Genomic DNA, 288358 nt, shown 5'->3' on the forward strand with positions numbered 1-288358 from the left:
TGTTCAAGCCCGTCCTCCTGGCATGACACAGCCACAATAGTCAGGTCATCGCAGCAGCTATAGCTACTCGGCCAAGGCAGCGCAAGACTGGGTCTGTGAATGGCCAATCACAGATGCAGGAGGGGCTCATGGGGCCCCACTCCTCCCTGATCAAGTATTGACTACAGATGGATCCTTGAGAGGGACAGGCATTGTCATATGTCATGAATGCACTGGTGAGCCCACCAGGCTTCAGTGGATACCTCCAAACCTCTGGTCAAACAAAACACCCTGGTTAAGCTCAGTGAGTCACAAAGCAAAAAGTCACAAATGTGAGTGGAGTAGAATATTTTAAGGTGTGTTACTTTTGTTTATGGTGCATTATGTTTAACTCTGTGAAGCTGCGTTACTGTGCCTGTGTAAAACACCTGATGGTCTAATAAAGAACTGGCCAATAGCAAGGCAGGAGAAAGGATAGGTGTGGCTGGCAGGCAGAGAGTATATACAGAAGGAGAAAATATGGAAGAAAACTGGGGGACGGGGGAAGTGTGAATCTAAGATCTAGGAGCCAGAGAAGGAAAAGGACTCCAGGAGCCAGCCAACCAGCTTCACAACCAGCAAACCATGGAGTAAGAGTAAAATTTACAGAAATAAGAGAACGGGAAAAGTCCAGAGGTAAAAGGTAGACGGGATAAGTTTAAAAAAATCTGGCTAGAAACTAAGCCAAGCTAAGACCGGGCATTCATAAGTAACAGTAAGCCTCCGTGTGTGGTTTATTTGGGAGCTGGGTGGCAGGCCCCCCCAAAAAAGAGCAAAACCCCCCAACAACATGTGGGAAAGGGATTTGTAGCGAGAAGGAGATGATAGGGGAGGAATAAAGGAGGTGTGGATGACAGGAAACAGAATGCATTATATACATATATGTCAGAGAATGAATTCAATCAATAAAAAAGCAGAGAAGCATTAAGAAGGATTAAATAGGATAAAGCCAAACAAAACCCAGTATTTTTTAATAAAGCTGTAGAAAACAAAAGAAAAACATCTGAAGAGCTGGGAGGGTGGGAATAATGCATTACCTAAAATGGAACACAGCTGTGAATGGCCGAGAATTTCCGAAGATGTGGGGAAGCAGAGACAGGTTAGAAAGACAACCACAGATTAGAAATGTGTCCAAGTGGTCAGATAGCCACCCCAGTGTCTGCATGCATCATTTCAGACCTTTTGACTCTTGGCCTGTCACTAATGGGGAAAGCGGAACTGCAAATTTATTCTGCCTAAAAATTGGACTTCTGAATGTCCCCTCGGAACTTAGAAGCCAAAGGCTCCAGACACACGGGCAATGTGAATGTCTAGGCACAATGAAGTTCCGAGGTGAAGACTTGAGTCATGACCATTTCCTAGCTAAAACCAAGTGCACTTCAGCATGCTCTGGTCTCAGAAGAGGTGTTCACACAATCAAGTCTCACAACACTGTCATTCTGAGACTTTGAAGTATCCGTAGCCTTTCTACTGGACATCAGGAAAACCTCTGTGAGCTGTGGAGAGTCCCAGTGGAGCCCCAGTGTATTCTCTACAGGATAAACATCTACACCATATCCTGAGAATCTCATGCAGTCAAAAAACCAGGTAGGATGCTTGCAGACCTTCTCCTCTCTCTGTTTCCCCAGACCTAATCCTTCAGTCTTGTCACTAGCACTACAACAAAACACAGCTGCAACCTACCTTTCTGCCCACATCTCCTGTGGATCCCACAGACCATCGCCTCCAAACCTCCTCCTCCCCATTCATCACTGTATCCCAGGCCCCAAGTCCTGCTCAACCACAGGCCACACCAGCAAGAACACAGGTAGGCTGCCAAAGACCTTCTCTCTCTGTTTCTCTCTCTCTCTCTCTCTCTCTCTCTCTCTCTCTCTCTCTCTCTCTCTCTCTGTTTTTCTCTCTCTTCCTATATTTCAGTCAATAAGTCTCGTCCCTATTCCTGAAACAGATCACTAGAAGCAGCCTCCCTTCCCCTGTGCTCACATCTCTGTGGATCCCACAGAAGATAATCCCCTCCTAACCTCTCTCCCAAACTAGTCACTGTATCCCAACCTTCAACACCAACAGGCATTCCCTGTGAACATACCACCTGAGCAGGTCAGTAAAACAGGCAACACACAGCCATCAAATTTGTGAAAATCCAGAGAGGAAACATAAATGAAGGAGCAAAACCTACCTGACAAAGACAAACCTAGAAATCAACACTGAGACTATAAATCAACCATTACCAAGATGCCTAGATGCCAACATAAGAACACAATGATATGCAGGCCACACCAGTTAGAAGAACAGGCACAGACCATGCCAACCAAAAGAACACATAGGATGCCCACCTGCCCACAGAACTCTTCCACACCCTCAGTGCAAGCCATGCCAGTCAAAAAAAAAAAAAAACAGGTGCAAGCCATGCCAGCCAGAACAGACCACACCAGCCAGAAGAACAGTGCCCTACTCAGGCAGAGACCCCCTACTTCACCAAAGGCCATACCAGCTGCCAGAACTCCAGGCCACAAAGACCAGAAGACCAAAGAGGAAACAGAAATCAAGGAATGAAATACCCATCCAACAAAGACAAACCCAGAAATTGGCACCTAGACTTATAATTTCCCCAAACCCAGATACCTAGACATTAGAGGGAAAAAAAACACAATCAACAACAAACCAGGGCATTATGTCCCCACTATAATCCAGCTTTCCTACAACAAGAAGTCCTGAAAATTCCAGCACAGCTGAAGTACAAGAAAAAGACCTTAAAACCAATTGTTTGAAGATGATAGGGGTCCTTAAAGAGGAAATGAATAAATCCCTTAAAGAAAGCCAAGAAGGGGCTGGAGAGATGGCTCAGAGGTTAAGAGCACCGACTGTTCTTCCAAAGGTCCTGAGTTCAATTCCCAGCAACCACATGGTGGCTCACAACCATCTATAATGAGATCTGGTGCCCTCTTCTGTATACATAATAGATAGATAGATAGATAGATAGATAGATAGATAGATAGATAGATAGATAGATAGATAGATGATAGATAGATAAATGAATAAATAAATCTTTTTTTTTAAAAAGAAAAAGAAAGCCAAGAAGGAACAAACAGTTGAAAGAAACAAATGAAAATATTCAAGACCTGAAAATGGAAATAGAAGCAATAAAGAAAATGTCAACAACAACAACAACATAACAGGAATTAACAGTCATTGGTCATTAATATCTCTCAGTATCAATGGACTCAATTCCCCAATAAAAAGACACAGACTAAAAAAATGGTTGTGAAAACAGGATCCATCCTTCTGCTACATATAAGAAACACACTTCAAAGTGAAAGATAGGAATTACCTCACAGTAAAGGTTTGGAAAAAGATTTTCCAAGCAAATGGACCTAAGAAGCAAGCTGGTGTAGCCATTCTAATATCTAACAAAATATACTTCAAACCAAAATAATCAAAAGAGACAAGAAGGGACATTTCATGCTCATCAAAGGAAAAAATCTACCAAAATGATCTTTCAATTCTTAACACCTATGCCCCAAATGCAAGGGCACCCACATTTGTAAAAAGACATATTATTAATACTTAAATAACATATCAACTCTAGCACATTATTAGTGGGAGATTTCAATGCCCACTCTCACCAATGGACAAGTCATCCAGACAAAAACTAAATAGACAAATATTGGAGCTGAGGGACATTATGAACAGAATACTTCACCCAAACACAAAAGAATATACCTTTGTCTCAGCACCTTACAGAACTTTCTCCAAAACTGACCACATACTCAGTCACAAAGCAAATCTTAACAATTACAAGAAAACGGAAATAATATCCTGTATCCTATCAGACCACCACAGATTAAAGCTGAATTTCTGAAACAACAGAATGCCTACAAAACTGGAAACTGAACAACACTCTGCTGAGTAACTACTGGTTCAGGACAGGAATAAAGAAATTAAAGACTTCCTAGAATTCAATGAAAATGAGTGCACAGCATACCCAAACTTGTGGGATACAATGAAAGGAGCACTGAGAGGTAAGTTCATGGCATTAAGTGCCTACATAAAATATTAGGGAGATCACTTACTAGCAACCTAGCAGCACACCCTGAAAATGCTAGAACAAAAAGAAGAAAGCTCACCCAAAAGAAGTAGACAGAAGGAAATAAAGTGAGGGCTGAAATCAATAAAATGAAAACAAAGAGAACAACACAAAGAAGCAATGAAACAGAGATGGTTCTTTGATAAAATCAACAAAATAGACAAACCTTATCTAAACTAACTAAAAAGTAAAGAGAGAATATCCAAATTAACAAAATCAAAAGTGAAAAGGGGGATGTAACAGCAGATACTGAGGGAATCCAGAATAGATTAGAAATAGAAAGAATCAGTAAGTCATACTTTAAAAACCTGTACTCCACAAAATTGGAAACTCTAAAAGAAATGGACAATTCTCTTGATATATACCACTTACCAAAGTTAAATCAAGATCAAACAAGCAATTTTAATACACCTATAACCCCTTAGGAAATAGAAGCAATCACTAAAAGTCTCCCAACCAAAAAAAAGCCCAGGGCCAGATGGTTTCAGCCCAGAATTCTACCAGACCTTCAAAGAATAGCTAATACCAATACCTCTCAAATTATTCTATAATAGAAATAGAAGTAATATTGCCAAATTCATTTTATGAGGCCACAGTCACCATTATACCCAAACCACATGAAGATTTAACAAAAAAAAAGAGATAAAACCAATAATTTCGCTCATGAACCTAGATGCAAAAACACTCAATAAAATACTTGCAAACTGAATCCAAGAACACACCAAAAAGATCATCCACAATGATCAAATAGGCTTCATACCAGAGATGCAGAGATGGTTCAACATATGAAAATTAGTGGATGTAATCCACCATATGAACAAACTGAAAGAAAAAAAGCACAAGATCATCTCATTAGATGCTTAAAAAATCCTTTGACAAAATCCAACACCACTTCATAATAAAAGTCTTAGAGAGGTCAGGGATGCAAAGGACGTACTTCAACATAATGAAGGCAATTTACAGCAAGCCTATAGCTAGTATCAAATTAAATGAAGAGATACTCAAAGCAATTTCACTAAAATCAGGAACAAGACAAGGCTATCTACTCTCTCCATATCTATTCAGTATAGCACTCACAGATCTAGCTGACGCAGTTAGACAACTGAAAGAAATCAAGGGGATACAAATTGGAAAAGAAGTCAAAATAATGATAATTGCAAATGATATGACAGTATCATAAGTGGTCCCAAAAATTCTACCAAGGAACTCCTAGAGTTGAAAAACACCATCATCAAAGTGGCTGAATACAAGATGAACTCAAAGAAATCCTATACACAAATGACAAACGGGCTGAGAAGGAAATCAGGGAACCAATATCCTTCACAACATCCTTAAATAATCTAAACTATCTTGGGGTAACTCTAACCAAGCAAGTAAAAGACATGTATGACAAAAACTTCCAAGTCTTTGAAGAAAGAAATTGAAGAAGATATAGGAAGATGGAAAGATCTCCCATGCTGCTGGATTGGTAGGATTGACATACTAAAAATGGCCAATTTACCAAAATCAATCTACAGATTCTGCAAATGATGCTGGTCTAACTGGATGTCTACATTTAGAAGAAAGCAAATAGATCCATATCTATCACCCTACACAAAACTCAAGTCCAGCTAGATCAGAGACTTCAACATAAAACCAGATACAGTGTACCTGATAGAAGGGGAAGCGAGGAATAGGCTTGAACACATTGGCACAGAAGACTACTTCCTGAACAGAACACCAATAGCACATACACAAGGATCAACAATTAATAAATGTGATCTCATGAAACTGAACAGCTTCTGTAAGTCAAAGGACACTGTCAATAAAACAAAACAGCAGCTACAGATTGGGAAAAGATTTTCATCAATTCCACATCTGACATAAGCCTAATTTCCAAAATATATAAAGAACTCAGAAAGTAGATCAAAAAACTAAATAATCCAATTTCAAAAATGGGGTATAGATCTAAACAGAATTCTCAATAGAGGAATCTCAAATGGCTGAGAAACACTTAAAGAAATGCCCAACATCCTTAGCCTCAGGGAAATGTCAATCAAAACAACTCTGAGATTCCATCTTACACCTGTCAGAATGGCTAAGATTGAAACCACAAGTGACAGTTCCTACTGGCAAGGACATGGAGCAAGGGGAACACTCCTCTATTGCTGTTGGGAATACAAACTTGTACAGCCACTATGGAAATTAATGTGATGGTTCCTCAGAACCGGGAACAGATCTACCTCAAGATTCAGCTTACCACTACTAGGCATATACCCAAAAGATGCTCGAACCTACTACAGGGGCACTTGTTCAACCATGTTTGTTACAGCTTTATTTATAAGTAGAAACTAGAATCAACCTAGATGTTCCTCAACCAAAGAACAGATAAAGAAAATGTGGTACATTTACACAATGAAGTATTACTCAGCTGTTTAAAAAAAATGACATCATGAAATTTGCAGGCAAATGAATGGAACTAGAAAAAATCATGTGGAGTGAGGAAATCCAGAGTATAGGGTAAGGGGCTAGCAGGAGAAGGGTGACTCTAGAAAGGAAAAATAGAATAGATAGCTATGGGATATCAGGGAGGACTGGAACAGGGAGGGCAGAGGGGAGGACAAAGGGGTAATATGTGGAGGGACAGCTAAAATCAAGAGCCATTTGGAGAGTTGTATGAAATCCTAATACAGTAGAAGTTACCTAATTATAAACATATATGAAGGCAATCTAAATGAGATCACCAAATGATGGGAGACAGAGCCCCAACTGGACATCTCTGGACACCAAACAAAGCTTCCAGTACCAATAATGGGTTACATCTAATAGAGTCTTGGCCAAGGAAGTCCCATGGTAACCTCCAAACAACCCAGGCTATCGCCAAGCTTATTGGTTGCTCTCCACAAACTGACAGTAAGGTCATATTGGTGAAGACAATACCTATACAACTCACTGAACACATAGAAATTGATCTGATGCCTATCTAGAGCCTTCACCCCTACTGACATGACTATAGTGTTCATGTTACTAGAAGGTACTTTGCACCCTACCAAAGGAGAAAGGTAAACATCAACATAGCTACAAACACTTCAACCTACAATGGTGATCCACCTGTAAGATGCATTAGTGCAATAGTGGTACAAAGCTGTGGGAGTAACCAACCGATATCTGATTTGACTTAAGGCCCATTCCATGAGATGGAACACATACCCTATGCTGCTTGGGTGGCCAAGAACCCAAGACTAAATAGGCCAAGGATCTAGAAACCAAGTATTGCTATTCTGCTAAAGGAATCTACTCATAGCTCTGTGCTTTACTCAACCATCATCAGAGAAACTTCCTCCTGCAGAAGATGGAAACAAAGACAGAGACCCACAGACAATATACAGAGTAAGAGACTCAGACACTCTGCACAAAAAGGGATATCTCCATCAAATCCCTCACCTCAGGGCTAAGGGAACTCTGAGGAAGAGGATGCAGAAAGAGTGTAAGAACCAGGAAGGATAGAAAACTCTAAATAATCAAAGCCTTAGCCAGGCATGGTGATGCATGCCTTTAATCCCAGCACTCAGGAAGCAGAGGCAGGTGGATGTCTATGAGTTTGAGGCCAGCCTGGTCTACAGAGCGAGTTCCAGGGCAGCTAGGGCTGTTACACAGAGAAACCTTCTAGACACAATAGGACTAGTACACACATGAACTCTGAGAGATTGTGGCAACATGCACAGGGCCTGCATGGATCTGCACCAGATGGCATCCTAGAGCTGAAAGGAGAAGTCAACACACACACCCCTCCATAACCCAGAAGCTATATCCAACTGACACGCACTTGCAAATGAAAATTAGTTTTCTAAAGGGCATCTCACCAAAAAAAAAAAAAAAAAAAACAAACAAAAAAAAAAAAAATCCACTCTTAAGGCAGGCTCCATGCCCAACAGTAGATAGGCAACACAAAATGAACTCAACAGCATCTTTGGAAGTCCTTTGTCTCATAATGTTGTCAGGACATTTTTATTTTGTTTTCTTTTGTTTTGCCTACCTTACAGGTCGTGTGTGTGTGTGTGTGTGTGTGTGTGTGTGTGTGTGTGTGTGTGTGTATTATGTATTATGGCTTCAAGTTTGTAGATTTTATAGGATTCCTGAGTATACAAACATGTGTCTCTACATCTATATGCATTTCTTGGGGGTTTTCTTTACCTCTTTTTCTTGTTTGGTTGTTTGTTCCTATTCCAATGTATTTGTTTTTTATTTATCTTATTTTATCCTATTATTATTCCCTAGATGCTTGTTTATTTTCTAATGAAAGATAGAAAGGGTGTGGTTCTAAATGGGAAGGGATATGGAAGGTTATGAGAGGGAAAACCATATATAATATATTCTGATTATATATATATTACATACATGTGTATATGTATTATATATAATCTATAATATTCTATAAAAATCTATTTTCATAAAAGAAAAAAATGACAAAAAGAAAACTACTACAGAAACTTCCTAAAATGTTTGAATGTGTGTGTTGATAAATAGGTAGGTAGGTAGATGATAAATAATGGAGATAACCTCTAAAAAGGAGACAATACCCTAACTGGGTAGACACTGCTTGATAGCAAATAAAACCCCAAAAAAATAGGTTACCTTTGAGTTATAGGTCACTGGGGTCCCATAGACTCCCAAGAATTACAAGATATCTCCAGGACTCTTTTTTATCTTCCAGGGTTTGACAGAAAGCCCTATTGCTGAAGACAATACATACTTGAGTCACAGAACATGAAAAAAGTCAAGATGGTACTCACCTAGAAGCTTCACACCTAATGGCTAGTGCTAGGAAGTGATATGTACACTATGGGAAGAAAAAAGCAATCATTAATCTCACCCAGCTGTGAACCATGCAGACCACAAGGACTGGTCTGACAATACATGCCCACTGGTACAACAGTGGCATGACAGTTTTAGAAGCAACCAACTACTTTCTATTTGGATCTAAGGCCCACTCCATGAGATGGAACACATAGCAGGTACCATTAAAGAGGCTAAGAACATACAAGCATATTGGTCACAGATCATATAGGAGAACCTAATACTACTATTCTGCTAAATGGGCATAGTACTAAAATAGCACCTTATGATTTACAGTTATAGATCAGAGCACCTTTCAACCCTCCTCTGAGAACTTCTCCTTGCAGTAAATAACAGCTGACACAGAGACCCTCAAATGGTCAAGTGCAGAGAATAAGAGGCTGTGTTCTCAGCCCCAAACAGAACACACATATCACACCCACCCCTGAAAGTCTCACAGATCTTCACAGGGGAGGGGGCAGGAAGAACGTAAGAAGCAGAGGTGGGAGATAACATCAAGGAGATAATTTTTAGGACATAACAGTTGCAATGTGAATTCACAGCAATTGTGGCAGTATGCACAAGCCCTGCACAAACTTATGCCAGACCAACACCCAACATAGAGTGGGGAAGATGGGCAAGAAACCCCACCACTAGTTGAGGGGCTATTGGAAACTGATAGCTGCTGGGAGGGGAAGAGTCAGTTTTCAATAATGATGTGACCCCTGGAAGGTCAAGCTGCTCCCAAGATTAGTTGGGCAACACAAACTGGACTCAATGGGAAGAGGGAGAAGAAAACTTAAAGTTGTGTGGGAAGGGAGAGGGGCGTAGAAAGGACAGGCATGAGAGGATTGGGGGGGGGGTTGAATATGTTCAAAATACAGTCTATGAAATACTCAAAGAGATAACAAAAACATTGTTGTGGTGGTTTGACTAAGAATGGCCCCCATAGGTACATCAAAAAACGCTTAGTCGTCAGAGAGTGACACTATTTGAAAGGATTAGAAGAATCCAGGGGTGTGGTCTTGTTGGAGGAAGTGTGTAACTGGGAGTGGGCTTTGAGGTGTCAAAAGCCCATGCCAGGCCCAGAGTTGTTATTGTTGTTGTCATTCTCTATCTCTCTTGATAGATGATAGATAGATAGATAGATAGATAGATAGATAGATAGATATATTTCTCTCTCCCTCTCTCTCTTTTTCTCTGCAAATCAAGATGTAACTCTCAATTACTTCTCCAGCACCATGCCTGCAATACCTGCTGTCATGCTCCCTGTCATGATGATAATGGACTAAATCTCTGAAAACATAAGCAAGCCCCAAATTAAATGCTTTCTTTTATAAGAGTTGTCTTGATAATAATGTCTCTTCATAGTAATAGAACAGCGACTAAGACCATTATTTAAGATACTCTCACAACATTCTACACAAAAGAGACACATTAAGTATGGACGTATTCACTGAAATAATGAACTATGCATCTATAACACACAACTAACCTAAAGAAGTCACTGTAGTTTGATTTACTATCATAGAGAATAGATATTACGGCCAAAGAAGAACTAGAACTAAATACTACTGCTTTAGGAATGAGCCGGGAAGACGCTAACTCTTTATGTATTTAATCACAGAACCTAAATATAATCAAACAAAAACCCATCAGAGGCATGAGAAGAAATCTGACAGTACCAAAGGAAAAATAGCCTGGTTTTTGTTGTTTGTTTTCATGGAGCTAGGAACTGATCCAGCGCCTCATGTAACCAAGGTGATGTCCTACCACTGAGCTGCAGCCCCCAACCCAAGCGTTTCTAACATTAAGATATAAAAACCATAGCCGTATCATTGTGTATTTTAATTTTAAAATAAAACAAACTCTGCACTCCTGAAAATAAAAATCCTAGCTGATATCTAATCAATAGGACTACTCAACTCAACTGAGGTACAGTAGGGCCATCCAGAGCACATCCTCTGACCACAATATACTTATGCTAGAAGTAAAACAAAATGATACTTAGCCATGCTTCATAGGCATAAAATTTTTAAATATGCTCCTAAATACATTATGGGTCAAAGAAGAAAACATAAGGGGAAATGTTTTGAACTATATAACAAAGAAAGTACTATATATCAAAACTTGACTACAATCTAAAACAATTCTTAGAAGGAAATGTTTCTCATTTTAAATTTTGAATGTCAGGAAGAATAACTAAAGTTAACATTTCATTTACCTTTATTCCTGTTTAAGTCTATAACATATCATTTCATCATAGTATTATTTAATATGTAAACTATATTGTTATATATAAAAATAAAGTATGTTTTCTTGGAATAAAAAAAAATAAAGATAGATAAAAATTGCATTCCAGTCATCTGTCTCCAAAGCTTTTTAAAGAACAATTAAATAAGTTTTCAAAAAAATAAGGAAATAATAAAAAACGAGAGAAGAGACTAATAAATAGCAAACAAGCAGCAGAACAATGGCCAACTCCACCCCCAAAAGAAAAGAGCTGGTCTTGGGAAAACTAATGACAGAACTTACAAACCACAAGCAAAACCATTCACAAGAGAAGGGGTGAGCAAAATAACAAAATATCGAATGTCACAAAAGAAAACGATGCCTCACTTAATAAATCCTGTCCAAGGAAGATGATAAGAAAATGTCATAAACAAGTTGTATGTCAACGAACATGAAACTGGGTCATAAGACTTTTCAAAAAGTCAGTTGGTAACAAAATATTCTAACAAATAAAAGCCTGAGTCTCAAAGTTCCCTAGTGATTTAAAAAAAAAAAAAAAAAAAGACAATGCATTCACTGACATATTTGATGGAGCTAGGACAACTTTAACAAAGCCCAGCTAGTCAACCCCCTGCCCAATGCCATGGTAGTAAGCTTTGTTGACATTGTGATATGGTGTGTGATGAGCTATTGATGCTCAAATAAGATGCAATGAAAAGGATCCTTTACCTCACTCTAACATAAGAAACATCACATACTCACTGAGCAATGTTCTCCAAAACACTTGACCATTAAACAAACAAACCAGGCTTGGTGGCACACACCTTTAATCCCAGCACTTGGGAGGCAGAGGTGGGCAGATCTCTGTGAGTTCAAGGCCAGCCTGGTCTACAGAGTGAGTTCCAGGAAAGAAAAAATACAAAACAAAACAAGGCAAAAACAAAAAAGTAAGAAGTCCTAAGCAAAGAAAATCAAGACAGATGAGTAAATAGCAGACACAGAGAGAAACACAGCACAGAAACGATAACCAATGGGGTCTTGGGGCTCCAGAAAATCTGGGCAAATCTGAATGAAGTCATTTCAACATTGAAAGTTTTCCTTTGAAAAGTGACAAGGCGGGTGTGATAGCACATGCCTGTAATCCTAGCACTTGTAAGGCAGAGGCAGATGGATCCCCATGAATTCAAGGCCAGTGTGTCTACATAGTTAGTTCCAGATTAGCTGAGTACACGGTGAGACCTTGACTCCAAATGAAAATAAGTCAGCTAGAAGGTAAGTCCACGAACATCATAAAATCTTAAACGTTAGCAAACTTAACTCAGCTGTACTCAGACACAGAGAAGAGCAAAGAAAAATAAGTAGAAGTGGGGGGATGAAAAGAATGAGAAGTGAGAGTAGGAAAACAGAGTGTGGGGGCTGGAGAGATGTTAAGAGCACTGGCTGCTCTTCCAGAGGACTTGGTTCGATTCCTAGCACCACAAATGGCAGCTCATGACTCTCTCTAACTCTTGTTCTGGGAGCCAGAAACACTCTATTGGCCTCTATTGGCACCAAGCACATATGCACATACATGAAAGTAATTTTTGTGTGTATGGCTATTTCGCCTGCATGTTTATCTGCATACCATATGTGTTCACAGTGCTGACAGACGCCAGAAGAGAATGTTGGAGCTCCTGGAACTGGATTGGTCCTCTGGAAGAGCAGCCAGTATTTCTAACCATTGAACCATTTCTCCAATCCTTAAAATAATGTTTTAAAGGAGAATGTAATGAGGCCTAATTGAATACCTGGGTCATGGTACTAATTAATCTGTAGGACAGGATGTAGTCAGAACGCTAACAAACTAAAGTGGAGCTCAATGACCATCTTTTTTTTACCTTTCTAGAGTTTTATTGGGAGAGAGAGGGAGGGAAGGAGGGAGGGAGGGGGAGAGAGAGAGAGAGAGAGAGAGAGAGAGAGAGAGAGAAAGAGAGAGAGAGAGCGCTCAATGACCATCTTAAGAGATGCAGAAAAAGATGGGATGGATGTCAATGTTTGCTAAACAGTAATCTATAGTAATTTTCTCAACCTGATGAAGGGTAAATACAGCTGTACACACTCCAAAACTCTTGGTAAAGAATATAACAAAAGATTGATAAGTCCTCTAAAAATAAGTTTCTCTAATTTTACTAAGAATATGAAAGACCTACCTGTGATGATATATTGTATACCCTAATAAACTTGCCTAAGGATCAGAGAACAGAGCCAGCCACTAGATTAGACATAGAGGTCAGGCAGTAGTGGCACACACCTTTAATCCTATCACTAGGGATGCTATCACAGATAGATCTCTGTGAGTTCAAGGCCACGGTGGGCTACATGAGATTGATCCAGTATAGAAGAGAAACAGAGCAAGGCAGTGTTGGCACACACCTTTAATCCCAGCACTTGAGACCTCATGCCTTTACTTGGGAAGCACACACGTCTTTAATCCCAGGAGGTAATATGGCAGGACAGAGAAAGGTATATAACAGTGAGGAAACAGGAACTCACTCTCTTTAGGCTGAGGATTTCGTAGAGATAAGAAGTAGTGGCTGGCTGTTCTGCTTCTCTGATCTTTCAGCTTTCACCCTGATATCTGGCTCTGGGTTTTTTATTAAAAGACCATCTAAGATTTGAACAACACCTACCTACATAGGCAGATACTCCATAGTTTGTGGTTTTGTTCAAGTGTTTAACTGTGTAAAGATAACGGTCCATACTGAATCCATTTATTGTTGAAGTCAACACAATTTCCATCAAGTAAACTGACTCTAAAGTTAGGTAGAAATGCAAAGAATACATGGAACAATTTGCCCTTCTAATCCTTTGGGAAATGTATAGATTAGGTCAGTGGTGTATGGCCACAGGAGCCTGAATTGGTCAACAGATCAGATCCCCAGCACAGAAACAGGCCAAGCACACAGTGACACCCTCACTGGGGGACAGTTATCTGAAAATGTAAGAATAAACCCTTTCCTCCACAAGCTGCTTTTGGTCTAAGGATTTCATCCACAGAAACCTTCATTAGGACAACCATGGAAATTCAGAATTGAACCCCACACCATACACTTAAAACCATGTACAGGAGATGCTAATGCCTGTGAAGATACAAGGATATACTGACAAGGAGTTTTTGCAGCCATAAGCAACTAGCTTCATATGACTGTCTCTAATAGACCCATAGAACATAAGTTCAAACCTACTGAATTATACACTAGGGAAGGGTGGACTTTGCAGTATGTGAATGTCTTAGTTACTTTTCCATTGTGATAAGACACCATGACCAAAGCAGCTTAGAAAAGAGAGAAATGATCAGGGGCTCACAGTTTCAGAGGACTGGAATCCATGAGAGCTGTGAGCATGGCAGCAGGCAAGCAGACATGCTGAAGCAGTGGCTGGAAGCTCACATCTTTATCCACAGGCAGGAGCCAGAGAGCGCTAACTGGGAATGGTGTGGGCTTTTGAAACCTCAACCTCTGCCCCAGCTGTCACATCTCTTAATCCTTCCCAAACAGCTCCACCAACTGGAGACCAGGAGTTAAAATATATGAGGCTATGGGGCCCACTCTCATTCAGACCACCACAGTAAATTATATCTCGGTTTTAAAATGACTAATACAAATTAACAGACAAGTAGAACCTTCTATGTGTGCCTTTGAATTTGTGGGTAAAAATGCCCCTAGGGGTGACCTAGGCATAAATGGCCACTTTGTGCCAAGATGGTAACAGAAAAAGGAGACAGAAAGTTCTATGTCTGTCTTAGAGAGGGCTCTGAGGGAACATGACTGATAGAATGAATATATATTAAAAGGGAGTTACTAGACTGACTTACAGAATGGAGCCCCAGAAGTCCAACAATGGCTGCCTCATGCTTGAAAGCTTGAGAGGCTGGTATTGGTTCCACTCATGAGTCTGGATGTCTCAGTCTGGCGCTGGATTCCAGAGAACTCTTGGAAAGCTCCTTATCTTCAGTCTACGCCGGAATCTCAAAGAAGGTGGTTCTAAAACCAGCAAAGGAATGCCTCAGTAACAGAGTAGATGGACTTGCCAGTGAGAGAGAGGGAAGTCAGGCAAAAGGAAAGCTTCCTTCTTCCATGTTCTTTGGTCAGGGCTCCCACCAGGAGTTGAAGCACAGATTAGGTGGTGTCTTCCTGCTTCAAATAAGCTGATTAAGAAAATCCCTCATGAAAGTACCCAGCCAGCAACTTCTTTTTTTATTTAATTCCACATGCAGTCCATCGCCGGAAATTTTCTCAGGTCCCAAGTTCCTCCATTCCTGCCTGGCCCTACCTACCCACAGCCGCTTATAAAATAATCATTCAGAGGCTTAAAATTAATTACCAATTGCATGGCCTATGGTAGGCTTCTTGCTAGTTAGCTCTTATAACTTAACCCATTTCTATTAATCTATATGTTGCCACGTAGCAGTGGCATTACCGGTCTGCTGACATCTTGCTGCTCCTTCTGCGGCAGGCTGGCATATCTCCTCTCCTTTCCTCTCTCTGTTTATCTGCTTTGGATTTCCCGCCTGCCTCTAAGCTGCCGCAGCTAGGTTGACAACCAGAATTAGCCATCACAATGTCTAACCACAATGCTTCGTTGTGTTATCACTGTATTTCCACACAGACAAGGGAGGGGGTCTGTGAGCATAAGAGGAATGATAAGTTCCAGACAAGATGACACAAACACACCTTGTCCTTTCTCACACACTGAAAGCAGCAATAAGTCAGTGTGAAATGGATGGGGCAAAGCTTTGAGGAGTCTTACAAGGAAATGATATGAGGCAAACAAAAACAAGAGGACCCGAATTCTAAATCCCACCAAACTTGGGGTGAAATTCTCAGTTTTCCTATGCTATTTCCTAGACCAGGACCGAGTCATTCCAAAGTTGTACTCTGGTACACTGGAGAGTTCTAAGATATACAATCTGGTTCTTGACTGTTCTATTGTGTGTCAATATTCACCCATCTCCACAGTAGCAAAGCAACCATGACAGTGATAGTGCCTAGGACAACTGATACCTAAACCTGAATCTATGGACCCATACCCTGTAGCCAGAAGAGTGGCAGTCCAAAAAGCTGGGGAAACTATCACTATTTTTTCATTTCTTATATCCTAATGCTTGGTCTCAGATACACACACACACACACACACACACACACACAGAGAGAGAGAGAGAGAGAGAGAGAGAGAGAGAGAGAGAGAGAGAGAGACATGGGGCAGGGCATGGACACAGCCAAGAGAGGTGGGTGGTGCACTAACCCCAGGGTTTAAAAGAAAAATTCATCGACATCTATGTCCCTAGTCTTCCTCTCTCTGGGACTTGCATCATGAAGTTGGATTTGCCAATGGCTTCCTAGGCTTCTATTGAAATGATCACATGATTCTTATCTCTATGTCTCTTTATATGATTTGTCACTTTTATTGATTTTTGTGTATTGAACCATCCCTGCATCTTGAGGACAAAGCCAATTTGATCTTTTTGATACATGCTTGTGTTTGGCTTGTAGGTATTTTATTGAGGAATTTTGGAACTATGCTTAACAGAAAACAGTTTGGGGTGTTTTTGTTGTGTTTTATAAACAGAGTTAGGGAGCTGAAGACCTGGTTTATGCCTTTGACCTGGAATTCGTCTTCTATGCCTATAATTGAAGATGTTATTTTCTAATAGTCCAATAGTTCCTGCATGTTCCTTTCATGTCTTTCATTTTCTTTAATATTCTTTGCTTGAGTTGCCTAGTTCCTCTACTTTATCTTCAAGTTCTGATGTCCTCTCTTCCACTCGATTTGTTCTCCTTGCAAGGCTTTCCCCCTAGTTTTCTAAACGAGTTTTTGAGTTTTTCAATTCCATCTTTACATCAGCTTGAGTTCTCATCAATATTTCTATCTCTTTACTAGATTTTGTTTTCAAATCCTGAAATGTTTTTATCATTTCATTTAGCTTTATATTTGTCTTTCTTGGACATCATGCAGGCATTTATCGGTACCCTATTGAGTTTGTTTGTGTCTTCTTTGGATTCTATTCATTCTTTGACCGAGTTTATGATTGTTCTTATAAATTCTGTATTCCAGGGTTTGTCTAGGAAATTCTCATCAGAAAATATTTATGTGGGATCAATGGGTTTAGGGGTGCATGCTGTTTGGTCTTTAATACTGTTTGTGTTTTTACAACATGACTTGGGCACATAGACTTTGCTCTTTGTGTGTCTGATGTAAGATTCTACCCTGCCTCTTGCTTGGCTGGTGCCAAAGTTGCACACCAAGAGGCAGGCCTGGGAGCATCGAGATGGTACAGACAGGACTTGTTATTGGGGCACTCACAGGAAAAGCAGTGTGTACAAGCCAGGCCTTGGCGTGTGGAGATGGCATGGGCAGGCTTGGTTCTAGGCAGGATCACTAGGGGTCAGTGGATCCTAGTAAGTTCTTCTTAATGATAACTTTAAATGTAACTAGGCTCAATTACTCACTGAAAAGACCCAGACTAGCCAGCAGAATTAAGAAATGAGAAGTGTGGCGGGTAGATGGCTCAGCAGGGAAAGGTGCCTACCACCAAGCCTTATCACGTGAGCTCAAGCCCCAGACTCCACATGGTGGAAGGAAAGAACAGACTTGTGCAAACTGTCCTCTGACCTCCACACCTCTATCACCACATCCTTGCACACACTAGATAAATAAATAGGAAACAGATTGCTTTCAAAGAAACAAGAACCAACTCCCTGCTGTCTCCAAGAAACACACTTAGCTAGCAAAGATGCCCAAAAACTGGGTGTCTGAACATGGAAATCAAATTGGCAAGCAAGTGGAAACTGTAAACAAGCAGGCATAGCTCTTCTTGTGGCTGATAAAATAGACTTCAAACTAAAGCTAATCAGAAAAGATAAAGAAGACCACTATGTATTAATAAATGGAGCAATGGAATACAAAAATACAATTATAAATATTTATGCAGAGTATCAAAGCTCCTGATTCCATAAAACAAGCACTACAAGGCATAAAAGATCACTTTGTTCCTGACATAATTAAAGTGGTAAATGTCAATGTCCTGCTCATATTCAGATACTTCTTCTAAATCTAAAGTCAGCAGAAAAACTTCAGAACTAATTTACATAAGAAATCAATTGGATTTAACAATATCTACAGGGTTATTTTATTTTATCTGACAAATAGGGAATACACATTCTTCTCAGTAGCAAATGAAACCTTCTCCAAAACTGACCCCATCATAGGCCACAAGACAAGGCTTAAAGAGAGAGAGAGAGAGAGAGAGAGAGAGAATTCTTTAGGGCACAGTGGAATAAATGTAGAAGTCAGCAGCAAGGGAGACTTCAGAAATGCCATGTGGACATAACATAAGCCAAACAACTTGGATTCTGTCATCTATGTTGGTTATATTTTTAGCAGAAAAAAAAAATCTATTCATCTATCAACCCATGAGATGGAGGGTGGACTGTGGAATCTGAGATTTGAGCTCTAGAAAGGCCAGCAAAAAGAGAGGGAGAGGAAGGGAAGAAATGAGAGCGAGAGACAGACAGACACAGAGACAGAAAAACAGGCCCCTGAAGCTCTCAGGGAGGAACTGGTTGGTTCCGGGGGCAAACCAACTGGGTGAAAAATGCTCTCCGATTGTCTTTGCTTCTAGATTCCTTGGCCAAGGAAAGAATGTGTCCTATTGATGTCAGTGTGAAGAGCACCAGCATTGTGCCAGCAAACTGGAGACATCGAGTGTAAACAGGTTATCATTTGGAACAAGGAGACAAGGCCTCTGCCCTGTGAGCTGGTACCCACTAGAGGACAAAACTTCACCTTTAAGATTTGTCCAGGTGGGGACACTGGCTGCTCTTCCAGAGGTCCTGAGTTCAATTCCCAGCAACCACATGGTGGCTCACAACCATCTGTAATGAGATCTGGCACCAGATATAGACAGAACACTATAGACAATAAATAAATCTTTAAAAAAAAATTGTCCAGGTGATTAGGCAAACACACAAATGAACTCTGACTTCCTGTCCACCAGACAACCTATATCTAAGAGTGGGTCCCTCCATCCACACCACAAATCTGCTTCATCCTACACTCAAGGCTTGCAGCCTACTTTATGTCAGAGAGCTGGTAAGGGAAGAACTGAGCCAGCAGTACCTGTGTGTGTACTCTGAACCTTTCCCCAGCCTTTCTTACTATTCCTGGCATTGTGACCTTGGTTAACAGTGAGATACTGAGCAGATGGGAACTGCCTTTACCTAACGGAGGGAGACAGACAGCTGTCCCCCAGATAGGTTACATGGGCACTGTGTGGGCATCTGAGTAGAAAGCTTCACAGCTGGGGGAGAAAATGTCACACCCAAGACTACTGTACTAAACAGAAGCACCCATCTGGAGAGGGATTCCCCCAGAAGTACTGACTTTTCTACAGAACATGCCTCAGCCTTCTCTCCAGAAGCCTGCCACCTGCCTCCAAATTGTCTGGACAGCACTGCCTCTGAGGGTCCCCAGCCTCTAGGATCTGGATTTCCAATGCCATCTTCTCCATCCACTCTCTCCAGCCACCTTCTCTTCCACACGTCAGAATTCCACCAACTTCAACATACGCTTGCCAAGGCCAACACTGTCTCTTCTGGGCCCACCCCGCCTTTTCCAGACAAAGCAACTCTCTAAGGCGTTGTTCTCAACCTTCCTAATGATGTGACCCTTTTTAATGCAATCCCTCGTGTTGTGGTGACTCCCAACCATAAAATGATTTCTGTTGTTACTTCATAACTGTAATTTGCTACTCTTATGAATCATAATGTAAATATGTGAGTTTTCCAATGGTCTTAGGCAACCCCTGTGCAAGTGTAGTTTGACCCCCAGACCCACAGATTGAGAGCCTCCGCTCTAGGAAAACACACGCACAAACTATTACTAGTCTCCCTCTGCTGACCTTGCAGTTCTGTGAGACTCAAATACCACAACCCCTCTAGAGCTTGTCCTGACCACCTGAACAGGCCTGTTCTTCCTCTGTTAGGATACCAACACGCTTTCGAGGCCCCTCTGCTCTCTCTGTGGCCATGCTACCCATGAGCCTTTGGTCTCTGCTGATATCCCCTGGACTGCCTGTCTCTGTGGCTGGTACATGCTTCATTGATGCTCTTTGGGTAAGTCACCTGCAATGCTATTGGTGGCAATGATTTGGGGCAGTTAAAAGTCTGGGATATGTAACTCTGGGAAGCTCACTGAGAAGGTGACCTGAGGGAAGGACAATTAGGCTTCCTGTCCCCACCCACTTACCCTGGGGGTAATTCTCAAGTTTTAGGCTGAGTGACTCTGAGTCCTACATACTAGGTCTCCAACATTACCTGCCCTCGGGCGTCTGATCCTTCCATTCAGAGACCAGTAGTGAGTGATCAGTAAGGATGACAGTCACATTCCTAGGGACATCTGGAGCCAATGCCTGCTGTCTACAGTGCTAAGAACTTGAGGTTCTCTGCTTGCTTGATGTGTTAGTTTGAATGTAATTGGCCCCATAATCTCATAGGCAGTGGCACTATTAGGAGGTGTGGCTTTGTTGGAATGGGTATGGCCTTGTTGGAAGAAGTGTGTCACTGTGGGGGCGGGCTTTGAGGTTTTCTATGCTGAGGATACCATCCAATGTCTCAGTTGACTTCCTGTTGCCTGCAAGATGTAGGGCTCTCAGCTACTCCTCCCTCACCATGTCTGCCTGCATGCCTCCATGCTCCCCACCATGATGATAATGGACTAAACCTCTGAACGGTAAGCCACCACCTCAATCAAATGTTTTCCTTGTAAGAGTTGCGTGGTGGAGGTGTCTCTTCACAGCAATAGAAACCCTAAGGCACTTGGCCAGCCCTGAGCAGAAGTGGAACATGATGCACAAAGGTGTCCAACTTTTGTGCACGATGGGCTCCAATAAGGAGTCTGTGTCCGTCAAGTAAAAAATGCAGCTGGCAGCTGGAATCCAATTGTAATCAGGTCAGTGGGTGGGGCTCTGTTCGGAGATGGTGCAACGCCTGCCCATTGTCATTATTCACAATTGAATGCCAAGCACCTTCATTAGGGAAGAACACACCTTCCCCACTGCACACCTTGTTCATAGCCACCGACACCAGTTTTAAAGTCTGACATAATTAACTAACATGTCACAAAAATTACATTTTGTCCCATCTAAATCCTTCCTGCAATAATTATTTTCAGGGGAGGAGGTGCCCTAAAGTTTCGTCAAAAGAAAACAGCTAAATATTAAAACAAAATTCTTCTCATGTCAGTGCCACTAACGTACTTGGCTGGTGCAAGATTTCAGGATAAAGCTGAGGACAGTCGACAGAAAACACTTTCAGGAATCCATCCTGTGAAAACGCTGCCATGCCTGTAAATTCAGGCGGAGACCTGGAGCTTTGGCGCCCCCTAGGAGTCCCACTTGGAACAAGCGCCCATTTCTCAAACTGCAAGCAAGGTTCTTTCCTTGTGAAGAGAACCAAACTAAAGACTTTTTATCTTGTCCAAGAAGCCATTCCTTCTAGGCGTCCCCTGCCTCCTAGCCTGACGATAAGACTGGGTAAAAATGCTACACTGACCACTGACCAGACTGGTTCTGTGTGTAACACTGTAGCAAACAGAGGGGAGGCCTGCCATATCTAGAATCATTTTTGATACCGAACCTTGTTCTAATTTTGGAGTCAAGGTCTCTGTGGTTATTGAAAGAACAATTGTAAACCCGGGGGATTTTTTTTTTTCAATTTTCCAATGAAATCAGAGGCACTATTCTTGGGTGTTAATACACGGGAGAAAAAGAGGGACAATTAGGGTAGTTTGGGGTAGACAATGTTAAAGTCTAGCCACAACCTGAGCACTATGGGGAAGAAATAATGCGAAAATGGGGATGCTGTGCCTTGGCCGGCTACCACGGAACCCAAGCCTCACGTTTCTGATCTTTGATTTTTTTCCCCCTTTGTAAAAGCCCAAATTTTAGCATTGTCATTTAATAACACGGGAGAACTAAATTTAAAACAAATCATTTTTAAAGGACTATAAATAGATGGAAAGAGAGCCACAAATACAGGGAGACACGAAGACACATGGGTGGATGGATGTCAGCTTCACTAGAAACTGCATGATGGACGGAAGGATGTATGGAGAAGTCGTCTTAGTTTGCCTCCTACAGAAAATTGCATAGGTCTCCCCAAAGACAACTTCTGCAGCGCCTGTTGTAAACACTCTGTTCAAGGGCATCAGGAAAGTCTCCTTGCACATCGCTCTCTCACAAGTTCCCACCACTCATACACAAACTATTAAAAAAGAAAAGGCGGAGGGAAAAAAAGCCGTGAGGTTTGTCAACTCAATCCTGGACCACCAGCGTCCTCTGTTGGTCACTTACGGAAGGAGCGCTTATGCTTTGGAGCGGCCCACACAAGAGAAAGTAGATAGTGGGAACTCCAGAGAGCTAGTGCACCGGGGAATTTCAACTCGGCGTTCAGAGTGCGCGGGCTAGCAGTTAACTCCAGTCTGTACTGGGGCGTATCAGAGAGAATTTAGTACAGGCGTGCAACGATGACTTCAAAAATGGTTCTGAAAATTTTTCGTTTTAGGGGTTGCTTGGCTATTTATTAATCATGGTTCAGCGGCACCCGCTTCAGTGTCTCCGAAGATGTAACCGCTAACTAAAAAGAATCCCCAAATAAGAACTGGTGGAACTGCATTTCTTTCAAAAAAAAACAAAAAAACAAAAACAAAACACCTTCCCGTAAGGACGCTCTCACGGCTCATTCGACTAACTGGGGAAGCGTGGCGAAGTAAGAGTCACGACCGCTTTGAAAAGCAAATCTTGAGAGCCCACACGACTGTCACGTTCGGTTGTTCAGTGCGAGACTCTGGAGGCTCAAGTGGCCAACGGTGCAGATTTAAATATGATCCGCGCGTTCTCGCTGGGAAATGCAGCATGCTCTACATGAGGCACTCAATTGCAGAAACTTTGCGAAGTACAAAGGAGTTGAATGAGCCCGCCAGCTTCCCAGACATAAATCAGAGCAGGAGGGCCACCTAAACCCGGCATCCAGGGGGAGGGGCTGCAGCGTCCTGCGTGCCAAGTTGGCTGGGAGTCATTTCATTAGGGGGAATCAGAGGCCCTCAAGTGACTGGGACGCAAAAGACAGCAAGGTGGCCCGGGAAAGAAGGGGTGGCCGAGTGCAGGGCGTGCGCACTCGGAGCAGGTGCCCAGTAAAGACACGCGCGGCGCGCCCCCGTCCTTGGTCCCGCTTCCCGGGGAGGCGCGGGCCCTGGAGCCGAGCCTGCGCCGGCCCCCCCCCCCACCCGCGCCGTTCCGGGGCGTGTCCTCGCCACCCCAGCTTCTATATATCGGCCTGCGCGCCGGGGCTGCCCAGATGCGAGCTAGCGCGGCTGCTGGACGCTGAGGACCTGCTGCTCGCTCCGCGCATCCCGCAGCCTCGTCCCGCGTGCTCCACTCCGCTGCCGTCCGCCGATCCGCAGTCCCTCCGCCCGGCGCCATGCATCCCGCGCGCCCCGCGCTCTGGGCGGCTGCGCTCACCGCACTCACTCTGCTCCGCGGGCCGCCGGTGGCACGAGCCGGCGCGGGCGCGGTGGGCGCGGGCCCCGTGGTGCGCTGCGAACCGTGCGACGCGCGCGCTCTGGCCCAGTGCGCGCCTCCGCCCACCGCGCCCGCGTGCACGGAGCTGGTGCGCGAACCGGGCTGCGGCTGCTGCTTGACTTGCGCGCTGCGCGAAGGCGACGCGTGCGGCGTCTACACCGAGCGCTGCGGCACCGGCCTCCGCTGCCAGCCGCGGCCCGCGGAGCAGTACCCGCTGAAGGCGCTGCTGAACGGCCGCGGGTTCTGCGCCAACGCCAGCGCCACCGGCAGCCTGAGCGCCTACCTGCCCTCCCAGCCCGCTCCAGGTAAGCAGTTCGCACCACGTGCGCCGAGCGCACTCCCTGGCACCCGGCGCGGGCGGCGGGCAGGCAGAGCCTGTGGCTTCAGAGGCTTGGCGTGGCTCATCCAGAAGGTGTTAGTGGCGAGACGGGCCCTGGGAGGCGGAGGGGGTCCCCGCGGCCATCGCTCCACTTGCTTGCTTCTCAAAGTGCAGCTTTCTTGTAAGTTGCAAAATGCTGTGCAGGAAAACGGGTAAATTTCCGTGGCAAGACAAAAGAATACCGAGGTAGACTGCCAGAGGACGGATCCCGGTCATTGGAGAGTCTCGCTGAGCGCAGATGCCTGGGTTTGGGCTCTGTAGCCCAACTGTAGACCCGAGTTTCCATTCCCCACAGTCGGGAAGTCGTCTGTCTATCCCAGGAAAACATGAGCATGGGAATCCGGGATCGGGTCAGGACCAGGAAGGTTTGTTGGTAGGCACTTGAAAAAATACTAACATTTTTGCACGGGCTGAGGAGTTCGGGGATCATGTCCCAGGTACGTGGAATGCAGGCAGTGCAGATCTAGGCGGTTTCCCTGCTGAAGCAGAGACTAAAAATGCTACCCAGGAATGTCTCCCTTGCTAATCCAATGCAGAATGAGTGGGGTGCAGCGGAAGCAGCTCCTGAAAGGAAAATCGCAAATGCTTGGCAGTTACCCCTCCTGGGGCTGGTCCTATCAAGCAGGCGGCCATTCTAAGGGCATCGCGTTGTTCCCTTAGGGAGAAAAAAAAAAAAAAAAAGACTTAAATGGATTTGGCAGCTGTTGCTCGAAATGTCCAGCATTCTTAGCCAGTCTCAGCTTAGTTATGTGAGTCAAGTCCTTGCCCAGCACAGATGAAGGCTAGAATTCTCGGGTTTCCCCACATCAGGCAGGCAGATGGTGCGGCGCAAGCCCCTGGGACCACGGCTAGCTGGACCGACGGTCCCTTTATGGTTTCTGTGGCTGCAGAGCTACACTCCCAGGTACAGGCAGGTCCTGGATTATTCATCCCTGAGAAGCACCGGGTTCCTGGCAAAGCAAGACTCCAGTTGTTTCGCTGACTCAAGTCAAAAGCAGAATTAGGCTGTTTGCCTTGTGTGTCTTTGACTTCTAGTGCATTCAGTGGTATCCCAGAAGTGAGCCTAAGAAATGCCAACATTGCTGTTTTCAGTTAGGCTTAACGACCACTTCAGTAAGCACCATCGAAGCGCTATAGTATATATTGATGTGAGCTTTAATTATAAAAGAAAGAGTTCAGTGGTTTCTAATATCCACGGGGGTGGGGGAGGGAATGATAAGTCTATGACACAATTCACAATTACCTTTTTAAGTTGAACCGTATTCTCCCCTAATCGGCGGTCTAAGGTTAACAAACAAACTCAAAAAAAAAAAAAAGGAAGTTTAAGAAATTACTTCAGCTTCTTGGAAGACAAATGCAAATACTTTTATTTGTATATTAGCATTTCCTCTGCCATGTACTTCCAAAAAGAAAAACCATTAAGATTAAAGAAAATTGAAACCAAGCCTCTGCCAGGTGCTGGTCTAGACCCTGGGAATTTGTGTTTGAGGAGGCACAGAATTCATTGAGGGCTTTGCAGCTGGACTCCAGGAGCTATTTGGTAGGTGAGAAACTGAAGCCCGAGGGCAATAGGGTCTCCCTGGGGTCCTGAAGGTCCATTGCTCTAGACGGTGGACTCTGCACCCTCTGGCAATTTCCAGAGAGTGAAGCATTTGCTTCTCTTGGCCTAGAGCCAGAGACTTGTGTCTTTTCCATGGGCAGGATGCCCCAGCCTGGCATTTCCTGAGAGGCAAAAGAAAGAAAGGAAGGAAGGAAGGAAGGAAGGAAGGAAGGAAGGAAGGAAGGAAGGAAGAAAGAAAGAAAGAAAGAAAGAAAGAGAAAGAGAAAGAAAGAGAGAGGCCAGCTGGAGCCCCACACCGCACCTTGCACCCAAACAGAATAAATTCGGAACTAGATTGGAGAGCCAGCTTGACCTTCCTGCTAGGAGAGTTATTAATTCATGGGAGTGAAGGAACTCTGTAGCCAGGGCCTGAAGGTTGACCCTGAAGATTTGGAGTTCAGAGCTGGGCATCGTCGGGGGCTGATCATCTGGCTTTGGGTCCCCATGGGGCTCTTACTACAAGTTGGAGTGGCGAAGTCTGGCTTCCTGTCTAGTCACAAATCTAGTCACATTCATAAGATCCCAATTAATCTATTAGCCTTCCAGCACCGGGATCAGTTGGGGCCTTCCCCCTTAGTACGTTGGAGTATGGATGAGGCCCCTCCCAAAGGGAGCTTTCTTTTCACCTCCCAACCCCTCTCCAAGGTAGTAAGTGCACCTTGGCACCTAGAGGTCTAAGCTGTGGGCAGTACTTTGGTGCTATCTCCATTCTGTGTGCTCACTGCTGAGGGGGATGAGAAAGGTTTACCCAAGAAAGTGCCCCTCCCACACATTACACAAAGTCTGTGCGGACCTTGAAACTGAAAGATAGACAGAAATAAACCTCTCTATCATGCCCACAAGATTCTGCAGGCCCCTGAACTGAGTGAGATACTTCACACGAAACCAGAGTTCACAGCAAGCCTGAGTGAGAATGTCAGAATCCCCAGTGTGATGATGCCACTGGGTGGGGATTTTTTTTTTTTTCACATTGCCCCACCCCCAGCAGCTGTGCCCAGGGCTGAGAGGACCACATTTGGAATCTCCTGTGAGTTTTCTGGTCGGCTCCATAGCAGCATTCCATGGTGCATGACTGCCCCCTGCTGGTGACGGGTGGAGCTGGCTGCTTTCTCATCTGTTGAAGGGCTTCATAAGCATCCACTGCTTTCACTTGGCGCTGTGTAGTAAAACCACATGGCAGAGTAACTTTCTAACAGGTGACTTCCCGAAGTAAAGCAGTCGGGGTGCAATGGGTAGTATTCTAGAATGCTTTATCCAGTTGCCTTTTTCTTCACTTATTAAGAATTGTTGAATGACTTTGTCTTTTAGGTGTGACCTGGTCCTGAAAAGATTATTATTCCATGGCCAATAATGATCATTTCCTTATCCCCATGTTCTTTTCCAGGAAATGCCAGTGAATCTGAGGAGGACCACAATGCTGGGAGTGTGGAAAGTCAGGCTGTCCCCAGCACACACAGAGTGACTGATTCCAAGTTCCATCCACTCCATGCGAAGATGGATGTCATCAAAAAAGGCCATGCCAGGGACAGCCAGCGTTACAAAGTTGACTATGAGTCACAGAGCACAGACACCCAGAACTTCTCCTCTGAGTCTAAGCGGGAGACAGAATACGTGAGACCTTTTCCTCTTGTTGGGGGGGGGGGGGCACTTGAAAGAAACACCCCAAGACAGTCTTCATGCAGCAAGTCCCAGGGGTCCTAGCTGATGAATGGGCAGCTTCTCTCTTCCAGGCCCCACCTCCTATGTCAGAGACCCTTGGAAGGTTCAGGCTGAAGTGTACTAGGAAAGTGTGTGGTGGGCCCTGCAGTTAAGGAACAGACTTCCCATAAGATGGCTTGATTTTATTCAGTGGACTTCCTGAAGCCTACTGGCCTGTTCTTAGATCACTTTCCACAATCTTAGTCGAACCCTTGGGAGAGCAGAAGACACAGGAAGTGATGATGGTTGGCATCCTCCCGGGACCTTCTCGCTGACCCGAGCAGAATGTCCTAGAGAGGCATGTCACAGGTTCCTTCTGGGATGGTCCTGTGGCCACTGGGAGATTGTCAAAACAGTAATTGTGTCCTCAGGGTCCCTGCCGCAGAGAAATGGAAGACACCCTGAATCATCTGAAGTTCCTCAATGTGTTGAGTCCCAGAGGTGTCCACATCCCAAACTGTGACAAGAAGGGGTTCTATAAGAAGAAGCAGGTGAGTGGGGTCCCCAGGATGTTTTCTCCATTGGCCCAGTGGGGAATCAGCCTCAGTTTGCAGGAGCCTCAACCAGTGTGGCCCCCTTCTGAGACACTTACGCACCACCTAGTGGCTATATTTTAGGTAGCTTTCTAACTAGGTAGTTCACATGACTCCAGGAGACAGACGTAAACAATGCTCACCAGAACATGTCCACATTCCAGTGTTGTCAGGTAGTCTGCATCAGGGAGCCTGAGCCTCTACACTGTCCATTGACTAGCTCAGCACACTTCCACTCATGCATAACCAGAGATAAGGCTGGACGTGAGGTCTGAATGATCCAGCCTGACAGCCAGCCATAAGGCGAAGAAAGCTCAGCCACCCCTCCAACTTCCGCAGAGAGGTTAGAGCACACACAGGCATGCATGGATATACACCCCCACCTACACATGGGTGGCTCTTTAGGAGTCGTGACCATCATAATTTTACCTCAGGCCAGTTGAACACTGGGTAACCACTTTGGACCCTGCTTACCAGCTTCCACATGGTGTCTTGGTTAGGGTTTCTATTGCTGTGAAAAGCATCGTGAGTAAAAGCAGTCGGAGGAGGTTTCACTTACACTTTCATAACATGGTCCATCCCTGAAGAAAGTCACAGCAGGAACTGTAGCAAAGCCGTGGAGGAGTGCTGCTTACTAGCTTGCTCCCCATGGGTTGCTCAGCCTGCTCTCTTATAGCACCCAGGACTCCCTGCCAAGGGGTGGCCCTGTCCATGGAGCTAGGCCCTCCCCCACCAATCAACCATCAAGAAAATGCACCACAGGCTCATCCACTTGTCAGTCTGGTGGGGACATTTTCTCAGCTGAGGTTCCCTCTTCCCCCACGACTATAGCTTATGTCAAGTTGACGTAAAACTAGCCAATGCGTGCCGTACCAATGCGTGTGGTACCGATGACCTGGTCTTGTGTCTCCCTCCCTCAGTGCCGCCCATCCAAAGGCAGAAAGCGGGGCTTCTGCTGGTGCGTGGACAAGTACGGACAGCCCTTGCCTGGCTATGACACCAAGGGCAGAGATGACGTGCACTGCCTCAGCGTGCAGAGCCAGTAGATGCCGCCCACTGTGCCACGTAAGCCACTGGTTCAGGTCCCCCGGGGGCAGCTCGCTCTGAAAGTGATAGAGAATCCCGAGAATTGCTAGGGGCAGCTATGGCCACCAGGTGTCCACCCCTCACCCTGGGTGGGCTCATTGGCCCAGGAGCTGCAGCTAGGCCCCAAAGAGAGGAAGACAAAGTGGGAAGGAGGTCCCTACCCAACCACACACTCAAGGCCAGGGTCAGTGTGGCTTCAAAGATACCTATTCTAAAATAACTTAAAATATACACTTTTTTTTTTCAAGACAGTATTTCTCTGTGTAGCCCTGGCTGTCTTGGGACTCACTTTCTAGATCAGGCTGGCCTTGGACTCACAGAGAGCCATGTTCCTCTACCTCCCCAGTGCTAGGATTAAAGGGGTGCACTACCACAGGCCCACACTCTTTCATATGCAAACACTGAAGATACTCCTTTTTTAAGTAAAACTCTAATCTGCAGAAATTCTGTGGTTTGCATTCATGGGGGAATGAAGCAGTTATGAGAAAGAATAAACATGCTATGTTTTCCCGAGACAATATTAATAGACAGAAAAATATTCAGTTTTAGTTAATTTTTTTTTTCTTGTAAGTTGGAAAAGTAATTCTAATTGGGGGGGGGGGTGACACTTTTTAACAATGAAAGTATCTTACAGTGTTCTTTGATTGGTTAAGAAAGAATAGACTGAGGCCCCACCCCTTTCGCACAGTGCCACTCTGAGTGCTTGGGGGCTGAGTGAAAGGCTGAGTCCTTAGGATTTTAGAGGTAGTTATTTCAATGTATGTCTTACTCTTTTTTTTTTTTTTTTTTTTTTTTTTTTTTAGTTGATGTGGAACTCAAATACGCCTTATTTTGCACAAAAGACTGCCAACAACATGATCAGCAGCTGGCTACAGCCTTGACTTATATTTCTTTTTTTGTGGTGAACTGATTAAAAAACAAAAAAACCAAAGTTTAGACAGATTTTTGAAATGCCTCTGGTTGTTTAAATAGTAAGCTTGATCATCTTTCTACTCTCCGGTAGTCAACAAAATAGCAGTTTGAATTTTCCAGTTGCTTCCTATGACAACACTCACGTACTCCAGGCCGCGCGGATGCCCTCTCCCCGCTAACCCACCCACCCAACACAGGGCTTCAATGCTACTGGCCCTCTGCCTTCCTGACTTCAGAGGTTCTGTTGCCGATACAGAAAAATCCTCTTTCCATTCCCTGTAAATGAGTGCAGGCACTGTGGAGAAAGGGGAAACCCCTAACCAAGTCACCAGGACATCTGGACACATACTCCTGAGGCTCATGGCCCTTAGGGTGTCATCTCTGAACCAAGGGCCTGGCCCATTATCTGCAAGTGACCTGACTTACCTGGGAACTGTGCGAGAGAATAAGTGAAATCTCTCTTATTAAAACTGACCAGGAATGTTCTAAGGCACTCTGGGAGCCCATAAAAACAAGGACAAGGACCTTCCTTTGTCAGGAGATGGTCCCCAGGTGTGAGGAGCAGTGAGTGTCAGCCTCCAAGTTTAGAGATGGCACAAATAATGGTACAGTTAGTTCTTCAGATGATTTCAAAAAAAACTGTTTTCTTATCCAACTTCTCAAAATAACATTTGTTGTTGTGGGGCGGGGGTGGATGGGGGGGAGGAGGCGTGGCAAGCGGGTTTTTGTTTGTTTTTTGTTTGTTTTAAGAAAAAAGTTTATTTTCATCTTTCCCCTCCCTCCTATCTAAACAGGAAAGAGGGATGGCTTGTCGGAGAGCCAGGCAAGACCACCTAGAGAGTCATCCGTTCGTTGATCTTAAGGTCCTTCTCAGACTTTCTTTATAATTCACACATATATGCAGATAAAATACATTCGTAATTGTTAACAGTGTATATGACATAGCCCAAATATAATAGAATCTGTACTAGATAATCCTAGGTAAAATGTTAGAGATGCTAGGTGATGTAACCCCAGGCACACCCCAAGACAGGAGCCCATGTCTGGAGGCTGGGCTGTTCTCCCCAAGGCCAAGGCCAAGGGGGTCTGGCAAGAGAGAGTGCAAGGAGACTGCATTGCATCCCATGGGGTGGACATGTGCTGTACAGAGCTTGTCTTGAGAGCTCAAAGGAATCTCAAGACATTCTGCCTGCCTATCAGCTTTTCTTTATTTTTTTAATTAAGTTTTTGGGGGAAAAATGTATTTTTGAAAAGTTTGTCTTGCAATGTATTTATAAATAGTAAATAAAGTTTTTATCATTTAAAAAAATGCCCGGCTCCTTTTGTTTGCTTCTGGGTCTTGAGTCACTGGCAAGATTACTCTGTGAGGGTTGAATCTTCTAGACATAGTAGAAGATGTCATGAACATTACTGGACACAGCTGAGTCCATCTCTAACAAAAGAATCTCAGTGGGACAGTTGCTGTGACCTTCTCTGACATCCATGAAGCATCAGGCCACAAACAGAGGAATATCTAGATCCACTAGGTTGTGTGGCTGGTTATTATGATCTAGACAGTTAGAGTAGGCTGTCTCCATGACAATCTGGTCCTTGCCGCTCCAGTTGGGGCCCAGGTCTTCAGAGAAGCTTCCCCAGGTACATGATGTGAATGATAAGATGGGCACATCCTACAGGTCACTAGCCTTTCTGCTACTAGGTGCTTGGAGAAGAGAAGTGAACTGAATCCAGAAAAGGAGGAGAGCCCCCGAAGGATGCTTGGAGGGCTCCTGGTACTTCAGTCCCTCTCTGGCTTTAGCACAACTATCCCTTGCCAAAATAATTTCAAGTACATCCTGGGACCATGGCATCAAACCATATACAGTAATTGCCTGTTTAGGGTCATGTTTAAAGTCATCCAGCAGACATCCTAAGTGATCACAGAGTTGGATACAACAAACAGTAAATTGGTTCTATGAGTGTTTGGAGATCTGGGGGTGTACAGTATGACCACAGGGTGGGGACCAAGAAAATCAGAGGGCAGTACGCTGATTGACACTTCGACAATGGAGAGAGCACACTGAACTCACTTGGGGTGGAGGGACAGCATACACTGGCCACCAAGTGCCCTGAAGCCAGATCCAGAGTGCATCATCCTCGTGTTTGAGCCTCTAGGAATACAGGACAGAAACTTAGCAGGCCCTTTGGTGCCATGGCAGAAGTGTGAGCCACGTGGTGATGCTTCTTCATAAGCTCACTGGGCTAACCTCCCTGGACCTACCAGTTCACACACCCTTCTTTGCCCTCACCCCGTCACCTCTGACCTGTCCATGCTTGTGATGGTCATTTCCTCATATCAACTCGACCGGGCCACGATGTGGACAAAGTTAACATCATTTCAGGTATATCTGTGAGTGTCTCCAGATGAGATGCGCACACTGACGCCCTGACACCCACCACCACACACATTAGCTGCACATCGTGCCATCTGTCCAGAGTCTGAATAAGACAAACTGGGGAGGATTCAAGCCAATTCTTCCTTCCTACCTGGCATTTAGCTTCTCTGGCCCTTAAAGTAGAAATTGCACCATCAAGTCCCCGGTGTTCAGGTCTTCAGCCTCATAAAGCTGTGGTAGATGTTGGAACTTCTCAGCCTTCCCTAGCACATGAACCAATTCTTCACAATGAATCTCCATTGACAAGTAAGTGAGCAGATAGATGATGGATGGAATGATTGACAGATGGAATTCAAAGTCAGACGAATAGATGGTTGAAGAGGAAGTGCTGGGTACCATATAGAGAGATGGTTGATAAGTGATAGATTGGTCGAGCTAAGGAGACGGCTTGGGGGCAGAACACTTGCCTTGTAAGTATGAGGCCCTGAGTTCATTTGCCATGTAAGAGATAAAGAGCTAGAGGGACAGATGACAGATAGTTAAATAACAATGGAAGATAGGTCACAGACAGATGTGTGTACCCTACCTACTGGCTCTGGCTCTGCAGCAAAGGTAATAATACTTTGAGCAAGTCCTCTTTAAATGTTCTAAGCCCTTCAAGGACTCATGCCTGCCTGCTTTTCCTCTTGCTCTTTCTTCATCTGCTGCTTCTCCCAACCTCCCAGCTAGACACTCCTCTGACTCTCAGCCTTCTCCTCCACTGCCCTCCACCCTCCTAGGAGTCAGCCATCACCAATCCTAAAGTTGCTGTGCCCAGTGACCTTCACACATAGGGAAACGGGAGATGTCTGGTTCCCTGGAGCAGGGGCAGTGAAGAAGCCTCAGCTTCCCTTTCAGACATCAGTAGACAGGGCTGGAGGCAGCCTGAGTGGAATAACCTGAGACGGACGAAACGCTGTGGAAGGATGGGGAGCAGCCAGAGGCCAGGAACCGTCAGCAGGGGGAGGGACAAACATCAGGCAAGATGGCTTCTGACGGGCCACCTGGGTCAGTTTCGAGAAATGGGCAATGGAGGGATGGAGAAGACAGCTGGGGCTGGGGCTTTGGCCTGGAAACTAGAGGGAGGAGTATGTGCTGCTGACCAGCTGTGGCCAAGGTGGATGGTGACTCCGAGAGGCTGAGAAGGCTCAAGAATGAAAGCAATCCAAAAACTGGACATGGTGGCCCAAGGCACTTCGAAGCCTGGGGCCGGGGAATTGCTGTGACTTCTAGACCAGCCTGGGCTACACAGTAAGACCCTGTCTCAAAAGTACAAGAAGCCAGTGACTACTTGTCTGTACCTGTATTTCAGCTAGAGGAAACCTGGACCTATTAATAAGCTGAAGGGTGTTAAGGAGGGGTGAGGCTGAGGACTCTGAGGAGAAAGAGATGGGCTGAGAGGGGAGGGGATCTCTAGTGTGACCCAGACAGGGGCCTGATGCTGCTTGAAAATAGGGCCACACGATCAAAGCACCATCTATCACACTGTCTATCCCCAAAGCAGACTCAGAGTCAGGTGTAGGCGAAAGATAAAGAGATCGCAGGAACAAAGATGGGGCTGGGACTCCACAGGGACAGCAGGACTTCCAGGTAGAGTATTTATTCCAGATGTGCATTTAAAAACAAACCAGATGCAGGTTTCTACATTTAGCTTTGATTACATAGTCAACATCTTAACTTTCTTGGCAAATGGGTATCAGACACAGATCTGTGGATGCAGAGAGGAGACGCTGGCTAATTTTCCTCCTTAAACCCGCTGGGAAACTCTCTACCTCACACTGACTTGTTCTAGGCAGTATCACTCTGCCCTTTCAAAACAGAAGAAATGGACTTTGGAATAGCTGAGATGTAGTATTTACATATATGGTGAAGAGAAGTGCTTTATGATATATAAATTAATATAGCACAAGTAACTGTGTAGAAAAACGTAAACTTACAGTGAATAAATATGAACCAACACATACCATCAAGCAGTATGTGGAGTATAAAAAGTAGTTCCTGGATATATACATATACACATATATAAAATGGTGTGCTCCAGAGTATAAATACACTATATACTTAAATATTTGGTGTGAGAGAACATGTGTGGAAGTCTTCACTTTTGTACATTGAAATACTGGTGGCAGTTGGGGTCCCCTCTGGTCTCCAGAGACCCAGGGATCTTCTTCCCATTCCATGGATAGACACACCAGCAGAGCCCCGCTTCTCCATCCAGGGATGTCTCACACTGTAAAGACAGGACCAAGGTTAGGAGCAGCAGGTGGTGGGAGCTCTGGCCACCCTGTCCCTGAGTGAGGCTGAGCACTGCACAGCCACCTACTAGCTAAGACTCAGCAATGTCAATGCCCTTCTGACAAAATGGAGACACTTGCTGTGTGGCACATGGGATAATGGTCTCACACACTTGTTCAATGGTACAGTGTTTTCACAATTATCTGCTTCATGGCCTTGATGGCAAAGGAGCCCAGGAATGGATCTCTTTGATTAACCACCTCGATCACTAAACTGGGCCTGAGTGTTTTCCGAATGAAATCCCAGAACCTGAACTTCTCTGAGTCCTAAAGAATCCTTAAAATTAAGTCTTGACTTGTTGGATCCCATTTATTACTGGGCATAGCACAAAGCCCTACTGTATGGTACTACAGAGTTTGTTTTTATTTGTGGGAAGACAGAAAGCGGGATGTCTGTCTCCTACATTGACTGTGTCCCATTCCGCTAGGTGCAAGGCACTGAAACCTGAGTGTCAGCATTTGGAGCACTCATCTCTGTTAATATGAGTGAAGATGCTCCTCCTTACGGCTCAGGTGCTCCTCACTCATCACACTAATGGCTGAAGTGCCCCTCATCCACCACACAGCTCTTTCTAAGGACTACCTTCTCCCAACTGTGCAGGGAGGGATCTCATGTAAAAAGGCCATCCATGTTGTGTACTTGAGCCAGGAAATCATTTGACGTAAAAACCGTGAGACTTTACTGAATGTGGAAGGGCAGAGCTAGCGTATAAGAAGAAGCAGCAAAACCACCTACCTGTTTGCTGTGATAAAATCCATTCTTGTTGCAGTTTGGCAGATAAAATTTGTAGATCTCATCCCCTGCTTTCTGTTGAGCTGCAGCTAATCTCTCTAGCACTTTATAGAGTTCTCGTTGGCAGGGCTCCTAGAAGAATCATTTTATATTAGCACGAATACAAGAACCGAGATTTATCATTTTAGACAATGACTGGGACATCTAGGGATGTGGGTCAAACATATGCTGTCCCCGGGTCTTGTTTCCCATTTGTGGGCGGGACAAGTTGGTCTTAGGCTTGAGCTGTGAGGGTAAAGGTGGGAACACCATCCACATCCTCACTGGGTGGTATTGTTTTTAAAGACCTGCTTAGCAACATCCTGGCAAGAACCTAGCCAATGCTATACAATGCTTCCCAACCCCTGCCATCTACTGAGTAATTTGGGCACCTGCACTCTGATAGGAATGACAGTGGGCTCAATCTCTGTTTGTGGAATTTAGCATCAGAAATACCTAGATTTTCAAACAACTGTCTTTGCAATTAACATATGCCACGTTGATTGTGGAGCAGGGCACTCATTTGGATAGCTTGAGATCAGAATGAGATTTCTTACACTTTCCATAATTTCCAGATGAAATTGGAAGCGTCCCTAAAAATGTTCATCCTTTCACTTCATTGAGTATACTTTTTTAAAGGCTTCTGTAAGTTATCTCTAACTTTGGTTCTCTGTCGCCCCCAAGTGATCAAATTAAAACCAGCCATTAAACTAGAGAAGTTCTTGCTGGATTGAGAACTGGAGGCTGGAAAAATCATGGGGCTGCACGGTGGCAACAATTGCTGAATGCACTTAGGGACAACAGAAGCTTAGACTGAAAATGGCCAATTTCATGCTCTGTGTATTTTGCCATATTTTTTAAGGAGGCGAAAATACAGGAAGGATGGGAGTAGTTGCTCCTCTATGCTCAGCTTCAGTATGCTCAGTGCCTTTCAGAAATTCTCTAGACCAACATCTTCACTTGGAGATGAGCCTCAGGGTCCACGTGGAGGGCTTACCTTCCACTTCTTGAGGTCAGCGATCTCTCGGGCACGGATGCTGTTGTAGGTGCTGATGGCGTTCCACAGGATGGGCCGGTCCTCGCTGGAGGGGGCCATCAAGTGGAAGCGCTCCAGTAGCTGCTCCTCTGTCATCTCTGGGCTCCCGGGAAGCTCACCCTCCGGGGCTACAGTAGCCTTTGCCTCTGCAAAGCAAGCACCGCAAATCCATGAGGCTCTCCTCTCCACTCCACAAAAAGAGTCTCATAAGACCCCAGGAACAGGTGTAATTCATCAGAAGCAAGGTCTAGAATACAGGCTTCCTTACCCAGAGTACCACCCTCCTCTCTCCTGGGAATCATGCTTTCCCACACACTGTCACCTCTGTGCATCCACTCACAGAGGAGGACATCATTAGACACCTTGCAGACAGAGCCTGGAAAGGCTCACAGGGAAAAACAATGGAGGAGCCCCACCCGCTGCTGGGGATGGGGCGGGGGTCCATTTCAGAGGACCTCTGGGGTACCTCTGGGGTAGCTTTAATTTTATTTACTCCAAAGGGTCACATGCTTGCAGTACAGCTTCCCATCAGAGTATGGAACCACGGGGCTCCTCCACACCCACACAGGACGTGCATGTAGCCCAGATGGGGAGATAGGGGCTGGAGCAGAGGAAGAGGCATTTCCCAAGCTTCCTACTACAAACAAACCAATGCTTAAATTCAGGAAAGAACCTGATTGTCAGATTCCTAGCAGGCAACATACACATCAAACACTGTTTGTCTATAGCAATGAATGGAAGCGAAGGTTTCAGGCCTAAATTTTCACATTATGTTCTGTAAACATCTGGGAAGCACATACTGCGTGGCAGGATATATGCTACAAAGGACATTGCAAACCTCCTGGGGGGCAGCGGGAGGGCTTCCATCCTAAACCTTCCTGGACCCTTGAGCCACTGAACTGCCAAGGGCAGGACCCCCAGGAGGAGGCATTATGTGCTTGGGCAAGCACCCCACCCTCCTGGCAGCTCCATTGCTCCCTTCACCCCACTGAGACACCAAGTGCTACTAGTCTGTGAACGTTCTTCCCAGCTCTCCACTAAGCAATGGGCACTTGGACCACCCTTCCTAGGAAACACACACACACACACACACACACACACACACACACACACACATTCACATACCCCACAAGAGCAAGCAATGATGGGCCTCAATGGGTGATTTGTTTGCCAATCACAGCTGAAAGCTTTTAGTGGGCCTGGAGTGTCTTTGTCCCACCCAGGATAGGCTCGGGATAGGCCATGGATGGCCTAGGCAGTATGTGTGTGTCCCAGCCAAGAGATCTAGAGGTAGAGAGGGGCTGCAGTACCTTCGCGATCGGAGCTGGACAAAGTTCTTGTGGCGGGGGCAGCAGGCTCTGGTACACAGGCTCCCTGGCCGCGGGTGAGGGCATGCAGGGGACGAGGTTCTCCTGGCAGGGCACGGCAGCTGAGTCCCTGGGCGCAGCGAGCCGTGGCCACACCGCAGGCGGCACCCAGTGGCAAGGCACATGTCGGGCAGCAGCCACAGCCGGCAGGCCGGGAAATCTCGGGGCACGAAGCGGGCACGGGTGGACAGAGCCCCAGCCTCTCAGCAGTGCAGGGCGCACAGCGCCACGGCTGGGGGGTTCCAGTGGCCACACCAGCATGGAAGGCTAGGAGGATCAGGAACCGCCAAGGAACAACAGCGAGGAACTCAGGCATCGCAACCCAGCGCAGCCAGCAGTGGATGAGACCTTGTAGGCAGGCAGCAGTGGCCCCGTGCTCACAACTCTCTGGGCAGGTGGTAGTGACAACGGTGGTCACAGCTCTCTGGGCAGATGGCCGTGTGAGGTGTTCACTGCTCGCTGGTTGTGTAGTGGCAGGCAGTGGACGATGCTGGCTGGTGGTAGCCAGAGCCTTATGAAGGGCTGGCTGAGAGGCACAGGTTAATGATTGTCGGGGAATCGTGCTAGGATCCCCGTGTTCAAAATAAGTTTGTTTTGCTTGTGAGCTCTGCGCAAACCGTGGGTGGAGCGGGGAAGGGATCATAGTTTCCTATGTTTGTCCTGTTGTGATGAACTAGGACAGGAGCTGAAGTCCAATTCTAACGGCAAGATGGTAGCCAGATGGGGGAGGGCACTTGTTTTTGTTCAAGGGGCATCAAAGACCTAGCCGACCAGGTTCTTCAAGTGGACTCTAGGCGAGCCTAAGAGACTAAGAAAGGACAGGTTAGGCCAGGAAGGCTTCAGGCCCCAAAGTGGGGGACAGAAGTGGGATTCTCCCTAACAAAGCCCACAGTTGTTTCTCCTTCATGCAGAGAAGCCCCTAAGGAAAGAAATCCATAGTTCGTCTCAGGACTAAACGGGCTTCAACTCCAAAAGCACAATGGCCCCTCCAAAGAGGAGAAAGGCCCAGGGCCTCAGGAACCTGTTCTGTGTGGCTGTGAAGTCAGACCCAAGCCAACTCTAACAGTCTAACGGTCTAGCTTGGATGAGATGCTTATCAGTGATCAAGTATGACAGCTTTCTTTGACCCATTTTTCATTCTTTTCTACTACAAGGAAAACTTAGAAACCTTCAAGGACAATCAGAAATGGAACCCACCCTTGAAGCTCCCCCAAACCTCCCAGAGTAAACTGATCAGCACCCCCTTTGCCTCTGAGAGTCTTCCATGTACCAGGTCCAGATTCCACCTCCCACCCACCTTCACCTCTGCCTCCTGACGCAGATGCTAACTCAGAACAAACAGCCTCTAGCGGTGGTTTGGATCTTCTTGTTAGCCCTCCATGGTACTGGTTTGGGTAGTTTGCAAACTACCCAAGTGTTCTACCACCGCTCATATACCAGTCCAGCCCTTCAAGGTCTTTAAGAGTGGTATTTCAGACCTGAGGCCTTAGAGACCTCAACGTTAGCCCCTGGCTCATTGAAGACAAAGATTGCAGGAGATTCCAGGCCAAGGTCACAGAGACTGCCCTGGAACGTCCTGGACAAAAACTCACATCCCTGTTACCCAGCAGTTCATGACTGCTCCCTGTATTTGAGCCTTGGGGAAATGGGCTTCTGGGTGATTTGACTAAAGCACTCCAAACACATGTCCACTGATGCATCACTACTAACAGTCATTCTTCCGCTCAAAGGAACCAGTGCAGGCGCCCTGCCACGGAGCAGATATGAGGGGAGATGTCAATGGTGACTGACTGGCTCATGAATTCTAAGTACAGCCAAAGCCCTGATAGATAAGAAGTATAACGCCAAGGGCCAGAAAAATGGGCCTGTGGGTCACAGTGAGTAGCAGAACCCTTGACCAGAGAGAGGACTCAAGGGGTGGGGGCTGAGGAACGGGGGGGAGGGCAGTGCCAGTAAAAGGGTGAGGGAGAGTCCCTGGAGGGGTGGAGGATTTCGGAACTCAACTCCACCACACACCAATAGGCAACAGGTGCAGGCTGATCGTTCACATCCAACCACAGAAACACCCTTCTGGACTCGCCAGAGAGGGACAGGGGAGGTGTACCAGCTTCTGGTGCTGCTACTGCACTGCCGTGGACATCACTGAAGGAGCTGGCTGGGAAGAGAAAGGGAGTCTGAAGCCAGACGTCAGAGGTCTGGGCAAACCCATGGCTGCAGATGATGAGATCTCACTCCAAAGCTGGCCCCCACACAGCCCAAATGCCCACAGTCAGACAGAGAATTCTGTTTCCTAATGGGAAACCTTTCTGATAAAGGCACTTTTCAATGAAGGAAAAACCTCCATACTAAGAAACATTGGGAGGGTGGGACATATGCCACCGCCAATGCACAAGAGCAGCTGTGCCTCTCAATGTATTGAATGTCTTGAGAAGAACGCAGCACAGTGGGCAGGATGACTACTGGGCAGGGCATGATTTAGAAGCCCGAGGACACGTTGGTTCTTCCTATGACCTTCCTTAGCCTTCTGAAGCTATACCATGTGCTTATGCTATATAAAGTATAATTGCACTGGGCTGCAGATATAGGTGAGGGACAGAGGCTTCTCCATAGGCACAAGGCCCTGTGTTTGGATTCCCCAGGCCTGAAAGAAAGAATATGGAATTACTCTGATACCCATCTCCCGGCTCCCTGGCCTCATAAAAGTGACTGAATTTTGCAAAGCCGGCTTTTGTTCAACTTGGACCCTCCCAGAGAAACGCCGCTGGATCAACATCTGCCATAGCGACTGGAGTAAGATCAGGCGACAAGCCTGCTCCTAGACACTCACAATCTCATGAGTGTGTCTCTCATGACTTTTGTTTGTCAATTTATTTGTTTGAAACAGGATTTCACTACACAGTCGAGACTGGGCCCAAACACATAGCAATTCTCCTGCCTTCGTTTCCTAGATACTAGGATCATAATAGTGTGCTCCCATGCCCAGCTAAGCCTTCCCCCCTGCTGGAAGAAACTGATCAAATGATTCCCATTTTAAAACATTTTTATTTTAAATTAACATTCATTTTTTAAAAGAGTTTATTTCTGATTGTGTGTATGGCAGAAGGGTTTGTTTGCATGTGAGTTCAGGTGCCCTTTGAGTCCTGAAGAGGGTGTCAGATCCTCCTGGAGTTCCAGGTGGTTGTGAGCCACCCGACATGGGTGCTGGGAACTGAATTCAGGTCCTCTGCAAGAACAGTACACCATATCTCTCCAGCCCCTAACGTTTAATTATAAGTTATTTTAAATGAGTAGCTTGAATGGAAGTCCCTAAATAATTTTACTTCTGGAAGGGGAATTTGCGCTCTGAAGTTTCCCTTTGACTGTCTCAACTTGTAATATCACTGTCCACACCTGAAATGCTTCCTAAATGAAACACAGGGAAGGCAAAACACTGGCAAATATTTGGGACTGTGTGCCAGGCGGGAGCCAGGGCCCTGAGTAGTTTATTCTGCTGTGTACTTGCCCAACATGCATCCAGTTGTCCCATTGCTGCTCTTGTACATAGTGGCTCTTCTTTCTCTCCAATGATCGATTCCCAAATGTTTCCATTGCTTAGCTCACAGGCACACACACCAAACAGCCACCAAATGCCACTTTGACTCCCAACTCTGTCAACACAAAGGAAGCCAGCTCCCCATCCCACCCCCGGGCCCATGTAGACAGCCAGTTTCACTGGCCTGTGCTGCATGGGGTAGGGTGACTAGCCCTTCTCCTGAGTCACAGCCTGACTCAGCCACCTCTCTTGCCTAGCTCTAATCCTGAACCTGGGAAACCCGCTCGTTTTCCAATGAGATGCCCCCCTCACTTAGTCATTGTGAACAATTCAATTTCATTTCTACATTCTAGCTCTGCATTTTCACTCTGGAATTTCCATTGTCCCTTTAACTTTATGTCTTTGTCCACAGTGTTTCGTCTCCCCCAGAGGCTGTCCTTCAAGACTCCTGTGTCTTCACATGGCAGATGACCCACACTTCCTCCCTGTTAGAATTCCTAGCCACTCCTCCAGCTACATGACCGACTGCCTAAGATGCTTAGTCATCCTAGGGCTTTACATCCTACCTAATCTGTGCACTGTGTGATCACCCTGCATGATCATGTAATCTGCGTGCAGTGTGGTCACGTAATCTATGCGCATGTGTTGCATAGCTACATCAACCCATATGCACATGTGGGGGACCTATAAAAGCGAGTTTCACCTATTCCTCCCCCACCCCTTTCCTGCATGGTCATTCTGTAGGCCTATGCACACCCCTTCTGCTCCCTTCCCTTAATAAACTCTTATAGTGGGTTTTGTTTTACCTCATGGCTTTTCTCATATGGTAAACAGTGCCGCTTAATAAATAACCCTCCCAGCTTCTTAGATGTCTGTTCCTTGAGCATCTGTCTGCAGGCCTTTCCTCACCACACCAGTGGAGCAGAGAGAACTGTCTTCTGGGTGAGGAGGACAGAGTCGGGCAGAGGAAGAAGGGGTGATGTCCCAAACAGAGTCACAGTCTAGCATGCTCACAGCCCAGCAAGCTGGTAGTCTATGGAGGGTTCCTAAGTTCATCCTGTGCTGCCTGTGGCAGGAAGGAAGAGAGCATCCAGGATGTCTGGATATTTCAAGGACAAGGCGATGCCACTGCTGGTCTTGTGGAGGAAAGAGAGATCCTCCAAGCAGCAAAGGTTGGGGCGCCATGACAGAGAGAGATAGCAGAAGTGAGACAAGCCACCAAGCTCAGTGTGGCCAGAGAAGAGCCAGCAATTCTCTCTGCCTGAAAGCATAGGATACCCAGGGGGCTAAGCATGCTGACCGTGGGAAAGCCTTAAGAAGGGCGGAAAAACTTGAATTTGGAGTAATCACCAGGGACGTGATGGTGTCCTATAAGCAATCATTCCTTCCAAGATCTAAGATTCTTGAACGGCAGGCTGGGTCGCAACCCGGCTACCAGAACAGGAGAACAATGTTTTTGTGTTGTTTGGGGTTTGGGTTTCTAGTGGTGGTGGTGTTTTCATTGTTTTCCTGGGCCAGGGTCTCACATTGTTCAGGCTGTCCTTGAACTTACTATGGAGCCATCGCTGGCCTGAAGCTCCTGATCCTCCTGCCACCACCTCCCAAGGACTGTGATTACAAGCAGGTGCCACCCTGCCTGGCCAGTGGCTCACGGGTGCTTATCACAACAGCTGGTGCCAAGAGGGGACGCTCAGGCGCTAGCATGTCTCAGACTGAGCAGCTCGGGTGAAGCTCCCACTTTATCCAAATCAAAGCCTGTGTATTTCCTGTACACACAGGCACTCCCTGCTGCTCTGCTTTTGTGAATTCCGCATGCTACAGTGGAAAGGTCTAAAGAAAAGTCGACAGAGACATTTGCACGGCAACCCCAGTCCCAGTCCGTACTCCAGAGGGAGCTGTGTGAACAGCCACACTCAGCATCTCCCTCAATGATCTTCACACCTCTGCCTTTTTGTTTTGACAACTTGACACTGTGGAATATCACACGTGTAAACCTCAGCTCTGACAGTTTCATTAGCACCAGAAGAGGGAGGTCATATGGGAGCAAAAGTCTGCATTTTCACCTCAGATTTCCTCCCCCCCAGTGCATCACACACCAAGGCTGTAAGGAGGAGCTGAAGGGACCCTTGGTGACATGGCTGCTAAATAAATGTGAGCTGATAGCTCACTGCGCTGCCTGCAGGCTCCTCAGGCTCCCTCGGCTGCCGCTGACAGAAGCCGTGGGGTCTGGAGATGATGAAAGCATGGGAGGCCTTCCATCCATCACATGCTGTTCCCAGTCTTGCCTTCATGCAGGGTGCTGCTTACACACAGGCAGCTACGACGTTAGGCAATCTGGGGAAATGATACAAGAGTCAAGGGCAAAGGGGGAACTTTCAAAGGGGAAAAGTGCTGCAATCCGGGGGGGGAAACTCCACAGAGAGGTTGTTTTGAACCTGAGGAAAAAACACAAAAAGATGTTCTGCCCACAGTCCATGATCAACATGGGGATGATGTAAACCCATGCAAAGGCCTGGCCTACTGCCCTTACCTCCTGGACAGATGAAAGGCACCGCTGTGCAGTCTGGAAGAAAGGTTGGGTGAGGGGAATAGCTCACCCCTATACTCCCTAAGCACAAAGGGAGATAAACAGGCCTAGGACCAGCATTCAGGGAATTTGTCAAAAGACCTCAACTCATTCTCAGGATTGACATCCCCTTCCCCAGTGAGTTTGAGGGTGTGTTGAGATTATTTTAAGAGAGCAATATTAAGTGCCAGGCACAAGGATAGTACACAAATACAACCTTCCATCATCCTTCTCTTTCTGGGGACAGGCACCCCTGATCACTCACATCTGTAATGTATGGAGCGCTAAGCAGTATAAAGCCACCAGGAGCTGGATAGCAAGGCCAGCCCCGAAGCCTGGTTTCCAGGAGTGTGCCTGTCACTATTTTAACATGTGTCCAGGGTTCTGATACATGCTCACACTCAGAGCCAGCAGCTCACAAAGCCCTCTTAACCCCACTCTCCCTTAAAGTCATCCCTTTAGGGGAGGGAGGAGTGAAGTTTTCAAGGATAATGGATGTGTGAAGAAACAAACAACCTCCAACCCCAAACAATGGCTAAGGTTGGACGTTGGGAGGGGATTGAAATAAACAGCATGCTCTCCCTGTATGAGGATCCTAGCCTATAGGGTATTCGCATCCGGAAGAAAATTCCAAAAAAGTATAAAGGAGGCACAGTGATGAGAAGGACTGACAGTGGGCAGAAGGACGCACAGCTCATGGAAAAGGGTATAAAGCTAAGTTTTCCTAGTTTCAAATCCATCATAGTTTCTTCTCTCTTCAGGGCAGATATGTGAATTCAACTTTCTGGGTACCGAAATAGCAAGAATTAATTTGGTGTGTTCCAAGAGAATCGAGTGCATGTTATCCCTTCCAGGCAGGGAGTGTGGAAACCAGGCTTGCTTTCCATCCCATTAGCCATTAGTGCAATAGGAATTATGTATAACTAGCCACTGAGTACGTTTGTCATACTGACCAATTTTAAAAAGTGATTTTTATAAGTTCTGCTGAAATCCTATCAGATCATTCTATTATAATGTTAATTATATGTTAATATGTTAATTGTATTTCTAAGGAAAGAAACCATGGGGTCAGAAGGTTGAGAGACTGTAGGAGGCTTTTTGAGGCCTTGTGTGTTAAGCCTTGTGCTTGACTGAGGACTGGGTGGGCTAGATGGGGTCGTAACATCCCTGAAACCTTGCACCAATTATTTGACATGTCTTTTCTTTAATTATCCTTTGGCAAATTGACTAGTACCTGCTACAAAAGTGTGTGTGTGTGTGTGTGTGTGTGTGTGTGTGTGTGTGTGTATCAACCCTTGGGGTAGAAAATCCTTAAACCCTAAAAGGTCACGTTCACCTTCCAGAAGACAGGGGTGGCTGTTGTAGGTAGCTAGGTCACTATTTTCTTCCTCAGACTGGTCTCTGTTTTAAATTGGTCTCGAGGAATGTTACCACGTTTTCTCATCCCCAGGACACTACAGCCCCCCAGCCCCCCACCCAGACCTGTGTAGATGGGCCATCTGTCCCTTCTACCTCCATCTTCTGCTCTTCCCAGGCAACCCAGGCTCTACCATGCCGACATTTACTAGTGTTCTTGCCTGTTTTGAAGAGCCACTTCTTGCTTCCATGAACAGTCCCTCTGCATGCAGATTTGAGCTGGAGGGACCAAGACACAGCTATCTCTGAAGGCCAGTTCTGGGGCCATGTGTCATACTTATGACAAACACTTGTCATGTGGACTGACTAGTCCTTGCCTTGGACTGTTAAAGGCACAGCAGCTTTGTCTGAAACTCACGTGCTGTCAGGCACTCAAGCACACGTCCAGAAACACATCACTCAGTCACATTAGGGAGCAGAGCCTGGAAACCGGAAGCTAGTGACCATCCATGACAGGCTGTTCTTCAATGTAGTCTGTCTCCCAACACTCTCCAGAGCAAAGCAGGTCATCTGCCTCTTAATGAGGGAAGGGGGTCAGAGAGTGGGGTGCACCGCTGGAGACTGATTAGGGGCACTTAGCACCAAGTTAAGACCCTGGGACATTCGAGGCTAGCATGCGGCTTTTTACCTTTGCTACTCTGTTTGCGTGTTGGGCGATCACTGCCTCTCTGGGCTTTGTCACTAAGATGTGGAGGGTTTCTGTTGAGATCTCAGAAAAACATGGTGGCACAGGAGGGCTTTTCCAGCCTTGAACCCCTATGAGAGCAGACTGCTGTGAGACATCGCACAGACTCAGCACCCGGCCTGTGGGCAGGGACAGAACAGAGGCTATGGTGTACACAACCACTCTCCAGGCCTCGCTTTAGGAACGAGAGAGAAGAAGATCCCTCAAGACAGCTCTTCCTGAGGCTTTGGTGAGCAAGACGGGAGACCATAGGAGACCAGGTGGGGCTCATCTGCCCTGTACATAGCGCAGCATGGCTGGCTAATTTGCTGCAGGTGTCTTCGCTACATGCTACTGGGGAGCACTGTCTTGCTGGTGGGGCTCTGGAGGTATAGTCCTCTGGGAGTACAAGTTGTCATCAATGTGCTGTGAGTCTCAAAGTTGGCCTGACTTTGAAGGAATCCTACTTGCTTGAACATGCCACAGGGCAATCAGACTGAGCTGCCTCTTAGTTTTGTGGAGTGTTGTACCAGGCTAGATAACATGCACAGCCAGAAAAGACACAGGTGGAGAAAATTAGAATACTTCTAAAGAAAAGAATACTTTGCAGTAATATGTGTGTGAACGTTGTGTGCAAGTACATGTATGTTCCATTTGTATGCATATGTAAATAAAGATGTATACTACAGATAAGACCCTTATTTGTCTAATGAGAATGGTTATAGAATAGACCGCATAATGTGTTACCATTTAAAAATTAGATATATAGTCACATATTCAAAAAGAGATTCCAGCTCAATGTGGTGTTACACATCTTTCATCTCAACACCAGGGCATTCCAGGCCAGCCAAGGCTGCATAGTGAGAAAAAATAAAAATAAAAAAGATAGCTTAATCAAAATAGTAATATCTGGGTACCTGGGAGGCAGGAGGTAAGTTTAAAACAGTTAGCTGGGCCCAGAGGCACACACCTGTGCTCCTCCAGGGTCTAAAGGGTAAGAGTTCAAGGCAAGTCTAGAAAACATATTAAAACTATCTTCTGTCTTCTCCTGTCCCAGGCACCTCAGGCTCCGCCGTGCCGACACTTACCAGTGTGCCTGCCTATTTTCAAGACCCACATCTTACTCCCATGCAAAGTCCCTCTCAAGGACTCATAATTCCTTTGGGAGCTCAGTGCTGGTGCAGGCTGGGATTGACTCAGTTGCCATTCCTCAGTGGTACCCATAATCATCCACTGGTGCAGAGGCAACAAGAAGGATCATCTTCTGCGAATCCTTAGAAATGTGATTACTAGAGACCCATGCTGATCAGCTTAATCAGGAACTGGGCTGGCCCAGTGCTCTGGGCTCTAGCAACTCAAATCTGAGAGTCACTGAAGGAAGGAGAGGGTCCTCTGCCACAGACCTGCTTGAAAGTCTAGCGCTGGCCAATGGATCTCAGCATGTCTTTGTTCTCTATTGGATTAGGGGACCTGACAGCCCCTTGTTGTGAGAATCCAAGGTAATACTGAGGTACACGCAGAAGAAACTGGCCAGGTGAACACCCTCAAGGTGAGGAGCACGCTCCCTCGCCTCGCCTTGACTGCCACGTGCTCATTAGGTGTGCTCATACACACCTGTCCAGGCCTGAGTGGGAACCGTTGCCGGGCGTATTTCTGAGCACGCTAGTTCCAAGAGTCAGGCGCTGTAACTGCCCAAGGACACCCATTTCAGAGGGAAGATGGGATGGAGTCCGACACACAGGTAGGTATAGAGGGGTGCTTCTGGGAGTAGCGGGGAGGGGCGCAAGGTCCAGTGGTGTACATAGTAATGCGGATTGATCTTAGGCTGCCTGCTGATTAGGCCCCAAGGAGTTCCTATCCTGTGAGAAGATGCTGTAGACCCTGGATGTACTCTATGTTAGATGGGTCATATGCACCATGCCCTGGCCTAGAGCCCCCACACCACACACCTTAGTCAGCTCTGGACTTCTTGCTAGTTCACTAGGGCCAGACCAGAATCTCCCAGTCTGATACTGGAAACTCAGGAACATTCTTGGCCTCTGCATAGTAGAACCCCCTCGGGGTTCCTGCTGATGGCTGGCTTTGTCCATGGGTAGCAACAGATAACTATACAGCATTGTTCAGCCTCAAAGAGTACCAAAGTCATTTTCTTTTTAAAACTTGCTGAGTGGTGGTGGCGCACACTTTTGATCCCAGCACTTGGGAGACAGAGACAGGCAGATCTCTGAGTTTGAGACCAGCCTGGTCTACAGGACAAGTTCCAGGATAGCCAGGGCTACACAGAGAAGCCCTGTCTTGAAAAAACAAAACAAAATTATAACATTTTCTTTTGGAATATTCCAGTCCCCCTACCCCCAAATGACAATGGCTTCCTTAACAATTTGGGGATGTCCACTACCTGCAGTGGACACTAATACTCTCATTACAAAAATACAAGTCCAAGACATCACTTCATAAAGGTGGGAGAAAGTGAAATGGGCAACCTGACAGTGCTCCCCAAGTGACCTCAGATGATGCACTAGTGTGCAGCCTGTGGGAATCTGTCTGAAGCCTTGAGGAACACAGAAAACACAGAACAACAGAGTAGTAGTTGCTGTCAGGTGTTTTCACATGAAGCGTTGTCCAAGGGCACTGGAAGGAGGCACGCCCTATGGTGAACACAAATGTGTTTAATTCCAGACAATCGGTTTCAGGACCCTCCTCAGGTTCTGGCATCCACTGACATTCAAGTTTCCTTATGTAAAACGCTGCAGCATTTGTGCAGAATCTAGGCAACCTCGCTTCCTCATAACACAGTGTGATGATTCAGACAGCTTGGAAATTACCGCTGGGCTGTATTGTGTTTGGAATAACCATTAAAAAAAAAAAAAACTGAATGCTCACATGCATGCTGCTGCTTTGAAAATTACCTAAGCTGGACAGTTTTTTTTCTTTTTGAGTATTTTCTACCTGTACTCAATTAAAACCGCTGAAGCAGGACCTGTGGATATGAAGGCTTATGGCAGCCTTCATTCATGTTGGGAAAAAAACGGTTTGCATGCAGGAATATTGGTGGTTTAATCTAGGCTTTCTCTTGGAGGAGAAATTTAATCAAGATGACTGGATTGGGGATACTATAGCCAAATCAGCAAGTCTCCTCAGCTAGAGCAGTGGTTCTCAACGTTTTTCATGCTGTGGTGACCCTCAACCAAAAAATTATTTCCATTGCTACTTTATAACTGTAATTTTGCTACTGTTATGAATCATCTTGTAAGTATCTGTGTTTCCTGATGATCTTAGGTGACCCCTGTGAAAAAGGGTCTTTTGTCCCCCCCACTGAGCAGGAGCCACCTGCCCAACTGGCTTCCCCTGTTCATCAGTTGCCAAAAAGTGTTTCTTTTTATTTTCTGTGTTAAGAGTTAAGATTCTGTTAACTGTTTCATTGGTAACACTTAACTGTTTTCCTCCCTGGGAAGGCAGTTTCCTGGAACATTCTCTGTGCTTCAACCCCATCCTTAAGACCAATCTCTGACTGTGGTTCCCTGCGCTTTCATTAACTATCAATGTAAAGGAACAGAGGAGTGGGGTGTCCCATCATGCATGTGGTTTGAGTTTCCAGGCATGGGTGCAGACCCTCAGTGCTTAATGCTTCCTTCTCTGTGCTCACTGGGTATGTGTCTCAGGGTGGTTGTGCTTGGTTGAGAATGTACTATGTTCCCATGAAGCATACTGCAACCCAGATTCCTGTTTTTATCTCCAGATTCCTGAGTTGAGCTCCGCTCTAGTGACAAAGAGGCCAGACTGGAAGAAACCTGCCATGTACAGCACTCCTCAGGAGATGGCTATGGGCTGGAGCCCAAGGCCTCCAAGAAGGAACTTCCAAAGCAATTGGTCCTTGACATCTGAAGACTCCTTCCAGGATCCTGTGTCCCAGCTGGAGGGGTTCAGCTCCACAGCCACCTTCAGAAAGAAGAGGCTTTCAACTGTTGAGGACTTTGAGAGTTCCAGTGGGCAGGTAGAGCCCCATTCAGATCATTTATCTGCAGAGGAAGAGCTATGCATGTCAGCCTCAGTGAACAAGGAGGAGCATCCGAAGATAGAGGCCCTACAGCCAGTGAACTGGCCAAGGAACTCGGGGATGCCTGGAATTTCAGACACCACCTGGCAGAGGAGGCGAGACCCAAAGAAGCAGGCAGCTGCAGTAGGTCCCCCGCATTCCATCCCAGCCCTGTCCATAGAGAGCTCTCCCTGTGTGCTTCCCAGCTATGGTATGGGGGAGGGGCACATTTACCTTCCACCACTCGGGTTCCTCTGGCCCCAAGCATGGGGTATGCACAGTATACCTACCTCTGCCTATGAGGTCACAAGGCCTTCCGGCTTTTCTGACACTCAAGGCTCAGCTGTCTCAAGACAGCTTTTTGCTCAGAAGGGATGCTGTTGCCTGTGGACACCATGACTTCCCAGCTCTGGGCTCTGCAAGCCTAGTCCCCAGGGCAGGCTCTGGCTGCTGCTTGTTCCAGGCCTCTAGCTCATGGGCATCCAGGTGCCATAGCTGTCTCCAGTGCTGAGGGTTCAGTAAGGAAGTTGTTGACAGGAATTGTCTCGTTTTTCACCTCACTACATAGGTTCTCTAGGCCGTCTGTCTAGGCTCTTTACTGCACTTTGATCCTAGACACAGCTGGATGCTGTTACCATCTGGGAGGGTCCTGAGTTCTCGGGGACCGGCTGAGCTGCCCCAGTCCCTTCGCTAGCCACAGTACTGGGACAGAGATGGCTCGCTCTCACACAGCAAGAGCACAAGCCACACTTAAGCCCTGTCTGTCTCTGAGGTGCTTCTGCCTCCCCTTATGCCAGGGCCACTCTTTACCAGAGCCCCGAAGATTAGGTAAGTACCAGAAGGCATCCTGGCAGGAGCAGTGGCCAAAGAAGACAGAGCATTAAGAATATGTGTCTATAGGCCAGGTGTGGGGAACAGCTGTAAGCCCAACAATGGAAGTCAGAGGCGGGAGGCCAGCCTAGGCTTCATACCTGAGACCATCTCAGACAACAAACACATGCTTTCTGCCAGGTTCCAGTTCCTGTCAACAGACCCCAATTCCAAACCCTCCCACCTGTTAGCTGACCACTGGAAGCTTGCAACGTGTGAGGGCTGCATAGGGAAGCTCAGGAGGAATTTTCTTCCTGTTCATTTCTCCCCTGTATCCCTCCTGAGGATGCTAACCTCTAGGGTAGCAGATATCAGTACAGCCAGCTGCTTTCCTGGCAGGGCCTCTGCCTTCTACCCACTGCCTGCAGATTTTAGACTCTCATTCTGATAAGCTTCAGGCGCTGACCTCTCCTGAGACTATGAAAGCCTAGGTCTGGGATCCACCCATTCTCCACACTTGGGATAACACACAGAAGACAGAGAACCCTGTGGGTTTGGCTTGTATCTCAGACCTGACTGAGAGTCCCAGACCTGCTGGGGACTTTTTTCCCAAGTGCATTGTGCACATTGGTTACCAAGAGTGACAACAGCAGTTCTGACTTCTGTCTTCTACACAGATGCAACACTTGCAGCAATGGGAGGCCCAGCTGCTTCAGGAAATTGAGGAGGCAGTCCATCATGAGCTAACCATCCAAGAGGAGGTTCTTAGCACTGAACTCCCCGACCAAGCCCAGGGGCCACTTAGCTTCAGCACAGTCTGGGTAGATGCCCAGGACCCTGCTGCCCTGGCATGAATCTACACCATTCACTCCAGCTGGCCCAGGTGGGTAAGAAGGAAGCAGACCTTGTTACCTAAGCTGTAAGGTGGGGGAAGAATTGCCTAGGCTTGTGGAGAGGTTGGAGGAGGCACATTAACGAACAGAGTTGGCAGTTCGAAAGAGAATGAGATTTCTTTGTATTCTTGAAAAGGTCACTGGGCTCGATTGAACCCTGTGCCCTCTACTGCCTGGCTTTGACCTCAGGGACAAATTGCTCTGCTCCTCTGACCCTTGTTTTCCTTATCTGAAAACTGACAAAAACTGAGCAGGTGTAATACAAAGCATATGGACCCAGCTGCTGCTGGCCCAGCTCCCTCAGCTCTGGGAAAGCTGTGTGCACTGGGGACATCCTGATTCTCTGGGCTGAGTTCACTCAGGCCTTCAGCGAGGCAAAACCAGAAGGAAATGGGCCATGGAGTTCTGAAATACTAGGCCAAGTGCAAGTATAGTGTGACTGAAGTTCTGAGCTTACCCTTGGGACTCAGCTAGGCCCATGGTGGAGAGGATAGGCTAGTGCAGAGTGGGGTCAGGGATGGTACAGATGGAGGGAGGGGCTTGGTGTGAGTCCCCTGAGGATGGGAGAAACAGGGAAAGAGTACAGTTTCGGGTTTGGGTTTTAGTTCCCTGAGGAATGGATTAGATTCACTTTCCACTCCTCTTCAGGGCAGCACAGTTAGAAAGCCCCAATTTCTAGACACCTGGAAGGCCGCAGCTGCTGCTGCGCAAGGCTGGGCTGTGGGTGGAAGAAGGGGAACAGAGGCCCTGTGGTAGCCTGGGCAGCTGCTTACCCTGCCCATTTTCTCCCCATGCTCTGTCTCTGCCAAGTATCCCAGCCCTAGGTGGTGGATGTACCTCCAGATAATGTAAGGAAGGAGACACTGAATGGTCACCCCTGGAGCTAACCGCTTCCAAGTGCTCTCAGACTGTCCTCTTTATACAGACATGCTGTGGCCACTTAAATGCAGAGATCCATTTTATTCTTGGATATGTTTGCTGTTTTCTTGCTAAAAACAGATGTATGTTTATGTTTCCAGTGCGGTCTATTCTAGTTCCTGCCTGTCCTGTTCTCAATGGCTGCAGAGAAAATGTTAGCACTCTAGTGAAATCAAAAGGAGAAAGCCCTAATAAAAGAAGAGGGTCTAGGCATATGCAGGGTCCACGACCACCAGCTTGGAGCCTCAGGTAACAGGTTTTGTTGTCTGCTTTCAGGAGCAGGCCAGCAGCTGCAGCTGTGACAGAAACATCCGAGTCCACGAGAGATTCTCCATAAGTTATCATTTACTTCCTACTTCAACATCTGCATGTTTTACAAACCACTTCCCATTAAAATAATTCTCTATTTCCATTTGTGTAATTATCTGGTTATAAAATCAGTCCTGTGAGAGTATCAGAGCTTTATTAATTTTTCAAATAAAACAGAATACTATTTTTGAAACCTGATTAGAACTGTGTAACATGGAGATGAGCGCATCCTTCCGATCTTCATTATTAAAAATAAACTCTTTTCAGGAGAACTATTTTCAAAGTTTGGGCTTGAATGCAAATCAATTCAGACGTGTAGCCAAGAGAATTCTATTTCAACCTCACTTTTGAAAGACTGAAATTCAAACACAGAACGAGTTCAGAGAAACAGTTTGGGGCAATGTGTTCTTGGAAGAAAGACTTGCAGGCCTCAGAGGAAGGGCTTAGGTGACAGATAATTTCCTGGACGTTTATGTTGTGTTTTCTGGATTACTGTGTATTTGCCCAGTTAGAGTATACTTTACTCATAGACACTCAGCTGACGCGATTAAAATGTCATTCTTGGGGCTGGGCTGGCAAGATGGCTCAGTAGGGTAAAGGTGCTTGCTGCCAAGTCTAACAGCCTGAGTTTGATCCCAGGAGTCTATATAGTAGAAGGAGAGAACTGATTCCTACACGTTATCCTCTGACCTAAAACACCTACTCATGTTCTCACATACAAACAAAACACATGTTAAAAAGTTATTTAAAACATGTCATTTGGGAGGATACTTGGCCAATCGGGCAGTGCAGATAGTCCCCTTTGGACTCTGACACTTTCTGGGTCACAAGGAGGCATTGGCTTGGGAGAAACACAGCCTTGTAAAGCCGGTGCTGCTAGATCAGGCTGTTCAAACAGCAGGATCCTCCTAAGTTAACAATCCCGTGATAATTGATGAGTAATGGTCCTTGGTGATGATGCCAACAATGGTTGCTTAGAGATAAGCATGGATTGTTTGAGTATGTAAGACCATGTTTTGCAAAACAGCAATCCTAAAACCTATAAGAAAGAACTAGAACATATTCTGCTTCCTGGCAGTTCCAACTTGCAATGCCCTCAATCTCTGAGCTGTTTTCCCCTCTATCTAATCTTTTGCAGTCACTCTTGTCTCCACACAGTGCCTCAACACTGTCACCCATCTCTTATGGAGTATGGTTAGGGAACTAATTTCTAATCCTATGGCATGCCTGCCTTGGGTTTGAGTTCCCCCATGGAGGGACAGCTCCTTTGTTCTGATTAGAAATCACTGATAGGCGAGGGCTTCCTGCTGTACTGTCATTTCCTGTGGCTTAGTGGTGAGTGACCTTGAACAGTGCAGTAGCTCACAGCACACCCCTTTATCATGCCCTTGCCCTGGTAGTTCAGCTGGGGTTCTCTGGGGGATCTCAGTATGAGACTGAGGTGACTGCTTCCCGGGAATTGCTGGACAGAATCTACCCCCAGGTTTGTTCATGTTGACTGATTCTGTTCCTTGTGATACCAGTAACTGGCTGGGGGATTTCTGTTGTACTCAGAATGGTGGGTAGAAGGGGAAGTGCCTTTGGTATGGGCAGGCAACCAACCAGCTCCAAGCCAAGGCCTACTGCTCCAGGCTCTAGAAGCCACAGATGATTTTTCATGCACTGGGGTTGTCGCCCTACGGCTGTGGCTGTTGTCTTCAACAGTAGCTGGAGGTGGTGGTGGCAGGAATATCTACCAGTGTGACAGTTTTCAAACTTGGAGGCTGGGACCCTCAGGCCGACAGCACACCAAGCATTACAACTTTCTGAGCTCTGTGGGTAGGCTGAAGGCAGTCTTACTCTTGGGGGCTGAAAATCCCATTTTCAAGGCAGCTGGGACATCAGGGCAGAGACTAACAACTTAGAGTTAGGTCCTCAAAATCCAACCAAGGAGATATAAACTTTCAAAGACGTAATCTTTTAAAAACTGCCTACATGAACATTGAGACTGACTGACTTGTGTTCAGCAGTCCTGAAGCCCGGCTTAGCCCCTGCTCCAGAGCCCCAGGGAGTGCAAGTTCTTCTAATCTGTTCCCTGCAATTGTGGGTCTGAGGTTTTGTTCTCTTGCTGGATATCAAAGGAGAGATGCTCTGCTCTGAGGTGCTGACCCTCTTCTCCTCCCTAGTCATGCAGCTAAGTAACCCTCTAAGCCAGTGGTTCTCAACCTTCCTAGTGCTGTGACCTTTGATACAGTTCCTCCTGTGTGGTGATCCCCAACCATGAAATCGTTTTCATAGCTGCTTCGTAACTGTAATTCTACTACTGTTACAAATTCTAATGTAAATGGTTTTTGGTTTTTTGTTTATTTGTTTGTTTTTTTGAGCTGAGGATCAAACCCAGGGCCTTGTGCTTGCAAGGCAAGCTCTCTACCACTGAGCTAAATCCCCAACCCTTAAATGTTTTTGGAGATAAGGATTAGGTTGAGAACTGATGCGCTAAGCCATTCATGACTGGACAAAACCTGTCACCCTTCAGAGCTCTCCAGCTGACCCTTCTGCCACCAGCCAGAGGTGGTTTTCTGCTCTCAGGAAACAAGGGAGGTCCGAGGTCCACGTATAAGATCATATAGCTCCTGGCACAATTAGTAATACATCATACCATAATGGGACGATAATGGGATCTTAGTGGGGGGACATCTCAGAACTTTGTCTACTGCAGTGTGTTCCCAGTTCTTCACCGTTAGCAGCAGCACATGAAGGCCTGGAATGGACCGGGGATCAATGAGGCTTGATAGGATATCGGCCACTGCTAACATCCTGGAGTGGTTTTCCCGTACTAAAGGGGTTAATGCCCTGTGATCCCTATGAGAGTTTACCAAGTGATGACTAACTCCCTGTGACCAAGTATACAAGTGTGATCTCACAGCAGATTTCCTAATGGTGCATTTATTATCTTTCTAAAAGCATCATCCCAGTAAGGGTGGATACGACATGATAGTGCTTTCAATTTGTGTTCCTTTGATTAGTAGTTCTTCTGATGACCATGTTTCTGATACACTGTATTTCTTAATCTCAGACCTTCCATAATTCCATATATGCCTATTGGAATATTCATTCCACAACTTTAAAAAAAAAACTTTTCCTAGGACATGGTTTTATTTGACATTAAAGAGGCAGTCTTTAGTTAACAGAGAAAAATTGTACATCATATATGTTGATAGTTAATTCTGGGTCATTTGGATCAGGCCACGCCCCAGCTGTCTGTCTGGACTCCATACAGATGTTGCTGTGAAGGTTTCAGTCAGATGCAAGCCTCTGCCCAGTGGGCTTCAGACATGCCAGCCCCAGTCATTGTGAGCCAGTTCCTGAAGCTAGGGTTTGTTTTTACACTCCTCCCTGATACCAGAGTACACACCCACCCACCTCCCCTCCCAACAACAAAGGAAAAACAACTTGAAAGTGTGACTGTGGACGTGGATCCTGCACCATTCTGCTAACCCAGGACGGGTTAATTTTTCACTTTGAAAGAAACCTATCACCAGCTTAGTGCTGTGCTCAGGTGATTTTTTTTTTTTTTTTTTTTTTTTTTTTTTTTTTTTATCTTAAGAAGGGGCAATGCAGGGGATGTAGATAAGGGCAGAATGCTTGCCTAGCACGTACAGGAGATGATGGAGACTTCACAGATAATAAAATGAAAAAATAAAAAATAAAAGAGTCCTTAGCTAGAAGAATCTCTGAAAGCTCCAAGAAGTAATACTACCAACAGGCTACCCAGACTGCAAGAAGCCTGGAGAGTCCATCACAACGCTGAAATGTTATCAGAGAAATATCTGAGTCATGAGGGTCACAGAAGTCCGTGACTAAAACCCAGGCAAGAAAAAAAGTGAAGGGGTGGCATGACTTTGTGTGACATTTTGAATAGTAATGGCCCCACCCCCCACGAATGTGCATGCAAAGAGTCAGGAACGGCTTCAAAACATGTGTCTTTCAATGAGGATGGCCAGCGTTTAGTCAAGCAGTTTTTCTCTTTTATTTTTGTTAAATAAGACTCCAGAGAGTATAGTGCAAACACTCAGTAGAAAAGTTGCAGTTAAGAAATGTACATTCACATTAACATTTCAGTCCATTCACTTTTTAAATAAAAATAGGACAAATTATTCAATTACTTGTCTCAACTTAACAATCTTGAAAAAGACTGGAAGGTGCTCTACAGAGTTGACATAAAAATAGACCCGTATTGATTATACAAATCTATTGTGAGAGGTTACCCAGTGATAGTTATTGTGAATATAATCATTGCGTTCTCACAGCTACGGACGCATCTGGTAGGTTTACTGTGTGGGAGAAAATGCCCCCTTTGTCCATGCACCCTTCATCCCACTGAGGGACTCAAAGCTTTCTTGATAAACACAGGACACAGGTGCTTACATGCTTTTTTTTTTTTTTTTTTAATTTTTCTTTTTTTAAAGTAAGGAAATCCAGAAGTGGGCGTTGGGCTTATTTAAAATCAAGATGGAATTACTGCTAAGACATAATGGCATTCCCATTTGTGCAAATTGGTGAGCAATCACCCTAAGTGAGAGGATGGTGGGAAAGGGAGCATGGGCTGAAGGGAGGCAGTGGACAGTAAGTGCTGGAGCCACACTGGTTCCCCAAAACCTGGGGTCGGCTGGCAGAGGGGAACGCTGTGCTCCCAACAAGCAGTAGAGATGACTGGAGGACAAGCCCAAGCCCATTCGTTCTTTTGGGCATGCTACATAATGTCAACTTCAAACTAAGGTGCACACAGTTAGGAATTTCAGGGCATGCAATTCCCTAGTGCACATGGCTTGCATATACTCAATTTTAACAGGGAAGAAGGCAACAGAGCAGGCCCCTCCTCCCCAGGCATGTGTGCTCCTGGTGGCCAGTTGTGCCCACACTGCCAGTGGTGTATGCAAGAGATGCTGGGGGCTTCCTTGGGGTCCCCACAGGATGGGAACGGTCCCCTGAGACTTGTGCTTCATGTACCTGGAGCCTGGGGCTGAGTGGAGGCTGCTGGTGGGAGGTGAGAAACAAGTTCTGGCTGCTGTCAAGCCCACTTCCCACTGCAGTGCCGTGGGGGATGGGGGCACCACCCACAGGCAGATGGACTGGCCTGCAACTGTTGGCCTCCTGAGTTGATTAAGTCTAAGAGATTTCTGGAATCAGTCTTAGATAGCATCTCCATTGAAATGCTAATTCTCAGGACATGGCTGGAAATGTTTGGAAACCAATGTATCTGAAGTGGATGCTGCCTGGCGTCAGTAGGTAAAGCTTAGAAGGCATGTGGGATCCCTGTACTTGAGAGGCTGACATACTTCCTGTCATCCATCATAGTCCCTTCATTGCTTTCTATACAGTCCTGGGGAACTTTGTCTAGACTCCCCTTTAATCCCTGGAAAGGCACCTTCACTGCTGTGGCTGTCAGAAGCATATGCTGAAATGGTTGTAGAGTATTGAATAACAGAGCTGTAACTGGACTAGGTGTTCTAAGTTCTTGCTGGGTGTCTGGAACTTTAGAGGCATGCACCTGATCTGAAAGGAAACAGATGGCTCCAATTTAGCAACAAGAAGCCAAGGACTACAGAAACAAACAGCACTTGGCCACATACTCCAAACATGGGATGTAAGCAAGCCTTGCCCAGAAGGGACCCGCCTCCATGAGGTGCCCTGCACCACAGTAGGCATCATTGTATACTCAATAGCATCAGCGGCGCCCCAGTTCTTACAGAATGCAGTTTGCTTAGCAGAGACCCTAACGGTAAGAAAATACACACAGGTTGGCCAGAACAGATGAGGTGTGGCCTCTCCCTCTCTCTGGGTTGCAGTCTCAGGACATGTATTTGAGTATTACACCACTTCCTCCACAGGCTGTTGTTCACGGATGTGCATGCCCAGGAATTGCAAAGCTACATGGGAATACTAGTAATGCATGTTTGATCAATTTACACTCATAACAAAGCCCCTCCCCCACCAAACATGGTAACTAATGGGACAATGATGATTGACCTCACCGTGGTTGACTGTGGACTTAGCAGGCTAGTAGCATGCTGAAGAAAACTCAGTACATTCATTAAATTTCAAATGACTTATCACTTGTCAGGACAAAGGATGTGGCATGACTGTGGTCCATTTTCTGAATTTTAAGACAGTTTATGAACCACAACTCGTGCTAGCCTCCCTAGTCTTGTTCTTGCCACTGTACAGATGGTGTGGCCTCCACAGAAGCTCCGATAACTTGGGGGGCAGGAAAGGGCTCATGTACCTGAGGTGGGTGCCACTTTGTTCTTCCCTTAAGGGTTCTGATACACACTCACCCTGGCACCTCTGCACAGTACTCTACACGTACTCAAACCAACAAGACAAAAGAAACAGGAGCAACAGGTTGCCTCAATGCACCTGGGCCTGAAGGTTGCTACTGATGACAGTCCCTTTGCAAAAGAGAGTTAGCAGCCCTTACTGGACATCCTTCAACCCCCACCAAGGGAGGGTGGGAATTGGCAGGTGCCACCTCGGTTTATGGGATGCTAAGTGTCTAAAGGATGGTCAGCTGACTATTCAAATTTAATCTTGGTCCTTCTATTAATCATCTCAATCCTAGGGAGAATTTATGTTGTATAAGACATGCACACACGTTTACACATGTGCACAGGAGCACACATTGATTTGAACTAAGTGTGGCCCCAGTCCCTAGAGCATCGCAGACAGGCCCCAGGCAGGAGTACCCTGTGCAGTGGTCATCAGCCAGCAGCAGACTTAGGCCACCCCACATCATCTCTATGTGGACACCAAACTCTCCAGAATTCTCCATCCCGTGAGCAGCAGAAGCCTTCCTGAATATGCCCTTTAGTTCCGTCCCCTCCCTACCCTCCAGGTGGAGCTCCTCTGACCAGGCCTCATACCCTCTGGGCTCCAGGCCTTGTGCCTCTGGGTCCACACTGGCCTCCTGTGGTACCAACTGACCACACAGGCACTGAGAGTTGCTTAGGGCCAAAGAGCCTCCATTTCCAGCATATTCCTCCTGGCAGCTGTGAACATCCTAACACATTTCCTCTCTGGTGCCAAAGAGCTCAGAATGATTAGTGAGCAAGATCATTATCTGGGTGTCTCAGTTCCTGGATGGAGACCTCTTTCTGCCCGAAACACAAAGGCTAGCTTCCCCAGGCCAGCTGAGGGCGGCTCTGATTTTGCCTGTTGAACTCTGGGTCCCATCACATCAGCAAGCAGACACCACCCAATGCAACTCCTCTGACCCCCAGCCTACACACACACACACACACACACACACACACACACACACACACACACACACTTTTAACCATCAACCTACCTCCAAGCCTGCAGTTGTAAATGAAAATGAGGAACTACTGGTTCAAACCCAAAATGGAAACATTCAAGCCAATCACAGTCAGAGAAGCAAGATGCTTCAGGGCCCACATAACATCTGAGCTGGCAGACTTGTTCTTTACTAATTTTACCAAGGCAAACAACTGGGAGAAGGGTTTGGAGTTTTTATTTTGTGTGTATGTGCATGTAAGAGCACTCTTTAAAAACTGAAGCCACTAAAAAGCATAGCAAGTCAGTTTCTGGGGGTTACCTATATTCAGCCATTTAAAGAAGTAATATATGAGCATCACTTCTGCAGCCTCTCATGGTGCTGATGGGTGAGCAATATATGTAGGAATGTTCTTTCCCTGCACTATTATGCTCCCTGTGAAAGGTACACACCTGCTCTGTAAACCCCCTACACCATCGACCGAACCCTGCACAGGCTATGAACAAGATCCCTGAGACTCCGAGAGTCCTAGAACCTACCTGTTGAGAGTGGTGATGGCTGGGAGAATCAAATGAAACCTTCCCTGATTCCACAATCCGTTCTGCTCTCCTCTTACCCAGCAGCCCATTACAGCAAGTCATCTACACAGCCTCTCCAGGCTGCTGTCAGGACATGTTATGGCACAAGAGTGCTTCAGATCGCACTTAAAGAAAATGTGAGCTCTCTGAAAGGCTAGCCACATCCAACTAAGCCCACACTCTGAATACTTTATGCTAGTCAGGGCTCCCTTCCTAGCCCTTTCCTGTTGTAACCTCAGGAATCAGCCTCTCCAACACAGAGCTTTTCTCTCACCAGGATGGCACCGATAAAGGTGAGATGTGCAACCTTGAATATGGCATCATGATCTTTGAATAGTATTCCATGAGTGCCTTGAAATGTTACCTTTGATGCTCGCACCACTGAAACAAACCATTACTACCCTCAGTCAGACGAAGCATCACAACTCAAGCATAGGTACAGATACAGGGTTGGATGGCTGCCCTGAGCTTTATTCCTCAGTGAGCAAAAATGTAGGGCTCAGGACTGGTGGCTGGCTCAGTCTGCTTAGCTCTCTGGGGGTACCAATCCTAGCTCTAGAAACCAAGAAGTTAGAGCTGGGCCTTCTGGGAGGGGTGGGGACCTGGAATGACAGTCCTCTATAGCAAACTCACATGCATGGGTAGTTTCCGAAGTATCAATCTGCTTGGGCCAGACTTGTCTCTACAGTGTAGTTATGGTTATTGCTTCTATGACAGAAGGGGTCCGGAAGCCCTGGTGGCTTTGGAGTCCGAGAGACAACTGGGTTGCTGGGTGTGTGGGGACATACACCTGCAGGGATAGACGCCCCAGGAGTGGACCGTCCCAGGTTGGCACAGCCCACGGAAGCATTTAGAAGCATTCTGGGGCTGTGTTCTACTCTACAAAGTCAGGCACGGGAGGCATGCTAGGGTTGAGAAGGGAACACAAAGGGGTCATTTCCCAAGGGCCACAGCATCACAAGCAAGGGCTGACGTGGGTGCCAGGCTTTTCCTCATTTTTGGTACAAGTGAACAGGAAGCACCTGTAACTGGTGCACTATTTACAGAGCATCTTAAAATAAATAATTTGAAGAGAATCCTACCCAAATGGCTCTAACATTTGTACATGAATATTGTACAAGATTAAAAATAAATAAGGCAATATAATACATTTTTATCACAAATAAAAAGAAAGTCATTTATCACCAAACCCGGAGGAACATTATGGCTGCACGTGTGGTTCCTGACCTCACAAGAAGTAGGCGGGTTTGGAATTGCTGATGATGGAGATGTCGCCCCTGAAGAAGAGACCCAGCCAAGGCTCCTGTGTGGTCTGCTTCGGAACAGTTCTGTGCCCAGAGAAGGCAATGCCATTCTATACGATTGCTTTCTCTGGCTCTGACCACACTGTGGGTGGCTCTGCCCAAGCACCCATGTGATCTCCATTTTGCACACTCCATGTATGAGCAGTGCTACAGACCTCGGCTGGCTCTGCTCCGAGTCTTAGAGGTCAGATCCAGGTGTCACTGGGCTCCTTCCTGATGGCTCTGAAGGTCTACCTGCTGCTTTCTCATGCTAGGGCCAACTTCAGTTCCCCGTGGTTGTGGGAGTGACATCCTGGCTGCTTTGTTGGCTGGAGTTGTGTTGCCCGCACAGGTCTCTTCAGTGTGTACTTCACACCTCTCCCAGCCTGTCCATCTTCCTGTTGACTTCTGAGAGGCCATGTGTCTGCACCAACCCCACTGGTGCAGTCTAGGTAGGATCCTTTCTCATCCTTCAGCGGCCACCCTCAGTCCCCCCATAAAGCTCCTTGGCTGACACACACACAGGGCTTGGGGCTATCTTGTGGGCATCTATGAGAACCATGCCTCTGTGCCTAACCTGGACAGCCCAGGGACGCAGTAGCTCTGGAGGCCCCAAAGGCACTCAGAGGAAACACAGGCTGTGCCAGAGGTTTTCTGCCATCCTTAATGACCTAGAAAGCCAGGGACTGAACCACAGCCCACAGAGCCAGGGCCACAATGTACTCACTTGCTCTGGGTGCTCCTGCCTGAGCTGACTGCTTCAAAACGGTTAAGACAAACAGACAGGTGAGAAAGTCCCAGTGGAAAAAGAAGCCCATGAGGAAAAGCTATTTGTCCCAAGGATAGGAAAACATGGGAGCAGGCAGAGGCACAAAGAGTGACTATTTGTGTGCCCTAGCCAGGTTCTGGCTCAGATGAATCTGACTCTCCTCAGAGCCACCCCTATCCCACCCCAACAGCCTGAAAGCTTTCCTGTAAATGCAATCTCTGATGGAATTCTGGACCGTGCGAGAAACCCAAGAGCTCTCCCCCGCCCTCAGATCTACTGGAGTCAGTGTTCCCCCAGCACTGTTATATCAAAATACCAAGCCACAGGAACTAGACATGCCCACCAGAAGAGGATGAAGCTACTGGCCCTCCAACCCTGAATGCTACAGGGGAGTGCGGAGGTCAGTCTGGCCCTGGCTCTGGGTTCTGGCCAGAATAGAATGACAGAAAGGCAGCAAATGATGGCCATCCCACATTGCCTGATATCATCAGAAAGGCAACAGAGCAGAGTGAGCACAGGTCAACATTCCCCTGCAGAAGGTGCCAGAGGATACCTTTACCATCAACCACAAGCTGCAGCCCATAGAGAATATGCAGTCTTCACAGCTGCTTCACCCTACCCTAGGGCACCTGCAGTGCAGTCTACAGTCTCGGGGACTTGGAGACTTCGCATGCTGCCCCCTCCTCTCTCCTTCGCTCGACACTTTCTTCCTACCCACATGCCACCTGAGTCTAGCCTCGCCCTAGTCTCCCAGGATAGGAGCTGGCTGACCTGTAAAACTACCCAGGCCCCAGCCTGGCCACACACTTGAGCCAGAGCTGAGTTGGGAACCAGGGACCCCAAATATGCAGCCTGCCAGGGAAAGCTCTGCCCTAGTCTAAGAAGACAGGACCTTAGGCAGGGCAAAGTCCTTGGGGAGCAGTGAGAACACGGGTCTCTACAGCTGTGAGCAGGCAGGGCTTACGCCCACCCGCCCTGTTTCAAGCTGCCTTCCTTCCTGTGAGTGAGGCTGAGTATCTCCAGAAGCCAGGTTTCATTCAGCTATTTCTGGCCCATTGCTTCCTAGCAGTTCTTCCAGACTCCTTATTCCCCACACTCGCGGTTTTCATCTCAGCTGCAGTTGTGGGGAAACGCAGATGGGAGACTCCCTTCTTCATTCTGGAGCAGGGAGACCACACCTAAGACTCAGGAACACACACTCTGCCAACTCCGAAACCCCCAAGAGGAGGAATGGTTATGTCAGAGGAATGAGGTCTTCCAGCAAGGAAAGTGCTCGTGGGTGTAGTGGCCCAATCACTCAGCATAAATGAAGGCTTGATTCTCGTGACACTTAACGGTGTCCAAGACACCCCAGGGAAGGCAAATCAGCACAGGCCCCTCTTCCCTGAATGTGCGGTGATGGCACGGGAGAAGAGGGCTCGCTGCCACAGGAGTCAGGAACCAGCGGGCAGGTGGGGTTGGAAGAGAATGCACAGGCCAGGAGGAGAGAAGTGGGGCTGTGGGGCCCCCTGAGGATTCCAGAAGACCTGCCTCTGGCTGTTAACAAAAGCCTACTTTGAGGAAAGCCAGCAATTTTCACTCTTTGTGCTGTAGGAGGTGGCTTTTCAATTCTTCCTGTCCTGTCCTGTCCAAGACCTGACAAGCTCTAAGCTGTGCCCATGGCATAAACAACTCAACTGTCATGGCCCTGCCCAGCGGGGCCAGCTTCCCAGTCTGGCACTCAAATCTGCTAGCCACGGTTGGAGCCACCACCCATAAGCCAGGGCCTACCAGGGCTGGAGTCACCCATAAGCCAGGTTGACTTGGGGCTCAGTCATGGTGGGCTCCTCTGCCAGATGGACCTCCATAGCTTTTGCTATGACCATGGAAGATATTCCCAAGGTCCCACCAATGCCAACGCTAGCCAGGCATAACCAGGTCACTAGGAAGAGACAGGGCTCCATATGCCCCAAGTGGGTAGCTTGGGCACATCTCCCATTGGCCTCAGGCCACACCTAGACGATGCTGCTTCTCCAGCCCAGCCACTTAGCAACTGCTCTTCTGGCTGGTCTTGGCTGGAGCCATGATGGCTTGTGTCACCCTGGAGCATTCTTGCTTTGCATGCATCTCCAGTGGCCCATGGGCTCCACTAGGCTTCCTTCCCTGCTGCTGTGGATGGCAGGAACTGACCAGTGGGGGCTGGGGGGAGGCCCGGCCTCATCGGGGGTCCAGCTCCAGGACATAGTGGGGGCCGTCTGGGCTGGCCTCTCCCATAAGGACACATTCTCCGCTCCAAGCGAAAGGTCCTGCCATGGGAACTGTTTCCATCAGTCCTGCCTTCTAGAAAATACGTTAGCATCTCTCCCTTCCCCTTGACGCTGACTTTGCCTCTGCACACAAACTGGTATGAGCATCTCTTCAGCAACCGGTGGACCTCCTCAGTCACCTGCCAGTGGAAAGAAGCCAACGATCTTAGTCACATACAATGTGAGGGGTCCTCTGGAGGACAGGAGCTCCCCAGTGTACCTTCTACCCTGCACTCCACTCCCCATCCTGGCTGTTCAACCCTGGCAGTGCTTGGACAAAGCTACTCTGTATCTGTGCAAGTGGGAGCCACTTGGCCACTGGGTGAGCCACTGTGGCCACTTTGTGCACTAGCCAGGGTCTATGTGTGACTAGCCCCAGTGTTAAGGATAGAGGGGCAGAGGCAGGCTCTCTGGCTGGGGGCTCCAGATACCTCAGCAAAGTAGAGTCTGGTGGGTGCTTTTACCTCACTACTGGGACTGGCAGCCTTAGTTGTTGGGGTTTGTTGGGGTGAAGCTACTAAATGGGGCCTCTGGTAGGGGTCATTAGCACACAGAGGGCAAAGCTAGGAGAAAATGGCCATCTCTTAGCTCTCTTTTCTTAGGCTTTAGACAAGTGTCCTGCCCCCAATAATCCCTGCCTCCCCAAACCAGAGGAAAGAGAAAGGATGAGATATCCCTGATCCTTGGCATCGCCCTAAGCCAGCACACGAGGCCTCTCTACCTCCTTGTCTCCTCCTATTTTATGTTCAAACAATGAAATTGTCTCCAGTTACCTTTTCACACTTTGGCAGAGCTGGGGAGGGTGGCCCTCCACATCGAATTGAGCACTAGTGTAAGAGATACCAAATATGAGCCTTTTCTATCAAATACTAGAAAATGTGTGTTTAGGACAAAGAATTCAAACCTTTTTGTCTCCTCTACCTCGTCAGAGTTTTATGCAACTATTTTAATCCTCAATCCCTGTAAAACATTTGCCTACACAGACTGACTGCTGTCTCCAGGAATTTGAAAGCCTAAAGTAGTGGGCCCTTTCCCTTCCTCCTTTATTTCCTGTGAGCCATTTTTTCTTTTCAGACTAATCAAACAGACTGTGAGGTTAGACCCCAGCCAATGGGGAAAAGACAGTCACTGCTTGAGTTAGAATACAACCCAGATGCACTTCCTGTCTCTGTGTGTTTGCTCTTTTGAGTGCACCTTTTGATCAAGAGCAAAGTTTGCCTTGTCCAGACACTTCAGTTGGAATGGTGGTCTCTTTATTTGCAACCCTGAACTTACATCTTACATCTGACTCTAGGATGCCTAGAAAAGGGAAGGAAGACAGAGGCATTGGGTGTCACAGGGAGACCTATGAAGAAGGCCATGTGGGAAGCCATACTTAGGGCAGAGGAGCTGGGCCACAGTCAAGCTCACAGCAGATTCTAGTAATAGATGCAGTGTTGGCTTCAGGCAACAGCCCTGGTGGATACAGGATGGGCTCTGTGATAGCTGATATTGGTTGTCAACTGTGATGATTGATACTGGTCGTCAACTATGATGGTTGGTATTGGTTATCAACTGATGGTTGCCAACAGTGATGGCTGATATTGTTTATCAACTGTAATGATTGATATTGGTTATCAACTGTGATGGTTGTCAACTGTGATGGTTGTCAACTGTGATGGTTGATATTGGTTGTCAACTGTCATGGTTGATATTGGTTGTCAACTGTCATGGTTGATATTGGTTGTCAACTGTGATGGTTGATACTGGTTATCAACTGTAATGGTTGATATTGGTTGTCAACTATCATGGTTGATATTGGTTGTCAACTGCTAAATCAGGAATCACCTAAGAGGCAAGCTATTGGGAACACCTATAAGGGATTTCCTTAACCAGGTTATGCGAAGGGGGAAGGCCTATCCTAAATGTGAGTGACAGGTCCAGTGGAAGACAGATAGAAGATGGTTTGAGGGGAAGAGCTTTGCTTTTGCTGCTTGCTTTTATGTTGCCCTCCCATGTCACCAAAAGGGTCATCTTGCTGTGAGACCATCTGCCCTATTGCTGCTGCTGTCATTGCTAACATTAGACTGCAGCTTCTTTGACCTTCCAGTGTGGAATGAATACTGGTAGCTCTCCAGCAACCTTCCAGGCCAGCAGCAGCAGACTGAGGACTACTGAGAAATCCAGCCTCAAGGCTCTCAGCTTCTCCAATGTGAAGACAGACATTGTTGGACTACCCAGATCATATAGTATTTAAAAAAATATAATAAAACCCCCTTTAATATATATTTATCCTATCAGTTCTGTCCCTCTAGAGAATCCTAATAAGTTGCTTTTATTCAAACATTTTACCACAGCAACAGGAAAAGAAACTAAGACCATATTAAGTCCATATTAAGAAGTGGGCTGTTGCTGTGATAAACCTGTGTGGTTCTTAAGCTGTTGGGATGTTACACACAGCTGGAATATGGAAGAGTTTAAAACTCTGGGCTAGAAAAGCCAGTGAATATTGGAAGCAGAGCTTAATGGGCCATTTCTTTGGTATTTGGTAAACAGGAATGCTGAGAGAAATATGGAGCATGGAGGCCAGGTTCATGATGTTTCAGGGGGTATCAAGGACTCCACCAGGCCCTGGGCTAACAGCCATCTGTGTCATTTGGCCAAAAATCTGCCTCCATTCTGTTGTGTCCTAAGAACCTGAGTAGAGCAGAATTTAAAAATAATGGGCTAATTCATTAGGCAGGGGAAATTTAAGGAGATGAGGGCATTCAGCCTGGTGTGGAGAAAGCAGCTGTGATTATTAAAGACATCAGCAGGACTGAAGAGAAGCCGTATACAACCCTCTGCAATGAGAGTGGTGGCCTGAGGGCAAAACTTTACCCATTATCTTGTAAAAATCCCAACTTATTTAAACAAAAAGGAAGCCTAAGCTAATGGTGTTCTCTGATCCTTGAACACAACTGCCTGAAAGAATGCTTCTCAGACAGGCGATGGTGGCACATGCCTTTAATCCCAGCACTTGGGAGGCAGAGGCAGGCGGATTTCCGTGAGTTCGAGGCCAGCCTGGTCTCCAAAGTGAGTTCCAGGAAAGGCATAAAGCTACACAGAGAAGCTCCATCCTGAGAAAGTGACAGATGATAGAGAGCTTGGCAGGGTCATCTATGTGTGCTGGTTTTCAAGGCACAGAGGATGCAAGACTGAGGGAGTCTGGAGTACAGTCAAAGCCTGGCAACATGAAACAGGGTCTGAGTCCCTGCATAGAGGTCCCAAGAGGCTACTATGCACTCCGGGAAGCTGTTAAGGTGAGACCCAATTGCAATGGAGACCCTGGATCTTAGAGAAGCTAGAGTGGGACATCCGGCAAGGAGGGCTGTGGGCAAGGAGGGCTGGCTAAACTGTGAACTATGTGTAGAGCTACAGGGGGAGGTCTATCCACACATTTAGGGGCCCAGCTGATTACATTATGAGCCTTAAATACTCAATATAGGATTTAGTGTTTGCCCTGCTGGATTTTGGTTTTGCTTTGGTACAACTGTTTCTTGCTACGCCCTGCTTCTCCATTTTAGAAGAGGCATGTTGACTCTGTGTCAGTATATGCTGGAAGAGTGTAACTTTTTAAATTTGATATTTGGACTTTTACAGTGTTGTTGCCACTAATGACTATGGAAGATTTTTATGTTGGCTGGAATACACTTTAACATGGTCTTGTGCCTATAGGACCAGGGAGTGGAAGGCTATGGCTCAGAAGAGATTTGTGTTGACAAGCCTCGAGTTGACAAGGGATGCTAGTAGTGTGATGTTGAATTAGTTTGGTCACCTGGACAGAGTCTAGAATCCTTGGGAAGAGAGTCTCTGGGAATTGCCTGTGGGGGATGAACTGAGGATGTTAATTGATATGGGAAGACACATCTTAATTGTAGGTGGGGCCTGGGCTGTGTACATGGAGAAATCCAGCCTAGCACCAGCATGCATGCATCATAGCCCTTTGGACTACCCATACACAATGACGCCATCATGTTCCTGCTGGCCTGACTTCCGTCCTGATGGACTGTTCCCAGAACATCTGTGAGCTAATAGAAACCCTTTTCCTACTGAGTCGCTTTTGCCAGTACGTCTTACTACAGTGACAAAAGGGGGAAGCCTCCCTTGGGAATGGCTGGTCCAGGGAAAGCTGGAAGGGAGTGTAAGCATACTCTCTGAGGTGACAGCAGACTCCATGTCCTAGACAGGACAGCAGTGGTAGCTGTGCCACTATGAGGATGCTCGGCACACAAAGTTATGCATGTCAATGGTGAAGACAGTGCATTTTATGTGTATTTTACCACAATAAAAGAAATCTGAAAAAAAAATCAAAGAAATGTCATCAATGCAAAACCACAGAGCTGCTAAGGGGCACTGGGACTTGGTGCTGGAACTAGAAGCTGGGACACGTGCTTGTATCTCAGTGCTGTGGGACGATGGAAACTTTATGGTAAGTTGAAGGATCAATGCCCAGTAGGACACAACTCCGTAACTAAGGCGTCAGAAAACCCGCTCTGTATCAGAGGCCTAGCCACAGCAGGGGACCTGCACTACCTCCCAAGTGTCCTGTGTTCAGTGTCTGGTTCCTACAGGTCCTGAAACCAGGGAAAATGAGCCAGAATAATAAGAATGTCCCTCCAAAACCCTGGAAGGCTGTAGTTCTTTGGTGAGCGGCAAGAGGCCAGGGCACCATTTATAGGCTTTACACAACCCACAGAGCTACATCTAAATGGCAGGTCTCCTGTTATTCTAAGGGAAAATACTAAAAGCTGGACTATCACCATGCTGATGAGGACCATAAGCCCACCTTTCAGTGGCTCCTAGAAGATATCATAGCCACAGAGTCTTGTCCAATCTGAGTGAAGCTCCCCAGACAAGGGTGTGTCTACCATCCTCCTCTTCAAACACATGAGAAACATCTCTTCCCACCTATGCTCCTACAACAGCTGAATAGTGACCCTGGTTTTTTGTTTGTTTGTTTTTTTATTTTGAGACAGCATCTTACTATGTAGCTCTGGCTGTCCAAGAACTCACTCGTAGACCAGGCTGGCCTCATACTCACAGAGATCCATCTGCCTTGGCCTCTCAAATGCTGGGATTAAAAGTGTGCGCCACCAAGCCCAATTGTGACCATGATTTTGAAACAAGGGAGAGCACTTTAGGGCTACTGGACATTTGCATTGCAAACCTCCAGTTAACTGTAGCCCAAAACGAGACAGGGAGAAGGGAGGTCTGGGATATAAAGAGAGAGAGAGAGAGAGATGTGGGTAAGCCAGACTGTCAGGCCACTTAGTGGCCCCTGATTCACTGGGATCCTCATGTTTACATCTGCTCACTCAGGAGTGACTTTAAGGACACAGGAAGAAAATCAAACAGCAAAAACAATCTGTAGGGCTTAACAGTATCGTCCAGGTCCCCAGCAGACACCTGGATACTCAGCTTAATCTACCTACCCTGCCACTTAATGGCCACAGACCCCAGGATCCTTGATGCCTCAATGTCCTTACCAGCTGGAACGGGTCCCTGTGTCTTTGGGATTTCTGGATGATTTACCTGGATTCTGCCCTGGACCCCAGTGCTGTCCATCCGACTGGCCACATTGACTGTGTTTCCCCAGATGTCGTACTGGGGCCTGCGAGCTCCAATCACTCCAGCCACCACAGGGCCAACGTTGATACCTGGAAAATAGCCACAGAATGGCCTGTGGGCAGCTGAAAGAGTGTCATTGGGCAGCCTGGGCACTGATGCTCTTCCTTGTGAAAAGGCATGCCCTTCAGTCTAGGTTTGAATGCCACAGAGAGCCAGCCTCCTTTCTAAAGGGGGCCTCTGGCTTAACACAGGTAGCAGCAATCCAAACCAGTCCAAACCAGTCCAGGCTTCCCCAGGTGGGCCAAGGGGCAGCCCACTTGCATCTGCCTCCATCACTGGCCATCAGAGCAGATCCTAATCCCAAGGAAAAACTCCAGTTTTTGCGGATGCAGGAGAAACCTGAAGTAGTAAAATTGATGCTAAAAAAGGGTTATCCAATAAACTTACTTAGAAGGTGAGTAGTGGGTGAACAGGCTTGTTAGAAACTCCAGAAAGAGATGTTGGTACCTCAGTTGACACTTAGAGTTGCTGAGAAAGTTTCTGCTCACCAAGATTGACCTCTAATTAGGCTCCATCCCCATAACAAAAGGAGACAACCCATTTGATATGATCCCCATATCAAAGAGTATGCCTCTAAGGGGCAGCTCAAGGGTGCAGAGTCTGGGGTCACAACCACATTTAAGCCCTGGTGTTCCATTAAATCCCCTGTGATCTTATCAGGAAAAGCCTAACTCTGCCAAGTGGGCAAGATGAACCAGGGTAACTACTTAAAAAGAACAACATTGGTGTAGTTAAGAAAGAATTCTGGTGAGATCTTTGCTGTGTAAATCTCCCTTCTGCCCAAGTGGACAGACTTGCTGTCTCTTGTTTCAGTTTCAATTGTTCAGTGTACCTGGAGCCGGGATCTGGAAGAGATTTAGGGATGGCAGCACATGTGAAATGCACAAGCCTAAGGTCTATGTAAGTTAGGAAAAAAATCATCTATTCTGCACTGGCTCCTCTTTGGGCATTAGCCAGAGCTAGACACATGTTATCATCAGAGATCTTTCTCCTTCCTCTTCCTGAGTGTGTGGAGTGGATTCTCACTAGAAGGACACATTTCTGCATCACTGCCACTCTGTCCCTTGTACAGAGTCCTGCTCTGGAGATACCGGGAAGTCTGGCTTTTATGTCACAGTATGCCTTACCTCCAGGTACATCTCCTCTGTCCCCAAACATAGCTTCTGAGGATATTGCTCAGAGTGGGGGCCCTAGCACCAAGTGCAAATTCAGATGTCCAGAGAAGAGGGCATGAACCCCATCTCTTTCCACAGGTCAGGGTCCAGATGGCCTCAAGCACCTGCACAGCCCCACAGCATCTCCCCTGGTCCAGGTACACTCAAGTCTGTGTTACCATTTATGAGAACTCTGGCAAAGTGCTCACCTTCCCTGGGTGGGTTTCTTTCCCTGTAAATGCTCTGTGCCAGCCTGGCCTGGCCTGGCCTTAATGGGACATCTGGTGCACTCCCACGACAGCCTACAGGTAGCTACCCCTGCCCCTGGGGCTGCCCGGTCTGCATGATGCCACTTCCTGTCTGTCTGTCTGGGTGTGCAAGGCAATGTTTCTGAACTTCCTCTGAAGTCACAGGCACAAGCCTGGTGGCCCTGGAGGACAACGCTGGGCCACTTCTCAAATGACTGACAGGATTCTAGGAGCTACCTTTGTGAATCTCGGCCACCTATATCTAGGTAGCGGAACCAGGGTATGGGGCTGACCAGCTTGGAAGTAGAGCCATAAGGGACTATCATCCAATCTCCCTGTGGAACCAACCCAGGGGCCAGGGCCAGGACAGTGGGATTTCCAACATATACAGTCTGTACCTTGTCATATTAGCATTTGCACTGAGCCTGAGGCCCGGGAGGAGACTGGTCACAGGAAAGGCCAGGGCTGCTCTGCCCCTGTCCTCAGGGGACACCTTGTTGAAACAGCTTGCTTCTAAGGTCACTGACACACCACCTGCTGTGAAGCCATTCACCTCCTATCACCCTTGTACCCAAGCATAATCAAGCGCCATTTTTAGGGCTACTGGATGTTTGCAAAGTGGCCATGGACCTCCAGTTAACTGTAGACAAAACAAGACAGGGAGAAGGGAGGTCTGGGATATAAAGGGAGTGGGGTAAGAACAGAAATTATCTAACTCAACTGGATTCTAGATGAGTAAGAGTTTTTCTGACAGTCTACATCTCAGGTGAGAGCTGAATTTCTTTCTGTGTTTTAGATGTATTTCTTTTGTGTGTATAGGTGCTCTATCTGCATATATGCCTGCATGCCAGAAGAAGAGGGCATCAGATCCCACTATAGATAGTTGTGAGCCACCATGTATTGCTATGAATCAAACTCTGGACCTCTGGAAGAGCAGCCAGTGCTCTCAACCACTGAGCCATCTTCGAGCCCCAAAAGCCAAATTACTAACAGGGTTTTGTAAACAGGAGAAAAGGTCCTAGGTACCAAACAGTTTCCCCTCTTGAGTCACAGCCAAGGAAGGAACTGCCTGGACCCTGCTGCTGGCTTCCCTCCAAAACCTCTTTTCAAAGGGACCGGCATGCCTTAGCTAGTGACCAGGGTAGTGATGGAGGAGCCTGTGCCCAGGTGACTGAGGATATAGAGGTGACTCTGAGTGACTGAAGCAGTGAATGAAGAGGCTTACTGTGTCTCTTGAGCTGCATAATGAATTGTTACTTCTAAATTCCTTTCTGCAGCTGTGCACTTCCATAAGCCACCTTCAGAGACAATGCTGTCCCCATGTGTTCCTGACCAGCATGACCCATCCTTGTGATACCACAGGCCTACACTGACTCTGCTCCCAGCATCTTCCATCAGTGACAGAGATGAGTCCAGAGTCACCTACCGACTCGGAGAACAAAGTCGTTGTAGGACTGGTAGTTGATCTCATCCAGGACGTCAAACATATCGATGGCAAAGTCTGCCAGCGTGCTCAGGTGGGAAGAGATTGACTTCTTAGCCTAGGTACAAAGAGACAGAACAGAAGTGTGTGGGGTGAGTGCCAACACATGAAGCCATCAGGGACCACCTGGACAGGTCCTGGGATAGGGATTTAATTCCTACAAAACACAGCAGCCATGGAAATAGCAAGTGCTCTTGGTCCCTGGCTGGGGACACACTGATTCTCTTATTCTACAGGTAGAGAACTCAGGATATTGCCCAAACTATGGCTTCTGCCAGAAGCCACCCAGGCAGAAACCATCCAACACCATGCTATCCTAGTCCATGCCTCTCTGGAGGTATGGGAAACAGCTCCTGGGACCGGGGTGTCAGGTGCCCAGATGCCTACCTGGACAGTGCTGTCAATACATGTTGCAGACAAGCCACACAAAGACCAGAGAGACATGTGTCAGGAAGGGGCGCCAGCTCCCTTCCTGGAGACTGAAGCTGCATCTGTGTGAGTGTGACTGGGCAACCAAGTCCTTTCATTTGTAGAACAGTGATGGACACAAAGGTTTCTAAGTTGTATGTATCCAGGGGATTTATTGTCTTCAGTATCAGAGAACTGATGTTCTTAAAACAACATTGAACAGGCTTTACTTTCTAAAGGACTTTAGTTTATATGCAACTGAGCAGATGACAGAGTCTCCATGTAGTGACCTCCTCTGCACACAACTGGATAGTGCTAAATTCTTGCATCCCAGCGGCACATCATTTGTTACGGTCAGTGAGCCAATACCGGCATGTTATCACCAACCTACAGCTACAGTTGACATTAGAGCTCACCCTTGCTACTGTATATTCTGCAGGATTGACGAAGGTTTACTGTCATACATCCACCAGCACAACGTCACACAATAGCTTTGCTGCCCTAAAGCTCCTCATGCTCTGCTGAGCCATTCTGCCTTCCACCCACACCCAGAAGCCACTCCTTCTGCCTCTGTAGTTTTGTCTCTTTCAGACAGTACCACACAGTACCTTAAGGCCACACGGTGTCTCTTTGTCATCTGCATACTTCTATTTAACTTTATGGACATGTCAGAATTTCTTTATCTATTCACCCAGTGAAGGGAATTTTGTTTGCTTCCAGTTTTTTAATGCTTATGGGTAAAGCTTCCATGACTATTTATGTATAGGTGTCTGCGTGGATGGGAGTTTGCATCTCATTTTGGTAAGTACCAAGGACTGCAATTGTGGGAGTACATGGACAGTGTTAACAATCTAATTGGCTTTGTAAGAAGCTGCCAAACTGTCTCCACAGAGGCCAGAACATTCTGCATTCCCACCAGTAAGGAACAAGAGTTCCTGCTCTCCCTCGTCCTTCCCAGTACTTGGTGGTATCAGTGTTCTGGACTTCGGCTGTTCCAATACGTCAGTGTAGTTCTACATCAAAGCTTTAATCTCTTCCCTAAGAACTCAGGATATGGGCCATCTTTTTATGTGCTTCCTTGCCTCCGTGGATCTTCACTGGTGAGATACCTATCCAGATTGCCCACTCTTTAACTAGGTTGGCATTTTCCTATTTATTAATCTTATTTTTTAAATATACGTCCTTTATCAGATAGGTGGCTTGAAAATCTTCTCCCAGCCTGCAGACTGACCACTCATTCTCAACAACACTGCTTACAGAGGGGGCTCTTCATTTAATGAGGTCCAACTAACTGACCTTTTCTTTCAGGGATCATGCTTCAGGTGTTACAGCTGAAAAGAACCATCCAAAGTCAAGACCATCTAGATTTTCTCCCATGCTATTATCCAGAATAGATTTTTTAAAAATGTACATTTAGGTTAATCACTGTACTCAATCTTAGGAAAAATAGAACATCTTTATCTTAGTTGTGTTTTGCATATAAATATGCAATTATTATATTAAAAAGTATGTTTACAACTGAGCTTGGTTATATGTGTCTCCTTCTGGGCACTCTGTCCTGCTCCACTAATCTATTTGAATATCCCCAGTACACTACACTGTCACCATGGCTGTAGCTTTCTCGTTAGTTCTCCAGTACTGGCTTGGTGCTTCTGGATCCTTTGTTTTTCAGTATAAATTTTTTAAGTTCAGTTTGTCAATGTCATGAGCTGTCCTGATACAATGTTGATCAAGACTGGATGGATTTCATTAATCAAATTTATAAGCACTGATATCTTGACAGCAGCCGTCCTTCCCATGCAGGGACACAGAATAGTTTGCCTTATAAAAATGTTGCAAATACCATGTTATATTTATACCCAGAATTATATTTGACTGCTAATATAAATGGTGTTATGTTTGTAATTTCAAATACCAAGTGTCCATTGCTACCACACAGGACTGACTTTTACATCTGAACCCTTTATCCTGCAGTCTTCCTATGCTCATTTATTAGTTCATTAATTACAAGAGTGTCGCTCGCCCATCCCCCACCCCATCCATCATTGGTTCTTTCAGGTTTTCTATATATATTAAATCATGTCATCTGCAAACAAAGACAGTTTTATGTCTTCCTTCAAAGTACATATGTGTTTTATCTTCTTTTCTTGTCTTGCAGCCTTAGCTAGGACTTCCAGAATGCTGCTAAATATTAGTGGTGGGAGAACAGAGTATGGTGGTGTACACTACAGTCCCAGAAGTCAGGAGCTGGAGGAAGGAGGATTGGGATTCTTTGCCAACTTGGGCTACATGGTGGTTCAAGTCCAAACTAGACTAGTTAGCAAAACCCTGACTAATTCATGATAATACTAATGCCAATGCTGGTGAGAAGGATATCCTTGCAATGCTTCTGATCTTGGGCTGGGGTGGGGGTGGGGGGTGGTTTCTCCATTAGATATACTGTTAAGATGTGAGGTTTTATGTGTGTCCTTTGTGCAGTTAGAAGTTTCCTTTTTTCTGAGTTTAATAACTTTTATTCAGGAATAGGTATTGAAATAAATGTTTTTTTGCATCAATTTTTAGGATCATATGTTGACAGGGTGAATTTCAGAAATTCATTTTGGAATGTTAAACCAGTCTTATATATCTGGAATAAATCCATGGCCTTGTGTAGAATTCATTCTACTTACTATTTGATTCAATTTGCTAATGTTTGATGAGGAATTTACACATTTGCATTTCTGAGAAATAAATACTGATCTGTGGTTTTCCTTTCTTGTGATGTCCTTGTCTAGCTTTGGTGTGAGGGTGTGACCTGGGATGAGTCAGGAAGCCTTCCCCCTGCTTCTGTCTTCTGGAAGCGACTGGAAGTGACTAGCATCCTTCATCACTGAAATGTTGGACACAATGGCCTGCCGACTCTGCTCTGGGAGACTGTGATCACTGAATCAATCTCCTTGGTAGCTGCAGACCCACTTCATTATCACATTTCCACTTTGTGGGGAACAGTTTTCAGCATTCCAAGGCTTGGAGCATAGGGAGGTAACTGGGGAGGAGGGCTTAAGGTTAAGGGTTTTCCTGAGGCTGGGTATCTAGAAGGAACTGTCCAATGTCAAGAGAGCCTAGGATCTTCTCCCCCTAATCCAACACAGAGAAACCAACCCCAGTATGGGGACCTGCCCAGGGTGGCAGAAACATCTGCAACAGAGCTAGGCCCAGGCCTGAGCAAGTGGCCTGGGAATTACTTACCCTGGTTCCTGCTGTGGGCGCCAGCCCCACGGCAGCCATATAGGTACTCCCAATGGTCTTAATCTTCTCCAGGTCCTTGTAAAAGTCCTTGTCCATGAGCTTCGATTAAAATACAAAACTGTTAACCATCACAGAACACTGGAGAGATGTCATATAGTCATCATCCACTAGGGGGCAACAGAGGAGGCGGCCATCAAATTGTTGCACAGCAGCGCCTCTGGTCTGTTTTGTGTCACGCAGTACATATGAAAGAGGCATCAAGGAAGCATGGGACAATCTACGTCCCTGAAGCCAAGCTCATAGTCACTTAGGAGAAGAAGATCTCCAGTGCTGGGGCAGGCACAGTGCCTGGTTGGGGAAGGGCCTGGGGTTCCCACCCGTACACTTGGAGTGGATGCTGCCCAGCCCTGGTCCCCATCTTAGAGTCAATATGCTCTGTCTTAACTGTCACAGCTGTCCTGGACCCTAATGGAGACACAGCAGACACAAGCAGGCTTTGGGTCCAAGAAGAATCATCCCTGCTACCCTGCAAGGAGATGCTGCTGCATGGCCTCACCTCATCGAAGTCAGCAATGATCTCATTGAGGAGCCGCAGACACTCAACCCCCATGTTGTTGCCGTCCAGCTCGATGTAGAAGTCATTGAAGTTGGGGATGGAGGCGAACATGACGCCCACTTGGGAGTAGGACTGGTAATAGAGGTCCTGCAAAGGTCAAAGGGGTCAGTCCCACCATGCCATGCGAGGTATGGCCAAGCAACAGGAGCAGCATTTGGAGGGGGGCGAGCCCGGCCATAGGGGCAGCTGGTTCTACAGAGAAGGAAGAAACACTGGAGGCTCCAGGACGTTCACTGCACTGCATGGGCAAGTCCTGAGTGGTCAGCTTTGTCCTTGAGCCTAGCGAGGTGAGGGAATAGCAGGTACGGGGGATCCAGGTCAGCTGAGGGCACAGAAACACCAGCAGTTGCTTCCAGCCGGGCAGATTAAGGCAGATGAACCTCCAGGCTTTGTCCCTGCCCCTAGAACCTTACAAGCCAGCCTGGATTTCTTTACTTAAGAGCTTGGCCTTTGTAAGCATCTCCCTTGTGCTGTCTATGCTGGTGGCTGCAGTAACTGCTGCAGGCAAGGCTGTGAGAAGCTCTAACCAAACATGCCCTGCAGACAAGGGAAGGAAAATCTCCAGATGTTTCAAGCAGACATAACAGATACACACACAAGCACGTTCTCCTTTTTCAGTACATGCTGTCCCCAAATTAGGGAAGCGACTGGAAACGATCCAAACTTGAAAAAGAGGTTTTCCTCTCCGCATTTGGTTTGTGAAGGCCCACTTTCCTCCTCTTGTGTGTGACAAACACTACACCCAGCCCACACTCACAGGGAAAGTAGATGGAAGAAATGCACACCTGTCAACCTAAGCTTCCCAGAGTTTCCTGGGGGCCCAGAACGTATCCATTTCCGGGGGACTGGCAGGGAGACCAGGCAGGGAGCTGAGCAATTAAATCGGGGGATTCTGCAGGTCCAGGAGGTCTCCAGTTGCAGATGAAGCAGTGGGACACAGAGGGGGGCCACGCTGAGCCAGCACTCCAGCTGCAGACCGGGAAGTTGTGTCACCCAGCAGGCCTTGGGAGGCCCTTCCACTCACCATGTTCCGAGGATTGGACATGAGGAAGTGCTGTGCGACGTGGGCGGGCAGGAGGTTGAAGAGGATCCTCTTGTTGTCCAGCTTCACTCTTTCCATGTCATCCCGCTCCTCTTCAGCCTGGGGGTCATGGGTCATGAGTTCCAAGCATGCATGATGTCCTCACCCTCCCACCATGACACCTCGACAGACGAAAGACTGGGCGTGATAAATTGGGGGTGATAAAGGATTCACCGATAAGCTTGCTTAGGAAATATTAAGTTACACAAAGTGGACCTTAGCTGAAGGAGCGCTGCCTCTAATTTACCCGGAAGATAAACAGCACACTAAACAGGCTTGTTAGAAACCGTAGGTGAGACTGTGCACCTCTAACATAATTGAACTTCAGGCTTGCTGGGAACATGTTCCTGCGAAGATTTGCTGCCCAGGATTGCCACCAATTAGGTCCTATTTCCATATCAAAGAACATGCCTATATCTTGGTTCTCTCTCACCAAGAGGAACACAATTCGGACAGATAGGATGACCCGGGTAACAACTACTGGAAAAGAACAATGTTGATCTACATTAAAAATAACTGTGAAAACATTGTGGTGTAAAAATCTCCAACTTGTCCTCATTGGCCAGACTTGAAGTTTTCTGTCTCTGTTTAGTTGTTCAAAGTGTAACTTTATATGTGGAATGTTGATGCCTATGGCCTATATGAACTTTCTGTTAAGAGTTTCTGTTCATGGCTGGTTTGTGCATTAGCCAGAATGGGATGCATGCTAGTAAAGGGCTTTTTCCTTGTTCCCCAAGTGTCTACAGTAAATTCTCATGGTAGTGGGGAGAATGGTGCTTCAATCTCACTAAGCCCCCATGCAGGGCTCTAGATGTATGGGTGGACCTCATGAATACTCTTCATCTTTCACACCAGACACACAGACCAGAGCCTTAATGCAGGGTTCTCTATCCCCTGACTGGAACTTTCAGTGGTTGATAATGGCTCTCCCATTTTCAGAGTCTACTCCTCAAAACCCATTCCTGTCTCTGGAACACCTCTTGGCAACTTATGTGCTCACTCTAGACTGCACCAGCCCCAAGGCAGGCCTCTAGTCTGCCTTGCCCAGAAGACTCAGCACCAGGTGGCGGATACCTACCTCCCCAGGACACCATATTACCCCCCAGAACTTCTGTTGCCTCCACAAGAACTCACATCCCACTAGCACTGGGATAAGAATGTTATGAGAACTGGTCTGGGGTGGATCCAGCTCATCCCAGTGAGTGCATATTCTTTGAACCAGAAACAGGGGATGAAGCGCTAAGGACTGCCAGCCAGTCATAGTCTGTTTATCATGAACTATGGCTCTACAGAGCTGGGGGGAAAAATGCCAGGATGGCCCTATGCATGGATGGGCCACCATGAGGCTCCAGGGATGCTATCAGTGGGGGCCAGTGGCCTACGGTATGCCCAAGTTTTCAGAGAGGGAAGTTGTATATCTCTGCTACAAAACTTGACCCTCTAAAGGATTTGGCTTGAGAAATAGTCTAAGTATGTGTGTTACCATTTATGAACATTAAACTCTTGGTACAGTAGAAATGCCACCACAGTGCCTTTGATGTTTGGGGCCTGCCATGGAAGCCATCCATGGGCCAATCCCATGTGATATAGTCAGTGATATACAGGGCAGGACAGGCACATTTCTGTGCTACAGCATCTTTTCATCTATCTTTAGAACCACTGTTCCTAGGGCTGTATTTGTCAAAGGCTTTGGGGAAGGCTACTCTACTTTCCCTAGAGTTGACTTTACCAGTTACAGGCTGCTAGATTTCCTGTTGTGACACCACCAGTCAACCCAAGAAGTAGTGATTTCAAGGAGCAATGTGAAAAAGGTTTGAGTCAAAGAGCTGTGACCACAGTGTGAAAGTCCAAGCCTAGCGCAGTGGGCCCTAAGTGACTTGTGTTTTTTGTTTTTAAATAAGATCAATGAACTAGCAGAACCCAATAGAAAACCCAAAGGGCAGACTGCACTGCACAGAAACACAAGAAAGACAGCCGTAGGCTCCAGACTCCAGGTCAAACCAGAGGTGACACTGGCCGCCACCACCCACACACCTGGAGCCCACTCTGCAAACAGAAGGACGCGGCCACTGGAAATTCTGAAGGGGGCTCAGAGTCCATGACCTCTGTTGGAAAGAAAAACAACATAAGGGGACTGGGCATGCTTCTGCCCGGAGCCACTGTCAGGTGGTTCTCTGGCAATGAGTGTCCCATGAGCGGGTCTGTGACTTGCTCTGCGTCTCTCTCAAAGGTCAGTGGCCTCTGACTTCCGGCCTCAATCTTTTCATCCCCCGTTCCTGTCAACAGAACATTACAAACACCCTCTTCTCCATAGAAAACGCATTACTAATTATAGTTAGCATGCTGAATACTAGTGCACCCCAAAGGAAAGCCTTTAAAGGGTAGAATTAAGATGGAAAAAATATATTTTAAAAATAATAGCTTGGTTGTATTAATGGCACAACATTATTTAGCCCCTCCAAAATAATTATTGTTACTATCAGTAATACTTTAATAAAATAACAACATAATTGAATACTTTGCTTAAAAACAAAATGTTTTAATAATCCCCGACTTCTGGAGTGGATGCCAAGGGAGAGAGTATAATAAAACAGAGATAAAACAAAAACAGAGGGGAAACACTGGAGTGGAAAAGAGTCAAGCATGTAGGTGGATAAGAGATAGGGCTTAGCCAAAACAAATGATGAGTGAATGAGCTATCCAGAAACCTACAATCCTCCAACCCAAGGGAACAGTTCAGTTGGAGCAGACAGTAGAACCTGAAAGGAGATGGGGAAATGGTAAGGATTAGAAGTTGGAGTGAGGATAGGAGATGGGAGAAAAGAGTTATTAGTTGTTTTGTTTGTTTTGGTTTTGAGACAGAGTCTCTCTCTATAGTCCCGGCTGACCTGGAGCTCACAAGTAGCCTGGGCTGGTCTTGAACTCAGAGAGATCCTCCTGCCACTGCCTCTCAAGTGCTGAGATTCAAGGTATATGTCACTGTACCCAGCCCCACAAAACGTGTAATATATGTCCTTAAAAGAAGTCAAAACTTCCTTTTATGGTTATGATTAATATGCTTCATGCAAGTATATGAAACTTCCAAAGACTAAAAAAAGGTTTAAAAAAATACGCACTAAAATGAAAATTAGGCCTGGCTCAGCACACTGTACTGAAAGGTTTATTCTGGGTTCTGCTTATTCTAGCGTTTGGATTTAGGGACTTTTCGGGTCTTTATCCTTCCTACAGTCACGTGTGTCTTCTCCACACACAGGTCAGAAGGACTGACAAATGTCCATTCTACCTATAACAGTTATTTTCATAAAGGAAGCAGAAGTATTACATTTTTAACAAATGAAAATCCACCAAGATTCTCTGAGATTTCCTAAACAGTCAGAGACCTCAGACTTTTAAGGACCAGCTTACCGGGTGACACACATTATTCTTGTCAGCAAGGTCACATGAGATACACGCTGAACTGTTCCCAAAATGTGCTCTCAGCACTTCTACAAACGACGTTCCCTTTCTCGTGTGTGTTACATTTTAGAATTGATTGACCAGGCACACCTATCAAGCATGATGAAGCATTTCCAAGAAGGTCAGAGCTGGTGTGCTTGTAATTTTGGATAAAGAACAAAACAAAACAACTGATATCCTAAGCTGGCACCTCCCTGGGATGCTGACGTGTGTAGGGGTGACTCTCATCCATCACTCTGACAAAACATTCTCAGTCAGAGAACACCACCAACCCCCCAGCACAGTGCCTGAAATAAACAGTGTGTTCCTCACAACAAACAGCCTACAGAGTTGCCCCATCCTCCACTGAGATTCCTGCAAGGGTCAGAGGGCACCCAAAAGTATGTCCACCACTTCACTCTTTCATATCAGGGCAACACATTACTTGGTTTTCATATAGTCCCTGGAAAGGCACTTTCAGATATGCTCTTCCTCTGAATCATCTAGTATGTTTCTTTGGAGACAGCCTTAGCTCTAAGAACCATCTCTTCAGGGGCAAGCCCAGAGAGGGAAATGAACTATCCATGTACAGTGTGCAGGCTAGTTTTATGTTAACTTGATACAAGATAGAGCCATCTGAAAGGAGGGAACCTCAATGAAAAAAAATGCCTCCATAAGATCCAGCTATACAGCATTTTCTTAATTAGTGATTTATGGGTGAGGGCCCAGCCTATGGTGGGTGATACCACCCCTGGGCTGGTGGTCCTGGGTTCTATAAGAAAGCATGCTGAGCAAGCCATGGAGAGCAAGCCAGTAAGCAGCACCCCTCTGCGGCCTCTGCATCAGCTCCTGCCTCCAGCTTCCAGCCTTGCTTGATTTCCTGCATTGACTTTCTCCATTGATGGACTACTATTCATCAAAGCAACTGTAACCCAAACTAGGGTATAAAGGAAGCTAAAGTCAAGTACCATCAACTCCCAGGGGAGAGGGCACAAAAAGAGACAAGGAAATAATAGGAGTTAATTTAGTGGGGATGGGAATGTGGATTGGGGAGAAGAAGAGGCAAAGGTAGGTTGCAAACTGAAAATACTTGAAGCAGCCTTATGGAAATCATTCATTTGTAAGCTAAGTAAAAAGTACACCACACACACACACACACACACACACACACACACACACACACACACACCACAGTCCACAGTCTGGTTTCTGGCTCATATATAGAATAAGCTCCCATAAAGCCTGGAGAACTCCCCAAGTGGGCAGAGAAAGGTGAGCCCAGGACAGTTTGCATTCACAACAGATCTCAGGGGACCTGCATAAGGTCCCCTTCAAGTACATCTTCAGGTGAGTCCTGGCCAGTATAGGTCAGAGAAGGCCTCATCTAAAACCTTCCTTGGTTTGGTAACTGTCACATAAGCTAGAGCGCACTATACATACCTTCTGTACACGTAAAGACCTCAATATAATAACAAAGATTAGACAGGGCCTCCAACTCTCCATGGTGTCACTACCTCTTAGATCAGGGTGGCTTGGTCTGAAACAGATGTCCATATAAATCTCCCTTTTATGTAATACCAGAGGGTCCTGGGAGTAATGTGAGCCCTCCTGCCCACAGTAGACTCCAATATTCTCCATGCTCTCTGAAAGTTCTGAGGTAGACATTCTTAATATTCTCCACTGACTGTCAGTCACCATTGGATGGTGGAAGTATCTCCCTTAAAGACAAAGGAGATCATGATGCACTCTTGGCTGGTGGGCTCCAGATTGTTGTCTGGAGGACTGTGATGGTGTGGCCTGTAGCTAACCTGCATAGACATGTAGTAGGAAGAGGAATGAATCTTGGCTAGTCAGTGCTACTGACATGCTGGGCATGTTAGTTACTGCAGTACAGTACAGCCTGACTATCCAAATACTGGGTTCAAAGAACTTGATCGGTAACAACCATGCTGATTTTCTTTCTAGCTATTCTGTCAAAACTGGTGGGGTTTTGTTTGCTTTGTTTTTTGTATTTTTCTGGGAATAGGGATCAGAATCATGTTCTGATGAACTTTCATTTCTGTTCTAGAGCTGTTTCCATGAAAAACCTGACTCAATCAAGATTTATAAAGCATAACAGCTACAGGAAACACGTGCTATTTAGGGACACACAGAACATGGTCAGTGTAGCTAGACTCGAGAAAGTTAACAGGACTCAAGCCATGAAAGTATATTCTCTGACTATAGTAAAAACTAATCTTGAAGTTACTAACTATAAGATCTTTTTAGAGTCTTCCAGAGTAAAGAACACACTCCTCTTTGGATGTAGAAATGGAAAGAATGCTTTGGAGCAAATGAACATGAAATTACACCACATGCCAGCATGCCCAGAACCACTATAGCCCTCTTGAGGCACATCTCTAACACCGAGCAGAGCACCTATTTTAGAAGAGACAAGTCCCTCCTCAAGTCGCCTTTAAAAGGACTTAAAACAACAATGAATTCAGCTGTGACCAATCAAAGAAATTAAATAATGCAATCAGGCTCCATAAATGTTAAAGGAATACCAAGAGGTGCTAAGGACAATTTTAAGTCAACCCAAGAGCAGTTGTCAGGGAAGGATCACAAAGCCACCGCAGAAAGCAATGGGAGGCCTAGAGGCCCTCATGTTTTTAGGAAACTTGAAGTTTACTTTATCATCCCCTCATAAGACAACAAATAAAGCATCCGGTTCAGAGACTTCACTCCAGCTAACATTTATATTCTACCCAAGTCTCCAAGAAAACTATTACAAATGGAAGGTTCTCATGTGGTTTGGTTCCAGGGTTCGTGTGTGTGTGTGTGTGTGTGTGTGTGTGTGTGTGTGTGTGTGTGTGTGTGTGTGTGTGTAGTGGGCACACCACTCAGTCCTCAGTGTGGTGGTATTGAGAAGTGGGTGGTAGAACCTATAAGGAGTGAGGCTTAGGCCTGGTGAGATGGTTCAGTGGGGAAAGATGCTCGCTGCGTATGCCTGATAGAAGAGCTGAGAAAAGATGGAAGGAGAGAATCAACTCCACAATGCTGTCCTCTGACCTCCACATATGTGCCTTGGCATGCTCACTGCCCCTGTACATATACACCATTTGCAGCATAGTAATAAGAGTGATAAAGTTTTAAGAAGTGGGGCCTAGTGTGAGATAATTGGAAATCATGTGACCCCATGTACCCACTCACAGCCCTGACATAAGCGTGTGCCAACCTGAAGAAAAGGGAGATACATGCTGTAGTATTTCAGAGTCCCAGGGAAAGGTGGAAAGTCCCTGCTACTCCTATACCTGTGCAGAAAAGAAAGCATGCTCAAGAACCTGGGCAGTGAAGTAAGAAATGCAGTAAGAAGGCTGATTTAGGTCTACTGATGGGAATTCAGCCACCAGACAACCCCCCTCAGAGTTAGTGATGGCTTCAGCAAGACGGGATTCACCTTAAACATTTACTGATAAACAGGTTAAAAGTATCCATATAAATGAACATAAACATTGGAATTATGTTTGTCACAAGGATTATATTTACTAATTCAATGGAAATAATGTTGGTTTCTGGGCATGATGGAGCACACCTTTAATCCCAGTACTTGGGAGGCAGAGGCAGGCAGATCTCTGAGTCTGAGGCCAACCTGGTCTACAGAGTGAGTTCCAGGACAGTTAGGGCTACACAGAGAAACCCTGTCTCAAAAAAACAAAAGAGATAATAATGTTGAGATAGAATTATGCCAATAGTTAAAGATGAAGAGCCAGAGAATTTCACCAAGGACAAAGTAAAGCCTGTTTATTTATTATGGTTGTATGGCCAACGTGGTATCTAAAAATAATTAACCCAGGTAGTGTTTGTCCGGACAATGAAGCAATAGTTTGAAGTGCTCTCATGTCTCTACAACCTGACTAAATATCCAGAGGGCAAACAGACAAAGTCCTGAAAGTTCATGTTTTGCTGGGGTTACGGGAAAGCAAGGTGACGTTTCTTGTTGCCTGTCTATGGAAAAAAAAAAAATGTGTCAGTATGCTCCATTTAGCAACCCTCTCCTCATGACAGTCATGTCTGAGGACCACATTTGAGGGAATGTATTTGTGCATCATGCTTCCTGAAAACCTACATGTAATGAGTGGTGGTTGAGGTGTGGCTGGAGAATCACATGATTTGATACCATTCAAACATCTCATTTAATAACAATGTAATTTAGTAATCAAAGCCAAGAAAATGCCATGTCAAGCCATATGAGAAAAATAATGCCTACCCAAGGGGTGATGTGATCAACTCCCCAGAAGGAATTCATAGCCAGACCTCATTTCCACTTTCTTAGACTATAGAACCAACTGGATGTCCTCTCTAGCAAACAACCTTATAGACACCCCTACCTATTGTGCCAAGTGTCCTGGCCTTCCAGCCTCATCGTGTGTGTTTTTCTCTAGTAGATATTCTCTATGAGATCTGAAACCTAACGATCTTGCTGATGGCAGGGTCAGTGGGCCATAGCAGGCCATAGTGGGCAGCCAGCTAGGTTACAGTGGATAGGTAATTGAATACAACAAAGACCACGATCGATACCACAGCTACCATAGAGGCTCTTCCCATTACCTGGTGTGACTTGGGCAAAATGCAACTGGCCAGGACTCCTTTCCAAGAACTGGCGAATGCCGTCACCAGGAGCACCCCCCCCCCCATCTAGATGCTATGAACCAATCGGCTCCTTAGTTCCTGCTTCCAGATGAGGCGGGTAAGTGCTGCAAGAACTGGTCACCCAACAGGATTCATGACCAGCAGCCCAGGGACAGGGCCATCCGCACAACCAAGCTAGGAGAACACAGCATGCTTCACCATGCCAGGCCTGGGGATAGTTTGCTGAGACCAGGAATTGCACTTATGGGCAATTTGGGTTGGGTTTCTCATTCCATTTTACTGCTGGTCAGAGGAGAATTTGGCCAGTACTGGTACTACATGTAGCTGTTGGAATCTGCAACCAGGACTATTAGATGCCATGCCTAGACCTTGTTGTTCCTGCTGCCAATGACCAGTCTCTGTCCTTCCATTGTACAGCCTGCTGCTCAACTCAACCCCAGAAAAAGGGATAAATCAACAGGATTTCCCATTCTACCAAGTGGGTCCGAGCTGGTCCCACAACCACAGTCACCTGGCTTTCCTCAAGACTTCTGTGTCCACAGGGGACCTCTGTATCATAGTCACCGGTTCCTCCCAACTGTCCTTATCTACCTGGCATCTGAGCCCCAGCTCTGAGCTGGGACCCTTTAGCCCTGGCTGTACAGTCGAGGCAATGGGCTGAAGATGTTCCGGCTTGGCCTCATATGACTGCTCACAAGGGTTCAGAGACTGACCAGATATCACATAGACTGCAGTAGCAGCCAGACTCAGCTGCTTACACCAGCTTGGCCACTGTCCGACAGCCGCAGGTCCCTCTGTGGACCCTTTTTCTCAGGTGAGACTTCATTTCTTGGGCAGTACTGCTCTTATAACTGAACGACACTTGACTGCTCTAAAGGGCCGTTCTGAGTGCACCTGAATCAGAAGACCAGCTGTTACAGAGGCTCAGGTTCACTAGTCTTCATCCCTCCTTTTCAGGTAAGGAAGGCTCACGAGACAGTCTGCTCCTGGGGGGACCACTGCAAGTTCTGCAGATGGGAGCTGAGCCTGGGCAAGCTGCTCAAATGCTTAATTACCTCAATTCTCAGATGCCTGGGGGAATGCACAGAAAGTGAGGGTGGCCCAGTGGTGGTGGCGGTGGCAGCGGCGCACGGCTTTAATCAGGAGGCAGAGGCAGGCGGATCTCTGTGAGTTCGAGGCCAGCCTGGGCTACAGAGTGAGTTCTAGGAAAGGCTCCAAAGCTACACAGAGAAACCCTGACTCGAAAAAAAAACAAACAAACAAACAAAAAACAAAAAACAACCCCCCCCAAAAAAAAGAAAGGAAGAAAGGGAGGGAGGGAGGGAGGAAGGAAGGAAGGGAGTGAGTGGGTGATATGCAGAGGTGAACACACCCCAGCACCAGGCAGTCCCACTCTGCCCTGCCGTGGACACTGGTAAACCTCACCATGCTCCCAAAGTGGTTTTGTGAACACGGGCTCAAATAAGCACCCCTCAGCTAGCACTTTTCTGACACTTGAACAGAAAGCTAAGTACAGGCAACGTGACAGCCTGCCTGGTACCCAGATAGCCGGGGCCAGAGACCAGCTCACACCGCTGCTCTCCAAAGCCTCCATAAAAGAGATCTTGCTGCTTCTCCCATCAGAAATACCCTAAAAATTACTAGGTCCAGGGAGAGCAGAGCAAGGTTCGGCATGCTCATTTTCTAAGAGGACCCTGACGGGATCCTGGCCATACCCAGTCGTCACAGAGGCCCTAGGATGAGGAAGGTACAGCCTGACAACAGAGCCACTCTAACTGTGGTCCCCTGCCCAGGCACTCTGCAGTCATCTGTGCAGCCGTGACATTGGTGCCAGTCCTCGAACTCAAGCCTCAAGGACAGACCAGAACATGTCCCTTCTGACTCTTCTACTGAGCAAGGGCGGGCCACATGGCCAGCGAGAGTCTCTGCACCCTTCCCCACGGCCACCTCATGCCCCAGGAGACAGAGGCTTCAACTTACCTGTGCTGCCCAGAGGTAGTCCAGCCGCAGTCTGACATCCACTTGCCTGGCATGCAGGGCCAGTGTGCATGAGAACAGCAGGATAGCCATGATTGGCTCATAGCTGCGCCCAGAGAGGGCACCACCCCTGAGGAGGTGGAGAAGAAACCCCATCAGTGTTGGTTTCCAGGCAAGACATTGTCCTCAAACCCTAGGTCTGGGCAGAGAGCCATCTCTGGGTAGTGAGGCCTACGGATTGTGGGCCTGACCCCAGGCCTGACACTCATCTCAGCCAAAAGTTAGAGGCCTTGCTAGAGTCTGGACTGAAAAAGAGAAATGGGCTGGGTGGCAGTGGCATACACCTTTAATCCCAGCACTCGGGAGGCAGAGCCAGGTGGATCTCTGTGAGTTCAAGGCCAGCCTGGTCTACAGAGCAAGATCCAGGACAGGCACCAAAACTGGTGGATCTCTGTGAGTTCAAGGCCAGCCTGGTCTACAGAGCAAGATCCAGGACAGGCACCAAAACTACACGGAGAAACCCTTTCTTGAAAAGCAAACAAACAAACAAACAAACAAAAAACAGGGAGAAAGAGAGAGAGAGAGAGAGAGAGAGAGAGAGAGAGAGAGAGAGAGATGGAAAAGCCACTAACCTAAGTAAAATTATATATATTTGGTTCACATTGGCTTTCTAATTGGTGCCCATGCACAAGCATGTGTTTGTGTGTGTGTGTGTATGTGTGTGTGTGTGTGTGTGTGTGTGTGTGTGTGTGTGTGTGTAAGTGTAAGAGTAAGAGATAGGGAGGGAGAGTGCTATGACTGTACAGTTCACAACTGAGGTGATGATTAAGAATAATAGAGAAGGGGTTGGAGACTTAGCTCAATGGTAGAGCGCTTGCCTAGCAAGCGCAAGGCCCTGGGTTCAATCCTCAGCTCAAAAAAAAATTGAATAAATAAAATAATAATAATAATAGAGATGACCACAAACTATTATCAGCGGAGAATGATAATTAATATCACCCCGTCTAGAGTGTTTTTGTTTCCCTGGGGCACCACACTTACCCAACCTTGGTGTATCCACTGAGCTCCAGGACAAGGATGTAGGATGTGGTCAGCCCCGACAGCAGGATCATCTTTGGCAAGGAGGACACCCGCAGGAATATGGCTAGTGGGAGGGTGCCCACCAGGCAGCAGAGCAGGGCATGGTGTGCAGACTCACAGGGCAAGGCAGGAAGCACAGTGCGCCGGCCGCCAGCTGCAAGGACCACTAGGGAGCTGTTGGTCTGAGAGCTCCAGGCCCAGGGCAGGCAGCCCACCTGGGGAGCAAGGGCATGAAGGCTTAGCAAGGCCCAGGCAAAGCACAGCAGCCCCTCGGAAGGCTGGAGCATCCCAGCCTCACTGTTTCCCCCAGCCTTCTGCAGTAGTAGCCACTCCCTGGCCTCTGACACCATCAGCCAGGCCTCAAACTGCCTCTGCTGCTGCAGCCTACAAAGGCTCCTGGCTATCTATAGAAAAGGCTAGGGACGGACGAGCAAGGTGGACCAGGTAGTGCCAGCCCCTGCCTAGTCTCCAAGACCCGCAACTCCATCTTGTGTTATAGCTCTGTCTACTCCTACCACCCAAACTGTGTCTCCTAGCTCCTGGCTCAGCTTCTCCAGCCTGTTGTTCCTGCCCCTGTGCATACCAAAAGTTAGTGATACTCACCACACATCCTTGAGCTACTGAGTAGATTAAGACCACTATGAATACACACAAAACAGTGCGAATCTGGATCGTCAGGCACCCTGGAAAACACTGAACAAGAAAACCTCACGTTAGAGCTAGGGATGCAGCTCAGTGGTAGAGTGTTGCCTAGCATGTTTAAGGCTCTGGGTTGTAAGCCCAGCGACCCACACTGGGATGGGGAGAGAAGGAAATGTGGGGGGAGCTTTAAAAACTACATTGTGATTATGAAGTAACTTGATGCTCACAGCAAGCCATCCTAGCGAGGCAGGGTGTGAAGGGTGCTTTGCCTCCTCCTAGAGACTTATTAGGTCTTCATCCTCCTATGCAAAGGTCTTCCTTATTTTTATCTATTTATTTCCCATGTGAAGAACTTGCCAAAAAAATTCAAAACACACAAAGACACAGAAAGACACACACACACACACACACACACACACACACACACACACACACACACACACACCACCCATCTCCTTCTCCCAGGCACCTTGACTGGCACCAAAATTAACTGAGTAGAAGCACTGGGCATTTTTGTTATAATGCATTCTCCAACCTCAGGAATTCCATTTACCCTCTCTTTCCATCTCTATCTGTCTCTTTCCATCTCTGTTTCTGTCTGTCTCTTTCTATGTGTCTGTCTGTCTGTCTGTCTGTCTGTCTCTCTCTCTCTCTCTCTCATATTCTCAAAGTTTACATCACAGACAGTTTAATAGAATTCTTCAGTAACTAGAAATTTTATTCATAATCTATTTATTTTGAATACAGTCTAAAATATTTAACAGGTACTTTCAAGGATGAAACAGGAAGTTCTTCATGCTCATAGTCCTAAAAACAAGAGTATAGATTACAATATGCATACAGAGTTCCTTATAGAAAGCAACATACGCAGACAGAGCCTGGGTCTGGGACTCCATAGCAATACACATAGCTGTTTCCATCACCCTTTCCACAGGGCTGGGAGTGCTGCTCTCCTTGCTTAAAAACTGGAGGAAACTGCCATCAATACAACAATCCCAGGATCATAGATTCTGAGGTCTTGACAGAGTGGTGTAGCCAGCAGGTCTTTGGTCTGGGTTTCCAGACACTAGAGTGCATCCTCAGAAGCCTGCTCTCAGCTGACCTCAGACAGAAGAGGCACCATTTGGTAGGAAGCCCAAGGACTCTTCTGATCTTGCCTTTCTAGACATTTCCCTCTTGATCTGATCTCTGCCACTGGGGAAGGTACAGCTTCAAGTCTCTGATCATCAGAGAATGTTCCCAGCTTCTGTCACAACTTGGTGTGGTGTGGTTGGGAATTCATCCAGAGATACCAATAGATCCCAATCTGGTCGACACACAGGTCCAGGAGCAAGACCTTGGAACCAGGTCCTGCCATGCTCTACAGATAACTACTCCTAAGAGCAGCTCTTTACCTGCTGCTATGAAGGCAGGCCAGCAGAGGAGAGATTTTAGTATCCTGCATATATAATAAACCAAGCTATATCCTCCAGGAACCTACTTACCTTTTATACCTCTGCATAATTGGGCATGCATATGATTAAAATCAGATGTATTATAAGAAGGGACATTATCAGTAGGAAAAGTAAATATATGACCTTATCTATCAATCAAAACAGAGAACTGCCCACTTAACATCCTTAGTAACCAAATTCCTCCTTCTCTTGAGCCCCATGTAAGGACACATTGAGAACTCTCCCCCATGTGGCCCACTTGAGAGTGTATCCCTTTTTAGTCTAAACTATGGATTTGAGCCAATGAAATTATCTTGCTTCCTTTGGAGATAGATCTGTGTAAACTCTTATTTTCAACTTTTGGATAAGCCTAGAACCTGGAAACACCTGACCCAGACCCTGACAATGGTAACACTGGGACTTGATGGAAATGGAATGTCAGACCATGGACTGCTAAGCTACCACAAGCCCTGAGCTGCCTGTCATGAACTGGGTGTTATCTGGCAAAAGTGGCCACACACAACAGCATGTCGTCATCAAATGAACATGGTGTACTCCACAACACTGAACTCAAGACTCAGCAGCACAGGCTTCCATTCACTAAGGCCAGTCTGGCTCCAGCCTCTGCACAGCCTAGGTATAACAATGGGCACCATTAATGAGTCTTACAGGAGCTTCATGATGCAGCAGGTTCCACAGAACAGTTCTGGAAACTTGCGATCAGCACCAGGGAGGTGACAGTATCTTGCAGGCCTGGGCCAGGTTCTCCAGGACTCTGTAGATACTCCAAAACTAGCAACCCATATAAGTAGTGCATCAGGTCATGCTAGTCCAGGGCCAGAAGGGCGGCCACATAAGCAGAAACCATGCAAAGTAACTTCAGTAATTAACAGGCAAGGTTGGGATTCTCCCATAAACCCTTAGAAATGTTTGTTAACCTATCAAAACATCTATTCAGGTTGCAAATTACAGCAAAATAAAAAGCTAACAAAATGAGTATTTATTCAGCACATTTGGTATAGACAATGGTTCTTAATGGCCCCTGAGGTTTCTCACCCCAGTTCTTGAGCCAAAGACTGAGTCACCTGACATTATACCACTATAGAAGGAATTCTAGATTTGTAACAAGTCAATCATATGGGAGTAACCCATGCATCTAACCTGATCACATGGCATCTTTAGAAGCAGAGCTATTCATTTGCCGCTCCCAAGCTCTTTAGCTGGTGGCAACCCCACTGCTCATTTCTCCCCACTCCCATGCTTTTAGAGCTATACCCAAAGACACACTGTTGGGCCAATGCCACAGAGCTTTGGCATCTATGATAATTAATAAGGAAATAACTCGCAGATTAGGAAACATTATTTGTAAAGCATACAGGTGATGGGGGATAAATAACTAAAATACATGTGGAACACAGACAATTCAATAGCAAGTAAACAATCCAATTTTTAAACAGACAAAGAATTTAACATATGCTCTGCAAGCCAATATAGACAAAAGTCTGATTCTGAGATGGGGGGGGGGGGGCAGCATTCATCACAAATCACTGAAGACATACAAACTAAAACCATAATGAGATGCTCTTGACCCAGACAGAGTGACTTTTCAAACAAGTGACAACCACAGGGGCCGGAATGTACATTGGCACAACCATTACAGAAAACAGAATGGAGATCTGTCCTCAAACTAGGAACAGAACTGCCATGTGAGCCAGTAATCCTCCTACTAGCCAGACATCCAAAAGAAAGAAATCAATATGACGAAGAGGAGCCAGGCAGTGTAGCTAGTAGGGTGCTTGCCTAGGATTCACAAATTCCTGAGTTCCACCCCCAGCACTGCATGAAACACGATGTGGATCACACATCTGTAATCCCAGAACTCAAGAGGTAGAAGACGGAGGTTCAGAATCTCCCTGACTACATGGCAAGCTGGAGATCTCTCTGGGATACAGGAGATTCTCTCTCAGAAAATAAAGTGAAGACAAGGCAGCTGTTTTCCACGTTCATTCCAGCACTACTCACAGTAGCCGAGATGGAGTCAACTGAACCTACGGCATCCTGCTTGATCGATGGACAGAAAGAAGAGTGGAGTACCATTCCGCCTCATAAAGAAGCAAATCCTCCAGTTTGTACCACCAAACACTGGTAAACCTGGAGGAAGTTACTTGTAAAGAAAATCCCGTGCAGAAATACACTGCATGATCTCACTTGGCTGTGGCATCGAAGACTCAAATTCACAGATGTGGCGTGAAGAACAGTAGATGCCAGAAGATCAGGTAAGGAGTTCATGGGAAATTGCTGCAAATTTTCAGTTAGATGAGAGGAATGAGGCTGTGGGATGGATTGCACAGTATAGCGGCCACAGTGAGTGGCAATATATTGCAGGCTTCAAAACTGCTAGGCGTTGACTTTAGTCAACCTCACTACAAAAACAAACGAAAAAGCCACCATGTGTGATCTAACAAATATGTTCACTTGCTTGAATTAATCACTCTGTAACATAATGTATAACACCATACTGTATCCGATCAGTATATTTGATTACTATTTTTTAATTAAAAGTAAAAATATAAGGAAAAAAACAAAAGCAGAGCTTTTTCTGGGTGGTGGAAGAAGGGAAAATGGAGTGGATTGCTAGAAAGGGTCGCTGTGCCCCTGAGGGTTTGGAGGAGGAGGGTGCAGCAGCTGCTGGTAAGGAAAGGATGAGTCTCACAACTGTCCAGAACTGAATTCTACCAACCATAATGGACCTGGTGTCAGTCATTCCCCGCAGCCTTTTGAGAAGCCGCGGCACCTGCTCTTAGATATCAAGAGACAGATAGACAGACTACACTCGCTAGAGCTGGGAGCTCAAAACTGGCGAGATGTGTGTCTGTTGGGTGTGGCTGTGTCAGGAAGCAGCAGGAAACTGAGGTGATTTTGACATGCTGTTCATCAGTCAGGGATGCTTCCGGTAGAGTCTATCTTGGCAACTGTCAATAGTATGGCAGTGAACACTGGAGTCCAGTCGCCTCTTCATGCTGATCTCCTTTCTCTGGAAAGGACTTCAGTGGTAGGAACAAATGGAAAAATGTCCAAGGAGCAGGGCAAAAAAAAAAAAAAAAGAAAAGAAAAAGGTGTCCTTGCTTTCTCTCTCCTGGTTCTGCAAACCTTAGACTCCGGTCCAGAGGCTGACACCAGTCTCATCACAGCCAGGTCCCTGGGTAGATGGATATGTGCACCATCCATGTTCTGCTCCTCTGAGGGCACCCGGTGGAGGCTGACACCCCGAGCAGGAGGCTAACGGATCTTTTGAATGACCTGGAGAGCAGTCTCCTGTTCTAGACGCATGATCCTGTCTGGTAGACGTAAGCTGGGACTGCTCTCATATTGTGGCCTCCTCAAGGGAGGCCAGCATTGGGCCAATACTAGCACTAAGGGGCAGAGAGACTACGCAAAATGAAACAGTCATCTGGTTTGAAGCAACCCTGGGTTCTTCCTCCAGTCCTCTCTGTCCAGTATTGAGCCTGCGAATGTCCTTAAATGAAATAAGTAGGAAGTGAGTTGTCTTAAGTAAGTAGGAAGTGAGTGGTCTTTAGGAACTGGGGCCAATGCAACTGTCCCCATGGCCACTGTGGAGGAGTATATCTACACCGTCAATGCCATAGTTTCCTTGGAGATATACCCAGCAGCTGTTCCTAGTCCTACCTTTGTGGCTGGCCATGCTGGATTCTCTCCTGCTTGCTGACCTGCCCACTGTCCCTGCTCCCCCAGCCTCTATCCCACCACCAACTGTTCCCACAGCCTCCGTACTAGCCTAATCATCCCCAAAAGGAAGCATGGAGCCCAGCACAGCCCGGAGGACACCGGGTACCACGTGCTGCTTTAGTTCATCCACCCTGACCTGGTGCACCCTTCCGGGAGCTGAGTTCCCCCTGCCTCTGCTCCAGCTGAGTGCAGGTTCCTCTGTTTCCCATGTGTCAGCCAGCATGAATCCAGGCACCAGAGAAGGCCAACCTCTGAAGCCTTGGGAGCTGCCGCTTCCAAAACACCCATTTAGGAAATCCTCCATGCTGCTCTTTGGTGAGGCTGGGAGTGGGCAGCGGAGCCCAGCTGACTCGACTGTTAACATCCAGGAGTTATTCTGGCCTGAGTCCCCATCAGGAGCACAGCTGTGTTTTCACAGGGGGTGGTTTTGGGCAGGCCATCACAATTTGATCTCACAGGACATGCATTCTACAGAGCTGGGTGCTGTTTGGGCTTGAATATTAGTTTTATAGGCAAGATGTGGTGTGACTCTGCCCAGGGGAATTGGGGTCCCCTGATGAGCTGCTGGGTGGGGCTCCAGAGGCTCTGTGTTCCTCAGCTACGCTGTGGGATACCATCTGCCCCCCTCCCCGTGCCACCCAACTTTACACTTTTTGCATGTATTGTGCTGTTTGCACACCATCATGTAGACATACTGGCTCCCATCGATGACAGCTTTAAAAATGACGATCCTGATGTCGTGCTTTCTATGACAAAGGCAATACTGTTTGAAGCCGGAAATTTCAAACTAAATGTCACTCAACCTATGGAAGCCCACAAGCTGTAGATGTAGTCTTAATATAGAGTGCTTTTTAATTAGAAAAAAAAGTCAAGATGTATCCAAGAATAATGATGGTGTTAAGTGAGTGAGACTAGACTAAATCCTCTCGGGGGGGGGGGGGGATTGCAGTTTTAAACAATTACACAAAAGTAAGCCTAGGTCTACTATCACCAGTCAGGAGGGGTGTGCTAGAGATGGGGCACTGGGAAATAGGCTGAGCCTATGAGAAAAGATCACTGGGCCAAGAGAAACAGAACTCTAAGAGGCAGCAAGTAGGCAAGAATATGATGCTCAGCCTTTGTTCCAAAAACCCAAACTGCACTTGAGTGTCAGGGTCTTGACAGCAGAGATAGCCCGCCTGGACCATGCCCACCTTAGACCAGTAGCATGGACACCTAAGAAACAAAGTACCCTGGGCTCTCCAACCAAGTAGCAAAGTCAATGCTTCAAGATCCTTTTCCATCAATATTTACCACCCACTGCTTGTGCCAAGAAGGCAGCCCCCAAAACACTGCATAGGGCACAGTATACTGGACTTCATCAGCACCTGTCACATGGGCAGATATCTTCTACTTGCCGCTGAGAATGAAGGATAGAACGGCTTTGCCATGAGACTACACATAGAATACGCAGGTACGTGGTCTTGGACAGACTCACATACCTGGACACCTGTAGAAGACACACAGACATACCTGGACCCGTGTGATGTGCAGGTACAGGATACAGGCCACCAAGAAGCAGATAGAAAACACCAGCAGCAGCAGGACAGCCACACTCCTGGAGACAGAGGACACAGGTCACTGTTAGGTGGGAGCTAGGTACCATGTATCAGATAGGTACCTCAGAACTGGGCCTCTCTTCCTAGCCCCCAGAACCTCAGGAGGAAGCATTGCATTATCCACTTGTCACAGGCCCTGGGGACTCACTCCACCTGGTACTCTCCTGGTGAAGACCATCTTCATCCATACTACCTCACCCCAAAGTTCAGCCTTGGCTTCAGGTCACATGACTTTCTGAAAGACCTTTTGTCCTAATGGAGGAAATGTTCAACTTCATGGAGCTGTACTACTGATATTTGTCTGGGAAAGATGTTTCTAGAAAAAAAACATAACCCCTAGACAAAGCCATCCAGTAGACTGCCAAGTTCACAGCTGTCTGTGCAGCCCACAGCCGAGGCTTCCTGTTCCTAACAGGTATAGAGAACTTCTATGCGCTTTCTGTAAACTCTAAGGCGATGTTATGCCCTCAAGGTGGGTCCTACTAGGAAACAAGGGCCCAAAGAAAAGGACACCTGGAGACTTCCTGGTGTCTTCCTGGCCCCAAACAAAAACTATAAGCCTATACTGACTCATATGATGGTTAACTGTCATTTCAGTGACTACTGTTTCTTCCTTTGTAGTGTTGACTTTTTTCTCATTTTAACGTTTTTTTTAAAGTGGTGTGGACCCAGAAAGCAGAAAGGCCACGTGGTCTCCTCAGAAGCCCTTCTGAGGACAAAAATGCATGTCACATGAATGGAGAAGCAAAAACAACAACAACAAAAAACCCAAAAACAAAAACAAACAAACAAAAACAAAAAACAAACAAACAAAAAAACCCAAAAAGCCTTGGAGTTCAACAAATGAAAAACTAAAAACAGTGGCGATGCTGTATGCCAACAGGCTTGTCAAAGTGCTGACTAGAGCCCAGGAGGAAGGAAGGCCAGTGGCCAATGCCCTCCTCAAATGCCAGGCACAACAGAAGAGTGACTGAGACGTGGATCTCGAGCACATAAGGACACCCAGCTCCAACCCCAGTGTTTGGTTTCAGAGTGACATGGGTTTGAACACTTGGTCTCCGGACAGTGGCACTCTCTGCTTAGGCTGCCAACAAACATGTCAGGATGTGGAGCCTCGTGGGAGGAAGTGAGTCCCAGAGGATGAGCCTCAAGCCACACACACTCCACATCTAGATCCATCCTGATGTGAGCTAACAGCCTCAGGCTCCTACCACCAAAGCTGAAAGTCTCTCCTGGTGCCACGTTTCCCGTCATGATGAACAACTGTACCTTCAGACCGGGAGCCCAAATCAGCCCTCCTTCCCTTCAACCAGTCACAAAAACAAGAAAAATAACCAGTACCCGCGGAGACCTGGGATTCTTGGTCACCTTCCCCTATCACTGACTGACTAGTGCAGCAGCAGCACTTACTGTGGAATTATCAGAAGGTAGACAAGCCCAAATAAGGCAGCCAGGATGAGGGCAAGGACAACAGCGCTGGTGAAGTACTCATCCTGAAGCTGGTGGTACTGCAGGGGAGGGGGAGAGGGAGGTGGGAGAAGGAGGAGGGAGAGAAAGAGAACAAGAGATGGATCAACCCACCTCGAAGACGTCGAGTCCTCGGGGACGTGGACAAGGATGAAGTCCCCAGTCACTTACTTTTTTCTCCCGTTCGACGTGTTTGTACTTCAGGGTAAAGAAGTTCAGGTCTGCCATCTCCAGCTCTGTCTGGCGGGCTTCAAGAAGACGGCTGATGTACCTGTTGACACGTGTGCCCGGAGTGGTGTACACCACATTGGTGGAGAAGGATGAGCGGTTTCTGAGCTTCTCCGAGGCTGTTCTCAGTGCCCTCCGCTGTCGCCGCCACAGAAATAGAGAAAATAGCATCAAATGCTCCACCCTTTGAACAAAAGCACCCATGTGCACAACATAGTCAGCCATCCTTATCTGCTGCAGTCTGGGCCAGGTTCAGAACGCGGAGACACTGTCATAGTGCTGCCCCCTGCTGGCCAGAGTTGGCAAAGGCGGTGTCCTAACACCCAATATTCAGGTTCCCGGGTCTGTATTGCAAATTATAGAATGTCACTGGGCGGTGGTGGCGCATGCCTTTAATCCCGGCACTTGGGAGGCAGAGGCAGGCGGATCTTGGTGAGTTCAAGGCCAGCCTGGTCTACCAAGTAAGTTCCAGGAAAGGCACAAAACTACACAGAGAAACCCTGTCTCGAAAAACAAAACAAAACAGAAAAAATTATAGAACGTCTGTTTGGTATCAGTGTAGAGAGGGCCCTGGGATTCAGTGACAAATAGGCCCAGGACAAGCACCCACCTGCACTCACTAGGAAGGATACGTGGATGGAGTAACCACCTTCACTCACAAGCCCACATATGTAGGAAGGGGTGCCTGGACATCTTTTACAAAGGCAGATCTAGTCTTTGCCTTTGAGGGAGGAATGGTGGGAAGTGACAGGTAGCCTGGGCTGGAAGGACCAGAGTGCAAGCCCCTCTTCTGTACATCACATGACAGATGCAAGAAGATACCAGGTTGTGGAAAGGAAAACAGCCCACAGGTCTCACAGGCAAGGATTCAGAGCAGAGACTGATACTTCCCACGTCTCCGCAGAAGACAGACTGTTAAGATACTACAGTGCAGCTGCAGAAAGGATGGAATGAACAGACTCCTCCGTGCTCCAACAAAAGAGCAAAACACAGATAATACACACAAAAATAACACAAGGCTCCAAAAGATGGAGAGGGAGAGTGGGCTTTCAGAACTCTGGGACTCAAAGAGGAACTGTATGTGACAAGGAGTCCCATGGGGCATCTTTTGTCACATCTATCCCAGGCCAGGAGCTAGAGGAGCCTGCAACTGGAAATGTCAATGGGTGCAGGTAAAAAACTGACAGGGGCCATGGGAAAAGCTATGGTCTCTTGGCCAAACAATCAAGAAAACAAACCAGAAAAGCAGAAGTAACCACACAATGGAAGCCAAAGACCATGTGAAAGTCTATTTGCCAAGAATCCCTAACTTCCCAGTTACACCAAACTTAGCCTACCACCTCAACCTACATAACAAAACAGCACCCCACTGCATCGTGTCAGGTCAGAGGACCTGAGGTATCCAAAGACAGCAGCAGCAAAAGCCCCTTGGCAGATCACCTTGACCCACACTCAGAAGTATTTCCTAAAGTACAACATCCAGTTATCACTCAAAAAAAAAAAAAAAAAGTGTAAACACTAACTTCAAGGACCACTTCCGGTTGGCATTCCTAGCTCAAAGCACCATGATGAATGGTAAAATCTTATGCATCTTCATTCAGAGTCAGAATGAGATAGAATGCCCAGCCTTATTACTGTCATCTAGCTTAATTATTAGATGGAAAACAAGAACAATAGCCCCGTTTAAAGTGCAGATTATTACTGACCAAGATAATTTAAAAAGTCACTGCAATTGGTTTCAATTAGTATAGACCAAACAAGCTAAATGTTATCTTCAGTAAATTCATGTAGATGACAAATATCCCTCATCGTTTTTATACAAAAGGCTCAGGAGATAGCCTAGACAAATAGCCTAGACCGGAAACAGGGAAGAAAATACAGTGTCCAGCACGCTGGCAATACTCCAAGCCTTGCTAAGTTCCCACGCTGAAGTGGCTGGAGAAGCCAGGGTTTCCACACACCACAGCCAGAACAAGATGCTTGGGAGGGCCCAGGTTAGCAGCGGCGGTCCAAGATTAAAACAGCACTCTGTTAGATCAGCAGTCTCCCCAACCCCAGGCTATCCTTGTACTGTTTACTAAGATGCCCATGAAATTAGATGTGCCAGGCACCCATGAACATGATACTTAGAAATGAAGTCTCTGTTTACCAATAAGCGGCTTAGGGAAGTCAGGCCTGTGCCCACACCTGGAGGCCATTCAGCCACAAAGAAAAGACTGGGATTTGTGTGGGCCTCCAAATGCCTAAGGCATTTCTGGGGTAGAAAAGGCTCAGTTCACACAGTTACCACCTGCTTCCCACACAAGCTGACTTCCAGAGGAAAACAGAAAATGAGGAGCAATCCAGAACACTTGATTTCTATGTCACCCACATAAGTGGCTTTCATGTGGCTTTAAATTGATAAGCTTAGATTTAAAGTAGTACACACACACACACACACACACACACACACACACACGACAGTGAGAGACAGAGACAGACAGAAACAGAGAGAGAGAGAGGGAATGAATATGGGGAGGTTTCTGAGTGTAGAACAGAGGAACAAATATGTTTCAAAAATCAGAAAACAACACTAAAGAAGGCCCCCATGCTGGCTGTGCCCCTCAACAGTCACTGCTGGCCATGGCGTCATAATCTCTGATCAGTGACAAGTGCAGAGCCCATACTCGCCAGGCACAGTTTACAGAATGTCCAGAGATGAAACTGTACTTTCACAAACAAAAGTACCACAACCTGCTTCAGTTAATAAAAACAGAAAAGCCCCAAATATCAATGCCACACAAACCATCTCTCCTTAGGTTTAAAAATCTATGCAAAACTCAGACTGAGGGATATTTTACAATGTAAATACAACCGCATGATACAGTGAGGCAAGAGACAGAGAGACAGGCAGCCAAACTGCCTCTACGACATAATGAAGCCCCTTAAAGAATCCCCAGGCCCCACACTTGGGACACCGAAAGGGTCAAAGTGCCAGGTCTTATCCTCGGGTGGTGGGTGACAAATGCTTTTCATTTCTTTTTCGTGTGCATTTTTGTGTTTGGGGATGTCATCTATAACAAATACCTCCGTGGGCAGGAAAGTCTCCAAAGGACAAAGAGAATAGGTGTAAATGTGTTTGGGGGCTGGGGTACACTGCCCAGACTCATCCCTGAGGTGCTACCAACTTGGCAAGAGCTCCAAACCACAAGCGTCGTGGAAGAGACATGGCACAGGGGCGCAGGCCAGGGCTGGGGGTCGGGGTGTTATTAAAAGGAAATTATTTCAGGGACACTTGCTAGAACATGGTGGGGCAGGCTTCCTACAAGACCTTACAGAAGGTGCAAAGGCCTTGACAACGGGCTCTTGGATTCAACTCTGACTGTAGCACAGCAGCTGGGGCTGGACAGTCAAGGAGAAAGGAGGGCTCTTCGGACAGACAACTACTCAGAGCAGACATCAGAGGTCAGAGCATTCTGGGCCAAGGGACCAGGATGCCTGCTGAAGATTGCTCTGGGTGATCACACGTCTCCAGGACAAGGGATGGATGGGATGAGAGGAACCTAGCAGACATTGAAGGTGATGAGAGATTGAGGACAGGGAGATTCTTGCTAAGACAATTAACACTGCCTCCTGAGGGTGTGAGGGTGTGTGTGTGTGTGTGTGTGTGCGTGTGTGCGCGCGCGCTGTCTGTGTGATTTGGACCTAAAATTCCGACTCTCTGTGACAGAAGCCAAGCATTTAGTATAGTGCAGCCCCCAGCTGCTTGGCACACATAAAAGCTAATCCTCCCTGATGTGATCCACCATGAATGAAGTTCTTAGAAGAGTCTCAGATAAAGTTCCAGCAAAAAGGAACTCATGTACACAAGTCCTGGGGGCAAGGAACCACCACTATAAGCAAGAGGCAACAGAGTCTTGCTTTGTCCCGAAAAACCTCTAACTGCACCAGGAAGTTTCTCTCAAAGGTATAAAATCAATAACAACAGAGAAAAAAAAAAACAGTGGAAAAGGTAGCAACAGGGTGGAGCCAACAGACAGACAGACACACACAAGTCAGTGTGATCTCAGAGGGACGGACAGTGGGCAATGGGGAGCCAGGCACCTTCAGGTTCAGGTACCTGTGGATACAGAGGCTCTGCTCAAGAGCCATCCACAAGGGGGCATTAGAGCCCTAAAGTGCATCCCATGCTATCTGGTATGCCTCCTGTAGAAAACAATGTGGGGTCTTGGCCAGAAGGGACATCAGGGTCTTGGTCCCTGTGTGGTTGAAGTGAAGCCTGAGACACCACCACTATCACCACCACATGCCCAGAAGATCTGAAGACCCACAAGTGACCGCCTGATCATCCAAGTCAGAAAACCCCAGTGTCCACAGAAAGGCCTGCACTGGAGAGCTGCCTTTCCTGGCTCAGCACTTGTAGCCAGCTTTGCTAATAACTCTCTCCATCAAGAGCAAAGCAGGAAGGGCTCTGGGTGTCTATGGGATTACAGACAATGACAGACCCGCTAACAGGAAAAATGAAAGCAAGTTGCTCAGAGCAAACAGATATTTCTGGGACCAGAAATTCATTCCTAAAACCCCTCCACGAGAGGGTTGAAGAAGGCCCAGCAGCTACAGCACCCGCCATGCAAACAGCAATAAGGACTGGAATGCAGCTCCCAAACCCATCAGAGCCAGGTGGGCATGGCAGCCCACCTGTCATTCCCGAGCTAGGCATGTAGTCTGGAGATTCTTCAAGTCAGCCCACTAGGTAGAGTAGCAGTCTGGGTGAGCTCTGGGTTCCAGGGGGAGACCCTGCCTCAAAGAATAAGGTGGAGAGCAATTAAGGAAGATGTCCAACATCAACCTTCGGCCTCCATGTGCATGTGTCCATAAGTGTACCCCCTCAAAACACACACACACACACACACACACACACACACACACACACACACACGCATGCACGCGCCCACAACAGGCATGCACACCACATACACATTCAAAAATAAAAGAGAATAAAAATCTTGAGACAGTGAGATGGTTCAGCAGGGAAAGGCATCTGCCACCAGGTCTGATGGCTGAGTTTGGGCCTCAAAACCCATAATGGCAGTAGAAAACCAACTTCTGCAAGAATCCACACGCATCCCATGGTACACAGGCATGTGGATGCACACCCACTCACAAATAACATAAAAGTCAAAAATAATCTCGGCAAGTGGTGGAAGCTGAGGTTGTAGTGCTTGCCTGGCATACCTGTGAAGCCCTGGGTTCGATCCCCTGCATGAAATAAAACCAGATGTGATGCCACACATCTGTAATCCCAGTGCTTGGGAGTCAGAGGCAGGAGAATCAGAAGTTCAAGGGCATCCTTAGCTACGTGACAAATTTCCAGACCAGCCTGGGGTCTCTGACATGAGAATACAACTTCATAAAGAAATTATTCATAAAACAAAGAGTACCTGAAATTTTAAGAATTGAAAAGCTCAACAGAAGTGCTGGATGATGTACTGGCTGGTTTTATGTGTCAACATGACACAAGCTAGAGTCATCAGAGAGGAAGGAGCCTCAGTTGAGAAAACGCCTCCATCAGATCCCAGTCTAAGGGACAATTAGTGATGAATGGGCCCAGCCTATTATGGGTGGAGCCATCCCTGGGCTGGTGGCCCTGGGTTCTATAAGAAAGCAGGCTGAGCAAGCCAGTAATCAGCTCCCCTTCATGACCTCTGAATCAGCTCCTGCCTCCAGGATCCTGCCCTGTTTGAGTTACTGTCCTGACTTCCTTCAGTGATGAACAGCAGTGCTGAAGTGTAAGCCAAACAAACCCTTTCCTCCCCAACTTGCTTTTTGGTCATGATGTTTTGTCGAAACAATACAAAGCCTAACTAAGACTGATCATATAGTTGAACAAAAACTTTGCAGAACATAGAAGGAAAGAGCTTGGGAGGGGGGCGGGGATTCAGTCAGTTCAAGAGCGCCAACATCCAAACAGTAGGTCTACCAGGAAAAATAAAAGAAGAAAGTGGAGGAAAAGAAACGTCAATGTAATTCCTTTCCAGACAGGCCCTCTGGGGACATGCGGGACTGGTCCCAAAGTGACCTAAGTGAAAGTGTGTCATGTGGCCATAACATAAGATGGAACACCAAGGATGGACAAGAGCACCCGAGTGCCATCTCACAGGGAACTGGAACAGCTCTGAATTCAGCAGCAGCCCTGGAAGGCAGGACCCGGTGAAGCATGCTGGGAGAGGAAGAAAGCATGGCCAACTATGATGGGTTAAAGGTTTACATCACTGTAGCAGAATATTTTAATGTGTGTTACTTCTGTTTATGTTGCATTTGTTTAACTTTATGAAGCTGTGTTACTGTGCCTGTGTAAAACACCTGATGGTCTGCTAAAGAGCTGAATGGCCAATAGCAAGGCAGGAGAAAGGATAGGTAGGGCTGGCAGGCAGAGAGAATATATAGAGGGAGAAATCTAGAAAGAGAGCAGATCAAGAAGGAGCCAGAGAAGGAAGAGGACTCCAGGGGCCGGCCACCCACCTACACTGCCAGCCACAGAGTAAGAATCAAAGAAAGGTATTTAAGAGTAGAAAGGGAAAAGCCCAGAGGCAAAAGGTAGTCGAGTAAGTTAAGGAAAGCTGGCTAGTAACTAAGCCAAGCTAAGGCCGGATGTTCATAATTAAGAATAAGCTTCCATGTGTGGTTTAGTTGAGAGCTGGGTGGCAGGCTCCCCAAAAAGAGCAAACAACAACACATCACCCCCAAATCCAAGTGCTAAAACTCTCACTCCCACATAACAATGGAGGAGTTAGAGGTGACTTCCTTTAGAGGAGGTCCTGATGGGATGGATTATGCCCTTATAAGGAGAGGAGGCGACACCAGAGTCCCATGCCTGCCATCATCAGGACACACCAAGAAGATAGCTTCTGCAAGCCAAGGAGAGACTAGGCCTGCAGGTACCCTGACCTTGGACAGCTAGCTTCCAGGGAGTTTGTGGTCTACCCCTCTCAGACCGGGCTCTTTTGTTGTGGTAACCTGGGCAGGTTAACACACCAAGCTGGAAATCAGGGCTGTGTTGTACCAGCTGAACCTTTTACACATGCAAGTCCTGCACCCCCTTTTCACATTTCCCATGCAATGTGAGAAGTAAGAAGAGAACATAGTAAGGGGCACGGGACCACAGAGGCCCATAAGGATAGGAAGAGAAAGACTCAGAGGACCAAGCTGAAGATTGGAAGGCTAAGACAACAGACCCGAACGACTACAGTCGGACAACATGTGCGGACTCTGAACTTAGACTTGGATAAATACAAAGTACAAAATAACATATACACTTGTGCTGTGTCACAAGATTCTGAGGGAATCAAGAAGAGGAGTGTTCCAGCCAAGCTGCACCAGCGATGAGGAGAGGGAGCGATGCCCCATGTCCCTCGGCCGCACCTACCTTGTCATCGTCCTCACAGGTCATCACGTTGGAGAAAGGGATCTCAGCTTTGAACATTTTCCGGCAGTGCATGAGCTGCACCAGCAGGTAGCAGACAGTCTTGAACTTCATCCTCTTGGCTGGTTTGATATCAGAGAGAATCAAGCCAGGAAATATCTATCCAAACACAAGGGTGGGGGAAGATACTGTCAATGAAGCAGATCTTGACTCTCGGGATGGAAACATGACCTTAATAGTGATAGGAACTATAGGGCACAGAAATTAGGTGGCCTGGTGCCTCCTGCATGCCAGGCATCCAGAAATCTATGTGCTCCCTCTCATGTGAGCCTGTACTCTCTACTAAACCCGTATCTTCAGATGAACAGGTTCACTCACCTAACCCATCACCTGAACCAGAACCACACCTTCAAGAGAACCATCTCCCACCTAAATCGTCATGTGAGGACCTAACTATATCTGAGCACACACCCTCACCTGAGCACACACCCTCATCTGAGCACACCCTCACCTGAGCACACACCCTCACCTGAACACACATCCTCACCCGAGAACACACCCTCACCTGAACACATACCCTCACCTGAATACACACACATCCTTACCTGAACACATACTCTCACCTGAACACACACCCTCACCTGAGCACACACTCTCACCTGAACACACACACACACACACTCACCTGAATACACACACACCCTCACCTGAACACATACTCTCACCTGAACACACACCCTCACCTCAACACACACCCTCACCTGAGCACACACCCTCACCTGAACACACACCCTCACCTGAACACACACCCTCACCTGAGCACACACCCTCACCTGAACACACACCCTCACCTCAACACACACCCTCACCTGAGCACACACCCTCACCTGAACACACACCCTCACCTGAACACACACCCTCACCTGAGCACACACCCTCACCTGAACACACACCCTCACCTGAGCACACACCCTCACCTGAACACACACCCTCACCTGAGCACACACCCTCACCTGAACACTCACCCTCACCTGAACACACACCCTCACCTGAGCACACCCTCACCTGAGCCAGCATCCTCACCAACACACCATCCTCACTGAAGGAGCACCCTCACCTAACAAGCAGAGTTACCTGAACCCCTCCACTTGCCTGAGTTCACCCCTCCTCTGAGCCCACCCCCATCTGTGTCAGAACCCTCATCTTAGTCCAGACCATCCAATCAGCTTGAACTATCACCTGAGCCTTGGAAGCATCTCTGCCCCCCTCAATCCTAACCACATCGCCTTTCTCCTGGCAGTGTGACCTGAAGCATCCAATGCAGGATGGTCAGAGCGTCCTCTTGCACAGCATCCATAAGTTTACAAAGATTTGTACCCCAACCTCTTTCAGGAAGTTCATGGCCACTATGCAGAGGAGTGAGGACCCACAGAAAGGACAAAGGACCCAAAGTGGCCTAGTCATCCCCAGATTTCTGACTCTCCAGACTCCTCCCAACCCTTGTCTCTTCTCCCCCCTCCTATATAGATGATACAAAGCCCTGCACCCAATATATCTCGGCCCACATGGGAGAGCAGGAGGTGAGAACAATGGTTTCTTTAAAGCTCTGCTGGGCCAGGCTGTTTCATGACTGAAGGAGGGGGACTGGCTGTCCACCTTTCTCCGATGGGATGGCACAATAAAGAAGGTCTCGATGTTGTGAGTTCTCAGGAAGGTGTTCCTCTCGTGGCCATGACCGGGCTCGACCTCGTAGTCCCCATTCAAGCATGCGAGGGTCGTCTTTGTGATGTGAACCTTCCTAAGAGAGAAGGATACAAAGCGGAGTGTGAATTCACAAGTGTGGCTGCGCAGGGTCCTGGGTGAGGCACTCACCTGGGGTCACAGCAGGGGCTGGGGCAAGATTCCTAAGGCACACGCACTCATGTTCCCATGCACGAGTAACCTAGGAAGAAAGGACCAGAAGGCCCAGGCAAGCCAAGTGATGGGGTCCACACCCAGGAAGGCAGGATAAGGTTGGCGAAAGCCACAAAGGATGAAGGATCAGGAAGAGACCCAAAGGAGAGAAAGAAACAATCAGAAGATTGTAATAAAGAAGATGAGAACAAAACAGACTGGACAGAGAAGGGAAAGACTTCACAGGCAGCCCAGTGAGGAGCTGCAGGTCCTGGAGGCTGGGGCCAGAGGGCAGAGGGCAGTGGAAAATGCTATGGGAACCTCCATCTGCTGCTTCTCTGCCAGGCCAGCTCTTCCCTAGACCTTCTGAATTCCCTGTAGGAGGAAGCCTTGAGTTCATGTTCAAACTCTGCAGCTGACTGAGAGACAGGGCAAGTGGGCAGGGCATGAATGACAGTCACCAGGGGAGGCTCTAAAATCACGGCATTTTCCATGCACAGGTGTGAGAAAATAAAACACAGAAGTAATAATAAGGCATGAGAATACCCCATGTACCAGGATAAAGTCCCCATGCACATCTGGTCTGCTCCACACTGGTTTTGTGCAGATGTGCACTGGACCTCAGCTGGGTCCTATGGAGGGTCAAAGATGAACCTACCCAAGTACCCTCAGGATCAAAGCTCAAAATGAGGACTCTAGCAAAGGTGCTCAGCCACCTTCCACCCAAGCTACAACTTACCCAGGTAAGCCAGCAGCCTCCATGACATTGGCCAGGGTCACGTCATTGGACCATACATCGTACTGCCACTTGCGTAGGCCCAGGACACCACAGAGGACCCTGCCGGTGTGTAGCCCGACACGCATGTTCAGGTCTACTTCAGTAGCCTCGGCCACGGATCTGTAACACAGGTATAGGGCAGGGGCTGAAGGCTGCCTGGCCATGACCTCAGTAGGCTGTCATGGCTGCACTGTGAAGCCATGAGCATAGGAGAATTAGGCTGCTTGGGTGTGTGCTGTGACAGGTACCAGAAGGTCTGATCAAAGGATAGCCACACATCTCTGTCCACCCGTGAGCTAAAAGTCAGCCACATGGATGTGCAGCAAACTCTGTGAGCTCCCAACATAGCATCCTCCCCCTCCCCTCCCCACCCAGGGAAGTCTCCAAGAGGAAATGAGCCCAGGACCTCAACGCAGATCTTCTGAGGAAACAGTCTGGGGAAGTGGATGAAGGCAGAGCATGTGCAGAGGGAATTAAGGACTTGGGAACCAGCCAGTCTGGCCAACTGAGGATACACCACTCTTGGTCCCTGAGACTCAGTGTCCTGGTATGTGAGTCTGGCTCTGCCCACATTAGCTCTGACAATGTCTGGAATTGCTTCAGAGCTCCCCTGGTGTGCTTCAATGCAGGAGGTGTAAACCACCTCCTCCCACCTTCTATTCCACTCCTAGAGAACACCAAGGAATGCTCCACGAGGGACTCTGGGAAGAACACCATCTCCTTGTCACTGAAGGTGTGTGATCACATGGCCAACAGTGCAGCCTTCAGTGAGCCTCTGCTCCACCCTCTGGTCTATGAGGTCTACCTAGGAAGATGCTGCAGGTCACATTTTCAGTAATAAGATAACATGTATGGATTGACCCTGCCCTGTGTCTGGATAACCTTCACCCTGACTTCTGTTTATAAACTGCCCACCCTGCTCCCACCTGGAATACCTGCACCATATATCCCCACACCCTCTGGCCTCCCCTTGGTTCCCACCAGGTGCTCCCTTCCAAACAGGACAGCTGCCCCCTGCCACTGTGCTTGGGCAGGCAAGATGCAACCCAAGGGCAGGGCCCCGAATTCCTAGTGCAGAATCAGTTTCAGTGATCCCAGAAGTGCATGTGGAAGTTAGATTATTGCTAAGTCTTTAAGGTCCACTTTGTTTTTTTACATTTTGAATGGAACTTTTAAAACTTTAACTTTATTCCCAGTTGTCTGCCAATCCTCAATAAGAGACACTGAAATGAAACTCTAATAAGAAAATCTGCATTTTCAAACCCACTTGAGCAACGTTTGTGGAGACACCTGCCCTTCATATTCTGGAGCACATTCAGCATCTCTGTTTCCGCAGTCACAAAAGGTAAGGCAGCCTGGGGCCTGCCGGGATAGGCATGTGCCCATGTCTACAAATGCCCACAAGCTCCCTTAAGCCTTCCAAACCAGCTGTTTTGGATCCCTGTGAGCTGGGATCCGCCTAAGCCCACAAGGCCCCACATGTCTGGCACCTAACACCGTCTGCCAACACTCAGTCTTTCCTGGCAGCTTCTGCCTCTGGTATGTCAAGGCTGGCACCACCGAATCCATAGCACCCTGGAGAGTGTCTTCGAGAGAAATGGCACATCCAGCTGTTCTGCTGTGGCTCCTCTTGGCTCCCTTATACCCAAGCATGATTTGTCCAAATCCAACATAAGCTTTTACTTCCTTTCCAGGACACCAGGATTTCCACACCATATCGGCTTTATTCATCCTTCATGTTTCTTATTCATGCTCTCAGAGTGACTTATCTATCGCAAGTATTTTCTATGATGGGAGAATGCGGTCCTGACCCTGTTTGGTGCTGAATCCTATTAGGAAGCAGCCAACCCTGAGGCACTGGGCCCTTCTTCCCTCTTGGTGTACATAGACCCTGGCCGATATAAAACCAAGAGCATAGATGAAAGGACAAATCTGTATTCTGTTCAACAAGAACCTGCTGAGTTCACTTCACTTGGCCATTCTTCCAAGCACCGTGGGTACAGCTGTGCACACAACAGAAAAAAAACAGAAAGGAAGAATGGGCACTCTAAACAGTGATTTGCTGTCATCTAGGCAGAATTCCCCAGAAGCAGTGATAACACATTTGCCCGAGGCAGACCTCAGCCTCCATCCTCGAATGATAGAAGACTACAGCAACCCCCTTCCACCTAATGTGTTCAAACTTTGTGCCCTCAACACATTGGCTCCTAACTTCCCCTCCCCAGCCTTGGCTTCACCATCTATAAAAATGCAATCGTTGGCTTTAATATACATGATCAGAATCCCAAGGTTCCCTAAACATTATGCCAGATTTTTTTTTTTTTTTTGTAGTGAGTGGAAATTCGGAAGTATATAGCATCCTCCACCCCAGAGAAAACTCCAATTAAACACATCCACAAGGCTGACTCTAAAAACCAGAATCCAGTAATCAGACAAAGCAATCCTCAAGGTTAGTCTGTACTGAGAGACTGGCATGTGCTGTGGCTCACACACAGCCAGGCGAAAGAAAGAAATGCCTGGGTATAAGAACGTTAGCCTAGAGACCACGGGCATCCACCAATGACTTTACTGATGGCACAAGCTGTCCTCGCCAGCTTAGAGGTGGGTCGCTGGGGGGAAACCCATGCACTTCCCCAATTCAGCATAGCAGCCAAAAGAGACACAGCTCAAAAGCAAGGCCATGGTAGATAATCTCTATTTAGAAAGAAAGCACTTTGTGCACTTGGAAGGCACGTGGAAGAATAATTAGGTCGCCTTTCCCATCTCATTTGCTCCAGCAGGGGCTTCCCTATGACGTGGACAGACTTGTACAGGACCACGGGCAGCTCAGTGGAGGGAATCCTGGGGAAATCCTGAAGCAGGGGGCCTCCCTCTTCCTGGGATGGCTCCTTCTGCCTGGGAGCTGGTGAATCACCCCTACCGAGGCTGTGGAAATCCTCCCACTCAGCTACGGCATCTGAGAGACGCTCAGTCCTCACAACCACCATTTCTCCATTCACAGCCGGAGGATGAAGCGTTCGAGGAAAATGGAACATCACCCCAGGCTGGGAACCGGGAACCCACAAGCTCCTCTACAGCCTCAGCAACCAGAGGTCCTGGGGTCGGTCACTCAGGAAAAGTGGAGGTCCGGTCCACTGCGGGAGGGGAGGAGGCACAGACCACATTGGATGGGGGAGCAGGAGGGGGAGGAAGGCTCAACTACTTCACCACCAGGAGAAGAATTCCAGTGACCTCTGTCCCAAAAGCCTGCCCTTATTGGCACCTGGGAACAGAGAGAGCTTAGGAGGAGTTTTCTTCTGAGGCCTGAGCACCATAGAAATCCTTAGATGCCCATCAAAATAAGGCCATTGGGGGGTGGAGTGGGAGGTGGCCTTGCCCTTAGGATACAGGAGGAGCCTGCCCTGTCAGCCCTGGTACAACAGCTGAGGAGATGGCCCTAAAGCCCTTTCTTCTTGGGTACTGCATTGCATGGATGTAAAAGTGAGGAACACAGATACTCTACACTTTAGGGGGGTCTCATTGTCCCATTCTGGGTCCACTCCAGAGCTGCCTGGAATTGCAGAAAAACCATGTCCTCAACCTCTGAACTAATCAATGACAAGAAAACAGGCATGGAGGGGCCTGGGTTTAAAGATTAGAAAAGAAAAATAAAGTGAATGTTTGTGTCTATTTTCCCCACAGGAATGAACAGCCTAGGAAGTAAAATAACCAGACTGTTATGCAGTCGTTGACAAGGAAAGTGTCCTGACCCCTCCAGCATGGGGAGAAATCAGACTTCTATCTGCCTCCACACTTGGAGCAGCACCTGCCCTGACAGTATCCTTCCTTGTCTGGTCCATGCTCCTTCCCTGCACAAGCCCATCCTATATGCACAAGTGTCAGAATGAACTGCCATGCTCCCAACAGCCAGCAGTCCCGGTCAGGTTTTGCCAGCAAAGCCTCATTTGTACTTAACAGATGATCATGGAGACCAGACCCAGCTAGGTCAGATGATAGTGGTCTCCCCCCATCACTCTTCATCACTGCATCGTGCATCCAAGAGATGTGCAGGAAACAGTTCCAAAATCTTCCAATAACCACACTGGTCTTTGAGTCTCAGAAAGCTCTCTGTCCAGTCAGAATTCTCAAACCTACAAAAGACCTATGGCTCCTGAAAATGGGCACTTCAGGCCCACAGCCTCTGCTATTTACTGGTCATTGGGACATACTATCCACCACTCAGGGACATTTTAAAAAGAGGTCATTTCAGAATCAAAGAATCCAAACTGTTGAAGCCCACTGGCTTCCTCTAGATACTGGGAGGCATTCCTGGTCCAGATGGCTCCAGACAGAAGGAAGACACAGCTAAGGGCATAGGCATTGCCCCCACATTGGGGCATATAGCACAAGGCACAGCATGGCACTCTGCACATGTATGAGCTCCAGCGCTTCCCTGGTTCTCCTGAGTTCTTCTCCAAGAGTCACAGTGTTTCCAAAGCTCCCAGATGCCCCACCCCAAGGTCAAGAAACAAAACCACATGAACACCCTGCTTTGCCTGGACATGCCTGTCTTCTAGATAAACATGTTCTGTCTTGTGTGTTTCTGTGCACCCCTCTGAAACAGGGGCACAAGCAGGCTGGTATGGCCATCAGGGAAGGTGCCAGCTGCCATATGGAATCTTCCTGGGAGATCCAGAGGCCAGCCAATGCTGAGCACACATGGACCATCTCTGGCTCTGTGCAATTCTCATGGGCAGAAGGGCTGTTAGATTCTCTTGGATGAACTCAAGCTGCTCATTCCTTCCCGTCCAGAGCCAGAAATTCAGGTCACAGAAAGACTCTAGGCTCATGGGATCTCGAGGCTGTTACGACTGTAAGACGGAGTGGAAAGCAGTCCGGGAAGGCTAGGACAAGGCCGCCAAGCCCCAGGCTCTCCAGCCTCTCATGACAGAGCCAGAGACACAGAGACAGAGAGTTCCAGCTGAAATACTGGAGGAACAGTGAGGAGACCATGAAGCAGAGCAAGCTGGGCAGGGTGGCAAGGTATCGGCTCAGCCTCAGCAGGCAGCTGTGGCACTCCACAGAAATGCCTTGGAATCGAAGCACATGCCAACCTTACAAGAGAGGCTGGAAAGAAAGGAAGGCCTGAGCCCCATGTGAGAAATAAGGCTCCTGAATTTGGAGAGACCAGGTGGGAGGTAAAGCTGCCAGAGAACACAGGCAGGAAGGGCGTCCAGTCTGTAGGGCACAAAGCCACTGTGAACTACCTGGTCACCCCAGTCAGCTGGAGCACCCACCTAACTTTACCTGGATCTGCACAGCCCATCCTCTGTCTCAGCTCTTCCACCTACAAAGCCTCATTGTACTTGAACCAGGTCACACAAAACAGGACCTGGTAAAATATGCGACCTGCCTATACATGATGCATGATGGGAAGTGGGATGCAGAGTGATGTACTGTAGCCATGCTGGCTTCAGAAGGTAGCACGGGGCCCCTGCTACACTGAGCCTGTCTTCTACATTTACAGGGACACACCCACTGAGGACACTGCCTCATTAATCACAAGGCCCTAACTAGTAGCATGAGATGGAGTCTGTCAAATGACTGTCTGTCAAATCCCCAGCTCACCAGCCACCAGGTTTCATCCATCATTTCTCCTTTTCTCCCTTTTGTTATGAGTGTATACAAAGGTAATAACAATGGGTTCCATTATGACAATTTTACACATGGATAGACAGTATACTTTAATTCATCAACTGTTTCCTGATTTAAACACCAGAGAGAAAGGAGCCTAAAGACACGACGATTTTTACCTCATCTTGGTTTTTCTGGCCTTAAGAATACATATTGTCTTTGCCTCAACAACCTGTCCTGGACTCACGGGGCTCCTGCTGAACATCAAATTACCATACTTGGAGTCAGAGTATGGTGTCATTGCATGGTTATATCATGTGACATACATGTGTGATACTTGATATGATATATGGCACAATACAGATACACACATGATAAATATGACATGCTATGTGTAAACTATAGTTCGATGGTATAGGATGTGATTCAGGTGAGGGGTGGTGATGATGGGACAGGATAGGGAACATGGCAGAGGATATGTTGTCTGCTGCCACACATGATACACGACCATATATCATATGCAATAGTGATCCTTTTATTTTAATTTATTTTTATTATATGTGTATGGGCATTTTGCCTGCATGTACGTCTGTGGGCCACATGCATGCAGTACCCATAGAGGCCAGAAGAGGGCAGGTGTCCGGGCCCCAGGAACTGTAGTTTCTGAGCATTGTGAGCCACCATGTGGGTGCTGGGAATCAAACCCAGGTCCTCTGAAAAGCAGCCAGTCCTTTTAACCCACTGAGCCATCTCTCCAAACCCTAATAGTGATTTGATGTGACCTGAGACACACAATATAACATCTTTCCAGGGAGCAATAGACAGTCATTGCCAGGCATCTTCCTCTTCTCCCTTCCACACCCCTCTTTTGGCAGAACACTTTTTCCAGCTGCCTTGCCCCAGGGCAGTGACTCCTGTATCTAGGGGTTCATCGTAGGCACCAGGGAACTTCTCCCACTCTCATTCATACAGTGGAGCTCAGGTCAGCTCCCGAGGGCTTCTGGCAGGAGCAGTCCTGGAGAGCTAGTCCCTGAAGAGCCAACTTTGGTGTTGAGGGCAGCCACAGTGCTGGCTGCTTCCTTACACCTGTCCCCAACCCCCAACTGTGTGGATGCTGTGTGTGCATGCTTGCACGCAGCAGCCACTTTATATCTATCTTCCTTGAGTAGCTTTTATGTCAGTACTTTCCACTCTAAGCATGAGCTTTACACCACTTCCTGAAAACAGCTCATGGAAACTACCTGCCACTCTGCTGAGACATCTGGATTTGAATCCTACCTTCGCCCATCAGGTCCCACACCTGGAATACATCACCATCTCTGACAAGGCCAGCCACGGCTGACCAAGGAAAGGTAGGCTGGGTCTCACAAGAGAACCTACTCCACAGGAACTCACATGCCCAGACTTCAGCCCCCTCTTCCCACAGAGCACCAGAGGCAATCGGCTTCCCAGAAGAACACTGGCTGGCTTTGAATGGGCTTGTGCCCTCAGCCTGCTTCACCAAGCTCACTTACAAAGGTCCCTCCTGGGCACACTAGACACACAAAGGATTTTGGTGGACAGAGCAATGCACCATAAACCGAGAGGAGGGCTCACCAGTGTGTCACCTCCCAATGCAGGGGGGTCACTCTGACCCCGCCCCCTCCTACTGCTGCCCCAGCCTCTGCAGCCAGAGACAGATGTGGGGACGGCACGCAACACTTACGTGATGGTATCGATCATGTCAAGTCCCATCTCCACACAGCAATGGGCGTGATCGGTCTTGGGCTGGGTGAGGCCTGACACACAGTAGTAGCAATCCCCCAGGATCTTGATGCGGCGACAGTGGTTTTCCTTTGGGGAAAGCACAGCACAAGATCATTGACAGAGTTGCTGCTGGTGAACATGCTGGTGTATGGCCTTCAGTGGCCAGGGTCAGGCTCTAAGGATGCTCCCCTCGGCGCCCCCAATACCCTCACCTCTTTCAACTGGGATCGTGTATCTCTCCCATCTTCTCCATTTAGCCAGCACCACCTGGACCACTGCAAGGTCCAGGAGTAAGGCCACCTTTTAGGAATGTACCCCCATCCACTTAACTTACACAGTGCCCCCCACCACCCCAACCATGGTCTAGTCCTTCTGGAAGGCATGGAATCTAGAAGGAAGTCCAAGCCATACCCACACAGAAGTCCCTGAAGCTCTGAACCTCCCACCTTGGAGCACACTTTATCATTTATATTAAGATATGAAGAATGCATGCTGAGTCTCCCATATCTGAAATTCTAAAAGCCAGAAGCACTTCCAGATCTCTTTTCTTCATTGTCAGATTTAGGAAGACTGGCAGAGCCTTTGCTGGCGGGCATACCCAATCTAAAAGCTTCAAATGCCTCAAGTTTTTGCGTGTCACATGATGCTCAAAGTCTTAGCTTTGGAAGAGTTTCACAGTTTGGATATTCAGGTTAAGATTATTCATGCTGCCACAGCACCTCTGAGGGGACTCACTCACAGCGTCCCCTGGAACATCCATGCAGGTGGCATGGACACCCCTCCCCCAGGAAGGGTGAGGAGATTTCAGTAAGGAGCAAGTCAGTCACACACTACTCTGAAACCTGACACATGCTGACAGGTCCACATATCATTGTGACTGTCATTTTTATTTCAAGGAAACCATTAGAATATGCAATTCTAGAGCCAGGGAAATGGCTCAGTGAGTAAAGACCCTTGCCACCATACCTGACCACCTGAGTTTGAACACTGGGACTCACAGGGTGAAAGGAGAGAATTGAATCCTATGAGTTGGCCTCTAAACACACACACACACACACACACACACACACACACACACACACACACACACACACATCATGACATCATGGCATGGCACCCTTCCCACACACATGCAAAATAAAAATTGAGAAAGTAATTCAATTAAGAGGGATAGTGGAACGGAAGTGGCATGAGAGGGGGGGAAAGGTTTACTTAGAGATATGGAGATTCAGGTAACGATGGGTAGTGGGCGGGTTAGCAAAACTAAGGATATCTGAAGAAACTATATGAAATCTAATAGTTTCTAAATTAATTTTTTTAAATATATATTTTTAAAGGATTTGGACAGAAGTATCCTGCATAAATGGACAACATGCTTCCAGAAGACATGGGTTATTAAATGAAATTTTCAGTGCTAAGCACTGGATACCTCTCTATGAGTTATTGGTCATAGAGGCCCCAGATGCATCCATAATAACACAAGCCATAAGAACTGCTCTTGGTTGCTCCCAATGACTGATGGTAAGACCCTACTGCTGAAGACACCACTCACTTTTGGATGCAGGACCTAGAAGTCAACCTCACCCAGGAAACTCTCCCTGCTGGCTAGCTTACACAGTGCCAGAAGGAGTTATGCAGACGGCTGGGGAGGAAAACATCGATGCTCTTACCCAGTGCTGGATTCACATGCTACAATACTGCCCTGCTGGCAAGATGTGCCCACTGGTGCTAGAGTGGCATGATGGTGATGCATGTTGCTAACCGATTTCTGACTGGATATGAGGAGCCCTGCACAAGAGGGAATTCATGTCTGGCCCTATACATGGTCAAAAGCCCATGACTAGAGAGACCATAGGCCCTAACAGGGAACTTACTGTTGCTATTTTCTTAAATGGTCATACTATACTCTAACATATAACTATACTATGGTCTAAATATTTATGTTTATACCATAGATTTTGGCTTCTCTCAACTTTGGCCAAAGATGATTCCTTTTACAGTGGGTAGTGGTTAATGCAGAGACTCACAACTGGTTAAAGGGCTGAGTACAAATAACACTCAGTGTTCAGCTGTGGGTAGGTCATCTTTATCAACCTCCACCACCCAAGGCTCAGGAACCTTTGAGGCAGAAACAGGGGGCAGAAAGAATGTAAGAGCCACAGGATGGGAAGGAAATCTGTGAAATGCTAACTTGTGTACAACACTCATGTCACACCCATGTACACATGGGCAGCACTAATTAGATAAAGAGGTATTAACAGCAATGAAAAAGGGGACATGAAATTGGGAAGGAGATGGTTTGGGGACCTAGGGGGAGTTGGAGGAAGGTAGTGGTGGGTGGATATGGGCAATATCCATTGTATAAATAAAACTTTCAAAACTAAAAAATAATTTTAAAAACACTGTAGCAGGAATCTTAGAAGGTCTTATTAATAAAAACAAGCCCAGGACTAGATATTGGGGTGAATGCTGGAAGATCAGAGAGACAGAACGGGCCACAGGTATCTCGCCTCACCAATTCCTCAGCTGATCCTGTTTCCTCCGACTGGAAGCCTCTGTGTCCTTATCCAAATGAATCTCAGCTGAACTGTGTTGCTCCAAAGCCTAAAAGCTTAACCAGCCAAAAGCTTCTAGTTTCTGGTCTTCATACCTTACATATCTTTCTGCTTTCTGCCATCACTCCCTGGGATTAAAGGCGTGTGTCACCATGCCTAGCTGTTTCCAATGTGGCCTTGAACTCACAGAGATCCAGACAGATTTCTGCCTCTGGAATGCTAGAATAAAAGGCGTGAGTGCCGCCATTTTCTAGCCTCTGTATCTAGTGGCTATTCTGTTCTCTGACCCCAGATAAGTTTATTAGGGTGCACAATATTCTGGGGAACACAATACCACCACAAAACACCACCGTTCTCAAACAGCTCCATTTCAGGTCCCCTTAACATCTGGAAATAATCAAAGCTATATCAAAATAACCTTTGCATAGGTCAGTTATAGCTGTTGACACTTACCCTGAAGCACCCACACTGAGAAATTCTAAACAAATGTCTTTTAAGGTGATAGTTGCAAAATAAATCATTTGCAATGTTAACTAAACATTCTCAAGTGAGAATCTTGACTGAGATGACCACGTCTGGGAGTCTATGATACCTATTTTCAGAGCAGACAGCCAGAAGATTTGGCCTATGTCTGCTTCAAACTAAGACATGCAGGAAGACAATGGCCTCACTTCCTGCAGGACACTTAGATGAGGATGGACTTCACAGACCATAAGATGCTTCCACTGCATTCCACAGCTCCATGGCATCCACTTTGAAAACATATCCACTATTCAGTACAATTTTACGTTTGAATTTACCAACCAACTGTTCCCTGTAAAGTTCTCAAATACTATAAATTAACAAATGCCAGATTAAGCAGGGGCTACCATTGCACCTACACAGTGTGGGGTTTCTAGGCCTCTCCACGGAAGGACAATACCAGAGCTAAACATAGCTATCTCCCACTGCTGTCCAAAGCTGCCCAGGCGCTGTGCTGCAGGGACTTCAAGAAGTATCTCCAGCCACCAATGACAATCTGAGAAGAGAGTGCCATTAGCCATGCAAGTGGCTCCATGCCTGTTCCTTCCATTCCTGGGTCTCCCTCAGCACATGATGCCTCAAAAGAAATGAAACATCTTTGGAAGGACTGGCAAGTATGGAATCTGATCCAGCCAATACAAGTGTTGTATGAAGAAGACAAAAAAAAAAAAAAAAAAAAAAAATTGCACACTGTGCAGAACAAAGAGACATCACAGGGATGCTGAATGTGACCATTACCACATGGTGCCACCAAGACATGTATGGTCAGACTGCCTCAGGCAGTGAGTTCAAAGTCCTTGAGTACTGAGGGCCACAGACACGCATTCATCCACGTGTGCATGATAGCCTGTGTTCTCTGGGGAAACAGGCCAGAATAGTCATTTTAGAACAGCTGGTGTTACCTGGAGCCTCATCAGCATATGCACATGTCAGTGTATGATCTGTTTATCCAGCACTACTCTGGAGCATGCTCCCCCCTTGCTCTTCCCCATCCTTTCCCACCTGGCCCCCACCACACTGGCAGACACAATCTACAATAGATACTCACTGGATACACTGCTTTATTTTTAACATCAAAGGTCCAGCAATCTTTACCAGCAATCTTAAGGGCTCAAAAGGATGTTTTTAGTTGTTCTTGCTGATTTAGATCTTTAGAAGCTTCTCTATAAATATAGAAAGTCTTGTATAAAATCACTGAAAGAAATCCTGAGCAGGACATCTATGATGCCTCTGTGGCTCTGCATTCTGACAGGAAGATAGGAAAGGAGGAGGAGGAGGAGGGAGGGGGGGGGGAGGGGAGAATGGGAGGGGCTTGAAGACACATTCAGTTCTTGGGACCAAGGACCAGGGATCAGAGTTATCTTCTCCTTCCCAAACTGGGAAGGCACACACAAGTCTGCCCAAAGAACCAAGAAGCTTCATGCTTGGCTCCCAAGTGTGGCCTGGAGGGCTCCAGATAGTCTTAACCAACTATGGCCTTGCCTGGGTGGATAGCACAGGGCAGAATCTAGGATGTCAGCGCCGCCCCCCCCCACCTCTAACAGTGGCTCTGATCCTACAAGTCCCCAACAATTAATAAAGTGTGGGGGGAAGTCTTGAGGTCATAGTAAAGCTATGATTCCGTGCAGAAATTATCGAATTAAGACCTACCAATATGCAGGTCTTAAAAAAAGCAAAAAAATGGGAGGCAGATGTTGCTGCCAAGTCGAGAGCCTTAGGAGGCCCAATCCCTGCTAGAATCTTAAAACAACCTACCCAAGTGACCCAATTCTGAGAGATGGGCAAGCCCAGAATCACCAACTCCCCAGTATAGGGAAGCCAAGACTGAATTAATCTAGCTTTTTTTTACCCGAACTGCTGCATTTAAAGTCCAAAGTGGGGGCTGCAGAGATTGCCAGCAGTTAAGAGCACAGGCTGCTCTTCCAGAGGACCAGAGTTTGATTCTCAGTACCCATCTGAACTCCAGTTCCAGAGGTTGGATGCCCTCTTCTGGCCTCCATGGGCACAGGCACCTACCTGGCAGACAGACATGCATGCAGGCAAAACATCCATACACATAAAATAAAATATATGATTTTTTTTAAGCTGAGGATCGAACCCAGGGCCTTGCGTTTGCTAGGCAAGCGCTCTACCACTGAGCTAAATCCCCAACCCAAAATATGTGTTTTTTAAAAAAACTTTAATTACTAAAATCAGACTGGCCAAGTCCTATAAGGATTGTAAGATAAGCTGTGCTTGGAATAAGGCGTCTGAGAACACCACTTCTATTCAACAGGGTACAGGTGATGACCACCACAAACTCTCACCTGCTATACCCACAGTTAGAGGGAAAGGCACGGAACTCTCCCAGGGGATATATTAAAGTGGGTGGGAAATCAGAGGCAGAAGAGCTAAAAATCCAAGCCCTCTGCACACATCTGCCCATCAACAGGGACCAGACGAGGCAAATACAGTGCCCGGTGGTCTCTCTAGTGTTAGGAAGGACAGAGAGGACCAGGTCTGCATTGTAGTGTGGGAGGGGGGAGTACATGTGCCTGTACAGGAGGAGCAAGAGCAACCCAAACACAGCATAGGTGCTTAACCACTTCTGTAGGAGGAAGCGGGCAGTGGCCTCTTTCAATGCATCTGAAGGATTTTCACTGTGGAATTGGCCTTTGCAAGTATTTTGTATATATATATATATATATTTTTTTTTTAAATCAGGCAAGAAAGAGTGATGCCTAAAAATCCAAACCAAATGAAATAACTTAACTGTTACCACCTGGGAAAGGTCACCCAGAGAATTATTTCAAAGCACATGAAAACACCACTTCACTATCTAGCTGGTAACCTCAGCCAAGAACAAAAGTAAGCACTAGGAAACGTTAAGGTGAACTCAGTAATCTTATTCTTGATAACTGACAATGTTGTTTTGAACCTACTACCTAGAGAAGAGTGGAACAAATAGTACTATTGCCTCTCCTCATTCAATTTATGCTGCTACAATAGTATGCTCAAGACCGAGTAATTTATAGAGAACTGAGATGTACTTCTTTACAGTTCTTGAACCGGCTGAGAGACCTATGTTCCTCAAGGGTCTTCATGCTCCCAGGGTGGAAAGCAGCACAAGAGAGTGCATGAGACACAAAGGGCAGGAGGGGACCAAATTTGCTTTGCCACAATCTGTTTCTGCAGTAACTAACCCAAGACAGCATTAAGTCCTTGTGGTCTAATCACATAATAGGCCCCAGCTTCCTCCTTTGCTGACTAAGACATTAAGTTGCCAACATATGAACCTTGGGGTATATGTTCAAATCAAGGCACTTCATTAGAATCTGCAGCATCAAGGAAAAGACAGAGACATATAGATGAAGAGCAGAGGATTAAATGGATTAGAAATATCAATATAACTTCTTTTTGTTTTTTCAAAGACAGAAACAGGGTACTGCAGAGAACAGAACATTGTCTCTCTTTTCTTGGGGGCTGTGAGTAACAAACTTCCCTCAATGGCACTAGCTTCTGCGTGTTTCTATATGTTAAAATCCAGGGGGGGGGGCAATCAAGATCTGTATCCATCTCACTTGCATGTTGATTTGAGCGAACCAGCTGTGAAATAGCCAAACTCAGACGAGGTGTTGGAAATAATGTGGCTGTTCCCAGTTTGACTGGGTTGGATAATGGAATGGTGTTGGTACCAGCTGAGCAGCCTCAGATGGCAAAGCTATGGGCTGTCTATGAAGTCAGGTGATGTCTAGAGAGCAAATGAGACAGCCACAACTAGTCACTGTTGACCCTACATTATGGGTGCATGGGACTCATCTATTGTTCCCTCTAGCCTGATGTACATGTCAATGTTTCCACAAGGTTTCAAATGTCAGAATCCAGAGGTCAGAGTTGATGCCACACCCATTCATATGGCATCCTGTAATCTAGAAGAAAAAAAAAAGTGTGCAGTCCACAAATTGGAATTTGGCAGCCATTTTCTGAATGAACACATTCTTAGAAACCTTTGCCTCCCCATTTCCCCACTGATGGACTGAGGGGTGAATACCTCTCCACCTGTGCATGGAATCCATATCGCCCCCACTTGACTCATCTGCTTCTCACTCTATCCTTGGCACCCATTGCCCAATCACCTACCAAACTCAAATCACAATTCAGCCAAATTCTCCCTGCTGTCCACTCTCCTGTCTAACACCCATACTCTCCTTCCAAGTGTCACTTTATCTATACACCAATCATACCCTACAGCCACCTTACTCAGCAAACTGCCAGCCTTGAACAGTTACTTACTGCAGACTCAATAGTTTCCTCCCTGAGCTGTAAAGACTAGAACCTGGTCCTCTTCACATTGTCTCTCCACCCCAGCCCTGTCTGTGCTTGACAATACATGGACCATGCCAATTTGCTCTAAGAACACAACAAGAGTGAATACAACTAATTGTCTCTTTCATTTCAGCTTTCTACGGTATACTCGGGCTTTGAATGGCTCACAGAACCAGTGTGTTGGAGCAAGAAGGAATGTGACGCTCCTTCTGGTGTCCTCTTCACATTTCATAAGCAGGGAAACTTAGGCATGACAAGTGGAGGTGATGTGACTGAATGCCTGTGACCGCATGGTGAGTCCTGCCTCTGAGTTGAAGCTTCTGAAAGGTTGTGCGGGGTCAAAGGCCAGGAAGGGCACAGGTAATGGATGGCAGTGAGCAGACTCAGGATGCCCCTTGACCCTAACAGAGACAGTTCTGGTTAGTCTAGCCTGTATGAGTCCTTCTGGAAATACCCAGAGTTGACACCAAAAAAAATGGAGAACAATGACTTCAGTAGCACAGACCATAGTAACATCAACTCATAGCAACTAAAAGTTAAACAAAGTGGCCATATTGTGTCCAAGAGCCATGAACCTTTGCCACCACCCTGCAATAAGATTCCTCAACTTGGTACAAGTGTCTTATTTTGCCCTAAACCAAAGTAAATTAATGCAAGTGACCCTAATTCAAACTCTGGTGTCAATCAACATGCTCACCTCTGCAACAAAACATCCAGAAGAAAGACTGGAAGGGATGGAATACTCATTTGACTCACAGACTCAAAGGTCTCAGTCCAATGTCTACCAGCTCTGCTATTTATGGACCAGTGAAGCACAGCATCATGGTAGAAAAGGCAGGGGGGTACAATTTTTGGCCACTTGTCATGCCAGGAAGCAGGAAAAGAGACAGCAAGGGACCTAAGACATAATCCAGTCTTTAAGGGCAGGCTCACAGTGACCTACTTCTCCAAGATAACTTTCCAGCAAACTCCCCAAACAGCATTGCCATCTGGTGGCCAAGCCTTCAGTGCATTAGCCTTTAGAACAGTGGTTCTCAATCTGTGGGTCATGAGCCCTTTGGGTGTCAAATGATCCTTTCATGGGGGTCATCTAAGGCCATCAGAAAACACAGATATTTACATTATGATTCATAACAGTAGCAAAATTACAGTTACAAAGTAGCAATGAAAGTAATTGTATAGTTGGGGGTCACCACAACATGAGGAACTGTATTAAAGGGTCACAGCATTAGGAAGGTTGAGAACCACTGCTTTAGAACAGTTCAGATAGGATCCATATGAGCATTCATTGAAGTATTCTCTAAGTTTCTCTAGAATTCCCGAGATTAGAAAGCCTCCAAGTACATTGGTGTTTCGGGACAACTTTGACTCCAAGCCATCAGCAGACCCAGCATACACCGAGTACTGCTCAGATCTGGGAAAGGAAATGTTTTGTAAGGTGTATAACCTCACTATGCTGAGCCAACTGTTGCATGGGTCAGTCGGTATCTATCAATGCAGCCACAACCTTAACTCCATTTTCTAACCAGTGCCAGGCAGCTGACAACCTACCACACCATGATAGGATCCTCCTGAGGGCAAAGGGCTCCAGGAAGGGTTCAAACTGAACTGTAACAATGGGCTCAAAATGAGCAGCAGGCGGCCCAGGTGGTAAGAGGCCATGCTTAGATTGGTTCTCTCTGCAAATGGTATACTGTGATCTCACCATGCCCCACCCTAGCTTCCAGGATCCAGCCAAAGACATTGTGTGCATATTCAACCAGCTCATGTTGCCATTAAGGCAACGAACATCCAGAGAAGAATCCTAGTCTTTCCACAGTGGGAATGGAGTAACAGTGGGCATCAGGACACATGTCTTTCCATCATGTCAAAGACAGAAAGGACCAGTGCAAATCTAACAGTAACTGGGGGAAAGGTAAAAAAACAATTGCTCTCTTCTGGGAGCATCAGCTGTAACTAAGGAGGCAAATAAACTGTCAGCTAGTGTTGAAATGAAGGCAAGCATCCCTGTGTTTGCTTAACTTCCAACAGAGACCTTCAAAAAAGAGAAGGTGCTTGGGCTGCAGATGTGGGCCATTTTCCAAGGCTGCACTTCAAAAGAGGCCACCCGGCATCACAGTGTCAGGTACTCAGAACCAAGGCAGGCACCTGTGAGGAAGCCCACAGGCTTCTCCAGAAGGGCTCACGCAGATCAGAGCAACCATCCACTTAAGATCACAGGGAACGGAGGGGGAGGAACAATTTGTACAGCAGGGGGGCCATGTCAAGCTTTCTAGCTGCTGCTTCGATGGGGCAAGTGATCAAAATTGAACTAGAACTCGTTAGCTGAAAGCAAAGACCAAGAGGGAAATGACACTGAGTGGAAAAGCCGCTGCAGAAGAAAGCAAATACTGTTCGAAACAAAGTTGCACTAGGAAAGGCATCCCAATCATTTCAGCAAAACCATCAGTGACTGCAGGGTCACCTTCCGAGAACCTCATCAGGTGGCAGTGATGCCACAGAGGACAAGTATTTGAAATTGGTGACCTGACTATGTCATCGCTTCTAAATTCAATGTAACTGTTAAAGCCACAGGTGTAAGAGGTTCAGTAAAAAGCAAGTATAGGAAACTGGTCCTGAGACATCAAAACCAAACCTTTTAGAAAGGTGACAAAGAGAAAATCCTGAAAGTAGCTAGTAGTGGGGAGGACCTACTTCATACAAGGGAACAAAACATTAAGAACCAGTATCTCGTCAGAAATGGAAGAGAAGACAGCACACTGCCCTTAGAGTGAGTGTGGAGGGAGCCTGGGAAACTGAACTGACAGCCTAGGATTCTACACCCAGGAGAAATACATCGTCCTGATGAAGAGCTTTTCAGAAACACAAGAACCAAGGGAACACATCCCAGCAGCCAGGCACTGACATGCTAAAGGAGAGCCCTTAGGCAGGAAGATGCAACACAGAGGGATCTTGACCACACGAGCACACAGCCACAGAAATGACAGCTATGGGAATAAAGAGCAAGACTTGGTGTTATTTAAATCTCTTTAAAAGAGGATTCAGTGCACAGACAAAATATAACAATGTAAAATGGAGTTTATTCTATATAACAAGATTATGTATGTATGTATGTATGTATACACACATACATGAAATGGTTGCCATGAATTTAACTTCAAGGATTTCTTGAGGACAACAGGGGTACACCATAACTGTGCCAACCTCAGCCTCACAGCTTGTAGATAAGAAGTCACATGATAATGAGCTGTTCCCAAGTAAAAATTCTAATTACATCCCTAAAGTAATGATAACACAGTGAAATGGAATATCAAACATTCAATAAACTTGTGAGGAGGTGGGGGAGGGGAGCAAAGCACAAATGGGGGAAACCAACATAAGAAGCAAGGGCCAGCCTTTGGCTCAAATGCAGCAAGAGAGCAGCCTGCACACCCAGTTAAAGTAGGGACTATTACTCAGATTAAAAAAATAAAAAAGCAAAACTGAACTAGAACCAATCTTCACAAAAAGGCAGAGCGGACCCAAACTTAGGGTGCAGGGAAAGGCATCTTCCTGACAGAAGAGGCCAGAACGGCAAAGCTAGCAAATGAGGCTGCAAGCCAAGGATTATTTCCAGGATCAAGAAGGTCCTTTCTTAATAACAGAGGAAGCACTTCATCAAGAAGGAATAACAATTCTGTTGAGAATTAAACATGGAATTGCACACATTTAAGAAGGGGTAATGTGACACCTATAGAACATGAAAGGGGGAAAGTTCCCAGAAGTTACTGAGGAGACTTTAATGCACTGCTCCAATGATGGAGAGAACACAGGGCCAGGGCAGTCATCTAGACATAGAAGGTAAGGCATGATCCATCCCATCAGCCCACATGCCTGGTGCATTTATAGAGCACACTGTTGACAGGAAAATTCTACAAGAGCAGAGCACACCTTATGTCCAAGTGTGCACAAGTCCTTTGCCAAATAAACCATATTCTGGGCCTATTTTTTTTTTTAATTCAAGTTATAAACATGCGTTCTCTGACTTAAAAGTGTATCTGAGGACAGCTCAGAAACAGAAAGACTGGGCTGGGGGTTTAGTCAGCATGTGAAACCTTGGGTTCAATGCCCACCTGGTACTAAGGAAAAATTTTAAAAAGAGTCAAAAGGTGTAGGCAGAAGTTTCTTTCCCACCAGAAGCTCCCAAATAAACACACTGAGGCTTATACAAATGCGTAGCCAAAGGCTCAGTCTTGTTACTAGCTAATTCTTACATTTAAATTAACCCATATTCCTTATCTACCCTCTGACACATGGCTCGTGACTTGTTACCTCATGTTTTACACATCCTACTTCCTCTGCATCTGCTGGCAATTCCTCTGCCTCTGCCTTTCTTCCTCCTAGCATTCTCAGTCTGGCTGTCCTGCCTGAGTCTCCCTGTCCAGCTATGGCCCCGTCAGCTTCTTTATTGAAACAATCGCAGCGACACATATTCACACAGTGTAAAGGAATATTCAACAGAAAGGGGAAATTTAGAAGTATTTCGAACTGAATAAAAATAAATACACAACAGGCCAGGTGTGGTGGCACACACTTTCAATCTCAACACTCAGGAGGTAGAGGCTGGAGGATCTCTGTAAGTTCGAGCTCTAGGATAGCTAGGACTACATAGAGAGACCCTGTCTCAATAAATAAATAAGCAAGCAGACAAACAAAATACCAGAATATTTGGGATGATGCGAAAATAGCATTTCAGAGGCAATTTATAGCATGAAAAACTTACATTAAAGCCTCCAAAGTTCCCAAATAAGGGTCTCAATTGAACCTTAAAAAGCTACAAAAAAGAGGTAAATTCAACCAAAATAAGAAACACAATAGTTAAGCCTAGAAGAAAATTAATGAAATTAAGAGATCAATAAAATTAAATGCACATCTTTTAAGAAAATCAACAAAACTGATCAACCAGAAAATCAGGAGGTCAGAGGTCTGGGGGAAAGATGGGAGGGGACAGGTGAGGGAGAGGGGATGGGAGGGAGAGGGAGAGATAGAGAAAAGATACACAAATTACCAAAATCCAGAACACGAGCTGTGGGGTTGCAGAGGTGGCCACTGGGGAAGGATGTAGAAGTATGACAAAAACTTTACTCAGTGATTGTTAAAACCTGCAGAAAGTTGACAAATTCCTTGAAAGAAATACAAATCATTAAAGTCATATGAGAAATATAACCTAACTGTCCCTTCTGAATTCATGGATTTCCCATTCTACCACATATTCAGAAAGGAACGGCACCCATTTTACATGGTCCTCCTGAGAACTGAACAAGAGGAAGCATGTACCAACTCAGCTCTGAGATCATACTGGGTAGCACGGAAAGATGGAGTAAGGAACACCACAGAGTAAGATCATACATGATGGCAAATCAGAGCCAAAAATACGTAAGGAAGAGAATGGGTGCACAGAGGTCCCTGGAATACACCGGTATGTTTACATGCTAACAGCAAGCATGCAATTTCTCCCGTAGTGAGGAACCCAGGAAACCAGGACCATCCCTATAGATGCGTAACAGGGAAACACCAACAAAACACAACTGGCATTCCAGATTTAAAAAACAAACCAGAGAAAACTGGGGATAAAGGGAAACTTGTTCAGTTCAACAAAAAGCCTCCACAGAAACCCCACTGCTAACACAATTCTTAATGATGAAAGAATGCAGAACGCCTCCCCGGAAATAGAGAACAAGACAGAAACGCCACTCTGTACTTCCATCTGACATTCTACCAGAGGCACTAGCCAGTAAAGTGAAGTAAGAAAAAGAAAATAAAAGGCTTCCCAAAGGAAAACAAACTAAGCTGAATTCATGTACAAATGTGATCATTCATATGGAAAGTCCAGTGGAAATTTCTAAACTGCACTAGAAACCAGCTTGTTCATTTTCAGAACAATAAATCAATATAAAAACTGACTCTGTCTTCTGCTGTTAGTAAAAAAAAAACAATTATAAGTTAATATTTAAAATCAACATGAATTATGCCATCAAAATAGGTCTACTTAGGGACAGACAAGTCTGAAGAAATATATGAAACACACAAAAAAAGGAAAAAGATATGAAACGTCTGTATGTTGAAAAATCGCACATTTCTGAAGGAAAATAAAACAAGTTGTCTCAATGGAGAGATGAACTCGGTTCAGAAGTTTCTACATCTGTGGGTGCTTCTTCTCACCAGATTCATAGTATAGTTTTGGCAAGCAGCCTTTGTGCTAAAGCCAGAGAGATAATTCTAAAAGCTTATATTAAAAACTACAGGGCCTAAAGTAGCCAAAGTCACCTTGAAAATAACACTGCAGTTTGCTGCATCACAATACCTGATCACAGACTCCATGAAGCTACAGGACCAAGGTATAGTCTGGATGTCAAGGCAGACAGGGAGCAGCAACGCAACAGAATAGAAAGTCTAGAAAGATTCCCACCCAGCTATACGTGGAAAAGCGAGTCTCCTAAAGAAGTTGATAAGGTAATTTAGTGGAGAAAGGTTAGTCTCCTCAGCAAACATTGACGGCCTACAGGCAAAATAAATGGCTCTGATCTATACCTCACATCATATATCGAAGTTAACTCAAACTGTAAACATCATCAGGGAGTCTATCAGACCTTGGTGAGGCAAACAGCTTTATTAGATTTGTTTAGCCCTGCTGCACGGTGCAGGCTTGGCTTTCGGCAACTGGTCAATAAAACAAGGGGTCAAGATGAGTGGCCCTTGTCATCTGTCACCTGTGTTTCCCTGCGAGCAATGCCTTTGTAAAGTCACGGGAAAACATACGCACACAAAGGATGTCTAAGGACTACATTGTGGTTGATGGCGAAGCTTGGGCTTCTGAGGGTGACTGTTTTCAGTTTGGACATGGACCTCACAAAATATACTCCACTCTCTGTGATGCAGTCTGAGCTTACGGAGCAAGCGTTTAAGGAACACTTGTCAGTCTGTCTGTCTCTGTCTGTCTGTCTGTCTGTCTGTCTCTGTCTGTCTGTCTCTGTCTCTCTCTCTCTCTCTCTCTCTCTCTGTGTGTGTGTGTGTGTGTGTGTGTGTGTGTTGTGTGTGTATGGGGGGATGTGTGTATGGGGGGGATGAAATCACAGCTGGTGAGGAGCAGAGTGAGTGAGCCTCTGCAGAGCTGGAGCCTGATTCAATCATCCTGGTAGTGAGAGAGCAGTTAATTGACAGTTCTCTAAAACAGACCCAGCTAGCAAATGGACATTTTCTGCAGCAAACCTTATCTGGTTATATGAATTAAGAACTTGATGGGATTAAAGAAAAATGAGCTAATATCTTGGGAGAGAATACTCTGATTTTTTTTTCACACTGAACTTCCAGATATCTGTGCTGTTCTAACAGATGGCCTCGTTTGTGTACGGTTCCCTGGCTGGGGTGGTAATTATTATTATTATTATCTCCACTGCATGTCAACCCTGGGCTAGGCACCAGGCTGGATATTTTAGACTTTATACTATGTGACTTTTGTTATTTAGCTTCTTGCTACACCAATCCCTTGAGATAGTCAAACCAGTCTCATTTCTTTCCCCCAAAAGACCAAAACTCAGAGTGAGGAGCTCAGTGTGTAGTGAGCAATACATATATTGCTCACAAATATCAATGATATCGCCTTAACTGGGCAATAAAAAGATGAATCTCTATAGACATGATTTAGTTGAAGATCTGAAATAGGAAAAACCCCTCAGGATGGGGGGTGGAGTAAGGGGCTGGGGGAGGGGAGAAGGAGAGGAGGAGAGGAGGAAAGAAGACCACTTGAGGCAGAAGGAGGCTGGGGTGACCTGGCAGGAGCCAGCAGAAGGTGTGTGAGGCAGAAGATATTCTCTCGGGAGCACCTGGAGGGAGTACAGCTCTGCCAAGCAGCACTGATTCAGCGTGCAGGCTCTAAACCTGTACAAACAAAGTCCTGTTGTTTCAAGCTTCCAGACCTACATGGGACTTTGCCACCACGGCCTTGAGAAACCAGCACAGAGACAGACACTGGGCAAGGATGGTTCAGACACAACACAAAAATGGCAATCCATAAAAGAAACTAGCCGATAGACAATTTAAAATTTTCTGCTCTTAGAGCAATACTATTAGAAGGAACACATTTTACAAGGAAAAAAAAAACTGCAAGCCATGTAAATAAAGAAGGGCTTGCTTGGAGACTATTATGAACTCTTAGGTGGGGCACAGTGGCACACACACTTAGAGGCTAAGACAGACTGATGTGAGTCTGAGACCAGCTCAGACAACATAGTGCAATCCTAACTAAAACAATCACAAATAAAAATAAACACATTCTCAAAACTCCACAGTAAGAAAACAATCAACCCAATTTAAAAAGGATGGGAAAAAAAAAAAACACACCAAACCCTGAATGGATACTTCCCCAAAGATGATACATGGATGGCAAACAAGCAATTAAAAGAGACTCATGGTTTGTACTAGGGAGACCGAGACCACACACCCATTTAAAGGCCTAGCCACAGCAGCAGACAAAGATGCAGAGGAACCAGCACCCACACACTGTGGTTGTGTGTGGCAATAGGCAATATGGAAAGTATTGGATTCATTTCTTAAAACGTAAACGTAAATTCAGCATGTTTTCCCATCAGCCCACCCTATGTATTTACGCCAGAAAACGGAAAACACTCATTGGCACGAAGTTTTATACACAAATGCTCTAGGCAGCTTTATTTGGAATAACCTAGCCCAGAAATAACCCAGATGCCCATCAGGCTGTGAAGAGACAACAAGCTTTGATTCAGCCCGACAATGGGATGATGCTTCCAGGCAACGAAAAGGAATAAAAGTACTTTCTCTTAATGGCCCTTCCATGCCACCAGCACAGCAGGGATCAAGAAGCTGAGAACAGGACATAGAGCAAAGCTTGCTCTGAAGAAGGCATGCCCCAGGAGCAAGCTGCTGCAGGATTGTGTGGAGTGTAGGCAGCACCCAGAAGCCAACGCAGCCTTGACACCCCTTAGCATGACACCAGTCAAGGGCAGGTACTTAGGAGCCAGAGCCATAGTTTGGTCCCTTGATGGGGATGTTCTGTATGCTGTGAATGTGTGTTGCTCTGATTGGTTGATAAATAAAGCTGTTTGGCCAATGGTGAGGCAGAATAAGGTTAAATGGGACACTCTACCTGGAGAGATAAAAGAAAAGAAAGGAGAGCAGAGGAGAATCCAGCGAGCTGCCAAAGGGGCAACACGTAGTGGGATGCAGGTAAAGCCACGGAACATGTGATGATGCATAGATTAATAGTTATGGGCTAATTTAAGTTGTAAGATCTAGCTAGCAAGAAGCCTGAGCCAGTAGGCCATACAGTTTGTAATTAATCTAAGCCTCTGTGTATTCATTTGGGTCTGAGCGGCTGCAGGGCTGAGAGGCTGTGGGAGCCGGGCAGGACCAGGAAAACTTTCAGCTACAGTCCCTGTTTGTTGAGAGGGTGAAGCACATCAGGCCATGGAAGACATGCACTGTTTAAGCCTTTCCTCTGTTCACAAAGTCTTTCACAAAAGACAGACTTTTCTCAACAAATCTCTTCCCCCAAACACCCAGACTCAGCTCACAAGGTACTACGCCTCCCTTGGGTGGGGACGGAGGGGGCTCTCATATCTTCTTGTTCCAACAGGGGTTGGCAGGGCTACCCCATGAGCATGCAGGAAAGGCAGTAAGGCCAGGAACTCTTCAGGGCACGAAACCAGTCTTGGGGCGGTGAAGCTGAGTCTCAACTAAGGTGGGAGGAAGATTCAGGGGTTCGGAGTAGGGGAAATGGAGGTCCCACCCCTCAGGCCCAGTGGCACAAAAGCATGTGCTTGAGCAAGCAGCTCTCTCAAATGCTGGCCACAAAATCCAGTTCGTCAAATGAAGATTTCCAGGTACTTGGGACTCTGATGAGTGGCTCTGGAACAGGCCCTGGAAGCTATCTTTCATCTCTCCAGCAAAGTAACAACAACAGAAAAACACCCTCATTGCAGGGGAATTGACAGGAACGACATGAGCTCCCTCACATCCTCTGGCAAGGCTGCGCAATACCAGAATGGCTACCCCAGGTTTGGAGTACACCCCACGCCCACATGACACCCACGTCGCCTACAAAGGCCAGTCAGAGGTGTGCTCCTTCCCAGACACATCTGTGAGCCACATCACCACTGACTTCCTCTCCAGGCGCTCGCCCAGCCAGACTCCAAAGACTTCTCACCATCACAGGGAGAAGAAGGGGTGAACAAGAGCGCTTCGTGGCTGTGACCGTGGGGACACAGAGCCCTCGGGAAAGGTAAATGCAAGCATTAGTAAGCATGCTGGGTCTCATCAGTGCTGGCCTGCTCCCAGCTTGCTCAGCATCTCTAGAGAAGGCTGCTGCAGCCGAGGAGGATGGGCCCAGGCTTCTCTGATTCTCCTCCTATGTGGGCATCCTCAAGGTCTACTGCTCTCAGATCCCAGGCTGGCGAGTCCTGAGGCCACTGAGCAGACAACTTAGTTGGCACTGCTCACTTGGTAAATCCATGGTACCTCTACTGTGTGCCGGACTCCTTCATCATAACTAGGTCCTCAGAGCTGACTTGGAAGTGAGTGTGGCTTACCCTATCTTAGAGGAAAGCAGCCACACGAGGCAACAGTATGAACTGGTGGGCTAGCTGCTCCTTTCCTCTACAGATAGCTAAAGGGTCAGAGGCCAAAGGCCAAATAAGCAAGCCCTCACAGAGATGACCTTTGGAACTTGGAATGATAGGTACCAGTTCTCTCCCAGGCGACAGGCTTTGAAACCACAAGGCCCCGGGGAACTGGCTTCATTATGTAAGCATCTCCTTAACATGACAGAGTACCCTGCCCCACCTGTCACAGGGTGTAACTGGGCCACCACTTCCTACTCATGTTGTCAAGTGCCACCACATCCAAAATGTTCAGTCCATGCTCTTAAAGTTCTATCTTGATTTTGAGGATACAAGTCACAAGATAGGTAGGCCCAAGGGGAGGGGATTAGGTCTATTCCCACCAGCCAACCTTCTGCCACCAGTGAGAGCTCCAATCTGGAGCCTCGTCCAAGCTACCCTGTACCTTGTCAAAATGTGCTTTCTGACCCAGACACAGAAGGGCTGCAAACTCACCCTCACTGCAGTGAGCTGCATGCTGGCCACGCTCCCCTCAGACCCCACCCTGTTCTCCTATCCCACAGCAGCCCTCCATCATGTGGGACCAGAAATCCTTCGTGCCACAGCAAGACCCAGGGATGCACCTCAGAGGTGAGGGCCGCTTATATGAGGACAGGCAAAGCCACACTCGGGAGACAAGACCCAGAGACAACAAAAGCAGTCTACCTCTCCTCAAAAGGCCAAGCCTTTCCCAGTCAGGGGTCCTAGGACATCCTGGCTAGGACATCCTTGGCTGCCCCAGAAGGGCTTTTCCAGAAGATCTCTAGGAACATAGACAACAACTTCACCACTCAATTCCAGGTTGCTTACTCCAGCAACATCCCATGAGACCTCATTAAAGGAGTGTGGGGGATATTTTTATGTCAACTTGACACAAGCTAAAGTCATCTGAGAAATGAGAAAACAAAACACCTCATAACAGGGGCTGTAGGCAAGCCTGTAGGACGTTTTCTTAATCAGTGACTGATGGGGGAGTGCCCAGTCCACTGTAGGTGGGGCCATCCCTAGGCTGATGGTCCTGAGTCATGTAAGAAAGCAGGCTGAGCAAGCCATAAGGAGTAAGCCAATAAGCAGCATCCCTCCATGGACTCTTCACCAGCTCCTGCCTCCAGGTTCCTATCTCACTTGAGTTCTGCCCTGACTTCCCCAGCTTGCATTTGGGCGTGGTGTTTATTGCAACAATAGTAACCCTGACTAAGATAAGGGAGCATTGTCTAAAATCCTTGTGCCCATCCATCCTGCCATAATCTCCTCTCTGTCCAGCTGTCTGAAGCAAGCTTGGGGTTACTACCACCTGCAGCCAAACATTAAACCTGCCCCCTGGCATTTGCCAATAACCTAACCCATGCCCACCAGAATGTCCTTACCCAGCCTGCACTGCTCTGACAAATCTCTGGGCTGCTACACAGCCAGCCCTGGCTGCCCACCCCACTTCACCAAGGAACCCTTCCTGCTGCCTCCACTGAGGAATGTGCTGATGGCGGAAAGGCCCCCATCCCCTCAGTTCCTCAGGACCTATACCCACCCCAGGCAGAGGCTGGGCAAAAGAGAATGTGACTCCATCCCACAAAGCCCTCACCACCTTGAAGGGTAAAGGCGATAGAGTGTAAGACCCTGGGAAGCTTGCATCCGATAAATTGCATGGCCGGGTGTTCCCACCTCTGCCTTCTGCTCCCTTCCTCCCATGCTCAGTGGTACCCACTCTTCCTAGGGTACAGCTGGTGTCCTGCGGAAGCTGTCCTGTGCCTACACAGGCTGAGAGCCAGAATCAGCATAGATCTACAAGATGGATGAGCTACGGAGCATTTCAGCCTACGTGATAAAAGTTCCAGAAGTGCAAAGGCCTCCTGAGACCGTAAACCAGGCTCTCACATAGGAACATAGAGCCTAAGGACAGAGTGCCACCCTTCAGCAAGGCTTGCAAGAAGCCTACTGTCCGTCCCCAACATTCCTAGCATCAACAGGGGCTGGAGAGGAGGAAGTCTGCTGCAGGAGCAGAGGCTTCAGCAGAGGCTGGGGGGAAGGCGCAGCAGGTATTCTCCCGCTCAGAAGGGCGGCAAGCCCAGAGCAGGGCCAGCCCCAGAAGAGGCACAGTCAAGGCTCCTTGAGGTAGAGAGAGGGCAGTGGTTGTCTTAGGTGCACAGTGCCAGGCCAGCCAAGACTGAGTGCAGCCTGCAGGACATGGTTCCATCTGGACGCCTCTTGGAAGAAGCCAGTGGAGCTTGTGAAGCACAGGTGCCCGGCTCAGGCCTAAAGGGGAATCATTGAGCAATGGCGCTCCTACACTGCAGACACAGAGGCCGGCTTGGCAGAGGACCATTCCAGAAGCCATCCGGCTTAACAGAATCAGCACGAACACTGTGCTTACCGTGGCTAGCTCGTCAAACTTGCCGAAGAGTTCATTGAGCAGTTTCACCAGTTCCTGGGCCGTGCACTGGGATGCCAGACCTGTGAAACCCACGATGTCTGCAAACAGGATGCTGCAAGAGAAAGGGGAGCCAAGTCACCTCTTCTTAGTCACTCAGGAAATCATGACCTAGGAGTTGCATAGCCTTTGCCATCTGTACCCTTACTTACTCCTCAAAGCAGACTGGGAGATTTCCTCTCTCTTACAGGCAAGAAGACCTGGGCTTCTAACAGCTGCTAGGGACACCTCTTGGTCACAGAGGGATTGGCTAGCGGCCAGCCACTTGAGCTTGCCATCCCCCACACTGACCCCTCACCCCACATAGGGAGCTCCTATAACGGCCTCTACATCTAAGGAAGTAAAGTGGCCAGCTTTTAAGAAAGGATGGTCTCTCCCCACCAACCATCTTCTTCCCCTTCTGCTACCTGGATGCATGTGCCCAACAGAGTGCCAGAGCCAAACCCCTAAATCACTATGTAGAACAGTGGTCCTCAACCTGTGGGTCATGACCCCCTTTAGGGTCGAATGACCCTTTCACAGAGGTCACCTAAGACCATCAGAAAACACAGATATTTACATTACAATCCATAACAGTAGCAAAATTACAGTTATGAAATAGCAACAAAAATAATTTTACGTTTGGAGATCACCACACATGAGGAATTGTATTAAAGGGCCACAGCATTAGGAAAGTTGAGAACCACTGGTGTAGAAGGTCCATAGGCCCACATGACTTCCTCCAAGTCCTGGATGTCTATGGCAGAACTAAAGTCAGCCTTTAGAAGAACATGGTGCCTGCTCAACTTCCTACAGAAGATGAGACTCTAGAAGGTATTTCTTATTATCTCCTCTTTCAAAACTAAAACAGATTCTGCAAATATCTGAGAGGTGAAAAATCATAACAGTGTTTGTCTTTCAACATTTTTTAGCTTTAAAGTCTGTCTTAAAATATGCTGCTCAAACATTCAGAGCTTTCCCGTCATTTCAGGACTTCCAGAAGCTAGATGCCCCACCCCCGGTACCCCTGTGTGGGAGCTTCAAATGTCGGATAAAAAGAAATGAGTGTTCTTGTGGACAGCAGTGGGTGTCACCAACGATAAGCCAAGTGGGACAACACCAGAAGAAATCAGGGGTTAGTGCTAGACTCTGGCAGAACTGTCCCACTCCACTAGCCACAGCGAGGAGACTTGGTCAGCCCTGCCTTGTGCCCATTTCTCAGCTGTGACCTGGAAATGAGAGCTCACGTGTTTATAACCGTGTACAATAATTTTTATTACTTTTGTTTTAATTTTTTTCATACAGTATATTTTTATCCCATTCTTTCTCCCTCTCCAAGCTTTTTCCCCCACCCATCCACCTAACTTGATGTTCCTTCTCTCTCTTAAAAAAGCAAACAAAAACCCAAAACTTAAACCAAACCAAGTTTTTTTAAAAGTGCAAACACACACACACACACACACACACACACACACACACACACACACAGGAAAAAAAAACATGAAGTCCATTCTGCGTTAGCCAACTACTTCCGAGCATGAGGCTGGACACTCCACTGAAGAGAACTGGTTTTCCCTCTCCCAGCATCTTTTGGACTTTGTGTCCACTTCCCCTCCCCCGCTGGGACTGTGTGTGGCTTGAACCTGTGCGGTCTTACTATGCTGTTACAGTCTCTCTGAGCTCAAACACGTATCCGTCCTGTTGCGCCTGGGGAACTGTGGTTTCCTCGTGGCCTCCTTTCACAATCATTTGAAGTGGTGTTTATGTACTCGAAGGTTGCTCACTGAGGACTAGCTAGGCTGAGCAGGTGCTTGGGATGGACCAATAAACATCTCTGCCCTCGGGATTCTTTCTGGCCAGGGGAAGGGGATATTTGAAGTATGCCAAGGCTTTTCATTTAACTGTGGTGAAAACAGACAAGGAGATGAGTGAGGAGCCCCGACTGCCAGCTATGGTCAGAATAGCTCTACTTGACAAGAAGAAGACAGGGTAGGAAGGAGACACTGAGGGAACGGGGCTCCAGGGGAGGGGCCCGGTGCTGCTGCTCCGTGTCCTGCAGGACACAGAACTCTTTTTACTTCAGCCTTTGAATGTGCCTTCCTATGACTTCGGACTCTCCTCCCCGTAAATTAGGCATTGTCTCACTCAAAATCGCTCCTAGATAGTCCCTTCTCTCCTGTTGCTTTCCAATTCCGCATCTCCAGCTGTCGTCACTTTGACCAGGATATGCCTTGGTGTGGGTCTCTGAGTTTATCCACTTTGAAACATACGGAGCTTCCGGAATATACAGATTAATGTGGTGGGTTTCGGCTGTTGTTTTAAGGAATATTCTTAGTGATTGCTTCTTCAAGTATCCTGTCTTCTCCTTCTTCCCTTGTCTAGGGAATCTCAGCATGTGCGTGTTCATAAACTTGGTAGCACCTCACAGAGTTCTGAAATCCTTCCTATTTCTCCATTTTCCTCACTCTCCTGCAGCCTGGAGATGCTCACGGCTCTGCCATTAAGCTCACTTATTCTTATGCTGCCTGCTCGAGTCAGCCACTGCACCCCTCCAGAAAATGTTTCACTTCACGTGTAGATCTTAAATATAGAACTCCTATTTGATTTGGTTATTTTTTAAAAAGTCTACTCTGTTGGTATTCTCCGTTTGGTGAGAAAACATCGCCATGGTTTCCTTTAATTACACAGACACAATTTGTTCTTTGAACACATTTAAAATCGCTGACTTAAAATGTTTGTCTAAGAATCCCAGTGTCTAGGCTTCCTTGGGGACAGTTTCTGCTGACTGCTTGTTTTGCCCATGTATGAGCCATACAAACTTTTTGCAGCATATCCCGTATATTTCTGTTGAGAGCACAAGGCAGCAGCTCTAGAAACCAGAGTCTCCCCCACCCCCATCGGAGGGCCCCAGTTACGACTGTCTGGTTTTGACGCTGTCTGTGTGAACTAATTCTGCATAGGCGTCGTCTTCTGAAATTCCCATGACTGTGCCTAGACCTCTGCAAAGCATCCATGTTCACTCCGTGCGCAGTTTTCCCTTACATTTTTCTCCAGCCACCGTGCTGCCTGTCTCCGGTGTCACCACTGCTGGAAACGATGCTGAAGGGTCACCCTGGACCATTCTCAACAGAGGTGTTGAGCAGCTGTGGTGGAGGCTGACACGGCTGGAGACGGCTGAAGAGAGGGCTTCCCAGGGGATCCCCAGGCCGCCAAGCCCTGATGATTCCGACAGCAGAGCTTTGAAGGGGCACATTCTCAGCCTCCAGGGGCTGTGGAGCTGAGGAGGAAGAGCAGGGGGCAGGTGTGGAAGCCACAGAGCCCCACTCTCTTGATACTTCACAGTCTCTCTTGAGGACACACTGGGTGATTGCAGGAGTTTGGTGAATCACCAAGCTGGATCTAATTCCAGTTATTTCTGCTCTTACTGCTCTGAAATCATTGCCAAAAACAATGTCACAGAACTTAGTCCATTTTTCTTTCTAGGATTTTATACATTTCAGGTTATCATCAACTTTAATTGATTCTGTATATGGTATCAGATGAGGGTCCAATCTCATTGTTCCACATACGGATGTTCAGTTTTTCTAGCACTATCTGTTGAAGATAACCCTTCCCTTATTCCACTTTTATCACTCTTGAGGCCAGGTTGGGTGCATGTATGCAGGTTCAATTCTGGGCTCTTAGTCTATTCCATCCTAAGTTTCTGCTTTCGTGCCATACTGTTTCAGTCAGACAGCTTTGCAATATAATTTGTAGTCAAGAAGTGCAGTGCCATTAGATCAGAAAAATATAGTATGATTTACTTCTCTCAAATTCATTAAGACTTTTCCATGGCCTTATGTGATCGTGCTAGAGGAGGAGCCACCGGCACTGGAGAAGAACCTTGAGTCGGATGTTGCAGTCTGTTTCATCTACTAGCCCGCATCTACAGTGTTATCACAGTCCTCTCTCTTTGTTCTTCTGTCTGGATGTTCTGCTCACCATCAGAGAGTGTGGATTACCATTGCTTTGACGGACATTTCCCCTTTCAGTTCTATGGAAACTCGCTTTGCATAGTTCAGTGTTTCTGTGCTGGGTGTGTGTTGTTATGACTGTTACTGTAATCCGGCTCTTCCACCATGATGAAACGCCATCTCTTCTGGCCATTTTGATGTGAGTGTACTTGGGTTGATGAGGGCAAGGCCACCCTTGCTCCCTCCTGGTTCTCTCTCACACGGATGTTTTTCCGTCTCTACTCCTCCAGCTGGAGGTGCATCCTCCAATCTAAAGCAAGCGTCCTGTACACAAGGTGTAGTGAGGCTGCTTGGGTACTGTGGTTTGATTTGTGTCTGTTTGACCGAGGCTCCCATTCAGCCATTCTGTCTTTTGATTGATGGGGGATTTTACTCCATCTACATGGAGAGTATTGATGGTGAAGGGACTGCACTGCCTTTGTCTTTCCTCTTAGGTCCGGGGATCTTTCGTTTGTATTGTCTCTGTGTTCTGCTGCTGTCTGTTGGTTTTCTGGATTGAAATGCTGTGATTAGTCCCTCTTCCCCCCCCCCCCCGTTAACTTCCTGAATTAGTTATCAAATCGCCGTTCAGTCACATAGAAAAAAATGTACATTTTAACACCTCTTCCATAATTTACTCACCACAATTTTCATGCGTTCGTATCATATATTAAATTATTTTCCCATTACAATTATTTAAAAATCTTTGACTCTTAACTTTTTTACATTTGTTATGTGTTGTTCATGTTTGTGTGTGTGTGTGTGTGTGTGTGTGTGTGCATGTATGTGTGTGTACTGGTGCATATTTATGCTACAAAGCATGTATGGTGGTCAGAGGACAGCATGCAAGAGTTGGTTCTCTCCTTCCACCATGTGGGTTCTGGGGATGAAACTCAGGCCGTCAAGCTTGGCATCAAGCATCTCCCCTGCCCCCTTTGCCCGCCCCATGCCAGGCTTTTCATACTTTTTGTGCAAGCACAACTAGAAAACTATTGCCTTTATATACACACATGCAACATGTCTACATTCATACATGTTAACTTTACCAGTGAGTTTCTGTTTCTTATGCCACTGCGTTGCTGTATAGGAGTCTTTCACTTCACCCCGAGGATTCCTTTTAACATTTTTTTTATAATGCAGGTCAGGTGGCCACAAACTCCTACAACTTTCAACTATCTGACAGTGTTTCTGTCCTGCCTTTATTTCTGAAGAGAATTGTGCCAGGCATAGTACCTTTGGTCTATGGAGGTTTTTTGTTTGCTTTAAACATCTGGAACACGACACTTATGCTCTCTGCCCTGCATGGTTTCTGCCTAGAGATCCAATGAAACCCTAATGGTGATTCTGTTATTTACATGAAAGCACTTTCTGCTGCTGCTTTCAAAATTCTCACATTGTTTCTAACTTTCCAGAAGCTTATCACGTAAATTTCTTTAAGTTTGCCAGTGGTGGTGCACACCTTTAATCTCAGCACTCTGGAGGTAGCGGCAGGTGGATCTCTGTGAGTTTGAAGCCAGCCTGGTCTACGAAGTGAGTTTCAGGACAGCCAGGAATACACAGAGAACCCCTGCATTTACTGTTTATCTTATTTGGTGTCATATATGTTTCCTATTTCTGTATGCCCACTTCTGTCTCCATGTGTCTATCTGAAAAGCTTTTTTTAAAGTTTTACGGTCTGGGCGGTGGTGGCACACACCTTTGATCCCAGCACTCAGGAGGCAGAGGCAGGCGGATCTCTGTGAGTTGAAGGCCAGCCTGGTCCACAGAGCAAGATCTGGGACAGCTAGGACTACACAGAAAAACCCTGTGTTGAAAAAAGGAGGAGGAGGAGGGGGGGGGGGGGGGGGGGGGGGAGGAGGAGGGGGAGGAAAGAAGAAGAAAAAGGAAGAAAGAATAATAATAATAAAAGCTTTATGGCCCCTATTCCTACTCTTCTTCTTCAGCGATTCCTATAATGTGTGTTTTGGCCCAATGCTGACTTCTCACATCCCCTTATGAGATTCTTTTTTCTCTTTTTGACCCTCTGCCTGAGACCTTCCAGTGACCTGTCTTCCAGTTCACTGATCTTTTTTTTATTTATTTTTTCCCCTTTTTTCTGCTTGAGTCCCTATTCTTGAGGGAATTTCATAGACGGTTGCTACAGTCTTTAGCTTTCCGACTTGGTACTCCTTCATGCTTTTACTTCCTTGTTGAAACTCATTTTCCTTGTGCATAGTTCTTTTCTATCTTCATGAGAGTTATCTTTATTCTCTTATGAAGTCATCCATGTAAGTGCAATTTCTCAGATCTGTGTCTGCAGGTCTATCTTCCCCTTTTGTCTGGGGCGTCGTCTTTGCCTGGCTTTTCATTCCCAACCTTTAGAGACCAGTCTCTCAGAAGAGAGCAACCACATCACTTATTCCAGCCTTTATTCGGGCCCTTTATCAACTCTTTGTGTCTCCGGCAGGCAGCTGTGGGTTCCATCAGTTCATGCTGTCTGGAGCAGGGGACACATGTGTGAGAGTTGTGGTATCTTCGAGCACAAGCCCCACCTCTACTTCCCCAGCAAACCAGGACTGAATCAGACCTCTCGGAAATTCAGGACTCAAAGACAGATGCTGGTTGTTTGGGCAGCCCCAGAGCAGATGGGGAACTGGTCACCTCACCAATTCTCTCCCTCCCAGAGTGTGATGGATAGTTTTATGTCAACTTGACCCAAACTAAAGTCATCCAAGAGGAAGGACCCTCAACTGGGAAAACGCTCCTATAAGGTGGGGCTATAGGTATGTCTGTAGGGCATTTTCTTAATTAGTGATTAATAAGGGAGGGTCCAGCCCTTTGTGGGTGGAGCCATCTCTGGGCTGGTGGTCCTGGGTTCTGTAAGAAAGCAGGCTGAGCAAGCCATGGGGTGCAGGCCAGGAAGCATCATCCCTCCATGGTCGCTGCATCCAGTCCCTACCCTGACTTCTCTCAATGATAGATTATAATGTGGAGGTGTAAGCCAAATCAACCCTTTCCTCCACAACTAGCTTCTGGTCATGGTGTTTATCACAGTGATAGAAACTTAACCAAGACACGGGGAAGCTGCAGAGCTGGTTTGTGTATTTGTTTATCTTTCTGATTTGTTGAACAAGCAGAAGGCCAATGATACCCTACTCGTTCAAGTTACCAGAAGGCCCTCAACTGAGACGCCCTCCTACAGTATGCCCTCCAGGTTCATTTTGAAACGTTCTGGTGGCTGGTGAGCCTCCTCGGCAAGCAGCTGGGGTCCTGAATTCTGTCCTTTCCAGCTAACAAGGAGCAGCAGGTGCAGTAAGGGAAGTAAAGCAAATGTGAGCCTCAGCTCATCCTGTGTCCAGCCCTCCACCCACTGCCCAGGGCATCCTGCACATTTGTTTCACATGGCTGAACCTCAATTTCCTGATTTCCACGATGCTGGCAGCAATGCCAGCTGCTCACAGGAGTGAGAGGGTAGCAAACAACCAGGGGCTCAGCAAGGAGCTTCTGAGCCCTCATTCTGGAGCCATCTAAGTTCAAACGCTGGCTCTGGCTACTTTCCAAACAGCTGGGCCCTAATCCCACACCACTTCAGCATCCTCCTCTGTGGAGGGAGGGCAGCACTGGTCCCTATCAAACCGCATGAGAGCAGGGAGTGAAAGAATTCACAGATATGCACAAAGCCAGATCTGTGAGCTGATTAGCCACACAGGATCTGCCTGCAGGCTCATACATTGATGTTTCACAAGCCTTAACTGGTGGGAGCCAACCCGGGTGGTGGATGGGTCCTGCAGAGGATGTAAGCAGTCGGTGGGGGATGGGGGTGAGCCAGGCCATGATGGTCTGGAGATTCTTGCAGCCTGACTGACTAGCAGCCAGTGTGCTCCTTTATTTATACAGAATTTAGTAAGCAGGATACATCCATGATGTTCCAAAACATAGATCATATAATTTTTGGTTTTGGACATGTGTTTCACTTCCTTTTGCTCATCTTTTAGTCATCATTAATAAACTATGACAGAAGAGAGTTATCATTCCCAATCATTTTCCCTCAAGTTTTGACATCATTAATAAACAGAGTTATCATTCTTACTCATTAACCCCATAACCCAATTTTTAAGAATCTAGAGGCATATGACAGCCTGTTCTCAGGCTGGTAGCTTTGGTTGCTTCAAGGACACTAGACCAAAACAAAAACTTCAATCACCCTGGGCATTTTGCTATGTCCCAAGCAGTATATTCTTAACTCTTAGTAATCAGAGTGAATAATATTCAAATTCTGGCATAATACAATCAGTGTTCACATTTATATCTTTATAGAATTTGTCTATATGAATAATCCTGGCATTCTGTTGTTCCTTGGTCATATGACATTATAGTGACTCTGTATGAGCTGACTTCTAAGAGAGGGAGGTCCTAACACCTCATACTTTTATCATCTTTCTACTCCATATTTTGCTCATCAATATGTCTCTATGTAGGGCAGAGTTGTATGCCACCTAATTGAGTGTACAGTGGGAAGAGGCTTGTAATCTGAACTGTGGCCAACTCCCCTAGCCTACCGAATCCTATTGACCTTTTTGAGTTTACTTTGTTTTGAATATCTTATTCCTATGTAAGTACAGGGACAGATGTTTGAAGAATGTCTCATAGACTCATAAAGAGACCTCTGGCTTCTTTATGTGTCACAACCTCCAAGGCGTAAGGAAGACCTTCAAGTAGATAAGGATATCTCCCTCAAAGTGGGGGTGGATAAAATAGTATGTTCAGGACTTTCCTGGGGAAGCTTAGAAGCAGTACTCTTGGGAAAAGGTATAAATGGTTCATAAGGAATTTTCCATCAATCCAATATCCCCAAATGTACAAATATTAAAAGTGCCCCAAGTATGTAACAGGTGGAGATGAAAACCAAAGGTGACATGGCAGCCATCATGTGGCTCAGCTCTGCTGGATCTTTGTCAAGCAGCTGTGCTGGCATTACGACTTCTGCCATTCCATTCAGATATGGCTGGGCCATCTCCCCCTTTTTGTTTTAAAAAGATGACTGGAAGGACAAGAATCAAAATAAGCACAACTCCTAGGATTACTCCCAAATTAATGATAATAGACGAAATGCTCTGCCCTGAACAAAAGAAGTGAGAGATTGTAAAAATCTGTTTGTAACCTCAGAAGCCAAGGTGGACTCCAACTGAGCTGAATTAATGGCTGTACTTTGTCGATGCAAAGATTGCATGTTTATCGCTAGTTCAAGATTGTTCCATAGGCCATGGAGGTAGGACCTAACCCGTTCCTAGGTTATCTTAGAAGCTATTGTATGGAAGTGGAGTGACATAAATCCATTTAAATTATGAATGACAAGAGACAGTTAATCTAACCTCAATATTTCGAACTTGATTACCTATAAATAAAACTTCTTTTTCCAAAGTTTTCACCCTATCCTCTAAATTTTTATCATTTCATTTTTTTGTGTGTGATAACATTTTCTGAGAACTGATTAACATGCTCTATAGTATGAACCTGTGCTACCCAAGATAAGAGAGTGCTTCACATGCTTTCATGTCTTCAGGGGCCAAAGGCTGGTCGTCCTGACACCCACACCCAGAAGAGCCATCTAAGGACAAATGAACAAAAAGTACTGTGTGTCCACCCTGAGTGCCAATCCCAAACAGGTGACAACTATTCTAAGTGCATTAAACTATAATAAAAAAGTATTTTTTAAAGACTATACAATACATAAAGACAAATAGTTTCAACAGAATTGTTCTAAGCAAGCAAACTTTAATCAACCTATCCACATGCTGGTTCATATGGAAGGCTCAGGTTCCTTGCCTCTAAAACGGAAACGATAGCTCCGCCCTCCTCTGGCTGAGGAGACGAAGAAAGTGAGGAGGAAGAGCCCACCTAAGCAACACGTTGCCATTATTCGGAAATGGAGAATCCCCAACCCACTACAAAAACCCAATCTCTGGAACAAAGTTCTGTCTCCCTATTAATGTCGGAAAGGCAAGTACTGATGGAAGACGTGTGAAAGAGAATTGGCATCTGCCACCTAAGAAGTCACAGCCTCCTCGACATGGGACCAGCTTCCTTGCTGGACACCTGCCCACCTGAGCTCCTTGACCATATCTCCTCTCTCCCCCTAAACTACAGAAATACTATATTTCCCCTGTCCTCCTGCCCACCTCTCCCTCCCCACATCTTCATCCACTTTTCAGCTCCTTTACTCCCTGCAAACCCCCCAGTACACTGTTGAGCTGGGTTGGTGCCATCCTACCTCACGTTGTCGTGCCTCTGGATGTAAATCTTGTGGAAAATCCTCTCTGGGGGCTTCAGGAAGTCTTCCTTCATCTCCATGGCAACATTCCGGGGCAAGAGGCTCATGAGCAACCGCTCCTGAATAGGAGAAACATCATTTGTCAGACAGCAAGGACTTCCCGATTCCTACTGGCCTAGGAGAGAAGCTGTCTTAAGTGGGTGTCTACAGACCCTGCCCAAGCAAGCCAGCACACGTCCAGGCCTGCAGGCACTGCCCAGACCCAAAGCCCCATGGACTGATACTCAAATGTGGACCACCACTGAGCAAGTAATTGACTCCAAGAAGCCTAACGCAGCATGGGTGGGCCTGACCTCATAGACGTGTTTACAGCCCCTGAATGCCACTCTTCTGGCCTATGGTGCACCAGGAGCTTCAGCCTGGCAAATTCCACTGTCTCCAACCATGGCTCCACTCGATTCCTCTCCCTCTACTGTTCCAATGGGATCCAGAAATAGTCTTCAAGATTAAGTCTGACTCCTTGTTACAGGAAGATACAGCCTCAGAGACAAGCTGACCCCTTCTCTTGGCCATTGTCTTCTTATGGCTCCCTGATCTGTGTAGGGCAAGTATTTCCTTTCTCTTCCTGGGAGAAAAGAATAAGTTTGTTTCAAGAAGGGATGAAGCACCCTGGAAAACCCATCCCAGCACCTTCCCAGGCTTCGGTTTCCTGTCTGTGAGTTGGACTCTGCCTCTCATCTTCCAGATGTGACCTTCCCTGATCTCAGCCCTGGCCTGTTCTGACCCTCCAGGCCTGTGTTGCTATGTGCTGCATCTGAAGTGTAAGGGCCTCCATTTTCCCTCAGGGCTCTTATGACCTATCTCAGGTGCCCTTGCAAAGGAAGACCAAAAATGGTCTTTCAATGGAAAGAATGGGGAAGAAGGGCCTACTGACAATGGAGGACAAGGTTGAAGGAGGAGGATCAATCCCTGCTTTGATATGCTGCAGGCTCTTTCCCCAGACTCCTGACTGTCTGGTCCAGTGTCCTGGCCATCCTCCTTCTGGGGAATTTCAGCAGTCATGTCCACGGGATGCATTCCTTCCCTGCCATTCTCTGAGACTCTCCTGGACCATGGCCCACGGTGACTGTGAGAGGCCACTTCTCTGACTAAAGGCAGCTGCAACCCTGGTGGCTTTCTCAAGTACCTGAGCCTCGGTGTCCACAGAGACCATCAGGAGGACAGCTAAGAGGGCAGCCACAGTCCCTGAGAGCCTAATGATTCCAGGAAGCGATGTAAGAGCCCCACCCTTCTGTTCCACACCGTGGACAGCAGTCATCCTGTGACTGGAAAGCTCAATGGGTATACTGGGAAAATCCAGGCAAGCTGCTAACATAAGCATACCTAGGAGGAGGACAATGATTAGAGCTGAATCTGTACATCTGAGAGAAGCTGCCAGGGTCCTGCCCCAGAGTCATACAGTCTAATGCTGTACAGAAAGGAGATACCCCCACCAGCCCCACACCAGCTCCCACTACAGTTTCCATGCATCTCCTTGCTGGATAGACCCAGACATACACATACAGGAAGGCTAGAGAAGGCAGGACTACCTGTTTAAGTTTGGGTCACAAAGAAAGAGGACACCGTTCAGGACACTCTCGGGGAGAGAAAGGCGTCTTGCATAGAGAATTTAAGGCAAAGCATGATGAGGAGTCATCAGGTCCCTTCTTAGGCTACAGGCCTCTAGGAATGCAGCCATAGATGAGGCCCTCAGAGGCGGGCAACTGCCAGCCACCAGCTGTGCTGGGCTGAAAGGAACCTCTAGGGGCAGTATTCACTGTTATGTCAGAAGTCAACAATGCACCAACCTGGGAGCTTCCAAGGAAAGTTACAGCCATGAGACTCAAAAGCACAGGCCAATGGGAATACAAAGATACCTGCACACTTTGAAGGCCATGGGGAAAGGCTACAGGAAAGGAAAGGGCAGATTCTGTGCTCTTCAGGGCCACCCCAGAGGCATAGAGGAAATGGGGGGGAGGTTCTTGAGCTGATGACCCAGAGGCTGGCTGCCTCATCTCATTCACCCATTCATACCCTTCCTTCAGAATTAACATTCTCCCACTTCCCTCCTGAAAGCCCCACAACACTCTCACCATAAGCCCACAGGGAGGCCTTAGACCATTGCTAGGCTGCTGCCCCACGTTGCCATCAGTACAAGGAAATAGAGTTGCAAGTCAAACAGTCAGACAGAGGGAGATCGCCCTCCAGGGAATCGGGCATACTGGGGTCACAGGTGCCAGTCCAGAGAAAAGAGAGGAAAGCTGGTGGACTCGGCACATGGCCTCTAGCACAGGACTGTGAAACCCTTCACATGGAAAGCTGGGCCATGGCAGGGTCACTGCAAGAAGCAGCTACGGCAGTCAGTGGTCACATGACTGTCCCATCACCTTTGCTCTAGTGCTGGCATCATTTATATTGGGACCCTTCACTGCCAGGGTTTTCGAGGTTCCCAAGCAGCTAGATGTGGACAAGAAGATAGAATTCTGACTCAGAATAAAAACCCCGAGGATCAAGTAGCCCATCCACATTGTAAAGATAATATCTGAAGTTAATTTCCGATCTCAAACCCAACCCTGAAGCGCCAACATAACCCACATCAGAAACAGGTTATAACAGCAATAAAATCTAACAGATGAGATAAGATCAAAGGCAGAAATCAAATGGACAGATGCTATTACAAATGTGGATAATACAAAGTATCACAACAGCCCATGAAAACTACATTAAACTTTAATGCATGTATGTACCTTAATTGTGACCTACATTGCAGGTTATTCACTGTAAAAATTAGATACTTACTTTATTTTGTGTGTGTGTGTGTGTGTGTGTGCATTTTGTGTAACACATGTACACCCTACTGCATGTGTGTAGATGCCAGAAGCCAATGAAATGTTTTCTTTGATCATTTTCCGCTTAGCTTTTGAGACAGTCTCTCATTGCACGCAGCATTCACCAATGGCAAGACTAGCTGCCCAATGAGCTTAGAGATCTGCCTGTTTACACCCCAACCTCCAGGGCTGGGGTTACAGAGGCACTGGACCACACCCACCTTTCTTACATGGGTGCTGGGGATCCACACAGACCTTCTCGCTTGAGAAGCAGGCACTCTGTCCACTGCATCTCCATCCCCAAATCAGATTCTTACATGGTGAGGAAGGCTTTGTTTCTGGGAAAATGGAGAAGAACTTCTCCTGGTTTCGCTCATGGAATGCCAGGAAAAGCCACGGCTATTGCACATCTAACATCGTGAGATTGACAGCTGGAGGAAAAAGGCAGGGATCGCAGACCAAGACAAGCCATGGGAATTCTGTTTGCTTCCTGTGCCCCAAATGGAAGAAGGAACTCAGGGTGTCACTGGGCACAGACCAAAAGAAGGGCCAACAAAAGACCCAGAACGGAGCAGTTCTCAAGAGGAAACTTCTGGATGATAAGTTTGCTACTCCAGGCCAAAGGCTCTGTCTGAAAAGTCTATGCTCTGATCCACCCACTCCAAGTCAACCACCAAAGCTGGACCTCCACCAGTCCCTTAATAAGGGATGGTATCAGAGAAGCCACAGAGGATCTTTCTTCACCTGACAGTATCAATACAACTCCCTTTCCTGTTGTAGAATATTATTTTGAGGTGTGTTGCCCTTGTTTATGTTGCATTTGTTTAACTCTGTGAAGCTGTGCTACTGTGCCTGTCGAAAACACCTAGTGGTCTAATGAAGAGCTGAATGGCCAATAGCAAGGCAGGAGGAAGGAGAGGCGGGGCTGGCAGGCAGAGAGGATGTATAGAAGGAGAAATCTGGGGAAAAAAAGAGGAGCTAAAGAAGGAGGAGGACCCAGGGACCAGCCACCCGCTACCACAACCAGCAACAGAAAGAAAGAAAGGTATTCAACAAAAGAGAACGGTAAAATCCCAAAGGCAAAAAACAAATGGGTTATTATAAAGTTAAGAAAAGCTGGCAATAAACAAGCCAAGCTCAGACTGGGCATTTATAATTAAGAATAGGCCTCTGTGTGTGATTTATCTGGGAGCTGCACGTGGTGGGCCCACAAAAGAGCAAAAACAAACAACACTTTCCCTTGCCAGTAAGATGTCACAGAAAACCAGCCTAACACAAGACCCCAAATAAGACAGAGCTTCATGCAATGTAACCTAGATGTCTAGATTCCAGCGGGACATTATTTATAATTCCAAAAACTAGGAAAGATGCAGACAACGTTCGGTGAACAAAGACAACTAATACATGCTGACATCCAGAGGACAGATGCTAGAATAAACACTGTAGAGACGCCACCACAGGATGACTAGAGAGAGGCTGGAAAATGGCTCAGTAGGTAAAGGGCTTGCTGCCCAAGTGTGAAGATCAGAGTTCAGATCCCAGCACCTACATAAAAGACAGGCAGCCAGGCGGTGGTGGTGCACACCTTTAATCCCAGCACTCGGGAGGCAGAGCCAGGTGGATCTCTGTGAGTTCGAGGCCAGTCTGGTCTCCAAAATGAGTTCTAGGAAAGGCAAAAAGCTACACAGAGAAACTCTGTCTCGAAAAACCAAAAAAAAAGACAGGCACAGTGACATGAGGAGGGAGAAGAAGCAGATGCATCCCATTTGGGAAGGTCCTCTGGCCATCCAGAGCTCCAGGTTCAATGAGAGACCTTGTCTCAAAAAGGGGGGGGGGGCCTGATTTTAGAGAAAAAGGCCAAAAATACACATTAGAGGGAAGAGAGCCCCTTCATCAAATGGTGCTGATCACACACAAGAATAAAACTAGATCCTTATCTGTAGTTCCGTACAATATTCACCTTCAGCTGGATCAAGGACCACAGCATAAGACCTGATATCCTGAATCTGACAGCGAAAAAAGCAGAGAGCACACTTCACTTACAAGCACGGGAAGGGCTCTCTGAACAGGGCTGCACTAGTTCAGGCATTAAGACCAGCCACTGACAAATGGGACCTCGGGAGGCTAAAAGCTTCTTCCTGTACAGCAAAGGACACGATGCAAGCCAAGAGGCAGCTATGGAACAGGAAAATTTTTACCAGCTCTACATCTAACAGAAGGTTATTATTTATAATATTCAAAGAATTCAGAAAACTATATACCAAGAAAAAAACAATAAAAAGCAAGGAATGAAACAGAGTTCTCAAAAGAAAAATACAAACGGCTAAGAAAGATTTTTTTTAAGTGTTCAACATCCCTAGCCATAAGGGAAATGCAAATTAAAACTACTTTGAGACATCACCTTACCTAAGTTAGAATGGCTAAGATTAAAAAGCCAAATTTTAACAAACTCTGACACAGATGAGGAAAAAAGAGAACACAAACTAAGGCAGCCTCTATGGAAACCAGTGTGGATGTTCCTCCAAACGCTAAAAACTGATCTGCCATCTGATCCAGCTATACCGCTCCTGGGCATATCCTCAAAGTCACTAATATCCTAATACAGAGATACTTGCCCACTCAGTTCATTGCTGCTGTATTCACAATAGCCAGGAAATGGAAACAGCCCAGATTTCCATCAACTACTGAATGGATAATGAAAACGTGGCACACAGACAGAACAGAACGCTGTTCAGCTATAAAGAAAAATAAAATGATGAAATTCTCAGACAAATCGATGGCGCTGGAAATAATCATTCTGAGTGAAGTAACAGAGACCCAGAAAGACAAATACCATATGTTCTCTCTCATATGTGGAAGCTAGCTTTAAATCTTTAGAAATGTGTATTTAAATGGGAATACTTGCAGAAGGAAGAAAAAGTCTGGTAAGGGGCCATGGTGGTAGACTTCACGGAAGAGGGGATAGAACCCAGGTGGCAGAAAGGAGGAAGGGGAGTAACGGAGCGGAAGGATCAAGTGGTGGGGGAGGGGCAGAGCAGAAGAGGGAGTAAGGTGAGGTATAACTAACACTAAAACTTCGAAAAAGCCACAGAGAAACCAACTACTGTAGAAGTTTCCTAAAATATATACATATATAAGAATCGTTAAAAAGGAGTTGCCCTATAATAGGTAGAGACATCTAGACATCCCCTAGACATCTTAGGCTATTACATCAAAGGCCCAGTGCCAGCTATAGGATACCCATTTTCACATTTTGGGGTCAATAGGGTCCCATAGTTGTCCCCAAATGTCATAGGCTCCTGTTCCTGGTTAACCTCCAGAACTTGATGGTAACACCCCATTGCTGAAGACAGCACACACTTGAGTCATAGGAAATGGAGAAATTAATGAATTTCTGAATTGAAAGCTTCATCCTCCACACTACCAGGGGAGAAAAGCAATCAATGGTTTAACCCAGCTTTGAACCCTGAAAGATACAATAATGACCGGCCTGGCAAGATATGCCCACTGGTTCAATAGTGGCATGAATGTTATGGGAGTAACCAACCATTTTCTGCTTGGATTTAAGTAGTGCTTCCCAAGACAAAATTCTTATCTGGTACCATTAACTAGGCCAAGAACCTGTGACTAATAGATCATAGTCCCTAGTGACAAACTTATTGCTATTTGCTAAATGAACATAGAATTAAACTGCCCCCCTAAGTACTTATCTTTACACTCACAGATTAGTGCATCTCTCAACCTTCATCAAAGAAACCTATCTTTATAGCACATGGTTATTACAGAGATCCATAACCAGTCATCATGCAAAACTAAAAGACTGCAAAATTCTCAGCCCTAAATGAGACATCTGTATCACACCCCTTCCTCTCAAGATGGGAAGGGGGATCATCAAGAGGAAGCAGAGGGATTGTAGAACCAGATGGAGTAGAAGACTGCAGAGAAACAGTGTTTTCTGACATTAGAAAGTGTTAACACACATGAACCACTGGGCTATGACTGCATATGCAAGACCTTCATAGACCAAGCCAACCACAGTGGAAGAGAGGCTTACAAAGTCCCACCCTTAGCTGAGGAACTTTGGCAACTGATGGCTGCTGGGGGAGCAAGAGTCCATTTTCTTCAGTGATGTGGACCAAAGACTACCCGTGCTCCAGAAGCTAGCCCTGTCCCCATGTACATACCAGCTGCACTGACTGGGTGCATTTAAAACAAAACAATACCAAAAAAAAAAGGGGGGGGAATAGTGGTGAGGGAGATAGGGGAGGAATTGGAGATAAAGGAGTGAGATTAATAATTTACTTTTTAAAAAACATAAAAGTTAAACGTGGAGAGCAACAGAGAAAAGACACATTGATCTCTGGCCTACACACACACACACATACAGGTGTGTGCAATGCACTCGTACACACACACACACACACACACACACACCAAAAAATAAGCACACTAAAAAGTGAAAAGAGATGGCAAGAATCCTTAACAAGATGTTAGCAATTTCCAACACATAAATGAAATATATATCCTACCAAATGAAATCTAATCCAAAAATGCGATGCTAATTCAGTACTGAAATATCAATGTTATATTCCACAAAAACAGGATAAATAAAATCACAGCAATTAGTACTGACAGAGAAAACAAAGAAATGCAGCTCTTATCTAAGGTGAAAATGTTTATAAAGGAGAAACAAAGAACTTCCTCATACTGATAAAGGACAGCCCCAGAAAGCCTACAGTTGGCGCCACATTTAACGGCAGAACTTCAAATGCTTCCACTGGAACAAGGGAGGGACAGTGACTCTCATTATCTGCATTTGATAACGTGTCTGGCAATCTAGCCAGTGTGGTGAGGAAAGAGAAGAGCTACAGAACAGAAGGAAGAAGTACCAAGTATACGGAGGTCTCTATATAAAACACTAGGGATCTATGAAGATAAATAACTTCAGAGAGTCATGTAGACAAACCAACATTCAAGAACCTGCCACATTTCCACATGGTAGCAATGCACACGTGTACACACACTAACTGCTGCACCTTTACAAGTGCTCAAAAGTAAAATGCTGAGATGTAAAGCTGATTTTAAAAGTGCAAAGTCTGTATTCTGACAATCAAGGCACTAAGTAAAGACCCAGAGAAGAGCTAAGTAAATGGAGATGCAATCTTCACTCACATAGGGAAGACTCAACCATGTAAGGATGCAAAGTCCCTCTAGATGACAGAACAAATGTTAGCAAAGTCCAAACAACGTTTATAGTAGGCAAAGGCAAGATCATTCCAAAATGGATATGGATAACAAAAGGAAACTGGCAGCTGACATTTGAAAAAGGACCAAGAGGTGGAAGGAGCTAGTCTACCCAATCCCAAGACTTACTACAAAGTAACAATACTCAAGATAATGTCCAGGAAAGGATGAATATTGAGGATGACCTAATAAAGTCTAGGACCCAGAAGTGGGCATACACAAATATACTTAGATTGTTTTCTTTTACAAAAATCCAATAAAGACGATGTTTTCAATAAACCACAAAGCAGCCATCCCATAACCAAGAAAGAAAGACCTTAACCTCACCCTCACACCTTGCTTAAATATCACCTTGAAATACATGCCACAGATGTATCTACTAACTCTAAAATTACACATCTGTTGGAAAAACAGAGACAACCTTTGGGAATTAGGGCTAAGCTAAGTGTTCTTAGACTCAACTCAAAGCAATAAAAGAAACTTCGATCTAGTCAACAACTTGAATGGGCCATAAAACAGGAAAAAATATGACAAATTGAATTTCATCAAAATGTAAAATGTTTGCTCACTACCAAAACAAAACAAAAATCTCTTAAGACAATGCGATGACAAGCCACAGGCTGAGGGAAGATAATTGCAAGTCGCACATCTAGTGAAGGACCAGTATCTAGTATATTTGGAGTTACCTCAGAGTCCATCAGTTTAAAAATCTTCCAGTTCTATGGTTCAACCACTTTGGAAAACGGTTTTGCTATATCTCAATATTTTTGCAAATACCACATGCCTCTGCACTATTTCTAGGCATTCATGCCAGAGAAATTAATACCTATGCTCATATGAAAACTTACACATGGTGTTCAAAACAGCTTTATTCATAATCATCATAAATTGGAAGCCACCAGGATGTCCTTCACAGACAGAATGGTTAAAACACACTGTGATAACAGCCACACTGTGGAATACCACTTAGCAATAAACAGGGATAAACTACTGATATAACCAACAACCTGAATGAACCTCCAGAGAATTACGCTCAGTATAAAAAATATCCATACACCAGATGCTTCCGTTTTTATGATATCACAAATTCACAGAGACAGAGAATTAAGAATGGAGGTGGTGAGGTCCTGGAGGGGCCACGAGAGGGGTCCTTGTGCCTGTGGCTAGATGTTCTCATTGTAACACTCTACCGCTGCAGGAAGACAGGACCCTTGGGAAACAAGGAAAAACCACGCGAGATCTGCCTTCTGTTGTGACCGCACATGGATCCACAAGTAGCTTTAAATGACAAAAAAAAAAAAAAAAAGGAAAAAGTAATAAACCAAACCGAGGCTGGAGAGATGGCTCAGTGGCAAGAGCTCACGTAGCTCTTGCAGAAGAGCTGAGTTCTGTTCTAGTACCTACATGGTGGTCATGATCACCTGTGACTATAATTCCAGGGGATGCCATGTGCTCTTCTGACCTCCCCAGGCACAGGGCACACACTCCAGACATCTGATGCACATACACACATGCAGGCAAAACACTCTTAATAATAAAGTAAGATAAGCCAGACTCTAGTTTGGAGGAAGTGGTGCATTTACACATTCCTGGTGGGAACAGGAAATGGTCAGGCACTAGAGAAAACAGTTTGGCAGTCCTTCAATACGCTAAAGTTATCCTATGCCCAGAATTTCCACTCCTAGAATTTCCCTACCACGTTCCCAAGAGACATAACAAGGTGTGTCTACACAAAAGTCTAAACAATTTTCATAGCATTATTATTTACAATATGACCAAAGCAGGGAAACAACCCAACTGTGTGTCAAATGTGAGTGGATAAACAAAATGGCCAGGCATAATGGCACACACCTGTAATTCAAGCATTCAGGAGGTCAAGGCAGGAGGATCAGGAGTTCAAGGTCAGTCTGTTACATAATGAGTTCAAAGCTAGCCTGAGCTATGTGAGACCCTATCTCATTTTTTTTTTAATTAAGTTAAATAAAATTGTAGTCCGTCCTCCCACTCCCTCCCCACTAAAACGTGGCTCATCGATACACCTGAAATAGAACTGGGCCGATGAAAAGGAAAGCAGTAAGACATAACCAACCATACACACCTTGAAAACCTCACACTGGGGGAAGCAGTCACCCACAAAGGATCGTGGACTATACTGCTCCCTTTGTATGAAATATCCAGGATAGTTACACCCAGGAAAACAGGACGTAGAGTCATGTGTATCTATGTCTAGTGTAGGGGAAGGAGGACTCTAACAGGCATGACAGCTAATGGACAGAAAGTTGCTTTGAGAAATAAGGGGAAAAAAATCCAAAATTAAATTGTATGATAATCCTATACTAGTACTATGAGGTTAATTTAATTCATATTTAATGCACTTGTCAAATAAAGTTAATATATAAGGCTACACAAAAACATAGTAAATAAAATTAATATATAGCATTAAGACATAATTCCATATAACAAAAATAATTGTGCAAATACTGAAGAAACCATTTAATTGTTTAAACTTTCGGTTAATCTTCATAGCTCACCAAGTAACAACTGTAGTAGTGCTTTGAGAAGTACAGTCAGAATAAATGAGCCTACTGAAAACTCAGCCTGAGCGCCTGGGGATGTAGCTCAGTTGAAAATGCACATGCCTAGTCGCCACAAGGAGCCCTGGGTTCCGTCTCTAGAACCACATGAATCGGGATGTGGTAGTGCAGGCCTGTAATCCCAGCTCTCAGAAACTGGAAGCAGGAGGATCACAAGTTCAAGGTTATCCCCAACCACATAGCAAGTTTAAGGTTAGCCTGGTATACATGAGACTCTGTCTCAACAAAAGGAAATTAATTAAATAAAACTAAAATCCAGACTATATTATTTAAAAGAAATATCCTTTTTCTTGATAAATTTTCTCACACACCAAGAACTCAACTGTTCCATTTACCTTGTTAAGATAACAAATTGAGTGTCCTTTAAATAGCTACACATTTCTGGAGGGTTCTGATTGAGTCCTGGCATCTGAGAAGCATGTAGGGCCCTTGGGATCCAGCCACTACATCTCAGAAGGGAAGCTGGGCTCAAGAGTGCCTTCCTGGGTGGGTTGTGGGGAAAGAAGACCCAGGAGATGATAGTGACCTTCAGATGCCACTTGCCCTGTGTTCTCCAGCTATGACTAGTAGAATCTCCAAGGCTGTGGTCCAGGGGAAGGCTGTCGGCTCAAAGCTCCCTTGAAGATGGCAGGAAGGTGATGCTGGAGGCAAGAGCCAGAGGTAGAGAAATAAAGGGACATGGGCTCAGGACACAGCTTCTATGTTATTACGGGTCGGCAGCACAAGGCCTGTCTTCCCTTCCGATGATCTCGTGTGCTGGCACTTGGTCCTCTGACCACCACACTGCAGGGAGTTCCCTTGGCTGACTGGCCACCTGTGTGCTCAAGGCCTGCCCCCACAGCACCCAATCCTACAAATGGGACCAACTTTTCTTCCCCCCTCGTCTAGTCGGAGCCTACAGAGCTCTACATCTGGTCATTTATGAAAGCGTCTTCATATCTGTAGCAACCAGCCAGTGCCCTCCACACTGCCCAGGCTATGCTCTACCCACCCGACACGAGTTGAAACCATGCCCATCTCTTCTCTTTGCATTAACCCCAAGTTAGACTCCCATGTCTCTAAGTCAAGGTCTGTCTCCCACTGTCCTCACCCTGATCATCTCAGGTTCACCGCTAAGGTCACCAGCTTGCATTTGGAATCTGGAGGCAGAGGGGACATAGGACACAAAAGAGACCAGATGAAGAATCTTCCCCATCATCATGTCTGTTCACAGCTCACTTCTTAGTGAGGACCAGAGATGCTGCCTCTGCCAGTCACTATGTGGGGTAGTAGAATCCATAGTAAGAGGAACCCGAAGGAAACTGGAAACATCGTAGACTCATCTTTTCTGACATCACAGACGCATCGTTTCTGAAGTCATGAAGTCATGAGATAGACTGGTTCCCCTCGTGGGGGATGGCTCACCCTTAGAATGACCACTGAGGGCATGCAACACCTGGCTAAGAGGAGGACCCACAATTATCCTGAAGGGAAACCCACCCCAGATGTGGTGCATCCCAAGCCAGAGATAGCTAATGAACTACCCACAGCCACTACCAGCAAGAATAGGTGGAAAGCCTGCTGGGGCCCTGCTCCTAGGCTGCTGCAGCGCTGGTCAGAACCAGAAGGATAGGCAAGAACCAGCAGGAAGAGGCCAATCTCTATCCCAGGCTGCTTCTCCACCAGCTCCACGGGGGCCTAGGCTTGCTTTTCTTGGTGCTTCTCCTTCTGGAGAAAAAAGATGACACCCTCCACCCAGTACACACACACCTAAGCTCACAGCCACCCTTTCCCCATTTCTGGATCATGCCCTTGACTTCTTCTTGGTGCACAGTATGGATGGAACTGTGTCCCCCCACAACGTCCACAGGTAAAATCCCAACCCCTAATGGGACTGTACTGGAAGATAAGGCTCTACAAAGCTGAGAGGCTCTGTCTTCTGTACGGAACCGGGAAGCTGCATCTATCAAATCTCAACAGTACAGCAGCCTAAACAAGATCTGAACAAAACACCAGTGAGCACGCCGACATGGATGGGGGGAATCTCACAAGGCCCTACTCCTAGGTGAAGCACCACAGGCAACTGATGACTGCTAAGAGAAGGAGAATTAGTGTTTCCCAGGGATGGGCTCCCCTAACTAATTACCCAACACCAAGTGGTCAGCCCTAAAATCATACTCGTGAACAACGCTAAATAGACTCGGAAGGTTGTACTGGCACATTTATACATATGTATACGTGCAACAACAATAACTAAAGAAAAACACTAAAGATGACACATGGAAGTAGAAGGAGAGTTTGGAGACGGGGGAGGGAAACACTGGGGTACCAGGAGGGACACTGATAACAGGGGACAGAAGATGATAAAAACATATCCATGTATGAGATGCCATGATGAAATCCATTATTTTGTACAATTGAAAAATGCTAATAAAAATAAAAAGTTCTATTTTAAAAAAAGAGAGAGAGAGAGAGTAACTGAGTTAAAACAAAGATACCAGGGTGGGTCCTATGCTACTCTGACTGGTATCCTTAGAAGAGGTTTGAGAACAGAAGACACCAGACCGGTATCCGCAGATGGACAGCCACAGCAGGACACAGCTAGCAGGTAGCTATCCTCAGGCCTGGAGACAGCCTGCTCCTCAGAATTCCCACTGCTATTTCTCCAGCTCTTCCCTAATTCTGGTAAAAGTGCAGACACCCCCCAAAAGCTGTGTTACCTAATCCTTACCCACCAGCAGTCTCTAGACCCCACCCCCCACCACAGGTCACTTCACACAACTGTACTGAACACAGTTGGGGTATGGTCATCCGACCTCTGCAAGCCATGCAGCAGACACTAAGGCTTGTAGCCGCAGACCTGACCGTGCCCTCTAGATCACGGGCGACCCTTAGAACAACAGACCCAATTTTTTGGTGGCAGCGGGGCAGGAGGTCTACAGAGTCCCTTCCTCACCAGACACACCAGGTTCTACAATCTGGTGTCAATGGCTCCGATGCATAGGTACTATCATCAGGAGAACTAAGGAGACTAGCCTGTCCAGGGACAGCACATTTGGCCGAAATCACCAACTGTCGCACAGACTTAAGGCAAATGAGGAACAAAACAGCTGAGTCAGGAATCTAAGGTCCACACAAACGTCCTGCAGTCCCTGGGCTATGTCGTGAAGCCTCCTGCCCAGAGAGAGGCTCTGACTAGCACAGAGTCCTTCCTGTCAATGCTGGAAGAAAAACCAACAGGTAACACTGGACCCAGTGGCTTCTGCTGCCCAAATGCTGGAGCACTTGGGGACAGACAACATCGGTGGACTTGATCACAGAGTTGGGTAGTGGTCGGGGTCTGACAGGGCCCCATATAACATGCCTGCTACAGTGTACACAAACAGGCAGCGTCCAGACTGGAGCAGGCATCGCACCCCACCCCTGCTGACTCTCCAACTCAGGGGCCAGAAAGAAAGAGAAAGAGAGAGAGAAGAGGAAAGGAGAGGAGGAGAGGGGAGAGGAGGGGAGGGGAGGGGAGGGGAGGGGAGGGGAGGGGAGGGCAGAGGAGAGAGAGAAAAGGCAGCAATAGAGGTGGTCACCTCCCTGCCCAGCATCTGACCGTAAGCCAGGAGAAACTGAAGCTGACCACCCAGGGTGACCACTGGGGTCTCTGCACAATATGCAAGGTGCCCCGGCTACATTTAAACAAACTACACGTAAGAGTCAGGGCACTCCAACACACTGGCCTCTTGCCTAGAGCTCCACATATTAACAGCGCTACCACAAGGGGACATGCAGCCAATAAATGCCTTCCCAGTCCACTAAGGTACCAGAATCACAAAGGCTCCAAAGAGTCACTAATGAAAACTAGACAGTGGAGCAGAGCTTCCACAGTCACCCCTGACCCACCTGTCCCTGCTGAGCCTGCGAGCGTGGCCCATGCTAAAGGGCATGCTGATCCCAAAGAACACACTCTGCCCAGGGCCAGGTCCAGCGGGGCGGCTTCCTGGCTGATGGAGAGAACTCATCTGCAACGCTCCGCACTCGCTGCTACTCTGCGGTACACTTGTAAATGTCCAGTCGGGGATTACTAGGGTACAGCTCAGTGAGAGAGCACTTACCCGGCATGTACAGTCATGGGTTCAATCCCCAGCCTCGCGAGGTAAGTAAGACACAATGTGACAATATAACAATAAATAAATTTCTGGTCAGTATTTTTCATGGCTGTAGGTTTTTGGATTTCTTTCTAGGATCACCTTTGGTTACTGATGCTTTTCTAGGAATTTGCCTGTTTTATCTATTGAAGTTTTCAAGTTCTCACAGGCATCAGATGATCCCTGTGTGCCCTAAACTCTCTATTTTGGTTGGCTGCTTTGTCTGGAACCACCCTTTCCAGGCCCCACACCCCTCATGGGTGTCTTTCTTCTTGCGGTCTCTCTCAGGCTTTTCTACTTCAAAGGGTGAACCCTGACTCCTCTGTTCTATAGCAGACCGGAGCCTCTGAGCAATTCAACTGGTTCTCTGTGAAGGTGTGAACAAGCTGAAAGTGTCAGGGAGCAGGGAGTGGCCCGGCTCCCTCGGTAGAGAGGCTCTGTCTGGCCGTGTTCTGCCCTCACTCGCACGCTTTCATCATGGTCCCCAAGTCTCAGGGTAATCAAGCAGAACCGCTGCTGCAGACTAACGCAACAGAGGCCACTCCACAGGTAACGCTTCGTTTTAAAGGGGTTTAACCACCTGTCCTAACTACAGATGAACAAATGTGTAGCAGACTTTCTACTCTTTGCACATTCTACAGGACAAGACTTCCCTTTGGTTTAGTCCCTTTTTGTTTAGCTGGGAAGATTTGTCATTTACTACATCCAAAATCCTCCCCAAAGAATAAGCCTCAGGCATACGAGCCATTCAGTCCTACATTCTCATTCTCTATCCCTCTCTCTCTCTCTCTCTCTCTCTCTCTCTCTCTCTCTCTTTCACACACACACACACACACACACACACACATGCTCTCTTGCAAGCATGCACACACATAGACTCATACATACGCACTCTCACACACATATACATACACTTGTGTTCTCTCTATCTATCTCTATCTCTCACACATACATACACACTCTCATATGCACGCATACACATACACATATTCTCTCTCTCTCTCTCTCTCTCTCTCTCTCTCTCTCTCTCTCTCTCACACACACACACACACACACACACACACACACACACACACAAATGCACACACATGCCACTAAAAGGATTCAGAGAAGACAGGAATAGCTCCTAGCACATTCTTCCATGTGGGGCTGAAGCTTTCCAAAGACGCTGTTTCTCTGCTAGAGACTAAAGAGCACTGGGGGGTTGGAAATTTGCAGAATTGAGAACCGTATCAGGTTCTTTAGAAAAACAGCAACTCATTCACAGCACATGGAAAGACCATCCCACAGCAGAAGATAACAACACAAGCCTATGTGTGTCTCCACCACCACATTTTTAGGGAGTGCTGAGCATCAAACCCAGGGCCTCTGGTATGCTAGAGCAGTTCATTCCCCACTGAGCTACACCCCCAGCACAAGAATGGAAAATTCCTACTGGTTAATAAAGAAGCTGCTCTGGCCTATGGCAAGTCAGGTTATAGCTAAGTGGGAAATCCAAGAGAGAGAGACAGGAAGAAGAAAGGCAGAGGTGAGAGAGATGCCAGCCTGCCACCCAAGGAGTAACATGCCAGCAGACTGGTAATGCCACAGCCATGTGGTAAAACATAGATTAATAGAAATGGGTTAACTTAAAATGACAGAGCTAGCTAGCAAGAAACTTAAGCCATTGGTCATACAGTTTGTAATTTAAAAAAAAAAAAAGAAAGGAAGAAAAAAGAAAGAAAGAAAGAAAGAAAAAAAGAAAGAAAGAAAGACAGCAACGTACCTTTAACCTTTGTATATGGCCTAACATGCCCGTGCTTGTTAGGTACACCTCTCAGAAGGGACTGGCAAGTTTGGCAACTTAGCTTCCACCAACCCTAAAGCTAAGAGTGCTCTGCGCATGTCTGAAACCTATAGAAATACTTCCCCATTTGGCTGTTGCCCACCTACCTGACAGTCCACGACTGCATGTGTTGACTTCATTGATTTATGGCTCTCTGTTGTCTTATGGCTATACAAGTGCATATAACATTTTGCATGATGGAGCATGTCACTTCATATTAAATCCCACTTTGACCTCGGTCACTCATCTTTGCCTCAAAACAAACTATGTTCTTACTTCCTTTAAGGCAGAGTGAAATACATTCTGCTGATTCAGGTGATGGAGGCCTCACACCCTAAAATAATGTGTGGAGTCAAGTTTGACAGCATTAGCAGAAGGATAACCAGACCCCAGCATAGCCCAGCCACAGAGGGCACAGGTTTCCAGTGGCTGCATTTAATAATCCTACTTCACGAGGTTGGGACCAAAACACATTGTAAGTAGGTACTGAATACCTCAGAGGTCCCAAATGGCAAATTCTCACATGGTACCATCACCCAGGACACTCAGGAGTTTTTGCAAGATGCAGGGGCAGTACAATAGAACATAACTGAACTTGGAAAGAGCAGCTATGGCAACAGGGTCAATGGAGAGGGGATGGGGATGGAGAGACAGCCACATAGAGGTTTGTGTCTTTTTTTTTTTTCAAGACAGGGTTTCTCTTTGTAGTTTTAGAGCCTGTCCTGGATCTCGCTCTGTAGACCAGGATGGCCTTGAACTCACCGAAATCCACCTGGCTCTGGAGGTTTGTGTCTTAGAGCAGCCCAATGTTCTGCCCTTTATAGACCCAGATGGTCAGGATGGGCCACAGACACACAGCACATCTGGCAGCCACATGCCTGGGCCTCTTGAGTACAACACTTGCTTCGAGAACTGAGCCCACTCTTCCCCCTGCTAGGCACCTTCACTTATGACTCTTCCCCAGGGAAGAGAGAAACCGAGATCTCCAAATCCCTGGTAGTTCACCCCACTGCATCCAGAACTTGCCTGGACACCGACCCCCTTCCCCAACCCATGTCTCTACTTGTGCCAGGGACCTTGGCTGTCTGGTCCTCATGCTTGCCATGGCTCAAGACCCTCCCGAGCAGTCATGCAGCATCAGCTCAGCCTCTTATTCTCTGAGCTGAGAACACAGGAGTTCTTATCACACTGTGCACACTGCAGTGCCTCATGGCTGTCTTTGCCTATGTTCCTCCCCTCAGTCTCCACCAGCTCAGACCTTCTGGACCATCTTCTACCATTTCCTACAGATAATGCACAGCCTCCCACCACTAGGATTCCCAACAGAGCCAAGGTACAAGCCTGGGATCCCTCTCACAGTCAAGGGGAGTCCCAAGTCCCAAGGACTGGTGGGGCCTGCTAATCACAATCCCCAGGGTAGTCGATGCTGTGGCCCTGGAACACACAGGGTACTAGTGCCTCAGGGGTGGATTATAATCAGGCATTACTTAAAGAAATAAAAGTACACTCCACTGAGGAAAACACTCCAGGAAATGTCAAGTTCACATCCCTGAAAATGTAAGGAAATACTTTAAATCTATATGAATACTTGAAAAAAAAAAGCTTCTTAAAACACGTTGTCTAACTACAGGGGGGAGAGGCTGCTGGAACAATGCACGAAGAGTAATTCACTCAAGGTACACCATGTGTGGTTACACCTATGCAAAACGGCAAGCCTCAGCACAGACAATGAAAGTATCCCGATCAACTATGCAGTTAAGGATACACATAAAGACAAACCCTAAAAAGTAAGTGTCATTCAGCTGAGTTAACCGGGTTGATGACGCTACCAGATGGAAACTTCCTTCTTAAGAACCCCAATTCCATAGGGACTGGACTTCCCCTCGTCTGCCTTCTTCATCCATAGGGCTCCCACAAAACCAAGAGAGGTGAAACACTCCAGCAGCGATACCAGTCACAAGAGCTAAGACAGAAAAGCAGGCCTGGTGACCGCCAGGGGCTGGAGGGATGAGGAATAGGAATTATTATTCAGCCACGGAGTAGGACACAACCATGCCATCTGCAAAAATGAATGGAACCAGAGGACATCAGGTCGAGTTAAAGAGACCCGCGCCAGACACCAGAAGACTATATACTGTCTGTTCTCTCTTATGCACAGAAGCTAAAACAAGCCAACATAGATGTAGAATAGCGATGGCCAGAGGGTGGGAGGGGGTTCCAGGTGCAGGTTTGGTAACAGGTAACAAAGCACAGTGAGGTGAAAGGAGTACATTCGGATGTTCCCAGCACGGCGGAGTGACTCTACCACAACCTACTGCAGATTTTATGAAAAACTAGCAGAGAGGGGTATGAGGGCTGTGAGATTTAAAAAAAATGGCCAGAAAGGAAATGCTAATTGTCCTGACTTGGTCTGTGCAGCCTGCATGTGCATGCTGAAATATCACACTGCACCTCTTAAACGAGCATATCTGAATAATACCCATTATTCAAAATAAAATTATAGATAAATAAAAATAAAATTATATCCATAGCCAGGAGAAAAAAAAAAAGTATGAAAGGAAAAATGCTATTAACAAGGTGATCCATAGAAAAGGCAGCAAAGATAAGAAATGAAATCAGACGAAAGCAGAAAAACACTGAATAGAAGATGAAAATGAGCGTCATGGGCTCCTTCACAGACACACACGAGCATGGCTCCTTCACAGACACACACAAGCATGGCTCCTTCACAGACACACATGAGCATGGCCCCTTCATAGACACACACAAGCATGGCTCCTTCACAGACACACATGAGCATGGCCCCTTCACAGACACACACAAGCATGGCTCCTTCATACACACACAAGCATGGCCCCTTCACAGACACACACAAGCCACAAGCATGGCCCCTTCACAGACACACACAAGCATGGCTCCTTCATACACACACAAGCATGGCCCCTTCACAGACACACACAAGCATGGCCCACAGGAAAGCCTGCTGCTCCAGCCCTGCAGGGTACCTTTAGCTCTGAGACAAGAAGATTTCCTGAAGATTCCCTTCTGGACCTTAGGAAGGTAATAAAGCCAAGGGCAAGCTAGGTGCAGCAGGGCATGACTTCCAGCGTTTGAGAGGCCAGGGCTGGAGGATTAAGTGCTCAAAGCTAGCTTGGGCTACACAGCAAGATCTAGAAACTACCACGGAAATATCAATACCAGCATGATGACTCTAGAGGCCGAAGGAAAAGCCTCTGAAGATCTCTGACTGATACCATTCATACATACAGTATGCAACACATATACATGTATACATGGACATGCACATATACATGCACAAATGCCTGTATGTGGATATACACACAAACGCATGTACACATTCAGACATTCCCACAGCTCCATGTGTACCCATGTGTACAAATGCAAATGTATACATATCCACACACTAATTCCCACAGGTATGGACGTACCTATGCACACAAATACATACCACATGCCCATCCACATGTCCACACACTCATTAGCACACACATGGACTAAAAATACATGTGTGATTTATTCTTCAATTAGATTCAAACTTTGCTATAAATACTGCATTGCATTACAGTGTCCAGACATTAGAAGAAATGTTTTAAAATTAGCAGTGGGTATAATAATATCTTTTATTGATAAGGTGAAAACAGTTGAGAAATGGCTACTCTGTCCTACAGCCTGAATGACCACTATGAGACTTGAGCAAGAGGTACACAAAGTGCCTCTGAGCCCTAAGCTGAAAGAAGATTCTGGATTCTTCTGGCAAAGTCACCCATGATGTACCAAGCCTCACTTTTAGGCTTCCTTAAGTCACTCATTCTTAGCTCACCCAGTGGGCTCAGCTTCCTCCCGACACCAGACAAGGACACACGGGTGACAAGCCACAGGGGGATAAAGGGGCTGATGCAGGGTTCCCTTCCAGCCGATTTCATCTGCAGGATAGGTCGACAGTCACACTGCCTCAGCAGGCCACAGTGGGGTGCTCAAAGGAGGGTTCACAGGCCAGGGAAGGTGAATGAATGCCTAAGACCAGAGGATCAGGGCCAGCTGCACATTTACATTCTGCTGAGGTGTGCCCAGGACCCGCCTCACCCTCCCAAGCCTGCATCAACTCACTACAGGTGCATCAGAAAGATGAGAGATGCCCACATGCCACCCCACGGTCATCCACGGCTTACAAGCAGCTCAGCTGCTTCTGAGAAGCAAGCCCAGGCTGCCTGCCCATCAGACTCCTCTGTCTTCCCCAGATACCACCACGAAACACTGAGCATTGAAGTTTTGCCATTAAAGGGTAGACTGAGGCTCAAGGAGGGAAGAGGTAGGCACCCTATAATCCAAACTGCCCTTTATTAGATAATACACATTTCGAAATCCAGCACAGCCGGGAGAGGGGCGGAGCTGACCAAAGGGCTACCTTGGACTGAGCACACTGACCTGTTTCTCGTTCTCATCCTCCAGCCGCAGCCGATCCTCAATGCAGCTTCGAGCCTGCAGGAAGGCCTTCCTCTGTGAGCGCTCCGTCAAGATCCGCACGAAGACGCCATACATGTTCACACCCACGAAGAGCAGGGCATTGGCACCGAGCTGTAGGGAGAGAACAGGCGCAGAATGTAGGGTCCGTGCTACTCAGGAACAGGAGGGCCTGGGTCACCATGGAAGCCACCAAGAGGCTCTCCATCAACCCCTCAGCCAGCTCCAAACTCACAGGCACCCAGGAATATTCAAGCACTGCCCAGACCCACAGTGAGACACAGCAGGAACTATACAGGGCAGAAACACAACTTTGTCTACCCAACAGACGGCAATGCCACCCCATGTCATGAGACTGAGGGGTAGCTACATCTAGTGCCCTAGGCTGGATTTTACTCCCTCCCAATTTTATTATGTTAAAACCTTGACTCTAGAAGACCTCAGAATGTATTTAGAGATAGGTTCTTAAAAGCCATAATTAAAGTAAAATGAGATCGTTAGGGTGAGCTCAAATCTAGCCTGACCGATAAGCGATCAGATCAGGACGCAGGACTGTGAGAGGCCCTTGAGGAACCAGCCCTGCCCCAACCTTGATTGTAGAGCCCAGTCTCCAGCACTGTGAGAAAATACAGTTCTGTTATATAAACAACCATCCCCCACTCTGTGGCACTCTGTTATGACAGTCCCACAAAAATAATACACCTACAACATAAGAATACGAGATGCTGCTTTCAACACCACATGGAACACCCTAGAAAGATTCAGAGGAGCTAAGTCGACAAAAATAAAACCCGAGTAATTGATTTCACACAAAGTAAACTGGAGCACAAGAAAGAGTAGGGCCCGCTCTGTAAACAATCCCTTCCCCCATGCCTGCCAGGCTGAGGAGGGGCCCACAGGGAGTCCAGACTCGTAGGCCAACTTTGAAGGCCAGAGGGACATTGCCTGTTTGGTTACATAGAATTCCAGGAATATAGCTCGTGGCCCTGACCCAACTCTAGTCAAGACCCCACAGGACCAGACGATGTCACAGAGATTGGCAACAGCCAAAGAACTCAGCTCAGACCCCAGGGCATCAGCCCTGAGGACTTCCTCCTGAAGGTCTCTTTCCCTGGCCTGTCCCAGTGCCGAGCAGACCAGAGTTGGACAGAGGCATTTGTCACAGGTCACAGAGGAACATGGCAGCCCCCAGAGCAGGGGACGCCTACCCAACCCAAGAAAATGCCGGTCTGTCAGCTGCCACGGTGTAGAACTGCTAGCTGATTAAATGTGGCGTTTCCACCTCTGCATGAGGGAGGAGGGGATGCAAACTTGGATCGCTGCTACTGCTCCTCACAGATTACCCCCAAGGAGTCCAGGCATGGCTGTGCCACACTCTATACACAGAGAACAAGGCCAGTAAGCACAGCACAAGATGGACCAAGAGTCTCCTGACAGCAGCTGGGAGAGACTGGGAAGATGTCTAACCAGGAGTGGGCCTGAGACAACCTTGGGACAAGAACTGGTGGGCCCCTGGCACTCCTGAATGCTGACCTGTAAGTGGGAGGTCCAGCCCGGAAGACCACCATATTGGACAGATCTGGGCATCAGACAAGGATCTAGGCATCTTCAAACTCAGGTTGTCTAAGATGATTTCTTTTAAAGCAGATTAAAATGAGGACCGGAACTGGGGACTCTCTTAACAAGGCATCCAGGTCTCACGAGTGACTTTAACCCTGACTTGATGCACAAGCATGGGCAAGCCTGAAGGTGAATTGTTTCATGCAAATACCTTTATTGAAGGAAATTAGAGCATATGCTCCAAGAAATGAAAACAGCTGTTGATTTAGAGCTATGTTGCAGGGACCTGCCAGTGGGCTGCATCAAATACGGTAGCAGTGAGATTGTAACCAGACAGGGTCTTTAATTTTCTTTTGCAATCAATCTTCCTATAACTACTTACACCCCATGCTTTGTCATCGAACACTAGATCCCTTCTGATTTGGTATCCACCTCTAACTCCAGGAATTCCATCTGTCATAAGTAAAATTTTGCACCTCAAAGTCGTAAACCGGTAGTGGTCTCCTGTACTCTAGAAACATCAGAGAGAGCATGTACTGTGACCCTGACCTCACCAGGTGATCCTAAGAATCTGTGATCCCGACACTGAACTCCCTAAGGATGAGAACAAGAGAGTCCCTCTGTGTCCTCAGGAGCTAAACTCAACCCCACGCCACTGTGTGCTACTTCTTCTTGGCATCTACTCACCCACTGAATGGTTCGCTGGACCACGTGCCGAGCACTACAGGCTGTTCCAATGGCGTCACTGTGGCTCTTCAACTCACAAGAAGTCAGGTAAGTAACTCAACCAGAGGAAAACATACTAAGTACACTGGGCGACTGTTCGGGCCGGTGGGGCTTCAGGGGTTGCAGGAGGGTAGAGACCACAGCCAAAGAGCAGAATATGCACAGAGCATGTGAAGTCACATGACACAAACAGCAAAGACAACTAGTGCCACCAACTCCCCGAGAGAGCAGTAGAATTCTCTGGAAGGCACATAATGTGGAAAACAATGAATGGTACAGGATGCACAGTTACTTCAGCCCAAGGGCCAGGCCTGCTGTTTCTAGGGTTCACAGAACCCTGAGCAAGGGTTCTATCTATCAAACCTTCTAAAGCCACTGGACACTGAGTCTCAAATGCAAAACTGGAACCCCAGGCTCATGGCCACAGTAGCATCTCTAGATCAGAACACTGAGTATACAGACCATCAGGACCCTCAGCACATACTGGGTTGGACATCATGGCCTTTATGAAGGTGATCCTGTACAAGATGTTCAGGGTCGCATGGAGAGAGTGGATGGTGCAGCCTCACCCTCCCATGGCCCTCAACACAGGACAAAAGCCTAGGCTGAGGGTTGAGAGATCAGGCAGGTGGGCATGTAGGGTAACAGCATCTTTCGGGACAATGTAGCACACTGGGCACTGATGGGAGATCTGACCAGTCCCTGAACAGCATGGGGGTCTGCAATAGGCCAAGGCCAGAGGAATGAGCCATGCTATCAGCTGAGCTGGAGAGCCCCAGAGAAGGACCTGCACAAGGGGCCCTCCACCTTCTAAAGGAAGTGAAAGTCGGGCAGACACCCCTTAAAGTAAAAACAACAATTAAAGCCTCCCTTCTGAGCTCTGCCCACATCGTATCTTCTATCCCCCCATGACACTCACCAAGAACGTGTGGGCCCAGACTGAGGGTGTGTGAATGAGAGTTGGTGGAAGAGGTAAGAACCAGTGCATTCACTTGTCAGTGTGCTAGGCCTCATGGACCACCCCTTCCTCCCTGAGTGCACCAGAGCCCCTGGATGTGAAGTAGGAAGGCTGTGGGGCTGTTGGATAGGCTGGCTGCCCATCTCCACACAGCACAGGGGTATCCCTGGGAGGCCCCTGGCTTCTCAACACCCTTGATCAGAAGTGAGAAGCTCCCTTCCCTATGTCCACTAGCTAAAAAATCTGCCTGCTGTAGAAGAGAAGTATATCCAAACACCCTTGGGACATCCAAAAGACTACATCATCAGTGAAGTCAGAATTCTACATGATGCTGTCCTCCTGGGAGCCACTCCAAGGGAAAGAGATCAGTGAATCAAACAGCCCGACTTCCACAGAGAGCATTGTGGAGAAGGGTTTGTGGGAGGAAACTGACCCCTGAGGAAGACTAAGGAACATCTGTTAAATACCTCTCACCTGCCCAGGCCTGGCCTACCTAGCTATCCCTGGAACCCTCACCCTTTATTGGCCAGTGTTACAATTGCATTCAACTGACTGACACACGCTCACCATCTATCTGAGGGACAGTGGTCCTCTCAATTCTCCCCACGAAGCTTTCTCATCTTCTGGCCAAAGGGGCATTTGGAGCCAACGAACACATTCCCCAGTACATGAAACTGACAATATGGCTGGGTACCTACTCATAATGACAGGAGGGAAGTGGCTTAGGGTCATCATGAGCTTATCAGAGACCAAGGAGCCACAGGCTACTGGATTTATCACAGGGGAGCCCAGCTCCCATGCTACCTCCATACCCCCGATGGCATCCTGGCCTACCACTGCCACTGCCTACACTGGCCTTGTAGCAGCCTATGGCCAAGGCTTCTGGTCATTGTGTGTTCTCTCTGGCCTTCCACCCAGCAGCATGTTTACCCTTTTAAAGTATCCCTTTTCTCCTCTTCAGCTGTACATTTTCTCCCTTCTGATCCCCACCAAGATTCTGAGTCTTTGACCGTGGGCTCCACACCTCTCTCAGGAGTTGGTGTGGCAAGGATGGGTGGTGCTGTGCTCAAGTCCTCTCAATTAGTCTCATGTTTATAAAAGCCCGAATTTCACCACAGGCACAAGCACCCTCCACACCAAAAGAAGGCTCATGCTAATCTCACAGAATATCACAAATATTCCTCATTCAACACCCCCCCCACGTCAGGCATCCGGCCAGTACATGACACAGCAGAGCTAACAGGGTCTGTGGGAATAGGGCCAGCACCCATAACTGCTCCACATTGTCCTTGCATCCCCAGCTCACTCTGTGCCACTGACCTCATTCTTCAGACAGACACAATAAGGGCAAGGAAGAAAACAGGGCTTCCCAGGTACTACAACACATGCACAATCCCCTGCAGTAGCCCCTACTACCTGAATGATGCCCCAGTGATGGGGACAGACCCTACATCCAATCCAGTGTCCACCTCACAGAAATCAGAAGCAAATTAGCAGCAAGGAATCATTCACCTCCCCATCGAGATGCAGGGCAGGCTGGCATCAAACCCAGAAGACCAGCTGCAAATAAGTTCAGACGCCTTCATGGCCCCTGCTTGGCCAGGCAGAACCCAGAGAAGAAGGATCTCCCAGGGACTCAGAATTCCTCAAAGCCAACAGGCAGCAGGTTCCAGGAAAGAAAGGGACCAGGAGCAGCATCTCCATATGCTTGCCCAGCATGCTCAAAACACCACCAGAGCCAGCTCCTCAGGACAGGACTGGGTTACGCCTTGGCAAAAGAGTTGGGGTTGTCCATGGGGTAACACACTAGAGTCAGAGGTATCAGGATGAACTTGTGTTCAGCTTAACTCAGCAGCAGATGGGCTGGGATACAATATTTACAGGAATGTGCACACTTGTGAATCTGTTAGCACCGCTGATACAAACAAAGGTAGCCCAGGAACAAGCCGGGAGCCCAGACAGTGGTTTCCAATGAGAACCTCCGAGAAAAAGCAGGCCTCGGCCAGGTGTGGTGGTATACACCTGTCATCTCAGCATTCCGGAGACTGAGGCAGGAGGATGGCAGTTCAAGGCCAGCCCAGGCTGTAGTGAGACCCTATGTCAAACAACAGGAAAGGACCCCTGGATGGCAGGGCTGGTTCTCAGACTGGGACAGAATAAAAATGAATCAGTCTGGAGGGTTCTACATGTCACAGAGTAAGAAAGAGGTATATTAAAGGTGTGTGTGTGTGTGTGTGTGTGTGTGTGTGTGTGTGTGTGTGTGTGAGAGAGAGAGAGAGAGAGAGAGAGAGAGAGAGAGAGAGAGGATGAATATGTCAGACCACACAAGAGCAGATGAAAAGGCTCTAAGTAACCACACCAGGACCACATGAGCAGGAAAACCAAGTGGTATTGGGTTACAAGCCGAGTGTGAAAAGACTCACACTGACAGAAATCAATGGCTGAGTAAACCAGACACTGACAACACTCTCAGCCAGCCAGCCATGGCACCCTGCACTCTGGGAGGTAAATTCCTCACTCCCCACATAAGGGAGGAAGTATCTCCCCACTACGCAGCCCGGCCCAGAGCACAAAAAGGACAAATAGTACCTCGGTGAGGAGAAAGAGGAACACACTCAGCAGCACCCCTCAGCCAGACAATGACAGCAGCTCGGCAGTGACAAGCTGCAGCCCCAGAGATGAAGGGCGGGCTTGCTGTTGAAAACCCAGTACCCCAAAGAGATGAGAAAAATCATCAGACCTGGATGGGCACAGGATAGCTACCAGGAGGTCACCGGGAAAGCCCTGGCCTTGGCCACCCTACATCCCACCATCTTGAAGAAATGACCTATCCCAACCTGACATCTTTATCCCACATTCCCAGGTACCAGCATCTTCTCTTCGGTGCCACACACAGGGACAGGTGGCCCCGCCAAGGCCAGAAGCTGTGAGCCCCCTCTCTTGTCCCTTGTCTAATCAATTCCTGTCCCTCAGGGCTCTGGGTCTCCCATCTCTATCTACCTCACCTTGAGTACATCATACACTGACTGAAACCGCTCCCTCTACAAAAGACCCTCCTGACATCTTATGTTCTAGAAAGAGCCTTAAAACTGAGCATGCCATAGGAACTCACGAACTTTAGACCAACAGCTGTGGAACCTGTATGGGACAGGACTAGACGACCCTCTGCATACGGGAGACAGGTGTGTAGCTGGGTCTGTTTGAGGGGCCCCTGTCAGTGGGATCAGGATCTATCCCTGGTACATGAGCTAGTTTTCTGGATCCCATTACCTACCTATGGGGGGACACCTTGATCACCCCTGATAAAGCAGGGAGGGGCTTGGTCCTGCCTAACTGGATGTACCAGGCTTTGCTATCCACCCATGGGAGGGCTTACCTTTCTGGAGAAAGAGTGGGGGTTGTGGGGGTTGAGGGGTAGGGGGAAAGTAGGGGTGTGGGGAGCAGGAGGAGGGATGAGAGGGACATCTGTGGTTGGTATGTAAAATGAATTAAAATTTTTTTAAATAAAAAAATAAATAAGAGGGGGATAAATGGAGCATTCTGGAGGCTGACCTGGCCTGGGCCCACCTCCTAGTGTCCTGCCCTCTGAACGGCAGGCACCAAATACACAATGCATGTCCTTCGGCATGTGTGCAGGCAGCTCACATCCTCAGCACTGCTCCCCTAGCTGCAGCCATGACCTAGAGGCTTTTCTGACCTCCTAGATGGGGTTGAGTGGCCCTCTATCATCCTGTGGTTCCCATATTTATCCTCATCTCTATTTAGTATGCAAACCTGTCCGCTGAATTTCCCCAGCTGTCAACCTGGCATGGTGTTCCAGACTGCCCCTGCAGCAAGTACTAAGCCTGGGCATCATTCAAACTGTCTGTGAGGGCACCAGAGTACCACAGGCTGTCCTCAGGCACCCCTGGCTGAAAGGATGTGTGAGGCGTGAGCACAAGGCCTGCTCTGAGTTTTCTCTCACATTCGTTTATGGCATTTTTGCCATTCCAGGGAAGAAAGTGAACCCACACACTGCTCCCCACAAAGTCCAAGGCACAGTTAGTGGCAAATCCACAGGCAGCCCTTCCCTTGTACGCCCCGCCTCAAGTCAAGTTGCGGAGAGCAGGTCAGCCTCTAGGCACCTTCTAGGGCTTCTTAACCAGACACCATTCCATCCTTGCCTATAGGTGTCCACCAGGGCCTGGGTGGGGATGATACTCCACTTTCTTCCAACCATGGCAGCCTTTTCAACACCACACACAAGTGTGTTTTTAAATTAATGTAATTGCTTGTTCGCTCTCTGGTTCTGAATTAGTAAACGCTTTAGAATTAGCATCATTTGAAAGGGAACCAGCAGAATGCTGATCTTTGCTGGAGGCAGTGATGGCAATCTAGGAACCATGGGGCTGGTCTCTTTACTTCTGGGCATGTCTGAATTTTTCATGATTAAAATAAAAACAAGTTTGAAAACAAGAATATGGCGACTCCCCACAAGCTCCGTTCACCTAGTTTCCAACTAATGAAGCTGTAGTCACCAGGCCAGGAAATGACTCTCACTGGGACCTCTGAAGCATCATCCTTGGTGTTTCCTGTTTAACTCTCTGTCCCTCAATGCCAAAAGGGTCCCAGGTCTTGCCCCCTGCCCCCCGCCGCATAGAAGCTGCACTTACCCACCCTCACAGTCCCCGTCTCCAAGCAAGTGGGGCCTCTCCTCTCTGATCACGTACCCACTGTGGTGGCAAGGGAGGCAAGAAGGGTAGATACAGGGACACACAGCGAGAACGTTATAAATGAAAGGTAGGATGTGAAGAGCCAGATGTGAGGCCCTAGGTGGCTTGGCATCCAGGGAACAGTTCTCACCAAAGATAGCAGCTCCCCACGCACCCTACCCAGAGGCTCAGTGATCGAAAACACAGTGGCCATCAAAGCCTCCTAGAGGGCAGGCTCAAGTTCACACACTGGAGCCTCAGACAGCCCCACTTCAGGCTTGCCCATTCCCCACCCTTAGTACCTGTGATATCTCTGCACCTCCAACCTCTTCAGACACCTGAACATCATCAGAAGCCGGCCAGAGATAAGATGGCTGGCTAAGTGCCTAGCTCTCGTCTGTGGATGAGACCCTGCCTGGCACTCACTCTACACTTCTCAGGAAACATTTTGAAGTGCATACCAGTGAAGTTTTTTTAGGCTCAACCAATGATTCCTAATACATGATCACTCAATTAGCCCCTCACACCACAGGGGACATAGTGCTGGAGAAAACAGCTGCCATGGTTCGAGGGGTGAGTTTTCCAGCCCTTTGGGGGCTGCATTGCTTCAGACAGCAACGGGTCATCTTCCCAGTCAAAGATACCTCTCTCCTGTGAGGAGGGCATGGGTTAAGACATGATGTAAAGCATACTAAGCATTCCTGGCATGACATATCATGTGTGACCTCAACGCATCATCCTCATGCTGGCAGGTGCTCAGCCCACCTCCACCATGACCAATCAGAACACTCATGGCATATTCTTTCCCTGCAGGAGTAGAATGTGCTGGAGTGGGCTACCCCTGCTTCTGATTCTCTACCATCTGCCACTTTCTGGAGTCTCTTGAGCTTGCCCCTACCCTCTTGAGGAGAATCCGCCAAATGCATAACTAGCGTGATAAAGCTTCTTCTAGGTGTTGCACGGCCATTCGGAGAGTCCCACAGATGTCCCCCACCCCAGGCTAAGACCCTCTGCTGTACAGGCAGGTGGACAGGGAAGTATCTCACAGTAACAATTTTCACAGAAGAGCTGGCTGCCAGCCATAGGCTAAGAGCTCTAGATTTAGCTCTTTATCATGCAGATGGGCAGGGAACAGGAGACATCCTCCAAATAAAAAAATAATAACAGGTTTATGAAGAGCACACAGGTCCTGTGGATGGGGCAGCACTAAAGGGACACTGTGCAGGGTCCAGAGGTCAAGTGGACCATGGGGACTGATGGTCTAGTGCTGGCCTAGGGCCATGATAGGTTCAGACAGCAGGAGGTGACCAGGTGCTATGAACTGGCCATGTTCCTTGTTCAAGATGTACACATACTGTGTGAGCAAAAATGTCCTTCCTAGCCATCAGAAGCATCGCCAGTGCTTCAAGAAAGCAGAGAACAAAACAGCAGGTGAGTGAGCACCAGACACAGCATGTGCCACAAGAGCAATCAGATGAGCCTCAATGCTGAGAAAAGGAAGTTCCAGCGGCGAGCACTAGAGAGCCAGGCCAGCTATGCACTGTGTATAAGCACTGCCCCAGACTGAGGCCACTTCTGAAGGCTGGAGCATCTCTTTCAGAGACACTACACTGTCTGTGAGCTGCTCTGTGTTCTTAGAGTAAAAGTAAACTCTGTATTCTGATCCACAATACGTGGGGCTCAAAGGCTGAAGGAGGGACAGCAAGGGGCCCTGTCACACTACAGGTGGCTTCTGTTCCCCTGCTTCATCTTCTGGATCCTGTCAACTCTTCCGCAGACATATGCACACCCAAGCACGGATACATGCACAGACACCTGTGTACATGCCTGTGTGTAACCTATATGCACACCTACATGAATGCACATGTGAGTGTGCATACACATGAAGGTGGTCACATGGGGTTGATGCCCATAGTGTTGTACCCAGAGCCTCCTCAGTTCCGAACCCTGGGATTCAAGTAGCATGACCCCAAGCTTTCTTCCTATGCCCAGCTAAAAGCAGAGCAAACACCCAACTTGGACATCAAAGCCGGCCCTGCCTTCTTCTCCAGTCCAAGGGCAGATCACTCAGGCTCTATGCTGCCATCCGTCAGTCCTGGCCTGGACTTCCACCCTCCTCCTGACGCTGGTGTCTCAGCACAGCATATGGAAGGAGGGTGGGGTTCCAAGAACTCTGTAGGTCTAAGCACCACTGAGAAGAGGGCAAGGGAAAGCAGATTGTTAAAAAGAACAGAGGGAGAGTCCCCAGGACTGAAAGGCTACTGTTATGAGTGGGGAACACAGGACACAAGCCCATACTGGCCTGGGTTAAGTGGCGGGAGGTCCCACTCATTTGCCCCTGAGTGCTCGGAGATCCTCAACCATTGTCGTTGGGGCACACTGACCCCATGTGAACACACCCAATCTTACTGATCCAGGCGAGGTCTAAGTTTGGACCTCATTCTACAATTCAGACCCTGAAGTAACCCAAGGTCATGGAAGTAGGGGTGCAGGACTCTGTCCAGGTGCTGCTGGGTCTCTGCCTAGACTACCCTACTCAGGGCTAAATCTCCCTCCTGCTGATGCATCTACCCTTAAGAAAACGCACTGGAATATCCCCGTGGCCTGATCATGTGCATGCACAAGTGTGCAGATAGGCATGTTTGAATGTCATGTGTGTACACATGCTCTGTGTATGCACAAGTGGACATGAGGCTCTAAGAGCAGGTGAACACGCATATACTGGTGCATGAGCACAGATGCACAAATATGAACATGAGTATAAGAGTATGTGGGGATAGATGTCTGTGTGTGTGCCTCAAGTGTCTTAAGTGTGTAGTGTGCATTGATTTGTGTTTGTTTTTCCATGTGCACATGCATGGGTGTAAGGGTAACAATAGCTTGAGTGTGCATGTAGGTGTATTTGTGTGGATGTGTGAGTGGGTATATTAAGATCGTGGGTGTGTCTACATGCAAACACAAGTGTGTAAGTGGGAGAACATGGCAGGGTACTCATGAAGCATTTGTGTAGGTGCTTGCGTGGGGGTGGGTGAGTGTGCTTCTGAGTGGGCGTGTGTGCTTGCATGTGAGGGAGAACAGAGGAGGGGCAGGTATGACTCATGTCCCCAGACACAGTGAAACAGTGTCCTACAGAGCAGAGTTCTTTTCCTGCCTCATTCATCTCGAGATGGAGATAAGAACCCACAGCTGTGAGCACGGTCTCCTGCCCCACACCCCCCCTGCTCTTCCTGTCCATACTGAGGCCTGGGTCCCACCCCTGCAACCTCCTGAGCTGCAAGTCCTGGCTTCATGGGGGCCTGCCAAGCAAACACAGGGACACCACCCCACCACAGCCACATGGCCCTCCTGGTCACGCTCCACTCCTGCCATTGCAGTTGGGAGAAGAGAACATGCAGAATGTCCCGTTCTCCACATCCTAGGACTTCCTTTCAACGTGTGATCTCAACACATGGAAAGCACCTCACTCCAAAGGGAGGTTCACCGAGCTAGAGACAAATGTGCTGATCACTGGCTTCAAGCGGCTGCCTACAGCACCAACGTCCATGTCACTGATTCCAGGCGGCTGATAGGACAGGGAACACCTGCCAGACACAGTCCACACATGGTACCCAGAAAACACAGCTGCCCTATGACACTGCAGAAAGAATTGCTACCCCCACTGACAGTGAGGGAAACTGAGGCACAGAGATCACCCTGCACCCCAGCTCACGGGATGATGCCAGCGCCCCTGAAGTACTTGGAGACCACTCACTCTCAAGCCCACCTGCACCCATCTGAATCAGCCCCTAAGCTATCCTGCCCCCTGCCCACAGCCACCTGTGCACCCAAGGAGCTCAGCCCTTACCCCAAGACGTCGAGGATGTTACAGGAAAGAGAGTGAGTCTGAAGCTATCAGAAGCCCGGAGGGTGGTGCCCACAGCGTGAGTCAGAGACAGAAACAAGAGCACACATACTCCTTAACAATCCTGGTTGCCATCACAGGCAACCAACAGAAACTGAACTCCATTTCCTCCACCCGGACAGGCAGCCTAGTTGAAAACACACAGTGTACACAAGCTCAATAGACCTGGGCTACTTCAAAGGGAAAAAAAATAATAACTGTACTATGGACTCATCTGAGGCAAAAAAGGAAGCACACGGGGGCTCAGAGCCAGTGGACACAGGCCTGTCCGCCTCCTCTACTCCAGCCTCAGGAAAGGCAGGGCAGGAGACCACTGTGGGTAGTGGCTAGACCAGCCTAGGTCCACTTTTCCCAAGAACCCCCTCACCTCAATAGCACTCCAAGGCAGTGACCTTCTGCTTTCCTGCCTCTACTTCCGAAAGGTTCTCAGAACTTCCTTGAAGATGGGCAGTGGTTATGGAAGAACAGGATCCGGAGTGCAAACCTCCATGCAAAGTGTAGGTCTGCTCTGAGCCTCTACCCTTGACAGGAAGTTAAGCCTGTAGCTCTTAGCTGGGGGTGCACACCTGACTCTGGAGCTTTCACAGGACTCAGCCCCAAAAGACTGGAGCGGAGACCTAACACCCGAAAGCAGCACACTCTGACCCTGAGTATGCAGCAAGGGCCACCCTGCAGGCTTCCTCCATGACTCCTTCTTTCAGACTCTTCTGCATATCTGCCCCATGCCTTCTTCTCCGTCCTGCCCAGAATGACCAGGTGAGGAGGCAGCGCCATCAGCAGAAGGCTGCACAGCAGAGGTGGCAGGGTCTGAAGGGAGGCAGCGAGGTACACCAGCTTGCCTTCACTATAGGTTTCCCTACCTTGACCCCCATTAATGTGTCAATATGGGCCTTGAATACAAATATTGTAGAGGATAAAATGCTTTAGAAATGGCAGAAGATTTTCAACACATGCTTTCCTTATGGACTTTTTACCCTCACACTGTCTCTGTGGAAAGCAGCGTCTTCCCCTGGGGGGAGGGGGCATGGCTGAGTTCAGTGAGGGAAGGATTTACATCAAATTGGAGGCTAGTCACTGGGACACGAGGGTACCAGCTACCTAAGAATCCTTGTTTTCACAATAAGCTTCCTCCCCGCACCTCCCCCCAGAATAACAAGGGCTCCTCTATCCCAGAGGGAGGGACATTGGCACCTTTGCCGACTCCTCCCTCTCTCCTTTTAAATCTTTTCTCTAAAAGGAATGCCTAGAGGCTGTGTAGGGGGAAAAATTACCAGTTTTAAAAAGGTAACAGCACAGCCTTTTAAGGCACCTAAAGAACCCACCATGGACCTCAGCCCATGTCTCTCACTAGCCCTACAATGCATGCTCAGCATCATAGCCCTTGTGACCATGTACTGCTCCCTGACATCAGGGTCTGGATGTTCATCCTATGGTCAGCAGGTACACCTGACTAGCAGCCACCCCTCTCACACACACACACACCAGTTATCCTCCCCCAATTTGGATTCTAGGCCCAACCCACCCACCCCCCAGCAACTCCCCATGTGCTCCCAAGGCACCTTCTTTCCTTATATGGGCTCCCCCACTGATCTGCTCTCATCTTCCTCCTGCTGTTCTGTAGCTAGACCTAGAAACACAACCCTGCCACAGCAGCCAAGCCTGGGCAGGACCAGTGCAGGGGCAGGTGTGGGAGTCCAGCTCCCACCTTTTGAAGGGTTCTTAGGTGGAGGAGAGAGGAATGAGGAAATATCAGACAGAAAGAGAGACCTAGACAACGAGAGGAAAGACAGAAACACTGGATAGCTTCGGGAGGGCTGGGGTCAATACCCAACAGCTTCATCCTTTATTGAAAAGAGCTTTTTACAATATGCCAAGGGGAGAGGCAAAAGACCTCCCCCTTGCAAGATCAAAGCACGCCCTACAGTCAGTGTAGAACCTTCCAAACATCTGGTAAACACGCCCCTAACCAAATCATCTCCTTATGCAGCCCTGCTGCATAAAGCAAGCTCAGATTCTCTGACCCTGAGTAAGTCTCACTAGATAGCCTGGTGGCTCCCACAGGAAGGTCCCAAACTCCTAGGAACAGTTTCCTGGTCCACCTCCCCACTTGCTTGGGTACGGTGGTCTGGGAGAACAAGGTGGAGAACAGTCCAGGAGGTGCCTCAAGAGGAGTTAAGTCCTATGCCCTTGTCCCAACAGCCACCTCACCCGCCCAAGCTGAAAGAGACCAAAGTTCCAGGCTTTGTGGAGCCAGGATCAGGGCTTCGGAGAGCACAGGCTATGAAGACCAGATTGTGAGTGACCTTGGCAAACTCCCCTCCTTCAGGACAGGAGTCGGGTTCACAGCTGGGTAGTTAGCAATATTAGAGGGGTTCAAAGTCCTTTCCCTCCCACTCACTGTTCCCTCGGGTCCGCGGAATTGAGAAGCAAGCCCCAGATGCGCTCCAGGCGAGCTTGGAGAGGAGCCCAGGGTCTGCGCGCTCCGCCAGACTAGAAGCCTGGCCTCGAGACCGCGCATCCTCCCACTTTTCATCCCTCTACGGAGATGGGCGCAACCCAAAGCAGTGGATCAGGCATGGGCCCCCGCTTGGCCACACAACTACTGCCTGACCTTGGGCCTGTCACTGCCACCACCACCCGCACACACACCGGGTCTCCGGTCTCCACCCTAAAGACGCTGTGGACTCTCATCTCAAAAGAAACCCCAGGTAGTGGGTGCTAACCCTGACTGCATTTCCCAGCTTGCTGAGTGACCTTGAACACCCATACTCAGTTTCCCCACCCTCCCCATCAGAAGAAGCATGTTAAACTCCTGGCACCACCAGTCCCGCTGGCAGGTGTGTCTCCAACCCAATGGGGGGCGCGTGATGGCACTTACCGTCCTCCAGAGACGTGGGCGCTTGGCAGGGACCAAGGCGGCTGTGACCAGTAAGTGAGAGGCAGCCACCACCAGCCCGAAGCCGATGGCCAGTAGGCTGCGCACGGGCAGCAAGGCATAGGACACGAAGGTGACCAAAAGGAGTTGCCAAACCCCCTGCTCAGCAACCGCGGATCCCACTGCGCCTCCCGCAGAGCCCCTCGCCGGGCCACCCAGCGCGAAGGGGCAGCAGAGTAGCGCGAAGGTGAGGCTGAAGAACAGCGCCAGCTGACCGACCTGCTGCAGCTGGGGCACCTGCAGGGATCGGACATTGGTGACCACGAACAGCGCCAGGAAGAGGATGCAGTGCACCGGGTGAGACCCCTTGGCGAGGCCAGGCGCGGGTCCCGGTGCGCCCAGCAGTTCAGCCAGCGCCAGGGCTCCCGCCAGTAGGCTGAGCACCGCCAGCGCCTTCAGCGTGGCCGCCTGCTCCAGCCGCAGCGTGTAGCCGCGGAACAGCGCCTCCAGCTCGGGGCACGCGAACTCCTCGCCACACGCCCGGAGCCCGCGCCGGCCGCCCGGCCCGGCCGCCCGCTCTGCGCCCCCGGGCTCGCCCGCGCCTCCGACGCCGCCTTGGCCGCGCGGCGCCCCCGCCATCTCAGCGCCATGCAGCGGCCGCGGCCACGGGCGCGCCCCTCGCCGGCCCGGGGCGCCGGGGCGCGGGCGGCGGCGCCGGGGCGGGCGGGCGGCGGGCGGCGAGGCGCCGGGGCGCGGGGCGGGCGGAGTTGGGGCGCCGGCTGCCCAGCGCGCGCGCCCCGAGCGCGTCCCCTCCCGCCCGCCGCGCCTGCGCACTGGCGCCCGCCCGCGCCCCGGCAGTGGTCCTCCGCGGCGATCGCGCTGCGACAGGCGAGCCCCACGAGTCCCGATCTTGGGCGGGCAGAGTCCGCGCCCAACTCTGCGCCCCACGTCTCACACGCCCGAGGGGCCACGTGACCTTGGGTAGCGATCTTGCCTCTCCGAGCCTCGATTTCCCCACCTATGCACAACGGAGCCTACCCCCACCCCCCAGGAGTCTTTCGAGGCGTTTAAAAAAAAAGCCAAAATTCCCAGGAAGGGGAGGAACAGCCCTGCCAGGTGTGTGTCCCCTCCCCAAACAGAAACAGGTCACCCGAGAGGAGCCCTCACTCCGCTTTAGACTCAGTGCCCACCAGAAGCCCCAAGGATCCCTGGTCACACATGGAGGGAGCGCTAAGTGGCTAGTTCGCCTACAGCCTGGGTGGGTGGTGGAAGCTCTGCCTGTTGACCTAAGCAAAAATAGAGCCCTGCAATGAATGTCCAGGGAAGCTGTGAGGTCTAGGTGCAGAGATAGGTGAGAGCTGAACGGGAGATAAAACAGCGCGACTGTCTCCCTAAATAGGAGCTGGCCATGCAAATGACGGTAAGACGTTTTCTTCCAGCGAACAAGCGACAGGGACAAATCTGCCGCTGATGCCTGATGTTTGCATCTAGTGACATCCATTCACTAATCGAAAGGACCTTATAGAATTTCATTTGGTGCTCAGGATGGTCCCCTGAGGTCGCTGCCTCTGTTCCTCTTTAGAGGGTCCCAGAGGACCCAGACAGTAGAAAGGATGTAAGGAACCCTTGCCACCTCTGGATCCCACGAGTGCACCAGGAGCTATGTCTCTCACGAAATTTTGCAACCCAGACGCTGTTCCTCCTACAGAAGGCCCTACTTCCAAATGCTCAGTTTCAGTATATCCTGCCCAAACTCTACTCTGTTTTAGAAGACCCCAGGGATTCTCAGGGTAAGAGCCACTGCCCTCCTATTATAGAAGTGCAAGGATTAGAATTTGAGGTGTTCCGGTTTTCTTTGGAATTAGTATTAGTTTGAGCCACATGAACTTGTTTTTACATGTTCCCACCCAACATCTCCAATAGTTCACAATCAAGGTCTTCTGGAACCATTTGATAACCAGCTAATCTCTCTTCTTGGGCCAACTCCCCAGCAAGACACACCCAGTGCAAAGCCTGCCTGGCACCAGCCTGCCCGAAGGTTAAATTGTCTTCAGTCCACACTCCCTGCTCCTTCCATGAAGGTTCACACCTACTGCTCGGCAGCCTCATTTTCTGGTCATTTTTCTCTCTGTGTTCTTTTGGCTGAAACCCGTGGAGAGCATCAGCTGATGCTGAGAAGATGGTCTGGATCCATCCTTAGGTCACTACTGCCTTGAAAAGCACCATTGTTACCACCTGATTCCCAGTTGTCTCTAAATACTAGTAAAGTCTGCAAGATTTCTCAAGTACCCACATCAGGTAGAATCTCTTGTTACTTAGCATTTCATGGGTTTTGTATCCTAATGATTTTATTAAAGCAAACCTGAACAATATCCAAAAGTGTTCCTGCTACATGAAAATGAAGGACGTATGGTGATGTCATTTAAATGCAAAGTTCGAAAGTAAACTGCACCTGCTTGCTTCTGTGTCAGCCTGCAATTCTTTCTTCACTTTTTTTTTTTTTTTAAACCCAGAAGACCCTATATTCGGGTTTGGAAAGAAGGTGGGTCATGGCATGACCCTTTTGCTCGCTGCCATGGCTGCCCGTCTTCTTATGTCTGTCTGTCATACCTTACTTAGCATCTTGGAAAACAGCCTTTGTCACCTCTGTTTTGTTGGTGAAGAACCAGAGATGGCTCAGTTGCTGGCTGAGTTTCCCAGTCTAGAGGAAGCGTGGGGTTCCTCACTTCAAGCCCTATTGCAAAACCTTAGAAGGCAGAAGAGTCGTAATTGCTATCGTCGGTGTTGGTATAGGCTTGTACACTGATGTGCTAATGCTCTCACACTATGTGCCAGGCTGGAAGGAGGGCTTCATTGGACAGTTTACAGCCATGGACAAACAGGGAAGTTATATATGATACAGTGGGAGCGGGGGTGGCGGGGAGGGGTGTGTGCACCTCCTATATGACTGCTGTCCTTATCAAAGGAGGAAGTGTTGGGCATAGATTCAAACATGACAGTACCATGAAGGGCACTGTCACAAGCCAAGGATCTACAAGAGTGTCCAGAGAAAGGCCTAGAACAAATGTTCCGGACAGAGTCACAAAGAGAAAATCTAACCCCTGCGGAGTATCTGCCACTCCAAAAGATGACAGCTAGAAGGGCGGCATGGCTAGCCAGAGGTATGCACGTATGTCTGAGGGCCAGGATCTTGGTCACTCCCCCAGTCACTGCAGCATCTCTCTTCTCCATCATCCACCGTGTTCTCTAATAAATAACTAAATTTAATTTTAAAATCCCACAGTGTACTTTGAGCACTTTTGTTCAGTGGGTGTGTTTCATGCCCAGAGTCTTCTCTTCCATCCACATGGAAGAATGTCACTGGCCACCCTCTGTGGGTCACTCTCACAGAGCCTTCCTATGTGCTTTTGTGTCGATGCCTTGAGACTGCACAGGATAAGATCATTCGTGTGATGAAGAGTGGGCCTGGCCTGAAGCCTCAGCCCATCTCACCCAGTCCCAGCCCACATCTACCCTAGGTCATGAGACATCATGGCTAAAAGAATGTGAATGCCTGAATCACAGTACCGAGGTAACTAAGGTCTCAGAGCCTCCCATACCAACTGTGTGTCTTTAAGCAAGCTACTAATCCTGTGAATTGTGGATTTAATACCTAGAAAAATGTAGGAAGAGGGAGCCACAGACACACAGACCACCCTTCCTATGCATAAAATAAAGATGATTTTGCTCATCCAATTCAGTGCTCTATATACACATAAGTGGGTGAGGGTCACTCACACTCTTGATTCAGCCATCTAGAGAGTGGCCCTAGCCCAAAGAACTCACACGGTCCTGCTTTAGATCACTGATTTCCACCCTGCAGTCAGGGATCAGCATTTAGAAGAATGTGTACCATAGTTTATTCTCAGTCCATATTTGGAGACCAAGTTTCCCTGTGAACCTGTGGGGAGATTAGTGTCTACTTTAATTGTCTTTGAACCACTGGCAACACGAGGAAAGAGGCTGCCAGGTCTGTGACTGTAGGATGCTCAGGAAAGTTAATGTTGCCATGCTAGTTTTTAACTGATCAAATGCACACATGAAGGTCTTAGAATAGGGAAGCAATCAAAGTGTTTGACAGGCTCAAGGCTGGGCCTTGAGCAAGCTGATCCCTGCTGTGGATCCAATATGGTTTGTCTTCACCTAAATTCATGTTGGGGCTTAATTAGTCCATGTAGCAGCAGCATTCAGAGGCAGGCTCTAATGGGAGGCATAATGGGTCATGGGGGTGAAGCCCTCCTAAGTGGACTGCAGAGACAGTTAGCAGCTCTGCCCCCTTTCCCAGCCCCCGTGAACCCGCATACATCCCCCCTTCCACCTTATGTGTATGTGTAAATCAGCATAGACCTCCAGAAGCTGAACAGAGTCCAGCATTGTGTTCTTAGATTCCCAGCCTTCAGAACTGTGAGCCAAATGACCCCCTTTTCTTTATAAAGTCTCCATCCTCAGGCATTCTGTTATAGCAACAGAAAACAGACTAGAACAGGTCCTGGCTCGCTGCCTCTATCTCATTTCTCCCAGCTCCATCAGATGCACACACAGTGTCTCCGCCCTTCTCGGTGCTTCCTGTGTGCTTCCTTGGAGCATCAGGGCTCAGGAAGGGGATTTCGACTTCACTTGACAACCATCAGAAACTGTCTCATGCATCTGTTTAGGACTCCTCCTTTCAAAAGGACAAAGAGCCCTAGGCTGCCTTAATCCAAAACAGAAAAGAGCTGGCTCTCATGACTAAAGGTCTGGGGTAGTCACAGCTGTGTCCATTCCAGAGATCCAGAGCCTAGAAACGTTACAGATGGGGCTCCCACTGTCACCTGCCAGACCCGGACACGACCACATGAGCAGGTGCAGAGGATGGGCCCTTATTTCTTTGCTCCTGGGGCTGAGGACTGAAAATCAAGTGTTGCAGCACTCTAAGCAGGGCTCCAGCTGCACAAGGAGGCATGGGTAACAAGCAGCAGACGTCAGGGAGCACAGCAGGCAAGATCTGGGCTCATTGACACGACCACTCCAAGCATCAGTGTCTTGTGGGGTTCCCTGTGGCATGGAGAGAGGGAAAACAGCTGTTGGACAGTGGGGTTGATGTTTTGTCCTTGGTATATCCCTAGAACGTGTGATCTGTTTTGTGAACCTTCCATGGGAGACCCGAACAAACACCTGTTCACTGTGATCGGGCGCCAGTTTCAGACCACAGAAACAACAGTCCTACATAAACTCTGGTGGGTAAGCCCGTGAATGGAGTGGGCTTCCTTACAGGAGCATGGGCAACCCCACACTGCCCCGCTGCAAAGTCTCACCCAGGATGATGATTTTCCCTTAGCACTGGGTGGAGTTCCCACTTCAGGTAAGCTCCCAACCCTCTCTATACTCAAGCACCAGACAGCTACAGCTAGGACAGGACTACATACAGCTCATAGAGAGGTGAAGAAGGAGGTGTGAAAGCTCAGGCAGGGGTCTAATGACCCTCTCCTACCCCTCCTTCGAGAAGGGAACACTGACAGACCCTTATCTTAAGGGTCTCTTACAGGTAATTGGAGGGCTGTTATGCTCAGAGGACAGAGCTCCACACTAGCGATGCCATCCCTTCACAGACTTATCATCCTTTGCCTTAAAAGTTTAAAACCATCCTATCTTGAGCATTCCCTTTGATTTCAGTCTAGTGATCGTCCCTATGCACATGTGAATGTCACAAATGTACATGGTTTTCATTGTTCTTAAATACAACCAAAGAGCCCAGGAGAGAGCGCACAGGGATGAAGGGAGTCTCCTCTACAGTGCCCTAAGACTTCACTTGCCATGACTCCCTAGGCCCCATGGTGAAATCTCCCACAAGCTGCTCTGTGACTCTTCCTCTATCTTCTTTTCAGACCAACTGATGTCCCAGCTTCTTGGCCATGCAGCAAAATCTTCAACCTCCATTATTATCTGTGCACAGTATTGTGGCCTGTCTGTCCCATCCTGCTCATGCTCTCAGAGAGACAGTGAGTCATTCCAGACACCTACACACACTAACTCAGATTTTCCTAAGGAAGAGCCATCTTTCTGAATATATATCACACACCCCACAAAGCCCAAAGCTAGTGCATCCAAATCCTGCATTTTTATTGCAATTTATTTCCACTGAATTCAAAGGCAATTAGAGTCATTGAAGTGTAGTGGGAACCTTAGATCGTCACTCCTGTCTTTTCTGATACAAAGGCCAGCTCCTGTGTGGTAAGCATGGTGTATAGTACATACTCCATCTTTGCTAATCCCTCTGGAGCTCTTTGGCATATCCTAGGGGTGGTGGGTATGGCTCTCCCAGCGGTTTTGCTGACTACTGTTGTCCAAGATCTGTCCTGGTGTGCTCCCTGCAGCTTTTCCGCAGAGATCACGGCCTTATGTCCTTGATCCAGATTACTTTGGGGGCGACTGCCAACTTCATAAAGGCTGCCTAGTGTTTGCAGCGTGTCCTTATGGGGTCTATTTCATAGGTGAACAGTGCAGGAAGGTACTAGGCTGTAGAATTTGGAGAACAGAAGCAGCTGCCTCCAGGCTCCTCCCCTGCTGAATGCAGCCTGGAACATTTGCATCCAAACTGCACCTGCCCTGCCTCTGTCCATCACTGCCTGCCCTCTGCCTTGCTCTCTTCAGAAAGCCAGTATGTGGCAGTACCTGAAGCTTACTGGAAGGAGGAGCATAGGAGTCAGGGCCTTCCAGAAAGACAGAAGCAACAGAATATGTGTATTGCCTACACACACACACACACACACACACACACACACACACGGGAGGAGGACAGCACGCTCATGTAGAAAGGTATGTTTCCCACATGCAATGATGGAGGCTGTTAAGTTCAAGATCTGCAGAGTTGGTGGGCAGCTAGAAATCCAGAGAAGAGCTCATCTTGTAGTACAAGTTCAGTGGCCATCGGCTGGAGAGGTCTTTACTCCTGGATGGAGGCCAGTCTTTTTTGTCTTTCCTATCCAAGCTTAATTAATTGAAGGGGCTTAACTAATTGAATGAGGCCTAGCCACATTATAGAGAATGATCTGTTTGGCTCAGAATCCACTGGTGTGTATGTAAATTTCACCCCCAAATCACCCTTGTAGATGTAGATTAAAAATAATATCAGGCTACCTTTCTAGGCACTGTGAACGGGCCAAGATGACACATGAAACTAAGCTCACAGAGAAGTTGGCCCAAGTCACCAGTAAGGAAAGGATAGAGTGTGTCTATTTGTGGGAATCAGTGGCAGGGCCACATGTTCTGCAAGTGGGCAAACTAGAACCCAGGACTCAAAGCTTGGAAGGCACATTTGATGCTGGGCCAGGTTTCTTTCTTTTAGGTTTTCTGTGAGTGCAAGAAGAAAACAGAACCTTCTAGAACAGAATCTCATTATGGGAAAGGCATATATTGCATTATAACAAAGGTGACTTTGGACAAAGAACTTGGACAGGAGGTGTCAAACCCCAGGATGCCCCACTCTGCCTTCCTCTGTCCACATCTTCTCTTTGAAGGAAAGGGAACTGGTATTTACTGGTCACAGATTGCCACGTGATTGCAAAGAGCAGGGAGACTCCAGCAGCTGGGCAGCCAACCACACTGACTCTACCTGTGGGCAGTGACTTCCTTGTCCCTTCCCCCACATGACATGAGATTCTTCAAACAATGGTAGGATCAAGATCTTCACAGCAGTAGAAGCCCCTGTGAGAAATGTCCTCATACTCCCCTGAGGCATCCTGTGTGGTGTTTGTTTGTTTGTTTGTTTGTTTTTTAAGTTATAAAAGTAGAGAGCCCCACCCTGATCCCAGGAGATCACAGTCCTGCACTTGACTCAGGGACAGGAGGGCAGGAAAGAAGGCAGCCTCTGAGGCTACTAGGCTGTCAAGTATCCAAAAAAAGAAAGAAAGGGTCTCTTCCCACCAGGAGGCATCTAGGAGAGTGGAGGGCAGGACAGGAACATCCTAAGACCAGCAAGGTCCCCTAGCTGAATAAGGACAGCAGGAAGGGATTCTCTAAATCCCCCTAGTGACTGTTGGGGTCAGCATGTGCCCCTGCCTGCCTGTCCCCAGGTGATTCATTTTCACCAGAGCCTAGGTACTTCCCCAAAGCCGCCAGGACCCGATTATTTATAGTGACACTGGAGACCTAAGCTGATGAGCGCTAAATGGATTTGTGTAAACCATCCTGGAGCTGCAGATGGGGAGGAGGCCAGAGGGCTGGCTGGGTAGGCTTGCCCTGAAGTGAATAGGGAAAATATCGAAAATCAGGTCTGGCTCTGGAGAGCAGAGTGTGGTGAGAGTCGGAGCTGACAGCTTGAAAGGCCCAAGGAGCTTCAGCCTGAGGATTTGTGCTAAAAATAGCATCACTGGCTTGTGGGTAGAGAATTTGACCCAATTAGAGATTACCAGTTTCAGGAATTACTGGAAAAGAAATCTCATTAAATAGGTTAAATATAGGAGCCAGAAGCTTAAAAGGCCATTTGGGACTAAAAGGAAACCCAAAACTCCAGAAAGATTTAAAAATAAATTTTGTTTCTCCTTTAAGAGCAGGGGTCTCAGTGGGCTACCTAAACCCAGCCTCTGTCTGGAAGGTCCCGGGATGAGCTCTCAGGGCTTGGATTCACAGACAGGGCCAGAGGCTCCTTCGGAGCCACCTTGCAGCCCTGGACCTGAGCCCAGAGCCATCCCTCCTAGCTGCTTTTGGAGTGCTCGCTGTTAAATGGCCGTGCTCAAGAGTCAGAAGTGGAACAGGGGCTCTGATCACACTTGACACACATACATGATAATACTGTCATCACACAGTGATATGTGCCAGACCCCACCCATCCTGGATCCTCTCTATCTCCACCCACCACCTAACCCCAGCCAGGAGCCCGGCAGTATGCTCCTCACCTCCCTCTCCTCCCCACAGCCAATCTGTCACCAAGTCCTATGGATCCTGTCCCCAAAATAGCTTCCTCCTGTGCATCTCCACACTAGACCTGTCACTGCCTGAATTCAGGTCCCCAGAGATTGCTGCCAGGACCCTTGGAGCTTATCACCCTCTGTTCTCTTCTGGAAGCTCCCCCACATGCACCTGCTCAGGCCCCAGCCCAAAGTTTTCTCTGAAATGTGAAGAGGATCTTGTCATTTTCTGACTCAGAAAATCTCAGCCGCTGCCTAGTGCCCCAAAGCATCCCATCCAGTGTGCCTTCACAGTGCTGTATCCAAGGAAAACCCTAAAACAATACATAAAATGTAAAAATTTAAAAAGAAAAAAAACGTTGTCTGTGAACACACTCAGAGGTGGTGAGCCAGAGCAGCCACACCTCTACTGCAGGCAGAACCTCCAGTTCCTCACCAGAGAACACCCAAGGATGAGCCAGACCAGCACAGTAGCCCTGGGGCTCTTCCTGCTATAGTTTCCCCCCCTCTAGACACACCTTGCTGCTGGCCCCCTTTGCTGCTCCTGGGGAGTCTTGTCCTGTTCCTGTGCTCTGCGTCAGTAGCCTGACACCATCCTTTTCAATGCTACCCCAATCTTGGAGCCCCCTCTTTCCAGTTCACACTCCACGCAGGACACTTCCAGTCACCCAAAGGTGAGGGGTTCCCACACTAACCGAAGCTGACAGCAGCTGGATGTCCTACAGTGACACTCAGTTCTGACACTGCTACCCGGATGTTTAGTGCCAGACCCTACAGCTTAGGGCTCAGACCCTCAGCTGCCTGGGCTTCAGATGCCACCTGCAGGCAGGGAGTCCCCAGGTCATTCACAACTTCTGTTAGACACAGCTGCAAATCAGAAGTTCTTGTAACTCCAGCCTAAGCTTCCAACATTGTTAAGAACACCTCAGAAACCTCTAGAAAGTTGCCTTGCTAGGTTAGCAGTTCATTACAAAGGACATTAAAGGACACAGTTGCACAACCGTAGAAAGAGATGCACAGAGGTTTAGAAAGGCCCCAAAGCACTAGCACTTCCAACCTTGCTGCTACCCCAGCAGATGGAGGAGTTGTTGTTGACTAACATATAAGCCTGAGTTCCACCCTCTGAGGTGTCTAGATCATTGACTATTGGTGATCAATTAAAACATCACCTCATTTTTCTTCTCTAAATGGCTGAAAGTTTCAACCCTAACCATCTCAAAATTGCTTCCTCCATCCTGAAGCTGGGCACTCACAATAGCAATCAGTCAGCTCACTGATGTACAAAAATGCTTCACTTTGGAGACTCTGAGGTTTGGGGAGATTGTGTGCTATGGAATGTGGTCAAAGATCACGTATCCACATCATCCTGGCCTGTTCTGTCCACCAGGCAAGAAACAACCTGGAAGTCCATAGCCTCATCTCTATTCCCATGGTTGAAAAGGAGAAAGTCTCTTCCAGCATGTGGCTCCAATCTGCAAAGGTCTCCCTGGCCCTGCTCTGGTCACATGCCTTCCATGGGAGTAGCGTCATCCATGGGATCAATGTCCTCCCTCAGGTAAGGAGGTATTGGAAAGACATCTAGGAACTGCAGTCCATGACAGCATGTTGGTGGGGGAAGACCAGGATGCTGCTATAGTAAACTAGGGCCCGACCTCACCAACTGAGAAGCAACCCGGTTGCCTCCACCCTGAAGAACAGTCCCTCATTGCCCATACAGACCCGCCGCCTTTACCCTCCCTTCAGCCTTATTCCTCATGCTACTAAGGTTTATTTCAACTTGACAAAGGCTAGAGTCATTGGGAAGAGGGACTCTCAATTGAGAAAATGCCCCCTTCAGATTTGGCTGTAGGCAAGTCTGTAGAGCATTTTGTGATTAATGATTGATATGAGAAGGCCCAGCTCATTGGTGGGGGGTGGGGGAAGTGGGAACAGTGGGGGTGGCAGTCCCATCCTTGGTTCTGGATGGTATAAGAAAGCAGGCTGAGCAAGCCAAAATGAGTAAGCCAGTAAGTAGTGTTCCTCCATGGCCTGCCTGACTTCCCTCAGTGATAGACTGTTTCCTGGAAGTATAAGTTGAAATAAACCCTTTCTCCCCAACCCCCGCCAAGCTGCTTTTAGTCATGGCATTACATCACAGTGACAGAAACCTGAGACGGAATCTGGTTCCAGGTTCATGGGGTTTTGCTATGACAGACTGACCATGGTGTTTGGAGGAAGATTATGGATGTGATTGGAACTTTGGTTGGAAGAAGCCATTAATGCTCAAAGTTCAAGGGGCTGCCATATATGTCCTTGTAAGGAACTTACAAGACAAGGCTGAGAGCAATACAGATGATGAAGGCCTGGCTTATAAAACTCCAGAGGGAAGTTTAGAGTCTCTCAAAGATTATTATTGGGGCCATTTGTATGCTATTTTAAGTTAAATACCACTAAAGTGAAACATTGGCTTTTCTGAGACAGCCAATACTGGTCTGCTAGGGCTGAAGAGTAAGCTGTGATTAAGAGAGCAGCATCAGTGAGGCCAAATCTTCTGTGAAGTGTTTCCTCGGGGTCAGCACACAGGAACTGTGGTGGAGGGGCAAGGATGTAACTTGTGCTGGAAGCTGAACTTGGCAGTGTGTAAGAGTCTCCCAGGGCTTGTTTTGAAAGCATGAAGGGGTCATGGAGAGCAGCTGCAGCTTGGCACTGTGAAAGGACAGCAGAAACCATTAGTGAAGGTACAGCCTCAGTTGCAGTAGGAACCCGAGGATTGAAGGGGTCATAGAGAGAAGTTGAGGGCTGGTACCATGTGGGAGAGCTACCATGAAGAGATCCCAGGGGAGGATATTGGTGAAGACACAATCCAGGTGCAGTGGAGATCCCAGTATACTGGAGGTGCCAGTACAATGGGCCAAGAGCCAAGGACAGCAGCAGCTGTGAGGCCAAGACAAGTTGTGTGTGCTGTGGATGGCAAAGCAGGAGAAATGGAGAGCGTTGGAGGAGCCCAGAAGACTGTGAGTGAGTCCAGATGTCTGACACTGAGCTTTTAACACTGCTAGACTTTGGTTTTGGTTTAATCTGGTTGGGAAAACAGAACTATCCTGGCTCTTCCTTTTTGAAATAAGAAGGATATAACTTATTTTTATTTCACATGAGTCCACAGTTAATAGACCAGAATTTTAGACAGACTTTGGATATATTAAAGAAATTTGGAGCTTTGAAAGAAACTTTGAATGGTTTAAGAGACTGAGCCTTCAAAGTGTTTGAAGTTTTAAAGACTGGGACTTTTAAAAACTAGAATGTTTTATATTGTAGTATCAACATTAACATGCTATCTTGGGGACAAACAAGAAAGGAAAGGTTATGGATTAATAAGAGATGTATTTGTGTATCAAGTAGACATGGAGTCAATTGTTCTGGTTAGTTTTATTTCAACTTGATATGGGCTAGAGTTATTTAGGAAGAGGTACTCTCAGTCAAGAAAACAGCTCCATAACATTTCCCTGTAGGCAAGTTTGTAGTTCATTGTCTTGATTAATGATTGATTGGAAAGACCCAATTCACTGAGGATGGTGACACCCCTGGGCAAGTGGTCCTGAATGGTATGAGAAAGTAGGTTGAGCAAACCAGAGAAAACAAACCAGTAAACAGTATGCCTCATGGTTTCTACTTCAGTTCCAATCTCCAGGTTCCTGCCTTGAGTTCCTGTCCTGACTTCCTTCAGTAATGGAATGTGACATGAGGGTTGTAATCTAAAGTAAACCTTTTCCTCTCCAAGCTGTTTTTAGTTGTGGCATTTGTTTAATCATAGCAGTAGAAACCTAATTAAGACATTACTCTTCAGTGTCGTTATACTTACCTGAATGGGGCCTGCCAAAGTTCACATTTATCTGAAATGTCAGAAAGTAATCTTAGGAAAGAGTGTGTTTGCAAATGTAATTTGTCATGAGCAAATGATGCCATCAGCATAGAGCAACACATCAGTGTCTTCCCACACTTCCCAGAACTTATTGTATGTCAATAGATTATAGATGACAGCTGTTCCACTGGCCTTTTTCAACAGGTATTCCTCACTTTCCCAAGCCATGACCATGACAATCCAATCTTACATTTCTGAGTATCAGTAGTATCTCTAACAATCAAATCACACATTGTACTGCACACCATAACATATAGATTCAAGGAAGCTGGAAGGGGATAAAGAAACTATTATAGTTAAAAAAAAATGGAAAGAATCAGGACAGCTGGTCAGATCTGGATACAATAAATACATCACAGAGATGTTAAAGTGAGGTATGTGTGTTGCCTAAAGGTGTCCTGTCAATGTGAGGTTTGATCATGTGAAGCTGTGTCTGAGGATGGCTAGGAGCACATCACCTGACAATTTCTTGGTCAGTGACTGGGATGAGCATTAAAAAGTGGCCCATTGGGATTGGGGCTGGAGGATGCCTCGTCATATGAGAGTACTTACTGCTCCTTCAGAGGATTGCATTCAGTTGCCAGCACCCATAAGGACTGTCCATCATTCTGGTTTCAGGGGATCTGACACCCTCTTATGACCTCCATGCTCACCAGGTACACACATGGTACACAGGCATAGAGGCCTGCAAAACATTCATACACATGAAGTAAAAATGAATCTTTAAAACAATCATCAGTAATAAGGTCAGCCATGAAATGCCTAGTTGATGCCTGTACTATGCTATAGGCTGAAGAGTCTCCCCTCACATGTGTCTATGTCTTTGGTCTAATCTGATAAGCCTGATATGTTTGGTGCATCCTGCATTAGTAGTGGTGCATCCTGAAGTGCTGTGAGTCTCAAAGACCCAGAAATGTTCACCTGTGTCTGCTTCTTCCAAATATCTGGTGGCTATTAGAGCTAGGTCATCCCACCTTAACTGTGGGTCCCCCATGGAGTAACTGGCAAGGCATAGCTCATTCAATTGCTTAGCTTTCTTGTGATGGATCAACTTAGATTTAGTATAGACACAGGGAAGAAGTCACGGGCCAGACCAAGGCAGAGCTTGGTGAGACATTAGCACACGCTAAGGAACCTCAAGGATTGCCGGCCATCAAAGGTGATGGGGAAAGCCCCCCACGCACACACTCCCTTAGAGACTATGTGAGCACTTGGAGTGGCTCAATGGATCCAATTAGCATGAGGCAGGTTAACAAGGGGAAAGGAAAACGTGTTTTATTAATTTTTCATGTACATGGGGATCTTCATAGGAGTATGAAGTCCAAAGAAATCATTGAAATGTCACCTTTGATAGTTCTTCTACAAATGATGACAGTGTTGTTAAAGGAATGGCAGAGCAAATGAATCTCTAGACTAAGCTAATAAATTCTAGCCCATGAGTGGGAGATACACACCTGCATGAAAATGGAGGAAGACAAAGGTCACTCCAGTGGGTTTATTAACTTAGTTGTATTGCAACCCCAACTTGCAGTTCTGCTGATTAAAGCTATTTTCTTGCCTTTGGGGGAGGAGGCCATCCCTACAGCAGTCTTCATGGCTTGATGCTTAAGTGATCCTTTCTGAAGATAATAGCCTGTGACTTCAGTCTGAAATAATCAATATAGCAACGAGAGTTAGTGATAACATGTCCTTTAAACTTTGTGGCACAGAACTCGATTTTTCTAAATGTGGCAGGTACCTGAAAGAATGTGTATTTTCCAATTATAGACAGCTTAGCTTCCCACACACAACAAAACATGTTTGTTAAGGATGTTCAAACTTGATCTTTACACGTGTCTTGTTGCTTTAACCTATTAATAATTGAAAGAGATCGATTGAAGTTGATTAAAGTCATCCATTCTGATAAGAAGCCCTCAGTGTCTCTTTATAATTCCACCAGTCTTTAATTTGTGTCTTTGTAGTCTTTGCATTGAATAGATAGCAATGATGTCTTCCTGGTGAACAGGAGGAGCTCTGCTCTTTAGGGTAGGATATTCTCTTTCCTAACACTGCGTTTGGTGTTTAAGTTGTCTTGCCTGGTTTTAATATTACCAGTCATCCCTCTGTCCAGCATTGACTTTGCTGGGCTGTCTTGACTAGTTACCATCCTGTGCCATGGTTTGCCATTCTCTTATTAGCTCTGGTGAGTGATACATTAGTTAGTGTTGTTGGCAGGCACAGCATATTTCATCGAGCCAGCCCTCTAGTTCATATCATCTCTCCGGGTCCATTTCATTCCCTCCTAGAACACTTCAGAAGCTTCTCTGAGTAGCTACGTGGTCTTTGGTTTTCTTGAACTGTCTTCATTTAGTCCTCTTTCATAACATATATTCTTCACATTGTACAATACTAGGATAAAAGCTAGTCTTGTCTCAGTCCTTTAAAACTAGAATTCACATTTGCTTTTCTCTTCCTGGCTGTAGGAAGTCTGTTCTCAGAGCCCCTGTTCTGTGCAGGTCAGCTCTTCCCCATCCTCCAGCCACTCTTACCATCTCCCTGGACTGTGGTTTGGTACTCACCCACTTTTTAGCTACCTTGTTAGTTCCATTAAGGCACCACCACGTCTTCAAGTCTCATCTCTTGGTTTTTCTACTGAGTGTCATCCCTGGTCTCGTGTGTCTTTGATCATCTCTAAGTATGGGTCCCAGGCTTACTTTCCTGATCTGTGAAGAGATGGGGGCCTAAATTTCAAATGTTCTCCCACCGAGAGTACTTAGGCACCTTATGTCACTCAAGGAGGGAGACTTCTGCTTAGAATCCCAGGTGGGTCTTTCCTTTCTCCCTCCTTATTTTCCTAACTTTGATATTAAAATTTTCAAGTCTAAAGAAGAGTGGAAGTTGTCTTTGACTCAGTTGAAGGACAGTTACAGACACTGTAGAACTCCATCCATTCCCTAAGAGTGAAGGCTGTAGTTTTTTTTATAGCTCCTAAGAAAATTAAGCCAGCTGGCCATTAGTTGTTTTCCTCATACCATGACAGCTCCAACCATTTTACATTTCCTTCATTGTCCCCAAACATGCTTTTGGGTATTTGTTCTCTAAAGTAAAATCTAACCAAGGTTCACATGTTGCAACCAATCAGTATTTTTTTTTTTTAATTTTAGAACAGCCCTCGTACCTTCGGTATATAAAACATTTTTTTTCTTTTTTATAAACATAATCACCCAAAGGGTCTGAGTGCACTAGAACCAGCTCATCCACCAGGATGTCCTTATTCCATGGCTGGCAGCTTCTCTAGTTACTGCTTCTCCAGGCCATCAGAGTGGAAGACTGCCTTTACCTCAACTCTACCCCTAAGGACATATCCTCTTCTCCTCCCCCTACCCCTCCTCTCTTTGGGTGATCCAGACCTTTCTTTTTCTTCAGCTGGCTCCTTCTTCAGCAGAGAAATCTCTCAGCACCTTAAAGGCAAACACTCCACTTTTTAGAATCATCTCTTCTATTCAGACAAAAATGTGGAAGTCTGGAGGCTGGCAGCCCTGCAGGAGATCTCATCTACATAGCTGGAGCTAAGATAGGTCAAGGGCAAACAAACCCCTGAGGAGTGTGTCCAGCAAGATACTGAGCTTGGCAGAATTCTGCAAAATGAGCACTGCAATCATATCATATTCCATAGAGACATGAACAAACCTGGGCAAGCCACTCTGACAGTTGGAAAATATCTTTTCAGAAGTTGTTCCTGTTACATCACCTGGAGGGAGAAGCCTTGTGAATCTTGCTAGCTTCAGGAACTTCCAGATACTTGTGAGGTTTCTTTACTTCCTGGGTGTTGGCAAGCCTCTTTCCATTATGGGACATTTCAGTTTGGAAGTAATAGCTACATAAAACTCCATCCATTTCTCCAGATCTTTCTGAAACCTCTTCTGTAATGTTTTCTGAACCTGGAAGGTAGAGGTTGCTATGGATGTCTGGCCCACAGCAAGTCACTTAGTCTCAGGAGCTGGACCAGTTATGAGTCTCTGCAGTATACTTCTCATTGCAAAGAAGAAGAAGGAGAAGGAGGAGAAGGAGGAGGAGGAGGAGGAGGAGGAGGAGGAGGAGGAGGAGGAGGAGGAGGAGGAGGAGAAAGGAGGAGGAGGAGAAGGAGAAGAAGAAGAAGAAGAAGAAGAAGAAGAAGAAGAAGAAGAAGAAGAAAGTTTCCTCCCATAACCACTTGAGGCCAATAGCAAGTGATCTATGGGCTTAACAGAAATGGCCAGAAGGCATTTTGACAGGCACATCAAACCCACTTAACAAAACAATAGCATGAGCCTCCATATTGAAGCTATGGGCTTTTAAATTGGCTTACAGTACCAAATAATAGGTCCTTCATGTGGCACAAGTTGCATCTGTAACAGCCATGCCACTATTGTACCCATGGGCACATCTTACCTGGCATGTAGGTACTCTACTATTCAGGTTCCACAACTGAACAGGACTGTTAGTAATACCCCACACATACACACACACACACACACACCCTGCCAGAAGCCCATATAATGCCTTCTAGCATTATGAAAACCATCTAGCAGGGAAGGAGCTTTCAATTCAATCTCAGCCTGGTTTCACCATGTCCTGTAGCTAATGCATTCAATGCCTTCAAAAATATGGACTGACTATATAGTTCTGACATTCAACTAACAGCACTAGCAGTGGCTTTTATGATTTGGGAGAGTTGAGGGCTTTCCTGGACAATAATTCATACAGAATTAACATACCCTGGCACTGGGATTTTCATTCAACAACCATATGGCTCCTTGTGGACTTCTCCCACTCATGATGGGTGTCTTTATTCAGACAACTTACACATTATCTTTTGTAGTGGGTAGCTGTTTGAGCCATGCCCTGAAGCATCACCCCTAGTGAGGTAGCAGATAGCTGTTACACCTGCCTGTGACCTTGAGGTACATGCCCCTAAGGCATGGTCACTGGGAGACCCTTAAAATCTTGGATGCACATATGCTTTCTCTCTTGGCTACCTCATGGTTTGGGTGCTGAGATCTTGGACCAAGCAGATCAGCATATGACATAGCTCAGCTTTCCTGGACCCTACAATAAATCTCCTGTGGTTGTGAGTTAACCCCCAAATAAATTCCTTTGATCATTAAGCTGACTCTGTGGATTGCCTGCAATTTAATCTCAATAATCTGTATTGTTCTTTCAAATGCCTTTCCCTATCTGTAAGACACTCAGGAATTGGCATTATATAACAACACCTTTTCACAGATGGTGGGCAGAATCTCTGAATGTTTGCTGCCAACCCGGCCCAAGTGCAAGTTTAGTCTTGGACCATTAAAATACAAAAACAAACAAACAAACAACCTGTTATCAAGGACCAATACACTGTGAAAAGATCTCATAACTGTCAGTAATTCTTCCACTAGAAGATCAGTATTTGCAATAGCAGCATATATGAAGAACACCATCTTATTTAGTTTGACATGATCCCCAGACATTGTCTGTAACCACTAGCCTCCTCATGCTGGGGTAATGCTGCTTCCACAGGACCACTGTGTATCTCCTACCCTGATGGTCTCAGTGGGGCTGCCTGTGCCACTTAGCCCTGCTCAGGCCCAGGGGCTGCATTCTAGCCTTCACTGCCTGCCACTAGAGCCAGTTCCTCATTTCCATCCAGCTCTGGCTGGCTGACTGGCACTGGAGGGCTTCTGACAGGTTTAACAGTCCTTACCCCTAGAATACTTCCTATCACGGCCGTCTATCTGTCAAGCCTAACCTTTTCATCTATGTTATTTTATTATGTATATCTTCTGTGAACCACTGCTCAGATTTGAAAGCCTTCCAGAAGCTCACTAGTACAGCATTTGGCTTTCTTCCCTGGGTACACCAGCTAGATACAATTCTCATCACATTTGCCTTTGAGTGGCCCAAACAGCCTCTTGTGTCTTCTTTGCCCATCTTCATCCCCTTTCAATAGCTTGTGCACATTATGATCCTGGTTTGTATACCAGTCATTCAGATTGACCAGAATCTCTCCTACCTCATAAAGATGATGAGCTGCCATGGGGCTCAGCTAAACCATGAAAGCCCCTCTACCAGACCTGAGGTCCCTGCTGAAGCAGCCTCTCTTTTAGCTCTCCTGTGAATTCAGTCCTACCTGTCCCAGGGAACTGCCTCTCTTGTGGCCAACTCTCTTAGAAATGCCTCTTTGCCATCTGCTGTCCTCCAGGCTTTCATAGTCACAGGCACATCAGTCAGCAATAACCAAGTGGCCCTGATGGCTTTCAGAAGCCAGTCCATCAAGGACTGATTGCCCTCAGACTGCCTCTGTCTCAAGCAGGGATGGGTGGTTTTATTCATCAGTCTCTCTGCTTTCACAGCCCTCAGACAGTTCCCACCCCATCTGCTGTGTCCACAGCCTCATGAGCCAGGCTGTGAGGAGTTCTTTTACATCTCCATTTAAAGTTCTTCTCAACTCAAGCAGTTTAGAGACAGAATACTTCCTGACTATCATAGTTTCCTTGTTGGACCATTTTTTTTTAAATAAATTCTCTTTTTATTTATTCTTTGTGTCTTTCACATCGTGGATCTTGATCCCATTCATTTCCCTGTCCCTTCATATCCACCTTCTACCCTTGCACACAGACTCATCCCAAAATAAATAATAAAATTTAAGAGAAAAAAAAAGGAAGAAAGGAAAAATCTCATCGTGGAAGCTATACTGTGACACAGAGAGTCACACAGTATACCCTTTTGTCCTTGTATCTTTACTTACAAGTGTTCATTGCAAAGAGTCATTGGTCTGGTTCAAGGCCTCTGGATTCTGCTACACTATCAATACTGGGCCCTCAATGGGACTCCTCTTGGATATCCTGTTGTTGCCCTGTGTCATGGAGATCCTGTAGCTTTGGGTCTGCAGGACTGATCCCTTCATGTGCTCCCGCAGATCATGGATGGGGTGGATGTTGGGTGGGCCAACTCATAACCCTGGTTCTTTGCCTGGGTAGTTGCAGGGTTGGTCAGTCTGCCAGCTCTCCCCTGTCCTCACCACCAGGGTGAGCCCTCCAGCATTGCCCTGGCTAGTTCATCCCTTACATAAATGAGCAGGGCCAGTTCTCTTGCCCTCAGGGTAGGCTCTCCCACGCTTACACCATCAGGGCCAGCTCTACTGTGTTACCCAGGCAAGGTGCAGGGACCACTCTCCCAAGTGCTGTAGCTGGTGAGATGCAGGGACAGCTCTCCCATTCTTGTGACCTCAAGGCCAGCTCTCCCACCTGCCACAGGCCACGAAGGGGGAGGGTGGGGATGGTGAGGGGTGGAGGGCATCTCTCCCCAGCATGTTGGTACATTATTAAGCCCTCTATCTGAATGCTGGATTTTCCCTTCTTCTCTAATGGGTATGATGTCTTTTCCTAAGAACGTCCTTGAGAGGCTCAGTTACTTGAACAACACGTGTTGCCCAGTTGGTGACACTGTTTGGGAAGGTTGTGGAACCTTTGAGAGGTGGAGGCCTCCTGGAGGAAGACCGTCACTGGCAGTGATGGGGCGTTTGGAGTGCTTACAGTCTCTGTCTGCTTTGCGCTTGCGGTTCAATGTGTGAGCTCTCAGCTTCCTGCTCCGGCTGTCATGCCTGCTGCTTGCTCCACACCTCCCCAACATGATACCCTCTTACCCCTCTGGAACCATGAGTGAATAGAAACTCTTTCTTCCAAAAATTGCTTTGGGTCATGGTATTTCATCACAGAAGCAGAAAAGTAACTAACACAAAGGTTAAACCAAGCTGGCTGTGGTGGCACACATCTTTAATCACAGCATTAAGGAGGCAGAGGCAGGTAGATCTTTGTGAGTTCAAGTCAAGTTTGGTGGTCTACAAAGCAAGTTTGCAAGACAGCTAGGACTGTTACACAGAGAAATCCTGTCTTGAAAAACCAGGAAAGAAAGGGTTAAAATCTTCTACCATGTTCTCTTCCTCCATGTTGTCTGACTTTTCCCATGAGTTACAAGTTTCTGGATCACAGGAAAAGTTTTGAGATCTTTAGCACAGACCTAACCTTTACTCTTTCTCTTATATTGTCTGTTGTAAATAATTGCAAACCAACATCTCCACCCTCCTGTCCCCTTTTCTCACCTTTCTTTCCAAATCAGAGGCTAATTTAGAATATAGCATCCACAGGTGTTTTTTCCCACTGTATTTACTCCTTTGCACAAGCACTTTCTTTGGGAACACATAGCTGAGTCTCCATTTCATGTCTTATTAGCAACAATCAAAGCCATTAAAAGGTTATCATAGGCTGCTTACAATCCCAACCAATATGTTCTTTGTTCAGGGACTGTAGTAATAATCCTCTAGTCCATCAGTAGTTCAGGGCATCGCCATGCTCATGGAATGGGTGCCATTCATCAAGAAGACACACCACACCTCACTAAACAGAAGAATATGGCCACCCTAAGATCCCCCCCCCCCCCGCCCCAAGGGTGCTGCATGCTTAGCTCATCCTCAGTTACAGATCCTATAACCTATCTTAGGATGCATGCAACCATCACTACAGCAAGGAGCCATGACATCCCATACCACATAGGGAAAGGCAGCCATATTAGACTTCACCGACATGGGTATTCTATCCTCACATAGATCAGCTTCAGATACATAATGCGACACCCACAGAAGGAGCCATTGGATAACCCTTCCCAACTCATCCTTTCAGTCCTTGCTCAGGTGCCGATTGAGTTATGACACAAACAAATGTCTATTCACCCCATTTAGGGCACCAACAACAGACCAAATCAACTATCCAACTCAGTGAGCTAGTGAGTTCATTGGGGTTACTTAAAGTATACAGGACCATGGATGACTCAAAGGCAGACCCCGGTATGGGTAATGAGTCACCAAAACTGTTTCCCTGGAATACCTCCAACAAGGCAATTCAGCAGGCTGGAGAATCTTCTCCCCCAGCAATTGCTACAGGCAAACAACCTTGGGGGAGTGGCCTTGTGAATCTTGTTAGTTTCAACAACTTCCAGAGACTTGTAAGTTTCTGAACCTAGTTCAGTTTTATTTATTTCCTTCATCTTAACTGCCTTTCCCCTCAAGAATGGAATGTTTCAACTGGGAGGAAATTGCTGAGCCCATTTCCACTGATACCAAGTAACTCTATCCAAAATGTAGCCACAGTATCCTGAAGTACCCCAAGACCTGCAGAGCAGATGTGGGTTGGGCTCCAGAGTGTGGAGCCAACAAAGTACAGCAGGGTATGAGCTGATTTGAGGCACTCTCTTGGATGCACAGCAGCATCTCTTTGGAGTTTTAATCCTCTCTTCCATGATGATTTCAGGAGCATTTTAACTCTGTTTCTCCCTGTGAATGGTAATTAGTGAGTAATAACTAAGCATTTACTCCCCACCTGTGTAAAGCTCCAGACGATATCTGGTGGTGGGGGGCAGGGATGAAAGACAAAGGCTTACTGGAGAAAGATCTTTCCTAAAACATTCCCGTTTTCTCTCCTTAAAGGAGCATCTAGCAAAATAAAACATGCTTGGCCAGATCCACTAGGGTGGGAGCTGAAGGCCCTGGTTTACAGAAATATCTGGCTAGCCCTAGAGGGCTGAATCCCAGCCGATTAATAATTGCATCTTCCTCCAGCGGGCTAGCAGCAGGAACTTAGTGATTGTGAGCTGAGTAAATTACCTGCCTTGCTTTTCTCCATGGGTTTATCATTCATCATGCCCTGTAAAAGAAATAGCTCACAATTCTAATATAGATGTCTCACCCTGTACATCCACCACAGCCCCTTCTTACAGGCTCCTTTATTCACTGAGGTGCAGAGTAACTTGCCTTATGTCAGATTTCAAACCTTACCATATTAGGTTTCTTTTTTTTTTTTTTTCTGATTGTAAAAATAGGTCCTAGAGAATTTGTAAGCCGAGGAAGTATGTGTTGAAGAGGATAGGTTATCTGTATTTTCACACCCAAAGCTTCCATGGCTGAATGGCTGGGTTCTTTACCCTTCCCATTGCTGGTGCCCTTGGCACCTTTGGTACAGGTGATACTCTGGTGCCTCCTGACTCACAGACAAATGAATGAGCTTGAAGAAGTAGCTCTCTTGTGCTCAGGGCCCATTTCTGCCTGGAAACACTGGACAATCCTTTGTTGGACACAACCACCCTCTCTAATCCAATTAGCTTGCCCAAGTTCCTGCACCATAAGCTGAGTGCTGGATAGTATGTAAAATAAAGGTAGAAATAGCTGAGTTCTCTAGGAACCATAAGAGTGGAAGCCCTGTGGTCACCACGTATGATGATTAGGTTTCTCTTTTTGTTTGTTTTTTGTTAACTTGACACAAACTCGAGTCATTTGATAAGAGAGCACATTAATTGAAGGATTACCTTCATTAGATTCTATGTGCAAGTCTGTGGGGCGTTTTCTTCATTCATAATTAATGTGAGGGTCACGGTGGGCAGTGTCATCCCTGGGCAGGTGGTTCTGGTTAGTATAAGAAAAGTAGCTGAAGCCAGGAAGTGGTGGCACACACCTTTAATCCAAGCACTCGGGAGGCAGAGGCAGGCAGATCTCTGTGAGTTTGAGGTCAGCCTGGTCTACAGAGTGAGTTCCAGGACAAGCTCCAAAGCTACATAGAGAAACCCTGTCTCAAAAAACAAAACAAAAACAAAAAACAACAACAAAACAAAAAGGTAGCTGAACATGAGCCAGCAAAACAAGCCTCTGCTTCAGCCCCTGCCTCCAGGTTCCTGACTTGCTTGAGCTCCTGCCTTGGAAGCCCTCAGTGATGGACTGTGATTGGGACCATCGAGCCAAATAAACCCCTTCATTCCCAAGTTGCTTTTGGTCATGGTCTTTATCTCAGCAATAGAAAGCAAACTAGGACACCGTTCAAGACCAGAGATGTTTCCTAGAGCTTCCAGTGCCTATTTTACAACAGAAACACATTCTCTCCTAGTCTGGAAGCCAGAGCTTCAAACCCAAGGTTTCAGCATGACCAGGTTCTCTCTGGAGTCTGTGGAAAGATCCTCCCTGCCTCTCTCTAGAACCTGTGGAAGGGGATCCTCCTTGCATCTTGCAGTTATGAGTACATATCATCCCAAAATATGCCAATTCAGGGGCTAGGGAATGGATGGTTCAGTTGATAAAATGTCTGCTGAGCAAGCAGGCCAACCTGGGTTTGCATCCTCAACCCCCACATAAAAGCCTGGTACAGCAAAACCTATCTTAGTTAGGGTTTCTATTTCTGTGAAGAGACACCATGACCATGGCAACTCTTACAAAGGAAACTTTTAATTGAGGTGGCTCACAGTTCAGTGATTTATTCCATTATCATCACAGGGGGACATGGCAACATGCAGACAGACGTGGTACTAGAGAAGTAGCTGAGAGTCCTACATCTTGCAGGCAACAGGAAATGGTCTGAAACAGAGGGTGGTATCTTGAGCAAAAGAAACCTCAAAGCCCTCCCCACAGTGACAACTTCCTCCAACAAGGCCACACCTTCTAATAGTGCCACTCCCTTTGAGGGCCATTTTCTTTCCATCCACCACACTGGCTTTCTGTGACTCCAGCATTGGGGACAAAAAGACTAATGAGTTCATTTGCCAACCAGCCTAGGCCAATCAGTGAGCTCCATGTTCAGTGTGTAGCCCTGTTTAACCAAGTAGGCAAGCCCACTGAGTATTTATTCCTAAAGCAAAGGGGTCCTGTGTCTCAACCTGAGTGGTCAGAGGGCAGCTTCACATTCTTCATATGCATATATATGTGTATGTGTGTGTGTGTGTGTGTATGTATATATATATATATATATATATATATATATATATATATATATATGAATTGTTTATTGATTCCTTGGGAATTCACATCATGTACCCCAATCCCTCTCATCCCTCTTTATCTGTGCCTCACCACTGCAGTTTCCCACCTCCAAAAGAAATCTCCTATGCCCCACCCCAAATTAATTAAAAACAAAGCAAAGCAAACAAAAAACCACCTTGCTCCTCCATCTTTCCCATCTCTCCAACACCTCTTCATTCATCCTAGTGGCACTGGGAGCTGTGGTGTATCACCCAGTATACCCTTTTGTCCAATCAGCCCACCCACAAATGTTCATTGGCCTCTGGTACACCATCATCACTGGACCCTTACCAGAACTCCTCTCAGGCATCCAGCTGTTGTCCCAGGTCATGAAGATCCTGCAGCTATCATTCCACAGGAGCAGTCCCTTCACACATCCAGCAGGTCACAGATGGGCCAACCCAAGGCCCAGGATGTGGGTCTGGGTGGTAGCTGAGCTGGTCAGTCTGGGCTGCTGAAACCACCTCCCTCAGGCAAGGTGTAGAGCCAGATCTCCTAGGCCCATGCCACTGGAGCCAGCTCCCCCATTCCCATGGTGAGGGGCAGGCCAACTTTCCTATTGCAGTGTTCAGCCAGGGGTAGGGCCAGCTATTCCAGAGCCAGTGAAGGGCAGGATTGGCTCAACATAGCCCTCGGATTTCAACATGCATGGTTCCTATGAGCCCCTGTGGTAACACAGACCATGAACATCAGCACAGAGCCAAGCTGCAGCAGGACCCAGACATGGCCCTTGGCAGCAGTCCTGGCCCAGACAACTGTTGTTTTAAAAAATGATAAGCAGTGCTGGTTACCTTGTGGAAAGGTCACGAGGCACGAGCCACAACAAAACCCAGTATCAGAGCTTTATTGGGGGTGGAGGGTGGCGGGGGCAAAAGAACCAGGCCTGAGGAAGAAGCACATGCAGAGAACAAAGAGAGAGATAGTGGGAGCAGGAGAGAAGATAAAAGAGAGGCAGGAGTCTACGTCAGAGCTTTTAAGGACTCCTGTGAACATGCGCAGGTGGGCTTACAGAGCTACGCCAAGCATGCGCTGATTGCATGACCAGTGCGCACTGATGACGTAAGACCCCTTGCTTAACTGCTGAACTAACTGCTCATGTGTGGCCATGCAGCTGGAGTGACGGCAGAATCCTAACTACATCATGGCCCCAACTGTCAGTGCAGGCCACTCAGATCTGCATGGCCCCCCGGCTCACATTCTTGATGGTTGGCTGACTTAAAGCTGGGAAGTTGATAAGTAGGATGAAGCCGTGTCCGTATACTATGATTTTAGGAAAAAGCTGACTCAGGAGGGATTGTTGGCCAAAGAGTAATTTACAACTTTTTTTGTAATTGTGTTTTCTTGCCTAATTTAACCATTTGATAGAAAAGAGTATGTTTCTTTTACACTTCCCACACAGCAAGCAGGGAAATCTCTGCTCTGGGTTTCAGGTGCTACCTGGTGGCATTCTCAGCTCTTGGCTTGGTGGAAGCTAGTGGTCTGCTAAGTTAATCCTTCAAAAGGCTTCACCTGAGAGTCAAAGGCAGCTCGGTTAGATGCAGATGTGATTGTAAATGGCTATAAAGGGAAGTAAAAGGAAGGCACTGTGATCTTGCTATTTGGGTCGCTCCACCCCTCCACAATGGGAAGAACTAATTAGCCATTCATAGGTGTGCTTCTTGGGGATGCCATTCTCACTATATATATTAGTGACATGGCTAGTCATTATTATCTTACTCTGCTTGTTCTGCCATTTCTTCACAAATTAGTTTGTTTTTTTTTTTTGGTTTTTGGTTTTTGGGGGTTTTTTTTGTTGTTTTTTTTTTTTTGTTTTTTTGTTTTTTTGTTGTTGTTGTTGTTTTTTCGAGACAGGGTTTCTCTGTAGTTTTGGAGCCTGTCCTGGACTAGCTCTGTAGACCAGGCTGGTCTCGAACTCACAGAAATCCACCTGCCTCTCTGCCTCCCAAGTGCTGGGATTACAGGCGTGTGCCACCACCGCCCAGCCTAGTTCTTTTTTAAGAAGTGTCAGTGCATCATATTTTGCTGCAGCTTTTAGACTTCACCTTTTTCTTGCCCCCCCCTCATATGTGTAAAATTAATAAAACTTGTATACTCCTAATTAGTTATTTAGCCTTGTATGAATTTGGTTCCTACATCCAGCCAAAGAACCCACATAAACACTAAAGGAAACGGGGTAGATCAGACTGTCCCATTCCTATAAGCAAACTTCAAAACTCTCAAAAGATTCAAATTCATACAGAAGAATTATCTAGCAACAAGAAAGTTAAGATACATGCACTTTTGAAAAAAGAGTGCTAAGATTTCCCCATGTATGTATCATTTCAAAAGCATTTGAGGGGTTGACAGTGTAGAGCACTTGCCTAGGTAAGCCAAGATTATCTTGTAAAGGCTTGGTGGACTGACCCTGGTGCCATCAGACAAATAAACATGCATTTCTAACTATAGCAGTATGCCAAATGAAATCATATCAAAAACATTTAAAATCCTTGAAAGTAGGCAGTGAAAATACAGCAGCTCTGTATTTACGAGATGCAAAAGCAGCAATCAGAAAGTTGGGGCCTCAAATTCTTAAACAGAAAGAGGAGGAGGGAAAGGAGAAGAGAAGAGAAGAGGAGAGGAAAGGAGAGGAGAGGAGAGGAGAGGAGAGAAGAGAAGAGAAGAGAAGAGAAGAGAAGAGAGGAGGAGGAAGAGGAGGAGGAGGTGGAGGAGGAGGAGGTGGAGGAGGAGGAGGTGGAGGAGGAGGAGGAGGAGGTGGTGGAGGAGGAGGAGGAGGAGGAGGAGGAGGAGGAGGAGGAAGAAGAAGAAGAAGAAAATGTTACAAGCTAAGAATGCAACTATAAAATAAACTCAAATATCACAAGTGGATTGTGTTAGCAAAGGAAAGTCTACACATGCTGGCCCACACCTACAATCTCAGGAAGAGGCAGCAGGGTCACAAGGCCAGCCTGGGTCACACAGCAGAAACTGAAAGAAAAAAAAAGAGAGAGAGAGAGAGGAAGGGAGATACCCATGTGACTGGTGGAGCAGCTGGGCAGTTCAGTGGTAGAGTGTGTGCCATCACGGATTCCATTCCTTCTACAAATATATCATCTCCTCCCTCAACTTCATCGAAACATAAATAACAAAAAAAACTGTATGTCTCCAAAATGAATGAATATTGTTTTGAGATTCAAATACATCAGGAAACTGGCCACCAGCTTGGTGCCATGCCCACCATCACAGACAGCTATCACTGTGTGTGGCAGGAACACTTGAAACCTGATTGCTTAGCTGGTAGCAAGTATATAAGACATTATTATTCAGATGCAGTGGTGCATACCTGTAATGCCAGTACTGGAGAAGCTGAGGGAGGAGGGTGGCTGTGAGTCTGAGGTCAGTCCAGGCTACACGATGAGAGCCTGTCTTAACAGAGTGCCATCGCTAATGATAGTTACTCAGTGCACATCAGGACTCTATTATTCATCTACAGAATCACAAATTCTCTCTCAGACTGGGAACAGACGGAATTCTCCACAGCTTTTTTATGAGCTGGTGTGCTTTGTAAGCATCAAGGGGGAAAAGAAACCTGTAAATATCTTTCTGCAAATTAACAGATTAATGAGGGGAAAACCACATCCACATTTCAAATGATGCAGTGAAATTGTTTGATGACACGTTCATGATAAGTCTCCTAATTAAATGCAAATGAAAGAAAACTTAGTAAGCTGATAACATCTACCCGTCAGACCTTTGGGAAGCCAGCGGTGGTGGCACAGGCCTCTCATCCCAGCACTGGAGAGGTTCCAGACAGGGGAATCATGAGTTAAGTGGCCAGCTTGGGCTGCAGTGATGTGGAGGGATGCTGTGCTGGAGGAAGGGGGACAAAAGGGGCCATTGGTAGCCTGCTTCTCCCAGGGCTTATGTATGTGAGTTTCCTGTGGTTCAAATGGCATGATCTGTGGTCAGCATCTTTTCTGAGGTACACAGCAGTCTCTCCCCTATTGGGCCCCCCTTTGGGTCATATGTAGAGCATTCTGATATCCCTAGACACAAACAGCATGGTCAATGGTCAGTAGCCCCCTTTACAAACAGAAAGTGAAAAGAGGGCCTGTGCCCTTCAGACCACCACCAACCTCCAGAGCCCTTCCCTCCAGGCAGAGGCTTGCAGACTCACTGCCCAGCCTGCCTGCTTCCTGAGCTCCAAACTTTTCTCTTTTCCCCTCTTTCCACACCCCTGTCTGGACACCAACCAAACTCGCAAGCTGCTTGTCCTAACAGTCCCCCTCTGCACGCACCTCACCCCAGCGGGGCGGCTGGCAGACTCCCACCTCTCAGCCAGCTTCTTGTTTCAGGCACAGACAGTGAAGACAGAGTAGCTGTCAGTTTCTCCCTTTCCAGCTCCTTCTGTGCAGCTGCTGAGCTCCTGCTAGTCCACGCTGTTGGTTTCCTTCAAATTCTAGCAAACTTGTCCTGGAGTTCCTCTCTGCTTTCAAAGTCTTTGTCAATGAGATCAGGAACATGAAATATGGACTCTGTGATATTGTCAAACACTACAGATGTCAAAATCTATAGACTGCTGGATGGATGGACAGATAGATAAAGTTCATATCAAATCTTTGGAAACATTTTCTTAAAAATCAAGAATATGGCAAGGAAGCCTGTTTTCACATTCAGAATAACTGGAGGTCCTCATATAGTATAAAACAATTTACAATATAAAAAATTGGATATTATATTGCTTTCTTTATAGAAAATATAACAAAATCACCAGACATCAAGATGCTGCAATTTAAATAATATAAGTAAATAAGATCAAATCACAACCTTATACTCTTGAAAAATTATGACATAGAAATTTCTAAGAGATTCCACCTACAATAAAAGTATATATTACAAAATATCTAAAAATAAATCTAACCAAAGATTAGAGGTTTGTGTCCTGTAAAGATAAAAATTATGAAGTTCTCCACATGTAAGTGAAGAAAATCCAAATAAATAAAAAGATATTTTATGAGTAAAAGAAAAACCCAATATATACATATATATGTATATACATATGTATGTTTGTGTATATGTATATACATATATATGTGTATATATGTGTATCTATACACACACACACACACACACACACACACACACACACACACACGTATATACACACTTTCTCTCCACTGTGACTTGTAATTCCACTGAAACTGCAACACGTGTCCCAGGGGGCTTTCTAAAAAGAAGTCTACAAGCTGATTCTAAAACTTCTATTTGAAAACAGAGACCTAAGGAGGGGTAAGATATCCCAGGATCTCTAGCCAGGGAGGCAGATGTGCCTTGTTCTGCCTTCATCAGAGAACCTTCCTCCTGCAGCAGATGGGAACAAACACAGAGACCCACAGCCACACAGTACACAGTGAGAGTCCTAAATGAGATGTCTCCATCAAATCCCTGCCCCCAGGGCCTAGGGAAGGCAAGCAGAAAAAGTGGAGGAGCCAGAAGGGATGGAGGACACCAAGGACACAAGGCCCTCTCAACCACCAGGACCAAAGCTCACATGAGCTCACAGAGACTGAGGCAGCATGTCTCCATCCACCGGTCTACACCAGCTGCAGTCCTAGAGCTGAATGGAGAAATGAACACTGGCCCCCATCCCTCACCCAGAAGCCACCTCCAATTGATAATCACTTGCAAATGAAAATTTACTTTCCTCCAAAGGATTCACACTGGGGGTCACAAACTACTCTTAAGGGTAGGTGGCAAGTCAAGCCGTAGATGGTCAAAAGAAAATGAACTCAACAGCATCTTTGGAGAGTCCTCATCTCACAATTTCATGTAAGGGCTCTCCTTTTTTAAGAAAAATCTTATTTTTTTATTTATATTTTTCCTTCACCCTTTTCCCCCCCCTACAGGTCCTTTGGTTATGTATACATCATGGAATCTGGGTTAGTGTTTTTATGGGATTTCTCAGGGTGTTAACGAGTGGGTCTCTGTTTCTGGTGCCTCTTCTTGGGATCTTTTCCTCCTGTTTGTTTTGTGCAGTTGCGATGTGTTAGTTTTGTTTTATCTTATTATGTTTTCTATTAGTATCTCATAGAAGCCTTGTGTTTTCTGATGAGACACAGGAAGTGGGGAATCTGGATGGGAGGGAGGTGGCGAAGCTGGGAGGAGTGGAGGGAGGAAAGACAGTAATAATACATTATGTGAGAAAAAATCCATTTTCAATAAAAGGAAAAAGAAAAGATATATTAGAGGGAGGGGAAAGGGAGGGAGAGAGGGGGAGGGAGGAAGAGGAAAGAGAAATTAAACAATAGGACAAAACCATCTAAAATAGAGCCACATGTATATGAAATTTGACAGAAATGGCATTCCTGATTCCTGAGAAAATGACAGATATTCAATAGAAAAAAATACTACAAAACAAGAAACTGGAGTCTGACTTGATACCAGATCCCAGTTACAGGTGATGTTGACTCATATATACAGGGGAAGAGACCCTTCTGGAATTCAAGGCAAGAAAGATTGCCTCCATAAGATACCAAAGACACTGGGCGGTGGTGGTGCACGCCTTTAATCCCAGCACTCGAGAGGCAGAGACCGGTGGATCTCTGAGTTCAAGGTCAGCTTGGTCTACAAAGTAAGTTCCAGGACAGCCAGAGCTATGCAATGAAACCCTGTCTCGAAAAACAAAATAAAACAAACTAATAGGTTTTTCTGTACCCCAATAATAGCTTTCTCCACCGATGCAGTAAGCCAGATCAAGTGAATTAAAAAGTAAAAGGCCATGTTTGTTCTGAGCAAAGCAACTCCCACGTGACTCCTCTAGCCCAAAGAGATCAAGGCGCGCAACAGGGGTGGGGGGACACCACGACACGGACACGACATACCACCCACCATTGCCAAGAATGCAGTACTGGGCTTCCTGGTGGTTTTTCTGAGAGGGTGGGGTTTGGAGAGAGAAATGGGGCTGAGCTGGAGATTCCAGACTTGCTAGAGGCTAGACCAGATAGCCTGTGGTGTCTGACCCCAAGAGTCTGTGATGTTTGGATTCGAACTCTAGGCAGATGTAACTTTTTAGAGTCCTGCCAAATTAGCTTTACCCTCTTTCTACAGACTGAAAAACCTATAAGCTGCAGAGCAAGTGAAGCTTTCCTTCACAGATCAAAGCTGCTTTCTGCTCTCTTGCCACTTTTTTCTGTGAAGGTCATAAGGACAGAGCCTTAGACTGTTTTTGTAGTGTGCCTACAGTTAGGTTGAATGCTTTAGGTATTCATTATGTGCATGTGACATTGTGTTTTGTTTTTGTATTATAAATGTTACATATTGTATATGTATATATGTGCATGTTGTCTATATGTATATATACACATATTGTGTTCTCTGTGTGTTATATCTGTCTCTTATAAGTACGTATGTGTGTATTATTAAGTATAAGTATATATTGTATATGAGTGCATACATGTATGTCTTGTGTTTATGCATGTATGTTTGTTATGTGTCCTCATGTGTTTGTGAATAATTAAATATGTGTATTATCATATGTGTTTGCACGTATGTGTCTGTGTATGTTGTGTGTACATGTGTTCATGTAAATGAACTATGTGTGACTCTTTGGTCTATGCAGCATTGTGTATATGTATACAGGGGTACATGGATACATGTATGTAACTGTGTATTACATTGTAGTTGCATATGGATGTTTTGTTGGCCTGTATAAATAGGAATGTTACCCTACATTTTGCCATAAGTTAGGGATTCTCAAACTGACACCTTTATTGCAGTCACCTTGAGAGCTTGGGAAAGCTGAGGCTGCAGAAGCCTCTGTTTAGCCACATAGAGAATGGGTGATTTAGATACCCAGTGACACAGCTCAGCTTGGCCTCACTGTAAGAAGAGCATCATGTCTATAGGAAGACCCACACAAATGCACCCCCTGATTAAAGGACCTGTGTCTGACCTAGGCTCTCACTCTGTTGTAAAATTAAAGGCATTATGGGGCTGGAGCTATGGATCAGTGGTTAAGAGCACTGGCTACTTTTTCAGAGGACCCAGGTTCAATTCCCAGCGCACACATGGCAGTTCACAACCACCTGTAACCCCAGTTCCAGAGACTCTGATGCCTTCTTCTGGCCTCTGAGTACATTGCATGCAAATGGAGCATGACATCTGTGCAGGCAAAACATCCATGCACGCAAAATAATAAAATTTTAATTAAAAAAATAAAAGATGCTGAAGTCTTAACCGCAAAGTTAGGGGAAGAAGATTATATCATCAGGCTTTGCACTTCCTGCTAGGTCAACAAGAAAAGGTTAATAATGCTGTTTGAGCAGGGTGATGGTGGCGCACGCCTTTAATCCCAGCACTGGGGAGGCAGAGGCAGGTGGATCTCTGTGAGTTCAAGGCCAACTTGGTCTACAGCACTAGTTCCAGGACAGCCAGGGCTACACAGAGGAACCCTGGCTCCAAACAAACAAACAACAAACAAAAACGCTGTTTGACAGACATGATCTGTTCTCTGTAAGCTCTAAAATTATAGAAACAAAATCTCTCTTCTAGTTAACATTGCCAGCTTGCCTATGTGCGTACTCCCTGCCTGGGAAGGCCAACCAGCTGCAACTATCAGGTCGTCACCACTTTGGTCCCATCTTCACACAGCCACCAATGAGTAGACAACTCAGAGTTCTTGACCAAACGAACTTGGAAGCTAGCGTGAGAGTTTTCCAGTTTATCTAAGTGCCTGGGTAACTGTTGACGGCTCAAGTGTTTCCTCTAAAGAGCTGTCGAATGAACACAATCTCCAGGGTAAAGAACCAGTCTCCACACTTTTTACCTCAGCTTTCAGTGTCAAGAGCCTTAAAACCAGCAACAGCACTGGCAGGCTTTTACAAACTGTTGTTAAATGGGAAATCAAACATCAAAGTTGCAGTTAGCTAGACTTCGAGCCTTTAATAGATACAGCACAAAGAGGGTCCCATTTCCTCTACGTGGGTCCTTGGTTCCTAGAGCACACACATCAATAGTGGTCCCTGGTGTTGGGCCACACACCAGTGCTCCATCCAATGCAGTATGTGTATTGTTGTTCATAAAGTCAGGTCAGGACACTGAGACATAGCACTCCAAACAGTTTGCCAAGCTTGAGGCAGAGCACTGGCCTCTTCCTATCTTAGGAGATTTTTAAAAAGCAAGTAAAGTGTAAGAAGCCCCCCCCCCCCCAGTTGCCTGGGGTGTGAAAAGTCACATTGTTTTGTGTTTATGCCTCTGGCTAGGAAAGACCTGTCTTTGAGGCAGATCCTAGAGTCAGGAAAGGCCCCTCAGTTTTTCTGTTCAATGACAGGGGATGTTCTACCAGGAGAGGTCTGCTGAAAGCCTACACTCATATATGGGCTCAATATGGTATACCAGCCCATGTCCATCAGTATCCCACAGGAGTGCATGAACACACAAGTAAGTATGCACACAAGCAAACACACACACACACACACACACACACACACACACACACACACACCCCAGATTGCAATTATATGTTCTTCTAAGATGTCTCCCCTCTCAAAGTTAGCCTCCACTCCTTCCCTGCACCCAGGCAATTCCCCATATGTCACATCTTGGCTGAGACATTCACTGTTACCATGTTTTTCTGCTCCCAGCTGGAATTGGTGGGCCAGTCCTCCCTCTGTCCTCTGAGCAGGAGCCTGTTGTCCTTGCCCTAGCCTAGCCTCTCCCACCCCCTACAGATTGTATCAATATAGATCTGACAACCTCCATCCCACCACAGTGGCTGTCTGGGTCCTTACCTCTCTGACGCCAGGTTTGGGCTTCACCTGAGCCTTTTCCCATCAGCCTCTGTGCCTGCCTGGCCTTGGATTGGGGGCTTCTGCAACAGCTGGATTCAGGGCATGGCTACTAACAACAGAAATTCTGTCTGGAGAAAGGGGTCCTGGTGCTGCCTGAGGTAGGAGCTGGGGGTCCTGGCTGAACCTGCTTTCATGTTATTTCCCAGGTATCAGCCATGTGGCTCTTGGTGAACTACATCAAGAGCTGGGCCTCAGATTCTCCTCTTCTGTTGCAGGATTGCAGGGAGCTTCCTCTTAAGGACCTGCCCATAGGTGGACAGTCAGGAGCATCAGAAACTCAAAAGTTCCCACCCACTGAGGCATAAGTTTCCAGACTATTCTCTAAGAGCTTAGTTATTAAATAGATATTAGTTATTATATATGCATATGTAACATATCATGTATTTTAGCATTGTGCTGTTTGTTTGCCTATTGTTTTTTGAGATCTCATACATATATGTAATGTGTTTTCATCAAATCTGTCCCAGACTCCTCCAACTCCAACTCACCCCATATCCCTGCTTCCAACCTCAGGTACTCCTTGAAACGCACTGAATCTACTCTGTGGTGCTAGTGTCTACATGGGTGTGTGTGGCCATCCCCAGGAGAATGGGCAGCCAATCAGAGGTAGCATCACTTTGTCATAAGGTTCCATTCTAAAAATAGAAAATGAATACACTTGATAAAATGTTAAAAACACAAAGAACCATAAGTCTATAACCACTGACGCCCTTTGAATTTGAACTCATTTAGTAGCTAGAGAGATGAAAGTCTGCTTCTTTGCCCTTTCTATTTCCTTTCATCTCACATAGGCGGTTCTGTGTGGCCACATGACTTGAGGATATTTCCATGGGTATTTTTAAGATGGACTTCAGCAGTTCTTAATATACTTAAGAACGCTAGCTTGTTTGTTTGTTGTGGGTGTTGCAAATCACTTTCTGTTGTATATGCCAGATCATTTTACTTTGCCCTCACTTTCTTAAAACCCACAATTCTCATATAAAACTTGCTATTTTAAGGTACACAATTCAGGGTGTTAGTCCATTCATAAGATCATCCAGTCACCCCTCACACCATATTTGTGTGTCCACCCCCATACCCCACTGCCCAAACTGTCTTTTTTATTCTCTCTACCCTGAGCCTCTAATGACCGCTGATGTACGTTTTGTTTCTTTGGACATTTCTTGGAATTAATTATTTTGAGGTCTTTGGCATCAAGTTCCTTTCATTAAGATTTTCACACTTCATTCAGACTGTCTTGTGTATCATTGTATCATTTGTTTGTGCATCAGAATAATGGTCTATCATAAGGGCATAACATTTTATTTACCCACCCATCAGTGCATGAGTGTTTGAGTTATGTACACATTTTGGCTAATGTAAAGAATCCTGCTTTGAACATCTGCATGCTGCTGTCTGTGTGAACTTGGTCTGGGATGTGCATCATGGGATTGCTGGATCCTCTTGTAATTCTGTGTTTAGTATGTTTATGTACTCCCAGGGTGATTCTGAAACTACTTTTACCATTTCCCACTCTGCCAGCAGTAAAGATGGCGGTTTCACTGGTCCACATCCTTGCCCATACCTCTTGTGATCCATTTTACTTATGGCAGGCATCCTAGAGGCTGTGAGACTGTGAGATCCCACGGTGCTCCCCTAATGACTAATGACAATAAGCATGCTTTCATGCACTTGCTGGCCATTTCTATAAGATATGTGTAAAAACGTCTACTAAAACCCAGTTATCTGGGTTCTTATGTGTCCACTTGTTTCTTTTTGATCTCAGTGTTTGTCTTTTAAATTGGTGTATTATACAAGCTCTATATATTCTGATGCTGGACACGTATCAGATATATGATTGAAAACTGTGTCCTCCCATTCTGTGAATTTTTTCAGTCTCCTTTTTTAATTAGAAACTTGATTTTATGTATAAATCCTGCATAAGCCTGTGTATCACATGTGTGCCTGGTGCCCTGAAGCCCAAAAGTTCAGATCCTCTAGAACTAGCATGTTAAATAGTTATGAGCCGCCATTTGGTTGCTGAGACTGGGACCCATATCCTCCGGAAGAGCAGCCAGTGCTTTTAACTCTTAAACTATCTCTCTAGACCCCTCTTTTCCATCTCTTGATGGGTCTTGATTTCACAAAATGGTTTTAATTTGAATTTCATTCAAATAAAGTATGTTTCCCTTTGGTTTCGTGTACTCTGAGGTGCCATAAATGGAAAACTATTACCTAGTTCAAGGTCACAAGATTTCAACCTGTGTTTTCTCCTAAAAGCTCTGTTTTAAGCTCTTACTTAGATAATTAATTATTTAATTCTTTTGCACTTAATTTTTGTAGATGGTGTGAGGTGGAGCTTCAGATTACCCATGGGTCCCTAATTACCCCAGCAGCATTCTCTGAAAAGACTGTTGCCCTGAATGAACTGCCCTGATGCCCTGTTGAAATTGGTCATAGAGCCATGGACCTGGTTTTAGGCTTTCAACTCCACCCCCATTGATCTCTGGATCTTTGTGCTGGTGTCAGGATGTGCAGAGAACCATAGGCTTTAGCGGGCTTTTGAAGTGTGAAAATGTGTGTCAACCTTGTTCTTTTCACAGACTTCTTTTGAGCTATTTTGAGTCCTTGCATTTCCATATGAAATTTCAGATGGGACTACATCAAGTCTGTAGAACATTTGGAAAGAATTACCATCCTAGCACCATTAGACTTCTAACCCGTGAACATGAAAGAACTTCCCACTTACTTAAACTGGTTTTTGTATATTGTATTCTACAGACTGGAATAATTATTTTTAGCTGTTAAGGTTTTTTTTTCTTTCTTTGCTTTGTTGTGTGTATATTTCTTCTTTGGGATTTTCGACCTACAAGATCCTATTGTCTATAACTAAAGATAGCTTAAATTCTTTTTTCCAATCAGAGTACATTTTACTTGCTTTCTTTTTGTCCAATTATCCTGGCTGTAGCATGAATCTTAAAGGTACTTGTTAATAAAATCAAACCTGAGGCCAGTTATTGGGGTGATTGCTGGAAGATCAGAGACACAGAACAAGCCACAGCTATCTCACCTTGCTAGTTCCTCAGATGATCCTTTTTCCTCAGGCTGGAAGCTTCTGAGTCCTCCTCCACATGAATCTCAGCTGAACTGTGTTGCTCCAAAGCCTGAACGCTTATCCAGCCAAATGCTTAACTAACTACATGCTTAACTCACTTAGTTCCTGGTCCTCACGCCTTATATACCTTTCTCTTTCTGACCCACTCCCTGGGATTAAAGGTTGGGTTTCTGGGATTAAAGGCGTGGTCACCATGCTTAGCTGTTTCTAAAGTGGCCTTGAACTCAGAGATCAGGCTAGCTCTACCTCCCAAGTGCTGGGATTAAAGGCGTGCACCACCACCGCCCAGCTTCTGTTACGGCTTACTCTTCCCATTTTCTAGCCACCATTTTTTGACTTTGTTCTAGTGGCTGTCTGTTCTCTGCCCCCAGATATGTTTATTTTGGGGAACACACAATATTTCAGGGAACACAATACCCACCACACCTGGCTAGACCCTCTGGTAGTTATGATGTTGAACAGAAGTAAGAGCATGCATCCTGGTTTTGTTCCTGTGCTTAGAGGAAAACATATGGTTTTCAATGTCATGTACACTGTTAGCTCTGAGTTTCTTATGGACAGTCTTCATTCTGTTGAGGAGGCACCCTTCCAGTCCGGACCTGGGTAGTGTCTTTATTGTGAAAGGGTGCTGAATTTGGTCAAGCGCTGTCTCAATGTCTTTGATATGATTTTGCGTATTCCTCCTTTCTCCTATTAATTACAGTTCACCCCATGTACTGGTCCCAGAAACCTGGCTAGGGCAATGAGGGAATGAAGAAAGAACAGATACATGTGCAGAAAAGCTGGGGCCAAGTGGCCTTACTCTGCACTCTGATGGAGTGCCACCAACCAAGCAGCAACCCGGAACTTCAGCGTGTTTATTATACATAACACAGGAGTAGGTTGATGGGGAGGGGGTGTAGCTGGTCTCAGCAGGAGGCATTTGTGGATGAGCAGTCTCAGGTAGTAAATATCCAGGAGGAGAAATCTGCACTTGCTAGCTTTTGCACACAGTGATCAATCATCTGTAAACATTTATACATACATATTCAAACTCGGAGCACAAAAAGGCTTTACTAATTCTGAGCTTGATTCATAGGGGGAAGGCTTTGCATTCCCCTCGACCTGAGACTTCCTGTCTTTGACACTTTGTTGCTGTGCTCAGCAACAATAAACATTCACTCAGGGCTACCTTAGCTCCCTACAAACATGGTATATTACATTTTTTTTCATATGTTGAGCTCTCTGTGAATTCCTAAACTACATAAACCCCACTTGACTATTGTGTATAGTCTTTATTATATATTATTGGGTTCTGTTTCTTGGTATTAGACTGAGGATTTCTAATCTTATTCACAAGACTTGTTGGTTTCAGTTTTCATTTCCTAGTCTGATTTTGGTATCAGGCTACCACTGGCCTCATAGAATAAGTTGGAAATTATTCCCTCTTGTATGTTTGGAAGTTTGTGACACACTTGTGTTAATTTTTCTTTAAGCATGTATTAGAATCCACAATGAAGTCATCTGGCTTCATGATTTTCTTTGTTGAAGGCTTTTCTAAAAATTACTAACCTAATGACTTGGCTTACTATGGATTTATTGTGATTTTCCTTTTTTCTTGACTCCATTTATGAATTTCTAGGAATTGTTTCATCACAATTATCAAATGTATTGGCCTAGAATTAACCACAGTATTTTATTAGAATTCTTTTCATTTATGTTTGTGTGAGATCTGATGTGTCCACACATGTGTGCATGGATGCATGTATATGTGTCTGTGCATGTATGTGGAGGCTGAAGGCTAGTCTCACAGGTTGTTTCTCAGGTGCCATCCACTTCATTCTCTGAGACAGTGTCTCTAACTGGGATCTGGGGCTTCTCAATGAGGCTAGGCTGGTCAGTAGGGTCCTGGGATCCACCTGTCTCTGCTTTCCCTTCTTTGGGGTTACAAGCACAGAAAGCCATGCCTGGCTTTCCACAGAGTGCTGAGGGTCAAACTCAAATTCTCATGTTGATGCAGCAAGCATTTTACACACTGAGCTACCTCCAGTATCTCCAGCATCTTATTCGGCCTCTGAAATTCATTTTATTTCTGTAAATTGGGTAAGTAGTGACATCCCCTCTTTGTGTGTGTGTGTGTGTGTGTGTGTGTGTGTGTGTGTGTGTGTGTGGTGTTGGTGGTGTTTTTGTTTTGAAGGTTTTGAGGGATGTTGTTTTGTTCTGTTTTTTGAGATAGAGTCTCACTCTGTGATCTTGGTTTCCTGGAACTCATTATATAAACCAGACTGGTCTTGAACTTGTATAGTCTTCTTGCTCATTTTTGCCTCCCCAGTGTCTGGACTACAGGCATGTGCCACCACAAGCAGACCCTCTTTTGTTCTTGATCTCCAGAAAGTCTAGGTAAATTTACTATTTGTTTATCTTTTTAAAAGACCAAGTTATGAGTTAAGTGGCTTCCCTCTTGTCTATAATCTCTGTTTCATTCCAATATTCACTATTCTGATCCGTATTCTTGCTGTAGGCTTAATTTGTTCTATTCTTTCTTAAGGTAGAAGGATAGAGAGATGATTAATTTCACATGCCAGCTTGACAAGGCATAGTACCCAGATATTTGGTCAAACATGTGACATTGTGAAGATAATTCTTAAGCAAAATAAGCATCTAATTCTATCGATTTTGAATAAGCCGTGTTGCCTTCCATGGTGTGGGTAGGATTTATCCATCCAATCTGAAGTCTTAAGAGAAGGCGAGCATCTGCTTCGAGCCTGCTTTTGGCCTCCAGCTGGAAAGAAGTCCTTCCCTTTGGCCTGCTGGCCTGCCCTGACATTCGGAATTGTCCACGATTACACAGTCTAAATCCCTTTTCTCATCGTGTCTGGTGGCACAGGCCTGTATTCTGAAGGCTTGGGTAAGATGATGGCAAGTTCCAGACCAGCCTGAACCACACAGTGAGTTTAAGGCCAGCCTAGACAACTTGGTGAAAACATTTCTCAAAATAAAATGTAAAAGGGGAGCTAGGTAGACAGCTCAGTGATGGAACACATGCCTAGCACATGCAAGGTCCTGGGTTTACTCCTAGTGACAAAATTAAAAGTCAATCAGACTTTCTATAAATAAGCGCACACACACACACACACACACACACACACACACACCTGTTCTAGTTTGCTTTCTGTTGCTGTGGTAAACACCATGACCAAAAGGGAAAGGGTTCACTTGGCTTACACTTCCACATCATAGTCCCTCACTGAGAAGTGAGATGGGAACTCAAGAAGGAACTGGAAGGAGGAACTGAAACAAGAGACCATAAGAATATTGCCTCCTGGCTCACTTTTATGGGATTTTTAAGCCTGCTATTGTACATATCCCAGTACCACCTTCCCAGAAGTGGTGCCACCTACAGTGAGCTAGGCCCTCTTACATCAATCATCAATTTAAAAAAAAAATGCCCCACAGACTTTCTTACAGGGCAATCTGATGGAGGTAATTTCTCAGTTGAGGTTCTCTGTAGGACAAATTGCTAAATGGTCTTATTAATAAAAACCAGGAGCCAGATATTGGGGTAAAAAACTGAGAGATCAGAAAAGCAGAAAGAATCCAGCCACATTCTTACTTCTTGGAGATCCTCCGTCAGAGACCTACTTCCTGTATACACACACCTATATGCCTTTCTGTTCTGCCATCTCATTTCCTCTCTCTGCCCAGCTACATCACTTCCTCTTCCTGCCCAGCTCTGTCACTTCCTCCAGACCTTTATGGTTAACTAGTGTTGGAATTTAAGGTGTGTGCCACCATGCCTGGTTCTGTTCCCAGTGTGGCCTTGAACTCACAGAGATCCAGACAGATCCCTGCCTCCCAAGTGATAAGATTAGAGGCATATGCTACCATTGCCTGACTTCTGTGTTTAATGTAGTGGCTGGCTTTTTCCTCTGATCCTTAGATAAACTTTATTGGGGGACACAGATAAAATATCACCACAGTTGTCTCTTCCCAGGTGACCCTAGCTTGTGTCAAGTTGACAAAAACTAACCAGAACAAACTCTATATGTAGATAGAGAGAGAGAGAGCTACATATATAGATATAGATAGATAGATATAGATATAGATATATAGATATAGATAGATGGATAGATAGATATAGGTAGATCAATAGATAGATAACCAATATATATATTTGGTTAATTCTCTTTCTCCAAGGAACCCTAACTAAACAGTTCAATTCTTTCTAAAACTTTAGTGTGTGTGTGTGTGAACTACACGTGTGCAGATACCCACAGAGGCCAGAAGAGGGCATCAGGCCAGTTTCAGAACAGAGAATTGTAGGTATGAATTTTCGTGTAGGCGTTGTCTCACTACACCTCACTAGTCTTGGTCCTATCCCACAAGTCAGGTGTTCATTTCCATTTACCTCAATGTACTTTCTAATTTCTCTTGTGCCTTTTCTCTCTTTGACCCCTGAGCCTGTGAGAGTTCACCTATTTTCAGTTCCCTTAAAACTGTTTATACATTTGTGAATTTCCCAAATCTCCTTCCCGGATTGAGTTCTGGTTTTAGTCCACAGTCAGGGAATAGACTTTGGTTCCAATTCTTTGCCATTTCTTGAGTATTGTTAAATGACCTCATAGACAGCCTGGCCTGGAGAATGGATCCCATGCAATTGAGAAGAATGCATATATTGCTCTTTTGGAGAAAGTACTTACCTTTACATTTTAAGTACAAACATGCATCTTCCTTTCCAATTTTCATATCATTAGAAATACCCATGCTGAGATTCCATAAAAACCTAAATCTCCTTCAGCTTTTTAACAAGGACAGACTGAAACACAGCCATAGACCATCAACAAACCCACCCCCACCCCCGCCCCCCAGAAAAGAAGTTCACTCTGAACTTCCACCAAGCACAAGCCGAGGACAGGAAAGGAAGAACTTACAAATGGCTGCCCACCAATGCCCAGTCACCTCTGGGTAGATGAAGAGGTCTTGCTTTACTGTGCCAAACTGAGGAGGCTGTTTGAGCTTCCTGACAGACATCAACAGACCAGGTGTATCTTGGGTATTTCTTTGCTAGGGATGTATTAGTTTGCTTTGACAGAACAAAACTGCGTGGTCTGGGAAGCTTTTTCCCATCATTTTCCAGTGCTGGAGGCCAGAAGTGCAAGGCGACCGTATCAGCTCCTTCCAAGACTGTGAGGAGACATGTTCCAACATACCCCAGCCTCTGGTGGCTCCTTAGCTTGTGGCAATGTCACCCCAGCCCTTGCATGGAATTCCCATTATGTGTGCATGTGTCCAAACTCCCCTCTTAACATAGTCCTCTCATTATACTGAATTAGAAGTCCATTCTATTAAGTAAAGTTAGTGAAATCTAGCTCCACTAATTACAACTGCATCAACTCTACATGCAAATAAGAGTACATTATGAGCTGCTGAGAATGAGAATTTCAACATGGAAATTTATGGGGGGGGGCAGAATTCAACCTATAACAACTTAAATACAGTAAAACATATTTAAGAGTATGGATTACAATCTGTTTACATATAAGGTCCATAAACACCAAGTCAGGTGCCCCTTGAGTTAATTCTTTCCCTCAAAGTAACATTACTTTACATACTTCCTTTTTTTGGATCAAAAACGATTCTTTTTTCATTATCGGTTCAGAACTGCCCATCTTGGTGGAGTCTGCTATCCCACAACCTGGTCTTTTTTAAGCATGAGACTCGCTCCCATATTGACCAATTCTATCTGCTTCTCCTGTAAGGAGACATCTGTGAACCCATCCCACAGGTCACTGTGGTACTGAGACCTTCTCAAGGAACAGAAGAATTCACCTCCTTCAAGTTAATAGAAAAGGCAGTGAACTCACACAGGGCCCCTGGACAGATGTTGCCTGTGGCAGCCCCAACCCCAGTACATTCCAGGCTGCTCTTGAGGCTCCTGCCTCATGGCTATGGCCAGCCACTTGGAGGACACCTCTAGTGACTAGATGATTCGGCCATTTCAAGAATGTGACAGTGGGTACTCTCCCTTGTGCTGTGGGGTTTGCACACAGGGTCCAGTGCTGGGAGATGTGCAACCTAGTCTCGGATCAGCATGTGAATACCTGTCCAACAGGTTTCCTTGGGGCAAAGTACCTGTGGAAAAGGACTTGACTTGGCGAGGACCAATGGTCCATGGGACAGTGGAGGAATTTGCAAAATCCATGCAGCATGCAGGCTCTTTTCTCTCTCATTAGACTTTGTCATTCACACATGCAACAAGTGTGAAATTCTGCTCCTTTTCAAATATTTTCCCCTATGATTCAGCAGAGGGTCAATGCTTCTTAAATCTCTTATCTGGAATTTCTAACTATAACTCCCAACCCTGGGAACTTTTCTGACTCAATGAAGATAGTTAGGTACAAATGAGAAAACAATACTTGGAACATTAACTATGTCTCACAGGTCAGGAAAGGAGAGCAGGGCATTCACACACAGACTAGGGAGAAAGCCTCAGGAATACACATGGTGCCAACTGTTGAGAGTAAGTTCTCTGTGTGGTGATATTGTGTTCTCTAATATATTGTGCACCTTAATAAACTTATCTGGGGTCAGAGAACAGAACAGCCACTAGATAGACATAAAGGCCAGAAAATGGTGGCACACATGCCTTTAATCCTAGCATTCTGGAGGCAGAGATCCCTCTGGATCTCTGTGAGTTCAAAGCTACACTGGAAATAGCCAGGCATGGTGACACAGGCCTTTAATCTCAGGAAGTGATGGCAAGAAGCAGAAAGGTCTATAAGGTGTGAAAACCAGGAACTAGAGCCTGGTTAAACTTTGGCTTTTAGCAGCAGTTCAGCTGAGATCCATTCAGATGAGGACACAGAAGCTTCCAGTCTGAGGAAACAGGATCAGCTGAGGAACTGGCGAGGTGAGGTGGCTGTGGCTTGTTCTGCTTCTCTGATCTTCCAGCATTCACTCTAATAACTGGCACCGGGTTTGTTTTTTATTAATAAGACCTTCTAACAATTTGTGCTACATCTCTGGACACCAAGCATAGAATCTTTGGTGAGATCTGGTGTGCCCCAAGAGGAAAAGTTACTATGCAAAACATCGGGTTGATAGATCCATCTTTGCCATTCATAAGAGCTTATATTGGTAGAAGAAGTATGGTGTAGTGAGATGGGAAAAGAGTACTTTGTCAAGGTCTGCCTTTTACAGAGAGATTGAGATGTGGGACCCTCTTGTAGAAAAGGAAACTGTATAAAAATATATCTTGCAGACATAAAAGAATTGTCTAGGTTTGAATATTGTTGTCCTTAAAGCATTGTGCCTATGTCTATTACCTTTTAACTTTGTAGCTGCAAGTAACTGCCAGCGGTAAGTGCTGCAAGAGCAGGATGTGTCTGGCTCGATATTTAGTTAAGCCTGCAAAAAATGCTGAACTCTATGTTTAGAATAAGGTTATGCAGGGTGTTGGGAAGGGTATTTGAGGAAGCCTAAAGGGGAACAATGGGGGCTTTTATAATGATCATGATGTATTCCTTAAACTATGATGTATTTCTTAAAGTCAAAACTAGAAGCCAATAATAGAGCTGTTCATGTAACCATGGTAAGGAAAAAAAACTCTATTTAAGTATAAATTAAGACAGCCCGAGCTTTTCTAGGCCACTTGAGTGCAATCCACTTGGTGGTCAGGAGTTTTCCTTGCATTGATGCCCCTTCCCCATCTCAGGACCTGAACCTGAGCCGAAGCTGGACCTCAGCAGCCCAAGCCATTGCTTTCCCTGTCTTTCCAGGCTGACGGCTCCCCACGTTCGCTTCACAGGTCTTTACGGCTGGATATACAGAAACAAAGAATCAAATCCGACATCTGTGGTGACAGTTTGTAGCGTTCATGTCCCCGTCTCCTTAAGATCTTCCCATCTTGGTTGAATAAGTTGCTTCTCTACCCACACAGTCACATAAGAAAATATATATGGACGTATCTAACTACTCTGTTCTCCCTAAACTCATTCTACACCCAACTACACCCCCAGCCTATAGGACCTCCTAGTCCATCCTGCCTTAGCCAGGGTCAGCCTTTCATCCTGCCACAGACAGTCCCTCCTTGCATACCACAAGGTCATCAAGTAAAATTTTCTAAAATGGAAAAAAAAAAAATGGCTCCATCATTCTTGTGTGTCACACTGTCCAGGTCCTCCTCACATCTGTAGGATGCAGACTAAAAGGGGGATTCTGTCACCTTCTAGAACCTGAGAATAACAATCCTTATTATCTGGCTTTCTCTTTCAGACAAGATTTCTAGCTAGCCAGTCAAGGAGACATCAGGCCTCTGTCAGCTGTATCCTGAAGGATGGAACTCTTACTAAACTCTCTGCAGCCATGAAGGAGGCCATGTTGAAAGACTCTGCATCCCCAGACTCACTATCGCTATCTGCACCATGTTACTCTAGCTAAATGTCCTTCACTAGTGCTATCTTGGTCCAGCTGGCTTCTGATCCAGGCTGAACTAGACCATATGTGGGTTAAGGGAAGGTGGTTAAGGCAAGATCCCCCTGCTCCTCTTCCCTAACCACTGGGAGACTCATGAAGACTTCCATTTATTATCTGAAGTCCCCACTTCTCCCGACTCTGAAAGGGATGCTCAGTCTTTGCTTGGGTTGAAACACTTGACCTTCGAGGCTTTCTCCCAGCTTCTCCTACTTGGCCAATAAGCTTTTTTTTTTTCACTGCTTGGCAAGTGCTCTCTTATGTCTATTCATTCTGTGACTGCAAGATAGAAAAGGACTAGTTCAGATTTTTAAAAGTAAAACTAATGAGCCATATTCTGGAATCTACCTGACATTTTCAAACTCCCTCCTTTCCACTCCTTGATAATATCTCAGCTCACTTACTTCGACCTTGAGCATCCTTCCTGGATGGCCCTCCCCTGGAAAAGCAGATACCCAGGTCTCCTCTCAGAATAGCTGGGACTTCATGGTCAAGTGTGTGGACGTCAGTTGCCACTGAAACTTGACTGTTTACCTGTAAAGTGGAGGGCCATCTTAGACTGCAATGGAAATCAGTACGTGAAAGACAACAGGCATTGTTCCAAACACCTGGAAGTGAAACTGTGTACTTCTAAAGTAACCATGGATCAAAGAAAAAAATCTCAAGAGAAATAAAATATATGTAGAACTGAATGCAAACTTCAAGCAAAACCTCCAGCATCCAGTGAAAGCATTGTTGGGATGCCCAGTGCATACATTAGCAGAAGGAGACAGCCTAGGTCCCACTGTACAGAAAGGAAGAGTAAGTGAGTTCAAAAAGAGCAGAGAAAAGGAACTAATTAAGACACCAGGAGAAGAGAAATTAATGAAATAAAAACAAAAAATGGAGTCAGCAAGATCAAGTAACAGCACTGACAACTGAGTTTGATCCCCGAGACTCACGTGGTGGGAAGAGAGAACCAATTCTGGCAAGTTGTCCTCTGGCCTTCCTGTGCACACTGCAGCAGGATACACACACACACACACACACACACACACACACACACACACACACAAATAAAAAAACATGTCATTTAAAAAAACAGAAAGAAAAACCAATGACTCAGGAAGCAGCTTCGGTCAACCAGCAGAATTGAGGGATCTCTACTAGGAAGACAAAACATCTCAAAATTAGACAGAGTATGGCTGCAGGGTCTGAAAACCTCAATATTAACATAAATGCATATGAAAAATATCTCTCTATGTGTCAGTTTGCAAATGAGATGAATGAACCAATTCTTGAAGAAAAAAAAAAAAACTCACGAACTATGACAACTCATCCAATTACAAAACATGTCATTTACCAGCCTGTTACTGCTGAGGGAATTGCCATTTAAAACAGCTCCAAAAGGCTATCTTCAGAGCTTCATGGTTTTGAGGAAGGATTCTGGAAAATGTTTGAAAAAGAATTAACATCATTTTTGCATAAACTCTTCAAGAAAATCAAAGTGGACTTTCCACAGTTCACATTATAAGGCCGCTCTCAGCACTTTCCATCATACAAACAAACCTCAAACCATATAAACACAAAAGTCCTTAGCAAAGCAGTCTCTAACAGAATTTCCAGGTCTATTTTTTAAATGAATTCTCTGCAACCAGCTGGTATTTAATCCAAGTTTTCCAGAATGATTCAATATTTAAAAGTCAATCAATGTAACTGTCATAGTAACAAGATAATGAAGAACCGCAGAATCATATCAATTAATGCAGACCAGGATTTGACAACACTCAGATATGGATTCCAGTAAAGTTGAGTGCACACATATGTGGATGTGAATAGAAGGAAAGGTCCTCAGTTTGATAGAATGGGTTTATAAAATCCTGCACCTAATCTTATACTTTCTGGTAAGACAGTGATAGTTTTCCCCTCACAGCCGATGATGTCCACTCCCACCACTCACATCCTCCAGAGTGCTGGCACTTCTATCAAGGCAATGAGAAGCAAAATGGGGGGCAAGTAAACCGAATGGAATAGATAAGAGTATCCCCATTCTAGATGACATCACTGTCTCCATAGAATTTCAGGGGACGTCTACATTGAAAAAGGAAACCGGGGATGAGGAGGTGGCTCAGTTGATGAAGTGTCAGCCATAAGGACCCAAATTTGATCTTCAGAACCCATGTCATAAAAAAAGGAAAAGGGGGAGGGGTGGTGGTGTGCACTTGTAATCCCAGAGACATGGGGATCCCAGGAGCTCCTTCACCAGCCAGCCTGGCACAATCAGCCAGCAGGTCCCAGTGAGAGACTGACTCACAAGACAAAGTGGGTAGCATCTCAAGAAGGACACTTAATATTGACTTCTGGCCTCCACACACAACACATGCACCTTTACACAAATATACACCTGTGCACAAGAGAGTGTCTTTTAAATAAATAAAACTAGAAATTAAATGACTTCGATAAGAGGTCAATACACAAGGTCGGCATGCCAAATGGACTGTGTTCCTTATTCCAGGGCTTCTGACACTTCTTCCGTTTGCACTTGTGCCTGAGAAAGTCCTGCCCCAAATATAAGGTTTATGATAATGTAGATCTACACATCAAACACTCACTGAAATTATGAAGAGTTTATTTTAAAACAATTTGACCATTTATTACAGAAGAGAGAAAATGTGAATACCAACGAGACCAATGTGCTTGACTATGTCTATCTATATAAAGAGTTAAATACTGGCTGAATATTTCTTAAGACTTCATAGCAGTTTTATTCATAACAGGACCAAAATTGGGGCAGGGAGGGAAATAACACATACTTTGTAAAGAGATGTGTAGCACGAATCTTAAATGGTTTTATTAATAAGAACAAACCTGAAGCCAGGTACTGGGGTGAATGCTGGAAGATCAGAGAAGCAGAACAAACCACAGCTTCCTCACCTCGCCAATTCCTCAGCTGATCCTGTTTCCTCAGACTGGAAGCCTCTGAGTCTTCATCCAAATGGATCTCAGCTGAACTGTTGCTCAAAAGCCTAAAAGCTTAACCAGCTCTAGTTACTGGTCCTCACACCTTATATACCTTTCTACTTTCGGCCCTCGCTTCCTGGGATTAAAGGCCTGTGTCACCATGCCTGGCTGTTTCCATTGTGGCCTTAAACTCACAGAGATCCAGATGGATCTCTGCCTTAGGAATGCTAGGATTAAAGGTGTGTATGCCACTATTTTCTGGCCTCTATGTCTATCTAATGGTTTTTCTGTTCTCTGACCCCAGATAAGTTTATAGGGTGCACAAAATATGATACATCCATCCAGTAGAACAGGACAAGTCTCAGCCCTAATTCATGTATATAATGAGCAGCAGTAAATGGACTCAGTAGGAGATATATGTTGAGCTAGGGTGTACTCCATGGAAGGGGGCCTCCCTAGAGTACATGAAACCTGGATTTAATATCCACCAACACACACACACACACACACACACACACACACACACACACACACACACATATGCACACATTTATACCACACACATATAAACACACACCACACACATGCATACACACACCACACATATACACACAGACATGCATATGCACATCTACACCACACATACACACACACCACACACATACTACATGCACATAAGCAGCACACACATATGCACACATACACACCACACACACATGCATATGCACATACATGAATGCACACCTTATCCCCACTGGTAGCATTCAAAAACAACAAAAAAATGAACAAACTGTACTTCCACAGGTGAACTATAACACAAAATATGATTCACCCACCCTGTAGTGTTGTTGATTATTTTTGCTCTTTTGGGGGTCCTGCCACCCAGGTCCCAAATAAATACTGAGATGTATTGTTACTTATAAATGCCTGGCCTTAGCTTGGATTGTTTTTTACCTGCTTTCCTTAACTTTATATTGTCCCATCTACCTTTTGCCTCTGGGCTTTTTCCTCTTCTTACTTCTGTAACCTTACTTTCACTCACTGCTGGTTGTGTGGCTGCGTGGCTGGCCCCTGGTGTCCTCCTCCTTTGCTTGCTCCTAGATCTTTCCTCACCCAGATTTCTCCTATTTGTATTCTGTGCCTGCCAGCCCCATCTATTCTGTCTCCTGCTTTGCTATTGGCCATTCAGTTCTTTATTAGACCATCAGGTGTTTTAGACAGGCACAGTAACACAGCTTCACAGAGTTAAACAAATGCAACATAAACAAAAGTAACACCTTAAAATAATATTCCCCAACACTGTAGAATACTACTCCGTAAAGAAGAATGGAGGACTGACATGTGACCACTAGGGAAGGTCTCAGGAGTATTTCACTGAATAAATAATGCAACTGTACAGGTCACATGCTGTGTTGTAGCATTTGCATAATATATAATGATAGCATGTAATCTACACATGCCATGTTTGTATTTATAGATAGACATACACATACTTCTTGATAGGAGCCAATCAGTGGTTTTACAGGCTTTGGGCGGGTGGTGAAGAAGATAGGCAAATGCAGCTAGAACGGGACTGTAGTGGGAAGTGTTAGCACAAAACTCTATTTCTATAACTTACTGTAGTGATGTTTCCATAAGCCTGCATACTTCATAGAATGACCCTGATTTTGATGCCCTTCTAGAGACAAGTAGAAGATGGCCAGGGAAACCATCACAAGAGTACAGGACAGACCTCTGCACTATCGACCCCTAATGATTTACAGTAAAAAGCACAGGACAGATCTCTGCACTGTCCACCCTTAATGATTTACAGTAAAAAGCACAGGACAGATCTCTGCACTATCCACCCTTAACGATTCTCAGTAAACAGCACAACACACCTCAAAACATGGCACTGGCGGTGCATGGGTGACTCTTGGGAGACTGTGGAACAAAAGCAGGTGGACGGACATAAGGAACCCCTTGTTGCCTCAAGAGCAGTCACCACTTTGTGGTAGGAACACAGAACATCCCGTGGGTTCCTTGGTTTGGGAGACATGAAGCGGGAACGAACAGGAGCCAATCATAATAAATCCAAGATGCTTCAGCTTTGCCTGCGGACTTCATTACAGAGGTGTATGTAGGCAGAAACAAACAACTTTATGAAAATGCTTCTGTTCGTTCATTTAGGAGGAAACCCTTGTCTTGCCACTTCTGTGTCCTGGGCCCTGCACCCATACTGTATCACCACGCCCCATTCTGGAGCCCCTCCCCCGTAGGCCTGAGCAGAGAAGAGTAACTCCCGCCATCCTCTGCTAGAATATTTCCTTGCTCCTAGACTCTTCTGTGCTGATCATTTCTCTTGCTACTCTTAACTCCGAAGCTGTGTTATATCCCTGGAGAGAGTGGATCTCCACTGTGGTCTCAAACAGCCAGGAGCAGCCAGTGGCGATGACCACAGTTAGGGATCCAGTGTAGCGGCTCTCAGCAGCCTGGAAGGGGCACACGGGAAGTGGGGGTGCTGTGGCTTGTTGGGCATAATTTTTTCTTTGGACATGAGGAGGCCCTGCTGTTCACTCACATCCTCCCAGCTGGCAGTTGTATCCTCTGTTTTATTTTCCCGGAGACTGCTACAGGAGCACACACATTTTGAGGGAAGGCAGCTTGGGTGCTCCACCTCCTCCGAGACGCACAGCGGCTCATCTCAGCATCTCCCCTGAAGTCTTCGACTGCAGCCCCATTGCTGAGAGACGTCTGACTTCGTTAATAATTTCTTTGGAAAGTTCTAGAACCCAGCATAAACAAGTTTAGAAGAAATTATTTAAGGAAGTGAGGTGTGCGTTTGTTTGTTTGTTTTTGTTTTCCGTAGAACCCCAGAGCACTCAGTCATGCCCTAGTAATGGCCTGCGTTTGGCATGAACTGGCAACATAAACCAGAGGAACAGCCCTCCGCGCTTCTTGGCTCCCTTCTGTGTACATGTTTTTGAGTCTTTTTCTCTTGACAGCCTGTATTTTAATGTGTTTCTCGGGATACACGGAGGGCTGAAGAGGACCGCTCAACCCACAGCTTTCATCCCGCTCTGTCAAGACTACGCTGGCATCTGTCTCCTCCATCTATATCCCCAGGAAACAACAGAAGGCACTCACGAACAGGTGACCTTCCAGTTGTCTGACCAACTGTAGCTGGGATCGTGGTCCAGAAGAAGATCCCTGGAATCAGCCCATGAGGGTGATGAGGCAACTCTCGGAGAAGAGGAGTGGGCAGACAGCAATGTCCAAGATCGTTGCAAGGCATCATACTGTGAGAACGTTGTGAGTCTCAAGTCCTGCATGGCATCCTTATTAGAAATGATGGAATCAATTCTCTTCACTGGGTCTCTGGGATGCCTAGCTTATTTTGAAAGGGAAAGGAAAATTATTTAATTTTCAGAGGTGTGAAGGGTAAAGGAAATAATGGCACAGAGCACAACATTGCTTAGAATGCCTTTCCCCCCCCCACACACACACACACCCCTGTGAGAAACCATTATTTTCTTTTTCAGATATTAGAGAGTGTTTCAAATTATTTTGAGACAAAAAATGCCCCTCTCACAACTATAAACGGCTTCTATGGCGGCCCTCAACCTTTTAAAAGATGCTATATTTTGCAAAGCTGAAATTGCATCCGACAATTGCAGAATCTCTGGGCTCTGAGCAGGCAGCCTCCTCCAATTAAGAGTCCTTCCAGCATCTGCCGCAATATTTTGCCAATAAGCCGTTCCAATCCAAATATAGTTCCGATTCTCTAGCACTTTCTGTAGCAATTAAGTGTGTATTTTTTAACATCCCCGTGTTGCATTCGGCCTCCGTTCTCTCACCACCCGTAGTCTAATTCTGGCCTTCTCTGCACTCTGCATGCTCCACACTGTCGCCTGCCTGCCCCGCCTCGCCTCTCTAACCTACGGAGAACAGAGGATACTATTGGCTTCTTGCTCTTTGCCATCTGGGCCCTCGGTGTCCCCTTTGGATACTAAAGAGACATCTGTATGTCCACCTAGACATTCCTCCTTGAGTCACAGGCCCTCAAAATCATCACCTGCCCACTCTGAAACATCCACCCCATTGGCACCTGCACAGGCAGTTCTGAGCCCTACAACTCTCTCCTGAATTCATCCTCACCGTGTTCTGGGGAAGTGCTGTCCTACCAGACTCCGGTGCTGGCAGAGTGGCTCCTGATGTAATCTCTGACTCTGCAGTGGGGACCCAAGTGCAGGAAACTTGTTGGGGGAAATCACCAGGAAGAGGAAGCAGGTAGGAAGAGGCCAAGGACCAATGTAGCCATGGGGTTGATGCCACCCCACAGTGGAAACCTGAGCATCAGCCAAAAAACATGGCCCCCAGAGGTCTCCTCTGAGGTGAAGGGTGGGTTCTCACATTCACATTGGCAATCATGGGAGGTTTGGAGTCGGCAGAAAAGGGTAGGCAGGAGGGCCAGCATACCAAGGCCTCAATGAGTGAGTAGAAATGCTGGTTAGCTTCCCTGGAACTCTGTACCACAATTTCCCCTGGGTTCCTACCCAGACTGCCTGCTGCCTACTGGCCTCCACCTACCCCATTTCTTCATGTCCTTTTTCCTCCCTTACTATAAATCCCTACATGTATGCTCAGGTCACACTTTCTGACAGATGCTATCTCATTATTTGCCCTGCTCACCTCCTCAAACTCTTGTCTATGCAAAGCAAATCACTAGAAACTAGCCTTGAATGACTGCTCTCCCTTGCTTTCTCGTTATTGTGTTCCCGGCATTGTAGCTACAGCCCCAAGACTCAGTGAGGCCTTTTCTTGGAAGAGACAGCACCATCCACTGCCTAGATCCAAGAGTAATACTCCCTTCAGGTCTGCTGCTTCAACACTCACAGATTCCTTCCTGAGCCTGCATACTGACCACCAGGTTACCACTGCCCCTACGTAACTCTATAGTATGAATTCTAATTGGTCTTAATAATTAAAACCCAGAGTCAGATATTGGGGTAAATGCTGAAAGATCAGAGAGACAAAGAAGCAAGCCACAGCCATTTCTTACCTCGACAACTCCTCAGCCTGTAAGGGGGAAGCTCCTGTCTCCTCCTGCCTTATATTCCTCTCTCCACCCAGGCATATCACTTCCTGTCTCTGCTTCCTTAGTGCTAGGATTAAAGGCATGTGCCTCCCAAGTACTGGGATCAAAGGCATGAGATCCCAAGTGCTGGGATTATTGGTGTGTGCTATCACTGCCTGGCTTCTATGGTTAACTAGTGGCTAGCTCCACACTCGATCTCCAGGCAAGCTTTATTTGTTAGAACACAAAGAAAATATCACCACTTAACTCTCATCATCAGAGCGGCCTACTGTCCACAGTCAGAGGCTACGAAGCCATGATAAGACAGCCATTGCAGAATCACAAAAGTTGGATGAGGTAAGAAAATCTCATCTACAGCCAGATAGCGATCGTGGATCTGTGAAGGAATGATCTGCTCATGTGTTAGCACCAAGTTGGTGGTGAGGTTGCATGACAGCCCTAGCTAATGCATAAATTTGCATATCAATAATTGTCATAAAACAAATGCCTGAGTCTGCTCCGTGGCCATTTCACCCCTCTCCCATCCATTCCTATATTGATGCTCCAATACCCACTTAAGGACACAAGGTGGTAAGGATGGGGTCCCCCATGGTGGGGTTAGTGCCCTCTTAAGAAGAGAACACTGCACAGGTTTCTTTCTCCTTCTTGTGAAGACACATGTGAGTGTGCATGCCAGGAAGTATACTCACCCTTTCTCCACCTTGATCTTGACCTTGCCCTCTGCAGACCTGAGAGAAATCAACATGTGAGCCACCCAGACCATCTTTCTGGAAGGCCCAGGGGGATGCTGCAGGGAGCATCTCATGAATCCCTTGGCCCTCTAAGTTGCAGACATTAATGTGCAGAGAAAGATGTGACTCACTCCTGATCCAGGACCAGAGTCCATGCCAACTGCCAGCCTTGACTGACACCAGGTATTTCATTTCCTACAATTTATTTTTAGTTGTTTTTAAAACACGACTGGGCCAGGTGGTAGTGGTGCATGCATGCCTTTAATCCCAGCACTCAGGAGGCAGAGGTGGGCAGATCTCTGTGAGTTTGAGGTCAGTCTGGTCTACAGAGTGAGTTCCAGGATGGCCAGGGCTATTATTATACAGAGAAACCCCATCTCAAAAAAACAAAAAACAAAAAAGAATAAATAAAACAAAACAAAATTCTACATCTGACTTTATTTACTACAGAAAAAAAATAGATGAAAGAGAAATAAATTGAGATAATGTCTACTATTATCTTTTGAAATATTTGGACTATGTAGATATGTTAATGATATGTGGTCATTTTCCTGAAGGGATATTTCAGTTTCTGGGCAGATTGTCATATATTTTATTCCTTTGGTTTTGAAATTTCTCTAAAGTAAAATGTGCCTTTTAAAAATTAATCTCTATGTCCTCTTACTAACTACAAAGTTTATCATAACAATTTTTAAAACTCCTGCAAATATTGACTGAGATTCTATTCTCATTCACTCCATTTCTCCTTTTTCTCTTCTTCCCTCAAGATAGAAACAAAAATCACTTTCTCTTTTAAAGAAGAGGATCAGGCTTATGCTCTAGCCCACAGCTTACTGCATTCTATTTTTAAATAATACTACATAAATCTAAGCAAATATGATGCCCATTTTAATTTAACTAATAATTAGAAGAAAAGCATTACTTAAAGGAACAATCCATTTCAAATGCCTCCTAACACATTATGGTCTCACAACAGAGGCATCTCTATTAAAATGTAAGATGAGAACCACTTGTCTGTGGAATGTCCTTTTTGTACACTGTAAAGATGTGTCTCTGCCTAAGGCACCTTGTGATTGGTTTAATAAAGAGCTGAATGGGCCAATAGCTAAGCAGGAGAGAATGGGTGGGACTTCCAGGGAAAGAGAGGAACTCGGGGTTAGAATCTAGGCACTCAGGAGACACCAGGGAGACACTGAAGGGGTCAGATATACAGTACAGAGTAGAAGTAACCAAGCCACATAGCAGAACACAGATTAATTGAAACAGGTTAATATAAGACATAAGAACTAGTTAAAGAAAAGTGTAAGCTAAAGGCCAAACTTTCATAATTAATAAGAAGTCTCCATCTCATTATTTGTGAGCTGGTGGCTCAAAGAAAAGTCCAACTACAATCACTAATGCAGTTTAGATTTTTCCTGTACTTATTAATAAATTCTGGGGTTTTCCCAGACATTTGAACCACTGTAGCAAAAGAGCACAGACATTATAAGGGGAGGGAACAAAATTTTGCAAATGATACAAATGTTATCTTTTTCTCACCCTTTACTGGTTTCCTAGTATGAAAGGTTGAATATAAATTTGAGATCTTCCTTCTTTAAGATTTGTTTGTTTCGTGTCTGAGTATTTTGTTTGCATGCATGTCTGTGCACCAGATGCATGCAGTGCCCATGGAGGCCAGAGGGGGCGCCAGATGCTACATAAGGTTGTGAGGGGCCATGTGGTTATTGAGAAACCAAACCCAGCCTCTACAAGAGCAGCCAATGCTCTTCACCACTAATTCATGACTCCAGCCCCATCCTCTTTTTTAATGTAAGCATTTAATGGAATAAATATTCCTCCAATTACTAGGATAGCTGCATCCTGCATGTGTCTAGGTATTTTTCTTCTTATTCAGTTTAGACCATTTCCCTGTTGCCCTGAGACTTCCCCAGGGCTCACAATGCCTTAAGAAGATGTAGTTTAATTTCCAGGTGTTTGGAGACTTTCTTCCTTTTCCTCTGATCCTATTTTTGTCTCAATTCTATTATATCTAGAATGCTCTGTACAATTTCAACTTTCCCAAATATGTTAGCATTTAATTTTGGTTCAGTGTAACTATTAGAGTGAATAGTCCATGTCTATTGGAAACGACTGTTCCTGTTTTGTGGTGTAGTATTTTCTATGTCAATTAGATGCAAGTGATTGTAGTTTAATTTTTCTGTGTCGTCACCCCCCCCCTTCCGACTTTTTGTATGCTTTATAAGTCACTGAGAGAGGAGTGTTGAAATATCCCACTATAATTTCAGGGCTGTCTAGTTTTTTAATTTCCCACATGGTTTTAATTCCTGTAATTTTAAGTGAGTCCACACTCAGAGTCATGTTCTCTTGACCCTTTTTAATTAAGTAGTAAGACTCTTTCCCAGCAATAGTCTTTGCTCTGAAGTCTGTTTTATCTGACAAAAAGGAATTCCGTATTTCCTGATTAGAGTGTTTATGCTATAGCATTTTCTAGCCTTCTACTCTCAGCCTAGATGTATCATGGCATTTGACGCAAGTTCCTTCCAAATAGCAGAGATTTGAGCCAGTTCTTTAAATAAATAAATACATACATACATACATACATACATACATAAATAAAATCTATCTAGACATCGTTGTCATTTAGCTGGTATGCTTACCAGGCAATGATTTCTGGATAGGACTCTAATCACTGGGGAAATAAAAGCAAGAATTGACAAACAGAACTGGATCAAATTTAAAAGCTTCTACACAGCAAAGGAAACAGTCAATAGAGAAAAGTGAGAGCCTGCAGAATGAGGAAAAGATTTTCCAACTACTCATCATTAATTCCAAATTATACAAAGAACCCCAAATAGGCCATCAACGAAAGGACAATAATCCAATCAATCAGTCACTGGCAAATGATGGGAACAGACAGTTCTCAAAAGAACTTATACAAATGGCTGGTAAGTGGCAGCGGCGGGGGGGGGGGGGGACGACGACACAAAATCTCAATACCGGCAGCCATCAGAGAAACACAAATTAAAAGTATACTTCATCTGGGTGTTGTGGTGCACACCTGTAGTCCAGACACTTGGGAAGCGGAGACAAAAGGACCATGGTTCTAGAGCAGCCTGAGCTACACAGAGACCCTATCAAGAGATGAATAAAAAGACAGAGCCCTTCAGCCACGTCAGAATGGCTATTATTTAAAAGAAAGAAAGGAAAGAAGGAAGGCAGAAAGGAAAGAAGGAAGGCAGAAAGGAAGGAAGGAAGGAAGGAAGGAAGGGAGAAAGGAAGGAAGGAAGGAAGGAAGGAAGGAAGGAAGGAAGGAAAGAGAGCAGTGGACAGCTGGTGAGGACTCTTAATAAAAGGGACCCTGCTGTGATAGCTAATCTTGACTGTCAGCTTGACTCCATCTGCAATCAACTAAAACCCAAGCATCTGGGCACACCTGTGAGGCTTTTTTTTTTTTTTTGACAGCATCATTGGAGGTTGGAAGATCCGCCCTGTCTGGGTCACACCTACTGGTGGTGGCAGCTCACATGAAAGGACATGGACGATGATGAAAGATTTTGCTTTTTGCCTGCTTGTCCTCACTCTTGCTGGCAAGGTGTCTCCCCATTGCAGGGGCATTCCTTCACCTGTATTGGAACCTACTTCTTCAGAATTCCGACATCGACTGAAGACCAGCAGCTCTCTAGGAATCCCCAGGACTCCAGCACCAGCAGCACCAAATTGGGACTGCTGAGAGACATCCAGCCTGGTGGGTTGAACAACTACCTGATTCTTTGCCTTTCCATCAGGACTGCAGCCTGTAAACCACTCTAATAAATCATACACATGGCATGCATGCACACGCGCGCGCACGCGCGCGCGCACACACACACACACACACACACACACACACACACATTCGTTCTATCCATTCTGTTCCCTTGGAGAACCCTAGTGAGCACACCTGTAATGTGACTGATGGGAATATAAACGTCTACAAACATTAGAGAAAACGTAATGGGAGTTTCTGAAAATAGAATCACCATATACTCCAGCTACACCACATTCCTGAAGAATTCAAAGTCAGCAATACAATAGAGACACCTGCACACCAAGTGTGGCATCAGCAGAGGTGACCGTCAGTGGATAAACAGATAAAGCGTGGCTCATGTACACGGTCGAGTTTTACTCCACATAAACAACGAGATCCTCTCTTTGCAGGAAAACGATGGAAGTGGAGGTCAGCACATTGTGAGAAATAGACCAGACTGAGAAAGTCAAATGCCACATGTTTCCTCTTGTGTGTGGCGGGGTAAGGGGGGGGGGGGACAAAATGAAGGAGGGGGACAGAAGGTAGAGGAGATGGGGGAACTTGTTATGGGATAGGAGGTGCGTGCAGCCAGACCACAGCACACATACACATGGGAAGGTCACAGCAAAACTCTTTCGTTTGCAGTAAGTATGAAGCAAGTAGCTCAGGCCACTTACATTTGGAACAATTATTACTAAGTCTGGATTTAAATATACCATTTTGTCCTTTCTGTTGTTTTCTTTCCCTCCTGTGCATTAATATCATTTGATCACTCACTTTATGTGTTCTGGTTTTGTTTGGGTTTCTTTATATTTTTCGTAGCAGTTGCTTCAGGATTATGAAATACATTCTTAACATGTCCCTTCACTTGGAATCCATGTTTTACCTCCTCAACAGGACTATAGAATGCTTGTGAACACAGACAGTCCTTCCCCTCCCCCGCCTATACCACTATTTTGCAATGAGGCCAGGAAGATAGTTCAGTTGCTAAAAGCTTTCATGGCAAGCACAAAGACCTGAGTTAAAAAAATAAAAAATATATAAAATAAAAAGGCTAGACACTGTGTCCCCATGCTTGTAACTGGAGCATGCAGGGAAGCAAAGATGGCAGATCCCCAGGACTCAGGGGCCAGGCCAACTTAACCATGTTGGCAAGAAACAGACCAGTGAGAGATCCTGTCTCAAAACTAAAAATTAAAAAAGCAAAAACAATCAAACAAACAAAAAAAACCCCCAGAAACACTGGTTGACAGGCCAATGGGTGGTTCCCAAGGAACAACACCTGGTGCTGTCCTCTGGCTTCCACATCCACACTCACACGTGATGCGCCCCTGTACACATATGTGCACACACACAAATGAATAGGTAAATTGTGTCTATGTATGCTGGCAACCCTAGTGGGCAATACTATAATTGTCAATGAGTTTAATGGGTAAAAGAAAAAAAGGCTGTTCTGTTTCCATAGATATTGATGGTTTGGGTGGCTCCTCCTTCCTCGTGGACAGTCCATTTCCCTCTAGTAACATTTCCTTTCTGTCTAAGTAACTTTCCGAAGCATCGTAGTGGAACAGAGCAGACTGTCACGTTGAGTTGTCTCAGCGTCCCGCCATCTGAGACATCTTTCCATTACTTGCATTCCTTAAGGATATTTTCTCCCTGGATGTAAAGTCATGAATTGACAGTTTTTATGCTTTTGTTTTTTCAATGTTCAAAGAGTAAGAGGTTTTGGAGCACTCAATCCTAAATGGGATGTCTTCATCAAACTCTCCTCTGGGGCTTGGGGATCTATGCAGAAGAGGAGGCAGAAAGATTGTCAGAGCTGGCAGAGACAGAGGACTCCAGGCCGTCTCTTCCAGACACAACAGAACTGATGCACATATGAACTCCCAGAGCCTCTGGCAGCATGCACAAGGCCAGCACAGGTTCAAGCCAGATGGGGTCGCAGTGCAATAAAGGAGAAGTAGACACCGGCTGGAACCCCAACCAAACAACTATATGCAATTATCACCTGCTTGCAAGTTTTCTCCAATGGATTCTCAGGTATCACATGCTGTCAAGCACAAAGGTATAGCAGTGGCCCAGGGAAGACAATGTCTGTCTCACCGCTGCTGAAGAGAACATGAGTCAAATGGTAGCTTAAGGGAGACAAACAGGCTTTATTCAGAAACCATTACACTAGGGGAAGAGACCTCAGCATAAAACTCAGCTCAGTTCCAAACATACAAGAAGAGAAAAAAACAGGGTGAGGGGTGGGACCCAGCAGACAGAAAGTGAGCAATCATAGACATTAGGGTAGAGGGGTGCTGGTTAGGCTGGCCTGACAGTATTCTTGCAGAACAGAGGCTGGGTGGCTAGACATCATGTGGGAAGTCCTGGAGGATGGGAAACTTGTTCAGGTATTGAGAATGGACCTCTCTAAATTGCCTTAGCAGGATTCATGCTGCTAAGTGTGACATATCCTCTATGGACTCATGTGTTTGGACACTTAGTCCTCAGCTGGGAATTTCCGGAGGTTGTGGACCCTTAGGGAGGTGGAGCCTTACAGAAAGAGGTGGGTCACTGGAGGTGGGTCTTGAGGTTTATACACAATCTCCACTTTCTGTCTGCTCCCCACTTCCAGACTGAGGATGGGTTTTCATCAGGCACCTCTTGTTCCTGAGGCCACGCCCTTCTGCCTTGTATCTTTTCTTAAACTGTTCAGGCAAAAATAAACATTTCCTCCTTTAAGTTGCTTCTAGTCAAGGATTTGGTCACAACATCAAGAAAAGCAGCAGCCCTAATCAGCTTTCTCTGACTGTGATAAAGGCCATGACCAAAGAGCAACTTTGTGTGGAAAGGGTTTATGTAGCTTGTACATGATCACAATCTGTTATCAAGGAAAGTCAAGGCAAGAACTCCTGGAGGCAGGAACAGAAGCAGAAGCAATGGAAGAGTGTTGGAGGATATTATTATAAGGTGTGTTACTTTTGTTTATTTTGCATTTGTTTAACTCTGGGAAGTTGTGTTACTGTGCCTGTCTAAACACCTGATGGTCTAATAAAGAACTGAATGGCCAATAGCAAGGCAGGAGAAAGGATAGACAGGGCTGGCAGACAGAGAGAAGAAACGGAAGGAGAAATCTGGGAAGAATAAAGGAAAAAGAAAAGGCCAGAGAAAGAAGAGGATCCAGGGGCCCACGACCCAGCCACCCAGCCACACAGCTACACAGCAAGCCACAGAGTAAGAGTAAGATTTACAGAAGTAAGAGAATGGGAAAAGCCCAGAGGCAAAAGGTAGACAGGATAATTTAAGTTAAGGAAAACTGACAAGAAACAAGTCAAGCTAAGCTGGGCATTTATAATTAAGAATAAGCCTCTGTGTGTGATTTATCTGGAAGCTGGGTGGTGCCCCCCTACAAAAGAGCAAAAAACAACCAGCAACAGATGAGTGCTGCTTACTGAGGGGCTTGCTCTCCCGGATGTGCTCAGCTTGCTTGTTTATACGTCTCAGGCCCACCAGCCAGGCCTGGTGCTCTCCAGTGGTCTGGGCCCTCCCACATCAATCACTGATGGAGAAAATGCCCAAAAGGCTTGCCTGCAAGACCATCTGATGGAAGCATTTTCTCAACTGAGGTTCCTCTTCCCAGATGACTATACCTTGCGTCAAGCTGACAAAAACATAGGTGCTAAAATTAGATTTGGTAGATGGGAGACCAAGGTCAAGGCTTAATGAAAAGAGGGGACAAAGGAGCCTGTCTAAAGTATAGCTAAGGAAAGTCTGTCACTGCAAAGATTTCTTGGGTGCATGTGGTATTAGAAGCATAGAATGATGTGGAACAGATTTCTCTCTCTCTCTCTCTCTCTCTCTCTCTCTCTCTCTCTCTCTCTCTCTGTGTGTGTGTGTGTGTGTGTGTGTGTGTGTGTGTGTGTGTGTGTCTCAGTACTCCACACAGATGTTAAAGCATGTACAATGTGTGGCTGGTATGAGTGAGCCACTCTTGAAGACTTTCCCTGCTAAGCCCTATGATAGGGTTCGTTTAAAGGACACCAAAGGCCTGAGACGGTGAAGACAACAGTGACTATGGTGGCCCTGTGTGCAAGGCACCTGCTTCTTCCACAGCCAAAGAGGCTGCAAGGAGAAAGGGGGAGCCATTCCAAATAGAGGAGGCTGGCTTCGGGGATTAGCATAAACACTCCCAAGCTCGTCTTGATGAGATGAGCCCCCAGCTGGCTTCACAACAGCAATGCGCCTTTGAAAACAAAACACTCCCTAAAAATAGTTGTCTCCTAGGATCTGAGAGGCAATGAGTTTTTGGAGACAAGTTTTCTGGGGTTTCAACAGAATCCCTGCCAGGCCTAACCCAATTTGAGGAAAATTCACCAGGTCTCTCTTGGGTAGGGTATGTTAGTTTGCTTCTCTGTTATCGGGATAAAACATCAAGCAAAGCCAACTCGTGGAGGAACGCGTTTATTTCATCTTTCATCTTCCGGGTCACAATCCATCACTGAGGGACACCAGGGCAGGAAGCAGAGATGGGAACCATGGAAGAGCTTACTGTCTAACTTCCCCCAGCTTTCTCAGCTCTTTTTCATACATAGCCCAGGCCCACCTGACCAGGGATTGCACCAAACACAGTGAAATGGACCCTCCCACATCAATTAACAATCAGCAATGTCCCATAGACATGTCCACAGACCAGCCTAACAGAGGCAATTCCTCAATGGAGGTTCCCTCTTCCCAAAGGACTTCCCAGTTCATGTCAAGTTGAAAGAACTAACCAGCACACAGTGGGAAGCAGTGCATGGCTGGACCAAGCAGGCTGTCAGCCCTTCCCTTTCCAGAACAATGGCCAGAGTTCTGAGTACATTTCTCCTGCATCCCTCTATCATTTGGAAACGCAGGCTCAGTGTGGAGCAAAACAGACTTGGGGGAGTTGGCTTACCCTGAACCTTGACCCAGGGAAGTGCTACAGTCATAAGCAGAAGGACATTTCTCCTCTACCTTTGAAGAAGGTACGTCCATAACCTTCCCTCCTTTACATGTCTGATGCTCTTGGACTGACTTTGAGGCTGTGTCCCAAGACACCCATTCTAATTTGGAAAAACCATTACATGGAAAATGCATTTACCACACCTTACCTTCCAACATCACAGTATAATGCCATAGGACATGTGTTCCCCCATGGCCTCAAGGCTGACTGGGAGCATCTGCCTTCATCCAGAATTATGAGAGAAGAGCAGGAGCAGATTGAAAATCAGACCCTCAAATAAACTTTCCACCAGATGAATATTGCTTTGAACAGTCACAAAGTGGAACACTCCAAGTCAAACCATTGTTAGTCGGGGATGGACTGGGTTGTTGTTGTTGTTGTTGTTGTTGTTGTTGTTGTTTTGTTTTTTCCACTTTGCTTTAATAGGTGGCAATATTCATCAAGTTCTGAAGACAGGTCATAAAGTTCTCATTTTCATGCAGTTGCCAGGCAGCACGGAGTAGCTAGCCCACATTTAAAAAGCAAAATTCTAACATTCTTGTTAAAGACAATTCTATGAGCCCTGTGCCCACTGCACAACATGAAGCATCCTGGGACTGCTCACTTGCCTCCACCCTCAGCCCACACCTCCATCTGGCCAGCTTTCTTGCTGGTGCCCTGCCTGCTTTTCTCCCATGGTACCTCTCAGACCATCTCTGTACCCTTACCTGAGTGCCTTCTCTCTGGACAGTGGTGATGGAAGTTGAGGCTGCTGAAGCTAGGCAATGGTGCCAGGGGCTCAAGGGCTCTGCAGGGGTTCCTGGTACATTCAACCTTCAGTTTCCACTCAGCTAGCTAAGGCAGGTTTTTCCTAGGGTACCCTGGAGCCTACCTCTGCCAGAAGCTGAACATGCAAGGTGCTGCTTTCTCTGTAGACAGCTGAGCTGCCCTAGATGGGGCAAGATCCCACATCTCTGAGTGCTGGGAGCCCAGCGGGCCCTCTGTTCATGAGTGGGTTGCTGTTCACTAATGCTGGGCCTGGCTTCTCACCACCCAGCAGCAGATGCAGGAATTCTCCCATAGTTCTTGCTAGAGCCTTTTCCTGTGAGAATTGATCAAGCTGTCTGTTTTCAACACTGACCCAAGGCCTCTGCTGGCCCTGGGGCAGCATCCTGTGTCTCCGTTGCTTCCTCGGACAGGACATGTATTGCCAGAACATGAAAGGCTGTGTGCTGACATCGTCTCTTTCCATGTCTCTCACTGTAGCTGTCTCTACTTTCTGGCTATAAAAAGGAGGTATGATGCCAGTAGTCCCCCAAGAACAGCAAGTCCGTGTTCCTTTCTACTGGGTGAGGAACTGCATCTCTAGAAAAGACACTTCAGGCTCAGAAGCCAAGGCCTAAACCTCACCAATGTCCCTCCTCTGTCAGACAAGGACTGCCAGTGAAGCATCCTTAGAAAGTCCCCTCTCAGCCTCCCGAGAGGAGCACACCAAGGAACAGGACTGCGAACACCCATGTCATGCCTGCAGCTCCCATTGTGGTCACTGTGACCAGGTTGCCCTTCTGGCTTTACTGAGGCTGACCTGGGCCAGGTGTCTAGGGATAGCATTCAGATCTGTCATTCATTCAAAATGACAGATGTTTGAGAACCAGACCAGGCTACAGAGGTGGCATCTATCAGGTTTTCTGAGGCAGTTTGAAAACTGATTTTTAACATGAAGACCAAGATTCCAGTTGCTCCCAAGAAGCCTGGTAAATTCTTATAGTAGTGGTTTCTCTGGCTGCTATAAAGATAGTAACCACATGGCCAGCTCCTCTCACTGTGGTCTGAGCCTGGGCCTAGTGTATCAAAAGTGGAAAAAAGATGAACAACAAGACCTCTGAGGCTCCTGTAGATATTTTCCAATGTCATTAGGAGGAAGCTGATTTCACTTAACAGTGCTGTAGCTTAAACGGTCCATTAAACATTTAGACCTTGGGTAAGAGGACTTCTGTCTGCTCCTTGCTTGGACTATAATACCTGAGTGAGGCTGCTGCTGACAGAGCAGTGGCCAGGGACCTCAAGACAGAAGGAGGAGACATAGATGCTCTGGAGATTCATCCCTGAAATGTCTACAACAGCAAACAGCAGCGTGACATCTGTATCCATCACAAGGTGGGGTCAATAACCATGCCTGCCACTCACTCCAGTGTCTCCTTCCTTCCTTCCTTCCTTCCTTCCTTCCTTCCTCCCTCCCTTCCTTCCTTCCTTCCTTCCTTCCTTCCTTCCTTCCTTCCTTATACCAGCTACAGAAAAACAGGGTCTTTGCAGAGCTCAGCTGCCTAGAGAAGAGATAACGTGATATTTGCCCTAAGCTGTTGCCCTGGAGGGGTAATGGATGACCTTATGGGCTACTCCTATGAGAATCGGCATCTAGAGGAAATGTACCATTCATTCATTCATTCATTCATTCATTCATCCATTCGTTCCTTTTCAAAACAACTGCCTTTGCTACACACCTATTAGAACTGCTGAGTCTGGAACGCAGACAACATCCAAAGCTGGTGAGGACAGCGAACCATGAGAACTCTCACCCACTGCTAGTGGGAAAGCAGAGTAGAGCTTCAGAGCACAGGTCCACTATTTCTTAGGAAACTCAATAGTCTTACCATGTATCCAGCAATCTGACTCCTGGGCAGTCACCCAAACAACTGAAGACTCATATCCACACAAAACCACATACACAGATGTTTATGCCAGCTTCACACAGAATTGGCAAATTTGGTCAGGTGCACTGACTGACATGCTGGGGAGACAGAGGCAGGAGGATCATGAGTTTGAAGCCAGTCTAGGCTAGATAACACAGTGAGACTCTGTAACAGCCAACCCTGACACAAGTGTTGTCCTTTGGTGGGTGAATAGATAAGCACACTGTGATGCACCTGACACATACATGGTTAAGACATGGAGCAAACTTAACTATGAATTACCATGTGGAAGAAGCCTGTCTGTAAAGACTGAAAGCTAGGTGTCAAAAGTCTACGGCATTCTGGAAAAGGAAAAACTAGAGAGGTAAGAAAAAGATCAGAAGTCGCCAGGGGTCAGGGGAGGGAAAGATGACTAGAAGGAACCTGAGGGACACAGAGTAGTGAGAATCCTGAGCAAAACTTACATTACTCCATGTTTATTCCCAAACACACACAAGGTTCAGTATTAAAGATAAACCTAGATATAAACTGTGGGTGCAGATGGTGATATGTCTGGGGCTATAGTTAAGTAAGAATGGTGCTTAGGGTGAAGGGACCACAGGAGAAAGTTCTGTATTTTCTATTTTTCTGGACATGGCAAAAGGGGCTGAATGGTGCTCCATGAGGCACAAAGCAAAATACTTCATGGATGTGCTGACCTGAGGAATTTCACAAAGTTCAGAAATCGACAATTTCAGCACTGTGACCCAAACCAAATTAGCTCCTGTGAGCTGCAGTATATTCTGGTAGCTCAGAAGGCAGCTTGTGTCTCCTGCCTGGAGTAGACACGTACTCTGGAAGATCACCTGGCACAGACGTGTGTAGTCAGAGCAGAGTCTGAACCAGGAAGGGATCTGGATGGAAGTGGGGCTAGACAGGAAGTAGAACTGGGCAGAAAGGGGCTAGGCAGGAAGTAGAACTGGGCAGAAAGGGGCTAGACAGGAAGTAGAACTGGGCAGAAAGGGGCTAGACAGGAAGTAGAACTGGGCAGAAAGGGGCTAGACAGGAAGTAGAACTGGTCAGAAAGGGGCTAGACAGGAAGTAGAACTGGGCAGAAAGGGGCTAGACAGGAAGTAGAACTGGGCAGAAAGGGGCTAGACAGGAAGTAGAACTGGACAGAAAGGGGCTAGACAGGAAGTAGAACTGGTCAGAAAGGGGCTAGGTTGGAAGGGGAACAACAGGAAAGAGGTGGGTCAGAAAAGCTAGACATGGTGGGAGAGGGGCTAAGCAGCAGTGACCAGGACAACAGAACTGGCTTCTCCATGTTGCTGGACAGTACCTGGCAGAGGTGCAGATAGAAAATGACAATAACCTGCCTGCTTGGTAGCACTCCAGGCACAGTGCTGCCCTGTCCATTGTTTACGTCATTCATTCCTCCTGACTCTATCGAAGAGACTGGATATCCTAGCCTCCTCAACCTGTCATCCATCCCCATGTAGAAGGGAGCCAAGGCCCAGATTTGCAGCCCAAGGCCACCTGTGGCCACACCCAGGCTTTCCCATGGAACAGGCGTGTGTCTCCTTGCATTTTGAGTTACAGAAATGTTTTCCTGGGTGCCTTTAAATATTGTGAGTACTTAGGTTTTTTCTCTGGGCTATGCCAGCCTCTCTGCTTCATCCCTTTATCCTTTCTCTTTGGTTCAGCATCTGGAAATGCTCCCTAGACTTCATTTATGCACTTCTATTTTGCTTCTCTGTAGTGTGTGTCTGCACTTCGCTCCATCAATGGCTTTAGGCCTGATATTTATAGTCCATTTCCTCGTGGCCCTGCTTGTAACCCTCTGTCCTCTTCGTCCTCTCTAGATGTTTGTTTTGACCCCTTTTTATCTCTCTTGTCGCTAATTTTCCTTATGAATGCAGCACACACAGCTCTGTCCTCACCAGTAGAATGTATGCTACATTTCTGTCTTTTCTGAGTCAGACTCACACCTTCCTTCATTTGAAAAATCCCCATTTTGCTCACCCAAGTTGCTCACTCCTCCTGACTGGGAGAAGCTGCATCTCACAGAGTGCTGCTCACTCACACCACTGCAGTTATTGGAGCCTACCCTTCTCTACATCTGCTGAGGACCAAACTTCCAAAGCTCTTCTTGATTCATAGTTAAGGGCATACAGCCCCCAGAGAGTGGATGGATTCAGCTTTGGTCTAGTCACATTTGCAGCACATTCAACAAAAAGATTCAGCAACATGTTTCCTCTGAGTGTGTGTGTGCATGTGTGCGTGTGCGTGTGCGTGTGCGTGTGCGTGTGTGTGTGTGTGTGTGTGTGTGTGTGTGTGTGTGTGTGTGTGTGTGTGAAGATTTCTTCCTCTAGGATTTTGGTTAGTTGGTTGCTTGGTTATTGGGTGGGTTCATTGGTTGGGTGGTTGGTTTGTGGGTGGGTTTCATTGGTTTGGTTTGGTTATTCACTGTATTCCGGGGGGGGGGGGGGGTTCCAAACATAGCTCTGCTATAGCCTCAGAGGTCATCATGTTCCTCTAAGTCCCTGGTCATTTGTTTATGATACACACAGCACCTCGCCAGCAGCCTCCTGGGCACTGGAGATCTGTCCTGCATGAGGCTGTGCTGGGAGATCATGAGGCATGGCTGGCTGAGATTCAGTTCTGTCCCAGAACTTTGGACTTCCGTTGAAATTTTGCCTAGCCAGCTAAGATTTCCAAATTCGCAAAATTAGCATTAAAATCTTCAAAGAGCAAAGTTTCCTCGTAAGATCAGCAATTCTTCTCCCTCCTTTAGCAAAGAACCCCAAAATATCTGTTCTGCTCACATTTTGTTGATTTCCTCCTTTAGCTCAGCTGAACAAAGGGGCTAACCCAGGGCAAAGCGAAAGGCATGACGCTGTCCAATCTGCCCAGGCAGGCCTTTGTTGGTGGACAAGGGACAGCCTGAATCATCAAATCCATCTGCAGACAGTGCGTCGGGAACTGCACCTGCCATTGTTCCAACAACATGCCCAGCCACTCATTCCCCTGCCTCATCTTGTTTTCTTCATTTCCGCGGAGGGCTATTGGCTTGGGAGCTGAACTTGCACCCTTTAATGCAGTTCTTACAATACCATTGGCAAGACTGCCGATGCCATTTAACCACCAAGCATCCTGAGAATCAGAAAACTACCAGTCGCTCTCTGGTGCCATGCTTACAGGACTCAGGGACCATCAGCCATGCAACAGCCCTGCATGTGGCTCTTTCCCACCCTGCATATGACCATCAGCCATATAACACCATCATGCACTGGGACTACCTCCCACATATCCTCCTATTGATAATGTGACTCAGTTATTCCAAGAACAAGCACAGCATAATTCCTCCCCCATTCTTGTCTTACAAACTTAGCCCTGCAGGGTCCAGATGCCTCTTTGACTCCTCTTTCCTACTCCTCTGTGTTTTCAGACTTCTGCTTCTAGACTCTTTTGTACATTATTGAGTGAAGGCCAGCTGCCCAGATTGCATAAAAACCAACACTGTGATACTGGTTTTTGCAAAAAAAAGAAAGAGCTTGCTTGTGAGGTTGACCAGAAGACCGGAGCCAAAGCTCGCTGCTGCCTCTTGCACTAGTTGGTAGCAAAGAGACCTGTGGGAAGCTGCTTGCTGGGTGTACGGCCACAAGGGGAGTTTTAGGGTGTACACAAGTACAGTCATCAGACCTCCTGTTGCATGCTCCTCTTCAGGGGAGGAAGGTCTACTGTGTTCTTCCTGGGGTGTTTTTTAGGCTCAGGCATCAAACAATTACCAAGACATCAAACTGGCTTCTTTCTTACACACCCACTCTTTTAAAAAAATATTTTTAGATTTATTGCATGTGTATTAGTGTTTTGCCTGCATGTGTGCTTGTGTGCCATGTTGGTGCTTGGCACCTGTGAAGGTCACAAGAGGGTAGAATGGATGACAGTGAGCTGTTACATGGGTGCTTGGAACTGAACCTGGGTTTTCTTCAGTACCTACGTCCTCTGCATGAGCAACAAGTACTTTTTTTTTTTTGGAGACAATTTCTCTGTGTAGTTTTTGGTGCCTGTCCTGGATCTTGCTCTGTAGACCAGGCTGGCCTCAAACTCACAGAGATCCGCCTGGCTCTGCCTCCCAAGTGCTGGGATTAAAGGCATGTACCACCACCACCCGGCTCCTCCTATCCATTCTTGAAAAGCTGGTTTCAAAACATCCTTGGGTGGATTCTGACAGCTTTCCCTGAAAAGAAGTTTACCCACTATTTAAAAACTCTGTGTCCCAGTGTGCCTGAGCCAGATTGGATGCACACAGCACTAGTCCAGAGTGCTCGACCCTCCACCATCTTCCATCTCAGGGTCCCCTGTAATTTTGCCCACAGGCCTTCCCATTATCTTTCTTTCCAGTGTCTTGTTTCCTGGAACGCCTTTAAGGTGCTGTGTTTGCATTGCACCCACAGATTAACTTGGGAACATTGGAACATTCACAATCTTTATTCTCTTGTCCCTGACCCTGTCTCCACCTCCCACTACTGTGTTTCCGGTCCCTCCCAGCATATCTACAGGTGCCATGTTGTTCCCGTGGCTCTCATTAGCTCCATTTCCACATGCATTGTTTGCTTTCTGTTTCGTTCCTAAGTGAGTATCTTATCAAATGTCTCTCTGAAAGGGGCATCCGGGAAAATGGATGTCATGTGGTTCATGTATTTCCTAGGATTCATATATTCACATAGTCAAGTTCTCCATTCTCTACAGTCTGTTTTTGTAGAAACTCCAAGAAACACATGCCCATTCCCAAAGAATCCTCTGACTGAAAGCCACTGGATACCTACCTGAGGGTCTGGAAAAAACAAAATGTTCCCAGGAGAAAACAGAGATGACTCCATGTCATTCTGGGGGAGAGGGGGTCTCAGTAACACTGCCTTGAGAATATGGCTGAGGCCAAAGATGGGCAGCTGGATGTGAGAGACCCACAGCCAGCCCTGCAGCATGACTTCCCTCCTACTCCAGCAGACCTCAGGAAGGTCCACTGTGCCATCCACCCTCCTGAGCCACATCACATGTCCAGCTCGGAGCTCAGGGGCCCATAGCAGAGCCTCCCTTGTGACTAACCTCACATTTATCTTCAAACGATGACAAGAAGGGAAAACGCTGTGACCCACTTCGGTCCAAGGCTCCCGAACAGGGTGGCAGTGTTGGTGAGCACAGCCCATATTCTGCAGCTATGCGGGTTCCATTCTGCAGATACAGAGTGTGGCCCCTATTCAAAAGCCTCACCCCAAGTCTGTCCTGCTTTGCTAGGATGCCCTAAATGTCCTGGATTCGGTTCTTTTTTTTTTTTTTTTTTCAATAAATTACAAAAATGTGACAGAGCTAATTTGCTGCTTGAAAGTTGGCCCTGAGTTGCAAATAGTGCCACCAACAGCCCCTGACCTCCGTAGATAAGGTCTGAGAACCATGGTGTCCTGAACTGCAGGTGCTGGGTCAGCAGCAATGAAGAAGGCTGAGAATTAATGGTATTTCTTCTGCAAACCCCAGAAAGGCAAAGACTGATTGATGTCTGGCCAAAGTCCTAGGTCATGACTGAGTTATTAATGGTACTTAAAGCTAATGTGTCCCAACAGCAGGCCGCAGCAGGTGAGGGCAGACTGCGAAAGGAACGGAGCACCAGTGCCCCGGGCTTCTGGTAAAGCAGACAACTGCCACTTCTCAAAGTCACCCACATTAAGCCCCAGACACTCCCAAAGGCTGGTCTGCATGGCTTTGGTGGGCGACAAGAGCCTGGAAACACAGCCGTGCCTGGTAGGGAAGCAGAAAACACCCCACGACTCTGCCGCCAACTTTGACTTTAACGTGTCTCGTTCAATGGATCTCCATCATTTCATCTGTTCAAATGGCTGCATGTGATCACTTCTCAGTTTGGACTTCTGAGGGACAGATGTGCCCAGGCAGCTGAAATCAAGATCAGTCTTTTTTGCATTTGCTCTGTGGTTCTTGTCACCAATTATTTCTATTAGAGCCCCATATGCCAAAATACAAGTGCAAATCTTGTGATGAAATTTTTTGAACAGTGGTCATTCACTAAACAGCAACAAAGTACAATAAAGCTCCCGGGCGAGGTGGCCATTGCCCATTCTCTGTCAAAATGGTTAGAAGCCAGTGCTCCACCAGCAACAGCTAGCAGCTAACCCCAGAGATGGGTGCATTCCTTAACTGAAACCGAAGGGAGAAATAACAGTTTTTGCTTTACAAGAATTCGTATGAGGAGACTGAAAGAGTCTCTGCAGAAGTGAATCCCTCCAGACAGTGTGTGACCCTCAATCTTTCAGCTTAAATGACTGTCTTGACCCGGGGCTGCCAAGAGTGCTTTCCAATTCAGCCACTGCGAGCGCCGTGTCAAGTGTAAGTCTCCTTCCGTTAAATAATGTAACCCTCCATCCACTGTCACAGGATGACAGAGCTCTCCCTGCCCTACCAACTACAAAGTGCACATGACCACAGCTCAGGAGAGAGGGGGAATAAAGTCCCTATGTTTGCACAGTACTTTCTCTCCTGAAAGGGCCTCCTACTTCTAAGGCAGTCCCAAACACTATCACTTCCAGGGCAGACGTCAATCAGAAAAAGCCAAATTGTCCGGCAGAGACTCTCTGGTAAACTTAGCAATTAATGAAAACAATGCAAGGCTTTTCGTGGAGACAATGCAAATGCCTGGGTCAGTGGACGTCTGAGTCAGGTGGGAGGACAATGTTTATTCAAATGGGAATAACGGATGGTTCCAAGGTCAGAGTGGCTGCCCTGCCCTTCTTCATAACATGCACTGGCAGCATCTGCTGTTCCTCCTATTGACATCAAAGAAATGGATGTGAAATTTTCCTCCATTTCAACCTTTCTTCTGCTCAAAGGACTTGGGTGACTTTCTGGGCAGTGTCCAGCTTCTCTCAATTCATTTGCAACCATTCAAAATCCCTCTCTTTAACACATTCAATTGAAAGAAACTTCAATTTATTTGAAGCACTGAAATCATATTTTAGTTCTGAAGAAAAAGGCCCACAAATGTTTTGTTGACTTCATAAATAATTTACAGACTGAAGCCTATTTGTTTGGGGTTTTCAGTATCCCCATAGCAATAGGATAATGCAGACTGGCAAGAGAGTAAATAGCAATATTGAAGTATTCCAGTGCTTAAAGGACTTGACTTCACTAAAGAAATCATTGAAGAAATATTTATGCCTTTAAGTGTCAAGGCTGCTCTTCGAAAGAGCAACATTAATTATGAGCAGAAAAGGAAATTCTGGCTCAAGTGGGTAATTATTATGGTGCTTGCCATGACTACCTTTGAAATGCATTTCACCCCTTTTAGGAATTATTTTCTTTCACAAAACTGTCTAAATGTTTTTCTATCTGGGAACAAGCCGAGCAATCATGCAGTAAAGATAAGGAGAGTAAAAGTCAAGTGTGTTGTTTCTATTGGCAGTGGCCAACATCTGAAAATGTCCATCAATGAGAAATGTAATGGAAACCAGAGTAGAGAACTGGCATCTCCCATAGAAGGTTGGTATCACACTTCCCAACCAACCAAACCCAATTCTCAGACTTGATGCCTTGATGAGTATAAGTGTCTCTGCTCACAACCCTGGTGTTGAGGGTGCTTTCTCCTAAGCATGTGGTCAGGAGACAAAAGCAAACTGAAAGACACTGGCCAGGCTGCCAAGACCCCTTACCACGGATGTGGAAACTCAGCTCTAACTTCGGGGAAGCTGCTAAATGAGTTTGGCTAAAAGAAGCTGATGAGACATGGGCTCTTGCCATTGCTCTTGGTCGCCCTCAACAACTAGATGGCAACTGGAGACAGCACTTGGTTTGCAGGACACAGACTGGAACTGACCTGAGAACTTCCTGCTGGCTCACTTTTGTGGTGCAGGAAACTGGGATTTAGACCACTGAGAGGAAAAAAAAAAATCATCAATGACATTACCCAGCAAGCTGCATGCTAAAATTCCAAACTACCAGACAAGGTGCTCCCAATGGTGCAATGAAATGAAGGTTATGGAAGAAACCAAATGTCTTGGAGTTGAATTTGAGTCCTGTATCATAAGAGGGAATGCAGTGCCTGATACTGTAAATCTGGTCTAAAGTCTAACACAGTAGGGAGGTCATAGGCCCTAGGGAGAAACCATGACTATTGTCTTGCTAAATACACATGTTGTCAAACTGCCTTCTAAATATTTATGGGTTTTGTCTTAGGGTTTCGATTGCTGTGAAGAGACACCTTGACTGTGGCAACACTTATAAAGGACAACATTTAACTGAGGTGGCGGCTTACAGTTTCAGAGGTTTATTCCATTATCATCATGGCAGGGAGCATGGTGGCATGCAGGCAGACATGGTGCTGGCTACATCTTGATCATAAGGCGACAGGAAATGGACTGAATGTCACAGTGAGGGAGGTTTGAGAATAAGAGACCTCAATGACACATTTCTTCTAATAAGGCCACACCTACTTCAACAAAGCCACACCTCCTAATAGTGCCATGTCCTTTGGGGGCCATTTTCATTCAAACAACCACACTTCTATATATATATATATATAACTTATACATATATACATATACATATATAATGTTGTCTTCTACCATAGCCAGAGAGCTTCTTTCTGCAGTGGGCAGCAGTTGACTGGTCAAAGTATTGAGAGAATAATTAATTATTAAGATCTCTACCCTATATATAAAGATTCTGTGGCAAAGCCTCTCTACTCTTGCTGAGACTCAAAGAACATCATGGAAGAGGAGGCAGAAAAAAATGTAAGAGCCAAGAGCTGGAGGGCAGGGAGGAGAGCTATGAAATGCTGACTTCTGGACACAGCATGGCCAGTGAACTCAGACACTCACTGCAATTATGGTTACCTGCACAAATTTAAGTCAGCAAGATCCACCAACATTCCAATAGGCAGCATTAATGGGGCTCAGTGGGTTACAGGAGGAAAAGGGAGGACATGGAAGAAGGGGAGAGAGAAAGGGGACTGTGTTGAGGGTGCCAGTGTATGGGAATAGGAAGCTGGGGTTCATATAATCAAGACATAGTCTTTACATATGTTTTGGGTTTGGGTTTTTTTTTAACTCTTTTGGGGGTCACCCACCCAGTTACCAAATAAATCACACACAGAGGCTGATTCTTAATTATAAATGCCTGTCTTTAGTTTGGCTTGTTTCTCGCCAGCTTTTCTAAACTTAATTATCCCATCTACCTTTTGTGTCTGGGCTTTTCTCATTCTCTTACTTCCATAAATCTTACTCTTACTCCATGACTCCCTGTGTAGCTGGGTGGCTGGCCCCTGGGGTCCTCCTTCTTCTCTGGCTCCTTCTTTCCTCCTCTCAGATTGCTCCTTGTATATATTCTCTCTGCCTGCCAGCCCTGCTGATCCTTTCTCCTGCCTTGCTATTGGCCGTTCAGTTCTTTATTAGACCATCAGGTGTTTTAGACTGGCAACGTATCACAGCCTCACAGAGTTAAACAAATGCAACATAAACAAAAGTAACACACCTTAAAATAATATTCCAACATTTCCTCTTTTTGTCTAAATAAAAATAAAGGTTTTTAACTTTAAAATAGTATAACTACACACAACAAAAACAGTTACCAACCATTGAGCCATGTCTCCAGCCCCACAACCTTTTAAATTTTAGTCTTGAATGGACTTGGCAGTGATGCTTTCAAATATTCTTGAAAACATTTTGTGTTCAATTTAAAAACCTTCAGCTGCTGTAACACTGAATTAAAAACTAAATAAATAAAAGCTGCCTGGATGCTGTAGCTGGGTCTGGAGAGGCGAGTGTTTACTGCTTCCGGCTGTGCTCTGGTGTACAGACACTGTGATGTTTATCATTGCTGCCTGGGTCAGTGTGGGTGTGTTCTTCTATCAATCTGCTGGATTTAATGGGCATATTTTGGTACATCAAGCAAAATAACAAACTTCCCAGTTCTTTTTGTGAGACCCATTCAGGCTGTAAGAGAGAAAATGTTGTTTTACAATCTATAATTAGGGGCGCTCCTCCCAGCTTGCACCAGGAGCATAGGGACTAATAACCATTGTAATAAGAAACATGAAAACAAAAATTTCCAAACGTGCTGCAGGCAGACCCCGGGCATCACCAGAGGAAGAGCCCCTGAGTCTTGTGTTACTGTGACAAGCATGTGGGGCATGAGTGGCTTCCTCACAAATATCTGAGTCAATGAGGTCGTGGGCTGTGGTGTGTAGTAACACCTCAGATATGGAGCCCTAAGGCTGACACAAATCCTGTTTATCTTTTGTAGCAGCTCTGGGTAGTTTTGTATGAAAATGTGGGGAGAGACAGCACTCTCTGCCTCCTCTCCTGTCCTCACCAGCCTCACTGGCTAGCTGTGTGGGCTCTGGCTGTGCAGAGACCATTCAGGCCAGCCATGCTTCTGGCTCCAACTCCCTTCCAGTAATGGGATGCTGCCGTGTTTTGTGCTTCTGTTTTCTCAGTTGTAATAGGGATGGCAGGGAGGATCAGGTGTTTGCCTAAGGCCAGGAAGCTGATGCTCAGGAGCAATGTGTACACTTAGGAGCAATCCGGCCCCTTGGCCTCCTGGTTATCCCTGCTTCTTTCCACACAGAAGCACACTCAGTCCAACATGGCTCCTTATTAGGTAGCTCTCAACACAGAGGGGTGCAGCTCCCTCACAGACTCCAGTTCCTGGACTCCTGAGATCAAACAGTGCTTGCAGGTGTCACTGGCCAAGGTAGTCTGGGAGTGGGGGAGGGGCTGGTAAGGTAGGATGGATAATAGCCATGATCCCAGATAACCCCTGAACAGTCTTGACAAGAGACCTCATCTGTAGTAAGCGCAGTGTCTTGAGGTTGCTTCTGAAAGTCTCCCAGCAGCACAGGTGCAGAGTGACCGGAAAGGACAGAAGGTAATCTACAGGCTGGCCTCAAGTGGTACAGACTAAAGCCTCCACACTGGGTCATAAACCCCTTAAATAATGAAGTTCTTAGTTTGCCTTTCAGCAAAAATTTCCAGAATTCCATGTATGGACAGGCCAGTTTGAAATCGGCTATTCAAGCATGCAGTATGCGCCGTGGATTCTAATCACGTGACCTGAAATATCGAAGTGAGTCTCGTTCATTTGTCCAGTCCCCATACTAACACTTACGATGTTTTTAAAAAGAATGGGCAAATGCAGAGGAGGACAGGAAATCCAGGCAATAATCTTTTGATGTCACATGTTCAACACACCCCAACCCCATGATGAAGCCAATTAACTCTACAAAAAGACACCACAAGACCTGTGAAGAGGTGTGATGACCACCGCAGTCTGCACAGAGGACCCTAAGCTCCACGCTCTCAGCATCCAACCAGCAAGCGGCTTTGCTTCTCTTCCTTCTTATAAATTTCCCCAGAGCATTTTATCCCTGGCGATCTCTGAACCTCCCTCACTCTCCTAGTCTCTGTGATCTCTGTAGAAAGAATTCAGAGGAGATGTAGCCACAGAATTCATTGTAAAGTAGAGCAAACTCTCAAGGGGTGAAAGTGGCCAGAGAGACTGAGGTGCTGGTCCACATTTTAGGCAATTCATGTATTATTTCTAAAGCCTCTGGAGCAAGCAGTTTCTCCTCAAGGACTTTGTCCTGAGCAGGTGACTGACAGGCCCATTTTGATCAACATTATCTGAAAACCTCCTGTTCCATACTAATTGTATGCAGCTTAGGGCTGGAACTTGATTGAGACAGTCATCTGTTAATGATCTTCTGCACAGGTGGGATGTCAGGCCTCATCCCAGTGCCTGAGCTAGGATACAAGAGCCCTTCTTCTGATGAGCCATTGGAGTCCTACAGTTTCAGTCTTTGGTTTCAAAGTCTGCTTAGGAGACTCACGTCCTTGCATGCCTGCGAATGTCACACCAGCTGCTTGCCAGCAACTGACCAATGAGACAGAGTTAAGCTTGTTTTCAACTCCTGACCTCCCTGCCAGTTTCCCACACAATAAAGCTTTTCTTTTCTTTCTTTCTTTTCTTTTTCTTTTTTTAAACAAAACCACAGAGCTATAGCATAGGTTTCTCTGTGTGCCAGACAAAAGGCCTTGCTCAATAATATGGAGAAAAATGAGAACATTGGAAAGAACAACAACCATAGTTACCCAAAGTACATTCAATTTCTAAAACCCCAGGACTCTGTAGTAATTCTTCAAGGTGAGATGGGAAAAACCATTAGTCCCTGCTGGAGCCAAAGAACACGCCTACTCTTTCCTCTGCCACTGCACAATAGGGTGGGAAATAAGAAGGCATGTGTGAAACCTTTCCAGAGAAATCCATATTCCAGGGTCAGGCCAGGCCCAGGCAGTCCAATAAAGTCAGCCAATACACAACAGTGATGGAATAAGAAAATCCATTCTCTACAGAAGAGAATCCTCCCGCACTCTCACAAAAGACTTCAGACTCCAGGCACAGAAAGGTCTTCCCTGCCCACCAAGCCATCCGTCCCGCAGCCGCCCTGCCCCCTGCCAGCGTCCTCCCATGGCCTCTGCCAGGGAGATGACACAGGCCGAGGGAGGGTTCAGTCTCAAGGCTGTTCCTCCTCCTACTTCAGATGCCAACCACAAGTTCCCTCAGCAGCTGTCTTTCCTGTGCTTCTGAACAACTGGATACTAGTCACTCCAGGTTCCCACGAGACTCTCCTTCAGTTCAGCTAATTTCATTCATTAGAGCCACTCACATATCTCAGGGAAACTCATCTACCCACCCACTTGCTACCTAGAATATTACTGAGGATACAGATGAAGAAATGTATGGAAGGGTACAGGTGTATGAATCACCCTCTCTTAAGAGACAGAGAACCCTGCCCCAGAATGGGATGTTTTTTCTATTCAGAGTAGAAAAGGCAAACTCAAAACAAAAGCTGAGCACCAATGGCACAAGCTTACTTGGTGGCCAAACAGAAGCAGGGGCCTAGATCAGAAGTCAGCTTCTCAACCCACTCAGGGTATGGAGTCATGATGACTGGGCAAAGAAACTAGAAAGAGCAACATTCATCAGGTTTGCAGGAGAAAGGTGGTCATTTTATAGGAATCCAAGCACTCCTGTTTCCCTTCTTTATGTGGTCATGCTGGGCTGTGGTGGCGCACGCTTTTAATCCCAGCACTCAGGAGACAGAGCCGGGCAGATCTCTGTGAGTTTGAGGACAGCCTGGTCTACAAAGCAAAATCCAAGACAAGCACCAAAACACCACAGAAACCATGTCTTTAAAAAAAGAAAAAGAAAAGAAAAAGAGTATATGGTCCTTCCTGTGGTGGTCTGAACAGAAATGACCTCCATAGGCTCATATATTTAAATGTGCCAACGTTAGGGAATGGCACTATGTGAGAGGGGTTAGGAAGTGTGGCCTTGTTGTAGGAAGTGAGTCACTGGAGGTGGGCTTTGAGTTTTAAAAGCTCAAGCCAGGCCCAATGGCTTTCTCTTCTCCAGCTGCTTCTCCAGCACCAGGTCTGCCTGCATGCTGCTATGCTCCCTCGGTGATAACAACGGACTACCCCTCTGAAGCTGTAAGTAAGCTCCAATTAAATGCTTCCCTTTATCAGAGTTGCCATGGTCATGGTGTCTCTTCACAGCAATGGAACACTGAATAAGACACCTCCCCTCTGCTCTTCCTCTCTTCCATCCTTCTTGCTCCCACTTAAGTCCTCCTATACCCAGTATTTCCCTTCTATTTCCATATCAAGTATGTCCTATTACCATCCCCACATCATTGTTTTTTAAGGTAAGTGAATTAGGAGCCTTTGTGGCCATTGAGGGCGGACCCCTTCCTCATGCTTGACTTTGGACCCCACTTCCCATACCCCTGGTGGCAGCAGAAAAGAAAACATCACAACTAACACGATGGCACAAACCTTAAATCTCAGCACTCAGGAGGTAGAGGCAGGCAGATCAAGGCAGGTTCAAGGCCAGCCTGGTCTATCTAGTGAGTTAGGCCAGCCAGGGATACACACTGAGATCCTGTCTCAAAAGAATAAATTCTAAAGTTCTTCCTTAACTGGGGGTTCCTATACAATTAAAAACTAATTCTGTACTTCCAGCATATCATGGCACAGAGTAGCATCCTTATTCTAGTGGGAAAGAATTGAGAGTTAATAAGGAATACCCAGAACAAAACAAAACCAGAATCCATCAGGGAAAATAAATCCTGTAGCTTGATGTGCAGAGTCTGGGGTTAATCTGGGCCCCAAAGGGTGTGGCTAGCCCTGCCCTTCTGGCTCTTGCTCCCACAGCCCACTCAGCTTCTTTCTGATGTTTAGGACAGTTCTACTCTACAACTGCAGCTCTCCTTGATGGGCACCCAAGGTCCTGTCCTGTGTCCCAGGATCTCCATTGTAACTGAAGCTTCATCCTCAGCTTCATACAGTGTTCTCTCAGGGCTCACCACAGGAACTCCAACCCTGTCACATGGTGCCAGGCCTCAGCTGCTCTCCATAACCTCCTCAATCCTGCATCTTCCAGGCCTTCAAAACTGGTACTATATGGACGATGCCTAAATTGTGAAGATGCAGCCCAGCCTCTGGGAACTGACCCTGCAAAGACACTTCCCTGTTGTCTCAGCGAAGCACAGGAGGTTTCACTTTGGTGACACTGCTCTCTTACAATCACACATGCTTCTTCAGCCCCAGGCTGATCCACAGCCAGATTCTTAGACAAACTATTGCGTGAAACCCCCTACCTTGTTCCTAATAGAGCCGTAAGTTCTTTCTAAAATCCACACACTAGGCCTCAACTGCCTGCATTTCTCACCTGTCTCATCTTCCAAGCTTCCACTAAATGGTCCATTAGCCTCTGCTTCCAGTCTTCAGTGGCTTTTCTAGATCAATTTACCAAACACTTACACATTCTTCCTACAAAAATAGTTCAGAGGCTTAAAAGCCACATGGTCAGTTTCATCACACCAATGACCCCACTTGCTTGGTACCATTTTTTTGTTGTTGTGATCAAATATCTTGAAAAAAAAAAAAAAAAAACCTGTAGGGAAGAAAAGGTCTACTTTTGCTCACAATTCCAGGTCATAGTCTATCACTGTGGCAAAGTCAAAAATGGGAACTGCAAATAGTCGCATCACATCCACAAGAGTAGAGATGAATGAATGCATCTACATTCATCTGGTTGATTGCTGTGCTCAGCTCAATTTCTACACTCTTACACAGTTTAAGAGCCTCTGCCTAGGGAATGGTGCTGCCCAAAGTGGGGCTGAGGGTTCCTACACTATTTAACTTAATCAAGACAGGTCCCCACAGACACACCCACAGGTCAGCCCAATGTGGAAAATCTCTCATGAGACTCTTCCTAAGAGATTTTAAGTTGTGCCAAGTTGACAATTAAAGCTAACCATCACAGATGTCAGTATTATAGTCTTGTGGCAGAATCTCTTATTCTAGAGACCAGAATATTTGCTTACAAGGTTTTCAACTGATTAGATGGGGCCTGCCTTTCCACAAAATATAGTGATCTGATTTACTTAAAGTCTATTAATTGAAAGTACCAATTCGAATAACATTTAATAAAACCAAACAACTAGGCACTGTAGCCTAACCAAGTTTACACATAAGGATTGACACTAGTAGATATCTTAGCCCATACCCAAGCTCCAAATAAAAATAATAAGAAAACTGCCAGGCCCTGGTGGCACATACCTTTAATCCTAGCACCCAGAAGGCAGAGGCAGGCAGATCTCTGTGAGTTCAAGTTCGAGACCAGCCTGAACTACAGAACTAGTTCCTGGAAAGCCAGGGCTACACAGAGAAACTCTGTCTCAAAACAACAACAACAACAACAAAAAGAAAGACAGACACTCACACTTGATTCTTGAAGATCTTGGGTCTTTTATAGTCCTTAATTAGGCTGTAATAAGTTGTCACTACTATTAATCACATGACATGGTAGTTCTGAGAGACACCCTGAATGATCTCCTTATTCCAAACATGGTATTCCTCACACCCACTGCAGAGTAATTGTCCAGTTTCCCCTTAGTTATCTGGACCAGTCACCTTTACCAACTCAGGAACATATTTCTTAGTAATCCAGAAGCATGAAGAGCTCAAAGCAGTTGGGTAGTAGACTTAACTTCAAGTTAAGTGGAGTCCTTCTTGTACCTCCTGGTAGGATCGTTCTCCCTCCAAAGCTAGGGTCCCTAGGCCAAAAGAGAATGATGTTTGGGGATAGAGGCAGAAATTTGTTAGTGAATTACTAGGTATAATAATGGGCAATAATAATTATATAATCACCCCCTTAATTCCTGGACCCACAAATCCTGGCTGTGAGAGGAAAAGCACCATATATTGGATGCTGACTGAAAGCATATGCAGCCTCTTGGAGAACTTTGTCCCAACTCTGCAAAGTATAGCCACCTAATTGTCACTGTAACTGTATCTTTCAAAAGCCAGCTACCATTCTCCCAAGCCATCTATTTCAGGATTGTTGGGAACACAGTGAGATCAGTGAGTCTCATGAACATGAGCCCTCTGTTCCACTTCCTTGCTCTGGGGTGAACTTCTCGATCATTGTTGTACGGAACACCATCACCACACATAAGGCACTCTGCAAGTCCCCAGATGGTGGTTTTGGCAGAAGCATTGCAGGCAGGAAAGGCAAGCTCATGCCCAGAGTGTTTATTCAGTAAGAACAAAATGCTTCCCTTTCCCATGATGGAAGTAGCCGGATATAATCACACTGCCAACAGGTAGATGGTGCCATTTGGGGGACTTGGGTTTCTGCTGCTCACAGTTTGGGCTCTCAGCAACTACTACAGCCAGGTCAGACATTGTGAGTTAGCAGAAGCCACTGCCAAGCCCATGCATAACCTTCCTCTCTGCAACGATGGTAACTTCATAGGTGATGACAGGGTCACCTCTAATAGGAGGGGCCAACTGGCGTCACAGAAAGGGTCATCCGACTTCAATTATTACAAGTCTTCTCTGCCGAGGCCACACTTCAGTGAGAACCCATATGGTTCACAGATATCTCCATGGTTCTTTCCTGATCAAAGAAGTCTATCATACACCTGTTCACTAGACCTCTTTGTCAGGGAACTTCAAATCAGGTTCTTCCCAAGAATCTACTCTTTCAGTCACACCACTGGCCATGGCTCTTCAACTCATACACAACCATATCACCTTGAAGCTTAGGATTCCCTTTCCTAAGAGAATGTACAGATGTCCCTTTCCTAAAAGATGTGTGGATTTCTCATGTGTGGGCTGAGTAGAGTGACTCCTCTGAAACCGAAAGTACTTCCTTACCACTAAACAAAATCAGAAAAGCTAAGGCATTTACACAGAGATGTCAAGCTTTTCTTTCCCCACAAGGAACTGCCTATTCCCAATAGCTTGACGAGGATGTATGTTCTCAGGTCCCATTTCCAGCCTGAGAATATTGCTGCCCTGACCCTGACTTGTGCCTGCTGGGGTCAAAGGGCAGAAGAAAAAGAAAGTCAGTGTTGGTCAGAACATTTGAAAGGAGACCCATTCTTTAAGAGGACAATCCCCAAAGCTTTCACTGCCATGGGAGCCCCAGAGGCCAACATCCCCTTACCCCAGATGGGCATACCAAGGTCCACATGGGGAAAGCATATTCCCCTGGATCAGGTGACAGTCAGTGGCAGGACTCAAGATCAGAAGCCACACTTGGCATGGGCATGTGGATGCCCATCTGACATGTAGCTTGAATTCTGTATTGGTTACTTTTCTCATTGAGGGACAGACAGCTCATTAAAAAAAAATCCTAAGGGAAGAAAGGCTTGGTCTCCAATTCAAAACAATAAAGTCCATCATAGTGTGGAAGACTTGGTGACAGAAGCAACCTGGTCCATGGTACCAACCAGGAAGCAGAGAAGGGAACACCATTGTTCAGCTTACTTCCTCATTTTCCCCCTTCTATATTGAGTCTGGGCCCCAGACCCATGGAACAGTACAGCAACTCCAAGACGTAGCACCTTTCCTCCATTCATTCTCTCTGGAAACTCCCACACTGACACATCTAGACATGTATCTCTAATCTAGGTGATTCTAAATATAGTCAAGTTGAGTGGAGATTACCCACCATGCATTTCTCACAACAAAGACCAAATGCACACGACTGCTAAGAACTAAGGAGCTGAGATAGTGGGTTAAGATTCCACTCTCCCTGTTTATTTTCTAGATGCTTCATTTAGTCCAAATCTGCTGGTCATCTTTATATCTGGTGGAGGAGAAGAGTGAGCATAAGGCATTGTGACCAGGTAAGACCTTCAAAGTTAAAGTCTCAGTGACCTAATTTATTTAATCTAGGCCCCACCTCTCAAAGTTTTTGTTACCTCTCCAAATAGCACTGTCAGCTGCTGGTTTGTCCAGGTTCAACATGGCCTCCAATGGATATTAACATTCTGGCCACAACAATGGCTGTATGTGAAGATAGGGTCTCTTAAGAGCTGATTAAAGCCAAAATGAGGTCAGTAGGGTTTGCCCTAATCCAACCTGACTGGAATCCTGGTAAGATGTAAAGACCAGGATGCAGGCAGTCACATAGGGAAATCACAGGAGGACACGGGCAACAATACTATCTATAAGCCAAGGAAAGGCCAGCCCCTACCTACATCTTGACCTAGGAGCCTCTAGCTTCCACAACTGAGGAAGTGTTTCTGTGGGTTAAGTCCCCAATCTGTGGCTATTTATTATGGTCTCACCAGCAAGTGAGCACACATTGAACTGGAGGTAGGCATTGCCCACCTTCAAAGAGCAAGGTAGTTCAGGCTCAAATGTGGGCTCTTATGGCAGCAAGCCAGGCTTTAACGACATGATGGTGGCCCCCTGATTATTTCAGGCAGTTTGTATTCTCTGGGTCTAATTCTATTTGCTTATGGGGAACAATTGGAGGAGTTAGCTCAGCTTTCAAAGGTCAATTTGGAACACAAATAGCTGATTTATGTAATTAGCCATGTGCAATTACATGGAACTCCGTCAAGTGGCTTTTTCATGAACCAGATTGGCACCACCTGATTCTTATAAACATAAATAGATCAAGTTGTTAAGTAACAAGTAATTAAAAGGAGCACATGATATTCTCTCTGGGCAACTCAGACTACCCACGTTTAATCTGGTTTCTGTACTGCTCAGCCAAATCAGAGAGAGGTGGAGTAAGGCTTTCAAAATGATATGCTAGAGCACTCTGTGTTGAATTCTAGGGGCCTCCAAGCAGCCTTGTGATCCTAGATGTCTCAGTCCATTCAGCTGCTGTAACAAAAATGCCGTGGATTGGATAGTGTATTTAGTAGAAATTTCTTGTTGATTCTGGAGGAGAAAGCCCAAGACAGGCACAGGTAATTTCAGGACCAATTCCCCATGGATGGTCCTTGTGTCCTCACAGGGCCGAAGAAAAAAAGAAGGGCAGGGGACTCACATGGGCCCTCAGCCACACCAACACTCAGGCCATAGAACTAGCCAAAATGAACAGGAAATTGTGAATGTCTGTACCATGTTAGTGTTCCCAGATTTGCTCTTCTTCAGAGAAATCTGGTGTTCTTTAAAGAAATAGTGTGTGTGTGTGTGTGTGTGTGTGTGTGTGTGTGTGTGTGTGTGTGTACATAATAACATGAGTGCCCACAGGCCAGAAGCATTGGATCCCCCTTAAATTGGAGTCACAGGTGGTTGTGAGCTACTCATCATAGATGCTAGAAGTCAAACTCAAGTCCTCTGAAAGAACAGTAAGTTCCCTCAGTTGTTGAGCTGTCTCTCTAGCCCCCCAATCCAGGATTCCTAAAGCAAACATTGAGAAAAATGCAGTTAACATTATGACCAAGATAGGCAACTTTCTCTATATAAAAACCTTAATGCAAGCTGCTAACCAAAATCGACCTAAATATTTAAGTTGTCAAAGGGTCTGCATGGAAAGTCAAGTCCCAAGGAAAACACAAATAACTAGTATGTATGTGATGAAGGGTAAATTTCACTAGAAAGCAAAGGAATGTAAAATAAAGAGATGCCTTTTGTTGTCCACACTTTTAGAAATAATGTAAAACTTATTATTGCACTGGGTTTTATCTGCCTTAAAATCTTTTCTGTGCTCCTGCAGAAACAAAGGCACAAACTCACAGCAGCAAGAAGGGAAAAGGGGGTGGAGGTCCCCTAGCCTAGAGATGAGTCAAGACAGACATGAGCAAATGGAGAGACGTATGGGTGAATGGGCGGAAGTCAAGGAAGCCACCACCTTCCGGGAGTCAGAGTGTGAAACAAGGGACCTATATGACAACTGGGTGGCCTCCACCTGATTTTGGTTTGCTCTTAAAGTCAATATTTCTGTATATATTTAAGGCGTACAACACAGTATTATAAGATTATATAGAATAATATATGTTATTGTTATGGATTTAGCATATTCATCTTCTCAGTTTCTCCTTTACCCTGTAGGAAGAGAATAGCTACTGTCTACTCAGCAAGTGTCGGCCTTTATATATATTTTCCCTTCCTATTCCACCTTCCTCTTGAACCTGGCTGTTTCCACCAGCCCTGGTTGGAATCTTATAACTCTGACCTCCAGCTAGTCCATCAACTCAGGCTCATGATCTGGTGACAGCTTGGTTCCCCAGGTGCCACTGTCGTGGTTGAACCCCTGCCCACAATCCCTGAGAGTCTGGCTCTGTCCCTTAAAACAATTCAGAAGGAAATCAGCCCCATCTAGAGCTGTGCCTGCTGGGACTTGGAGGCCTGGAAGCCAGGAAGCCAGTAGCTGCTATGAACTATATTACCTTATTGAACACAGAGAGGCAAGCACACTATACTAGACTTTCTGTAACTTATTCTTTTTTATTTTTATTTTATTTTCCTTTTGTTTAGACAAAAAGCTAAAACACAAGGTAGGGGTGGCTCGTGCCTTTGATTCTAGCACTAGGGAGACAGAGGCAGACAGATCTCTGTGAATTTGAGGCCAGCCTGGCCTTACAGAGCTAGTTCCAGGACAGCCAGGGCTGTTACATAGAGAAACCCTGTCTCAAAATACTAAAAAAGAAGAAGATATGCATACATTAAATCAGTTACCAAAGGTAGTGTGTTAGTGACTTTCCCACTGCTGTGATAAAGCACCAGGACCATGGAAACCATACAAACGCGTATGATTGGGCACATGGTTTCAGAGGGTTAGAGTCCATGCTGGTGGAGCAAAGGCAGGTGGCTGGACACTTGAGAGCTCCCATCTTAATCTGAAAGCAGGAGGCAGACAGGCACACTGGTGACTGGTGGGATGGCATAAGTCTTGTGAACCCCTAAACTCAGCCCCATTGACACACTTCCTCAAACAAGCCACACCTCCTAACCCTTCCCAAACAGCCACCTACTGGGTGAACAAGTCTTTAAATGCCGGTGCCTGAGAATTACTGGGTCATTCTCATTCAAACTACCACAGGAAGAAAGGCAGGGAGCTGTGGCCTAGGTCAGAGGATCAGGAAGGGTCCTCTGGAGACCTAACCAGTGCAATTCCCATCCACACTCAGGAAGAGCAAGGAGAGCTCAGCAGCAGGCTGTGTTTTGAGTGTCTCAGTCCCTATTATATCAACATCATTAATATCTGTAGCTATTGTCTTGGTTTGATAAAGTGGTGAAAGAGAGAACAGGTTATTTTTAGATATGTGGATATTATAAAAACAATGATACATTGGAGCAGTCTCTGGAGAATGCCATCTCCCTTTCCTCCCCACTATTCTTTACCAAAATTAAACACTCAGGCAGATTCAGCGGTCCCGGCTGATGGATCCCTCCACGCCTGTGTGGAGACGCCATCTGGGATTCCTTCTTGGAAAGCAATTTGACGACATATACAGAAAGGTTTAACACGATTGTAGACTTCGATCAGTAATCCTCTTTCAGGGAATTCATCCGAGGAAATATTAAAAGCACAGGAAATCTTTTCACAAGTGGACATCCCTTGTATGAGATACAGTGACAAAAGTCAGACTAACTTTAAGTGCCCAGCGATGGGAGATTGACTGAGTGCCACAGTGGCACATGACACACACACGGACTGTGTTAGAAACAGATACATATATATCTTCCTTGATATTCCCTGAGCCACAGACACAGGAACTGTGTTGTAGATGTGTACAGGCTGGACTCCCCATGATCCACTGATCTCTGCATTGTGTTCCTTTTTGCTTTTCTGTGGTGGTCTCCATTTGCTGTCAAGAGAGGCTTCTTTGATGAGGGGTGGTAGCATTATTTGTCTGTGGGCATAAGGATGAGATTCAGAATATAGTTAGGAATTATGCAAGTCTAACAAAGTAGTAGATTTTTTTCTATGGCCTTCCTAGCTCCTGGACGTTGTTTAGGTTTCTTGGGCCAGGACATAGTTTCCTTCCTGTTGGTGGACCCTAAGTCCAATTAGACAGCTGTTGCTACTACCAACACATGAGTGCCGCTTGCTACATCTTTAGGATGTCTTGTCATGCTAGGACATGCTAGGCATTACCATAGTTCATAGGTGTTACAGCTAGATAAAACTATTAACTGCGTCCCTCTCTCAGAAGCATGTTTAGTATTTTCTGGTACCATGAAGCTAGACAACAGAAAGAAGGCTTTCAGGTTAGATCTAGTTTTACTAATCCAAGTCCTGTGTCCGAAGTATGTATGTGGCATCTTCAGCAATAGGTGCTTACCTTCAACCTCTGAGAGGCAGCAGCCATAGTCTATATTAATATTGGGAAACACTGGTACTACCCTGAGCAACCATTCTAAAGGAGATCTCTTGTGCCTGGTGCTGAGGTTATTGTTAGTCTACGGTTCTTGTGTGGAGCATTGTCAGCCCTAGTGACATAGTATGTGTGTGTGTGTGTGTATGTGTGTGTGTGTGTGTGTGTGTGTGTATACATGTGTGCACATGCATACATGGAAGTTATTATAAATATACATGTGTATGTACTATGCTTGATTTTAGATAGATATAAAATGATAAGAGGCTTTATCACAGTATCTTGTCATTATTTGCTCCTCCTCCTTCTCCTTCTCTATCCCCCCACTCCTCTCCCCACTGTGGACCCTCTCCCTATTTTTCCGTTTCCCAGAGTGGGTAGAAAGACCGCAAGAGCCAAATGCCGAGGAGTTTGCTGTGAAGTAGTGTCATAGAAACGACTGCTGAACAAGCTCTGTGCAATGGTAATATCAGTAGACATGCTTACACAGAAGGGGCAACTCTCACAGGGTGACACCCCTGCACGAGGAACCACAGACAGCTGATGCCTGCTGAGAGGGGAGAGTTACCCTCTCCCTAACTGGCTGTCCAGTACACAGTGGGCAGTCTGAAACCACAGACTCAACAGCCTGTATTTATATGTTTGCGTATACGTAAGTGTGTGTGACACTGAAAAACAGGGAAGACATGACTATCAATTTGAGAGTGAGGGGGAGACATGGAAGGAGCAGAAGGGAGGAGACTTGGGAGGGAGGGGAGGGTGGGAAGAGATGATGTCATTGTATTTCAATTAAAAGTATGTTTTAAATTTTTTTTTAATGGGAAGTGAAGAAAAGAAAGTGACCTAATGCAAAAATTGTAAGCAATGGTAACTCAGATTTTCATAGTTTTCCCTGCTTGTAAAATGCACGTTACGCTAGGATTCAAGGGTGGTTTGCAGAAACACACCACTGGCTGTTTTAGGGTAGGAGGGCAACACTTTTTAAAAGAAAGAAGGAGAGTGATTAAGAACATGCCTTTCCTCTGTAACAGGAGGGTTCATGACCTCATGACCTCCCTGGGAAGGGGAAACAGAAGAGATTTCCTGAGTGGACTGAAGACACATGGGGATGGGAACATGGATTATGACCGGTTGAGGGATAGTAGCAGGGGAGAGTGCTGAGGGAGCCTTCTCAGGGGTGCATTTCAGGGTCAGGTGGATGCCTGGGGCAGGGGAGTCTCCCAGGGGTCTATTAGGAGAACCCTAGCTTAGACTTCAAGCAATAGTGAATTAGAGCCTGAACTGGCTGTCTCCTGTGACCAGACTGGTGGCTGGCCCTCTAGTCATCATCCAGCAACTGATGGAGGCAGATGCAGGGAGCCACAGCCAAACATTAGGCAGGGTTTGGGAGGAGGAGGAAGAGGAGGAGGAGGAGGAGAAAGGAGTGTAGGAACCAGAAGGGTCAAGGACATCAACAGAAAGGCTCACACAATTCACTAACCTGGGCTCATAGAAACTCGCAGAGACTGAACTAACAGCAACCAGGAAGCCTGCATGAGACTGACCTATGGCCTCTGCATATATGTTACAGTTGTGTAACTTAGTCCTCTTATGGGACTCCTAACAGCAGGGACAAGGGCTACCTCCAACTCTTTTACTGGCTTTTGGGACCCTACTTCTCATACTGGGTCTCTTTGCCCAGCTGTAATACATGGTGAGGTACTTAGTCTTACTACAAGTTGATATGCCATGTCTTGTTGATATTCATGGGAGATCTGTCCTTTCCTGAATGGAGATGGAAGAGGAGAGAATTGGTGGGGGAGGGGAGAAGAGGGAAGAGGGACTGAGAGGGGAGGATCAGGGGAGGCTTCTGCCAGGATGAAAAATAAGATGAATTTAAAAACATATATATATATATATATATATATATATATATATATATATATATATATGTCTCTTCTTCCTTACTCTTGTGAAATGGTCAAAAAGATAGTGGCCAACCTTGTGTGAATTTTGAATTTAGTAAATTTATTAGTTTGCCCAACACTTATTTTTGAGTAACTACTACATACCGGGTATTTGTTCACGTACTACATCTGCAGATTGAAATACTTCCAATAGCCTACATATTAATGCTAGGAGGCAGTCAAATGTAAAACTGTTACAGTCTGGAGAGCACTGGGTGCTACCACATAAGCCCAGAGAGATAAGGTGGGGTTCTACAGTTAGATCCATAGGGCAGGATGTCCGTGTCTATTGCAGCCACCAAATTAGGAAGACTAACAATATTTCCAAAAGCAATAAATTTTCACTCAAATAAATTCTAATTCAAATCTTTTGATCAAAAAATAAATTAGTACTAAATGATAGTGATTGGAGAGTGGGCTAGAGCCTATTGGAGATGGAGACTCTTTTTTTTTTTTTTTTTTTGAGCTGAGGATTGAACCCAGGACTGAGCTAAATCCCCAACCCAAAAATTTATTTAATTTTATTTTATGTGCATTGGTGTGAAAGTATCAGATCTCCTGGAACTGGAGTTACAATTGTGAGCTGCCATGTGGGCACTGGGAATTGAACCTGGGTCCTCTGGAAGAGCAGCCAGTGCTCTTAACCACTGAGCCATCTCTCCAGCCCCCCTGGAGACTGTTTTTGTAGGGTCACTCTTTGACCCATGATCTGAAGGTTGAGAAAAGAAATCATGAGATTTGCAGAAAGAACATGTCAGATAGGTAGGGAAGAGCAAGTGAAAGTGGCCTAGGGCAGAAGAGAGAAGCAAAAAGAGAAACAGCTGTGCCTGCATTGAAATAAGCTCATAGATTTTGTGTTAGTCAAGGTCACAGAAAGACAGTTTTAAATACTGATTTGATTGTGTAAGCAATATCAGATTCTATCCTAATTACCATGGAGTCTTTTGTAAATTATTCACTTTTCCAGCACGGTACCTGGAAGAAATTTAGCCAGCTGCAAAGTAGATGTTTAATCAACATTCACAGAATGAATAAACAGTTGTTATGACAGTGTGTGAAAATTATCATTGAATAATATGGAAGCCTCACTCAAATCCTGTTGTTATCTATAGGACATGTTGGCATTGCTCTATCATGAAAAATAAATTGCATTTTAAAAGAAAACAAACAACAGGAAACTGTATACTCCATCTTATGGCCAGGCATGGTGATGTCTCAGGTCTGAGAAAGGAGAGCTATGAGGTCTAGGCCAGCCTAGGCTACATACTGAAGCCCTGCCTATGAACAAAGTAAAACAGAGCCAGCCGGGATGCAGGGAGCATTTGCTTCATGACCTGAAGACCCAAGATGTGTCTTTAGAACCCAGATAAAGAAGGAAAGATAGAAGCAACACCACAAGGTTGTCCTCTGCCTTCCATGTGCATACATGGTACATGTGCACCACACACGCGTGCGCACACACACACACACACACACACACACACACACACACACACACCATAGACATATACAATAATGATAAAATTTTAAGATTTAAGATTTAAAAACTATACAACTACCTCTTTTGTTTTCAGAGGTGTTGACAGGAAGTGGGACAAAGCATCTATAGCAGCTCACATCCCATCCACAATCTTGAGAACATCCAAAAGTTCAAGGCCCGCTGAGCTACATAGTGAGTTCCAGGACAACCTGGACGACGTGTCAGAATCTGTCTCAGAAAGAAAAAAAAGTGCATTAAAGGGGACATTTCGTCTTTCAAAGTGGAGTCAGGAAGATCATATTGGAACGTTGCAGGTGCATACAGCACAGTATGGTGTCTCACCACAGCACAGCCTGTCCTGCTGACATCTCTCTCATAAATGACCCTGCACTGCTCTGGAGAAGTGCGGGATGGAGTGTAAATCTGGAGGAATCCCATAATATTGTCTGAGCCATGGAAACAGCCATACATGAGAGACACACTGAGTTTGGTTCCGTGCTGTACATGGAGACAGAGCTGCCACCAGGATGCTGGATTAGCTAGCATACCAGGCTAGCTGCTACTATGACAGAGAGATCTTCCTGGTGAGAACTGAGCAAACTGAATCTTGCTGACTCACTTTCAGTGAGCATCATATATGTTAATGTCCATGAAGTCTATGGTTGCCTTCCACTCTGAGAGCAGAGCTGGGTCTTTGGGGACACAGACCATGTAGCCACAAGGATTCCTGTTCATGGGAATAGAAACGAGATCAATAGTAGAGGTTTATCCAGACCAGATATTGGAGGTCAAAGTCAGAAAGGAGGTGACTTGGATCCTCAATACTCTTCAAACCAAGTAAGGGGATGAGGAATCAGGAGCCAGATGTCAAAATAAATAGGAATATCGCCCCCACACACAACCACTCAGCTCTGTGTAGGTAAGAATGTAAAAGTAGGAGTGATGGAATTGGGGAGTTGGGGCAGGTGACCTGGCCTATGCTGGGAGTGGTTTTAGATGGACTGGTAATTAGTTGCACATGGATTACACATTGGCTTCATGGGAGAAAAATGGCCTAAACAGGATCAGAGCTGAGGGGAAGCTGGCAAAGTGGTCTCTTGGCATCACATGGCAGGGAGCATGTCCTAGCTATGAGTACCTTGGCAACCGCAAAAGAACAGCTTGGCACTTGGCGTCAGGGACCAGCAAAGATGAAGGTCCCTCCTTGTCTATCTGCCAGAGGGCTGGTCTAGCCAAGGTCCAGGACTATAGAACCTATGTGGCCACATGCCAGAAGGCCTGTGCCATACTGAGCCCCTGGAGCTGTCGCTGTTTCTGCTCTAAAACCACATCTAGCCAGCAGCCTTTTGGTTAAGTTTATTTGCGAATTAAATAAAAAGGTACTCCATTACTCCATAGCAAAGACGTTTGGTATAGCACACAGACTGTTTCCAGTCTTGCTCCTGTTGTCCTCATGCTGAGACCAGGCCTGACTGGAGATGACAAAACCCTCCAATTTAAGAAATATATTCTTGTATAATTTATAATTAAGGAAATTTCCATTCAAGAGAGTACAGCCCTAATAGATGGGTGTAATAGCACAGTGCAGCGGGCTCAGGAGGAAATCTGACATGAAATGACCCTTCAGAAAGAGCTCTATTAAGAAGGAGCCTTACAAATGGGTGAGGGGGCATGATGGGCCTTCAGGTTGGGGAAGTGATTAGGTGAGATAAAAGCATAGTCCCAGAGACAGCATGATGGGGTGGGAGAGAGAAAGGCAGAGAGAGAGAGAGAGAGAGAGAGAGAGAGAGAGAGAGAGAGAGAGAGAGAACCTCCCCTTCAAACCCCAGAGAAAAGCTGCATTGGGAGAGATAGCTGCCACGTATAACATGACAGGTGCTAGGCACAAGCAGAGAACAATCTCAGTGTTACACAAAGGAACACACCAAACCAACAGTACCCCAGAAGACTTTGTAAAAGTGTGCTCCAAACCCAAACCAAGACAGCAAGCACACCAAGCCCAAGATGGCTCCATCTTTTGCCTCTGGCATAACATATAATGGCATCTCTTCCCATTGGTGTTATGTCAACTCCATAATCTGATGTGATCAGCCAATCAATGCAAAGTGGAAGGTTCAAGAAATGTGTATCCTTGCCTGGCTAAACACCTTTGATTAAAAAGAAGAAGAAGAAGAAGAAGAAGAAGAAGAAGAAGAAGAAGAAGGAGAAGGAGAAGGAGAAGGAGAAGGAGAAGGAGAAGGAGAAGGAGAAGGAGAAGGAGAAGGAGAAGGAGAAGGAGAAGGAGAAGGAGAAGGAGAAGGAGAAGAAGCCTAGTTACTTTTGAAAGAAAAAAAAAGTAATTCTCTCACAGGGAGCCTTAAGTCTTCAAAAGCCCCAAACAAAGGAGACTTCTACTTTTATAAGTTCCTAACTTACATGTCTCCTGGCTTAGAGGCAGGCCCTGGGTAGGACCATACACTAAACTTTCAGCAGCAACGGGGAAGGACTGCAAGGTCGCAACACAGATGCTTTCTTGTGTTGTCCCAGGGAGCTGCAGGGGACTTGGCCTGATTTCTAGGAAAGAGAGGCCACTATATCTGTGACCTAATAGATGTGTTACAGCCACAGTGCTGGGGCCAGGAGAGAACCCAAGACCTTATGTCATGCTTACCAGAGTCTGTCTCCTCACCCCTACTTCTAGCTGGTCCTCCCAGTACTGTACGTATGGGACAAGGGTGATCAGTTGAATTTTAAAACAGCTTTATGTGGATTGCTGATCTTGCATTCACTTTTAGAAACTCTCAACCTCTCAAAATTCCAGCCTCCATCTTAAATCTAAAGGTCTGTCTGTCACACACACATACACACACACACACACACACACACACTTCTGTTTCAAAGTTAAGCTGTGTGGTAGTTTGAATAAGAACAGCCCCCACAGGCTCCTATGTTTGAATGCTTGGTCCCCAGTTGGTAGAACTGTTTGGGAAGGATTAGGAGGTATGGCCTTATTGGGGAAGGTGTGCACTCAGTGTAGGCTTAGAGATTTCAAAAGCCCATACCATTCCCAGTTAGCTCTCTCTCCTAGCCTCCTACTTATGGATCAAATGTAAGCTCTCAGCTACTGCTCCAGCACCATGCCTGCCCGCCTGCTGCCATGCTTCCCCTGGTGGTCATGGACTAAACGCTTTCTTTTACAAGTAACCTTGGCCATGGTGTTTTGTCACAGCAATAGAAAAGTAACAAGGGCAAGCCACTAGATGCAAATCACTGGCACACTGTCCAGTGTAGAATTGGTCTTCTCTGATGCGGGCTGCAGTGAGAGCTGAGCAGAGGTATGTAGCTGCTCACCCTTCGTATCACTGATTCTGTTTTCTGCTCCTGGCTATGAGGAGGTTTCCCAACTGTAGGTCCCATGGGAACTGCAATGATGAGCCACATGGGCCATTACAGATTCCCACTGCCAGGATCTCTCCCTTATTCTCTAGCTGCAATAAACCTTGGCAAGACAGGCTGTCCAGAGCAGGAGGATTAATGGGTGGGATGCACCGTTCATACCATGAGCATCTCTGCTCAATTCCCCTGAGCAGACTCTCATATCTCTTGTGGACCCTGATGCTGCACACAGGTAGCTCTGTTGGATCCTGCCAAGCCCTCTTCTTTGTCTCCCACCCAGGTCAGAGTCAGGGAGTCTCTTCCTGCTCCCACTGCTCCAGCCGTCACACTAAGCAGAACTGAAGCATTCACAGACTTTTAGGAGGGCACTGTCAACCTGGCCTCCCCTACGGAAGGCCAGATGGTGAGACATATGCCCTCATTTCCAAAATCTCACCACAGGGAAAACTCAACTCTCCTCTAAGTCACCATCAAGAATCCCACTTCCATGTGTTTTCACCTCTCCTCATCTCTACTCAAGTCAATACGCCCTGAAACCCACCTCCCCTACACACACATATGCACACCTCCCAACAGGGAGCATCCTCCTTCCTGCGAAGGTAGAGCCAGCTTCTCCCACTCAGATGTTCTATCTGTGAGGTGATGCATCCTTCCCATAGCTAGTACTGAGCAGAAAGAGGTCCACTAAATCAAGATAAACATGAGTGATCTAGAACTGAGTCTACAGGAGGCCAGAGTCAGAACCCCCAAAATCACCACCTTCTGGAAGCCCTAGGTACTCAGTGCATTGATGCCTGAACATCTCCCAGGATATGCATGAAAGTCAAGAGTCTGTTGAAGCTTTAGTGGAAGCTAAATAAGATTTTATAACTTCACCATCCAGCAACTCCATTTAGCTTCTCTCACAGCAATGAAGATAGTAATTAATGAGTCCGAGTCTTCAGTTCTGAATTTCGTGTTATTACTGTTTTCCTGTGTTTTCTGCGAGGAACAACACGGTGAGATACTGTAGTAAACCCCCAGCAGGGACCTAATACCGATGGGCTGTCTAATTCTGCTGCATCCTGTGAGGTTTATCATGTATATTCTAACACAAGAATGAGGTCATTTTCCTCCCATCTTGTCGATGAGATTTTTATTATTCAGAATTACAACACAGACATGGGGATGTTTATCTTGAATGAGATGCAAAGTGCTTCTTCCTGAACTCATTTAGAATGTTTCATAATGCGTCTTAAATTCTAATTTGAAAAGTAATTTCTGTGCCAACAACTACGCTGCAGAGACACCCAAATTGGCTACAGGCATAAAAAGAAAACCCAGATATATCTTTGTAAGCTAGAAAAATGGGAATGACAAACTTGGCCTTATTTTTTGTCAGGAAGCAGTACTTGTAATTTTTTAAAAATAAAAGTCATCATCCTTGTGTGGTGAGCCTTGCAATAATCAGCAAGACAATGAAAGATTATCTTTCTAGGTAACTACAGGTAACATTCTTAGTGTGTTGACAGTTTCCTTCTTGTCTTTCTTCTGTGTGGAATATTCCTTTACACTGTGTGGATATATGTCACCATGACTGGTTTAGTAAACAAGCTGACTGGCCAATAACTGAACAGAATAAGGTTAGGCGGGAGAGCCAAACTGAATTCTGGGAAGGAGAAGGGCAGAGTCTGGAGTCATCAGCAGATACAGAGAGAAGCAAAATGGGCATCCCATACTGAGAAAAGGTACCAAGCCATGTGACAAAACATAGTAGATAAGAAATATGGGTCAATTCAAATGTAAGAGTTAGGTAGTAACTAGTCAAGCATTTGTAATTGATATTAAGTCTCCCTGTCGGTTATTTGGGAACTGGCAGGTGGGAAAGAAACATCCGTTAACACTTCCGTGGTAAACATGTATAATCAGACATGCAATACGCACATGGAAACACATCACTGGTCAACAGCATCTCCCCCAGAGCTGAAATTTTAGATTGCTTTAAATATCTTATTAGAAGGTGACCTGTGCCAGGCATGGTGGCACACACCTTTAATCCTGACACCTGGGAGGCAGAGGTAGACCAAGGTCTGTGAGTTCAAGGCCAGCCTGATCTAAAGAGTGAGTTCCAAATACAAACAAAGGTGTTGCCTTATGGTTTTTATCTTGCACTTATTAGATGTTTAATGACTAGCTCTAATTCTGGGTCAATCTGATATCCTCTACTCAAGTCTTTTGCTATTTTTCTGTTGAACTGTTTTCCATCTTACTAGGTAGCAAGAGTTTTTTACACATTGGAGAGACCAGTCCAAGTTATTACTAATGTTACTTATGTTTCACTAAGTGTCCATGAACACTGAATTAGTACATGCTGAGCCATGGTCCCAGGGAAAACACCGAGTGAACTCCCTATAAAGTTTGAGTGGCAACATGCTTATCCTATGGCTTCATTTGCCAATGTCTTCTTATTGTAGACCAGACAGGCCCTCAAACTCACAGAGATCACCTGCCTCTGCCTCCTGAGTGCTGGAATTAAAGGTGTATGCCAGCACACCTCATCAATGTCTTCCTAAATCAGACCTGTATAATGACTTTAAAAAACCCTACCTTTCTGCAGAAACTTTTTCTTATACAACATGTAGCAGGTGTTTTTAAAATTATTCTATAGCCCCCTGACCTGCAGTCCAGGTTTCACCTGCAACTCTGCTTTTTTTTTTTTTTTTTTTTTTTGGAGGGGGGCAGGGATGTGTTTTCCCCCTATATTGGTTTTAAAATCTGCAAGCCTGCAGGCACTAACTAGGTCAGTTGTTTGACATTTCTTGACCCTAGAACAACAGTTATAAATTTCCTTGGCTTTCAGCCCCATCATGATGCTGTAGGATGCACCTTTTTAAAAAGTATTTTAATTGTACAATGCCTGGGGTACGGTACAATATTTCAGTACCTGTATAATATCTACTGTCAATCAAGATGATTCACACTTCCATCTCCTTATCATTGCTCTGTGTTTGCAGCCTCTGAGCCCCTCTTCTTTAGCTCTTCATGGCTTCATCATGGTGAGTTCCAGTCACCTCATTTGCATTTAGCTGGGCTTGGGTGGCTCATACCCAACTTCCTGCTGTGCTCCCAGTTCTCACCTTTCCCAGCCTCTAGCAAGCCCATTATACAGCCCTGTCATTTACAGCTGAATGTATGGAACTGGGAGACTTTGTTAAATGGAGAAAGTCAAGCACAGAAAAGCTTTGACTATTCTCTCCTGAGTGGATGACGTTTGAAAAATCAATCAGAATGCATAGCAGTGATTGCACAATTCAAAACTCATCATTGGGGCTGGAGAGATGGCTCAGTGATTAAGAGCACTTGCTGCTCTTCCAGAAGTCCTGGGTTCAAGACCCATGACAACCCATGACAGCTCACAACCATCTGTAACTCCAGTTCTAGGGAAGCCAGCAGCTTCTTCTGGCCTCCCAGGGCACCAGTCACGTACGTGGTACACAGACATGCATGCAGCCAAAACACCCACACACATTTTTTTTTAATTATCACAAATGTTGAGCACGTTGGTACTCATATTTATCCCAACACTTAAGAGGCAGAGGCAGGTGGATTTCTGTGAGTTTGAGACCAGCCTGATCAGAGAGTGAGTTCCAGACCTACATAGTGAGATTTTACCTAAAAAAGAATGAATGAATGAATGAATGAATGAATGAATGAATCCACATTCAATGGCATTTCCATCTTATCTCCAGCTTCATATGCATTCTTGACCTCACTGAGCACAGCAGCACAGCCTCGAACACAGTAACATGAACACGGTAACATGAACACGGTAAGCGTGCTCTTTCTTTTATGGAGGTGATAATCTGTCACACATGACTTGTGAGCAGCAAGCCCTCCGCCACCAGCACTATAATTTGTACCTGAGTGAAGCTTCTCTGACACATTTCTCTATCAGACACAGGACAGCTTTCTTGCTATTGGGGGCTACACAACGCTTTCAGTTTTTTTACTATGGAACATAGTGCTGGCTGTGGGTTTTTGTTTTTGTTTGTTTTCTATAGTTCTTATTCTATTGAAGAGATTTTTCTTCTAGTCCATTTGTCGAGGGTTTGTTTTGAATAATGGAGGGGAAATGAATATTGTCAAATGATTTGTTATGTTGGTCATGTTTTAGGTTTCCTTATTCTGCTAGTGTGGCAGGCTGCAAATGTGACACTGATTTTTCTTAAACAGCTTTGTGTCTTAGGAACGAATTTCTCTTGGTCATGAAGTACGATCATTTTAATACATTATTGGATTCAGATGATTATTTTGCTGAAGTTCTGCATTAATAGTCTTCATCAAAAAATACTGCTCATCAAAATTCATCCCCAAATACCTCCCTGATGCAGTGCTTGATCATAGCTCTCAAGAAAGGGTCTTTAAAAAGGACTTTCTCCATTTCCTCGGGGTTCCTAGATATGGTGGGAAACTGCACAAGTTCAGCTGCCAGAGTAGAAATCCGTGAGATTAGACAACCGAACTACAAGCCGTATAAAGCCAGTTTACCCTTCACAAATAGTAGACGGTCCAACAGAAACGGTGCTAAGTTAGTCTCCACACTACATTCAGCAAAGCTGACCAGGGTAGAAGGGGGTCTCATCTGTACATGACTGACTCCATACCATACCTGCTGGACCCCCAAAGTAGTCATTTATGGGCTTTTCGACCCTGGGGGAAGTTGGCATCTCTAAACTTCACTTTGAAGAACTCCCCTGTTTGAAGGGATGGAGATGAGGCCTGGACTGTTCTAAAAAGCCCTCCTCTCTCAGATGCTACATTCTTAGCATGTGCTACTATTCTGAAAACCACAAGGAGAGTGGGCTCCATTGGCCAAAGCCATCTGAGAGACCTATCTTCCTACATTAGTTTTCTTTTCTTGTAAATATTCATCTAATTTTGGTATGAGGATCTTACTGGAATTATAAACTAGGTCAGGAAGAGCTCCCTTCTCTTTGGTAGTATGGAACAGTTTGAGATGGATTGATGTCAATCTGTGAAGTGTTTTGGCAGAATTCTCGAATGAGCCTTTTCTGGTCCACCCTGGCCTTCTCTTTGTTGAGATACTTTTGATTGAGAGACATTGATAAGACTCAATGTTCTTATTTGCAATAGATTTGTTGGAAACAATTATTTCTTCATAACTCAGTCTTGGAAGGTTGTATATTTCTAGAAATTTATGCATTTCCTATCCAAGGTGCTTGTGTCGAATTATTCATAGTAGTCTCTTGTGGTCTTCTTTATTGTAACCAATTTGTAATGTTTCCTTTAATTTCTAATTTTAGCTGAGTTTTTTTTAGTTGTTTTGTTTAAGATCCATCTATTGTATACTTTTTCATAAACCAGCCCTTACTTTGGTTGATATTTCTGTTGTTTTTCTTCTCTACATTTATGCCTTTTTAGCGTGTGTTGTTCCCTCCTTCTACCAACCTTTCCTTTCGAGCCCTTCAGGGTGGAGAGTTGGTTGTGTTTCATCCTGCTCTTTCCTGAGGTGGTGTTCACGGCTCTCAGCTGCCCACAAAGCAGTAATTTTGCTGCATCCCCTAGACACTATGCCATCCCTTGTGTCTGAGCGGTTTCTCCTTTCTCCTGTGACTTCTCAGAATCATTGCTGGGTGGTGTTGCTGTGCCATGCTGTTTAATTTCCATATGGTTTTTAATTCTTCCATGCCACTGGAGCTAATGCTTTCTCATCTCATTTTGATGAGAAGATTCTTGATATGATTTCAGTCTCTTTCAATTTGTTATGGCTTGTTTTATGTCATGCCATGTGACCTGCCAATCCTAGGGAGATTTCCATATGCACTTAAAAAGAATGAGCTCTCTTCTCTGTGATGAGAGTATTCTGTGGGTGGGGAGCAGGGGAAAGAAAGAACTACACAGGGAGAGCCCAAGGAGTCTTCGTGCTGCTGAAACTGTTCCGTATCTTGATAGAGCTACATTTACACACACTCAAGTACACAAACAGCTAGTGAAATCTGAAGTCTTTGGGCTGGACCAATGACAGTTGCCTACACTTTGCTAAGGTCACTTAAAGGAACTAGATGAAGGGTGTATGGGGCCTTACCACACCATTTTTGTAACTTTTTTGCAGGTTTGCAATTATCTCAAAACTTAAAAGTAGAAAGAAAGAAAAATTAGTATCATACATCTATATTGGGTATTGTTATCTGATAATGTTGGATAATGGATAATGATTAAATGTTTATAATGGGAAACAGAGAGATGGCTCAGGGGTTCAGAGTATTGGCTGCTTTTGCAGAAGACCAGAGTCCAGCCCCCAGCACTCACATCCAACAGCTAACAGCTATCTGTAATTCCAGCTCCAGGGTCTCTAATGAGTTATTCTGGTCTCCATGGACACTGCACTCATGTGCATATACTACCCACATACACACATGCATACAGGCACATACACACACACACACACACACACACACACACACACACACACACACACATAAACTTTTAAAGTTTATGATCCCTGGTCTACCCAGTTCCTGTGGCAGACACATAAGAGCACCCCAGGGACCAAACACTCAGCTCCCCACCTCCCAGTGGGCCCAACTCCCAACACAGTCAAATAAAGGGCCATCAATGGGTAAGGGTTTCCTGACCCTGATGCCCCTGAAACACACTCCTATTCATCCAATTATAAATATGCAAATCTCAACATAGAAATGGAAACAGCATGAAACCCAAGACAAAAACCTGAAGATTGCTAATCCATAATAATGGACTCCAATGAGAATGACCTGGAAGAACTTGAAGAATTCAGGAGGATGATCAAAACAGTTGAAGGAAGGCCACTTAGGGATCGGATGGCAGGCCTGAGAAAAGGAGCAGGGCTATGGATGTCACTAGGAGTCAGGTTCTCACTGAGGGAAACAGGAGACCATACAAGGGGAATGGGAGAAGGTAACCACTGGAGTCCAGAATGACTGTGTAGACTCATAATGCCTGAATCATGCACATGTGTAAATAAGTGCATCCATGTGGGCACAGTGGTTTGTATGGGAGAAGGTTGTATAGCTCATCTACAATATGTCCTCTCTCTTCCAGTACCTGTCTTCTATCTACTCACTATAGAATCTGTTTATCTATTGTGGTGGTCTGAATAGGTATGGCCCCCATAGACTCATGCATTTAAAGGCTTGGCCCATAGGGAGTGGCTCTATTAGAAGGTGTGGCCTAAGCCTGGTGGCGGTGGTGGTGCATGCCTTTAATCCCAGCACTCAGGAGGCAGAGGCAGGCAGATATTTGTGAGATCAAGGCCAGCCTGGTCTACAGAATGAGATCCAGGAAAGGCACAAAGCTACACAGAGAAACCCTGTCTCAAAAAAGAAAAAAAAAGGGGGCATTGGGGATTTAACTCAGTGGTAGAGCGCTTGCCTAGCAAGTGCAAGACCCTGGGTTCGGTCCTCAGCTCCGGCAAAAAAAAAAAAAAAAAAAAAAAAGGTGTGGCCTTGTTGGAGGATGTGTGTCACTGTGGAGGCAGGCTTTGAGGTCTTATACTGTCAAGCTACAACCAGTGTAGCACATAGTCACTTCTGCTTCCTTTGAATCAAGATGCAGAACTTGCAGCTCCTTCTCCAGCACCATGTCTGCATGCACGCTGCCATGTCCAGCCATGACAATAATGATCTAAACCGCTGTAAACCAGTCTCAATTAAGAGTTTTCATTTATGTGTTGCTGTGATCATTGTGTCTCTTCATAGCAATAAAACCCTAACAAAGACATCTATAAACTACCCATCATGGGCTCCTGCCTACCTGTCACCTGTCTAAGTATCCATTGGTACACTTAGGGAGAGGAGGAAGCACAGATCCCATAGTATCTTGGACTCTATTATCATTGCCACATAGGGCTCCTGGGGGACATGGTTGTCTCTGAGCTATGACAGAATGGATATCAGATGCGTCCAGAGCACTTTGTATTGAAAACATAATGAAATGCTTTTAAAAATAAAATAAAAACCTGATGCAGGACAGAAGGGCCAGCTTTCAGTGTTCCAGCTGGCCAAGTCTAGGACAATCTGAATGCCAAAGCAACCAAGTAGAAAGACAAATTATAAAACATTGGACAAAGCAGAGATTCACCAGTCCATGCCTGTCACCAATATGTGAGAGGGAGTAAAATGTCACAGCACCATGCTCATGGCCAGCTGTGAAAAGGTGGAGGGAAGTCATCTGAGAAGTCCAAGGACTGTCACATAAAATATAGTGCCAGTGTGCTGATTATCGGGAATAGAGGGAATTTTGCAGCAGGGGCTGGAGGAGCTTTCGCCTGCCGTCTCTTTGTCTTCTTAAAGCCCTGTCTCACCGAGGAAGAAGCAATCATCTCTGGGCTCCGCACTGAGCCTCGGCTCAACTGGACTCACATCGCAGGGGGGAAATCTAGTTTGTCAATACACCTGGACACACACCATTGTCTTCTATTTCAGTCCCGTTGAATAGTCAGACAATCATTTACAAACACTGTTCTGTGGCATCAAGGGACTTCATCCCGGGCTGCTCTTTGTTTCTGGAAGCCCGGAAAAGTCATTTACGAGTCCCCTAAAGCATGCCTACTTCCGGTGCTCTGCGTCTCCCCTATAGAGAGGGGTACACAGCACCTGTCTCCCACTCAGCTGGCTGGTCATTTCCCTGTGGGATTGCCTCCATGTTTACAGCGGATGTGTGTCTTCCCTCCTGTTTGAAGCTATTATCAGTTCATTCTAGTGTACCTCAGGGGATGAAAAAAAGTCTTTCCTTCTGTCCCTTTATTGTCATTGTTTTTCAAACACCATAGCAAATATTGGAAGGTTGAGGTTATAATTTAGTGGTAGAGTGCTTGTCTAGCATGGACCAGGCTGTTTTTTGTTTTTGGTTGTTTTGTTGGTGGTGGGTTTTGGTTTGGGGTTTTTTTTTCTCTCTCTCTTCCTTTTTTTTTGGGGGAGGGGAGTTGGTTTTTTTAAGATAGCGTTTCTCTGTATAGCCTTAGCTGTTCTGAAACTCTTTCTATAGACCAGGCTGGCTTCAAACTCAGAGATCTGCCTGACTCTGCCTCGCGAATGCTGGGATTAAAGGCGTGCGCCACCACTACCCAGCTAGGCTCTGCTTTTGATATTCTGGGACTAAAAAAAAAAGTCACCATCGTAAACCTTGGTTCATGCAAGAATCTTCTTTTTGTTTTGTTTTGTTTTGTTTTGTTTTGTTTTGTTTTGTGTGGGAGCTGAGGACCGAACCCAGAGCCTTGCGCTACCACTGAGCTAAATCCCCAACCCCTCAAGAATCTTCAGTGGAAGCAACACAACTAACGGAAGTTCTACTGAAACTAGGCAAATGGAGCATAATTCAAATCTTATCACGGGGAAATAGCAAACAAACGCGAAATGAACATCCTATTAAAATGAT

The 288358-nt window shown here is 46.3% G+C and overlaps 3 protein-coding genes across 3 annotated transcripts; 1 reads left to right on the forward strand and 2 right to left on the reverse strand.

Moving 5' to 3' along the window:
• The first annotated feature begins 23556 nt into the window (after positions 1-23556).
• Positions 23557-31249, forward strand: Igfbp3 (insulin like growth factor binding protein 3). Its single transcript, XM_036201011.1, has 5 exons — positions 23557-24070; positions 27129-27355; positions 27814-27933; positions 28896-29040; positions 29865-31249. Exons 1-4 carry the CDS (start codon positions 23665-23667, stop codon positions 29019-29021), a joined length of 879 nt encoding a protein of 292 aa, XP_036056904.1. The 5' UTR covers positions 23557-23664; the 3' UTR covers positions 29022-29040; positions 29865-31249.
• A 2742-nt stretch (positions 31250-33991) lies between these two features.
• On the reverse strand, positions 33992-38647 carry Igfbp1 (insulin like growth factor binding protein 1). The gene is made up of 4 exons (XM_036201526.1): positions 37797-38647; positions 36448-36632; positions 35415-35543; positions 33992-34614 (listed from the first exon to the last, which is right to left on the reverse strand). The coding sequence occupies exons 1-4, from the start codon at positions 38494-38496 to the stop codon at positions 34483-34485; spliced, it is 1146 nt and encodes a 381-aa protein (XP_036057419.1). The 5' UTR covers positions 38497-38647; the 3' UTR covers positions 33992-34482.
• An 18335-nt stretch (positions 38648-56982) lies between these two features.
• On the reverse strand, positions 56983-183965 carry Adcy1 (adenylate cyclase 1). The gene is made up of 20 exons (XM_036201588.1): positions 183266-183965; positions 168516-168665; positions 147425-147543; positions 137147-137258; positions 116686-116813; positions 109329-109487; positions 108353-108494; positions 106700-106855; positions 99238-99432; positions 99010-99107; positions 97514-97598; positions 90783-90872; positions 90141-90394; positions 89103-89229; positions 78999-79115; positions 77915-78061; positions 77359-77457; positions 73666-73780; positions 70742-70866; positions 56983-65328 (listed from the first exon to the last, which is right to left on the reverse strand). Exons 1-20 carry the CDS (start codon positions 183899-183901, stop codon positions 65032-65034), a joined length of 3351 nt encoding a protein of 1116 aa, XP_036057481.1. The 5' UTR covers positions 183902-183965; the 3' UTR covers positions 56983-65031.
• Positions 183966-288358: the final 104393 nt, after the last annotated feature.

Source organism: Onychomys torridus, chromosome 10 (assembly GCF_903995425.1).
Source record: "Onychomys torridus chromosome 10, mOncTor1.1, whole genome shotgun sequence".
Taxonomy (NCBI): Eukaryota; Metazoa; Chordata; class Mammalia; order Rodentia; family Cricetidae; genus Onychomys; species Onychomys torridus.

Excerpts from the sequence above, each read along its gene's own strand:
- Igfbp1 (XM_036201526.1), bottom strand. The coding sequence starts at position 38,496 with ATGATCCCTTCCCCGCTCCACCCACGGTTTGCGCAGAGCTCACAAGCA. Across the intron at positions 36,633-37,796 it reads GTCCAGCTCCGATCGCGAAG|AGGCAAAGGCTACTGTAGCC; the intron begins GTACTGCAGCCC and ends CTTGCTTTGCAG. Across the intron at positions 35,544-36,447 it reads CTGACCTCAAGAAGTGGAAG|GAGCCCTGCCAACGAGAACT; the intron begins GTAAGCCCTCCA and ends TGATTCTTCTAG.
- Igfbp3 (XM_036201011.1), top strand. The coding sequence starts at position 23,665 with ATGCATCCCGCGCGCCCCGCGCTCTGGGCGGCTGCGCTCACCGCACTC. Across the intron at positions 24,071-27,128 it reads GCCCTCCCAGCCCGCTCCAG|GAAATGCCAGTGAATCTGAG; the intron begins GTAAGCAGTTCG and ends GTTCTTTTCCAG. Across the intron at positions 27,934-28,895 it reads GGTTCTATAAGAAGAAGCAG|TGCCGCCCATCCAAAGGCAG; the intron begins GTGAGTGGGGTC and ends TCCCTCCCTCAG.
- Adcy1 (XM_036201588.1), bottom strand. The coding sequence starts at position 183,901 with ATGGCGGGGGCGCCGCGCGGCCAAGGCGGCGTCGGAGGCGCGGGCGAG. Across the intron at positions 108,495-109,328 it reads GAGGCTGCTGGCTTACCTGG|GAAGGTTCACATCACAAAGA; the intron begins GTAAGTTGTAGC and ends CTTCTCTCTTAG. Across the intron at positions 65,329-70,741 it reads GGGTCCAGGGCAGAATCCAG|GTGACTGAGGAGGTCCACCG; the intron begins GTAAATCATCCA and ends TTCCACTGGCAG.